At 39.0% G+C, this 288,358-nt stretch overlaps 11 protein-coding genes across 32 annotated transcripts; 8 read left to right on the top strand and 3 right to left on the bottom strand.

Moving 5' to 3' along the window:
- Positions 1 to 39,525: 39,525 nt before the first annotated feature.
- Positions 39,526 to 60,808, bottom strand: ubash3bb (ubiquitin associated and SH3 domain containing Bb). The gene is made up of 14 exons (XM_081371070.1): positions 60,171 to 60,808; positions 51,679 to 51,732; positions 50,017 to 50,203; positions 49,733 to 49,931; positions 47,881 to 48,050; positions 47,559 to 47,767; positions 45,821 to 45,965; positions 45,580 to 45,700; positions 45,380 to 45,502; positions 44,110 to 44,202; positions 42,824 to 42,968; positions 42,641 to 42,747; positions 40,714 to 40,823; positions 39,526 to 40,630 (listed from the first exon to the last, which is right to left on the bottom strand). The coding sequence occupies exons 1-14, from the start codon at positions 60,296 to 60,298 to the stop codon at positions 40,493 to 40,495; spliced, it is 1,929 nt and encodes a 642-aa protein (XP_081227196.1). The 5' UTR covers positions 60,299 to 60,808; the 3' UTR covers positions 39,526 to 40,492.
- Positions 60,793 to 69,388, bottom strand: gkup (glucuronokinase with putative uridyl pyrophosphorylase). The gene is made up of 23 exons (XM_081371071.1): positions 69,205 to 69,388; positions 68,925 to 69,031; positions 68,793 to 68,837; positions 68,462 to 68,615; positions 68,251 to 68,322; positions 67,880 to 67,968; positions 66,745 to 66,901; positions 66,564 to 66,641; positions 65,774 to 65,865; positions 65,585 to 65,690; positions 65,431 to 65,510; positions 65,150 to 65,218; positions 64,565 to 64,625; positions 64,449 to 64,465; positions 64,204 to 64,261; positions 64,014 to 64,106; positions 63,838 to 63,898; positions 63,282 to 63,395; positions 63,143 to 63,200; positions 62,967 to 63,035; positions 62,710 to 62,773; positions 62,498 to 62,569; positions 60,793 to 61,627 (listed from the first exon to the last, which is right to left on the bottom strand). Exons 1-23 carry the CDS (start codon positions 69,259 to 69,261, stop codon positions 61,541 to 61,543), a joined length of 1,860 nt encoding a protein of 619 aa, XP_081227197.1. The 5' UTR covers positions 69,262 to 69,388; the 3' UTR covers positions 60,793 to 61,540.
- Positions 69,389 to 71,476: 2,088 nt separating this feature from the next.
- On the bottom strand, positions 71,477 to 77,859 carry usf1 (upstream transcription factor 1). 11 transcript variants are annotated; one of them, XM_081371685.1, is made up of 11 exons: positions 77,770 to 77,859; positions 77,272 to 77,337; positions 77,135 to 77,184; positions 76,906 to 77,051; positions 76,396 to 76,509; positions 76,160 to 76,310; positions 75,990 to 76,044; positions 74,715 to 74,773; positions 74,529 to 74,623; positions 74,020 to 74,148; positions 71,477 to 72,493 (listed from the first exon to the last, which is right to left on the bottom strand). In XM_081371685.1, exons 2-11 carry the CDS (start codon positions 77,277 to 77,279, stop codon positions 72,404 to 72,406), a joined length of 897 nt encoding a protein of 298 aa, XP_081227811.1. In that variant the 5' UTR covers positions 77,280 to 77,337; positions 77,770 to 77,859; the 3' UTR covers positions 71,477 to 72,403. The 11 variants fall into 11 exon arrangements, with proteins under 11 accessions (XP_081227811.1, XP_081227806.1, XP_081227812.1 ...); XM_081371680.1 differs by having other exon boundaries at positions 71,694 to 72,493; positions 77,272 to 77,365; positions 77,770 to 77,853; XM_081371686.1 differs by having other exon boundaries at positions 71,694 to 72,493; positions 77,272 to 77,365; positions 77,763 to 77,836.
- Positions 77,860 to 98,582: 20,723 nt separating this feature from the next.
- Positions 98,583 to 111,801, top strand: LOC308693688 (alpha-2-macroglobulin-like). 2 transcript variants are annotated; one of them, XM_081370771.1, is made up of 34 exons: positions 98,583 to 98,707; positions 98,823 to 99,003; positions 99,077 to 99,233; positions 100,581 to 100,633; positions 100,917 to 100,937; positions 103,504 to 103,669; positions 103,767 to 103,851; positions 103,959 to 104,073; positions 104,156 to 104,279; positions 104,712 to 104,821; positions 104,907 to 105,077; positions 105,166 to 105,399; positions 105,507 to 105,716; positions 106,325 to 106,474; positions 106,596 to 106,721; positions 106,889 to 106,982; positions 107,630 to 107,738; positions 107,836 to 108,061; positions 108,132 to 108,258; positions 108,336 to 108,457; positions 108,556 to 108,607; positions 108,728 to 108,811; positions 108,898 to 109,074; positions 109,184 to 109,259; positions 109,468 to 109,624; positions 109,724 to 109,798; positions 109,878 to 110,040; positions 110,142 to 110,335; positions 110,419 to 110,631; positions 110,747 to 110,868; positions 110,956 to 111,037; positions 111,233 to 111,316; positions 111,418 to 111,523; positions 111,625 to 111,801. In XM_081370771.1, the coding sequence occupies exons 1-34, from the start codon at positions 98,622 to 98,624 to the stop codon at positions 111,663 to 111,665; spliced, it is 4,293 nt and encodes a 1,430-aa protein (XP_081226897.1). In that variant the 5' UTR covers positions 98,583 to 98,621; the 3' UTR covers positions 111,666 to 111,801. The 2 variants fall into 2 exon arrangements, with proteins under 2 accessions (XP_081226897.1, XP_081226898.1); XM_081370772.1 differs by having other exon boundaries at positions 98,594 to 98,707; positions 100,581 to 100,776.
- A 2,215-nt stretch (positions 111,802 to 114,016) lies between these two features.
- LOC308693687 (alpha-2-macroglobulin-like) lies at positions 114,017 to 146,312 on the top strand. The gene is made up of 34 exons (XM_081370770.1): positions 114,017 to 114,125; positions 114,544 to 114,724; positions 114,834 to 114,990; positions 115,833 to 115,885; positions 116,007 to 116,027; positions 116,208 to 116,373; positions 125,902 to 125,986; positions 126,195 to 126,306; positions 126,424 to 126,544; positions 126,658 to 126,767; positions 126,861 to 127,031; positions 127,147 to 127,380; positions 127,488 to 127,697; positions 127,785 to 127,934; positions 128,573 to 128,698; positions 136,012 to 136,099; positions 136,542 to 136,686; positions 136,894 to 137,119; positions 137,190 to 137,316; positions 137,394 to 137,515; positions 137,608 to 137,659; positions 142,813 to 142,899; positions 142,986 to 143,162; positions 143,314 to 143,389; positions 143,612 to 143,768; positions 144,001 to 144,075; positions 144,155 to 144,317; positions 144,417 to 144,610; positions 144,694 to 144,906; positions 145,021 to 145,139; positions 145,445 to 145,526; positions 145,609 to 145,692; positions 145,794 to 145,899; positions 146,022 to 146,312. The coding sequence occupies exons 1-34, from the start codon at positions 114,040 to 114,042 to the stop codon at positions 146,060 to 146,062; spliced, it is 4,317 nt and encodes a 1,438-aa protein (XP_081226896.1). The 5' UTR covers positions 114,017 to 114,039; the 3' UTR covers positions 146,063 to 146,312.
- A 9,627-nt stretch (positions 146,313 to 155,939) lies between these two features.
- Positions 155,940 to 184,916, top strand: LOC308692996 (alpha-2-macroglobulin-like). Of its 2 annotated transcripts, none has more exons than XM_081369676.1 (34): positions 155,940 to 156,048; positions 164,512 to 164,692; positions 164,802 to 164,958; positions 165,777 to 165,829; positions 165,951 to 165,971; positions 166,142 to 166,307; positions 166,426 to 166,510; positions 166,890 to 167,001; positions 167,114 to 167,234; positions 167,360 to 167,469; positions 167,562 to 167,732; positions 167,826 to 168,059; positions 168,167 to 168,376; positions 168,464 to 168,613; positions 168,829 to 168,954; positions 169,097 to 169,190; positions 172,837 to 172,966; positions 173,195 to 173,420; positions 173,491 to 173,617; positions 173,695 to 173,816; positions 173,915 to 173,966; positions 174,511 to 174,597; positions 174,685 to 174,861; positions 174,991 to 175,066; positions 175,287 to 175,443; positions 175,684 to 175,758; positions 175,838 to 176,000; positions 176,106 to 176,299; positions 176,383 to 176,595; positions 176,711 to 176,829; positions 183,392 to 183,473; positions 183,556 to 183,639; positions 183,741 to 183,846; positions 183,959 to 184,916. In XM_081369676.1, exons 1-34 carry the CDS (start codon positions 155,963 to 155,965, stop codon positions 183,997 to 183,999), a joined length of 4,308 nt encoding a protein of 1,435 aa, XP_081225802.1. In that variant the 5' UTR covers positions 155,940 to 155,962; the 3' UTR covers positions 184,000 to 184,916. The 2 variants fall into 2 exon arrangements, with proteins under 2 accessions (XP_081225802.1, XP_081225803.1); XM_081369677.1 differs by having other exon boundaries at positions 155,960 to 156,048; positions 169,097 to 169,184; positions 174,514 to 174,597.
- A 9,826-nt stretch (positions 184,917 to 194,742) lies between these two features.
- LOC308692995 (alpha-2-macroglobulin-like) lies at positions 194,743 to 227,739 on the top strand. Of its 2 annotated transcripts, XM_081369675.1 has the most exons (34): positions 194,743 to 194,831; positions 195,211 to 195,391; positions 195,510 to 195,666; positions 196,569 to 196,621; positions 196,781 to 196,801; positions 196,985 to 197,150; positions 197,269 to 197,353; positions 199,203 to 199,314; positions 199,424 to 199,544; positions 199,658 to 199,767; positions 200,178 to 200,348; positions 200,430 to 200,663; positions 200,771 to 200,980; positions 201,068 to 201,217; positions 202,369 to 202,494; positions 202,601 to 202,697; positions 202,994 to 203,111; positions 203,355 to 203,580; positions 207,830 to 207,956; positions 211,999 to 212,120; positions 212,219 to 212,270; positions 221,267 to 221,350; positions 221,437 to 221,613; positions 221,751 to 221,826; positions 222,006 to 222,162; positions 223,992 to 224,066; positions 224,148 to 224,310; positions 224,418 to 224,611; positions 224,695 to 224,907; positions 225,021 to 225,139; positions 225,446 to 225,527; positions 225,610 to 225,693; positions 227,268 to 227,373; positions 227,486 to 227,739. In XM_081369675.1, the coding sequence occupies exons 1-34, from the start codon at positions 194,746 to 194,748 to the stop codon at positions 227,524 to 227,526; spliced, it is 4,296 nt and encodes a 1,431-aa protein (XP_081225801.1). In that variant the 5' UTR covers positions 194,743 to 194,745; the 3' UTR covers positions 227,527 to 227,739. The 2 variants fall into 2 exon arrangements, with proteins under 2 accessions (XP_081225801.1, XP_081225800.1); XM_081369674.1 differs by lacking the exon at positions 194,743 to 194,831 and having other exon boundaries at positions 195,217 to 195,391.
- A 6,780-nt stretch (positions 227,740 to 234,519) lies between these two features.
- a2m2b (alpha-2-macroglobulin 2, member b) lies at positions 234,520 to 244,645 on the top strand (the record flags this gene model as incomplete). Its single annotated transcript, XM_081370816.1, has 30 exons — positions 234,520 to 234,685; positions 234,848 to 235,028; positions 235,305 to 235,455; positions 235,560 to 235,612; positions 235,834 to 235,854; positions 235,954 to 236,122; positions 236,276 to 236,360; positions 236,447 to 236,570; positions 236,648 to 236,765; positions 236,880 to 236,989; positions 237,313 to 237,471; positions 237,681 to 237,902; positions 237,981 to 238,193; positions 238,580 to 238,729; positions 239,342 to 239,456; positions 239,904 to 240,024; positions 240,129 to 240,354; positions 240,425 to 240,551; positions 240,631 to 240,752; positions 240,893 to 240,944; positions 241,111 to 241,194; positions 241,264 to 241,440; positions 241,586 to 241,661; positions 241,825 to 241,981; positions 242,760 to 242,834; positions 242,916 to 243,078; positions 243,180 to 243,373; positions 243,457 to 243,669; positions 244,417 to 244,522; positions 244,605 to 244,645. The coding sequence occupies exons 1-30, from the start codon at positions 234,570 to 234,572 to the stop codon at positions 244,643 to 244,645; spliced, it is 3,921 nt and encodes a 1,306-aa protein (XP_081226942.1). The 5' UTR covers positions 234,520 to 234,569.
- Positions 244,646 to 246,181: 1,536 nt separating this feature from the next.
- tbcela (tubulin folding cofactor E-like a) lies at positions 246,182 to 259,236 on the top strand. Of its 2 annotated transcripts, XR_014030518.1 has the most exons (10): positions 246,182 to 246,364; positions 247,614 to 247,790; positions 249,092 to 249,264; positions 249,392 to 249,531; positions 250,644 to 250,825; positions 252,874 to 253,130; positions 253,299 to 253,425; positions 253,822 to 253,938; positions 255,179 to 256,811; positions 258,230 to 259,236. XR_014030518.1 is itself a non-coding variant. In XM_081371051.1 (9 exons), the coding sequence occupies exons 3-9, from the start codon at positions 249,123 to 249,125 to the stop codon at positions 255,495 to 255,497; spliced, it is 1,284 nt and encodes a 427-aa protein (XP_081227177.1). In that variant the 5' UTR covers positions 246,182 to 246,364; positions 247,614 to 247,790; positions 249,092 to 249,122; the 3' UTR covers positions 255,498 to 257,351. The 2 variants fall into 2 exon arrangements, 1 of the variants encoding a protein (XP_081227177.1); XM_081371051.1 differs by lacking the exon at positions 258,230 to 259,236 and having other exon boundaries at positions 255,179 to 257,351.
- Positions 259,237 to 261,734: 2,498 nt separating this feature from the next.
- Positions 261,735 to 283,483, top strand: usp2a (ubiquitin specific peptidase 2a). 8 transcript variants are annotated; one of them, XM_081370615.1, is made up of 14 exons: positions 261,735 to 261,974; positions 263,978 to 264,057; positions 269,157 to 269,844; positions 277,474 to 277,524; positions 278,419 to 278,542; positions 278,653 to 278,764; positions 279,118 to 279,228; positions 279,320 to 279,384; positions 279,566 to 279,669; positions 279,768 to 279,848; positions 279,936 to 280,014; positions 280,215 to 280,322; positions 281,498 to 281,618; positions 282,427 to 283,483. In XM_081370615.1, the coding sequence occupies exons 3-14, from the start codon at positions 269,203 to 269,205 to the stop codon at positions 282,500 to 282,502; spliced, it is 1,674 nt and encodes a 557-aa protein (XP_081226741.1). In that variant the 5' UTR covers positions 261,735 to 261,974; positions 263,978 to 264,057; positions 269,157 to 269,202; the 3' UTR covers positions 282,503 to 283,483. The 8 variants fall into 8 exon arrangements, with proteins under 8 accessions (XP_081226741.1, XP_081226743.1, XP_081226742.1 ...); XM_081370617.1 differs by having other exon boundaries at positions 261,755 to 261,974; positions 279,771 to 279,848; XM_081370616.1 differs by lacking the exon at positions 261,735 to 261,974 and adding an exon at positions 263,505 to 263,594 and having other exon boundaries at positions 279,771 to 279,848.
- Positions 283,484 to 284,690: 1,207 nt separating this feature from the next.
- Positions 284,691 to 286,334, top strand: LOC308693577 (GTPase IMAP family member 4-like). Its single transcript, XM_081370569.1, has 2 exons — positions 284,691 to 284,851; positions 285,081 to 286,334. Exons 1-2 carry the CDS (start codon positions 284,824 to 284,826, stop codon positions 285,650 to 285,652), a joined length of 600 nt encoding a protein of 199 aa, XP_081226695.1. The 5' UTR covers positions 284,691 to 284,823; the 3' UTR covers positions 285,653 to 286,334.
- The last annotated feature ends 2,024 nt before the right edge of the window (positions 286,335 to 288,358 follow it).

The following is a 288,358-nucleotide window of genomic DNA, read 5'->3' as shown; positions in this document are numbered from 1 at the left end:
AGTGAGGTGTGTGTGTGTGAAAGGGAGTGTGAGACAGTGTGCCTGTGAGTGCAAATGTGTATGAGAGATGCCAATGATGCTCGGTAGTGAATACATCATGTGTCAGAGTGCTGTTAAATCACCAGGCGTGTAAATGCTCGCATGTAATGAGCATGTAGACATAAGCAGTGCTAATGCTACGTTATCCTCCTCTCGACAGGCCTTTATTCAACACCGCTGCAAATCACAATCAGAGAGCGATGTTTGACAGCACCTAAGATCAACACAGCAGGCACTGACATCTGGGAAACATCTAAGGATAATATTTCAACAACAACATCAACATTCAGCACAGACGTGAATAACGGCTGTGTTTCAATGAGGCGGTGGCACTTCTGCAAATTCGATGCAAGGCTATTATATTCAAGCCGGTGTTGCTCTCTTTATTTTTCTTTCTTTCTCCCTCCATCGCTTTCATCGTCCCAGTAAACTCTATCACTAACCAAAAGCTGGAGCCCTGATGAATAATTTAGCAGTCGATATTTGCAGCCATCTGTTTATCTTTTCCACACATCAGTCTTCCTCACAAAGTTCCCATTCACTGCACTTTGCCATCAAACAGTGCCTTCAGTCCAAATACTGCATTAGAGGGCTACACTAATTAATGCGCTTTAAAGTCATAGTACTCACAAAAATGACAATTCTGTCATCATTTACTCACTCCCATGTTGTTCCAAACCTGTATGACTTTCTTTCTTTCATCGTACTGGAAGAATGATCCAACAGTAGTTGCTTGTTTCCATGCTGTTGCAACAAATGGGGCTTAGAAGCTTCAAAAAGGACCTAAAAGCACAATAACCGCACAAATTATGGACCACACGAATTACACACTATATTCCAAGTCTTCTTGAGTCATATGATAGCTATGTTAGAGGAACAGAACGAAATCTAAGTTGGTATTCACTGAAAATTATGATATCCTTGTTCATAAGAAAAGCAACAATATCTCATTTGAGAACAAATCCTTCTTTTCAATGAATTAGTTAATCCAGTTCATAAAACTTACAAGTTGAACAGATCCAGTGATTCAGTGATCCAACTGCAGTGGTTCACAGCTCAATTGAGAAGAAGATTACGCTACCGTTTCAAAAGTTTGAGGTCAGTAAGTTTAAAAAAAAGAAGAAGAAATTAATACTTTTATCAGCAAGCAAATTGATCAAAAGTGACAGTAAAGAAAGGTATAATACTACAAATAAAAGCTGTTCTTTGAGTTTTCCATAAAGAAAATCCTGACAAAAATGCATTATTGTTGTTTCTACAAAAATATTAAGCGCGCACTGCTACGCTTTCCAACATTTATAATAATACATGTTTCTTGATCAGCATATTAGAATGATTTCTGAAGGATCATGTGACACTTAAGACTGAAGTAATGACTGCTGGCAATAGAAAACGATTTAAAATTGTAATAATTATTCACAGTATTGGTGTTTTACTTTATTTTTGTTCAAATAAAAGTACCTTCAGATACTTTTTTTAAAATCATTTAAAAAAAATCTTACTGACCCAAGTTTTGAACGGTAGTGTATCTTAGCTTTTTGTGCAAAACTGAACAAAAACATGGCTTCAGAATAATAAAAAATATTGTACAAGTCATATAAAATACTTTTTTTGGTGATTTTACAAGCACTTTTGTGTCCTTTTTGAAACTCTATAAATTCTATTTAACTAAACTAAAAGTTTAATAATTATAACAAGATCTGAAATATGGCCATAGAACTTTTCAACAGCACTGAAAGCCTGTCACTGTTTTTAAATGACGATTATATAAAGCCATGTAGTTATTTCATATTTACCCCTCTATAATGAACTAGTTTTTATGTTACTAGAGGTCATAGGAGGTTAATAGGTATATTAAAGGTATAGCGGAGGATCTTTCCGAATTTTAGATAAGACCTGCTCTCTCCACTTTTTGAAAAGTTTGATTGATTCACCAGAATGATTGACAATTAGGAGGACCAATAGTATAGGTATTCCACCCGGAAGTAAAAAAATCCTCCGCTATACCTTTAAGTGACCTCTGTAACAACTCTCTCAATAACCGCATTATGCTTCAACTACCAACAGGGGGCAAACTATAGTTTCACAGCATACCCACCCTCTGGTGTGTCTCACTACTTTATTTAACAATGTTTAATCAAACTACATCAGGACGGGCTGCTTTTGATTATAGTGTATGCATGATGAAAATAATATGCCATTTCAAAGTCCTAGTACTGTAATCATGCCTATTTCAATAACATGCCTTTAGGACGGTACAGAAAAATAAACATAATCCACATTAATATCCTCAGCCAGCGTTTACATAAAAGGGGGGAGCGGGTCGTAGCATACTGTAGGCTATTGCAAGGGATGATAAGCTGACTGAGTTGAACGTACAGGGTCCGAACAGGGTCTCTATTTTTGTGAAAATTACAGCTTTTGTAGATCAAGCCCCTGGTGGGGAACCAACACAACCAGCATCTTTGTTCAGGTGAAATTCCTCGCCGTTATCTCAACCCACCGCTAACAAACCACTCCCCGCCCCTTTCACTGGCCGCTAGTGCTTTAATTAGGGGTCCTGCAAACCTGCCCTGGGCCGGTCATGCAGAAGGTAATAGAGGGCAACATTCGGGTTCCGGAAATAAAAAGTCAATTTATTTTCTCCATAGATAAACTGATTTTTAACGATAACTTATAAACCTTTAAAGACAAATCTGTAGACTTTATGTCAAATGCCACATGAACAAACAGGAAACCAGGTCTCATTGCATCCGCTTGTCGGAGAAAGTGTTACTGCCAATATGAACTGACGGCAATATCTATGGACTAGATACTGGATAGGTAATCGGCTAAACTAGCCAGTTCTTTTTATTGTTGGCGTTTCATCCGATTTAAATATCTTAATGTTAGTAAGAAGAAGAAAATAAAAAACTTTTAGATATCAATCTGCATATGCGATAGACATCAGGGCTGGGCGATATGGCCAAAAATATTATCACAATATTATTATATTGTTTTAATATTATTTGATTTTTTATTAAATAAGATGCTGCAAAACAGAACTGTATAAATTAAAACGGGTGAAAAAATATCTTGGTTGTATACTGGTCTGGAGAAGTTCATGTTTTCATATATTGACACGCAGATGCTGAAAACACCGTAAGCATAATAGTGTTTGAGTTTGTGTGGACAAAACTTCGGTACTCGTTCAGAGGCATGCAGAACATGCAGACTTATTAGCGATATGCACTGACTGGCTGTTGTCGCGTTCATTTCTGCTGTGTGATAGGCTGTTGGATTATGTCATTTTTTATTCACAATCTCCTCATCTGTGGTACTAATTTTCGCATGAGTTTGTGTGTTCTGATGTCACATGGCGATGGCGCAACAGAACCGCGCAGCAAAGCAACTTGTTCAATTATTGGCTGTTGACTTGTCACTCACAGCAATTTATCAAGGCATATGATAGGCTGTTTATGATGCAGGGACAGAGCACGCTTGAGGGTTGTTCATGCAACCAAACTTGTTATGTGGTTTCATGTCTATTTACATTTTACTGCAGCTGTCCGACTTTGAGATGGCGAATGGGAATATGATTTGTGTAACATTAGCAACACATTAGCTGTTTGATAACGTAGTCAAGCAAAAGGCTAATCATATTAATTACCTTTATGTGTTCGACATTGTAAAGAGCGATACCATTGTGCAGCGTTTATACAGTAAGTTGAGCGAGTGCATCTCTGGGCTGGAGTGAGTGAGTGAGTGGAGGTGGGGCTAATTAGCATATTCATAATTCTAAATGAAGCAAGAATGTAGAGTTCCATTCAAGCTATTCTAAGGCATGAACATTTTTTTACAGGAAAAAAAACGTTTAAATGTGTCATTTTGGTGATCAAAGATGAGTTTTAAGGGATAAAATTGTTGACTACAGGGGAACTTTAAGTGAAGCTATCAAGCGTTAGCCTGGCAAGCATCAAGATGTTAGGTCTGGCAACTCACCAGACACGGCTCAATCCGAGGGGCGGGATAAACGGCTGTCTTTCAAATTCCCTCTGCACGCAATAGGACATCGCTTCAACCAACCAGAGCATTTTCCCAACAGCGGAGCTTACGTTAGTTGATAGATTCAACTTTTAAATCTGGCCGGCAAAACTACGAACACATCTTCCTTTTTTAAGAATGACTTAAGTGCCGTTCTATGCTCTTTTCTCAAAGAAAAACTTAACTCCAAGTCCTCCAGAGTCACGGCCAACCCGATTTGAAAGACTGTTCTCCAGCAGCCGCCATTCTTTGTTTTCAATAGTAGGGAACCGTCGCAACTCTGTCGTCATTATGTTAAGCCTGCCCCGCCTACTCTATACGCGACGTGATTGGCCTGACCCAATTTAGGTTTTTACAGCTCCGAAAGTCAATGGAGAGTGTCTAGACTACCCTGGCTGCAAAATACATTTTGCTGCCGCTAGGGTGCGTCTAGATTTCTAGGCTAATCAAGCGTTATATCGGAACAATTTCTATCGATATCCCGTCATCATATACCGTCGATAACAGAGCATGGAAATTTGTTACGCATAACCCCCGTTGTGAGCTCCAAGGTTGTTGATGATTGTATATGCCTTTGTTGAAGTCATCTGTTCATTATTTCAGCTTATTTAAAAAAAAAACTTTTTTAAATGCAAATAAATGTTGTCATCGTTTTAATCATAAGATTGTAGTTCTTTCCCTCATTAAATCTATTAAGTACAAAATTGTACATCTTTGTCTTTTTGTTCGATTTTCAAATATTTTTGTAATGTTGTGATTCATCTTGGAGCTGGCTGGCTTTTTTTTTTTTTTTTTTAATCCCTATGGGAAAAATTATTGGAAAAAATACTTCCGGAACCAACATCGCTGAAAAAGCAGGCAGGCACTAATGCATTCAATACTGCACCAAAATCACTCAACGTGTGCTGCGAGCCGTCAGAGCCGAGCCGACACGGCCTCGTATTTTGGTCATAACTGCACGTCTGGAGGGTTCTGACCGAAGCCTGACACATCTCATCAGAGCTCAGACACACTAGAGGCTGCTCTAAAAGCGTCCGGAGCAAGAGAGAGGAGGTCAAACATTCATTTTACTCTGCCTTTACACACACTGACAGATGCTGTCTGCTTTGATCTATCTTTAGCCAATCCGCTCCTATCTGTGGGCCTCTGTCCGGAAAGCCGCTTAGAACTTGCTGCCTCTCCTATGCCCAATGGCACCGCACGGTCGAGCCGTGCATGAGGCGTGCATCCAACGATTGGGGGGGAAGGGTGATTGGAATTCATTCAAACCAACAGCACCCATAGGTGCAAACGCCAGACTTGAAAGCATACGCGGTGAGCATAAATAGCTGAATTGTGCACAGCTGCATGCAGTGAAGTAGCACTGTAGCTCGTGCGCACAATGGCAGCCGCAGCAGTGAGAGCAGGAAGAAATCTGGCAGTGTATGTGTGTGTGTGTGTGTGTGTGCGCGCTCTCTCTCGGAGCACAGCGCGGCCAGGCTGAACCGAATGAACTACAGAAGAGCGTTTGCTGTGAGGTCAGAGAGTCCAACATTCCTCTGGAGCCGTGTGTTTACACTGCTCCGAGAGAGGGGGGATGGCAAGGGGGGAGCAAGAGGGGCTTACAGGAAAGGAAACAAATCAAGTCCCGGCTGCACTGTATGCGCTTCTACCTGCCGGCTGGACCCCATCGCTTATTAAATCACTATAGGTGCTCATCTGCTAGGCCAGCCAGGACAGCACATACAGTATATCACAACCTAGTTCTCTGTAATCTTATCCTGCACTTAAAACATGGGAGTCGAGTGTCATTCACGGTAGCTTTACAAATCTGCTGGCAGCTAAGGAGTGGTGCGCACAACACAGAGATCTCGTAGTCGGATGTTTCGTTTGCTTTGTTTTTTATTGGAAGAGAAAAAGCATCATATTTTATTTTTTAATTATTCTTTTATACCTTTATTAAAAAATAAAACTTTGATCAGAAGCTATTTCTGTTTAATCTGTTGACGGTTTACTGATTTTAAATGAGGTCAGCATTAAACTAAATAAATAGTTTCAAATATAATTTAAATCAAATGAATTAAATCAAACAAGTCAAGGGATTTTTCTGGGAGGCTTCGATACGCTCCAGAATATTTCCAGGCTCAAAGGCTTATTGTTGGGAATGGATTAGATTTTTATCTTTATTAAATTAGCATTATTCTGCCAGGTTAATGAGATTAAAAAAGAAAAAAAAAGTTCTGTCTTTTGTTTTGGTTAAAAGGCAGGCAGCCAGCAAACAAAACTGATTCCTGCCCAAAGCTGTACAGCTTTTTAACAAGATATCTGTTATTAGATACGATTAATAAGATCACATTTGCCAATTTTTGGATTCAAAAAGATGCTCCTCACAGATACTGGCTGAATTATGATAATGATTGCATTCATTGTATTTTACAAACTATAAGTGAAAAAGTAAAAATAAATAAATAATAATATAGCCTATATATATATATATATATATATATATATATATATATATATATAAAATACACAAAGCTTATTTATTAATAAAAAAATGGTGTAGATATAATCTTTTATCTTCATCTGTATTTCAAAAACATAATGGATCTGTCTTTACAGAACCAGATGAGACAAGATGAAAATCTACAGTCATTTATGAAGTGATGAGTCTGAATTTGGAAAGGAGTATGCACATAAAACTAAGAGTCCCGCTTCAAAAGATTAGAACTGTATCTCCTAATCTTTTTATATTATCATATCAAATGCAACAAAGCGAAGCAATCTGGATCGGAACCACTTTTACTCACAGCCGGGGATGGGGGTGGATTTTCCTGATTTGTGCAAAGACGTTCAGTTTCCTCCCTCTCCTGGCCAAAGATGAAAACTGCACAGTCAGTGACCACATGAAATCTGAGTGGACATGCTGTAATACATTGAATTACATGTACATCTCCAGATTTAACCTGTCACTCATCCTTTTGCCTTTTAACTGAATGCAACTAGAGGCACTTTTATTGTAAAAGATCTAACATCTGTAGATCTGTAGAGTTATTAATAAAGACATGTAATCACGATAATCCCAAAACAGAATCTCATTTATAACGACGTCATTATTTAACCTAATAATAAGAAAGCATCTCTCTTTATCCAGTCATTTATGAGATATAGAGCTAATTCAGAGCTACTAATAATACTAATTATCATTAACTACTACAGAGATAAATAAATTTCATATCCACATATTTGCCAGCTTCGATACTTGTCCAGTTTGCAAGCATCAATACTTGTCCAGAGGGCTTGGTGATGTCAGCCGAAAAGGGAATTGATTTCCGGTCGACTTTAAAGATTTAGACTTAATTCACCCAAAAAAGAAAAATCTGCTATTGTTTATTCACCCTCATTTAATTCCAAATCTGTAAGACTTTGTTCTGTAACAAAAGGGGATATTTTAAAGAATGTCTGAAATGTTGTTTTGGACACACTGAATTTCAGTGTATTGACAAAAACACTTGAAACATTCAAAATATCTTGTTTATTATTTCACAGACGAGCGCAAGTCATACGGGTTTAGAACAACATGAAGAGCAACAAGGACATTTTTTTAAATCTAAAGTTTTAAAAAGTCTAAAAATGTAACTGCAACACGATCATATCATATATAATGTTATGTATTTTCCTCAGCCCTAATAAACTGGTTTGACATGTCTTTAATGTATGTATACACACACACACACACACACACACACACACACACACACACACACACACACACACACACACACACACACACACACACACACACACACACACACACACACACACACACACACACACACACACACACACACACACACACACACACACACACACACACACACACACACACACACACACACACACACCCTAAACCTCTCACTACCCTCAGATTCATATGCAGTCAGTGTAGTAGCTAACAGCCTAACATGGGCACATGATCCACAACACAACCATAAGACATCCACAGACCGGATGGAGATGTATGAGATGAAAGAGCATAAGAACTGGGAAGAAGAATCATCTTCAAAAGGGGCTTCACTGTGTGACGCAGCTCCTTTAGCAGTGCTCGCCGCTGGATAGCACCCTGGCTTGCAGGACGGGGCGCAGCGGAGCAGCAAACAGCTGCCGTACCTTCATGCCGCAGCCGCTCAACCCCTCTCCATCTGCAGCATCGGGGCTCAGAGAGAGAGAGAGAGAGAGGCCCAGTTTTGGGGGGCAGTGGGCTGGACATGAACACAATAGCTAGCCGTGGCTTTAACAATGGCTTCATCGCGCTCCCGCCCTCTCAGTGAAGAGACCTTTGCTCTCTCTCCATGACACCCGCATTCAGACAGCCAGCCAGACAGGGAGGACAAGGACAAAGGCAAGTGCAAGTGCAAAAAAAAGGGGGGGGGGGGGGGGTAGTGCAAAAGCGTGAACAAGCAAGGGATGATGAAGAAAAAGAGGATGAATGGAATGGGTTAGATCGCTCACCTTTTGTCCCGTCTCGCACTCTCTTTTTACGTGTTTAATTCATCCTCAGATTATTTTTCTCCCCTCTTTCATAGTAATCCATCAGGAAGTTTGAAGGACAGAGCGGGTGCTGAGAACACTTTTAAATGCCTGCCTTTCACTCGCTTCTCAGTTTTGGACAGTAAGCGTCTCTCCCGAATCGCTCAGTCCGGTCCAGCCTTGCATTGCTATTAGAGTAGAGACTAGAGCGGCGTGGAAAGTCAGCTGTGAGTGTTTTGGTGTTGTATCTGCACTCCTTTAGATATCCCTCCTGCACACGTTTATACACCCCCACCCCACCTCCCATAATATCACCAGCGTGAGAAAGAGTCGACAAAAGTATAAAGAAAAGAAATTATATGTGCGTGAGAGTAGCCCGTGGGCGTGAATGTCCTCTCAACTATGTGTGTGTGTGTGTGTAAATACAATGTTCAGGTATGCTCGACTGCCTGTGTTTGCTTGAACCTGAGTTTCACAATGTCTCATTAGCAGAGCCATTTTTAGAAGCTCATTAACAGTTCTCACACTAATCTATCTGAGAGTTCAGAAGACAAAAAGGTGGAACAAAAGTGTGATGGAAAAGGTGGAAAACGCACTTCTCTTAGAACAGTCCCGTAGATCATTATTAGTCCGTCTGTGCCAGTGACTCACCCGTTCAATCTGTGAGCGGTTTGTGTGCCCTTGGTGCTGGCGAGTTGAGAGGAGGAAGTGTTTTGCACCAAAATGGCCATGGGTGAACTTAAATAAACAAACTTAATGACAACAAAGATGCAGATTTATCAGGTCGAGAGGCAAGAAACAACTTTCACTAAGGAAAATCCACATGCAGACGGAGCAAGTACATTAACATGCACAAGTATAACTAAGCTACGGAGGGCTTTTGCATTATTTGTCACAAAACAAAATGAAATATTTGAAAGACTAAATAAATGCTGCCTTTCACCTCTCTTTCAGAGCAAGGGCAATTGAAGTCCGATTAACATGCGTACATGCTGGAAGAAGCCAAGCTGCAATCACATTATATAGGTCTGCTAATCAGACTGCAAAAAATGGACTGTACAATTTCAGTTCAATTAAAGCATTTACATGAACACCTAAAAGGACAAACTATTGCTCTAGTCTGACTAAGTTACTGCTAACAATCACACAAACATGCACGCTCCTGGTCTTGGAAGCCAAGCAAGGTTTAGTTCTTGAATGAATTGAACTTTTCAAAGTTCATGTAATTGTATGACAAAAAGAACCCACAACAATTCTCAAAAACACTGACAAACATGTCGTTATGGCTTTGTTGATTTCAATAAATTCTTCAAAATTCTAGAATCAAAGTTTTCAGCATTTGAACAAACCCATAACCCAAGCATTATAATGTGGCACACACCTCATACCGCAGCGTTGTGCTACGGACCCAAATGATTCCTTAAATCATGTGGCTTGTTCAGGTGAGGTGTGCTATTACTTTTCTAAGATAAACAGGTAAAAACAATCCCTTAGACTTACATTGAAGAACTCCAGCCATATCAAGAGACCAGAAAGTGGTCTATATATAAGGTTTATACACATGGTGGCAGTTTTAAATTGTGCCTGTTAGCAAACTCCACAGAAACCGCAATGAACACCCTTAAGAACACCTTGCACATAGTATTGCAGTAGGAATACCCTGGCAACCACTCAACACTGTAGCAATGTCAAAAAATATATATTTTTTGCTACAATTCTGTGGTCATAACTTTTTATTGTTATGTTGACAAAATGCTAAATGTGGAGGAAATAAAAAAGGGAAGTAGAGGGAGGAGGAAGACATTTAAAGAAGAGAAGAGAGGGGAAGAAGAAACAGCATGAAATGAGGTGTCTGGACTGGAGCACATACCCACAGGAATGGTGCTGCTCGATACTTCTAAGGCTTTCAGTTGTACCAAATGCATTATTCATTCCGCTCTGCAGTTGTGTCACCGGCAGATTGAGACGTACCCCTGTTTCACGGCAGATACAGACACAAGCATTATGCCGAGGAGCCATTCAGCAAGCCCTGAACTTACACAAATGCCTTGCTCTTGCATGGCACATCATTTATTCAAAGTCATTCAAATTACTGGTCATCCCACATTCTTCTCCAATTTACCATCACACCCACAGGGTCATCCCATCACACCCATGCAAACCTGGATGTAATCAACCTGTGAGAAATACTGGAATAAAGCCCCGTTCACACCGCCAGCGACTCTGTCGCTGTATGTCGCTAGTCTCTGTACTGTGAAGTCGCTTGTGGGCGTTTCCAGTGCTGTCGCTCTAATGTTATTGGTTGACTTCATGTCTGGCCATATCTATAGAAAGTACAATTACAAGTGATATATTAAACTAAGATATCATTATAATTTGACAAGGAATTAGGCTTAAAAGAATTAAAATGAACATTATGCTGTTGGAGAGTGTTGTTATATTAACAACAGCAGTGCTCAGTGCATTAAATCATTAACTAGATTAACGATAGATCAATCAACAAATTAAACTCACTCATTCTGTCAAAAATTACTAAAATGTCATTCGATTTTGACAAATGATCAATCCTCTTGTCCCTAATAATCAACATGATGCAGGGGAAACCGTAAAATGAACTGCAGTCTGCAGCAGTGCTAAACTTGCATCATAAAATTACAACACACGAACTATCAATGTATAAATCAAACTCACAAAGACTGTTGACAGTTTCTTTTCTATGCATCATTTTATTATATCCATGGTTACAGTCAAATAATATAAAACAGTGAAATCGCTCCGGATCTCTGTTCTGTCTTGCCTGCAGTCGAGATGGTGACGTGAGCTCTACTGACAGTCCCTCCTATTGGTTGTCGCTCGCGAAATTCGCTTCTCATTTGCATAAAGTTGAAATTTATGAACTTTTGTAGCATGTCTCGCGTCGCTTGTCACGCCCACATTCTGTCGCCAACGGTCACTGTCACTTGAGTCGCCGGAAGTCGCCAGCACTCCATTGAAATGAATGGGATCATGTCGCTTTGTCGCTGCATGCCGCTGGCGGTGGGAACGGGGCTTTAAGCATTGATCTGTTATCTGCTAGATACACTCACTAATTTTAATCTTTAAAAACATGAATAATTTAATTACACTGTTAAGTGTAATGTTTAGCAATTTACAAATTTTCTCAAATGCTATGCTACCTAAATTTACTTGTAACATTTAAAATAATCGATTTGAGGTTTTAGTATTTAAATTTTGTATTTTTTTAATAAAAGTTTAACTTTTTTTTTTATTTAAATTCTGCCATATTTCAGAATACTAATTTTAATAATTTTTTTTAAAAAAATTCAGCTTTTCTCTCTCTTAATGTGTGTCCATGAGAAAGAGATGTCAATCCATTTATTACTTAAAAATTACGTATCGCCAATCAGTATGTGTAGTTTTCCATTGACTTAAACATTCCGAGATTGATTTTTTTCTGATAATGACTGTCGTCAATAAAAACGCCACTGTATAACAAACTGCTGTATAACAAACCGTGACTGGCGCCATCTTGCGTCCCCAGCAATTGTATTTAAAATGACTACTTGTCTTGTTTCCAGGACGATTGTTTTGCACATTGTAATGGATTATAAAGTAACAAGCTGGATTTACATTATCCCTTACATCTTAGGACCTTTATTACAAACAAAACAGATAATAGAAAGATCATATATTTTGTCTATATAATACAACTAGTATAAAAATAGAATTTTTTGAGTATGAGAATTTTTTTTTTGTAAGGCATGAAATGACTTGAGACTCGACTTGGACCCGTGACAAAAGACTCCAGCTTAAAGACTTGTGAACATCTCTGTTCCAGGCTAATTGGGAAAAAATTATGAATACATTGTAATAATAATACTATTACATTGTAAATAATATTAAATATTGCACTTCTCTTAGCACTGCTGGACCAGATGACCTGTCCAGTCCAGGTAACATTTCATCTGTGCATAAAAATGTTTTTTTTTTTTTTTTTTTACAGACAGAGATATCTGCAATATGTTGGTAAAATAAATAAAAATAATAAATAAATGAGCATATTTGTAATAATTCAGCAGTGTAGAGGGAGTGGACTTTTACAGGAGACTCTTTTGTCTTTGGTCTACAGTATCAGGTGAGCTGCAGTGATTATCATAACTGCAACAAGGCTTCAGCACTTTCTAGCCAGGTTGGATTCTAACCAGCAGCAGAACCCAGCTGTGGTAATTATCAAGATCTCTGCAACTGGAATGGTGTTATTGGGCAGCGTGTTAAATGTAGATGTCAGCAGGGCTGTTGTGGGCTCACGAACCTCACAGCCCCGTGCCTCCGCTCCATACAGCCATCCGTCAAAAGCCGGCGTCTCAGCTGCACATAAATGAGCAAACTCAGACACACAGTTTCACACGTCACTGCAGTGAGATCGATGGACGAGAAAGGGCAGAGTAGACTGGCCTTTCTGAAAAGTTTCTGCATTTTTATTGCTCAGAAGTTGTTCTTTCATGAGACTTAACGTTCTCAGTCATATTTCACTGAAGTATCAAATTTGTGTCAGGTGTTTCTCCCAAAATTAGACACAAAGGTGCAGAAAATTTGCCTTAGAAAGAATTTGATGAAAAATGTTTGAGTTAATTTTGAGATCTTTGATTGAAAGATTTCAGCAACTTGGCAAATCTGAGAACAGTTTCTGTCTTAATAAAAATATCCTAGTTTCATAAGAGAATTTCAAATAGGATTAATTTTAATCTCACTGCTATCTCACATCATTGCATCACTGACTAGAATTGCAAAAATAATATTGCTAAACAAGTTCAGTGAACATATTCAGTGTGCTACTGGTCGAACAAACTCACCCTATTGGTTTAGCCAATGTTGTTGTTGTAGGGCTGGTAAGGATGCTCAAACGAACAAAAACATGTTGTAACAGCGCCACAGAGTTTACAATTCTATTGATATCTGATGGGAGATGGGAGAATTTAAGAAAGCTTGTGTGTAGCTGTGTGTGTTCCTAATTTGTTGCGTGTGTCTTGTCAAATGTATTCCCGCTTCACCAATGACAAATGGTTCCATCCTAATTACTCTGGTCAAATTATAGCTGCTAGAAGAAGCAGGCCAAACATCACTGAGAGGTGAATAACTTTACGCCCAAATTAGCACTGCAGATTTTGTTTTCAGAATAATAGAGAATATAATGCACAGAGTGAATTTTCCGGCTTAAAAATGTTGGTGTGCTCAAGAGAGCTCATTTTAAATATAATTTTTCTCCAACTCAACATTTGGGTATTTCATAGGAATGGAAACATGACTCTAGTGGGTGATTTATGCTGTAGGGTAAATGAGTGGAAGACCTGGGCCACTCAAGTACTTACATTACAGCACAGAGGAGAACAGGCTACATATTTCAGAACAAAACATCTATTCAGTTCTGTTTCTTTGAAAGTCAGTGTGGCAGTAGATGAGATGTGCTCAATGAAAAGTCTGGACTTATTACTTTGTTAAGCTTCTGAAAAAGACACTGCATCAAACTGTCATTCAATGTTAACATTAGAGCAGAGAATTTATGTGTGTTTTACTGTAAATACAGTTGGCTTTTATGGATTCTTGAAAAATCTTTTCATATTACATTTTTAACTAAGTTTTCCTGTTTTACTGAAAATTGAGGCAAACCAAAACAAAGCTTTCTTTCAGCACAGAGTGCCCACGATCCTTTGCAGAGGGGTCTATAGGGGTCTATATCTATAGCCGACTGTGTAGTATCTAAGCGCCAGTCAGGACTCATCCAACACCTGGTTTCCTGCACTAATCTCGGTGACAGCTGCCCCACATAAGCTAGCACCTCTGCTTACACAGCTCTTTACTACAGTTCAAGAGAAATATGAAAGATTTAAAGAAAGAACGAATGAAAGAATCTTCGAAAGAGGAATGGTCCAAAGAAGGAAAGATCAAAAAATTGACAAGTCGAAAGAAAGATAGTTAGGTTGAACGGATGAAAGGTAGGGGCGTGTGATATGTAGTGAAGGGGGTGGATTTACAATCCCTCTTCTTGTATTATATAATGAATTGGAAGTCATATTTTTGTTAAAACCAGTGTATCTATTTGGGTATTGAAGTTACAGGCAATATCTGTATTTGGTATATAAAAGGTGACTGGGGGTCTGACCCATATAAGGATATATATATATATATTCTGTTCTTCTCATGATAGCTGTATGAGAAATGTAAAGATTTAAAGACAACTGTGTCTAAGGTCATGAAGGTCACTAATGTGTCTTCTTAGCAGCATATAAAACAAAAACATCACCATCGTTCTACTTGTTAATTTGTTTTTAGACCATGCCAAATGAATGGGTTTCAGGAGAATTCAACAGCATCCCAGATGTTAAGAGTCCTACCGGAATGTATTATTTACCTGTGACCCTTAACAAAGTTTTCAAAAGAAAGTATGAAAAAAAGGTTGAAAGAAAAAAAATATAGGAAGAAAGATCTATTAAAAAATGGAAGGGTTGAAAAAGAATGAAAGAAAGAGAAAAAAACAAATGCAAGCATCTGCAGCTGTATAGAGATGATCTGAGCAGCCATCAAATGTCACTGATGAAGCACTACACATAGGAAAGAAAAATCAAAAGTGAGATCTCTTTAATATCTCAAATGTTTCTCCTAGACAAAAATGAGTTTACTTTAATATCAAACTGAGACTTTTTCTTGAGTCTCCTCCTTCTCACACTTGTCTCCTGAAAAAAACTCTAACACTCTCACATTTGTCTCCTCGAAATTTTACAAGAGACCTCAACATCATCACACACTGTGTTCAGATTTTTCTCCTTAGGTAGATACTCCAGTGGTCTCACATTTGTCTCCTCTAAATTTTGAGGTGATCTAAACAAATTTGCAAAGTGTATACCAAATAAAATGTCTCAATATGAACTCAAACATTCCTACCATATAATATGTATTAATAAACAAATTAGTCAAGGATTGAGTCATGAGCCATTTAATGTGCCTTTCAACAAAAACAGTCATATTTTTCTGGGTTTTTTTTTTACACATTGTAAAATAGAGATCTCATCTAAACTTTCGAGGAGACAAATGTGAGAGCTTCAGAGTCTTTAGCTAAGTGGAAAAATCTGAGCACAGTGTGTGATGTTATTGAGATCTCTTCTGAAATTTTAGAGGAGACAAATTTGAGAGATCCAGAGACTAGCTGAGGAGAAAAAAAAAACACTGTTTTGTTGCACAATGATTTAGCAGAGGAAATCATGACCTGTTTTTACATGCATACAAAATGGGTTGTGCAAGATAAACATTGCAGTGTTAAACGAAGAAAAAAAGGCTATGTAAGAACCATGAAGCACTGGTACACTAGTATTACATTTGTTAAAAAGAAAGTATTTATCTTAGACTAAACATCTTACACTTGTCTAATCCCTTGTTTGGAATATGCACTGTATTTACAATGCTGGGCACTGAAGATAAACTTAAACTAGTAACCCTTGATATTCTGAAATGCATAGTATTAGTAAAAAAAAAATTGAAGGGGACCGGTTGTAAAAACTTCTTCAAAAGTCTAAATGTTTTTCCTTAAGCCTGATAAAAACTTTAAGTCATTTACATAAAAAGTTAGATCTGTTTAATTTGAATTGGAAAAGTAAGACTTATTGCCTTTTGGTTAACTGAATCAAACTAGATCTTAAGTTACTATGCAACCAACTGGCACCAGAAGACAAAGCTGATACCTAAATGAGACATATTAGAGAATAATCAGCCCTTAGTATCCTGAACTTAGAGAAATCTCTGTCAGGGCAGCACATCAACATCAAGACACAATTGCACCTCTGACAGCACAAGTTCAAGTCCCAGCTAAAGGTACTTTCTTGCTCCTGTTCCCTTCTCTCCTTTCCCATTGTTTCCTGTCTCTCAATATACGGTCCTGTCCATTAAAGGTGAAAAACCCCAATGTCAAAAAAAAAAAAAAAAAAAAACCCTCTGAAAATAATTTTACAATGGAGTCTTGAAAGAGATCTCCCATGTTTCTCATTTCTCATTCATCTCAGAACTTTCTCATGTGTCAATTGTGTCTACTTTTATTTCTCCAAAGGAATTTTAGGAGAAACATATAATACTGTTGATACTACAAAAAGAGATATATGAGAATCAAAACTAAGTCTCCTGAGCTTAAAAAGAGCAAACTCTGATCAATAAAATATTCCTATAATGGAGTCTTGAAAGAGATTGCAGCAAGACAATAAAGAGATGTTCCTTGTTTCTTCCATAACAATCTCAGTTTTAACCCATTTTCTCTCAGATGTTTCTCATGTCTCAGTTGTGTCTACTCTTATTTCTTTTAGGAGACATATCTGAAACTCTGTTGATACTAAAATGAGGGGTATATGAGAATCACAACTACTGTAAGGGGCTGTTTACACCTGGCCACTTTATGCGTTTTCTCAGATCGGATAGCTATCCGATCATGAAAAGACCAGGTGTAAATGCCCTCCGAAACGCATTCGAGACGGATTTGAATCCGATCGCTCAAACCACTTCAGGAGGTGGTCTGGGCCGCATTCCAGACAAGTGTAAATGCATCTGGTTGTTGAAACCACATATGTAAATTGTACTCCTCCCAAAAATGCTAAAAAAATAAACGTGTGAGAGCGTGTTATAGGCTAAATGACATGTTATAGCCAGATATGACGACGCTACTGGAACACGCATCACCACAAATGAGAAGCTGAGCATATATTCATTAAGCCAACGTGCAAACTATCGCAAATCAAAGTAAAAGTATGTCGCAGACGCTTAACACACAATCATCATCATTAAAAGTAAAGAAACGAAATGATCTTACCAGGGCTGTTGCCGCTCTCTCTCATTGTGGTCTTTGACTTTGAAATTTTAGCTGATAATCAATAAAATGCAGCTCATATTTGTTGCTTTCGGTGACGTGCACTCATTAAATCTGCATATAGCGCGGGAATTGAAGATCGGATTTAAATCCGTTTCGCAAAAACACATTTATGGGACCAGGTGTAAATGGAATCGTTTTGATAAATTAGATAGCAATCCGATCTGAGAAAATGCATGAAGTGGCCAGGTGTAAACAGCCCCTAAAGGTCCTTGCACACTGAGTCCGAATATTTCGTATTCGTCATTCTGTGGCTCTAAATTGAAAAAAATAAAATAATAATCATTCAACCTGCTTGCTACGGATGCGAAAAACCCAGAAAATCTAACCCGATCCGAATTTTTTTAAGACGGATGAAAGTTTCGGAGGCAGTGTGTAAGCGTGATTGACATAACGTCAGGTCGTATTTATTTTTTAACATGCGAAAACTTAGGAAAAGCAATACACCACCTTCTCCTAAAGCTCGGCCCATGTCCTTGGTGGTCAGAGCCCATCTGAAGTGTGCACCTGTCCCCACTTAAGCAACAGGAGATCGCTTTATGGTGTGTAAGGAAATCTGATCTGGAAAATAAGGTGAGGCTGTCAAATGTGAGGGTGTAGCCTGTCCTCAGTAAATAAAGTCCTGTTGATTCAGCTTTCACAACTCATCTGACAGCAGCAGGGAGCCACTTACACAAAACCTGGGCTGATCTGAGACTTTGAACATATTGCTCCTCTTGTACATGAGTAAATCTAGAAATACCTACAAAGATCGGGTCAGCGGCTATTTTCGAACATTTCTAGATTACAACTACACTCATATTGGTATCATATTTCATTTTTAGAATCATAAATCAAAGCAGACTGATCTACAGACCTGTCTGTCCCCTCCAGACATCTGATTCTTCAGGACGTGGAGCTGTACAAACCGGCCCAGGTGATTTACAAGCCCTGTCTCCACGTACAAGAGCCATCAAGAGCCACCCTCCCCCCAAAACATGGCTGTCCTGCTCATGTCATAAAACACCAGGTAAAGATGCTCACTGCCCCAGACAGCAGACAAATCTGGCAGAGAGAGGAGGAGGATGAGGAGAAGGAACAGAAAGGAAAGGGATGCTGAAGGCCCAACAGCTAAAAGCACTGCATGGCCCACATTCCTCTCACTTATCTGGGGCGGCAAAACAAAGTCATTTGGCAGAAAAGGCCAAGAGAGAGAGGGAAATCGAGAGCACAGGGTGCCAGCACTAAGCCTAAATAATTACCTGTCACACCAGCAAGAGTGTGACTGGCAGACACGTTTTGCCCTGTGAAATAATATGGAAAGATTAATAGTTCCCTGTCTATCCAACTTTCTCCCCTCTGCTGGACAAATCTCTCTCTGCCTAACATTGTATACACACAGGGAATTCTGAGCAAATGAAGAAAGAAAAGGCACAGCAAGAACAAAAATACTGCAGACCTTAACAACAAAGAATGTAGATCGGGGGGGGGGGGGGTTGGGGGGAGACACATAATAAATAAACTTATTAAAATAACTTATGAAAAACTATTAAATAAAAATAATAGTAATTATTATTATATAAAAAAAATAATAATAATAATAATGAAAATGCTGGTTGGCCAGCTGATCGCTAAGCTTGAGCAAATGAAAAGCATGCAAAAACAAAAATAAAACCTACAAAACGAATCATCTTAACCAGCTTGGCCAGACTAGGAGACCAGCCAACCACATTAAGCTGGTTTAAGGTTTTTTTCAGTGATGTATTTTAAAAAGTAATGATATAGTATAAAACCATGTCATAGGTTTGATATCTAGAGAATATATGAACTATTTAAATGTATACTTTGAATGCAATGAAAGGTTCTTTGAATAAAAGTGTCTGGAAAATGCTACAACTTGCTGACGTTGCTTCCAATAAGTAATTTGATGATGCCACGTTATTATACAGTACATATTAATTATAACGTGTTGCCCAAAAAATGTATGTAGAAATTATAAAGTATATTACAAATCCCTGTCCGGAGTTATAAATGTAAAAAGAAATATATTCATGAAATACTTTCCAATCACTGTGCTCTGTTGCTTATGTATATTTTATGCAAACAAAAAAAGCAGAAAAAAGCAGCGGGTGTGTTGAGCTGAGTTTAGCCAGGCTGAGTTGAGGTGTGGTGTCCAGAGCAGCTGTGGGGGCCCGACCGCAGGGAGAGCTGCAGTCATTCTTCAACTCCCTCAGAGACACATGCAGCCATCACACCCCGTGACAAAACAAACAAGATCTGTGATGATTGGAGCACGGCCAGCTTTTAGGCGAAAAAAAGAATAAATAAATCTCCCTCCATCAACCCTCGTCATCTTGCCTAAAAGCTATTAGGGCCCAGGAGAGTCACGCACCCTCTGACTCTTCTCATGGTGGGCTAGCAAACTAAATTAATAAACGAATCAAATAGAGCAGGGCTGGGCTCCGGCCCTTTAGCCTGTCGGACAGTATGTGCCCATCTCTACAAAGTTGTAAGCATATAGTTATATAATTGTTCCCATATTTCTCCTGAGGATGCAGTGAATTGTTCCACTCTGTACTGGCTGTCAAACATTTTGGCCATTTCATGTCTCCTGAGAAATTTGGGTCAGTTATTATTAAATAACAGTTTTGCATAGTACAGTAAATGGGAAACATCTGATCTGTTATGGACAAAAGAAAGGACTGGCATACAATACAGCATCAATTTCAATATATTGTTAAATATACTCATCAGCCATTTTGTTAGGTACGCCTGTTCAACTACCCGTTAACGCAAATCAATGCATTTAGACATGCAGATATGGTCGACTCAGTGCATTTAGGAAGCGACTCAATGCATTTAGGCATGCAGATAGGGTCAAGACAATCTTTTGTTAAAAGTGAGCATTAAAATGTAAAAGAAAGGTGATTTAAGTGGCTTTGAACATGTTATGGTTGTAGGTGCCAGGCGGGCTAGTCTGAGTATTTCAGAAACTCTCGTTACAACCGAGGTAAACAGTAAACACAAACAACATGTCGAACCTTGAAGCAGATGGGATTCAGCAGCAGAAGACCACACCAAGTGCCACTCCTGTCAGCTATGAACAGCAAACTGAGGCTACAATTCGCACAAGCTCAAAAAAATTTGTCAATAGAGGATTAGAAAAACGTTGTCTCGTCTGATGACTCTCGATATCTGCCATTCAGCAGGGTCAGAATTTGCCATAAACAACATGAAAGCATGGAACCATTATTTTCTTGCCAAATTTTGAGCCCCTTAGTACCAACTCAGCATTGTTTAAACGCCACATGAGTATTGTTGCTGACCATGTCCATCCCATCTTCTGATGGCTACTTCCAACAGGATAATGTGCCAAGTCACAAAGCTCATAATAATTTCAAACTGGTTTCTTGAACATGACAATGAGTTCACTATCCTCATATATATATGTAATGTGTAATTGTGTTGTAAGTTGTGCAATTGTAAGTTGCAATATTAAGTTTATTATCCGATTTATCTCATCTAGGATGTGTTTGGTTAAGGTAATTAATGTGGTAGTGATGAATTAAGGCAGTTCTGAAGGCAAAAGGGGGTCGAACCCGGTACTAGCAAGGTGTACCTAATGAAGTGGCAGGTGAGTGTATATACAGTATATAAATATCATGTACCATCAGAGGAATAAATTACATTTTAAAATATTAAAATATAAAACAGTTCGGTTAAATTTAAATTTTTCCACAATAATACCTTTTTACAATATTTTTATGAAAAAAATTAAAGCCTGGGTGAGGAAAAGACTTATGTAAAAAAATGCTGATGTTGTTAACATTAACAATTTGATAATTTGCACGGTTTGACGTGATATGATAAGCGATCTTTAGATTTAATCAGCACGACTTACTGCAATGCTTTTTTTCCCCTTAGTTGGTCAGAACAAAAGTGGATGTTACTTGTTCAGATGACATTTTCTGGTGAAAATTCTTATGTTGGTCATACTTCCAAATAGTAGAATCTGTGATTCCAAATGACAGCCGCACATTCTCCTCAAAACATTGGATTCATCCGCGCTGTGCCGTGCCGAGGCCACTCAGATCATGGGCTGACATGTGAGCATTCCAGGGTCTGGAAGGTGACGATTAACAAGAATAAACTGCATTCAATCTTGTGTTCTTGTGTTCTGTGGTTGTGCATTCCCGTCAGTCTCTGGAGATCATGTCTTTTCTATTCCATTTCTCAGTCTTTACACAAACACAGACCAGGCTGTATAGTTCATGAAAGATGAAACCCAAGACAATCATCCCAGCGGAGAAAGCAAACACACACTGAAGCGGGTCTAATGCTAAATTGCAATCAATCAAACTATTCCTTATATCAATCACAGAGCTGCTCTGATTGGTCACAAAGTGCTATATATATTTTATCTAGTTCTGCTATGGGTGACAGGAATAATAAACTTGAAGGACTATATTGTACAATTATCACACATTTTCTCAAAATTGCTCATAATTGCAGGCTCAAGTTGTTATTTTAAGCTTGGTCCTATGTTTTTGCAAGTCCCACCTTTAGGAGCTAAAGGGAAAAAAGGCTATATTAATCATTGAAGCCCTGATTGTGTGCATTCTGCATCAGCAAGCACAGAAGATTTGTGGTTGCCCTAGTGATTGCACATTGTGAGAGTAAGTCGAGAAAAAATGGCCTCTCTTTGCACAGTGACTGCAAACCGGTCCAAACGCCATTAAAGGAATAGTTCAACCAAAAGCCAAGAAAAAGAATGTCATACAGGTTTGGAATGACATGAGGGTGAATAAATAAAAACACAAATGGGTGAACTACTCCTTTAAATGGTACCACTTTCAGAAATGGCATGTGGGCCCTTAACTAAAGAGTACGAGTGAATACAGAGTCAGACTTGTATTATAAGTGGTGTGAGGAACTTCCAGAATAGTTAAACAATGCCATGGGATTGCAGGGTATGCGTCGGGGTCCGGTACCATTTGCTAAATAACCATCCTCAGAAAGGAACTGATCAGTAGACCAGGAACAGGCCAGTAAGATTAAAGAAACACACAGCCATGCCTCGTTCAGCCGGTCCCCTAGGAGAGCAAGAAACGCTACAGTGGGCATCTCACATTTATCCAATATCAGCAGCTGCTGTACCGCCCCTGCCCTCCCCTTCACTACCCTCCCAGTCCCGCTGGGGCATTCAGCAGATTTTAATTTCACTTCTAGCTTCTGTTCTGCAGCTTGTGCTTTAGGCACACAAAAGCCTGAGTTTCAAGTTGAACGTGAGAACCACCTCATCTCCTGAACCCTATTAGCATATGAATCCTCTGGCAAAATGATGGAACAGAAAGAGGAACGGGAAGACATAAGAGAATGACTGAACAGGAGGCAAAAAGTGTGCCCACCACCAAGTTAAAATCTCAGACAAGATTTTTTTTCTTTTCTTTTTTTTGTTGACAAAAAGGCACAAATTATGTTCTTTTGCGCTTTTTCAAATATGCTTGGTTCTTTGGGCATTCTGGTTTTTATTAGCAATTCTTTTTGCAAGGTTTACAGACTTAAAATGTACGACAAGGAATGCTGCCATTAAAATGTTCTTTTATTAATATAAAAGTATGTGTTGAAAACACATACAAGTGATGCTTGAACTCGACCTTAGTGCACTCACTGTTTGTGCAGGTAAATGTGCCCATCTGAAACTAGCTGTAGCTCTGAAAGGGTTTTGAAAGAAGGTTATAAGTGCTATTTGGCCAGGGTTTCATCCTCAGATCATTTATTGGCTGAGCGGCTAATCTGCCGGCAAACCCAAGATTGACCCCATTCTTCAGGGTTGATCTGATGGGTCTAGCTAGGGTGTTGCTGGGGGATATACAATGGGGGGAAGAAATGACAACAGTTGCACTGACCTGATCCGTCTCTCTCAGCATGGCAAACAAAGGGCCCCATACTTGTTCTTCTCCTCTCCAGCTGTGGACAGAGAAACACCACTGTCAGCAAAGCAGAACAGGAGAAAATACACACAGAACAAATTGATGTGGCCCCTTGTGACACCCAAAATGATTCATGATGAGTGTTTGAGTAAAATTTCTTTCAGAAATTGATTATGCAGGTCATTATGAGTCAAAGGATATCCAGAAATTTAAAAAATCCTTGTTATTAAAGCATCCTGAGCCAGCGACCCTGTACACAAGGCCTTTTAAAACTGCACTTTTTCATTTATAGTGAAAGTGTCCAATAATGGGCGGGGTTAGGAGCAAAGTATACTCATTGTGCGTATGTTCGCATACATGCAGCCTTTTTTCTAACCACGTACAGTGCACGAAGTAAGCACTGGAACATAGTACCGACACTTTTATAATTTAATTTGTAGCGTACCCTCACTTTTTCTTGCATACTACCAGCACTTCTCATATGTTGCCAGTGACCACCCCACCCCCAGAAAGATTTCCACCATGCTGTCTGAATTCTTGGCTACAGTTGGTAAATTCCTTGCTGATATAACACAAAAAAACACGTACTATATAGGGATTAGTGAATGCGTGAGTAATTGCAGTAATTTTAGCCTGCTCTCAAGAGATAAGCAATGATATCGGCCACTGAAAAACCCATATCGTTCAGCCACTACCAAGGGTCATGGAACATGTTCCGAATGAATCCAATAAATGCAAGACAGCACACATAAAATTGTTGTTCCAAGCAGATAGTTGTAGATTTATGATCTGTTTTTATCATTGGTAGTCTACTGGACCATTACACAACACAAAGCGGCATCAATCTCCACTTCTGTCAGGCCATTAATGATGGTGGCGGTCGCTACCCCACTCTCTCTCTCTCTCTTTCTCTCTGCCCAAGTCCCATCAGCTTTTTGTTCCCTCTTATTTTATAGCGATGAATAATGGATATTATCGCAGACTAAGAGACAGACTTTTACAAGCATGGATTAATTTTGTACATGACCAACAACTACCACACTACATCATTAGATCAAAGCACATAGCCACAAAGCTCTTCATTGTGACAGCAATCGACATGCGCCACACATGTGAGGGGATCATATTGTCTAATGTCTTCCACAGGACATCATTTATACATTTTTATTTGTCTTTCTCTCTGAGTTTGCAGAGGACTGGGGACGCAGCAGTACAAGACGGGAGCGAGGCTCAGAGCAGCTGCCTGTGTTATTATTGCTCTACACAGCTTTTATCATTCCCATAAATCTGGTTCTGCAGAGCCCCATAAAATGGCAACCTGTGAGTGTCTGGCACTCCGAACACCCCGTGGAGAAGGAGAGATCGAGACAGAAAGAAAGGAGGAGAACCACGGGAGCTGTTAACCTGACTAATGACAAACTCCACTTGTGCAAAAGCCTAGCGGACTCTATGACAGTGTTTACTGCTGCTACTGATGAGTAAACGGAGATGGAAAAACAGAAACTTGGCATTATCAGTTTTAAAAAAATGATAACAACAATACATACTCGTACAAGAAATTGAATTGTAGTATAAGTGCTAGGTAGTTTAGACTAACATAGTGTCCAATCCAGTGAAAAGAGCAAAAGGACTTGCTTTCCTTAATTCAGTTGCGATTCATTTGGGTATATTTCAGTCCGTTTTGCTTATACATTAAATACATTTGGTGCTCAAGAAAATGTCTTATTATCAATGTTCAAAACAGTTGTGCTTTACATTTTTTCAGCATTCTTTTATTAATAGAAAGTTCAAAGAATTTTATTTGATTTATTTGAAACAGAAATCTTTTGTAACAATGTAAAAGTCTTTACTGTCACTTTTGAATTCTGAATAAAAAAAAATCCTTATGACCCCAAACTACCAAATTAATGAAACTTTAAATTGCACTTACTGTGTAAATCTGTTATTATAGCAATATGTAAAATTGAAAAAATATGTAAAATAATTACAAAATTAGGGTTAGGTCTATTAATTTGCATTTACACTCCAAGACTCAATGCAGTATCAGTTTGTTTTGTCCCATCTGTTGCTATGGTTATATCACTGTCAACATAGGCACCAATTTATGTTTCCACCAGTGGATGCCGACCCCCCAAACCCCTGCCGCGAAGACAAACTCACCTCCTGCTAAAAGCGGAGTACAGTGGCCTACAGTGCACAGTACATCTATTATTTACATAGTGTTTAAACTTTGTGGGTAATAATGAAAGGATTGATGAGAAAACTCACTTTTTTTCATACAGAACTCTAAAGTGCGCGGTGAACGAAAACTCTGCCGTTTTGAGCGGTGTTGAGCAGATTCTGACTAACTTAAACATCTCTGATTGGCCTTTACATTTTCACACCCCAAACATGAGGCGGAACAAAACGAACTGTGATTGGTTGCTTGCTTTACATGTTTTTGGCCAATGAAAGCTGCGATGGAGTCCAGAACTTCTGCCGTCAGTCTGAAGGTCTGACTACTCGAGACTAGCCATTGGTGGATAATATGCGTTGCAGCATTTAAACTTACAGCAAAGACGTAAAATGTTTAAAACAACACCCTAATTCAAATATCAACAGCAAAATTGCTGCCCATAAACCTTATAGAAACTCACATGTGAACAATTCCAGCTTCCACTACAGAATATGCTGCTTTTATCAGCTGATCTCATTTCACACTCAGCCTTCAAATCAATCACAGGGACAGGTAAGATAGCTGAGAAAACAAAGAGCTCAGAAATAATATTGCTTCCAAGGGTAACCACAGTGCCCTGCTATTGTGGGAAAGGAAACACCTCATATAATACTCAGGACATTCTTAAAAGTCGGAAAATGACTGCTTTCCTTCAAGGCTCAGAGGCCTTCTGCTGTATGCTTTTAGTGTTGTGTTAACAACTGAACTCTTTCACCCTTTACTCAAAACACACAGCTGATGTCAGTATGATAACGTTGCGTAAGCAATGACGTGTGTCTGCCAGACCAAACAACAGATCTGACACATTCAATGTACTTTGGCCCAAAGCAGAGTGAGCTAAGACTTCATAACAACGGGTTGAGGTTGCCCTGACAAAGCTACAGCTGTTATGCTATGCTATGCTATATTCTGCTTAATATTATCTTTAAAAATCAAACAATTAAATTATCCTTAATATAAATACAATACATTTAAATAAGAATAATACATTATTATAATTAAAATAAAAAAAACTATTATTAAAAAAAATCTCAGCATTTAATAATTCACAGGACAAACATGTTCATCCTCAATGCAAGTGAACTCTGTAATAGTCTGGGTCATATTTTCTTCTACATTACATCATTTTGCTTATTAAAGATGAAAGCATGTCATGTCAAGCATGTTGATTAAGCATGAACGCTGCCCTCCGAACCCTGGTGCGCACCAAGCAAGCAAACCAAGACCCCTGAAAAGGTGGGTCTCGGTTCGCTTCCAAAAGAACTCTGCGGTTCGGCTGAAATATGAACGCAGCACGGACCACAGACATCTAAATGAACCAAAAACACCCAAAAAAGACAGAATGAAGCATACCCGTTTTTTTCTCATCATAGGAGCTACGTTGCCCATTAAAGTTCGGTACAGGCATCAGAAACGCCGTCTCCGTTGCACACAAACGAAGATCTGCAGAAATGAGGAATTCCTGACGCTGTTTTGACTCCTTTACACATTTTATAAACCCTTCACGAGTTCTCAGCTTGTCAAAATACCATCATATGTAGGCTACGCACATAAACGAGCGCATTTAGATGTTTGTTAAGCTCTTACACAAAACATGTTGTGCGCTGGGGTAAATGCGCTCGCTATATGCGTACATATGATGGTATATGATGGAGCTGACAACACGTGAAGAGCTTATAAAAGGAGTAAATGAGTCAAAACAGCAGAGGAATCCCTCCTTCACACAGACAAAGAAGATCTGCAGGGAGGAGACATGTTCTGGTGCCTTTAACCGAACTATAATGGCAACATCGTGACTATGAAAGGAAAAACAGGTATGCTTGAGCATTCTTTTTTAGGGTCGTATCTTGTGACATCATGTCCTTTTTTGGTTTGTTTACATGTCTTTGGTCCGCGTTGCATTTATATTTCATTCAAAACGCACCAGAGTTCATTTGGAAGTGAACAGAGACTCATCTTTTCAGCAGTCTCTGTCCGCTTGTTTGGTGCGCACCAGGGTTCGGAGGGCAGAGTTCACACTTAATCAAATGAACCGCACCAACAGAGCAATCGCACCAGACCAAAAGAACCAAACTACAAGTGTGAAAAATCCCTTACATTTAAGGCAGCAATTAAACTTGAGTTTTAATTCATTTCAGGAGGACACTTTTCTTTTTTTACAGCAGCTGTCCCTCTATTTTTGCAACTTTGAAGGACACAGCAAGGCAAGTAGAAATGATTTTTGACCATGACAGTTCTGATACTAAACACAATAGGAAAAAGTGTTGGCATTGGACAGTAAACCAAAAAGCTTTCATGGCCTCTGGACACATTGAGTGTGATGCTCTATGAATTAAAGATTTAGACTTCAGCATTCAGGACAAAGAAAGTGATCTTAAGCAGTCTGCATTTATTATTATGAACGGTTCAAGCATCTTCAGCAAATAAATGAATTTACTAAATGCTTTTGGTTAGCTAGAAATTAATTTTAAATTTTAAAATATATATTGTGATGGGGTAAGTAGAAGAAATTGCTTTACAAGAAAACCATGGGCACATTTCCATCGGAAGACATATTTACATTTATTCAATGGAAATATAAAAACTGGCCACAAACCAAGAGTGTTCGGGTCCATAAACTTACACTCTTCCTTAAGTTAATGAGTTTTTTTTAAGGCGATGAATGTGTGTAATTATCTAAGTGCTAAAACAAGTACCTAAGAGTCAATGATTTAGAGTGCAAACACACTTTTCATATGTAGTATTGCGTAAGTTACTTACAAACAGTGCCAAAGGGTGCAATGAAAATAAACCATATTAGTGGGTTATGGGATTTTCATACAGCTGTTTGTTGCCAAGCAGCACTTCCCAGATGTGAATTCCCAGTATCAAAGCATGGGAGTAAGTTTTATATCTGGTGAGCCTTTATGACAAAACAAACAGGCTGTCGGAAAACACAGTTCATCTTTACATCTCCTGCTGGAGAAGGGGGCTGCACAACAGCTGAGTGGGAAAATGATTTCATCGACTGTCACTGTTCCCTTCTGGACATTAAAATAAGAGAGGGAGAAAAACAGCTTAACTTTTCTTTTCAGAAATTAAACAACAAGCACAAAGGTTGCAACATATAGCATAAATAATAAATGGCACAAATAATACCAAATATAATCTGAAGTTGTGTTGGAATTTAAACCGTGTGTGCTCAAAAATCTGGACTGAAATGGTGTTAATAATGCTATTACTATGACAACATACGCTATGTAAATACATAGAAAATAATAAGTTTGACACTTCTGAGGAACTTCTGTTTCACAGGAAAAATGACAAACTATCAAGTGTACTAATTTAAAAGTTAGATTTAAAGGTTTAAAAGGCAGACAAATTTAACAACCCCTCTAAGTGGGCGGCAATACAGTGGTGTCAAATGTGTAAATATGTTGTTCAGAATGCAATTAAGATCTAGATTCTTGATTTCAAACTAAAAGGATATATATCTTAGCCAGAGGCCTTGAATCAACTTCCTGGTCTGACATATTAAAATAACACATACTGGTGGTTTCAGCATAGAGGATACAGTAACACTTTATTTACTTTCCCTTATAGTTAATGTATTAACTACCATGAACTAACAATTAGCATTACATTTGTTACAGTATTTATTAATCTTTGCTAATGTTAGTTAAAAATAAGTTGTTCATTGTTTGTTCATGTTAATTCACAGTGCATTTTCTAATGTTAACAAATACAACTTTTGATTTTAATAATGCTGAAATTAACATGAATTAAGATTAATAAATGGTGTAGAAGTATTGTTCATTCTTCGTTCATGTTAACTTAAGTAATCAACTAATGTTGACTAATGAAACATTGTAAAGTGTTACCAAAAATACACTGATTAGACTACATACAGTGAAATGGTGACGGAAATTATACGTTACTGCTTATAGTATTGCTGCATTGCTGTATTACCGTCAGATGCAGCAGGTGACATGTATATGTTAGTGCTAAGAAATCACAACATCTGACAACGGCTTGTGCCCCCAAGAACACACAAAAATCTGAGACTTCTTGAAAAACACATGACTACAGAAACCCTAGAAGTTGCAGGAAGAATTCAGAAAAACAACCACGTGTTTCGCACTTTATGAAATCTGCCTTTTTTCATGGTACCCACGTGGCTGCAGTTAAGACAAATCCCTTCCGCCCTGCCGTCACATCCCAGACAGACATTCACCCTGAATCAGAGCAGCCACACATGAATTGGTGATGAGACACTTCGAGCAGTTATGTAAAACTCTGAGCCCTGTGTCAATGTAGGAGTTCTCAGAATGTGTCCACGTGTCTTCCCAATCATAACACAAGTACAAGCCTCCTAACGCCTTCTTGCCAGAATGTAAACATACTGTACCTCCTGACCTTTTCTTATACTTCACTGGTTGCTTTCAATTTGAGCTACAAGTTACAACACTTCAAACTACAAGTTTCTAAAATCTTTATACAGACTGCTTCTTATCTTTCTGATGAAGTTTTCCTTGCTTAAGAGAGAAAATGTACAGGCGTAGAAAAAAAATTGAATTAAGAAAAAGTGCACGCACCCATCTCATAAGTCTTCCTGTCAATGCGCTCCATCTTTTCCAGTGTAATCCACGTTCACCTTTTCAACCGTAGAGCCATAGGTGCAGAAGGAACCATGCAGGGTGGAAGCCAAACAGACACAGAAGAGTATTACTCAAGAGTCAGCGGCGTAACTTGCCCTCCCTCCAGTTCAAATTTGGGGGCTGGATTTTGTGGGAGCTGAGCGTGCCTCAGTGAGCATGCTCTGTAACGAAAGGCACACTTTTATAGGCACATGACAAGTGATTTCCAGTCCCTCCTCCCATCCACATCCTCCCTCCCTTCTGCCTCCGAGCTGAACAGAACCCAGGAATGCGGCTCAGACCAAAGTCCGGCCTCCATCAGGAGTAGGAGCAAGAGAGAGCCTCCCCCCACTGGATCAATAACACGTCCAGCTGCCCGAGGCAAACGCTGAATTTTACCGGCCGCTTGCTTTTTCTTTATTGGAGGCAGGTGGCTAAATAGCAGAGGTCTGTACCACAAATGGGAGGGTCCCAGTTCCCAGTGCTGGGAGAATGGCACCTAACTAACCCCCTGACCCTTCATCTACCCCAGGGGCATCCCAAAATGACTGGCTTTCCCAACAAAGTGCGTTTTCTACTAAGAATAGGAATGTGTGAGGTAAAAAGACACCTGAGCTAAAGCTTTTCACTGGTTAAGTAAGTTGAGAAATACCCTCTTATGTTACTGCTCACAAGTTCTCACAAATCACAGGTGACACGCCTCCCTTAGTCAACCCCATGACCTCTATTGAAACTTAAACAGCTCTTAAATTATTTCTTTATTCAATACCATTCAAATGTTTGGGACCAGTAAGATTTTTCGAGAAGTTTTTGAAGGAAGCCTCTCATGCTCCGATGCTGCATTTACTTAATCAAAAATTCAGATAAGTAATAATATTACAAATTAAAATAAAGTTTTTCTATTTGAATATTTTAAACTGTAATTTATTCCTGTGATGAAGTTGAACTTTCAGCATCATTACTCCAGTCTTTAGTGCCACATGATCCAATCATCCTAATATGCTGATTTGCTGCTCAAGAAACATTTCTTATTATAATCAATGTTGTCTTTACTGTCACTTTTAATCAAGTTGCTGAATTAAATGATCAATTTCTTAAAAAAAAAAAAAAAACTGGTCACTTACTGACCACAAACTTTTGAATGGTAATATATATTTATACTTTAATCATACTTTTTAACTATTATCCTATTGAGTACAACAATAACATCATATTATACTATAATCTAGTATACTTTATTCTGATTGGTCAAACACAGAATTCTAAATTTTTTGTATAATGGCCACTATTAACTGTTTATAACTGTTCAATTAAACATGATTCTTGTAACATGCTGCAATTCTTTTTTTTTTTCTTTTTTTTTTTAACATGCTGATAAAGCAATTTCAACTCCAATCAACATTTTAGGTCTCTGTATTTATTTATTTATTTGTCAAGTAGCCATGTAATAAACAGTATAATGTCATTAACTAAAAAATAGCTTAAATTTATCACCCTAACAGAGATTATATTTTGCGTTATTACCGGCTGATTGTACAAACACACAGCTAAAAAGGACTGAATTATAATTTTTAATTTCAATTTCAATTGAATTGAATTAAATTTAATTCATTTGAAATTTAATTTCAATTTAATTTTAAAATTATAAATGAATTTGTCAAATAGTCAAAAAATGTGTTATGGATAACTATTCGCCATCTCATCCACCAGTACTGTTATCATTTACAGTATGCTGTTTCATATGCATATCCACCCAAGGGAAGAATGAGACACACCTTCCATGGTGTTTTTACAGTGTGTGCACGTCTGTTTTCACTCTTCTATCTGTGTGCCGCTGTCTGGATAACTCTGATAAGCGCCTTGTCTCTCAGCCTACATGCAGATCTATTTGCCATTTCACTGATCAGCCGGATGAGACTTTTGTTCACCAAGTGTAGCAAAACAAACCACTGCTGTTTTCACACATGCATGCATACTTATCACATGCCGCTCTATCTATCGCAGACAAAAACACACACGACCCATGGAATCACTGCTCTATTCTCCAGCTCTCACAAACACACACTGAGCTGATAAGACTGAAGAGCAAACAGATTCATTCTAGAAAACGTGATTCCACTGGAACAAGCTTCTATTCAGAGAATAGAAATACAAATTAAATGTGTTTCTGCTTTTTAATTCATCAAAACAAAACAAAAAAGGTTGATTGAAACAGGTTGATCATTCATCTGCTAATTACTGCTGAAATCTCATTTTTGTCTAATAAAAGTTAAGTAATGAATTGATTTTTGACACCAGGTATTACATTTTCTGGCGGTGGGTTTCACTGTGCAGGGTGTTTCAGACGCGCTCTGGCGATTCTCTCTCCTGCCCTAATTTCTCAGAGAATCTGTCTGCATTCAAACCAGGTTGTACAATGAGGACATTAGTCCTTTGAGACATTCTCTCAGCCTCCCTCTAGCTCTCTCCTCTTTCACACACTCTCACTTTCTCTCCCCTCACTCACTTTTTTTTTGGTCTTTTCCTGATTGCCACCCTACAATGAGAACCCTACCCCGTTCTCTGTATTTCCCTTCCCTCTTAATACCTGTCCATCATACCATATCCCTGTAGGCACCAAACAAATGCCAAGTTAACATCTTACCTCAAATGGTTTCTATTCATTGTATCTAGTAAAGGGGTTTTCAAAATGCTTCCAACAAGGGGGTGTTTAAAATTTGAATTTAAAAAATATGTGTTTCCTTCAATACAAATTATACCTTGCAGATAATATTTCATATATTTAGCTTTAGTACAATACATAAATGGCAATTATTTAATTTTTAAACATGTCTTTATAATATTATATTCTGTATTTTTCCTCACACTGTATAACAGGGGTTTTAAACCGGTGGTCCGCGACCCCCTGGTGGTCCGCGGCGGCATTGCATGTGGTCCGTGACATGCATTCCAGCCTACGTAATTTCAATATTAAAATCACTTTTTTTTCCCATAAAAAAAAACGTTTTTCTTAAAAAAAAAGGCAAGTCAGTCAGTAATAAATACATTGGCATTCAGTAAAGTGTCAAACCCATAAAAAGTAGAACCATTGTCCGCTTTACATAAAACAAATCACAACATGACCTTGTGTGAGTGAGTGAGTGAGTGAGTGAGTGAGTGAGTGAGTGAGTGAGTGAGTTGCGTTCACACCAAACGCGAAAAGAGCGTCTGGCGCAAGTGATTTTCATGTCAAGTCAATGTAAAGACGCGTTTACGCGCATCTGGAGGTCCTGAGGCGCGAATGAGGCGTTTAGCGCGGCGCGGACGCGTGAATGAGGCGAATTGAGCATCTGGCGAGATAGGCGCGAGTGATTTGAGGGTGAGAGAGCGAGAGAGAGAGAGAATTCGCGTTTAGGCTAAAAATAGGTTCGGCGCTTATCGCGTTTTGGAAAGAAACTGCATCTTGCAGTAACGTACATTTTAAACAAGGAAATATTTGCCATGGAACGTTGATGGAGCAGTGAATAGGTTCAGTAGGCTACACAGCAAAATGACAAGACAAAATCATAAAAATAAAAAAAGCCATTTCCTCAATTCGACGTCCTACTGTGCTATCTGACAAAGGAATCCACACACTACACACACACACAATAGTGGGCCGCCGATTACTTGTTAGTCAGAATGGTGGTCCCTGGCACTGAACCAGTTGAAAACCCCTGCTGTATAAGTTGGACTTATAATATACGACAACCTTCATAATTTAGGAAGAAAGTCCTTTGCGATCTTCTTGGCTTGAAAAAGTTTGAAAACCCCTGATGCAGAGCTTCATATCTCACAACATAATAACATACCTGAAAAGTATTCCAGAAAAAGTATCCTAAATGGTTTATTCAGTTTAACACAAGTATATTAAATTAATTAGCTAATATTACTTAAACAGTTTACACAAAACATCAATGTTTTGTGTAAACAAATTGCCCGATTAGTTTTGGCAGGTGTCAGAGTGACTACAAGGAAGAGAATTAAATAAGGGAGGACTGCTCCAGACGATTGCAGATCAGTCCATAAGGTCAAAGGTTATGGGAAAAAAGGAGGTAAAAAGAGCACTCGTGCTGAGGTGAAGGTGGTTGTCTAACTGGGCAAGAACAATACAGAGAGGTGCAGAAGTGGGGGAGGAACATTGTCATTACGGTGGCCACAATAAAAGGTTTAAGCCTTCAAAGCCAAAATAATGCCAATTAAGCTTTAAAAGAACCTAGCGTGGGTTCAGCCAGTGGCTCTTAGCCCTGGTCCTATTTGTCAGTTTTAATGACCACTTTAGCCAGACAAACAGCTCACATTGTCCGTACATAAGAACAACAACAAGAACAAAGGCGGTACATTTACTGCCTTTCTCAGGTTACGCCTTCCCATAACACAGCAGCATTGACCGGCAAGCCACTACACTGACCCTGACTTTACAAAGTGAAAACAAATAAGAATGTGGTTTACATCGGAGTTTCAAAGGCAGCTGCTGCCTGCCCCATTGATGCTGACTAGCATATGGTTATCTGTGTTTCCTCTGCAAATAAAACAAAAAGGGAAGGGCGCATTTAAAACAACTAAATCTCAACAAATAGTGCATGGACTATTTTCATTTATCATGGTAAGTAAATCAGACCATAATCTCTCCCAGTTGTGTGCATTATTAAAGCTACTAACCTCAAGAGTCTGGAACAAAGATATGTGCTAACAGCAGCAGCTACGGTGCAGGTCATCTCTTCTACAAACAAATGATATGTATCACACTTCACGTATTTGAGTATTCTTTCTGCCACAAAAATATGAGGAAACCAAGCAGCTCATTTAAAACAATACAGAGACAGCAGATGGTAGATGGCAGTATTTGACCCCTTTGCCATGAAAACTAGGGACATTTGTAGTGATTTTAGATTTTTTTTAATTACAATGATTTTTTTTTAAATGTATGATAATTTTTTTTTTTATTATAAGTTATCTGTGTAAACTATAAAACAGCAAATTCACTGCAAGTTTTCTTTCAATAGACTAGTAACACCTGCACACAACTCCACAATGGACCTTTGTGTGCATGCATGTGTGCAGACCTTGAAATAAAAGGGCTTAACAAAAAGCAAAAAGTAGAAAACTAACAGGTCTTACACTGTTGCTGCATGAAGCAATGGACCGACGGCTTCCATCGCACCATATGAAGCTCTATTGCCTCCTTTTGGAAATAAATGGAAGTTCCTGAGGACTTCTTTTCAGTCAGACAGCTTGATTAGTGTTGTAGCAGTTTGCAGTTTGTTTAATTCCTTATGGCATTTAGACATATTTTAAATGTTTTTTTTTTTATATCTAAAATTTAAAACACAAAGATTACTCTTCAAGGACCATATATTAGGATGTGTGAATGCAACAGAAATACATTTTTCTTTTGTCTTTTTTGTTCCTTTATTTGCTCAAAAAGATCCTGTTCCTTAACTGAAAAATATCCATTCAAAAATCTACATGAAAAATATATAGTATATAAATATGAACATAAAGTAAGAAAACTGACAACTTACCTGAAATGTTCTGGTTATGACTGCATAATAATCATCTGTCCATAATTTGAAGAAACAGAAGTTTCACTTGAAAGATTCAGACCTCTTCATTTCCACATTCTGCATGCAAAGTGAACAAGCAAAGGCTATAATATCAACACTGAAAAGCAAACGTTATTCCGGTGAGACGTCTGTGGGAGAGCCACGGGCTCAGTCTCTTTACACCCTCTGTGTGTGTGTGTGTGTTCCTTTCACTCCACATATAGGCTACGTGCCTTTGCCATCGGCATTACACTAACATATCTCTTGTCTTTAAGAAGGCACTTCCCTTTTTTCTCTCTTTTTGACTGGAACTGAAATCAATGGTCACGCAATTACAGAATGTGGATTTGTCAACCGACTTCTGGCTGTTAAAGTGCGTGTGGGGAGCACTATACAAATACTCAATGAGGAGTTCAATAAGAGCAGTAACACTGCTGATTGCCAACTACGGTCCCATCAAAACCAGACGGCCAGTTCCAGGTGTTTTATTCTGTCGAGAGGCAATACTGCATATTGGCAAAGAACATCGATGTTCACTCAAACATCTCAAGGCGGTCTATTGACTCTCCACCAGGGAGCAGAGTCAACCATTTGGAAGTTATAGCTCCTTTCAAACAGTTTAAAGACAGAACAAACGTTCAGAGCTGGAAAGTGCTGTCTCGAGAGGCTCCGTCACCGATAATTAGTGATCAATCACGAATTAGTTTAAAAGCTTGAAAAGAACACTGAGAGCATTATTAGATTGCAGAGATTCACTGCTCTCCAATAATGACTTGGATTTTTAGAGGAATGAAACCCTCCAATCGTTTGTCAGTCTCCTCTATTGCCAATCAGGTCCATTAATCAGGGGAAGGTCCAACCGGTCCACATCTGAAAGAGTGCAGGTGCCAAACAGAAAGGAAGAGGGGAAAAAAGGCTGCTTTACAGCTTGTGTAATTAAAGGACGTTAACACAGATGGAGTCGACTGCTTCAGGTTCATCACTATGTGGTAAGTATTTAATATAATTAAGTCTTAAAATGCTAATCAGAGACTCATTTATGTTAATTCTGACACTGAGATCCTAAACTGAAAGGTATTTGCTTAAAATTGCACTCATCTAACGTAACAGATGTAAGATACTTCTATGTCTGGAGTTCGCTATCGAAACCACTCCCTCCCATGAGCATCTCTAACAGTAGCTGACCTGAACTGACCGGCTCTCAGTAATTGAACAAATGCATCAATGCTGCATTTGTTCAATCTAATTTCAGGATGCTGCTAGAGGGAATCTTTATTGAAGAGAACAAATGTCTAATAGATCAGATTAGCCCACAAATCACAGGTCAAAGGAAGAAGCCATATGACAAGATACCTGAGGTTATACCAGGACATTAAAGATTTAATATTGTTGTCCTTTAGAAACCTGACCAAGGGCGTTTATCGTGGTGGCATAAGGGCCTTAATGATTCAGTCAGAAGCTAAAACTAAATAAGAATAAGAATAATAAATCAAACAGTTTTATTATATATATCATATCAGATTATATACTTAAGTAACTCAGTTATTATGGTTTAAACTGTCAACATTATTATATACTTGGATATTTGATCATTTGTTATTAATATACTCACATTTTTTTGCAACTACCCAGCAAACACATTTACGTTGTGGCAACGTCGCTGGCACGTTGCATTTCTGCTATGGCAACGTCGCTGTCTACGTGCTCGCAACATTGTAACAACGTAGAATTGTAAGACGTGACAGGGCTGTAGCAACGTTGTTGCGCGACATTCAGCAACTGAGAGACGACGTTCTGACAATATTTTTATATGCTGCATTTTGTTAGATAATTATATACTTTTATAGTTTATTGTTTATCTATATTTTTATTTAATAGGGCTATCAACACTTGCAAGTGTAGCCTACACTTTGAAGAGTAAAAATGACAAAGTTTCGTTAATTCAACTTTATTAAAACTGCATTTAATCAAATTGCACTTCCAAAAGTCATACATTTGTAAAAAAAAAAAAAAAAAAAAACGAAATAAACGAATATACAAATTTATTTTAAGTATAATAAATAAAACATAAAAAGCAAAGGCAGATCAGAACATTTAATGAACAAAACCGGGTCTGTTTGGCAGACAGTGGCCGAAAGCCGGTGTCACCGGGGAAACATCCACAAATCCAGAGGAGCAAAGAAAATCAATATCAATTAAATAGCGGAAAAATCAAATGACAAACTTAACAGTGCGAGCGATGCTACATTAATCACATTAGAAATTAAAGTTGTAGATTGTGTTTGATAGCTAAACGCAATACTCACGTATCCTTGCTCGATGATGAATGAGAACACAACGAGCCCAACAACAGGTGGTTGGAATTAAAGGCTGATTTTCCCGCTTCAGGGCAGTGACGAGTACATAATGTAGTCCAGTGGTTGTCCTGACACCGTTGGCACAACCTTAAGCAATGGCCCTGAACGGTGGTTTAATGCCAACATTGTGACAACGCTGTAACAACCTTCACTACACAACGTAGTTATAGCAACCTTTTGGCCATGTTGTTAAAACGTTGTTAGAAGGTTGGCTACGTTGCGCCAACGTTCTGTGTTTGCTGGGTATCCTCTACTGTTAACTAACTTAGGCAAATTGACTGTAAAAGGGGAAGGGTTTGCAACACTTATGGTGATGTACTTGATAAAGGCGCGAACTCCTTGAAGCAACTAATTGACAGAAATGATATTTTCAATCGACTTGTTTCGCGCCATAACACTTTCACCTGCAAAGGCGCGAAACCAGCTGACTGCAAATGAGATACCTTACAAAGGCGTGAGACACTTGCTTATCTTCTCCAAACTTTCATCTCCAGATCAACGAGATAATGGGAGCTCTCAAACAAAGAGACGATTTTCTTAATGGATCCTGGCCCAAATTGGCACTGGACGTAATTTAATAAAACGTGCATTTATTAGCTTTGAGTAATGGCCGGCAATGGAAAGCAAATTAATTACCTACTTCTCGTACCTGTTATGGTGCTCTTTTTTAATGATGGTATCTCTCAGCAGTATTTTTCTTTTCTGCAGTGGGGATGGAGGGTTGTTGTACTGCCCATGATAGAGTTGAGGCGCTGTCTGTCTCCAGTCTCAGCCGTTGAGCAGCTGTCAGTCGTTCGAATCATTTCCGCGAATCGGTTCTTTCGAACATTGCTCTAAATATTCAAATAAAGCCATTTCTAGGAACATATTGCTGTTTATTGTGTGTTTTTAAGCAGGTTATGAGGGTGTTGATTGAACTTTCATGTATCCCCAACCATATGCGTTAACGTTAATTCAAAGGATTCAACTCAAATTCGTTTAGGGATCTCTACAAGTTATCATCCCAAAGTCCTTTTGTATAAATGTTTGATCATTCTCTGGAAAAAAGTCATTAATAATAATAAAAAGGCAGCTGTTCAAATTTGAAACATCTTATGTGTTTAAAAACACTCAAACAATATATTGACTTTTCCACGTAGCTAGGCCTATATTATTATTATTACTAATCGAATAATTTTACTGAATGAGTTGTCGCTTTGAAATATGGTATATTTGACAGAAGGACTAATGATTTGAATTAGTCTGTGATTGTCCATACTGCTAAATGGAGCCTTTCAGCTAGTCAAAATAGGCCAACAGTACATTTGCTCAAATAGCAAAAGAAAAACTTGACAATAGTTTTCACAACTTTCAAAAAGAGGAAAAAAATAGAGATTGATAATGGCATTCAGAAGAGAGACATATAGCAATTTTATGTAACCCCCACAGCTGCTGTATTAGAAACACCCTCACAGCAGCGTTAACTAGTTTTTTTTTTATTTATTTGATGCAAATGTAATATAATACAAATTATAGTGTTATAACTGTACATACAGTTATATTAAAAAGAATATATAAAAAAAAAGACTTTCGAGGATTTACGGTGCTGATGACCATTAAAACTGTCTGTGAAAAAGGTCTATTATTGTTTTCAAACAGGTTTCCAGAACACACCCCCTTGTCTATCATTGGTCGAAAAATTGACAGCCTCCCCCCAACTCATGCAATTGGTTGAGCAATGCTGCAGTCTCCGGCTGCTCAAACAGTGATAGAGCCAAAGAGCGAAAGGAGGAAAATCAACCTGCAAATAACTTTATATTATCTGATCATATTGCTCTGAGATGGGACAGGAACCCTTTTTAAGATTAATTACAGTATTAGTTATTTGTTTTTAAAAATTACACACTTCAGCTTTAATGTAAAGATATTACAAATGCATCTGATATCCATTCAGCTATGCTAAAACAAATATTACACTTTTTATGCATTCAAGTTACATTTGCAAGAGAAATAATTGAGACATGGCTGCCTTTAAGCTCTTGCAGAATTGTACATATTTGCATGGCAGGACATGATCTTTAATCTTTATAATAAGTGCTGCATTATGCCACTGTGCATTTTGACCAGTTAAAGTGATAGCCAATGCCCTGAGAAAGCTTCTTTAAAGGCTAAGTAAACACTACCACAAATTTTAATTTATCAGTGCAGTCTCCTCTGTCCACCTGCAAACAAAAGCTCTGCCACATCCTGTATGAATATCTTATTTGCATAACTTAAAGACGTGACAGATTAGTTTTGTTTAAAACATATTCTCATTTGTGTGCTTCCAGTGCAGGTAGCATTTCAGTCTCTTGTGGAATGGCCCTGCAGATAAGATCATTCTTGCTGTAGGGTCTCTCTCCAGCTGAAGCTGTGGTTGGGCCCATGAGTTAAAGGAAGAATTGGTGGATCCACGAGCTGCCAGACTCCCGAGTCCCCTTGCTCCTCACAGGCACAGAGACCCAGGTATGGAATCTGGATGGAAAGATCGGCTTCCATAAAGCATCACTTTTTAAAGTATAAAATTCAAATGTTTAAAGTAAAAGGGTGAAACTAACCTTTCGGACTACTTGCACAAAATCTTTAGGATTCTGGGGAGAAAGACCCTGGATCTGGCGAGTGCAGGCCTCCAAAGAGGAAGCATGTCCCACAAACAGAATATTTTTTCCTGATATAAAAAAAGAAAAGGGGGTTATTATTAGTAAAGAGCAAGTGTTCTAGCCTGACAAGCCTGGGAACACACCATTGGCAGGGCTCAATCCGAGGAGCGGGATAAACGGTTGTCTTTCAAATTCCCTCTGCACGCAATAGGATAGGGCTACAACCAACCAGAGCAACAAAGAAGGTGACGTAGTCAGAGAGATTAAACTTTTGCTGTATCCGGTCAGCAAAACTCCGAACACATCTTCCTTTTTTATGAATGACTTCAGTGCCGTTCTTTGTTCTTTTCTCAAGAAAAGCTTAACTCCAAGTCTTCCAGAGTCGTGGCCAAAGCCGATTTGAAAGACTTCTCTTATACCCCTTTTCCACCAACAAGAACCGGGTGCTGGTTCAGAGCCAGAGCCAGAGCTGGTTCAGAGTTGGTTCGACTGACGAGCTTACTAGAACCGGTTTGCCTTTCCACCGGCTAGAGAGCCACAACAGAGCCAGATCTTACGTCACTGTATACGTCTCATGTTGCCCAGCAACCGCTAGTGCGGTAGCGCCAAACACAAACACGCCAGGCTTGTTCGAGATGCATCGGCTTCTCGCAGATCGATCGCCGCGTGACATCAAAGCACTGCGATAGCGATCTAAAAGCACAAGGAGTCGTGTGCTCTTCAAACACCCTGCAACTCCGATCGGTCCCTGCCGCTCCGATGCATCTCGAACAAGCCATCAACAATAACGGACGTTGTAATACTATGGATGCTCATGGATTTGCAAAAATACATCGGAATCCAACGCGTTCGTGCAGCTCGCCGTAACTTACATAGACGGATATTATAATCGAGCTGCTATTAGCTCGACTAGCTGCTATTTAAAAATGGCGGTCACAAGTTTCTATTCGTCTTGTTGGTCACGGTAACCCCGCCCCCAGCCCCTGACGCAAGCGGTTCTTTCTTGGCTCCGTTTTAGACCCTGCAATGATTTGGTGCTACTTAAGAACCAGTTTTACTGGTTCGGAGCTGGTGCTTTGGCGGTGGAAAAACAAAGAACCGATTTGAAACTAGGCTCTGGCTCCGAACCAGCACCAGCTCTGCCTTGGTGGAAAAGGGGTATTAGCCAGCAGCAGCAGCCATCTTCTTTGTTTTCAAGTAGCAGGGAATTCACGCGGAACCTTCACAACTCTGCCGTCATTATGTTAAGCCCGCCCACTGACTCTATACACGACGTGATTGGCCTGACTAGTTTGGTTTTTCCAGCTCGACACTGGCTGCAAAATAAAATTTGCTGCCGCTAGGGTGCGTCTAGATTTCTAGGCTACAAGCGTACCGCACACGTCAGGAAAAGTGAAGCCAAAGCATTTTGATCGCCCCCTGGTGGCTAGCTGCAGTATAGGTCATAAAACCCACCCTCTCCATGTAATCAAATGGGACACAAGTCAAACTTATAAAATCCACAAAAAAAATCCAATTACACTTCAAATAATTTTTTTATTTTGTCATTTTCGGTACTGTAGTTCTTATCACACAGTCGTATGTTCAAGTGTTTTTCCAATAATTTGGTTTTAGTTATTTGATGCGATAAAAACATAAAAACTGACAGCTGTGCTTGCGTGAGCAGGAATATGGACGGGATCTTGATAACGCGTTTCCACCTCAGGATCACTACTACGCAGAATCGGTTTCTAGCATATTTTGGCTTAATTTTTCTACAGTGGAGGGAAGTGGTAGAGACGCGTCGTCCAGATTTTTTACAGTCTATGGTAAAGATATGTGAGGCAGAATACATACATACAGAAGGCATACATAGTCAAGTAAAAGCAGCATTTTGATCACTCACCCTTATTTTTGCAGTATGCCAAAATGTCTTTGGTCACCTGGTGGCTGCGACTTATGTACGTATCATACGCCTCCGAGACGGTTAGCTTGCTAATGGGGATGTGGGGTCTGAGGAAAGGCAGCTGTTGATTAGGACTGAATTTGAAATACATAGGCCACAGTACATGATCACTCCAGTTGTTACCTGTACGTTGTGTCTACATTAAGGTTGGCCGCAGCAAGATCTGTGGGGGGTATCCAAGCAGGCAAAGATGTCCCTGACACCCATTTAGTCCACTCAAAAAGCCCAGGCTCAACTCGAATGCTTATTGTGCCATCTTGCTGCATTCCTAAAGTAGTACATGACACATGTCACAGAGCATTTAAATATAACATTTTTAATTAAAAATAAAGTGACAATGTCAATAAAGATGTAGCACAACAGAGTGTCATTCTTTCACACTTATTATGATATTATAAGTACAAATCTAATACAGTTGTGATTCTCTAAAACAGGGGTTTTCAAATTGGGGCCCAGGGACTCCCAGGGAGCCACAAGGAAATTCTACCTATCTATTGGTGGGTGGAGGAAAAGTGCAACTTCATAGGACTAAATATACATGAATAGATTGATATATTCAATTAATATCCATTAAATATTCAGCTAATATTTTTCACAGTCTGTAAGACTTTTTAAATGTTCTAAAATAAGTCTCTTATGCTCAACAAGGCTGCATTAATTTGATTAAAAATACAGTAAAACTGTAATATTGTGAAACATTATTACAATTTAAAATAATTTTCTGTTTGAATATATTTTAAAATGTAATTTATTCCTGTGATGGAAAACCTGAATTTTCAGCAGCCTTCAGTGTCACATGACCATTCAGAAATTATTCTAATATTTGCTGCTCAAGAAACATTTCTTATAATTATCAATGTTGAAAACCATTGTACTGCTTAATATTTTTGTGGAAACCAAGATGCCAATGATTTGTTACATTGTTCATGTATTTAGTCATTGATGATCAATTAATAAAAAACGTCTTTCAAAAATCTTACTGACTGAACGGTTGTGTATTTATAGTATTTTTATTTTTCACAGTATAAATTGGATCTTTATACTGTACATGCAAATGTATTGCTACCGTTTATATTTTAGAAAGGGGGTCCCTCACAAGGGGATCATCATATTTGAGGGTCCATGGCATCTAAAAGATTAAAAAACCCTGGTCTAAAAGACATTTACATACACCTATAGGGATTTTCCTGTAGACATGTATAGATTTGTTCACACTGCACAGGTGTTATTTTTGACAGTAACTGAATCAGCTCATTAATTCTCATTCATATCGTTAACAATATAAGAGTGTGATTCTTCCAAATGTAGGTCATGTGGTCTAGTGGCAAATTCTACCCTTCTTTATGTCATGTTGGCATTCTTATCCATTACATCACTGCTGCCTCCATATTCCTGACTGCAGTACGTACCTCTGAGAATTTCATGAGCCGTCTGGACACATCGGAGGCTGGGCGAGCAGTACACAAAATCAATACTGGTATTACTTTCCAGCAGAGCCTCACCTGGAAATCAGACAGATGACATAAAAAGAGCATGATGGACAATTCGCCTTTGGCTAAGCCACACCCTAGAATGTAGATTGACCAATCACAGCGCAGCCAAGAACGAGCTCCGACAGAGGTCCGACACTTTTTCACAGCGCTCCATTGACTTTAACGCAGGCGTCTCATATTTTTGGTCTCGGCAGGCTATTACCGTCGTAGTTTTATCAAAAATATGGTTAAACGTTGTGCCTGGGGCATTTGTAACACAGATACGCGTTTCCCAGAGAGGTTGGAGGGGGGTGTCCGTTTTTTCCCCTTCCCAAAACCGAAGTCAAATCCTGACAAGTGTCGTTTTTGGATTAAACTGTGTGTGTGGACGTCCTCACAGTCAGCTAAACCCCTCAAGGATCAACAAGCACACTTTTGTGTGCTCTAAGGTAAATTTAGCTTTTAACCTTACTGTGAAGTTATACTAGTTAGACAGATTTATGCTGTTTGTTTTAGCTAACTTTGTTATTCAAGATACTTTGTTATTCAAGATAGGATAACGTTAACGTTATGTGTTTGTATCTTGAATAACAAAGTTAGCTAACATCCAGCCGCTAGTCAAAAACATACAATCCTGACTTAACTTACGTGATAACTAAACTATCGCTAAGCTTGCTTGCTAGCACCTTGATTCTTCATTAATTAGGGTAGAGAACCAAAATCATAACCTAAAACTGTCTGACTAGTATAACTTCACAGTAAGGTTAAAAGCAAAATTTACCTTAGAGCACACAAAAGTGTGCTTGTTGATCCTTGAGGGGTTTAGCTGACTGTGAGGACGTCCACACACACAGTTTAATCCAAAGACGACACTTGTCAGGATTTGACTTCGGTTTTGGGAAGGGAAAAAAACGGACACCCCCCTCCAACCTCTCTGGGAAACGCGTATCTGTGTTACAAATGCCCCAGGCACAATGTTTAACCATATTTTTGATAAATCTACGACGGTAATAGCCTGCCGAGACCAAAAATATGAGACGCCTGCGTTAAAGTCAATGGAGCGCTGTGAAAAAGTGTCGGACCTCTGTCGGAGCTCGTTCTTGGCTGCGCTGTGATTGGTCAATCTACATTCTAGGGTGTGGCTTAGCCAAAGGCGAATTCGATTAGTGAAATTTCATGTGGACATTAAAACAATGAGCAGACATACCCACTGTCTTAGCCTGAGTAGATCCAACCACTGTGATAGGAGCATCCATTTCATAGTCCCTGTGCGCTCCACCCCTGGCGGGCAGTGCAGCAGGCATATTCAGGTTCCTCCGCACATACCTGCCTACAGGAAGACAAACTGAGCTGGCAAACTAACAGCACCATGTGAGCGAGGCGCCACGACCTGTCCGTTCAGATTACCTTTGGAGTCAGAACACTGTGAGAACCAGTGTTTCCCAAACACAACATCCATTCTCTCTCCATGCCGACATACAAACAGGGTCCTTTTAGGGGATCGAGACTGCATGTTGGAGCGAAGCACCTACCATCAACAGCACAAAGAGCATTAATAAATTACTCAAATCATTAGCAACTGCACACACCCAATGTTTATCTTGAACTCAGAAGTTTGTTTTTTTCATACTCATAAATAATTAGGCACCTGCATAGGTTGGCAAATAACACTCAAGATGGCAGACTCTCCCAGCTTTGAGTTTTCAAAGCATCGAAGGTTGAGCAGCCCATCCAATGCTTTGCTCTCTTTGGAACACTTTTCCGAAGGAGAAGTACAAAAGAAGGAGTGCGATCTGTTCAAGGAGCATGAGAAGTGTTAAACGCACTGCAAAACATTGTCTTTGTTAACATTTAACACTCAGTCAGACTGAAAATGAGATTACATTTTTACATGAATGCATTAATATTATATGGTTGAACTAGGTTTTCTAAGGGTAGGTTGGTTTACATGACAACAATGTACTAAAAACAGAAACGTTTTTGTGTATAGACGACAACATTGTCAAAAAACAACTAAAAACGTTGTATTCTGCATGCCAGTAGTTGGCGATGTCACTTTGTTATGAAACACTTCACACGGATAGACTGAACACGTTATACACATGCGCATGATGTCACAGTTTTCAAGAATTCGCATTTTTGTAGTTTACACAGAGAAAATAATGGTATCGTTTTCAAAAACCTGCACACTTTGAATCCCTTTTTTAAAAGTTTGCGTTTTTAGGCACCCAAAATGTAAATGAGTGTAAACAAAGTGTAAATGAACCTAAATACAAATTAAATACTGTATTTAGTTGAAAACTGTCATGTAAATGGCCTCTTAGTTTGCCAAGTAGTTTCTGACATGTTTCTGTGTTTGCTATGAATTTTGGAGTTTGTTCAAATGCTTAAAGAGATAGTTCACTCATAAATGAAAATTCAGACATCATTTATTCACCCTCATGTCATTCAAAACTTCTTCTGTGGAACACTCACAAAAATGTTACACTGGTGTCCAAACAACATTGGACCCCAATGACTTCCATTGTATGGATAAAAATAAATAAAACACTGACACATTTCTCAAAGTAAGCCATATAGTGTAGGAATGATATGAGGATGGCTGCATCCGAAATTGCATACTTCCTTAATATATAATAGGTGAAAAAAAGCACTATGTCCGAATTCACAGTATTTATAAAACGGTAGGTGAAAAGTACCCGGATGACCTACTACTACTGTCGAGATTACGAAGTGCGCATCCAATGGACACTTTACTATCCCATGAGGCCACGGGAGAGGATTTCTAAAATGGCAACGAAATGACGCAACTGACGCTGGTAGGTCACATGAAAATGAAAACATGGCAAATGTAGTATGTCTGGATAACATTCATACCATTGTGAGAATTATTTTGTGTGAATATTTAGCATTATATAAATTGGATAATTTGATTAGCTGTTCATGGGTGATGCAATTGTGACATTATGGATAGGTATGGGGAATAGACAAGCTGACATGCACAGTTATTGTTATGTGTGAAAAGGGACATGCACATGTATGTATGACGGAAATAAAAAATAGTATAGAGAGCACGTAGGTGAAGCAAGCGTTACTGCAGTGTGTGTCTCCCTACATGAGCTCTGACAAATAAAAGTACCGTAGCCAATAAAGTTCCAAATTTCCTTGTATGCCTGCATTAATTCGTTCCACAGCCCCTCTTACACTATATAGAACATACTTGTTTAATGGATGCAAACAAAGTGATTTCTTATTCAAAAGAAGTACCTACTCGGGAAGTATGTGATTTCGGATGCATCCGGTGAGTATGTCTTAGGTGAACTTTCCCTTGAGCCTCAAGCAATGTGAAAGAGTCTTGCTGAGAACTGATCATTTGGAGAACTTACCCGTGGAAAACCCACGTGTCAGACTCATCTGCAGGGCTCACATAATTCTCAGGCAGCAGTGCAGAGATGCCTGTTCCCAGAGACGTGCCGTACACCCAGCCCTCACTGGTACTCATCTGCTCCACTGTAGATGAGAAGATAAAGTCTCCTGGCACCAGTTCCAACTCATCGTCATTCTGAGGAGTGTAGGGGTACATCACTCGCAAAGTCTGACAGTGAAACAGAGGTTAGTGTGCATTAAAGTGGATTTGCATGAACTAGTAAAACAATAAAACTGCATGAATGAGACTAATAGCAGGACATTGGCTCAATTGGGCCTCACCTCGTGATTCGCAAATCGAATGTCCCGTGAAAAGAGGGCAGCTAGCCAGTCACAACCCAGCTTTACCTCAATCCCTCTAGCCAACTTTTCCAAGGAAGAAAAATGATTGGTTGGGAAGTGATAGGCTAGAGTCAAATGAAGCTGCTTTTTATGTGGTTCCACATGGACATCTATGAAATAAATAAATAAAATAACTAGTGTCATGAGCATTTTTATGAATTGATAATCATTCTTTATTCAAATACCCTTTTTGATTAATGAATCAGTATCAGTTAATTCAATTTGAACAGATTTTTTAAAACAAATCATTCATAATGTTTAATAGTTTAGCAATTTATCTTGGACAATTATAGATTTAAAGGGATAGTTCTTTTAAATAGAAAATTCTGTCATTATTCACTCTCATGTCTTTGATGTCATGAAGCAAAAAAGGTGAATGTTTTTGCTGCTCTTGTCCATATATTGAAAGCATATAGTGTGCATGGGTCGTCAAGCTCCAAAAAGGAAAAAATAAGCATCATAAAACCATAAAAAAGTACTCCTTTTTATCTTATCCTATATGATATTATGTGCATTATATGAGTTTTCTGAAGCCATATGATAAATTTGAGTCAGGAAAAGAACATTATTTTAGTTTTGCTTATAGTATGTATTAATATTTTTAATTAGCTTTTTTGTAATATTTCAATTTTTTATTAAATTTAAAACCTAAAGGTTAAATAAAAACCTAGGATTGTTTTGGTTGTTTTCTATTAGTTTGCGGAGGTCCTCAGCCCTGGCCGCTTTTAGGGCCTTTTTATAACGTGACATACTGTCTTTCCACGCGATTCTAAAGACCTCTAAATTAGTTTGTTTCCATTTACGCTCTAAATTATGGGTTTCTCTCTTTAGAACATGCGTAGTATTGTTGTCCCATGGTGCTTTACTTTTCTCTCTGACCTTTTTTAATCTAATGGGTGCAACAATATCCAATTTTCCAGAGAGAATGGTGCTCATAGTGCTAGTTAATTCCTCTAGTTCATCTGTTTGTTTGGGTTCACTGAGCAGCTGAGACAGATCAAATAAGCAATTTGAAAAATTATCTATGGTGGATGGAAGGATTGTTCTGCCTGATCGATAACGTGGCGCAGCATGATGTATTACAGGAGTACGTAATATGCAAGTTACCAACATCAACTGACAATGAGCAAGACATTTGTTACAGTATTTATTATTCTTTGTTAATGTTAGTTAATAAAAATACAAGCTGTTCATTGTAAGTTAATGTTAGCTCAGGTCCATTAAATAATATTAACAGATACAACTTTTGGATTGCAATAATGTATGAGTAAAAGTTGAATTTAGCATCAAATAAGATGAAATATATATCAAATAATGAATACTTTCATTGTATTTTTCATTGATAGTTGAAGTTAACTATAAATTAACTAATATTAAGAAATGAAACCTTCTTGCAAAGTGTTACCATTTTAGTTGCGCCAAGGTCATGGGTTCGATTCCCAGGGAAAGCAAGAACTGATAAGAATGTAAATGTGTACCTTGAAATGCAATGTAAGTCGCTTTGGATAAAAGCATCTGCCAAAATGCATAATTGTTAGTTAACAGTAACAACTCTTATTCGCTGATAATTAAATCTTTAAAAATCCATAAAAAGCCCCAAAAATTTACTTTGTTTTTTTTAAATGCCCTTCTTTCACTGTATTGATAAAAGCAGCTTGGACATTCTGCCAAATTTCAACATTCATGTTCCAAGTAAGAACGACATGAGGATGAGTAATGAGCTGATTAGGAAAAAAACGTGAGCACTATCCAGGCACCATCTGTGACAAATGCTCTGATCACGCCTCCCCACCAGCTTTAGTGGCAGCCTCCACAGCAAAGTCAGCCGCAAACTTCTTCAGTGTCTCAGCCACCTGCTCCTCCACAAAGAGGCCAATGAAGTTGGTGGAGGTGTAGAGCTCCAGGGGCAAAGGGCTGGGGAAGCGTCCTCTCCACTGATTCACTGTAGACTGCAGAGCTTCACACAGAGCCACTAGTTTATTGTCTGGACACTGTAAACACATAAAATGAAGAAATGTAAAAAATTCCACTGCATAATTAGAATAGATCACGATTAAAATAGAAATTGTGACTCACCATAAAGAACTGGCAGAGTGTGATGTGTGGAAATATGTTGTGAGCTTTGTTCTTTCCACAAGTCAAGCGAGACTGCTGCCAAAAATGGGATAGCTGGTTTTGTAAAGGCCCACTGGGGCGCAGGTAGAGCACATACTCTCTGGGTAAAGGGTCGTCCAGGAAAGGGTCATCCAAATGTGAGAAAAGCCTAAGGAGACATTTGCACATGATCATAAATTCTAAATGTATGTGTAATTGTAACTGTCAACCAATTATTCTGCTTGTTTTATGTATAGAACTGCTGGATTGATGCAAATGAAGCACTAGAGGGCAGTACAATTCCTTTAGACAGAGGGCTTCAACCCTGCTCCTGGGGAACCAATGTAAAAAAGCATAATGCCTGCTAAAGCTGTGGTACGCAGGGAATGAGAACAGAGGCTGGATTTTTTTTTAAAGGATGTCAAAGGAGGAGAGCTTCACTACGCTGAATAAACCGCTTTTGTGGGAAAACGGCTTATGATTTAATGAATCGACAGCCAATCGGCTAATCTTCAACATATTTGCTCTTAAACATTCGTTTTGGATAGTTTACACAGAAAAAAATCCAGTTTTATAAAAGAAGTCATGGACATTTGGTGACAGGTATGATTCAGTTTAGGGCAATTCTCATTCATTTCTATGGTATCTGCAAACAGTGATTGTCGCACAACTCTGAACTCTGAAATTCAATGACGTCAAGGCTGTAATGTGATTGGTTATCAAGGCACACATGATCCAAGTTGGCTGTTATGCTTTCTCCAATGTTAGAGCCATGGACCCTTGTATCTGCCAATAATAAGACCACGGGTGCGTTCCAGTTCGCCTACTTATACTATGCCCTAAAAGAATGTACTGTTTTCATAAAGAAAGTACATACTTTTGAGTGTGTAGCAGAATACTAGGCAAGCTTTGGGACATACTACTTCATCATAATGTTTAAAATGGCGTCAATCATCTTGTCACAGTTAAATCCTCCACAGTCAATTTAATTTAATTTCCTACCGTGTCAGAGAGACATATAGCAGCGCGTTGATCTGCCAGTCGTGGGTCTTTCATGCAGGAAACTCTCCTTTGCAATCTGTATAATGATGTTTTTAAAAGTACAAAAGTTTTACAAAAGTTCACAATGCTGTTGAAGATGAAATATAATGTGGATAACATTGAATACATATCTTTAAGTCAGGTTAGATACTGATTACTGATCACTCAAGGGTCAAACCCCTTTATCTAAACCTCTCTACTAGTTTTTAACATTTTTATTTGTTTATTTGTAGTTCTAATCCAATTTTTTGTCCAACGCTCAGTGGGTTGTGGCACTGGGTGATTTTAGCCATTAGAGTGTGCACAGATTTGCACTTAGGATTCTAAACGGAAAAAGTAGACCATCCGAGTATCTTTGGAAAACTCATTTCAACATACTACGATTTGGGACACTAATTCTAATTTCAAATACTATTTAGGACGGATAGTATGCGAATTGGGACACAGCACATCTCTGGTTTAGCTACAACCCTAAACAAACACACCTGAACCAGATAATCATGGTACTCAGGTGTGCTGAAGCAGGTTGGAAAAAAACTTTGCAGGAGATTGGGTCCCCAGGAGGAGGGTTGAAGACCTAGGGGTGCAGTTAGGAAAGCTCACCAGTCACATGCAAGCTGAACACTTCTGCCTCCAGTTGATGCCAGAGCTTTCAGCCTGTAAAGAGAAAATATTTTAGAATTACCAGTACCCCATCTCAGAGTCAGACAGCTGCCTCAGTATCCTTAGAAACGCTTTGAACATCTTAGAACGTCAATGGAGAAAGGCATATCGTTCATCATAACATCGTAATATACATCATACATAATTCACCTGCTATATTCTTCGATTCTTCATATCAACAGAAAATTTTACAGGGATAACATGGCTTCTCTTGAGGCTCTCTTGCTTCACAGCATAGAAATGAAATGCTAAAGCCCGCCGGCACGTTGATTGGTTACAGGTAGTTTGTGATGTAATTAACACCAGCGATTTCAAACAGTGTTTTTGAGACTATCTTTAGATAACAACAGTTTTAAAGAGAAAATACGCCGCAATGGTGTTGACTTATGAATTTGCACATGGTTTGTCTCAAAGCATATTAAAAACACCACATAGACAAAAAAAACTTGATTTTTAAGAAACTTGTGGTGTGCAGGCCTGAGCAAGCATACAGTATGATTAGAATATGTGAAGTACAAGAGCCAAGATGCACTTGTTATTTTCCAGTGGACCATGTGTCATGATTTTTTAATCTAATAGACTATGTGCTCACTGCTCACACTGTGACACCATGTTTGAGGTCTGTGACAGTGGAACATGTATAAAAGGAGATGAGATGTTTTTTTTACAATTTCTAACATGTGAGCCAGTGAAAAAGCTGAAATGCTGCGTGGGAGAGGTGATCATCACACTTCTCTCACACCTCAGTGTCTCATACACACTGTGATTGCTTCTTGAAGTTAAAGTTCTACTTTAAAAAGTGTACATCTTTTTTAAGATGCACCTTAAATGGGAAGTATTTCAGTAGTAAATGCAGTTTGGATCATATTTTCTGTGATCTTGCATACTTTTGTTCATGGTTTTCAAAGATCTTCTTTGAAACATCTTTATTTGACTAGCTTCTAACAAGTGACAGATAAATTTGTGCAAAAATATAGTGGTTTCAACACACAACCTTTGAGATCAACAACAAAAAATATGCATAACTATGCATGATAGTATAGTTAGTTGGACTTTATTTGCGTATTACGGAGCCTTGCACAAAATGTGTTCCCTTGGAAAAGAAACGTAAGGGATTACTATTCATTTTTCTGTAATTTAATTACAGTTACTTCTGATGTGATTGCATTAAATACTTTAAAAACGATAGAACAATTCTTTAAGACGTTTATGAAAAAAAAAGGCAGGGTAAGAATACACCCTAATTTGTCATTTTCAGAAAACTTGGAACCTAATGTCAAAAGAAGAAGAGGTAAATTTAACAGCATTTGCGTGACCAAATAGAACAAAAAAAACATTGTGAGACGGTTTCTGTTCTGAAAGCACAACTAAGTGACACTGTGGTTACATCATGGGATTGTAGAGTGTATTAGAGTGTTTCAGCCTCTATAAACAGGTCATCATAAGACCTCACAAAGCCTCGTTTTAACTATTACCACTGAAGCGAAACCTCACGGTATACCAGGACTTCCCCTAAGCTCTGTTCTGCAAAGACCTCGAACAGGAAAGAGTTTACCCAGAGCCACGGACAGTCTGTATATTTCTCAAAAAAGTTAAAAAACTGACTTTTCAGTTATTACTCCCTTGTGACGGTTTAAACCCTTTTTCTAGTACGAATCACAGCTTTGCGATAACTTTTTACAATATTATTTGTTCATTGAAAAGACTATTTAATTGCTGTAGATAACAGCAGTCAACATCTGAACATAAATAAATGACTAGATCGTAAAAACAACAACTTGAAATTCATTATATTTCCATGATCGCGTAAATCCCAACAACATGGAAATTATGAACTATTACATATGATGAAAGGGATTTTTTTTTAAAAATACCAAAGTGTGCTTTACAATGCACATGAGACAATCACTGGGCTAAATATTGCATATTTGCAAATAACAGATGAATCTGTGCTAAAATATCACAGTTTCATTAGGCTCATGGCATTTCACTTGACAACAAACAAGACATGAAACTCACAAAAAAAGTCAGGCGTTTTGTCCTCCCTAATAGTTGATGAATTGATTTAGCTATTTTAAATATTAATATAATATAATATAATATAATATAATATAATATAATATAATATAATATAATATAATATAATATAATATAATATAATATAATATAATATAATATAATATTTATTTGATATGGTTAGTTACATTTTATTCTTTGCATTAAACATTTCTTTTTTCCATTTCCTCATTTTCTTATTAGAACAGACTTTTTCATAATAAAGCAGCCCAGATCAAGTCATCTCACTATACAGTGTAGTAGACTTAATCACAGTGGTAACAGGCCCGAAATACTTTCTCATGCACAGTATGCACTGAGTGAAAAAGAGAAAGAGGCCGAAGAGGTTTACAAGTTAACAAGAGGGTGACAAAACAAATCCGTTTTTATGGCAATCTAATTTCATGGAAAAAGCTCTTGACAACATGAAATATTAACGTGCATACCAAGCATGATAGTGAAAACATCCACTGATTAAAAATTTAAGTAGGTCATAACGCTTCAAGTAATATTTTCCCATCATATAACCAAAAACATCTTAAAACGAGATAAAAACTGAATAACCGCCCAGGCGCCCACACAAGCCTCACTCACAACCTGCCATGTCCTAAGATGCCTTTTATGTCTTACTAGCTATTTCCAATTTAAATTGTATTACTCATATACAATTTGCTGAAGGTGCAGTGGGGGTGATTCTTTATAAATTCCAGTGACACATATGATAATTAAATAATTATGACTGTTCGTCCGAAAAGCTGTGATTACTAAAGTCTTTCACGCCTATTTTGCTCAATGAATTTGTACATCTATCATCTACATCAAGTGTATTGAACAAAAACATAAATGTAAATGGAGAGGGGCACTTACATGAGCAAAATCTTTGTATTGTTTTGTGGTATATGATATAAATGATCTAAAAGGAGATTATTTTTGTGGATATTTATATCAAAGCTTTTAGCATTAGCAACCAGCAGGCTGTAAACAAGATTAACTTCACAGGTTTACAGCCTGTTCTATTTTTTGTTCTCGTTTAATGATGCATCTAATTGTTTTCCACAAATCATTTCAGATAATCTCCACAAAGTGTCTTTCATAATCATCCAGCTGACCAAACAGGCACGAACACACCTTTCACTCGGATCTTTGGGGAAATCCCACAGCTCAGACCTCTGCATCCCTATGTTTCCTGTTTACAGATCTTCCGTTTAGCCTGATTCTTTGCCAAGAGGCTCAAGAGTCACTGCAATCCAGAAGAACACTTTCAACAACTGGTTTTGCAGACAGATAGATGTACTGCAGTACTGGACTGTTTGCACTCAAAAGTAATAGCCTACATGTAAAGATTCTAAATATAAATAGCTTTTATAATAGTAAGGACACATTAAATCAATCAAATGCGACATTAGAGACATTTATAATGTTACAAAAGATTTCTATTTCAAATAAATGCTCGCAATTCTGACTTTAATACGCAATTGCGACTTTACATCACACAATTCTGACTTTATATCTCCCAAATCTGAGAAAAATACTCTGAGAAGGAGTAGCTCACTTTTAAATGAAAATTCTGTCATCATATACTCACCCTCATGTTGTTTCAAACCTGTATGAATTTCTTTCTTCTGCTGAACAGAAAGGAAGATATTTAGAAGAATGTCAGTAACCAGACAGTTTCTTGGTCCCATTGACTTCCATAGTATATTTTTTTCCTACTATGGAAGTCAATGGGACCCAGAAACCGTCTGGTTACTGACATTCTTCTAAATATCTTCCTTTCTGTTGAGCAGAAGAAAGAAATTCATACAGGTAAGAAACAACATGAGGGTGAGTAAATGATGACAGAATTTTCATTTTAAAGTGAACTACTCCTTTAAGTCAGAAATGTTACATGTAAACTCTCGTGAGATAAAAAGTCGCAATTATCTTTTAAAATGTTTTATTCTGTGGCGGAAACAAGCTTCCATAGTTTCCTGAGCCCCAAATCAGCATATTATAATTATTTCATGTGACACTGAAAACTGGAGTAATGACTGTTGAAAATTCAGCTTTAGCAGGCATAAAACACTCTAAATAGTAACAATACTATTTTTATTTGTTATCATTGTGTCCTTGTGTTTCTTCCAGAGCTTCATTCTGAGCAGGAGGGTGGAAGGACACCCGCATTTGGACGCACGGCTCTCATTCTGGCAATCGCACAACCGCCACAGATGGTGGACTCACAAATGAGAGAACACACACTGATACAGGCCCCTTATAAACAGTGGAGGAGTGGAAGAGTAGGCTGACTTTAGAACAACTGCTTCTGTGGATCCCACTCTTGTGCCTGTGTCTGTTTTTTCAGAGGTGGAGGAGAGGTTCGCTCCCTATTGACGCTAGTGTGCTGGCCTACATCTGTTTCCTTTATCCCAGCAGCCACCGAGGGAGCTGAGCCAAAAAGGAAGAAGAAAAAGATACGATTGATCTCACTGACGCCCGGCAAGAGCAACAGACACTATCCCACAAGCCCCAAGGCCCACAAGTACCAGCTGCCATCCCTGCCACACAGAGAGCACAGCTGTTCATCCCAAAATATGGCCAGCCAACACCTGCAGGCCTGTCGGCAAATGTGGCCAGACCAGGACCGGCAACAGGGACAGCTGACGGCCCACTTGTATCCACAGAACATCACATCACAACAGAAAAATGAAATGCATCCTGCGAGGGACATAATGTGGCCTTTCAGTACGGAAAATGATCAGGATCTCAGTATTTATACACCAGGAGGTCATGGTCGCTATCTCATCTCCTGCTCTGTCATCTTTCAGGAAGGAAGTTGATGACATTTACACAGCGTGACCCTGAGACGAAACCACAGCACTATTATACGCGCAGACTGACTACTGGTAAACGCTACCTATGACAAGACAGAAATGATGATATACGTATGAGCAAGAGAATAACGAGAAGGACTGGTTAGTGTAATCAGACTTAACGGTTCACCCAAGAAGGAAAATACTGTCATCGTTTGCTCACCCTGCTGTTGTTCCAAACCTGTAGGACTATGTCAAGTCAAGTCAAGCTCAATTGTCATTCATCCGTAGTATACGTTTCGTACGGACCGAGGTGCATAACCAATGCAAGAATAAACAGCAAAAGATCACAACCTCCTACAATAGACAGTGCAACACAGCCCTCAACCATTCATATGATACACAAAATACAATACATAGCAAACGGTAAACAATACACAGTAAACAGAAAAATAGTGCAAATCGCCAGTAGACAGAAAAAAGTGCAATAGACAGTTAGCATGTGAACAAAAAGAGGAATTTTTGAAGAATATCTTGCCCACACTTTTTTAATACAATGAAAGTTAATGAGAACTGTATTCTGTCAAGCTCCAAAATAAAAAAATACACCATAAAAGTATTAAAATTTGTCAAAATGACTCTTTAGGCTGTTATTCAGTGCAGGTCTGGACATCTGCCTCATCTTGAACTTGAACTGCCACAAACTTGGTGAGTTTAAGAGAGAAGTTGTGATCAGTGTAGGGGGAAACGAAAACACACATTACAAGAAATGCGAGTTACGTAATCAGATTACTTTTTTCAAGTAACTAGTAAAGTAACGCATTACTTTTAAATAAAAAAAAAAAACATCAGTTACTTTTTCAAATAAGTAACCCAAGTTACCTTTTCCCATTCATTTATTGACACCTCTCCTGTCCCCATGTTGAGAGAAATCAGGAGTAAAGTTCAGAGGCGTTGTGTACGCTGTGTGTATATGATGGCTGTTGAATCTCACTTTATTAACCAAAGTTTTTGATGCTGACCTTTGAAGATCCAATTCAACCATACTAATAAGCAAAAATGACTAGATAAACATCACATTTAATTTATTTATTTTTTTGCTGAAGTGAGAGAGTTGAAATTTCCTGCTTCCTATTACTCAGCCATCCAGAATTGTTTAAGCTGCACTCTTTACTGTACAGTCGTGAATTTGCATTTTCTTCAGTCAAGGCTTACTCATTTTACTTTTGGTGTGAAAGGGCCTTTACATTTGCACAAAAATAGAACTTGTGTTTTTTGTTATTAAAAAAACAAACAAGCAAGCCCAGCTCAGGTGAGGAAAAAGTAAAGCTAAAGTAATGCAACGCTTTGCCTTCCATGAAAAGTAACAACACAATATTGTAATGCATTACTTTTAAAAGTAACTTTCCCCAACACTGGTTGTGATGTCCAATTTGTGAACGAATCATTCTTGTGAATCAGATGTTCTCAAATAATCTGTTAATCCAGTTCACAAAAACTAGGCTGCATTTAAATCCAATTTGTTATGCCCTTCCCTTGCTAACTTCCCTCCGTCTCGTTCACTCGGGTGTACGTCATTGCTTACATTGCATGAGTGCCCACTACTGGCACCCTTGATCACTTGGAATCTGCTATGGAGCTGATTTTTTTTTTTTTTTTTTTTTTTTTTTTTTTTTTTACATATATAGTTTTTTTCCCCATATGAATTTGTTTTATGCAGCATTTTATATGCCTGTAAGTATGTTTGTTAAATAATTAAATATAAACAAATATTAAATATGAATATATTTATATTAAAAATACACAAATGAAAATGATAAAAATACAATAAACTATAACTGTATTTAAAAAAAGTTTAAGGTAGCTACAACAAGTATTAAATATAGTTAAATGTCAAAATAACGCCAATATCATACACTAGTGTGGGGTGGGGGTAAATTAAGAGCGACCTGCTGTGACGTCACAATCATGGTGGAATTGTGGACTATGGATCCGCCTGAAGTGTACATGTTGAGTAGACTCACTCCCTTGGTCAGAATCGAGGGGTAGAGGGTCTGTACAAATAAAATTTTGTCGTCCACTGGACGAAGTTGAATGCACTTCAAAATGGCGGTGGGGATTCCCAGAGGGGAAGTGCTTAGGGAAGTTCGCAAGTATCGCTAAAAGTGGAGAATGATTGTATTGATCAGAATGATTCTACTGATCAGAATCATACTGATCTATATGGTTTTACTGATAGGAATGATTCTACTGATTGGAACAATACAGATCAAAACGATTTTCTAATCGCCAACTGATCCGGTTGCAAAAGTTAACAGCTCTCTGGAGGGGAAGGTTATCAGTGAATAATAATTTAAATTTCAATAAATTTGAAAGTAATATTGAAGTTTTATGGTGTTTTTTTTTTTTTTGAGCTCGACATTTCACTTTCATTAAAGTGGTCAGGATTTTTCTTAAAAAAAAATCTGCTTTTGTGTTCCACTGAAAAATAAAAGTCATCATATATGGGGTTGGAACAGCATGAGGGTGAACAAAGGATGACAGAATTTCCAAAAAAAAAACATCCTTGTGATCAGTTCCAAATGCAACAGGACCAAACAAGTAATCACCAGGACCACAAAAAAAAAGAAAAAGAAAAACTTCCCACACAAGACTGAGCGCACATCGGCTGTGCTTTATTTAATTTTGAACAGCTGCATAGTCTTGGGTTTTCTCATATATGTGCCAAAATAAGAATGAAAACAAAAACCTTGTGACTTACAAATCATTCATGCTGTAATAAACACAGATGTTCCTTCCTCATGTTACAGGACACCTTTACCATCTTTTTACATTGACTGGGTCAGTATGATGGTACTCCTATCTCAGTTGGTTCACATCAGGGCAGTTGACACATCTGAAAGCTCTTAACTTTAAAAGAGTCCTTTACAGGAAATCAGGACAGTTCACTGTTGTTATGTGGGTCAATACATCCATAAAGGAAAAAGAGGAAAAGCATATTAATAACTCCTGACTAAGCTGTAGTTTTTACATTTATTTGTTACATTGTCACATTTATATAATATATAATTGTAATTTTAGATTTATATATGTATATAAGAAAATATTAGTGAAGGAAACACTGAAGGATGACTTTCTCAAATAACATGACATCGTTAGGCTACATTGATTTAGACATTATTCCCCAGTTTAGATCGTGATCTCTGTGGGTTTTTTGACACAATTACCAAAAATGGCTAGAAGACTTTCTCTTATGTGATGCTCAATGTGGCTGCAAAAACACATCACTGACCTGAATGACAAACAAAAGCCTTTCTTGTAAGCGATATAATACAAGCCATTTGCATTGCATGATAACCATTATTTTCATGTCTAGTGTACATTATCCCATAGGTTAGTCAGTCAGTTTCGTGACTTTATACTGACTTGAAGTCAAAGTAATCCACCTCAACAATAATTTAATTAGGTTCTATAGCGTGTTAAGACACAATACAAACGAACTTTGAGAGACAAAAACATTATTTATAAATACATGGATGATTTTACGAAGAACGCCATTATAGTCTATATTATAAATATGGGACTTACGCTCTCATCTGAGGAAACCCCATCGACAGCAGCACGTCCAGATTGGATCCATGTTTGACAGAGACGCAATTGTTATGTCTCAGTCTGCGCGGAATAATCTTTGAGTAAAGATCCTCCTTTGCTGCCATCCTTTAGTCCCATCAAATGATACTGACGATAGGCGGGTACGACACATCCACATCTGCTAATTTAGCGATTTACACTATGACTGCAATAAGCATAATCGGCCCCTCCTCCTGACAGCGGCAGCGTATGTTTGTATACAGTAGTAGTAAGTACAGTAGATTAACAGAATGTCTGCGTCTCAAAATCTAGTCAGCTCCCTACATACTAAAATACATTTGGACCATCATAGGCGGGTTTCAAGTGTGAACAAAGCAGCATATTTGAGAAACGCGCCAGTATGGCAAAAAAAAAGAGCAATCTATATAGGAAGGTCACGAGGTTTTAGACACAGCTCAAGTGTTATGCTTGTCAAACTAGCAGGGACCCGTTCACTCGTCATGCTTGACACTAACCATCTTTAATTAGTCTAATTTACCTAAAAGTCCAAAGTTAATAAGGTTTTAAAATACTGTTAGCCTACACACATGACATGAAATAACAAGTAACTCCACACATTCAATCACATATTTTATTTACTTCCATGTAATTCCAATACTAATTTAAAGTGAGTCAAAAGGATTTATTTGATTCATTAACATATTGACAAAATATATGACAACATTGGAGAATTTTTTGGTGGTAATTTGGTAGTGCTGACTATAATAATACATAGACCGATATAATTGAATTAAACCTTCTATTCGCGACCACGTCTTATTGAAGTAAAGAAAACACTTTTGGCTCTGCGCAAAAACCTCTTTACGACAAAAAAACAGGATGGGTGTGGAAGGCCATAGCAAAGTCAATTGTTTCTCGTTTCTATCTGAAACGTACAACAATTGGAGCCCCACCTACCGCTGAACAATGACCTGTGATATAGAAGTCTGAAATAGGAAAACATTGACAAGTTCATAACTTATGTTAAAACAAATATAAAGGGATAGTTCACCCAAAAATGTACATTCCGTCATCATTTACTCACTCTCGTATCGTTCCAAACCTGCATTACTTTCTTCCGTTGAAGACAAAAGATGATATTTTGAAGAATGTTAGTAACCAAACAGCTTTGGCTACCACTGACATCCAAAAAATCTTAAAAGAAATAATCTTTTATGTTCCACAGAACAAATAAAGTGATACAGGTTTATACTGTATATTGTAAAAATTAAAATTTTGGGGTGAACTATGCCTTTAAGCTATGTTCGTTTAAGCAGAGCCTTTATATCTCAGCTTCTTGGCCAACAATTAACCATTTCTCTGAGTGATCAGTTCTGACCCTGCACTGACGGGTCATAAGGCACAATTTGACAAAACACACATCCCGCCTCTTGGAAAGCCCTCTTCATCTCCACCTAGTGGTAAAACATGAAATATATTTTTACACTGGGGCACAAAAATACCACTTCCAGATCAATTTAATTTCATATCAGCCAGTTTCAAGATCTGTTTATGATAGTTGATGCTGTTTTCACAACATGTTCAAAGTTGTGTAATTACCAGTACATTATTACAAGACCAGTAAAAAAAAAAAAAAAAGCATCAAACTCATAATTACAAATTGGAATGTCAGGCTTCTCTAACTTGACTGTTTTAATGTCGTAAAAACAACAAAAATGGCAGCAGTTTAAAGTAGTTCGGTAGCTATATACATACACTAGGTTGCAAAAGTTTGGGGTCGTTAATTATTTTCTTGAAAGAAAGAAATTAATACTTTTATTCAACCAGGTGACAGTGAAGTAAAGTTTTCAGCAATACTAAGATGTTTCTTGAGCATCAAATCAGCATATTAGACTGATTTCTGAAGGATCATGTGACACTGAAGACTGGAGTGATGATGCTGAAAAATCATCTTTGCCATCACAGGAATCAATTACATTTTAAAATATTAAATGTAAAAATATTTTTGATCAAATAAATGCAGACTTGTTGAGCATCAAAAATATTAAAAAAATCTTACAGACCACAAACCTTTGAACACTAGTGTACATTTATGTTTGATATAATTCATAATGTCTTAATATAGAATAATTTCAATTATAAACCAAAGACATTCAAGTGGTTTACAGACAGTGCATCTAGTACAAAAGTTTTGATGTTATGAAAGATAAAATTTCCAATAGCACATGAATAGCTACTTGTTGCCTCCTAATTACAGTAATTCACACATTGCATAAATTAAATTACAAACAAGCATTATATAAAAGTCAAAAGATCTGCCTTACCAGCCGCTCTTGGTCCTTACACAAGCCCACCACAGCACCGCCACTGCCGGGCAATTTGACTGCAGATTCAAACTACACAGACAAGAAAAAATCATTCAGATGTGCTGCTTTTTTTCCTGCAGGTCAGATTGCTTCTAGTATAATGGAATAATTTAGTGCACCAGTTAATTTACCAGATATATTAGGGAAACAATGCATTGGCATTCATTTACCTGTCTCGCAAGCTGTACCATTTTCAGATTTCCAGGGCCCAAGCAATCTTCAGTATACACCGACCTGATGGACAAAATGTAACTTCAACAGTGGTATCTATTTAGCTATTTATAAATGAACTTGTATTAAAATCCTGTTTGATTTCAACCACATAATGAAGGATTCGTTATTGGTTCTTTTAGCTTAAAACTAATCCACGTTAATCCACAGATTAGCGACATGCTGTTAAACCTCCATTCAACTTAAAACATCATACCGCCGTAGCTCAAAGTTTTCATCCATGAGCTGTGCGAGTCTGGCCCAGTCCTTACACAGGAAGGCAGCCCTGCATACGGTGAGAAAAACTTTAAAGCACTTTTCATTGATCTGAATTTTACATGAAAAGTACAACGCTACAATTATTGAAGGACCAATCCTCAAAGATCAACCAACCGGGCTTGGTCTGTGAGTTCAGCAAACGATTTCATAGCTTCAACCACAGCAGAGTCACCTGTCCAGAAAGAACAAGACTTGTGAAAAGCTTCATTTATTCACTATCAAGACATAAACCAAGACATAAAGCAGGACTTACCGTTTAACCACCGCTGTCTAACATTACTGTGAATCCGTCCAGAATCACTCGGATCGCTCAAGTACGCCAGCCAGAACAAGGGAAGATCGTTCATGTCCAAGGGAATGTATTCTCCTATTTAAAAGAATAGATTAACATGCAGTGCAGTCACTTAAAATGTAGGTTTCTATAGAAAATGCACTACCGTTTAAAAGTTTGAGGGAAAATAAATGAATACTTTTATTCAGCAAGGATGCACAAGTGACAGTAATGACTTTTACATTCTTAATAAATAAAAAATGTTTTTTGAGCAACAAATCCGCATATTAGAATGATTTCTGAATGATCATGTGACACTGAAGACTGGAGTAATGATGCTGAAAATTTATATATTTTCAATGTAATGTTATTTTACAATGTTACTGTTGTCACTGTATTTTATATCAAATAAATACAGCCTTGGTAAGCATAAGAGACATCAAAAACATTCAAAAACTTTTTTAGGGTTATATACAGTACAATAATGATTTATTTTATTTATATTGCCCAGAATAATATTTCTGTTCAAAGACAGTACCATAACCCCGCTCGTCCATAAGCTGTTTGTTGAAGTCCATGTAAACCAAGCCTTCATAGACCTATTAGAAAGTTAATACAGAGACAGTCATGTTCCATGAAGTCTAAGTCAGATTGGTAAAATTAATATATATTATATATATATTATATTATATATATATATATATATTATATCACCTGCACAACTCGATCCTGTAGACCAGCTGTGATGAACAGCTCATCTGTCTCTACGTTGAGGATGAAGTTGGCTCTGACTGGTTTAGGAAGATCCTGACTCAGGATAAAGTTTATGTAAGCTAATAGTTTTTTCCCAACATTAAAAAAGTAGTTCTAAATCCATCCACTGATTGGTGAATGCTGAACATACGTTATCTGTGATGTTGTAAAACTTCATCAGGCACTTCAGTGTGGCAGACACAATCGCACTACACAGAAAACACCCAAATGCTAATGTTAGAATACTTAAATTTGCAGATGAAACGGCAAGTGTTTGACACTTGAATAATGATTATAATGCATCTTGTTTGATTACAAATCAAATAGACATGAATGAGCTTTGGAGAAACTGACTGTTAATGTTCATTGAAGTTTTTTAGTCAATGTTTTACTTACCTACTGCCAGCTAAACCCTAGAATACATCAAAGAAATGTAGTACAGCGTTTCTCCACATTCTTAGTACTTCAACTCTAGATAGACAACTGCAAATATCATTAGTAATAAGTCTTACCACTTGCCGAGGAATGTTTGTGTCATACTTGAGAGTAAAATTCTGCTTGGACAGAGCAATGCTGTCAGAAAAAAAGAAAGAAAGCAAATGTAGTCAGTGTCTTAATCATTCCAATTACACAACAGATATTTTCTTCCGTATTATTCCATACACAAGTGTAATGGATTATCGAAAAAAAAAATACAGTGCAGGGATTTGAATCATTCCAGCGGTTGTTGATTGGATTTTTTTTTTTAAATTAAAGTTTAATAAAATCAGTTTGCAAAGAAATCTATGATCTCCAAAATACTTCCAGATCAATTATTATCTTCATTTTTATACTGTATATCCTAATGATAATGAAAACATATTTGTCAAGTTGCCAGACGTGACTAAATGTATTTCTGTCCAATTATAATGAAGAGACAAAATTATTTGTCTATTTCAATACAGTACATGGAACAATACTTCAATAAAGAGACAGTATTGAATTTAAAAAGAGACACTGCCATTGTATCACTGTATTATCTACATAAGCCATGTCTACATAAAGTGATTGGACCCTGAAAACCATGTACAGTATTTATTGTGTTTATTGTATCTCACCCTTGTTCAGAGCAGAACTGGTAAAACTTTTTACAAGTGGCTTGTAGAAGTCTCAGACCTCCCAAATACCTGTAAGGTAAATAAATGAACACTAATGATAATAATTTGTTTTGTTGTATTGTAAACATAAGACATATGGGTTTGGGTCGACATGAGAGTGAGTAAATGATGAGAGATTGTTAATTTTGCACGACTTATTCCTTGTTTAAAGTTTCCATATTGTTGAAGTCCATGCAAAAAAAACACACCAAAAAAATCAGAGACAAATACTTTGGACAAACCCTTCTTTCCGGCTGATCTGAAAGAGATCCTGCAAGCTTCCAAACTCCGTAGGGTCGTTCAGAGGATGAGGTAGAATGGCCTTAATAAAAACAGTGAAATGAATGAAGAACAGAGCTTTCCTTGATCAGTCTTATATCTGTTTTTTTGTTTTACCAGAGTCTGGCTCTCCATGAGTGTGACCTCAGCCCAGAAGTTAGCAATGGTCATAGCAATGGTTTTCCCATTGAAACCATCAGAGGGGTTCCCCATGAGTCCAACCCTGTGAGTCAACACACAGATGTATGTACAGTAATGAAAAGCAGGTAGGCATTTGTGGATACTAGCTAATGTGTTCTGACTGACCTGGCATATGAGCGGCATGTAATAGGTTTCGATGGGGACAGCTGCTGTTTAGAAGAATAGTGAGCGAGCCATTTCGTGTAATCAGACAGACCCTGTAATAACAGATGTTAACATTCTCAATATGTATTAATACAAAATGTATGTTTAGAATAGTGGGGTATACACTCCTGTTCGGTGTCAATGAGTTGCATTCAGCAAGGATGCATTAAATTGGTCAAAAGTGATAGTAATTTATAATGTTACAAAAGATTTCAAATAAATGCTGTACTTTTTAACATTCTACACAATAAATCCTGAAAAAAAGTGGCAGAGTTTCCACAAAAATATTAAGCAGCACAACTGTTTAAAACATTGAGAATATAATAAGAAATGTTTTTCAACACCAAGGATGATAACTATAACGATAATGATAAAGATATAGTTTTAAAAACTGTTGTAAATATAAAAGAATAGCAGAGTCCACAACTATAACAATAAAGGCACTGAGTAACAATATCATTGGAATCACTTTCAGAACGATTTTTTTTCCGGCTGATGAAAGATAAAAACATTGACAGCCAATCAGAATCCATCCTCGAGCATTTAAAGTGCGGACGATAACCCTGCAGTGCGCACTTAGGATAAACGGCATTATCGTTTGTTGATGTCAATGTTAATATAGTTATCGTTATTGTTCTTGGTGTGTGAACGGGCCTTGAGATTGCTTTTGAAGGATCATGTGACACTAAAAACTAAAGTTATGGCTGCTGATATATAAAAATAACCTAAATAATGCTACATTTGTACCCACCACTTGTCCAATTAGTTGAAATCCTGTTGGTAACTTCATCCCATAAACAGGAACCTTCTCCTCATTTATAAGCCATTCCTACAACCAGTAAAATCCTATTTAATATTGAAGTTAACATTAAATCTAAAGACACAAACAAAGGTTTACATTTTAAAACTCAAAGATAATTTAAAACATTTACCCAAAAAAAGCCAAAGGTTCTATCTTTAACGTCTGGGTGTTGAACAAGGAAATCAGATATGTACGGTAAGGACTCTTTACGCAGACAGTAGAACACCACACTTGCCAGACGGGATGCGGTGACGCCCTCTCGAGGCTTCTCAGTGAAGCGCATGACCCTGGTGTGCACACAGATTCAACATCTTGTAGTGAATGCTTAAACTCAAGTAGTGCTCACTGCTCACTGCAGAGCCAAATGACGTCCACCTTCTAGCTCCACCCATTATGCCTAAATGACATCTAGAGAGGGGGAGCTGGCCACCCATGGCTCTGCAGTGAGCAGCCTCTCCTTAAATTAAAAGAAAATGATTACATCTTCCATCGGGCCATATATTAAAAATGTCTAATTGTCAGTTTGAATTTTAAAATGCTACTTTATTATTTATGTCTACATATAGTAGGCTATATGATTATAAACATAAGCATACATGTTGTCATATGTAAAAAACACTTTTCTATCTAAAGTTTATTTGTATTTATGTCCATAGGTATGTTTATATTCAATGATTATGTCTAATGTTTATTTTCTGCACACAATTGCCTAAATGTAATTTATGAAAACGTCAAAACATATTTCCATTCTATGACACATTAAAAGGAGAATTAAGAACCAAACCCTGCTATTTAGAGTACATAAAATTGCCATTCACCATAAATAAAACAAGAATCTATTAGTCTTGGCTAATTTTTATAATATCAGAAGGTATTTCTCCGACCTGGCAAGATATTAATGTCTATTTCAATGTTTTTTTTTAATAAAAGATGCCACTGCATTTTAAAGCACTACTTTTTTACTTTACAAGTATGTTTATATAATATTTACTTGTCTATTCATGTTCATTTGATGTACATTTCGTTTGAATCATGATGTCACCGATAACGTCAAAGACATTTCCATTTAATGATAAAATTAATAAATGCTAACGCACAAACTCCTGCTATTAAGAGGGCATGACAATGGCCATGGAACACTAAATTAAAAAAAAAATATATATATAAAGAATCTAATAAGCTTGGCTAATTTTATCATATCAGAGGGTACTTCTTCCATGACAACACAGCAAAAATAAAAGTAAAGATGCTATGTCATGTCTCACCGATGGGTGTTCGGACAAACTTCAACAATTCCTCTGGAGTAGCTCTTCTCTCCTGACTCCAGCTCATAATATATAGCAAGTTCTCCAGGCTGAAGTATTAAATTGTAATGAGAATTAAAATTGAGCCGAAATTACTAATTATTTCAGCAGGTTAAATGAGTAATAATATATAATAAATAATGATAGATAAATAAATAATGATATAAAGTTATAAAATGATGAGTGAGAGTAAATACAGTTGTGTCTGTGCCACCTGAGAGTCCCACTATGGTGCAAGCGGGAAAGTACAAATCAGTACGAACATGGTTGGGTTTGACATCTCACCTACAAGAACCAACTTGTTACAACACAGTCAATATGATCTCTCTTACCTTAGATCTGAAAAAGCGAATGACTTGTGCAATATCAAAGTTTTGATCAGCACAAAGCATGTCTCCTGCGATCTGCAAATGCAATATGAGAACACACAATTGAAAGCAGCCCTTTCAATTTAATATTTAAGTCAAATAAAATAGGTTTTGGAAAAAGGTGCGACTAAATGGACAATATGCAGTGTTTTAATAGCTCAATGCGGTGTCATACCACCATAATGTCATCTTGTAGCTGTCGGCTTCGGATGGCCAATTCAAGGTCTGCAACAGCCCCGAGTCTGTCATCCAGAGTGGTGCTGCCATCATTCACAACATTCTCCACCGGAAAGTCATTGGCTGTTGCCCACCGCTCATAGTGTTTGTATCTGAATTGAGTGCAGTTTTGAACCAATATACAATTTTAAATTAGTTTAATGGCTGCTATTGTGCATCTTAAACATACAAAAAGCCACACTTCCTGCACTTATTTTCACAAAAAAGATATGTAAACATTACAAAAAAATTGTTGGCATGTTTGTCAAAATGACAGAACAAGGACTTACTTATCAGCATTCGTGACCAGATAGACTTCACTGAAGAGCTGGCGACTGGGAGAGAGGGTAAATACTGTGTTGCATTAGTTTGCATGGAAAACACCTTTCGCAATGATGTTAACAACAAATATAATGACTCACGTGTTGACGGTTTCCCACCAGAAATCCAATATTTTCTTTCCACCCACTCCAGGTAACAGAGCTTTGGGCACACCGGCCAGTTGAGCATACAGACCTGTAATATCACTCTTGAAATATAGAGACATGTTGAACATTGCATTACATCTTTTCTTTCTTGTTTTGAACAAAACAACGTGGCATTAAAGTTATTACAAACGCCAACTGCAAAATGACACAAAGTTTTAAGAAATCATAATCGTTTTTGCAGCTCACAGGAAAACGTTTAAATCAGTTGATTTACCTTAATCTGTGTCTCTAAAACCGTGCCGTGCCCTGCAACTAACAGTATGCAAATCATTGCTCTGGCTTATTATTAAATTTTATTTGAAATAGCAACGCATAATCCTTCCATCACAGGATCCGTAGACGTAGAGAGTCCATAGTGCAACTAATAACACAGTTACAACTTTGAACTCACTCACGTCACCGGAAACCCTACAAATCCTTAAAGAAACAGGCTCATGATTTCATTTGTAATATGGCAAGCCGTCTTAACATTTAGTAATTTAAACAAACTTTGTTTGTTTGTATACTAGTACTTATTAATAAATAGTGGTGACTAGTGCACCATTAATAGTAGTAGACCTGCTCAAAATAAACAAAATCCCAATTTTATTATTAATAGTTCAGGTTTCACTAATGATGATTGCGTTATTTAGTAATGACTAGTCAGAATGGTTACTTTATACATACCTCTATTCACCTCTGATTAGTGCTGTTAACTGTTAACTAAATTTGTTCCAGGTTCGCATTCCTGTTATTAACTCTTTCAGGTAGACTAGTTCTAATGTAGTAGACAATTGACCCTTCGCAGGGAGCTTGATTGACAGGTGATCTGACCAATCATACTTCGCCATCCGCCATTTTGTCCGACAAAGCAGTCAGGAGAGTAAGGCTGTTTCTCAATTCCAAGAACGCAGAGAACGGACTTGTGTTCTCGTGGAGACCGGTCTTGCCAAGCTTCCTTGGAAGAACGAACTCGGAACCGGCCGCAATGACTTCTGGGACACCAGGCGAGTACTAACTCAAGTCTGCATTCGATGCATCCTCGGTATCAAGAACACATCCGGGTTCTTTCATGCGTCCTCTGCACTTGCGTTCTTGAGAATTGGGTCTGAACTTCGACGGTTAATAATGACGTAAAACGAGAACACAAGGACGCAAGATCGCTGAAGAACGCATATTGAGAAACACCCAAAGTAGATTAACATGGGAGGATTTGAACTTGAAAAACGGAGTGTACTGACGTCTTTCCGTGGTTAAAACAACATTCCTTCTTATGTTTGTTAATGTTTATTTGAGGCTATAAATTAACTAGAAGGAAGAGATGATCGGTTCACAAGTAGCTTTAACTGATGCTCTACAGCGATCTGTCAAAACACATTAAAGAGCCACAAAACGGTATTTATTGTTTAAATTTCTTTTAAAAAATGACCAAATTTGAAAGGTGAGACTTTGTTTAATATGTTTAATATCAAACGTAACCGAAAAGTAACCTGGTCTGTCCTGTCTGTCAGCGTGTTGTCAGTCTCCTCTCTGCTCCGCAATGTATTTTTCACTGCGTGAGAACATGGTGTGGCGTGAGAACGGCGTAGCATGTCGGACATAGCGACAGTAACTAAGGGGGGCGGGTCTTTGCGAACGGTCAATTGCACTGTATTAGGCTGCGTACACTTGGCATTAACATGCGACCTGTATCCAGATGTTGTCCACATACACATTGAAAAGACAAGTGTAAACGCACTTCTGATCGTAATGTTATCGATCGTTCTGTTTTTAAAAGAAAACCCACCACTTGAGGTCGACTTTGCACCAGAGCTATCCTTTTTTCCTTTTCTTGTTTTACCGCGGGAATGCAAGATCTGATCTGTTATCCAGATTCAGAAACCACTTGATGTGGACAGGTGTAAACGCACCGTGTCCTGATTGGCTTATGATCCGATCTGCTTGATCGGATCACGGTGATCGCATGTTAATGCCAAGTGTAAACGCAGCCTTAGAAACTCTCTAATCGTTGCCAGCCCTACTCCAACTCATATATGTGTGTTAGGACATCAAAAATGTGCAGTGTTGGGGGTACTCCAGGACCAGGATAGGGAACCACTGTACTAGTACATAATTGTATGAATACACCAGTCACCATTGGAATTATGTACAAGAATGGTTACTAGCAAAATGGACAACGATATAAGCAACCATTGGATTACTTAATATTAATTTAAAAAAGGACTAGAAAAACATATACTTTGTAGTTTTAAGAAATAAATGTTAAAATGGCTTGCCATAATGTCCATGGTCATAGAACTCAGTTCCTGGAGTGCCACTGTCCTGCAAAGTTTAGCTTCAACCCTAATTACACACCTGAACCAGCAAACCAACATCTTCAGGATTATTAGAAACTTCTGGGCAGGTGTTTTGGAGCTTTTGGAACTTTGCAGAAAAGTAGCCCTCGAGGAGTGGAGTTCTACACGTGTCATAGAGGAAGGTCTAAGAACAATGAAAGCAGATTCTTTAAGGCCTGAAGTGCTGCATGACCCTTGATTTTTAAGTCTTGAGCCTTTTTTCATACCAAATATTTGGTATTTAACAAAAATAGACAAGAATATCTCCAGGAATCAGAGATATTTTTGTCTGTTTCTGTTAAAAACTAAATATTTGACAAGTGAAAAGGCATAACATAACAACATACACTGAGGTGTTGCAACACAAAACATTCTTACACCAGAGTCTACAAAAATGGCATAGGAGAAATGTGTCTATTTATTTCAGCACTCTGAATAGTGAAATCACCTATGATGCTATGTGTTGTAAATTGTCAATTAATAAGCTGTTAATTTACATGCTCATTATTCAAACAAATTAAATTGAAATACCTTCTGAAAAGTATGAAAAATATGAAAAATACATTAAAAACAAATATTTGACATGTATAATTTTCACAAATTTAGAAGTAAAAGTACAAAATGAACACATTTTCCTGACCTGTCCTGGTACATAAAAATGAATGCTAAGTTACATTAAAATATGGGGACTGGAAGGTGCAAAAAATAAAAAATAAATTATGTACATAAGGCAAGATCCTGATGGAGAATCATCACCAACAGTGGCGTGCACAGACCTCTGCTGGGGCAGGGGCGAAATCGCATTCCGGGGGCATGGGGGCGGGGGTCCCCCTTGGTTGAAATCGCGTTCTGGGGGTTGTGATTGGGGAGGTGGTCACCCTCGGTTGAAAGTGCCTTTCAGGGGGCACCGCAATACGACTGAAAGTGCACTTTACTATAAGCGATTAAAGTGCACACCACTGATCACCAGTAGGTTGAATACTGCATTATGTAAGTCATGCATTAAGCGTTGTTCAAGGTTGTTAAAAAAACTGCAGAAATGTGCATCTCCAGCACCAAATGTTTTTGTTCTAAATTTCCAAAACTCCATATAATTCTTCACTGGGAATCTGCACTTGCTGCTGCAACTATGCCGTGCTGTCCGAGTTGGTTCCTCAAAATCTGATTCTTAGACTTCCAATCTTCCACCTTTAAAAAACAAGAAGACAAAATAAAACTGTCAATGAGAACAATACAAAAGAGAGAAATAAAGAAAGTGATAAAGATAGACAGGAAAACATACCAAGTCAAGTCACCTTTATTTACTGTATATAATGCTTTATAAGATACAGGGATGCGTTTCCCGAAAGCATCTTAAGCCTCATAGACATCGTAAGTAAATCATAGAGTCCTTTGATGCAATTGGTTTACGATCAACTTAGGGTGGGGACACACCAAACCAACGCCAAAAAAGAAGAAAACATTGGGGAAAAAAATCTGTGCTTGAACACACCGAAAGGACTACAGGGACACTGTCAACTAGCACACGTGTTCTGCGTCTGCATGTCAAGGAGGTAACTGTCTATTTAAGCAGATATATATTCGTCATTCAAAAAGGGAAAGCAAAACTAAGACTGCAGGTATACAAACCATAAACAGAGCAGTGCTTGCTTACCGTTTTGAATGCTGATCACGTTTTTTATTTCACTCGCTCCTGTTATTTTGAAAATATTTATAAATGTTATAAATATCCAACATTTGCGCATTGGAATGCTCAGGTAAGATGACATAAAATTAGAACAGCCTTCTGTCTGTGCCGTCATAACTTTGCTTGCTTTCATCACTTTTGCTCTTAGTCTTGTGTTCGCTAAACTGAACAGCTATAATCAGTTCACTCTCTAATCGACGGCCCGACACTGATTCTACATGTTGAATCGGATAAACAAAAAACCCGACATGGTTCGACTAGAACCAACGGTGCAAAACAGACAGAAAAAACTAAGTCGGCCAATGCTCAAAAACCGATGGCTTGGTGTGTCCCTGGCTTTAGGCTCACAATGCTTTTAGGGAAATGCAGCACAGATTGTTTCAAAGCAGCTGTACAGTAATAAACAGGGAAATAATGATTAATGATGCAAAAAGAATTCCGTTCAGCTTTAAAGCAGCTCTAAAAACTACAATACTCTTATTATTCAGCTGATGTCAGTTCAGTGTTGATTCAGTTTAGCAACTGTGTAAAGTTCATCGATTATGAAGTTCAATTCAGCTATAAAGTATCTCTGCAGAAAACAGTGATGTCAACATTGAGCTCAGTTCAGTTCTCATCCGATAGATCGATCTATCTATCTATCTATCTATCTATCTATCTATCTATCTATCTATCTATCTATCTATCTATCTATCTATCTATCTATCTATCTATCTATCTATCTATCTATCTATCTATCTATCTATCTATCTATCTATCCATCTATCATATAGCATATAACATATAGATAGATAAAGCCTAAAATGGTAATGTTGATCTTGGTTTTGCCAATTAATTTTAAATAACAAATTAGTTTTTAAAACCTTTACCTGTGATTAATTTTGAGATTTAACTGAGTTTAAAATAATTCAGGTTCACTGTAAAATTTAAACTAGGATCAAAACTATGATTAAAGTGCAACTGAATTATTAGATTAATTTAATCTAGATTTAAAATTAGCCCTAATTGATGCAAACAAGTAAAATACCTCTTGCCGTAACAGTTGGTTATCCATCCTCAACCTGTCAAGGCTGTTCATTTCATCTCCTAACCGGCTGTTACTTTGTCGCAGCTCCTGAATGTAATCGCAGGCCTTTGATAGAATCCCACCCTTACTCTGTAACACACAACGGCAGATATAATGGGGTTATTTGCAACAAATTTCCATATTCTGTAAAACAGGTTGCATCGTGTTCAGGTCTTTTGTAGGTGCTTGGTTAAATAAAGAGCTGTTTTACTCAAGATCAAAGATAAGCATAACCAATGTCCATCACATATGCAGACTGATATCTAAAAGTTTTTTATTTTTCTAACATTAAGATATTTAAATCGAATAAAACATCAACAACATTGCCGTCAGTTCATACTGCCAGTAACACTTTCTCCGACAAGCGGATGCAATGAGACTTCTTTTCCTGTTTGTTCATGTGACGTTCGGCATACAGCCTATCCAGTAGATATTTCTGATACACTTATATTCACAAAACTAACACATACCTGTCCAGTTTTAGTGGCATCGATGGTGCAGTCTGGAATTGTTTTTGAGAGCTGAACAATCCAGTTGTTAATTTTGTCTCTGCGTCTTCGCTCAACTGTAAAGTGGTTTGAAAATAATCATTCACAAATATATTACACAACAACCTGCATGTAATTTTCAATAATTTTTCAATTGAAAACCTTTACCTTCATTGTGCTGAGCTCGCCTTTTATCATCTCTAGAAGTTCTTGGCCCCTCTGACTTACTGCAAATATTGAAAAAGTGTGTTACAACTCTTTTTTCTTCTTCTTTGGGACCATAAGCTAATCCATGAATTCAAAATGTAAATGTCTAGGGAGAAACAATGAGTTGTATTAGCAACACTTCAAAGATTGGAAATACAACTTACAACAGATATCCATCACTTTTTAATTCATTTTACAAAAAAACAGTAGCTTGAATACCTCTCCTCCCAACTACTAGAATATGGAAATAACTTTTACTGTATCTTCTGATCGCACTACAAAAAACAGTGATGTTCTTCCTCAGTATATTTGTCTTCCAGTTGTTTTTCCAGCGAAAAAGTCTAAAGATTCTTAAATCAAGATGCATTTACTGGAGACATAAAATATGTTTGAAAATTTTTGTTTTGAATATTTGTTTTTGCTTTAATCATTAACTTAATTTTGTAAAACATTTTAAGACTTCATTTTACATTTGGATCTTGAGTAAATGTATTTAGATTATAAGATGTTTCGATATTTGTTTGGAAAACAGGATAAAAATACAGAGGAAGATATTGAGTCTCATTCACTAAGCATGCGTACGCACAAATTTGTGCGTTACATCTGTGTACGAACAATGGAAAATATTTTGGCCGTGTTTTATGCAAATGAGTAACCTCATGCACGTGGCCGCTCATTTAAAATACTCCAAATTTACTAACATTAGAACGAGATTAAGAACAAATTCATGTGCGTACGCTTGTGTTGTGAATTAGGCGGAGATTTTTCGTGAGAAGGTCTCCTGTGCGTACAAATACGAAAAGATCCACGCAATTATTAGTGAATGAGACCCATTCATTTTTTGCAATGCATGCAACATTTAATGCTATGACTTTGTGAATTTAAGACCGTCTGCTCTTTTTAAGCCGTTAATTTGTGTAAGGGCGAATTAAGAATTTTTAAGACCCGCAAACATCCTGTCATACGTTTATTAACAGCTCAATTAAATACACTATATTTTTAACATTTAATATAAAATAGAATAATGGCATGCTTAGACTGATATCAAAATAATAAACTGAGTTTATTATTTTGATTTATTTATATTTTTTATTATTGTGTGTGGTCACTGTGGTCATTAAAGATAGCGAAACAGCAATAACTGAAAAGAGAAATGTATTAAACGACTGAGTGCTTTTAAGAGGCTGGAAAAGGCAACATTACGCATTGTAAGGTTGTGTACGAGGTGCAATAGACCTCTGGTTGGCTCCAGTAAGGACCTCCTGCGGAGACATCATAACATACAACTGACCTAAAGCAGGAGCAAAAAAACAAACAAATAAATATAAAAAACTGAAATGAACAGAACTGTTGCATTGTTGTGTATTCATGCAGATAATAAAACTGAAAAGGGTTTAATGATGTACCTGCAGGAGCACTCTGACTAAGCAGAGCATCTGAGGCCTGAACACTGGTCACCATTGTGCCTGCTGCAGCGTCTGAGATAGTAGCAGGATAGTACGTGTAATGGGTTTCTGTGCCATCTCCATCTAAGCCTTCTGAATGAGAGAAAACAGCCTGAAAGACATATTTAAATTAAGTTAGCTGTAATCAGATTTATTTATATGATCTAATTCAGGTAAAATAATAAAGGCTTTTCCACCTGTGTGACAGGCTGTGTTGTAGCCGGAAACCCAGTAACTACACTAACAGCTGTTGCACCATCAGTTTGAGCTTCCAGCTGTCCATCTGCGACCTGGATTACTCGATATGTAACCTAAAGAAAATTAAGATGGAAAATGATGTTACGCAATATAATCTTTCAGAACTACACTCGTCTGTACATACTACCTAAAGTGAAAAAGAGAGATCACAGCTAAATCTTTCTGAATCGTGCATCAGAAAGAACATTCTATGGGAAGAATTTAGGTTGGTTTAAACCTGGTATTAACATCTGTCTGGCATGGACAGCAGCACTAAATAGATTTGTAAAATTGTTCTCCAAAAGCACTCAAAAGGTCATGTCTGTGGAATGTTTGAGAGCAAAAGTGAGTCTGTCTTTCTTGACTGACCACTTGTGATGAGATGACTGAGACGAATGTCACTACCAGGTGTAAACTGGGCCTAAGTTCTTACTCAGGTTTGAATATAACCCTTCCTCCCCATCTCCTACCTGCCCTGAGGGAGGGTACAGCTCCCCTACCTGCCCCCCAGCTCCCTCTGTCTTGAAGAGGTATTTAATCGGCTGCTCCGAAGAAAACGTAGAAGCAGACTGAATAGTTGTGATTGCCGATGGGTCCTCTGCAGTAGCAACTGCCCCTGAGAAAAGACACCACACACATCAATTCTCAAAATATATTTTTTAAAAACTGACATTACTGCATTGCTTAATCTGATAATACCTTCTTCAATGACTGGAACATTGACATCAGGTTCAGAACTTTTCTGTTGTCTGAAAACAATATTTTAGATCATAGTGTAGTTATAGTGCACATATTCAGATAATTTCTAATCAGTGACAGTAATACTTGCTACTAACCCTTTCATATCCACAGTCAGTATGTAACAGGAAAAAGTGCCTTTACTCCTTGTTGCCTGATCAAATCTGTAATAGAGCCAAAAGAGAAAACCAACTATTTGAACGTTAGCACCAAGTTACTTGTGATATATACAGATAATTTCCATTATTAACAGAACTGGCCAACAGGAGTCACTCCTTACATTAGTACGCTGGTTGTGTATTACAAGGTAAATATTTTATAATAAAATAAATAAATATTATATTGCAGGCAATAAGCTAACAAAAAAAAACTGCACTCAAAGAGATTTATAAGCCATATCAATGGACATTATAGACTCAGTTAAAAAAGGATAGCTAGCTAGCTCCTAGCAGAGCTATCTGGAAAGCATAGACAAATAACGAAGCATGTTTTAAATAAGCCACGAACGAGAATAAATAATTTGCATCTACATGCAGCCATCATAAAATTGGTATTGAAATAATGAAAAGAAACATGGGGTTTCATTTACATCTCACCGTTTACTGTTCTCGTGTCGTCTTGTTTACAAGAGGGGGGCAAGCGGGCGGTTCGGTTTTTGCGCATGCGCACATAATCAGCTTCAACACAGGACATCATCGTGGATTGATACTATCTAGCAGTGTTTCCCAACCTTTTTTCAGCCACGGCACCCTTTGAAAATAAAAATAAAATTGTGGCACCCTACTCTAGTGTTGTTATGAAACTACTTTGATACGATACCTTGAAATGTATCGGTTTTCAATACCACAGGGAAGAACCGCCTACTGTCATATAGGCTAGACTTGATATTTTAAATATTATTATACATTTTTTTGTCTATCCATTGAAAGTCTAGGAATCAGTCATTTCTTCTGAAGAGATCACTTTGATGACATATTTAATTGAGGCTTTTATTCATATATACATTGCTCAATTTCCATTCAAGGGTTCGATCCTTTGTCGGGAGACATGACCAGAGAAGTAACCCCTGAGCTATTAGTCTGGGAAAACCCAGACGAACTTCCGGCAAATTTAGATTTGCTCTGCAAGTCAGTCTGGCCAAGAGCCCATTCAAGCCCATTTCCAATCTTTCCAAATCTTGGCACTAAACCATAGACTGTAAAAAGCACTAAACACAAACGTTGAGGCGGGGCTTTACACGATGACGATCGCTCTGATTGGTTTTAGGTCCATCCAATTGCACCTAGAGGCATTTAAGCGACGTCCGTTGGTGACGCCCCTCTGGAAATGGGATGTGAATGAAGCTTCCCCAGACCCACTGGTGTAAACCAGGCTACTGAGCTAAATGCACAACAACGCCAATTGTTTTATCCACAAGACATATATACTTCTAATTTACTGCTTAAAAAATGTCATGCATGTATAGTTTTATTATTTTACGTTAAATCTTACAATAGGACAATCCGTAAAAATATTGATAAATAAATATTCCTAAAAATATGAGTTATTACATTTTAAAACTATGATAAAATAAACAGAGTTAAACAATCAGTCGATTTCAGTATTTATTGTGGTTAAACCTGTGGGGACTTGTTATTAAACATAACATAATACATAACTTGAGATGTGGTGACACTGTAAGACTGCGTTCATAAAAAGAAAAGAAAAAAAAAACACACAAAATTGTCTCATGATGCATGCATACACTGTTGGGCATTGTTGAAATAGAAAAAATTTAAGTATAGAAAGAGCATGAAAAGTGTGGTTTTTAGACAGGGCCAAACACATAAAAACACATAATTTGGACAATGCAGTAAGTATATTATAGCTACTGAACAGATAAACACCTTCAGTGGTTGTGTGTTCCTAATACGTTTAAGTATAATCTCCTATTTAATGGTTTCCACAATGTTTCCAATGCACACTCCACTCTTATGAGTTGGTTTTGAGTATAGGTTTTGAGTGGGGAAAAACGTTTGATTTTACAAGTACGTTTCTTGGAAGAAAAGAAATGCCATTGACCACAGCAGTCTTGAGACATGTAGGAACGGTCCACCTGAGGGACAGACCTTGGGCTCTGAAAGTAAAAAAGAAGGCTTCATCTGTTAAAGGGTGTAGGATAATGCACTGATTAAAAAACAACAACAAATATAGCACATTTCATTACCTAAATTTGCATAAATAATCATCTTTAGCAAGTGTTATGAAGTGTTCAAACCTGCTTTTTAACTGCAGGTTAACAATTTAGAAAGAATAAAGCATTCTGTTTATCACAGAATGCCAATGTTTCCACATTTAGTGTTTCCCCCAACCTCATTCATTTTTAGGGAAATTAATAAGGTCATCTGTATCTTTCACATCTTAAAAAATGTCATGCATATATAGTTTTATTATTTTACGTTAAATCTTACAATATGACAATCCGTAAAAATATTGATAAATAAATATTCCAAAAAATATGAATTATTACATTTTAAAACTATGATAAAATAAACAGAGTTAAACAATCAGTCGATTTCAGTATTTATAGAGAGCCTAAGTCCCGCCCCTCCGCTTCCGGCTCATGGGACCTTAGTTCGGAAAAAATATGTATGGAAGTCAATGGCGAGAGATAACTTATCTTTTTATTCCGTCTGAACTGTGCCCTGAACTACACATATGATGTTTGTCAATTTAAAAGGTAATTACGAAAGTCAAGAAAGTCGCAGTTTGTCATAAAACAGAAGAGTAACGTTTAGTTTTATGTGAAAATCGCTCAATGAACTACATCTCTCGTCTCGCACTATGTACGTCACAAGATCCGTTGCTTGTATGTGTGTATTCTGGCTCAAAACACTCAGGCATGACGGCGTTACGTTACGATTATAATGTAAGACTATAGAAAAAATGACAGCCGTTAGCTTCAGTAAAGTTAGCTTCATTCATTGAGAGAAAAGGTATGACGTCGCATGTGCGCCTTCTGGGTTTGTAGTCTTTGTAATTACGTATTTTCACAGTCTTATACCTCAACAGTTTTACATCAAACTGCGACTTTCTTGACTTTAAAATGTATCTTTTAAATTGACAAACATCATATGTGTAAATCAGGGCACAATTCAAACGAGATCAAAATATTTGTTGTCTCTCGCCATTGACTACCATACAATATTTTTCCGAAATAAGGTCCCATGGTGGTCGACCGGAAGGGGAGGGACTTAGGCTCTCTATTGTGTGCACAGATATTTAAACAAAATTATTTTCATTACAGCAAACAATTCTGCCCATAATAGAGTTAAATTTAAACGTTAGCGTAGCCTACTTGGTTGTCAAGGAGACAAAAGTGTCAAGTGTATGTGAAACATGAAGAGAACAAAGAAAAATCAAGGTAAATATCACTTGTGAGCAGAATATTTTTTATTGTGTGCCATTTTCATTCAAGCTGTAATGAATTTCTTCCTTATGCTGAACACAAAATAAAATATTTTTACTTCAATAGTATGGGGAAAATACTATGCAAGTCCAGGGCTCTCAGTCTCAAGTGTCACGCATTGAGCGTGACAGTCACTCATTTTGGTCTTTTGTCACGCACTCCCGCCACACATTGTATTTCTCACGGAAACACTATTTATAATATATTTAATATGCCGCAGCGATCAACATTTCTCTGGCCGCGCCGCTCTCACTATGGAACCGGCAGCAATCAAGCGCGTCTCCCCTGAAGTTCTTAGTCGAGCTTGCCACTTATCAGCCAATCAAAAAAAGAAAGGGGCTACACAATAGCCAATCAGAAAATAGCACTATTGTATCTGGGCAAGATTGAACGCAACAACCAATGAAAAAAAAAGCATATCCTGGAATTGTTCACATGATTCTGCCCGAAACAAGTTTCGTTCACCCCTAGCCCTTAATCAGTGTTTGAAAAGGACAACACTTAAGGTGTTTGGGGTCATTTTGACCCCAAACTTTTAAAGAGCGATTGCATAAGGAAATATACATTTTTATATGGAAAACTATATATCATTTTTTTTATTTACTTCTCAACTATACATTTATGCTGTGTTTTTGTGGAAATTTTGAAGTTTTTTACCTATTTACTGCACAATTACATAACTAGGCCATAAATTGGCTCATGAAAAATGATTTTTTAAAGAAAAAATCACTTAAATAATGATATTAATTCAATATAAATGGTTTTTGGGCATTGCTCTATGTGTTAGGGATGGAATACTGCCATCTAAAGGTTAGTCGAAAAAACTTATTTCTTATGGGAAAGGAATTAAAGTGCAATGGCCAAATGTATCCAATAGAGGGCCATAGAGAACCATTCATTCACTCATTTTCACTTCTCCTCACAAATTTGATATATATATACATATATATATGTGAATATTTATTTAAACATTTTGAAATGCATAAAAAATCTAATTATTATTATTATCAAATTAATTATTATAATTATATAATATTAATTATATAATTATTATCAAATTATTATATACATTTGCAGAACCATTACAAGTCACCACTATGACATGATTGTGTGTGTGTGTGTGTGTGTTGGTGTGTGTGTGTGTGTGTGTGTGTGTGTGTGTGTGTGTGTGTGTGTGTGTGTGTGTGTGTGTGTGTGTGTGTGTGTGTGTGTGTGTGTGGGAACAAGCTTGTTCCATGTTGCTTATGTGACATTTTTCAGATTTATGCCAGTTTAGTTGATTTTATTTGCCAATTTCTATACAAATGCTCTCTGTTGCAGTGACATACATGTGTGTGTTTGTGTGTGTGTGTGTGTATGAGATAGAAAGTTCGTTCCACTTTGGGTTTATGCTCTAGGACCAGACCTTGATTTAAATTTAATTTTTTTTAGATTTATGCCAGTTTTGTTTATTTTATTTGCCAATTTCTATAAAAATGCTCTCTGTTACAGTGACATACATGTGTGTGTTTGTGTGTGTTTGTGTGTGTTTGTGTATGAGATAGAAAGTTCGTTCCACTTTGGGTTTATGCTCTAGGACCAGACCTTGATTTAAATGTAATTTTTTTTTAGATTTATGCCAGTTTTGTTTATTTTATTTGCCAATTTCTATAAAAATGCTCTGTTGCAGTGACATACATGTGTGTGTTTGTGTGTGTTTGTGTGTGTTTGTGTATGAGATAGAAAGTTTGTTCCACTTTGGGTTTATGCTCTAGGACCAGACCTTGATTTAAATGTAAATTTTTTTTAGATTTATGCCAGTTTTATTTATTTTATTTGCCAATTTCTATAAAAATGCTCTCTGTTGCAGTGACATACATGTGTGTGTTTGTGTGTGTTTGTGTGTGTGTGTGTATGAGATAGAAAGTTTGTTCCACTTTGGGTTTATGCTCTAGGACCAGACCTTGATTTAAATGTAAATTTTTTTTAGATTTATGCCAGTTTTATTTATTTTATTTGCCAATTTCTATAAAAAGGCTTTCTGTTGCAGTGACATACATGTGTGTGTTTGTGTGTGTTTGTGTGTGTTTGTGTGCGTTTGTGTGTATGTGTGTATGAGATAGAAAGTTCGTTCCACTTTGGGTTTATGCTCTAGGACCAGACCTTGATTTAAATGTAAATTTTTTTTAGATTTATGCCAGTTTTGTTTATTTTATTTGCCAAATTCTGTAAAAATGCTCTCTGTTGCAAAAACATACATTTGTTTGTTTGTTTATGTGTTTGTGTGTGTCTGTGTGTGTGTGTGTATGAGATAGAAAGTTCGTTCTACTTTTTATTTATGCTCTAGGACCAGACCTTGGTTTATATGTAGAAATTTTCAGATTTATAATGGATTTAATTTGATTTTTTTGACAAACAAAATAAAAAAAAGTCATTTTTTTCATTTTCCCATTCATTTTCAATGTGGGGTCATTTTGACCCCAAACACCTTAAAAGGTCAATTTTTTTTTACACACCTTTAGAACAACCAAATCAAGCCCAGTTTTTTTGTGCATGTTTAGATAGGTTATTTAGGAAAAGTCCCAGAGTTTCATGCCCCTGAGATGAAGGTAACATTTTTAAAAAATGAAAGAAAAGTCCAGTGGGGTCATAATGACCCCAAACACTGATTAAGGGCTAGAGGAAATCACTCCGAGCATCACTTGAGTGAGCACAGAGTAAGTCATGATCTCCTGTTACAACAAATTCACAACTTGTTTGACACAAAAAAATGACAGCTTGACTGCTGTTAGAGAATGTTTCTCAGATAATTAGCATCAGTTTTTCATGAGTGTCTGTAACTTAGCCAACAGTTTTACAGCCTGTTCAGTGTTCACTGACAACACGTGCTAAGAACAAGTAGTCTAGGGCTAGGCCTAGTCATATTTTCGTTATCACACGATGACTGATATATTGCTCACATTATAAACATCTCTCTATCCAAATAGGCTTAATAATTTTATTAGCACTAAATAAATCAAAGTGTATTGCATAGTCGATGTTATAGGTCAATTTTAAAATCATGTCTTTTATAATTATATCCTAACCATGGATGCATTAAACGCACAGTATGGAATTTTTCGCCACTAGAGGTCGCTAACCTATTTACAATAACAAAGGTGTAGTTTGATGACGCAACATTTGCTAAGAATTATGGATCTTGTCGTCAACGTCAAGCCGACCGATCTAATAATGTTTATGGATGAGTAAATACATCGATGTTTTTATCATGACTGTGATATGAAGCAGGTCGGGATTGCTAAGAGACAGCTATCAGCTCCACACACGACGCGAGTCCCGCGGATATAAAAGGAATATGGACATTTCATTCTACCAAACTACACGCAGAATTACTACTCGTCAGTTTATTAGACAAATGAAACTTGTGAGGTAACGCAGCGCTGTTTCACTTGGTCTAACATTACACTAGCACACTAAACTGCATTTGAATGTGTTGAAATTAATGTGTTAGTTTGTCTGTATAAGACTAGCAGTAAGCTAGATCAACATTAGAATAACATACAGATCATATTCTAACATTTTATCATTGTTGAACTATATGACATTGATTAGTTTTATGTAAATGTGCTCACCTGTTTAATAAAGTACATGTAGGAGCGGTCGAAGATTTGGACGTGGAGCTCTCGTTTATATACTGTCTATGGGAGCTCTCGGCATCTCGAAAACACTGCGCTGATATTGATTATCGTTTTAGTTCTCCTTTTTTATCCAAAGTCTGCTTGCCATGTTCCATAATGTTTGAACGAAACAACAACAGCGTGCAAATAGACATTGCGAACTACATAGTGGTCCAGGTCAGTCGCTTTGGTTACTATCAGAGGGCTCTGGTTCATAGCTCTGGTTGCTATGGCAGTACGAGCGGAAACCAGGGACAACGCGGATATGACGGCATTGACGGCGACAAAACGGAAATAAAGAAACGGGACGTGTCTTCGAATTAAATTACAAATTTCTCCTGGTTTGAAAGTTGTTGGAAACAGTCGGGATAATGTAAGTACACAACTAAAAAAAATATGAGGAGCTCTTTTCTAAAACGCTATAAATACATTTAAATAGTTTTCAGGAAAATAACATTTTTTACCTAGACCCACACATTTTGTGAATATTCAATTTATCCTGTTAAAATGTTTTTTTTTGGCTCAGTCTGAACATGTTGAACAATGATTATTAAATCAAACAACAAAATTGTTGATGATAAATTCAAAGTTTTTTTTAGTTTTTTTCAAAACGCTATAAATCCATCCATTTTTTTTTTCCAAAACGTTATAAATCCATCAACTTTTTCCAAAAATGTATGGTTTGTCTTTAAAAAAAAAAAAAAAAAAGGCATAATAAATACATTGGCATTTAGTAAAGTGTCGAACCCATAAAAAGTAGAACCATTGTCCACTTTACATAGAACAAATCCCGACATGACCTTGTGTATGTGAGTGAGTGGCGTTCACACCAAACGCGAATAGAGCGTCTGGCACAAGTGATTTTCATGTTAAGTCAATGTAAAGACGCGTTTACGCACGTCTGGAGGTTCTGCGGCGCGAGGCGTTTATCCCGGTGCGGACGCGCAGCGAATTGATCGTCAGGCGCGATACGCGCGAGTGATTTGAGGGTGAGAGAGTGAGAGAGAGAGATAATTGTGATTAGTCCAGAGGATATATCGCGTTTAGGCTAAAAATAGGTTCGGCGCTTATCGCGATTTGGAAAGAAACTGCATCTTGCAGTATATTTTAAACAAGGAAATATAGCAATTTGGCATTTAATGTTGATGGAGCAGTGAATAGGTTCAGTACACAACAAAATGACACGACAAACAAATTTTTTTTTTTAAATGGCGTTTATCGCGTTTTGGAAAAGAGCTCTTCATATATAACATAGATATAGTGATTCTTGCTATTTTTAAAGCAAAAATGTTACATATTGTGCCTTTAATCTGTCTTTCAAATATGTCAGGTAAAAAGCAATTAAGCATCCTCTCATTCGCCCTGAGAGGAAAGCCCCCTAAAAAGGCCAGGTTAGAGGATGCTGGCACAGAAGGTGGTGAAAAGGGTAGGCCCGTTAGAGGAGGAGACAGAGGAGGAGACAGTGCAGGTGGACGGCAGCAAGTCCAAAAAGACAACAGACACTTACAATAAACAACACCAGTCATAATCTCTCTCTCTCTCTCTCTCTCTCTCTCTCTCTCTCTCTCTCTCTCTCTCTCTCTCTCTCTCTCTCTCTCTCTCTCTCTCTCTCTCTCTCTCTCTCTCTCTCACACACACACACTCACACACACACACACACACACACACACACACACACACACACACACACATGCGGAAATTGAATAAATACTTTGTATTTGGTATATGAGCAATTATTAATAACAACAACAAAAACACTAATAATGATAATATTATTAATGAAACACCCCCATTCCCGCGACCCGTCCAACCCGCCCCCCCTTTGACCCCCTTGAGAGCCCTGGAAGTCAATCGGGCCAATCAACTGTTTGGTTACCCATATTCTTCAAAATATATTTTGTGTTCATCAGAACAAAGAAATTCATACAGGTCGTCAAAAGGAAAAGGAACGCCATTCCAGACCGGAAGTAACTTTTCAGATTTTGATTAAATATTGCCACGACAAAAAAACTATTAACATGCAAGGATTAATTGGTTACCCTAAGACCAGAAATGTGTGCTAACAAAGTAAATAGGGTCAATTTTGATTTCATGAGGACTTTAACAGAATTAATGGGGAAAAGTCATGTGGGTCAGTTTGATAATTGATGATCCGAAAATAAGTTGACTGTTAAAAGAAAACGTGACAACATTAAGTGTAGGTATAAAAGGTTAAACCTGTGAGGACTTGTTATTAAACATAACGGAATACATAACTTGTGGTGACACTGTAATATAAATGTTGACTGCGTTCAGAAAAAAAAAAAAAACACAGAATTGTCTCATGATGCATGCATACACTGTTGGGCATTGTTGAAATAGAAAAAATTTAAGTATAGAAAGAGCATGAAAAGTGTGGTTTTTAGACCCAGGGCCAAACACATAAAAACACATAATTTGGACAATGCAGTAAGTATAGCTACTGAACAGATAAACACCTTCAGTGGTGGTGTGTTCCTAATACGTTAAGTATAATCTCCTATTTAATGGTTTCCACAATGTTTCCTATGCACACTCCACTCTTATGAGTTGGTTTTGAGTATAGGTTTTGAGTGGGGAAAAACGTTTGATTTTACAAGTACGTTTCTTGGAAGAAAAGAAATGCCATTGACCACAGCAGTCTTGAGACATGTAGGAACGGTCCACCTGAGGGACAGACCTTGGGCTCTGAAAGTAAAAAGAAGGCTTCATCTGTTAAAGGGTGTAGGATAATGCACTGATTAAAAAACAACAACAAATATAGCACATTTCATTACCTAAATTTGCATAAATAATCATCTTTAGCAAGTGTTATGAAGTGTTCAAACCTGCTTTTTAACTGCAGGTTAACCATTTAGAAAGAATAAAGCATTCTGCTTATCACAGAATGCCAATGTTTCCACATTTAGTGTTTCCCCCAACCTCATTAATTTTTTGGGAAATTAATGATAAGGTCATCTGTATCTTTCACATATTTTTGCATATTTACCATTATTTTCCTGTCAATTTCATTGTGATCATATCCTTCACTGACACTAACCTTTTCTTTTCTTATATTGTACAGTCAGGTTCTTCTCTTCTTCACTTTTTCTTCGTGACAGATAGCATGTGTAAATCTTGGTCTTGTTACTGTAAATGGTGGCATGATCTTTGATAATGAGTAGACATTTTCCAGATGAAGCATTTAAGTATGAAACTTTGCCGTTTACCATTGCCTGGTTTGAGCTGCCAATTAGCGTTCTTGTGTTTTCTTCAACATCATACAAGTCGCAGTTAAAGGGTGTGTTGTCTTCACAAGGTGGGTAAAGACATTCAACCTTTAGGCTTCGGTTTTTGTAGACACATGCTGAGAATGTTCCATAATTTATTTTATTTTCAGAATAGACAGCTGAGAAAGAAAATACAGAAAATAAACTATAAATAAATACATCTTATGTACTTGTACTAAGGTATTACATATAAGTAGATTTGAAGTAAATTGTGATCTCTGGAAAGCAAAATAATAGTGTTATAATTCCTTTAAAGGAAAATTATCATTCCTTTATTATTATTAAAGGATACAATTTTTTTTAATGACAAACAATATGTAAGTGCATAGAGACAATGGGTGATTTAAAAAAACTTGATCTTGAAGACTTTTATCAAATCACATTAAGGACACAGTAAACTTGCTGGCCTATATGCTGCAAAAGGTTCACACCAAAACTATTTCAAGCAAACATATCGCATATAACTTTAAAGAACATTTCATAAAACCTTTTGATTTGTTGCAAAATTTCACCCTTGATTTTTTATATTGGTGTGAACATTTTTAAAATGTATCTGATACATTTGCACTATTTAAAGAGTGAGATGTAGATCTTCTATGTGGCTCTTACCCGGGAACAGGAGGACAGCGATAATCATTTCAATGTGCAAATGGCTCTCTGTGCAAGACAATAAAAACAAACTTTTGTAATATTTATTATTTTGTCTTTAAAAACATAAATGACACAACTAACTTAACAATAATTAAAGAGGACAACATCAAAGTCATCTGTTGACATACACAGAAAACTGGTATCTAGTTGAGCTGTTTTCATAGACAGTTTTTCTGTTCAAAATTTTCACAGGTTCAACAGGTTGAAGAAAAAAATTCTAAAGCTCTTACCTTTGAACATTGTTACTTGAATATATTTGCGCTTTTGGATGAATAGTCCTTGTATATCAGTTATTTGAGATTGAGAGAAACATCTAACATTGTGGGCAGGGCTCAAATGAGCGAAATCGATAGTAATGTGATTTCATAGGGCTTTATAGCATTATATTGTGTGTGTGTGTGCTGGGGCGTGGAATGCATTGCCGGATGCATTACATCACAATATTACTCATTACTATTACTCAGAAAGGGTAGGAGAAGAAAAAACGATGTGAATACACCCTAATTTTTCCGATTGTTTTTACTGTTCGTAGAAGTAGCATCCTTTTACTTTTTAACCACATCCTGTCTTCTTAAAAGAGCCTCAGCTATCACAGTCCATCAGTGTGCCTTTTACATGTGTTCCAACATCATGCATTATAAATGTAATGCACCATTAGAGGACTCAATATCACCATAGAGTGCCTTTGAGACTTCACAATTTCCCAAATAAAAATCTGAGATTTTCCATTTAACTTCATATTTGTTGTATTAAGGAGACCATAAGATGTTAGAAACGAAATGTTGGTCAAGCTCCAGCACTTTTTATAAATTAACTGCAAGCAGACAATGTACGGGCAAACCAAAAACATGTCCACCCTGTCACAAAATCAAAGTAGAGTAAATACATTTTTCACTGCATAGTGATTATAAAATTTCGATTTTCAGAAAGATATTTAGTCCCTTTCTCAACCATGTATTTGGGAATATCATCTTTTGATAATAAAATTACCGCAAAATATTTGTTTCCCTGTAAAATATGTGATAGTTGCACTTTCTTTTTTAAATAACATCTAACAGCAAATATATTTGGTCAAACTTTCAAACAATACTAACTGGACTTTCTTTATAAATAAATTAAGCAAAAGGTTTTGCTAATTTGTTAAAAACTTTGCTTATTTTCATAAAAGATGAAGATGACAGGGTGGACAACTGAGTTGCGTTTCACTGAGAAACGTCATTCTCAAGCCGTCCTTGTGATGGAGGTTCAGGTTAAATAAGTTCTTTGAAGGTTTCATCAGACTCGCACTCAGATTGATGTGGTAAAATCAACGTCATCGTAACTGTCTTTACAGTGTGTACAATTGCTGAGGACTTAAAGGGATATTTCACCCTGGAAAGATGAATGTGTATGTAAATTGGGTCATTTATGTAGTAGAAATGTGAATTATTTTTTTATTGAAATTTATTATTTTATGATTAAAATCTTGCATTAAGGCCTGTTTCTATTTCATAATTCCACCTAGCAGTATTGAGCATTTTGTTTCATCCTGTTCTTTGCCAGGGCATCTGCCTGTCGTAGTGGTGCATGCGTCAGAGACTGGAAGGAAAGAGGAGATCCAGGTAGCTTGATTCGAAGGGGCCTCCCAAACGGCACATCAGCAGGAGCCATTCCAGTCGAACAGTGAGGCGTGGCACGGTAATTGCGGAGGAACGCGTATAGAGTCTGTTTCCATGGGCGGCCTTCAACATGTGTAGCTCGTATAGCCTTTTCAAGGGTACGCATAAAACGTTCAGCCTCTGCATTAGCCTGAGGCCAGAGTGGAGTTATCTTCCTATGTCTGAAGCCTAGGTATGTTGCGAAGTCTGCAAATTCTGAGCTTTGGAAGGGTGGGCCATTATCTGTTTTGACCTCTAGCGGAATTCCCAGTGTTGAGAATATTTTGTCAAGTTTAGGAACTGTGGCTCTGGCTGACGTGGACTGCAGAATCTCCACCTTTGGATACCTGGAGTATTCATCAATGACCACCAAAAGGTAATCACCGGAGGGGAACGGACCACAAAAATCTACACCAACTTTTTCCCATGGTGAAAAAGGCAGCTCAGACCTGCGTTGAGGTTCTTGTGTGTGATTGGGCACAACGGCCTGACATGGGATGCAGCCAGCTATCATGGTTTCTACCTGTCTGTCAATGCCAGGGAACCAGACTTTCTCCCTGATCAGTTTCTTTGTTTTGACCAGCCCCTGGTGGCCTTCGTGTGCAAGTGATATTGCCCTGACTTGTAAAGATTGGGGGATTACAATCTTTGTGCCACGCAGTACAGTGTCATCAGTTGTGGTTACTGTCAGTTTATCTTTGATTTTATAGAATGATTTCATTACAGCACCATCAACTCCATCAGCAAAATCCTGTTGTTCAGACAGCGACCCCCATGAGCCTTCTTTGATGAATTGGATGACTTTGCATAGAGTGGGGTCAGTTGTGGTTGCATTCTGAATTTCTGTGAATGTCATTGCCTTAGGGACGGCATTTTCAGTAAGGAAGTTCACGTATTCTTCTACTTGTTGTTCGGTGTTTGAAACCTCCTGAAAGACATGTGAAACATGTGTGGGGTGGCGTGACATATAATCCGCTGGGTTGTCCTTGCCAGACTTGTAACGGACTGTGTAGTTGTAAAGCTGAAGGCGTAGACTCCAGCGTTCTATACGAGCAGGCGGCTTGGATTTGGGGTTATTGAAAATCCATTCCAAAGGTTTGTGGTCACTGACAAGGGTAAATGGTGCCCCATAAAAATACATGTGAAAATGCTCACAGCCCCACACAATAGCGAGAGCCTCACGTTCGGTTTGTGAATACTTTTGTTCAATGGGTGACAGGGCTCTGCTTAGATAGCTTATCACTCTGGCTGGTTCATATGGGCCATTTCTCTGTGCCAACACGGCCCCAAGACCAACGGGACTTGCATCAACCACCAATTCAGTTAGTTTGTACGGGTCAAAATATGTCATGACAGCATCACTTGTTAGACTTTGTTTCATTTTATCAAGGCACTTCTGATGTTCCTCCGTCCAAGTCCAGCGAACCTGTTTTTTTGTAAGTTCTCTCAAAGGTCGAGTTATAGTGGCAAAATCTTTGATGAAGCGGGCACTGTAATTTGCCATGCCGAGAAGACTGCGGACCTCGCTGGCATTGGTTGGGGCAGCAGCATCATGTAGCGCCTGAACCTTCTTGGGATCAGGAGAAAAACCCCCATCTGAGAATGTGTAACCGAAGAAGTCCAAAGCGGTTTGTGCGTAGGAGCATTTGGCCTTGTTAAGAGTCAGGTTCTTCTCCTTAAGTCGCTGAAATGTTGCCTTTAAAGCTTGATCATGGCTAGCTTTCGTTCTGCCAAACACCAGAATGTCATCACTCAGATTAATAACTCCTGGCATACCATCCAGGGCTTGCTGAATTGCATTTTGAAATACCTCTGCTGCCGAGGAAACTCCAAAACTCAGTCTTTTATAACGTCGCAGTCCTACGTGAGTGGAGAATGTTGTGATATATCGTGATGATGGCTCCAGTTCTAGCTGATGATATCCACAGTTTAAATCCAGTTTTGAGAAGAACCTGGCTTCATTGAGCGCTTGTATTACGTCATCTACTGTAGGTGTGAGATGTCTTTCTCGTTCGATGGCTTGATTTGGTATCCTCATGTTCACACAAATGCGCACCGCTTCTGGGTCTTTTGGCTTTGGAACAGGAACAATTGGAGAAACCCATGGAGTGGGCCCGTCCACTTTTTCGATGACGTCAAGTTCCTCTTAACGTTGTAATTCAGCTTCAGTTCGCCTCCTGATATGGAACGGTACTCTTCTGTGAGGTTGCGTGACTGGAGGAACGTCTTTCTTTATGTGCAGCTTGACTTGAAAGTCCTTTAATTTTCCCATCCCATAAAAGAGGTCACCATACTCAGTGAGGAGATCACCAATTGCATTCATCTCCATCTGGTTTGAGGTTGTCATAGGCTGTGGTGGCTGCACTGACTGCTCTGGAGCTGTGTGGAGTGTGTTAGCAACTTTGATTAGTCCCAATTGACTGGCAGTGTCATAGCCAAGAAAAACTGCCATTACTGCCTTGAAGTACTTGGGAAAGTTGCGTTTGTGAATCGTGATTTGGATTCCACCAGTGAGGTGAATTTTCCCAGGGTAGGCAGTGGGGTGCTTGAACCATACGGAAAGATGGGAACTGTGCATTTAGTGAGTGAGGGCTTACGTCTCAGTCTCTGATAAGTTGCTTCATCAATGATGTTTACAGTTGCCCCAGAATCAAGCATCACTTGTATATTAGTCACTGACCTTTATCTTTGCATGTGGGAGATTCATTTTTGGTCGGTTAACTGTGTATACATATTCCTCAGAGGACTCTGTGTCTGCGGTACCTGCTGCTTGGGATGTAGTGCTGCTGTTTCCACTGGTGTGTACATAATGCACTTCATGTCTGCCTCTGATGTTATTTTGTGGCTATTTAGAGCGACAACATTTGGCAAAATGTCCTTGTTTTCCACAAGCGTTGCATCTTTTCCCCCGTGCTGGGCATAACATTCCCTCGAGGTGTGGAAAAGTACCGGAGCAGTTGTAGCATCTTTTCTTTCCCACCCCTCTTCCCATTTCAACAGCCATAACGTCTTCCCGTGGATTTTCTTGTACTGCACCTTGTTGTGTTTGTTCCATTCCTGATGCTTGAATCTCAGCAAGTGCTATGGTTCTGCCGAGTGACAGGATGCGCGTCAACGTCATCTCTGGTTGCTGTAGTGCTTGACGCCGCAATTTATTGCACGTGCCCGTTTGAATGATCATAGTTTTAATCTCTCTTTCAACATCCGGAAAATCACATGTTGCTGCTAAGTACCGTAGCCTGACGTGATACGAGTCAAGTGTTTCCCCTGCTCGTTGTTTAGCTTGTCTGAATTTGTAAGTCTCATAGGCGATGTTGATTTTAGGGGAAAAGTACTCACTTAGCTTGTTTTTTGCGCATTTATAGTCCTTTGCTTCTCCGGTGTCAGAAAGTGTGTCAAAAATGTCCTGTACACCATCCCCAGCATAATGCAAAAGCATTGCACGTTTCCTTGTATTATCTTTTATATCCAGAGCAACTATGAAGTTTTCAAAGCGCTGTAACCATTTCTTCCAGCGGATGGAGGAGTTTTGATCGTCAGTGATATCAAAAGCAGGGAATGACGGCAGTGTAGCTTCCATGTTCGAAGAGAGGGGGTAAAAGTTAAATCCTCGTCGCCAGTGTAAAGTTTCTGAATAAAACTCTGACACAGCAAAGCAGATTTTAGATCTTTTAGTGAACTTTCTGTTCCGCACTCCGTTTTCTTTTGTCTTGTTTACGCAGTCTCAACCAAACGGAACTAACGCGCCCCCTTGTGGGCTGAATGAACAACGTCTGCTTTCAAACTAAAACACATCACATGTGGAAATAATATAACATAACATCACATGTTATAAATTGTAAACATTACAGGTGTAACATTGAAAATTGTTTATAACACAAATTAAACGTACAGTATGTCATTTTTTTCACCGCTAGGGGTCGCTAACCTCTTACAATAACAAAGGCGTAGTTTGATGACGCAACATTTGCTAAGAATTATGGATCTTGTCGTCAACGTCAAGCCGACCGATCTAACAATGTTTATGGATGACTGAATACATCGATGATTTTATCATGACTGTGATATGAAGCAGTTCGGGATTGCTAAGAGACAGCTATCAGCTCCAAACGCGACGCGAGTCCCGCGGATATAAAAGGAATATGGACATTTCATTCTACCAAACTACACGCAGAATTACTACTCGTCAGTTTATTAGACAAATGAAACTTGTGAGGTAACACAGCGCTGTTTCACTTGGTCTAACATTACACTATCACACTAAACTGCATTTGAATGTGTTGAAATGTATGTGTCAGTTTGTCTGTATGAGACTAGCAGTAAGCTAGATCAACATTAGAATAACATACAGATCATATTCTGACATTTTATCATTGTTGAACTATAGATTCAGATTCAGATTCAGAAGTTTTATTGTCATTGCACATTAAATGAAAAACGAAATTTTAGCAGCACTTTCACCTTGTATCAAATTTTACAGACAACATTTTAAATAGTAAGAACACACAAAGATAAAATAGAACATTTGTAAATAAAAAATATATGTAATGTTATTGCACATATACCGTATATTGTGAATGTATATGTGTGTGTACATGTGGGGGGAAAACAGTCAGTGACCGTGTGTGTTCAGTATGGTGATGGCTTGTGGAAAGAAGCTGTTTCTGAGTCTGTTTGTTCTAGTCCTGATAGACCTGTAGCGCCTGCCTGAGGGCAGCAGGTCAAACATGGGGAAGGCTGGATGGGAGCAGTCTTTAGTGATGGCCTTTGCTCTGTTGAGGCAACGGGATAAGTAGATGTCCTTTAGGGAGGGAAGGGTGCAGCCAATGATCCTCTCTGCAGTGTTTAGCTACCACTCTCTGGAGCTTCTTCCGTTCTGCCTCTGTGCGGTGGAAAAACCACACCGTAATGCAGTAAGTTAAGATGCTCTCGACGGTGGAGCGGTAGAAGGTCACTAGCAGCTCCTTCCCGACGTTGTTCCTCCTGAGCACTCTCAGGAAGTGCAGACGTTGCTGTGCTTTTTTGAAGACAGCAGTAGTGTTTCCTGACCATGAGAGGTCGGCAGATAATATGGTGCCCAAAAAGGTGAAAGCGTAGACCCTCTCTACGCAATCTCCGTTAATGTAGAGAGGGCGAGGTCTGCCCGGTGTCTCCTGAAGTCCAGAATGATTTCTTTTGTTTTTGAGGTGTTGAGAGTCAAGTTGTTTGCCAGACACCATTTGGACAATTTCAGAACCTCATCCCTGTAGGCTGACTCATCACCCTCAGAGATCAACCCCACCACCGTTGTGTCATCCGCAACTTCAGTATGGTATTACTGGACTGGACGGGTCTACAGTCGGCGGTGTAGAGGGTATAGAGTAGTGGGCTCAACACACACCCTTGTGGGGAGCCCGTGCTCAGAGATCTAGTGGCGGAGAGGTTGTGTCCAAGTTTTACTGACTGTGGTCTGTTTGTGAGAAAGTCTTTAATCCAGGAGCAGGTGAGTGGGTGGAGTCCTAGATCAGTCAGTTTGCTGACCAGGATATCAGGGATGATAGTGTTGAAGGCTGAGCTATAATCAATAAAGAGCAACCTCCCTCTGTGCTCCAGGTGGCTCAGCGCTGTGTGTAGGGTGATGGCTATGGCGTCTTCAGTTGACCTATTTGCCTTGTAAGCGAATTGATGGGGGTCGAACGAGGGATGGAGGCAACCTTTAATGTGACCCAAGACCAACCGTTCTAGGCATTTGGTGACGATAGGTGTAAGTGCCACTGGGCGGTAGTCATTGAGGCTGGTTATATTTGATTTTTTGGGTACCGGGATGATAGTAGTCGACTTTAGGCAGGCTGGAATAGTAGCCTGTGTCAGGGAAAGGTTGAAGATGCTTGTGAACACCTGTGAGAGCTGGTCAGCACAGGCCTTGAGTGCCTTCCCAAGTACACCGTCTGGTCCTGCTGCTTTCCTGGGGTTCACCCTGCTGAGCATCTCTTTCGCTTCCTGTACCTGCACAGTCAGCGGTTGGAATCTGGGGGCTGGTTGAAGCTGATGTGATGTAACTGCAGACTGTTGGGGTGGGGTCTCAAAGCGTGCAAAAAAGGTATTTAGCTCTTCCACCAGTGCAATGCTTGAGTCCACTATGCTGGTCTGTCCCCTGAAGTTGGTGATCTGCTGAATACCCTGCCATACCTGCCGCGGGTTGTTATTTGAGAGATGGCTTTCTATTTTCCTCCTGTAGTCAGCTTTGGCTTTCCTTATCCCTCTCTTCAGGTCAGCTCTGGCCGTGCTGTATAGTGCTTTATTTCCTGATTTGAAGGCTTTATTGTGATTTTTGAGCAGTGATTTGACTTGACTGGTCATCCAGGGCTTCTGATTGGGGAATACCCGGATGCGTTTTTCCATCCGTGACATTCCCCGTGCAGTACTTGATGTACGATAGTACAGCCTCTGTATAAACTTGCAAGTCGTGATCTTCAAAGACACTCCAATCAGTGTGTGAAAAACAGTCTATTAGCTTATGAAGTGCATTTTCTGGCCAGATAGTGATCGTCTTTATCAGTGGGGCTGTGCTTCTTATAAGAGGTTTATATGCAGGGATGAGGAGCAGGGAGAGGTGGTCCGAGTGTCCTAAGTGTGGAAGCTGTGTGGTCTTATATGCATGTTTAATGTTTGTGTAAACATGATCTAATGTATTTACCCCTCTGGTAGGACATTTTACGTGCTGATAAAATTTAGCCTAGGCAAAATGGACTTCAGATTTGCTTGATTAAAATCACCCACGATAATGTGTACTCCGTCAAGGTGAGACTCCTGTTGTTTGTTTATGCTTTATTGACAGCAGCGAGAAAGCAGTGCTAACATTAGCATCGGGAGGTATATATACAGCCGTAATTATCACTACTGTTAACTCTCTAGGCATAAAAAAAGGACGGCATTTAATAGAAAAGGACTCAAGGTCCGGTGAACAGTGCTTATGTATGGCCTTATTATTCGTAGACCATTTGTCGTTTACATAAATACACAGACCCCCCCCTCTGCTCTTACCGGATGCTTTGGTCCGATCGTAGCGATGCATGGAGCGCCCCGCTAGCTGTACAGCTGCGTCGGGGATATGCAGGTGAAGCCAGGTCTCAGATATGATTGAAATACAACAGTCCCGGACGTAGCGATCTCCTTCGGTAAGTAAATACAGTTCATCCATTTTGTTGGCTAACGATCTTGCGTTGGTGAGGAACATACTCGGAAGGGGAGGCTTGTGGGGATCCTTCCTCAGTCTCGCAAGAAGGCCGGACCGGCATCCCCGCTTCTGTCTTCTTTCCTTCCGCCGTCTTCGCCGCCTGCCAACGCCCACAACAAACCACGGAGCACCCCGGCGGTCTCGCTATCTCAGTAGGGGTGTTATAAAAGCGACTAGACTCTGCAGTAATTTCCAGCTTTGAGTTGAAACCAATGTCTATTAATTCCTGTCTGCTGTAGCAGTGTGCAAAGGAGCGTAGGGAACATAAAAACTCTGATAAAAGTGCTAAGAAAAGTACTAGGATCGAGGAGCTGCAAGCCGCTGCGACTGTGCGCGCCGCCATATTCCCACCACCAGTGGCAGAGGATAGTTGTCACAACTATGGAGCAAAATAACATTGATTAGTTTTATGTAGGCTAAATGTGCTCACCTGTTTAATAAAGTACATGTAGGAGCGGTCGAAGTCTCGGACGTGGAGCTCTCGTTTATATACTGTCTATGGGAGCTCTCGGCATCTCGAAAACACCGCGCTGATATTGATTCTCGTTTTAGTTCTCATTTTTTATCCAAAGTCTGCTTGCCATGGTCCATAATGTTTGAACGAAACAACAACAGCGTGCAAATAGACATTGCGAACTACATTGTCCACGTCTGTCGCCTTGGTTACTATCAGAGGGCTCTGGTTCATAGCTCTGGTTACCATGGCAGTACGAGCGGAAACCAGGGACAACGTGGATATGACGCCATTGACTGCGACAAAACGGAAATAAAGAAACGTGCCGTGTCTTCGAATTAATTAAAAATTTCTCCTGGTTTGACAGTTGTTGGAAACAGTCGGGATAATGTAAGTACACAACTAAAAAATATATGTAACATAGATATAGTGATTTTTGCTATTTTTAAAGCAAAAAAGTTACATATTGTGCCTTTAAGGACTAAGGACTATGACCAAACTTTTCATGACATTTTCAGCACAATTTGTAAACAAATGGTTAAGAAACACTGTTTCAATTGATTTATAATACAGAATGACGGGTAGCCCCTCTCACTCATTAAAATGGGTGTAAGTTAACTACTGTGTAAACAGGGCCAACAGGTCAGTGACCATGGTTTTTCACTGATTACATAACCAAAAATGATGAAACAATTTCATTAAAAACTAAATACGGATACAATCTAATCTTTATGTTTATACGCTATACATTTTATATTGTTTATATTTCAGTATAAACAAACATAGTTATCAGCTTTGCGTCTGAATCAATAAATAGTCATTGAGGATGACAACTGATACTAACTGCTTATTTTTTATTTTACAGAATTTAAGCAATACCGTGAATGATATCAGGAGGAGTAGTTAAGCAATGTCTTAGGACCTTTGCACAATGTCTCGAAGCGCCAACAATTGTAATTAATGTTTATCAAAATCTCAAGAAATTAATCATTAATTTTAATACAAATAATTTCTCAATAGCTTCTTTGGGGCGAGTGCCCTTTAAAATAAAGACACAGTCAAAGTTGTGTTCATAGTGTGTTCTGCATCAGCCTTCATCATGGCTTTCAATGAGCATTGTGATTGGAAAGGGCTTCTTTTAGTTTCTTTCCTCTTCCTCTCTGTTCATGGACAAACCTCAGGGCCGTAAGTAACTTTGAATGGTAACTGTTTATCGATCATTGTGAATATAGTAAATGGATATAGTTTGTTGTTCTTGAATAAGACACAAAAGTTGCAGAGCTTTGATATTTCTCGACAGATCTTTCATGGTGACGTTTCCTGCAGTGATCGGGTCTGGATCTGAGGCCAAACTGTGTGCAAGTCTTCTCAAGCCCAATGAAAGCCTTGTCCTGAACATTCATCTGGTTCATGGTAACCAGAGCACGTTACTGCTGGAGAAGAAAGCTGCGGAAGAGTTTCATCGCTGCTTTAACTTTCAGGTTTGTCATCAAGAAATGTGTATTCACACATAATTGAACATTCATAAGTTTGATATAACTTGTCTCCCATCAGGCTCCTCAGGTAAAAGCAGAATCAGTGCAGACAATGAAGGTAGAACTTCAGGGGAAGAACTTCAAAATGATAGAAGAGAGAATAGTCTTGTTCAAACGTTACTACCCTTTGACTTTTATCCAGACGGATAAACCCATCTATATTCCAGGACAAACAGGTGAGTTGTGTATGTTTGAGATTTAAAGGTCCGTGAATAAATACTAAGGTTTTATTTGTTTCACACTGTTAGTGACACTGTTATGGGATGTGATTAATGAAAGAATATCCCAGCAAACACATTTACGTTGTGGCAACGTCTGTGGCACGTTGCATTTCTTCTATGGCAACGTCGCTGTCTATGTGCTCGCAACATTGTAACAACGTAGAATTGTAAGAGGCGACAGGGCTGTAGCAACGTTGTTGCGCGACATTCAGCAACTGAGAGACTACGTTCTGACAATTTTTTGTTTTTATGCTAGATAGGCCTATAGATATCCCCCATTTAGCATTTTATGTTTTGAGGTTAATTTTTAATTAGTCAGATGTTAGATAATTATATAGTTTTATTAAATATTGTTTATCCTTATTATTTAATGGGGCTATCAGTAAATTAGCCTAATTATAATCAACACCTGCAAGTGTACACTTTGAAGAGTAAAAATGACAGAAGGTTACGTTAATTCAACATTATTAAAACTAACTGCATATATGGTAATCAAATTTCACTTCCAAAAGTCATACATTTGTGAAAAAAGAAAAAAACTAAATAAATGATTATACAAATTTCTTTTAAGTATAATAAATAAAACATAAAAAGCAAAGATCAGAACATTTAATTAACGAAACCGGTTCTGTACATGGCAGACAGTCGAAAGCCGGACGATAAAGGTCGGTTACCGGAATCAATCCAGGAAATATCCACAAATCCAGAGGAGCAAAGAAACGAATGAGACTAAATAGCAGACAAATTACATGAAAAACTAAATGGTGCAAGCGAGGCTACATTAGTCACATTAGAAAATGAAGTTGTAGGTTGTGCTTGAATAATTACGTATCTTATTTAGCTGAGGTAAATAAAACGGAATACTTACGTAGGCCTATCTTTGATCGATGAAGAACAAGACAACACAATGAGCCTAACAGGCGGTTGAAATTTAAAAGGCTGATTTTCGCACTTCAGGGCAGTGACGATTACATATGTAGTCCAGTGGTTGTCCAGACACCGTTGGCACAACCTTAAGCAATGGCCCTGAACGGTGGTTTAATGTCAACATTGTGACAACGTTGTAACAACCTTCACCACACAACGTATTTATAGCAACCCTATGGCCATGTTGATAAAACGTTGTTAGAAGGTTGGGAACGTTGTGCCAACATTCTGTGTTTGCTGGGATGAGCAATGTCCAGGACACAGCAGACAAACAGTTTGGCATTTCTCAGAGCCTCTAATATTGCTCTGTAGCTCAGAAATGTGAAAAGTGAAAAGTTTGCAATCTCATGTTTTCACATATTTCTCATTTCACAGTGAATTTCAGAGTTGTCACACTGGATACAAGTTTTGTGCCCATTGATCAGAAGGTTTGTATCCTTTAAGCAAAAGCAACAATCTTTTGTGTGTGTGTAATTTTTCTTATGTTTAGCTCCAAGCCCAATTAAACACCTGAAACAGGTAATCAAGGTCTTACTAGGACTACTAGAAACTTCCAGGCAGGTGTGTTGAGGCAAGTCGGAGCTAAACTCTGCAGGACACTGTTTGGACACCCCAGCTTTTACAATAAATATATGATTTGCACAATAGATTGTTAAAAAAAAATGATATTGCATTTTGTTACATTATTAATATTTATTCTCTCGTTTTTAGTACAGTGCAGTCATGCTGGAGGTAAGCACAACCCGTCTTTTGCACAGCCATATACATATACAACATTTGCATTTCAAATTTCTGTTGTATTTGCAGTTATTTATTATTCATGTGATTACTGATTGCTTAAAGTCGGCTTGAAATGGAAGTCTTTCTACTTTCTACCAAAAAAAAAAGTGTAGGGCGGGACTTGATTTTGTCCATGGGGAATTGCCCAACAAACACATTTACGTTGTGGCAACGTCTGTGGCACGTTGCATTTCTGCTATGGCAACGTCGCTGTCTATGTGCTTGCAACATTGTAACAACGTAGAATTGCTATATCCCCCATTTAGCATTTTGTTAGATAATTATAAACTTTTTATCGTTTATTGCTTATCTATATTATTATTTAATGGGGCTATCAACACCTGCAAGTGTAGCCTACACTTTGAAGAGTAAAAATGACAGAAGGTTTCGTTAATTCAACTTTATTAAAACTGCATCAAATTGCACTTCCAAAAGTAATACATTTGTGAAAAAAGAAAAAAAAAAGAAATAAACGAATATACAAATTTATTAAGTATAATAAATAAAACATAAAAAGCAAAGGCAGATCAGAACATTTAATGAACAAAACCGGGTCTGTATGGCAGACAGTAGCCGAAAGCCAGATGATAGAGGAGCAAAGAAACGAATGAGACTAAATAGCGGAAAAATCTAATGAAAAACTAAACAGTGCAAGCGAGGCTACATTAATCACATTAGAAATTAAAGTTGTAGGTTGTGTTTGATAGCTGAGGTAGGCTAAATTAAACACAATACTCACGTATCCTTGCTCGATGAAGAACAAGACAACACAATGAGCCCAACGGGCGGTTGGAATTTAAAATGCTGATTTTCCCGCTTCAGGGCAGTGACGAGTACATTATGTCGTCCAGTGGTTGTCAAGACACCCTAGGCACAACCTTAAGCAATGGCCCTGAACGGTGGTTTAATGTCAACATTATGGCAACGCTGTAACAACCTTCACCACACAACGTATTTATAGCAACCTTTTGGCCATGTTGATAAAACGTTGTTAGAAGGTTGGCTATGTTGTGCAAACGTTCTGTGTTTGCTGGGTGAATGCAAGCGGGAAGGAAGTCGACCGGAAGTTGAAGCCGGCCACGTGCCACCATCTTGTAGCAGAACTTCACCTGCTGTTAGCATTCCATTGACTCTCATTCATTTTGGCGTCACTTTGACAGCGAATAACTTTACATCTGAGGCGTTTGAAGACTCCATTTGTCCATTATTTATTTCTAAATAAACACGACAATGTATAAAATGCTCCGCTACCTTGTCGCTTATGTTATGGCCCCGTAGAAGCAGTTTTTGTAAAAGTAGGCTAATGATTGCGTCATAACCACGCGACTCTCTGTCGCACAGTAGAGAGATTACCGTATGGATGGGAAGAGAAGCTCACGGGCAATCGGGGGGACGTGGAGGCAAAATTACAAAATAATTAATCAGAATACCTAGCAAAAGTTTCTCCTGCTCCAAGCTCATGGACACCTCCTACTCACACTCTCCGTCTCTGCAAGTTTCGGAAGGGAATGATTCAGATTTCTCATGCCACTGCCACTAGAAGACAGACGGGTTGCTCACGTCACATCTACGTCGTCAAGCTCTGTTTGAGTCGGTTTGAGTCTGCGCGTCAGGAACGGAAGTCCTAAAAAATCACTAAAAATGGGCTTCACTTGTCTCAATTGAGTTCCAATGAGATGGCTCTGTCTACTTCTTATACTGTCTATGGGTGAATGGATGGTTGTGGTTTGCCATTGCTGTGATCTCATGTGAGTGACAGGTTGTCCCGCCCTCACGCCAGTAAACACGTCATCAGAGAAGAGATGAGATGTTTAGAAAGAGCCCAAAAGCAGACAGATACTCAATCAAATATTATTTAAACTCAAAGAACAAAACTGGGTCGAGCCACCTGGCTCCAGGCCAACTTGAAAATGGGCAGATTTGAAGAATGGCCAGACAGGCGTATGTCTAGCCAGAAAATCAGTTAGAGTTAACAATGGGATGAGCAGTTTAAGAGATGGTGTGGTGTGGTAAAAAAAAACATTCACTCCTTTTTTTTTTATCCTCAAAAAGTCTAAACACTCTCAATAATCAGGCCTTTTGGATTTTCTAAGCACTATGATGTCATAATGCTCATGCTTCGCCCATGACCACTGTCGGACTGTCCCGTATTAGCATATTTCCCCCTCAGCCATTCGACACCCCCCACGGAAGAGAGGGCTGGGGTGAGCAGTTGCTCATTATCATTTAAAGAGACATGCACCGAAACAGGTCACTGAACAAAGCTGTTTTTGAGGAGGTAAAAAGGGTGTTGTTTTATGCAACCATTGAGGAATTTTAACCAAAGTTTATTACAAACTTTACATGAACACCCTAAAGAATCATACCTACTTGTGGAAAATGGACCTTCTGATGAAACTGTCACCAGAAATGCCAATTTCTATTTCATGGTGACTTTAAATAATGGTCAGGAACTCAGGATGTATGTAGATGACTATGACTAAACTATCTGCACTGTGTGTTCTTTGTGATCAAACAGGACAGTCAAGATAACAGGATTGGTCAGTGGAAAAATATTTCCTCAACAAGGTGGATATTGCAGCGATCTCATGAGTTGAACCCAGAGGCTCGTGAAGGCATGTACAAACTGAAGGCTTATATTGGTGAACGGGTGATCACACATAATTTTGAGGTGAAGAAGTATGGTAAGTTACAATATCACAGAACGTTTTTTGAGAGCTATTACAGCATTAATCCTCATTCGAAATCTTTTTGAATTGATTCCCTGTACTTGATTTCCAGTTTTACCTAAGTTTGAAGTTACCATGAAAGCTCCAAAAGAAATAAGTTTTGGTGATAGCGACATGAATCTAGAGCTTTGCGGGAAGTAAGTGAATGTTTATCTTATTTTGTCTTGTTTTTACTGTATATATTAGTGTTTTATTGTAATATAGCACGATTTCAAAAGTTTAACCCAAAGCATGTACTTTATAGATACACATTTGGGCAACCAGTGGCTGGTAAAGCATGGGTGGAAGTATGCCGGGAACATTTGAAGTATATTTCTCGACCCGACTTGATTTCACCATGTTTGGTTGAAACCACTGAGGTATGAGACTATGTTACAGCATGTTTATAAACACATATTCATCCGATACTGTTTTTAATGGTTGTGTTTGTGTTTCTTCCAGCAAATAAATGAGATGGGCTGTGCCTCCTTTACCTTGGATACATCAGTCTTTTTTAACTCTGCAAATGAGAGATTTCTTAAAGAATATCTTACTGTAAAATGGAAAGTAACAGAAGAAGGAACAGGTGACAGATCTAAGAAAATGAACACTTGGAACAAACAACCACTTGCTAATCCTTTGAAATATTGGTAACACTTCACAAAATGAGTGCACTAATATGCAATAATACATGCTTAACTAATGTACAGATAACCAAAATTAATATAATGAAGAACTTAAGCATTTATTAATTATTGCCGCATCATCAAAAAAAGAGTCAAGTCAAATATTAATTGCTATGAATTAAATGCCTCCTAATGGATTAATTCCCTATCAACTTCTAGTATTAGACTCTTTATTAGTTGCTGATGCAGCAATCATTAATGAATGGCTTAGTTCTTCACGAGTCACACTTTAACTCAGGATTATCTATGTATTAGTTAAGCATGGATAAATGCATATTAGTGCACTCGTATTGTAAAGTGTTACCATGTTATTCATTTGTTTGTTTTCCCAGAAAACACAATGGAGCGGTCTGAATTGATAACTCTGACATATGAAAGTGGTAAAGCTACGTTTACTGAGCTGCCCGAAATTTATAAACATGGGTCAATTATTGAAGGAAAGGTATGTCTAAATTCTGGCTGTTAATTGTTATTAAATTAAAAAAATGTGTCTGATTTTTCTTTTCTTTTCTTTCTTCCTTGAACAGATCAAACTTGCAAACTTAAAAGGGGCACCTCTTCAAAACACACAAGTTTATCTTTTGGAGGGTAAAAGGTGGACTTCAAAACTGCTCCTAAATCTCACGACAGACAGTGATGGACTAGCCAGTTTCTCTCTTAACACATCTAGTCTTTCTAAAAGTGAAATTAACTTGATGGTATGATAATCAGTGCTCATCCATCCAGTGTTTGGTCATTTTATGTATTTGTTACATGAAAAATAACTGCACATTCTTTGTTAAACAGGCTAGTGCATATCCAGAGTTTCAGTTTCAACGCTTTAAACTGCCTTACTTCTCTACTGAAGAAAAAACAGTCCAGCTCTTCCAGCCTGCCACTCCATACACCCCAACACTAAGTGAATTGATTATAGAGAATACTGAGCAACCATTAAAGTGTGACTCTGAGTTTACAGCCACCATCAAGTATTATTTTATTGGAGAGACTGTTGAAGACTTCAAAACGGACATTGTCTATATGGTGAGAACATGTGCAGTATTTATATTATTACAGAGATACTTTTGTTTAACAGTATTATTTGGCTGCTCTAGTCAGTTTGTTATTAGAGTGTCATCTGTCTGTTTCAGGTCTTGTCCAGAGGAGTGATCGTTCATCATGGATATGAGAAGGTTGAAGTGAAGTCTTCTAATGGAGCAAATGGCACAATGTCGTTCAAACTGTCTGTTAGTTCAGATCTGGCTCCTGTACTGCAGATTCTGGCATACTGTGTTCTGCCCAGTGAAAATGTTGTTGCGAGTAGCAAAAATTTCGACATTGAAAAATGTTTCAAAAACAAGGTATGTAAAAAAACGTCTCCGGTTACTAAACATAACTTTGGTTCCCTGAGATGAGGGAAAGAGATATTGCGTCAGAAGCTGACTAAGAAATACTAAAGCCTGATTGAATAACGCCTTTGTTCTTACAACGGCCAATGGCGTTCATGCCCACAAAATAGGGTTAGGTTTTTTTTCTGAATCCTAGAGATCTGTGAGGCTCAGCCACAACTGTCTGTCCAACACGACCAGGCATCCCATCGCTCTTCAGAGTTCTCTAAAGATCTCAAGGTCAGGGCCTCGTCCAAGTGCTTCAGCATCTTGGCCTGGAAGACTTGAAGGACAGCCATACAATACAAGGCTGCAGGTGATACTGCAGGTGATAAATCATGGTGAGAGGCTTCTTGTAGATGTTCTTGTGAAGGAGAAAAATTCTGAGGCAATTTCGCTCAGTGCCGCTTTATTAAGAACAATGGCGTTATTCAATCAGGCTTCAGCATTTCTCTCTGAAAGGTTTTTCCCTTAATAGTGTCAGCTTCTGATGCAATGTGGAGTGAACCAAAATCATTTACATGACCACAGTCCATTCTAGTTCAGTACTAAAATGACACGTCCTTCTGTTGTTGTCACAGGTGTCTCTGCAGTTTTCTCCTGCTAAAGCGGTTCCTGGTGAGAAAAACACTCTCCAGCTCTCAGCTCAGCCTGGTTCACTGTGTGGCCTCAGTGCTGTAGATCAGAGCGTCCTGATCCTGAAGCCAGGAGAACGTCTGGATGCTGACAAGGTGTAGATGAATAGCTTATCAAATGAAAAACAACAACAACTTTTGTCTAGAGAAAAACATAAAATGTTAAAAAGAAATCTGTAGATTGTTTTTAATCTGAATATAAATGTTACCTTCATAGGTCTTTAACCTGCTGCCAGTACAGTCAGTATCAAGTTATCCTTATAATGCTGTGGATACACCAGAGTGCCTAGAAGTTAGACCTCGCCGAGCTGTGTTACGAGACCATGTTTATGACAGCTTGAAGGTAACAAACTGCTTATTAAATGGTTAGTGAAGTTATTTATAGAGGATGAAGTAGTACATAATGAAAATAATTACAATTAACTACAAGAAATATGGATTTAAATGTTGTATTTTAAACATTCAAGCCTCATATTACATTTAATGTAGTTTATAATTGCTGTCTGACAGAATGTGGGATTGAAGATGGCAACGAATTTGCTTGTGAGACAACCCCTTTGTCTGAAATACCGTGGAATTACTTATAACAGAGACTATCGATTAAGTATGTTCTTTTAAAATTTGTAATATGATGCTTTTTTTGTTACATACAATTGCAAAAAGGCTGGAATGCACTACACAACTTTTCAATTCTGAACAGATTTTAAAACATTAAGCATCATGCACTTGCCGACTATCTAAATGGTAGAGAACTAACGGATTCACTGACTCACTAAACGGATCACACAAAACCAGACTTTCATGTTGTTCCAAACACAACAAACTCATACAAACATGCATCTCGTTTCTAGGAGACGCATGACAATTGACAGTGTGTTTTAAAATCAGCTCAAAATATCAACATGTTTGATATCCTACAACTAGATGGAATTATAGTCTGAAGCTATTATTAAATACTCCCTGATTTTCTGTGAAATCTGTCAACTCTAATCTGCAGACTGCCACTGCCAAATTTTGGCAACCTGTGTAGTGTATTCTAGCCTTTAAAGGAACATGATGTCATGTGATTGGAAATCCAATAGCAGTGCTAAATAGCAGTGTTTGAGTGTTAATAGTTGACATCTAAAATTGATTCAGATGCATAAACAAACAAAAGCGTTTTGGACAAGTAAAGGCATAAATATGCTGATGGGTGAATTCACTAAAAATCATTACGCCTGCTGAAAGCACTGTTTATTTGAACACATTCAGATACAGTGGATTACATGATTATGCAATCAAGAAGAAAGCTTTCATCTCCTGTGGAAACGGTTCGTACCTTTTTCCCAGAAACATGGATCTGGAAACTCAGTGAAGTTGGGTACGTAAATGGTTACCCAGCAAAGAGTTTGTAAGATGAAACTGAACATTACTAAGACACTTTCCACTACATTTTACTGTACTGTGTTGCACGACAGGGACTCTGGATCAGCTCAGGTTCCTGTCACGGTTCCGGACACCATCACCTCTTGGGAGACGGAGGTCTTCTGTCTGTCCTCTGAAGGTCTGGGTCTCGCTCCTCCTGCTCAGCTGACAGTTTTCCAGCCCTTCTTTCTGGAGCTCTCTCTGCCTTACTCCATCATCCGTGGGGAGATCTTTGAGCTGAAGGCCACTGTCTTCAGCTATCTGTCCAAGTGCATCATGGTGAGATTTCAGACTCAGACTAATCAAATCATATCAAATATTCCTCTAATCATGTGTGGTTGATTGACAGGTTAAAGTGACTCCAGCTCCGTCCTCAGACTACACTCTCAAAGCCTCCTCTGATGATCAGTATTCATCCTGTCTATGTGCTAATGGAAGAAAAACCTTTAAATGGATCCTCACTCCTTCTGTTCTTGGTGAGTTTTCCAGTCTGAATCATTGTTTCTCAGTGTTTGTGTCTGTTTTATCTTCATGTATATTTCTCATGTTTTAGGAGTCTTGAATATTACAGTCAGTGCAGAGGCAGAGGCGTCCCAGACTGTGTGTGACAATGAGATTGTGAGCGTCCCAGAGAGAGGACGCATTGACACGGTCACACGAAGTCTGCTTGTACAGGTCAGTGCAAGTCAAAGGTCCACTAGACGTCAATTACCCTTTATCATAATGCTGCTTATGTCAAAATGATGTGTTGATGTGATTGTTTTATGCTGCAGGCGGAAGGAACTGAAAAGACAGAGACTCAAAGCTGGTTATTGTGTCCAAAGGGTTAGTCCACATAATTATTTTTATATAGATTTAAAATGTATACATATTTTAATGTTATTTAATATTAAACCATAGAGTTACTCTGCTGATCACTGCTATGTGTTTCTGTCTGGTTTTTAGGTGACAGTCTCTCAGAGGAAGTGGCTCTGACTCTCCCTAAAGATGTGATAGAGGGATCAGCCAGATCCTCTGTTTCAGTCATTGGTAACATTTACAAATACAAGCAGAAATGAGGAGATTGGGTTTGGACTTATAAAATGTAGTGAGTTTCATGTGTGTATGGTTTATAGGAGACATATTGGGTCGTGCACTGAGGAATCTTCACGGATTATTGCGGATGCCGTACGGCTGTGGAGAGCAAAACATGGCTGTTCTTTCTCCCAATATTTACATTCTGCAGTATCTGGAGAACACAGAGCAGCTCACCTCAGCCATCCGAGAGAGAGCCACAGGCTTCCTGAAGAGCGGTGAGAGACATAAATCATGTCAAGGAAATACTGAGACTGTTTGGTTGTTAGAATTCAGACACCTTTGGTCAACCCAAATGAACCGTTTAATCATTGTCAAACTCAACAGGATACCAGAGACAACTGAACTACAGACATAGCAATGGAGGATACAGCACATTTGGTCATGGAAAAGGGAATACTTGGTAAAAACTTTTTTATCAAAGAAATTATTAAAAGTTACTAATAAACCCAGCCAGACTGTACAAAATATTAGATCTTATATCTATAAGAGATTATTTAGTTCGTCTGTCTTCTGCATTCTTTTATTTTTTAATTCAGTCAATTTTGGTTAACAGTGGAGTAAAATTACTGCTACAACTAAAGACATTGTGTAAATTACCACACCACCAGGTTGACTGCCTTTGTCCTGAGGTCTTTTGGCAAAGCACAAAAATACATATATATTGATCCTCGTAATATTGAGGATGCAAAGAATTGGTTAACAAGTAGACGGGATTCAGACGGCTGTTTTATCCAACAGGGAAGACTGTTCAACAACAGAATGAAGGTATTTTGTTTGTTTCTTAACATTTGCTGTGACAAGTAGACACCAGGTCTGAAAATAAATAAAAAATTTGTCCTTATTTTTTTTTCTCATTTATTCCAGGGTGGAGTGAGTGATAATGTGACCATGACTGCCTACATTACTGCATCATTGCTTGAACTGGAAACTCCAGTTACAGTAAGTTCATCTTTAGGAAACACAGTATAAACTAATAGAAAAATGACACTCACAGTGTCTGTTTCTGTTTTTGTCACAGGATCCTGTCGTCAGTAAAGGTTTGTCATGCTTAAGGTCAGTCATTGAGGATGTCAAAAACATTTACACCACTGCTCTGCTCGCCTACACTTTCAGTCTGGCTAAAGACACGGACACTCGACAGCAGCTTTTCAAGAAACTGAAGGATGTTGCTATTTCAGACGGTAAGAGGTTTGTTTCTGATGATTTCTGTTGTCTTTTATGACTGTACTATTGTTTTTTTTGTCATGCTCATTGAGTTATGCATGTGTCTTTTGTCCTCAAGGGTCTCATCTCCACTGGTCTCAGTCTGCATCTGCTGAGGACTCTGATTCTCTGGCAGTGGAGATCAGCTCATATGTGCTGCTAGCTGTTCTCTCTGCAGATTCAGTCACTACAGCTGATCTGGGCTATGCTAACAGGATTGTCAGCTGGCTTGTGAAGCAGCAGAATGCCTATGGAGGATTCTCCTCCACACAGGTTACTCAAACTACTCCAATCAAACACATTATTAGCAGTGCGAATGAGTAAAAGTGATATTACTGAAAACATTTAATTCCCAGGACACAGTGGTGGCTCTTCAGGCTCTGTCTTTGTACGCTACCAAAGTGTTCAGCTCTGACGGCTCCAGCACAGTGACTGTACAGTCAGCAGGAGACACTCACCACTTTGATGTCAATCAGGACAACAAGTTACTGTACCAGGAGAAGCAGCTGCAGACCGTTCCAGCCAAATACAGCATTGAAGTGAAGGGCTCAACCTGTGTGTCTGTGCAGGTCTGTAGTGCGATCAGCTTCATTTACTCACTCTCTCTCTTTCTCTCTTGGCATTGTGGTTATTCTGCTGTGAAATGGTTTATTAATTTATTTTTGTTTGTGTTGACTCTCTCAGATTGCTCAGTTCTACAACATTCCCACTCCTACTGAAGCTAAAACATTGAGCATTGATGCTAAAATTGAGGGAGATTGCAAGAAAACCTTTGGACAGTCCCTATTGTTAAATTTCACTGTGAAGTAAGAACAATAACTTTATGCTATAAGACATGATTTTGGTTAGGGCTTTAGTTCATCAACTGGATGGATCATATTTATTTTTTCCAGATACGATGGTCTACAGGAAAGGACTAACATGGTCATTGTGGATATTAAACTCTTATCTGGATTCACAGCTGATACATCAATGGTGCGTTTGACTGTGAAGTGATTCATTATTAGATTTACTGTACTATCTCTGTGAATCTACTGTAAGATGTTGCAGCTATGGCCAATATTGTCCTCCTCACTTCTTGTTGAACAGCATGATAGCTTACAGAAAATAGCTCAGTTGGGCATGTACAAATCATACTTTTTTTCTTTTTTAAAATAACTTTTTCCACAGCTTGAAACTCAAAGCACTTCAAGCGCATCACTTGTGAAACGGGTCGATTCTAAAGATGATCATGTCATCGTATATTTGAAAGAGGTGGGAGAACAGCAACATTCATATGATAAGTTACAGTGATTCCTTCACATTTTATCTAAAATCTTCAATAATTTCCATGATTTATGTTTATCCTCCTGCAGGTTCCAAAAAATATTCCTGTCAATCACCATTTACAATTAAAACAGATTGTTCCAGTGAAGAATCTCAAGCCAGCTGTGATTAAAGTGTATGATTATTACCAAACAAGTAAGATTTTTATGTGCCATTTGTCTTTGTTTTTATTATGATTCAAAAGTAAAGTATCAGTTGGCATTAAGCTAATTTCTCATTATCAACATTTCCCTCAGGTGATCTGTCAGAGACTGAGTATTCATCCCACTGTGAATGAAGTGTCATGCCTCAGTTCTGCAGCTCGGATAAATATATTTGAATGCTGACTGAATGTTTTTATTCAGTGTTTATTCCTTTTTCTGGGCAAATTAGTTTCCTAATTAGCCTTTGTTTTATTAAACCCAAACAACCTGAAAACACTTTGGTGAGATTATTGTATTTTTGTTATTGAGTTGCTTACATACTATGGAAATATTTCAGTGTCAAATTAGATATTTTTCCTTGAGACAGTCTAGGTGCATCCCAATTCACATAATTATGCACTATTCTAAGCCATTTTATAGTTTAAATAGAATGAGTAGTTTGTTCACACTGAAAATTTCAACAAGAAATAGTGCACTTTAAATGGATGATGCACTTTAATAACCAAAAAAAAATCAAATATATGTTGGATACTTCAGGCACTCAACTGTCACAGCTTTCCTTTCGTAGCCAAAGTGGAGAGGCTATTATACTCCAACACTAGATGGTTGAGTACATACAGTATTGCATAGTTTAATGCATAGATTATAGTACTGTACGTCATTTGGAACACAGCTACTGGCACAATAATACATTTTCAATACATTCTAATGCTAAAGAGATTATGCAATTACAGGAATAGGGTTAAGATCCATGACAGCCAGGGTCCTCTGGAAGTCAGTGAAGGTACTGCAGACATCTGTTTAAGGGGTTATATAAAACAGAAATGTTCTGATTACTTGAAAGAACATGAATGATGTGTTAAGCATTATATAATTCGGTAATGTTAGTTAATTCTCATTTATGCTCCATTTATGAATTTGCACTGATGAAAATATCCCTATTACCTGACAGACATACAGATACCATTGAATTAGCTGTCCTGAAATATAATGCTTGTCTCTGTGACAGCACTAGGCTGTATAAACTGCAAGAAAAGAAAAAAAGAACTGTAGGCCAATCAAACATTACCAAGTTAATTAGAAAATCAAGCTTTTTTATATTAGGGGTCCCAGGGTTACTTGAGAGTGTGGTGAGGTCCATGTGTCTGAAAATCCCTGATGTACAGTATTCTTTAATGCCAAAATAACATCCAAAACAGGTTAAAAACCAGAAGATAATCTAAAATTCTCAGTGGAGATAAACAGAACAAGGTTCAAAATAATCACTAAACCAATACAGAACTGATTGCTCAGAATATCAGGGACACTGCTGGACCTCGCAGAGATGAGAGCAATGAGTATGGAAGCCAGACTAATTTTCAGGAGAATAAAGGTTATGACATGACAAAAACAGTGCTATAATAATTAACATTTACTTGAGCAATATTTACATTTAATCATTTAGCAGACTGTAGTTTATCAATAGCAACTTATAACTGAGGAGAACAATAGAAGCGATCAGACCAGCAATAGGGCAACAATATGCAAGTGTTAGCCTAGTCCCAGTTAGTGTAGCACACGTAGCATCCAAATGAAACCTATGACACTGAACATCTGTTAAGAACATGAAATAATTATAGCATATAATCTCAGGTAGCAGGAAGTGTCTTGCATATTTAATATTACACATCAGATTTTAGGTGACTTTCAGTAGCCGTAAGTTTAGTCGTATTGTGAAGGCAGAGAATTTACAAATGCAAACAGCAGCTTACAGTATCTCTCCCTCTCAGTTTGAGTGGGTGGGTGCATGTATTTGCACTGGATGTTAATGATCAGTTGTCTTGGCCCACTGTTTGTCTACACAGAGTTAAAGGTCAGTAGCTCTACATTTCTCTGTAGATGAGGATAAGATAGGAGTTTGTTTTCAGATGATCGCATGTACACTTATATACTTTAAGTCAATTCAAGTTTATATAGCGCTTTTCACAACACAGGTTGTATCAAAGCAGCTTCACAGTAATAAATTAAAACAATACATCAATGTTTGTTTCTAGTGGAACGTCCACGTTTGGTAATGCTGATCAATTGTATCATTGATTGATTAATTAAATTAAATATCCCCATATCCCTATAAGATCTGAGTTGATTTCTTGCATGTTATTGACTACTAAGAACTGAACTTCTCAACTTCCATTTTGATTGCAGATAAAATGACTATTTAGAATATTAAGATTTACAGTTCAACACTGAATTATGCACTCAGGAACATTCATAATGAATTGAATATTCTAATCTGTGCAAGAGTCTTGAACTGCTAGTATTTATCATTTATCAAACTCATAAAAAAATAATTTTTGGGCAAAACAACAAATTGCATTTTAGCACAGGTTGTTGAACTGCGTTGCCTACATGTTGAATCATTAATCAGATGATCAATAGAAATGTTTTTGAAGGACCTCCTTTAACACGAGAGTCCCTTTAAAAGAGACGGTCCAGTTCATCTCATGACCTGTATGATCGATTGTCATCATGAATCTGAATATGAGCTGCTGTTGGAAAGGGCTCCTTCTGCTCTCTTTCCTCCTGATCTGTGTCAATGGACAAACATCTGGGCCGTAAGTTTTTAACTATTTCTGCTGAGGAAGGCAGTGTTTTGCTTTCTAAGTGTGATAAATTATTATACCATTAGTTATTGTGTAAGGTAAGTCTTGATGATTTCTCCTGTATTGATTTAATGGATCTGTGTTGCACAGTAGAGGTTTGCTGTTTAAAAGACAACATGAGGCATGATCATTCATATTTAATTACTGTGTATTTTTAAGAGCAATACTGTTCTGAAAAAAAAACAAAAAACATTAAATTAATTCACCAGACTTCATTACACAGTTTGCCCTTGTATTCTCACTTCTCATATGATCAATAGCAAACAATCTGTATTGATTTTCAGTCCCATTTAAAATTTTTCAGTCCCATTTTATTTCTTATTGTATCTAACTACTCAGGCAATATTGTATGATCCTTTTCTCTGGACAGATCTTTCATGGTGACGTTTCCTGCAGTGATCGGGTCTGGATCTGAGGCCAAACTGTGTGCAAGTCTTCTCAAGCCCAATGAAAGCCTTGTCCTGACCATTCATCTGGTTCATGGTTACCAGAGCACTTTACTGCGGCAGGAGAAAGCTGAGGAAGAGTTTCACCGCTGCTTTAACTTCAAAGTCAGCCATCAAAACATACACATGATGATTATTATCAAATATATTTCACCATAACGCATCTATTTTTTGTGATGGCAGGTTGTAAATACAGTATGTTATTTCTCATCAGGCTCCTCTGGTCGAAGCAGAATCAGTGCAGAACATGAAGGTCGAACTACAGGGAGAAACTTTCAAGATGACTGAAGAGAGAAAAGTCATGTTCAAGCCTTACCATCCTCTGACCTTTATCCAGACTGATAAACCTATCTATATTCCAGGACAGACAGGTGAGCTTTGAATGTCTCAAAGGCTCAGTAAATAATGCTGGTGTCACTGACATTTAAACCCTGATCACAGCTTATATAACACATATACATTAAGTAAAGTTCGCTATGATCATACAATGAGCTGATGATCAAAAATTACAAATGCTGCACAAACCGAAGGTGGTAAAAGAGCATTAAATAAACAGTTCAATGGATTTACAAACTTGTAAACAGAAAAGAGGAGCATTAGAAAAGATAAGGAAAGAAGATAAGGATCAATAGCTTTGAAATCTAACAGCTTTGGAAACACAAGAATGGTCATCTAGTGTGTGTTTGAACAATCCCCTCAGATTCAAACATATATTCAGCCTAAATACTGTAATTACACTTTTATCAGTGTATGACTTTATTTGAGATACTATAGATCAGGGGTGTTCTTGATGAGCCATTGCAGAGTTTAGCTTTAATGTCAGGATCAGGATCCAGCTAATAAAGTCCTTCAGGTTTATCTGAAATCTACAGGTCTGTGTGTTGAAGCAGGGTTGGGACTAAACTCTGTGGCCCTTCAGGAGTTTGACACTCCTGCTATAGATCGTTACATGTGATAATAGCTGTCTGGTATGAGCCTACTTGATTCTAACTGGTCAGCTGGTGCAAACTGGTAAATTTTTTTTGTAAAATTATGTCTAAAACAGGCTACTGTGATAGTTTAATTTGGCTTAAAAGGCATGTTCAAACCACAGCAAAATATAGTTGTCAGCCCTGCATTTGAGTGAAATACTGACTGTAAGCCTTGTCCCTTGCATAAGAGCTGAAGACGTCAAAAATGTATTTTTTTTTAAAAGCACATTTCTATTTTACAGTGCACTTCAGAGTTGTTACCATGGATACAAACTTTGCACCCCTTGATCAGCAGGTCTGATGTGTTTATCTTGCATCTTTATTGCACTTGTTTTCTCTTGCATTGTTGAATACACGTTTAATAAATAAACACATTTTTGGCTTTTAATCTTTAATTACTATTTGCTCTTTTACAGTATAGTACAGTGGTTCTTGAGGTAAGAACACAAAACCTTCTGTGTAGTCATAACTTACACAAGTTTTAAATCTTATTAACACTATAGAAATTCTGCAATTATTGTATTTTCAGTAGGCTAATTATACATTTCTTCTTTGATAGTCAGGATATGTGTAGCTGACTGTAACTAAATATCTGCACTGTCTCTGGTATTAAACAGGACAGTCGACATAACCGGATTGGTCAATGGACAAATGTTTCTTCAACAAGATGGATTTTGCAGCGTTCTTATGAATTAAACCCAGAGGCCCGTCAAGGCATGTACAAACTGAAGGCTTTTATTGGTGACAGGATGATCTCACATGATTTTGAGGTGAAGAAATATGGTAAGTCATTAAAACAAATGATTTGCAATGTTGCATGGGAAGAGTTTCAATAATATGTAGTAGCTTTTAGAAGGGAATGTCACGGGTTACTTGACTGTAACCCTGTTCCCTGACAAAGCGGTAACGAGATGATGCACTGAGCACTATGGGAAAACATTTTTGTTTGACCGGTTGTGAAAATTTTGCTTAAATAACCTCTGATGACATCATTGGAATGCGCAAATCAGAGGCTATAAATAGACGTATGACAGGTGCACTTTCAGGTCACTGTCTGAAGAATGTCCTGAACACGCCACCCAGTGAAGCAATGCAGCACAGCATCTCGTTCCTGCTTTGGGAACAGGGTTACAGTCAAGTAACCCGAGACGTTCCCTTTTAAAAGCTACTCTCAATGCTGCGCTGAGCGCTGGGAATGTTCTTGATAGCATCACTCAGCTCGCTCTGGCTACTCTGGTTATCTCAGGATGTTAAGTAGTTAAACTAGGATTTTGTTCTATGGTGGTTCTAATGTCTCTAGCCTTCCTCTTGGTGTGTCGATCAGAACACAGGAATGGATCAGGGCAGTCTGATTCAATCAAAGGGGTTTATTGAACGCTGAGAATTCATTGGTCTGTGTGCAGGTATGTGTGCGGTTCTACAATAAAACATAGATAAAAAAAGTTTGTAGACAAACTTTAAGTTGGCATGAAAAAGCCTAGCCAGAAAGTTTGAAGTAGTTTTAAAAGTTTGAAGTTTGAAGGTTTTTAGTTTATAAATATTAGACAGAATGGAATCTTAAATGAGTCTCGATGGATTAGAAATAGTACATAGAAGGGCAGCTAATGGAGTGTAATGGGCCTCTCCAACTTTTACAAATTTTAATTTTTTTTGGAGTTAAAATGAAAGAAAGAAAAATTCGTTAGAAAGAAAGTTTTAAAAGCTTGAAGTTTAAAGTAGTTTGTAAAAATCTATCTATCTTTCTATCTTTCTATCTATCTATCTATCTATCTATCTATCTATCTATCTATCTATCTATCTATCTATCTATCTATCTATCTATCTATCTATCTATCTATCTATCTATCTATCTATCTATCTATCTATCTATCTATCTTTAGTCGTTAAAAATGATCACAACCAGACAAATCCTTGCGCAAATTCGCCCAGGAGACTGGTTTATCTCTCTGGATCTGAAGGTCGCGTACTTTCAGATCCAGATAATACCCCGTCACAGGCCATTCTTGAGATTCGCCTTCGACGGTCGGGTATATCAATACACAGTCCTACCGTTCGGTCTGTCTTTGGCACACCGTACATTTACGAAGTGCATGGACACGGCTCTCGCTCCCCTGAGAAGACAGGGAATGCGGATACTGAACTATCTGGACGATTGGCTGATTTTAGCGCGGTCAGAGACAGAGCTTGTGTCTCACCGAACAATGCCTCTCAGCCACCTGGAAGGTCTGGGTCTCTCGGTCAACTGGACCAAGAACTCATTATCGCCCCACCAGTCAATTTCCTTTCTGGGTATAGAACTGGACTCAGTGGCTATGACGGCCAGATTGTCGGAGGAAGCCACGCGCCGCATTCGCCATCTCGCCGCATCCTTCCAAGAGGGCAGCCAGGCTCCGCTGAAGGCATTCCAGCGTATCCTGGGGCATATGGCCTCAGCTGCAGCAGTGCTTCAGCTGGGCCTTCTGCACATGCGCCCGCTTCAATGCTGACTAAAAGCGCGCGTGCCCCACCGAGCCTGGGCGGCCGGCGGCTTACGAGTCAGAGTGAATCAGGGCTGCATCTCAGCCCTGCGGCCCTGGCTGGCAGCCGAATGGTATCAAACAGGAGTGATGATGGGAGCGATCTCGCACCGGAAAGTTGTCTTGACAGACGCTTCCAACCTAGGTTGGGGAGCGCTCTTCGAAGGCAGACCGGTCTGTGGCCGCTGGTCAGACCAGGAGAATCTCCTACACATAAACTGTCTAGAGATGCTCGCAGTCGAGAAAGCGCTCAAGCACTTCCTCCCATTCCTCCTAAGTCACCATGTTCTAGTCCGTACGGACAATGCATCGGTAGTGGCCTACGTGAACCGCCAGGGCGGTGTCAGATCCAAGATGCTCTGCACCCAGAACGCCTCCTCGTGTGGGCTCAGCACTCTCTGCGCTTGCTGAGAGCCGCGCATGTGCCTGGCCACCGGAACGAGGGCCCCGACAGACTGTCCGGGGACAACGTTCCCCCTGGGGAGTGGTCTCTACACCCCAAACAGTCCAGTCACTGTGGCGCCATTTCGGCAAAGCGAAAGTCGACCTCTTTGTGTCAAAAGACAACGCTCACTGCCCAAAGTTCTTTACGAAGAACGAGGACGCGCTGGCCCAGACCTGGCCCAGCGGCCCGCTATATGCTTTTCCCCCGGTCTCCCTGTTGCCACAAGTCATCAGGAGAATCAGGGAAGCACGCCGAAGCACGCCGTTTGATTTACATATTCATTGAATGTGATTCATACTTATTTACATATTCCGTTTTCAGGGTTTTAGAACAAAAAGCTGGGCCGTGCATTAGGAAGGAATGAGTTCGTCACCAGCTTCCTTAAGGGAGCCAGGAGGATGAACCCCCCGCGACCCACCTCGGTTCCAATGTGGGATCTTTCCCTGGTCCTAGAGGCCCTGAAAGCTCATCCCTTTGAACCCGTGGATATGAAATACCTCACGCTCAAAACCGTTTTTCTGATAGCCCTGTCTTCAGTCAAACATGTGGGAGACCTTCACGCGTTATCTGTTAACGCCGCGTGCCTTGAGTTCGGACCTAATGACTCCTGAGTCATTCTCAAACCGAGGCATGGTTATGTCCCAAAGATATTGGGCACTCCCTTCAGAGCACAGGTCATTTCTCTCTCAGCCCTGCCGACTTCTGGCAGCGAGGTCGATGGCAATCTCCTCTGCCCAGTCAGAGCGCTGAGAAACTATATCACACGCTCCTCTGCCTTCATGCGCTCGAACCAGCTATTTGTTTCGTTTGGTGGGCGCACCAAAGGTCTCGCCGCCTCGAAACACAGCCTATCCAGATGGATAGTGGACGCTATCGCGACTGCTTATGCGTCTAAAGACCAGCAGTGCCCTCTGGGCATTAGAGCTCACTCCACCAGAGGCATGGCCTCGTCGCGGGCGTTGTCCAGCGGAATTTCCATTCATGACATTTGTACGGCGGCGGGCTGAGCCTCCCCCTCGACATTTGTTAGGTTTTACAACCTGGAAGTTCCCGCCTTGCAGGTGGAAGTTTTGTCAGTCTAAGTCACGCATAGACCGGCCCACTATCTGTGCGCGGGCTACTGTGGTTGATTTAGCTCTGCTGGTTGAGCTGCGCTATGCAGGGATTGTCAGTTCAGACCGGCGGTGCCGCTCTGAGCTCCCTAATGTGTGCTTGTGTACTGCGCTAGCCTTTTTGGCCGCCCGATTCCCTCTCAGAGTGTTCCCCGGGTTTTCCCTGGGACTCATTTAGTGGATGCTGGGCGCGCACAGCGTTGACAAGGGTGTTCCCACAGCGTAAGCTACTTACGCATGTAACGAATACGACTCGGGGTAAATTTGAATTAGCTCAAGAATATAGGGAATTTTGGAAATATTAATAATTATGACTCATGGTCATAATTCATAAGTCGCATGTACATTTATTTGATCAATTATAGAGATTAACTGGTTCTGTAACTGATCTAATCGTTATTCGTCCAGCGAATAAAGGTGAGATTATCACAGTTAAGAAGGGTTATCTCTTTACAAACTCCAAGAAAGTTTGATCTCCTGGCCACGGACATCAAACCTTCTGAGTTTATTAATTAAAACTACTGAATGTAGTCTAATATCGAGCTTGTAGCTTAAGATCTTTTGTTTCATTGACTTTAGAATGGTGGGTTTTCAAACACGGAGACAGTGAAAAGTATTTATGAATTTTAATAAATGCATAACTAGAGATTATATGAGCTACGAATATAAACGTACGTAAAAATACAAAAAAATAAAACAAACACACATTTAACCAAACAAGAAAATACGTGATCAGGATAACATGAAATGAAAGAAAGAAAGAAAGAAAGAAAGGCAGAGAATGTGGAAGCTAGTAATTATTACATACAAATAGAACCTAAGTTCACGAGACAACCTGGAAAGCAGTTTTATCAGAATAATGTTTTACTTGCACGTTTGTTCTCTGTTCGGCGTGAGGCTGAGGCAGGGCAGCGTGACGATGTCGATCCTGTTTCTGCTGTGTCTTCAGGTGCCGCGAAGTTTAAAGGCTCACTGCATGTAACATTACCGAGAAGGTTCAGTTCGTCTTCTGGGTCGTTTCGCAAGACGATGTAAAGGCTTACTTGAATTTAAGTTACCGAGAAAGTTAGATCATTTCCCTTTTTGAGGGGAAAGGCACGGATGAGCTTAGTTGCAAAGAACGGCAGCTACGACTCGAACATGTGTTGTCCGAGGAGAAGACTAAGGCCTTCTTCAGATGATCCTTGGAGAAGCGCTGCCGGGGAGGAGAGGAGGTCAGCGGGATCGATGGGAGAAGAGGTGAGCGAAGAAGGAAGAGAGAGTGATGAGGGGGTTTCTGCCTTTTAACAAACATCTGTTTACGCCTTCTCTTGGAACGACAGCGAATCAGATTGTCTTTTCTGAAGCGGGAAAATTCTCTTTGTGTGAAGAAGAAAACGCCTACTTTCACCATATGTCTTATGAGAGAAAGAATTCATATTTCTTCTTAAGATTGTACACCTGGAACAATACATCTTACTGTAATTTACTATGTGTGACGGGTTGAATTAAAACAGGACGGTCAGACAGATACTAATTATGACAGATAAAGGTCGGGGAAACATGATGTTACATCTATATGCATAATTACACACAAATAAAGTTTGATTAAACACACAATGAAATTGTCAGTGTTTCCGTTATGGCATGTGAAGACACTTGAGAAACATAGGAATACATATCAACATTTTGGTAATGTCCTATGTGGGTAAGTCAATGGAAAATCTGGACGTGGCTCGCTTGGAATGTTCTGCTTTCCTCAGTCGTAAAGTTTTATGGTCTGAGGTAGGGTTACCACAAGACACTATTGAGGAACTTCTTTCATGAACCTTCAGAATTAAAGATTTTACTCTAGCAAGTCACACCTCTATTATAAATTTGTAATGAATGGTAAAATGAAATTTTACTATGTGGAAGTCCATATATGGAAATGTGCTTCAGTTGCATCTCGTGGTGGGTTTCTGGTTGAAAGTCCACGAATCTGTGTGTGTGTGTGTGTGTGGAATGTCACGAGGCTGTAAAATCACTGGAAGTCCATGCTGAACTAGGGGGGTTTTACAAAGGGGTTCTTAAAAACAGGGTCCTCTTTATGGCTCAAATGTCCCTCGGGGGAAATTATTAACCAGATTGCAATTTTGACATGTCCAAGTAAACTTGGCGACGCCGTGGACAGACCCGTTGTCTAAAAAGACAACGAAGGACGTGTTTGGAGACAAGGAATTACTAATTGGAACAGCATGTGACCGCATGTCAGGCATTGTCGCTACACGCAATACGAGAGAACCTCTCGTAAGAGAACGTAATCGGTTACCGTTACGTAAACCGCTGTTCTCTCTAGAAGAGGGAACGAGTATTGCGTAACCTGCCGTGCTCGTGCCACGAGCTCTCTCGCTTCAGCGACAGAAACCAGCTAAAGCAGCCTCTGAGCCGTGCTTATATACGCTAAGCCACACACCCCTTTTTCGCGGGCTGTGACGCATGAAGCACGCCAAGCGCGCTCATTGGACATGACGTCACGCCAACGGCTCAGCGATAGGCTGCTGCAGTTGCCGCAGGGCAGCCAATGGGCACGCTAGTAAGCTCGCCCTAGGTCTGAAGGCTGCTGCACTGCGTTGACAAGATTATTAAAAATTAAGGATAATTTTTTGGCTTCATATCTCGAGAAAAGATGACTTTTCCCGCAGCGTAAGCTACTTACGCAATACTCGTTCCCTCTTCTAGAGAGAACAGAGGTTACGTTAGGTAACCGATTACGTTTTCCAGCGCTTGTTCAATTTGCGGCCACAAGCGTCTTCTCTCCTCCCAGTCCTCCCGTGGCAACATTTCCGCAAAGCGGATGCCTTCATCCATGCAGACCTGCGAGTTCTTGGTCCGACGCCAGATTTCTCCTTTCACCCATCTCTTTGCAAATAGAATGACAACGTGTCTGATCTTGTTATCCATCTTTCTCGCCGTTCTATGAACGTCGTCAACTGCATCCTCCACCTTCGACTCAAGATCTGGTGCGATTTTCCGGAGGATTTCGGCGACTTGTTCTCGAATGTTCTCATCTCTTTTTTCTTCCAAACCTTTAATCTGCAGACACCACCTCATCCTCAGCTGGTCGTTTTGTTTCTTCAAATCTTCAACTTTCTTTTTGCATTCTTTCATTTCCTCCGCATTGAACTGGACAACTTTGGCTAAACTAGCAATCATGACGCTACTTTGTTTTGTCTGCTCCTTCAGATCAGCTAGTTGCACATCCACTCATTTTTCAAGGCCCAGTATTGCCTGTAAAATGGCGTTGTTGGAAACTTCGCTATTCTCACCGTCATCAGCTGGTTTGGGCTTTTTCCCTGCAGGATTTTTAACTGGCGTAGTTGGTAAGGAGTCGACAGTACGGTCCCTCTTGTTTAGCTGAACGGTGTCCATAACACAGTCGTGCTCCGTAACACAAGGGTCATCTTTCCCACCGACTTCCCGCGGAATATTCTTTTCTTTGGAGCCCTTTATGAATTTGGCCGGTTTAATTAGTTTCTGTGCATCCATGACACCTCTTCACAATGGACTTTCAACTACTTCAAACTAACTTTGGGACTAACTTAAACGAGTTCCGAAAAAAGCGACTGCTCAATCCGCCATCTTGCCGGAAGTCTCCACAGGTGTCCCTTGTCTTGTCATTAGTCTGTGTTTTTAAGCCCTCATGTTTGACATGTGTCTTTGTCAAGTATTGTTCCCTGTAATCACTGTTTGTGAGTTCTGTTCAAAGTTCATGTCTTGTTTTGAGTTTTCATGCCACGCCATGTTTTTGTTTCATGTTTGGTTTTGCTTATAATAAACTGCACTTGGGTTCTCATTTACACGTGCCTCCAGTGGATCACTTTACAAGTATGCAATGTTATAATATACATAACTACAGTATAGAGTATCAACTTTCCATGGACCAATACAATGCAATATGACGCTGTCATTATTTAGGTAAACTATGGAAGTAAAATAATGAAAAATCGTTTTCAAACAAAAATTTTAAAAATTAAAAATAAATAAATAAATAACCGCGCTTGCATTTTAATGCATTGTATTTTTATGGGCTGAAATTCAACATGGTTGAATATTTAAGCTGTGATTAATTTCAATTCAAAACATTTCAGACACATTTTCATTTTTAAAAATTCAATAATCCATATTCACCTTTCAGATTTCACTTCCAAAATGTTTATTCAGTTTAAAATACAACCTATAATATTTGACAGGCAATTTTCAGTCCATTTTATTTCGCCTTACAAATTCACTTCCACAAATTCAGTGGTTCAGATTCGACATTTGACATCTGATGTTGATTCTGTCACAGCTAACATCTGCATTAAAGACTATAATAATTTACCTCAAAACTCACTTTCATGTTTGAATGCCTTCTGTTTGTGATCCAATGTGAATTCTGATCACCTTATAAAATATTTATGTGATGCAAAAGACTGAACGCTAACCATTACCATAGTAAACAGCAAATATGAACGCTTGAAGAAATCAGACAAATCCTAAAGGCAATAGCCTACGTCTCATCTCTTTATACCGGAACCGGGCTATCATAAAATAAAGCAACTTTTTTTGCAGGAGCTTCCTCAGTTTCTCTGACTGAAAATATTCTAAATGTGATGTAAATATGTCCTGTACCTACCAAATAAACAGAAACAGACGCGACTTAATAAGTAAGTCTGTCCTCTTTCTTATTTTAAATAGACCTAACGGTAAACCACTTTTTTTCTTTGTGACTATTGTGCAGTTTTGATCAATGTATCAATGTATCACTTTTTATTCTAAACCTGTGGTAAAACATCGATTCTTGGGTTTTAAATATTCAAGTAAACAACAAAAATGCCTGCAAACAGTTACAATTTTAATTTATTTTTATTTTTTATTAAAGGTCCATTTGTTGGTGAAATGATGGGTTAGTGTGACTTTGTTCCAGAGAGGCGTGTTACGGGCATGTTTTAGTGAAGCACTGCAGAGTTTCTGGCCCGACAGTTTTGGGCTCGGTGCTACAGGCCCGGGGCTTTTAGCCTGGCACGACCGTTTAAATCCCTGGCTTGCACTGTCCCGACAGTGGAAACGTGGCTACAGAAAGGGTATAAAGCCCGTGGCTTGTAAACCTTATTCACCTTTGGGGACTGGCCCTTGGATGAAATCCTTTGGCCCTGAGCCACAACTAAAATGGCCTCCTGTGCAGAAGGCCCAAAGGTATAACCATGTACGCAACTGCCATAAGATGGAGAATTCTTTGAAAATGACTGAGAGTTATTTCCTGACCTAGCCTGACATTGTTCAGGGTGTTTAAGATGGACTTAACACGTGCGGCAGACAACTGTGCCCGCATGGTGACCGAGTCCCATATGACCCCTAAATACATTGTTCTCTGGGCCAGAGAGAGAATACTTTTCTTGGCATTGAGTCTCAACCCCAGAGTATGAAGATGAGCTAGGACGATATCTCAATGTCGCACAAACTCTTAAGACTGGGCTAGTATCAGCCAGTCGTCTATGTAATTTAAAATGCGGATGCCCTGTAATCAAAGGAGCCAGTGCTGCATCCATGTATTTTGTGTATGTGCGGGGTGACAAGGCTAGGCCAATTGGAAGATCCCGGAATTGGTAAGCTTCGCCCCCAAAAGCTAAACTCAGGTACTCCCTGTGTTGTGGCAGAATTTTTATATGAAAATAATAGACATTGACCTAATAAACCAACATCGCAGGCACAAAGACACAGGAAGAATATATTTTATTCCATAGCCTTGATAGTTCATCATGGAGACCTTGAAAGAAGGGGAAGGACTGTCTCTCTGATGCCTCCCCTTGGCCACCCGACAGAAATCTGTCGTCTAAATTTGAGCGTCTGGTTGTCTCTTGTTTCTATGGCCAGTCTATTTGAAGACTGTCCACAGCATGAGTAACTACCTTGAGTAGCTCATTGTATGATCTGTCATCACTAGAGGACCGTTCAGAGGCAGTGCACTCGATATCCATTTCCCTAAGAGAACTGAAGAGGTCTGAAGAAACGCTGGAGCATGCTCTATAAACGGGCTTGGGGACCTCACGATCTGGTGAAAGAACAAGAGAAAGGGAAGGATGGAACCTGAAAGCTCACCTAATTTAAGCCAAATTCTTGGTGTATTTGCCACACGTGTTCACAACCGGTCAAACAAATATGTTTTCCCATAGCGCTCAGCGCAGCATTGAGAGTATCTTTTGAAAGGGAACTCTAATGTCTGCCTTTTCACTTCTAGTTTTGCCTAAGTTTGAAGTTACTGTAAAAAGCCCAAATGAAGTGAGTGTTGAAGAAGAGGAACTGATAATTGAGATTTGCGGAAAGTGAGTGGTTTATTTTATTTCCTGCATTAAGCGAGCCGTGTGTTCTTACAATCTTGGCACAATTAAGTTACTTTGATTTAATTGATAATTGTTTTCTTTTTTTCTTTTAAACTTTGATGTCATTTATTTACAGTAACCCCCATCCTAATATATTAGTTGCTTAACTCAACCCTGGGCTGTAGATCAGTTGCTTGTACCTTTTTCACAGATACACTTATGGACAGCCTGTACCTGGTAAATCATGGGTGAAAGTGTGTCGTAATATTTTGTCCTACCAGAGCCTTTACACCACTCCAGTGTGTTTAGAGGAAACCATTGAGGTATGTGAGTTGAAACACAATTCATGTAAATTAATGGCACATTATCTTTCCTCAATTTATTCAGTTAAACCACTCTTTAGTTAACATGTTATGTTTGCGTTCATTCATTATTATTAGATAAAAAAGACAGGCTGTGCCATCCATACCTTAGAAATATCAGTCTTTTTCAACGCCACACTAAATGATAGGCTGGAGAATTCTCTTCGTGTTGAGGCAATGGTTACAGAAGAAGGAACAGGTGAGCTCCGGGATTTGGTCAGATCCTGTTACTTCTTTGAATTTCTCATTTTTTATGTTTTACTTTAATTTTATTTTAAAGAATATTTATTTTGGTGTTTTTACTGTTTACAGAGATCACCATGACAAAATCTGAATCTGTAACTCTCACTTATGAAATTGGTAAAGCCACATTTACTGAGCTGCCCAAAACATATGAACATGGATCAATTATAGAAGGAAAAGTAAGTCTAAAATCAGTTTGTCTCAGTTTAACACCATTAATTATGTATGGAATTATTCCTTAATGTATTTCTGCAAAATCTTATTTTCAACAGATCAAACTCTCAAATTTCAAAGGTGCTCCAATTCAAAACAAAGAGGTTTATCTTATGGAGGGTAACACTTGGTCCCCAGAACTGCTCCTAAATCTCACTACAGACAGCGATGGACGGGCCAGCTTCTCTTTTAATACGTCCAGTCATTCTAAAAGTGATATTAATCTGATTGTAAGAGTTTTTTTTGTTTGTTTGTTTGTTTGTTTGTTTGTTTGTTTGTTTAGTTTTCTTTTGTGTTTCCTGAAGAGTTCAGTTGCATGAGTTATTTCTGATTCTTTGTTATCAGGCAAGTGTCTCTCTAGAGTCCCGTTATTATAGCCACAACAAGCCTTACATCTCTGTGGATGAAAAAACAGTCCAGCTCTTCCAGCCTGCCACTCCATACACCCCAACACTAAGTGAATTGATTATAGAGAATACTGAGCAACCATTAAAGTGTGACTCTGAGTTTACAGCCACCATCAAGTATTATTTTATTGGAGAGACTGTTGAAGACTTCAAAACGGACATTGTCTATATGGTGAGAACATGTGCAGTATTTATATTATTACAGAGATGTTTTTGTTTAACAGTATTATTTGGCTGCTCTAGTCAGTTTGTTATTAGAGTGTCATCTGTCTGTTTCAGGTCTTGTCCAGAGGAGTGATCGTTCATCATGGATATGAGAAGGTTGAAGTGAAGTCTTCTAATGGAGCAAATGGCACAATGTCGTTCAAACTGTCTGTTGGATCAGATCTGGCTCCTGTACTGCAGATTCTGGCATACTGTGTTCTGCCCAGTGAAAATGTTGTAGCGAGTAGCAAAAATTTCAACATTGAAAAGTGTTTCAAAAACAAGGTATGCTTTGTAGCTTTAGAAATGAACCTCTTTAAACTGTATTGCTGACTCAATTCTAAAATAAATGCTATTCACTGTATTTCACAGGTGTCTCTGCAGTTTTCTCCTGCTAAAGCGGTTCCTGGTGAGAAAAACACTCTCCAGCTCTCAGCTCAGCCTGGTTCACTGTGTGGCCTCAGTGCTGTAGATCAGAGCGTCCTGATCCTGAAGTCAGGAGAACGTCTGGATGTTGACAAGGTGTAGATGCTTTAAGATTTTGTATTGATTAACTGCGTCTTCATAGTGGGAATCTACAGTGGAAATTTAGTGATAACAGACTTTAGTTATTACTGCTATGATCTGTTGAGGAAAAATTACTTGCGTGAGGCCAAAATGAAATTCAGACCAGGAATTTGTCTTTTAAAACTTTATTCATGCAGCAAGAAGGTTGTCTGACATACAGAACAATGCTCTGTCCTCAGTGAAAAGACACCATCACTTTCCCATGACCCCATCATATTTACACTCCCCATCCCATGACCTTGGAGGCCAGGCTGTAATCTCTTAGAACACAAGATATTTTGTACACTCTCACAAAAGACAAGTTTCAGCAAGTTTCAACACAGCATAGAACATATAGAAAACACCCTAATATGTTATTTAAAAACACTATATTATAGTGTTTATGACACACTACTCGTAATGACACACATGTGAGACATATATTTGTAATTTTACATTAAAGATCCATCAGTGTTTAAGCTAAAATCCTGATCTCAGGAGATTTAACATGATTCTGTATTCTTTTCTCACCAAAATGGAATTAAAGTTTTGTTGAAAATACATAAATTATTTAGAAATCATACTGATAATGTGTGAACTTGGTCCCGTCACAGGTCTTCAACTTGCTGCCAGTGCAGTCGGGGTCAGATTATCCTTATACTGTTGAAGATGAGCGGGAGTGTCTGCATGTGAGACCCCGTCGAGCTGTGCAGACAGACAACGCCTATGAATCCTTAAAGGTAACAGGTGGATATAGTATGTGTGGCAGTGCACTAGATACTCTCGATTGGGAGAGTATATACTGTACATGTTCAAGTAAATGCATAAAAATGTTATCTTGATTATTAGTCCAGTCATTTTAAGCTATAATGGTGGTCAACCCTGAACAAATTGCAACAGAAGCGAACTCAACTGAATTTGTATCCTCAATATGTCCTGAGTAAGGAAAAAAAGCCCCAAAGAATCCCATTAGGGGAAATGGGTTCCATTCAGACCTTAACATTAAGTATTTTACTGTTATGTGTCAACAAGATTCAACAAGACATTTTCACCTGGCTAGACCCAATGTTTAGACCTGTTGTGGTATTTATGCAAATTAGCGCATACGTAATTAGATTATGCACCGTTTGTCCATGTTAACAAACAATTTAAAAAAACTTGTAATACATTTTTTGTTTGTCTTGATGTAAGTAATCAACTCAGTAAATTTCACCCTATTCACGCTAGAAAAATAATGAATAGGCATAAGAATAGGCTATATTTGTCAGGATCCCACCCTGACAGTCTTGTCTGTTTTGTCACTGTTTAATGTTTCCTTGTTTGTCTTGTGTCTGAGCACATGGCTCTGTCTTTGTTTGTGTTTGCCATGTGCTCCTCTTGTCCTGCCTCCTTGCTTCCTGTTACCACGCCCCCTGGTTTAGTCCACGTCTTGCCCTCGTTTCACTAATTGTGCTCACCTGATCCTCATGTGCTCTGGTCCCTTTATATTGTGCCTCTTTCCCTCATGTCTTTGCTGGTTCGTTTTGTGTGCTTTGTGGTATAGTCTTGTTTGCCTTTGAATGGTTAAACATAGTTCCTGTTCCAGTTGAGTATTTGATCGTTTCTTGCAGTAGTGTATCCTTTTGCTTTTTCCTTCAAGTCTTGTTATAGTTAGGTTTTGTTTTTTCTCTTTTAATTTAATTTCTTCTCTAGGTCATTTCCAGTTTCTAACTCCTTATTAGTTTGTTCTTTTGTTTTATTTATCTTTTTGATTGCAAGTTCTTTTGTTTTATTCCAAGCTTTTCTCTTTTTCCTCTAGTTTTTGTTCTGTTTTACTTTTAATCCTTTATTTGCCTATTTAATTATACTCTCGTGCCTTGTCTGTTTATCTTGTCTTCTATTGTTCATTGTGAGTCTTGTGTTTGTTTCTGACCTACCTTGTATCCTGAGGTTTACTGGCCATTGACCCTAACTGTCTGACAGCTAGACTGTAACACCTTTCAACCTGAAGAGATCATCAAGCCTCCGGTTCCTTGTGTTCCTGTTTGTCAAGTCAAGTCAAGTCATCTTCATTTATATAGCGCTTTTAACAATGTAGATTGTCTCAAAGCAGCTTTACAGAGATAAGCGTATAATTTAAGGTAACAGAGATTGTTTCGGCTTTACAGCAGAGTTAAGTTATTTCCATCTAAAGTTAGTTTTAATTGATTTGGTTCCGTCGCAATGATCATTTGTTATTAAATTAGGGGCCGCTAAGACGACACCATACTCTCTACACAGACTTTAAACGCGAACCTGTGAGAAACGCTGATGGCGGTCACATGCGCATTTAGAATGGGTTCTATAGTTATGTGCGTTAGAATATACGCAGGTTTGGAATTCCCTACAAGCCAAGCCTAAACAAAATACTTGTCTTTCCTTATAAATTTTGATAAGGAATTTTATTTTATTTGTTGCTTTGGGGTAGGACCGCAAGACGAATTTTCCCGACAACGCCTTATCTGTAGAGTGGTAGTGGGATCCTCCATAGGGAGAGACTAGTTGGCACTTCAGCACTGCGTTGTCATCGGTCCAGGTGAAGGTCCTTCGTCAGATCTGGATACGGCCTGGATCCGGCAGGCTGCAGGAAAAACCTTGGGATAAACACAGACACTAAAATTAGCGTAGATGCCATTCTTCTCATGATGTAACGAGTACATCAGGATTTTTGGGAAGTGTTCCCGGTTCCGGCTGACCTAATCTATGCAGCATAACATTAAATTATAGAAGTTTATAATGTATTATGTGAAAGCTAGGTCAAAGAGATGTGTCTTTAATCTGGCTTTGAACTGACAGAGTGTGTCTGCTTCCCGGACAATGGTAGGAAGACTGTTCCAGAGTTTTGGTGCTAAATAGGAAAAGGATCTACCGCCAGCAGTGGATTTTGATATTCTAGGTATAATCAACTGGCCGGAATTTTGAGATCGTAATAGACGTGACGGACTATAATGCGTTAAGAGCTCGCTCAAGTACTGCAGAGCTAAACCATTCAGTGCTTTGTAAGTAATCAGCAATATTTTAAAATTTATGCAATGTTTAATAGGGAGCCAATGCAGTTTTGACAGAACTGGGCTAATATGGTCATACTTCCTGGTTCTGGTAAGAACTCGAGCTGCTGCGTTTTGAACCAGCTGTAGTTTGTTTATTAAGCGTGCAGGGCAACCACCTAGTAGAGCATTACAATAATCTAGCCTTGAGGTCATGAACGCATGAACTAATTGTTCCGCATTTGTCAATGAGAGCATATGACGTAATTTAGATATATTTTTAAGATGGAAAAATGCAGTTTTACAGATACTAGACACGTGACTTTCAAATGAAAGATTGGTATCAAAGAGCACACCCAGGTTCCTAACCGACGACGAAGACTTAACAGAGCAGCCATCAAGTGTTAGACAGTATTCTAGGTTATTACGTGAGGAAGTTTTTTGTCCAATAATTAGAAACTCTGTTTTTTCAGAATTTAGAAGTAGGAAATTACAAGTCATCCAATTTTTTATATCCGCTATGCATTCCGTTAATTTTGTGAATTGATAAGTTTCGTTAGGTTTTGAAGAAATATAGAGCTGAGTATCATCGGCATAACAGTGAAAGCTAATGCCATGTTTCCTAATGATATCTCCTAAGGGTAGCATGTACAGAGTGAACAGCAGCGGTCCTAGTACTGAGCCTTGTGGTACGCCATACTGAACTTGTGATCGATGAGACATCTCATCATTTACTGCTACAAACTGATAACGGTCATAAGTATGATTTAAACCATGCTAGTGCATTTCCCGTAATGCCAACATAATGTTCTAATCTATTTAAAAGAACGTTGTGGTCGATGGTGTCAAATGCAGCACTAAGATCGAGTAACACTAATAGAGAGATACAACCACGATCGGATGATAAGAGCAAATCATTTGTGACTCTAACGAGAGCTGTTTCGGTACTATGGTACGGTCTAAATCCGGACTGGAAATCCTCGCAGATATCATTTCTTTCAAGAAAGGAACACCGTTGTGAGGATACTGCCTTTTCTAATATCTTTGACAGAAAAGGTAGATTCGAGATCGGCCTGTAATTGACTAATTCTGAAGGATCAAGTTGCGTTTTTTTAACAAGCGGTTTAATCAAAGCCAGCTTAAAGTTTTTTGGTACGTATCCTAGAGACAAAGACGAATTAATGATATTAAGAAGAGGATCTATGACCTCTGGAAGTATTTCTTTCAGTAGCTTAGTCGGTATAGGGTCTAACATACATGTTGTAGATTTAGATGATTTAATGAGTTTAGTAAATTCTTCCTCTCCTATAGCAACGAATGAATCAAATTTTTCCTCAGGGAGACTACAATGCACTGCCTGATGCGATACTGTAGTAGACGGTTGCATAGTTATAATTTTGTCCCTGATATTATCAATCTTATAAGTGAAGAAGTTCATAAAGTCATTACTGCTGTGTTGCTTGGAAACTTCGGTGCTTGAAGCTTTATTTTTCGTTAGTTTAGCCACCGTTTCAAATAAATACCTAGGATTATGTTTATTTTCTTCTAATAGGGTTGAAAAATAAGCAGATCTAGCAGCTTTTAAAGCCTCTCTGTAAGTAATTGAGCTCTCTTTCCATGAAATGCGAAATACCTCTAGTTTTGTTTTCTTCCAGTTGCGCTCCATTTTTCTGGCTGCTCTCTTAAGGGCCCGAGTGTGCTCGTTGTACCACGGCGTTGAACTATTTTCTTTAATCTTCTTTAAGCGCAACGGAGCAACTGTGTCTAAAGTGCTGGAAAAGAGAGAGTTAAACGTTTCTGTTGTAATATCTAGTTCTTCTAAGCTATCTGAGATGCTGAGATGATGAAATTGATTAGGAAGATTATTAATAAAGCAATCTTTAGTAGCAGAAGTGATAGGTCTCACATATTTGAAACACGGAGTCGGCTTTGCAGCCTTGGCTAAATGCAAATTACACGAGACTAGATTATGATCTGAGATGTCATCGCTCTGCTGCAGAATTTCAACGGCATCCACATCTATTCCGTGTGATAATATTAGATCTAGAGTATGATTACGACGATGAGTAGGTCCTGACACGTGTTGTCTAACTCCAATTGAATTTACAATGTCTTTAAATGCCAATCCCAATGCATCTTTTTCATTATCGATGTGTATATTAAAATCACCAACAATTAGTACTTTATCTGCAGTCAATATTAATTCTGATAGAAAGTCCGCAAATTCTTTGATAAAGTCTGTATGGTGCCCTGGTGGCCTGTTTACAGTAGCCAGCACAAATCTCAAACGTGATTTATCGTTTACACTATATATTTTTACATTAAGCACCAATGCTTCAAAAGAATTATATTTAAAACTTGATTTCTTAGTGGTTTTGAAACTATTACTATAGATTACAGCAACACCACCCCCTTTGCGTCTCTTTTTTGTCTATGAATTCTATATTATTAAGCGGACACCACCGAGACAGCCAACCGTTAAGCGAACATAATCTACTAACTATCTCATCACTCCTGCGAACAGGAAGGGGGCCAGAGCAAATTACAGTCCTTGACATCGTACTTGCAAGTTCACACACCTCTTTAATATTAATTTTGGTGATCTCCGACTGGCGGAGTCGAACATCATTAGTGCCGACATGAATAATGATCTTAGAGAATTTACGATTAGCATTAGCCAGCACTTTTAAATTTGCTTTGATGTCAGGCGCTCTGGCTCCCGGCAAACATGTGACTATGGTGGTTGGTGTCTCTATTTTCACGTTCCGTGTAATAGAATCGCCAATAACTAGGGCACAATCATTCTCAGTGGGTGTTTCACTGAGCGGGGCAAATCGATTTGTTATGGTAATCGGAACGGAAGAGTGGTTTTTAGATCCGCGACTAGAGCGATCCCTCACTGTCACCCATTTGCCCGGCTGCACGGGCTCTACTTCAGCCAGAACCGACTCATGTAAAGTGTGCACTATTCTATGCGCATCCAAAACATCTAAAGCACTAGCACTCTTACTATCCTCAATTAAAGTTTGGATGCGTGTTTCTAATTCTGAAATCTTCTCTGTCAACCTAACTGTCTCCTTACATTTATCACATATAAATCCTATATTGTCGACAGAGAAGCCTATACTAAACATGTGACATGAAGTGCAAGTGACAATAACAGGACAAGACATTACTCACCGTGTTTGTTGAGTGATTCTTACTCACCTGAGCTTTTTATGAACTCAAAGGCGCGGACGCGCGAGAGAAAAATAAATAAATAAAATAGCTGAGCGCACGGGTGGCGCGTTAACAGGCTAGCGAATTACTAGCGTTTTGTGCTAGTAGTACTAATAACAAAAGCTAGCGATGTCAGGTTAATCTGAGATGTTGGGTAAAATGTAGTAGTATAAACAACTAGAAATGGTAGTAAAATGATGGTTCAAAACAAAGAAATATATGGCTAAGACGGAGCTTATCGCACCGAATCAAACAAACACACTCACAGCAGGCAGCGAGGCAGACAGGAGCAATCGATCAGACAGCAATGTTTGTGTTCCACACCATCATTCCACCTGGTGCTGCCTCTTCCTCTGGAGTCTTTAAGCTCTTCGTCACCCCAGTTCTGGTTTCAGTGATCATACTTCTTGCCTGTCGCCGTGTCATCTGGCCTGCCCTACTGTTTGTACTGTTCCACTCCTCACTCCCCTTGTTGTGCCCTGTCTACAGTATTGTTAAAGGGATACTTCACCTCTGGGAAGATGAATGTGTATTTAAAATAGGTCATTTAAGTAGAAGAAATGTGGAGAAATTTTTGAATTTGGAGCTTTCTAGACTGAGAAAAGCCAGAAAATGTATTTTTGGCTTATGTGGATGAAAGACAACAACTCCCAGAATGCACTTGCTTCGCTGCCTTAGGAGGCCACGCCTACCGGTTAGAGAGCACAGTTGAAAACAACAAGGCTAGCCTAAGTAAGTGATGAGTTTGCCAGGGATTTAGAGATGCCCAAAATGTCCGGGATTCGGCTTTTGCGTTCTACAGTCGCCATTCATCATGTTTACTGTGGCGAGCAGGACGAGGCTGACGGCCGCGGGAGAACGGCGCGAGGCCGGTGGCTTCATTACTAAGACGCGCCGGGTCTCGCATCTCTCACGGAGGAGCGGGAATTTTCTTAGCAATGTTAAAATGCACATCAACCAATCACTTGTTTAGCGTTCATGTAAACACTACAGTCAGATTCACCGATCGGAATTAATTCAGTTAGATTGAAACGAGAGGTGTGCATGTAAACAATGAATGGCGACCGCAGAACGCAAAAGCCGAATCCCGGACATTTTTAACAGTCTCGCCCGCCGGACAAGTCCGGGAAAAGGAAGATGGTAACCCCTACTTACTCAGCTTTCTCCTATTATTCAGCTTTCTCCACAGAACAAGAGCATGCTAGCTTAGCTTCCAAAGAAAGACGGCTGATACTGTGTACATTCTGTGAGTGAGATCCCACCCTCTATGGGCGGGCTGAAAACATGCGGAACAACGCCATCTACTGGCTGTAGTCTTTAGCCTCTGGACAGAAAATCCTCCGATGACGCAAAATGACGATTTTTGCGTCATCGGAGGATTTTTTCCAGACAAAAAATACATAAATCTCTCCTCTCAGGGGGATATGAGGGGGGAAAGCATGGTAATTCGAAAATACTACAGGTTTTCTACTAATACAAAGCTTAATGCTAAATCCTGAAGTAACCCTTTAATAAAACTTCCCTTCACGTTCATTCTGCGTCTGGGTCCTCTCTCTTGCAGAACCTGACAATATTTGGGTCTTTTTCAAAATTTTCCCCTAATGCCCATACACAAAAGAAATATATTTCAAATATATTTCTTTTGTGTATGGGTGGGATTATTTGTTTTTTTTTTTTCCCTTTCTCAGGACATATTGAGGATACAAAATCAGTTGAGTTTGCTTCTGTTGCAATTTGTTCAACCTTTTTTCATAAAATGACTGGAATATACTGACAATTAAAAATAATTTGTATTTTCATGACTTTTATTGTGGTTCATCATTTGACAGAGAGTGGGATTGAAAATGGCAACAAATTTGGTTGTGCGAGTCCCTCAGTGTCTGTCATACAGAGGCTTGATGTATCATCTATACCAAGGTACGTATAAATATAGGTACATATGCTGTCATTACAATCCAATATATGTTTTAATATATAGTTGCTTGTTATGATATTTAAAAAATATATATGTAAAATTGGGAAACTCACGCATTTCGTACAATTCCACAATTATAGTGATGTAGTAGGAAAAGACAGTTTTTCTTGGGTCATTAGCTGACTTTGACTGTTATTATTGGTACAACAAATCAATTATAAAACTTATAACTTTTGGAAAATAAAATTAACGCATTAACTTTGGGAACCATAAAATACTAAAACTAAAATGAAAACTAAATAAACTAGAAAACTCTGACAACACTAAAATATATCTGTATATGAAAATAAAATTATGTGCTTCAAAATTATAATCTGCCATCCATTTTCTGTTCACTTAGTGCTTTTCTGCTCACTACAAAATATAACTTTTTTTTTTTTACAGTGATGTATCGTTATGAGCATGTTCCAGTGGCAGTGATGTCTTCACAACTGAATGCTGATTATGATTCAAATGACAGAGATTCTCCAGCAGTGACGATTCGGACCGTCTTTCCAGAAACGTGGATCTGGGAACTTGCTGAAGTGGGGTATGTGAAGCGTAATCAGCACAATTAACATCATGTTTATCTTATTACTTATCTTTAATACATCATCTGCCCTCACACCCACAGGACAGAAAATACCTGGCTTGCTTTGCAGTTATTTTATCATCTGTGTGCTGAATATTGTTATTTAATACAGGAGAAATGACAGGGTCAGAATCAAATATGCCTATTGTTGTAATTCCTCCGCAGGGACTCTGGATCAGCTCAGGTTCCTGTCACGGTTCCTGACACCATCACCTCTTGGGAGACGGAGGTCTTCTGTCTGTCCTCTGAAGGTCTGGGTCTCGCTCCTCCTGCTCAGCTGACAGTTTTCCAGCCCTTCTTTCTGGAGCTCTCTCTGCCTTACTCCATCATCCGTGGGGAGATCTTTGAGCTGAAGGCCACTGTCTTCAGCTATCTGTCCAAGTGCATCATGGTGAGATTTTAGACTCAGTCTAATCAAATCATATCAAATATGCCTCTAATCATGTGTGGTTGATTGACAGGTTAAAGTGACTCCAGCTCCGTCCTCAGACTATACTCTCAAAGCCTCCTCTGATGATCAGTATTCATCCTGTCTATGTGCTAATGGAAGAAAAACCTTTAAATGGATCCTCACTCCTTCTGTTCTTGGTGAGTTTTCCAGTCTGAATCATTGTTTCTCAGTGTTTGTGTCTGTTGTATCTTCATGTACATGTCTTGTGTTGTAGGAGTCTTGAATATTACAGTCAGTGCAGAGGCAGAGGTGTCCCAGACTGTGTGTGACAATGAGATTGTGAGCGTCCCAGAGAGAGGACGCATTGATACGGTCACACGAAGTCTGCTTGTACAGGTCAGCTCAAATGTCTCTTAGATGTCATTTACCCTTGATCCTAATGCTGCTATGTCAGTATGATGTGTTGATGTGTTTATTTTATGCTGCAGGCGGAAGGAACTGAAAAGACAGAGACTCAAAGCTGGTTATTGTGTCCAAAGGGTTAGTCTGCAAATATTTCATATATTTTGGTGTATAAGCATCAATAATGCTGGGTCCCGTTTGCTTTTGTTCAGTTTTTTTTTTCGGGGATCAAGCAGTGAAGCTTTTTCAACTGACAAAAAGTTGCTCAAAGAATTTTGGTTGTCAATATGTTTGGCATATAAAAAACTAATTGGCTCTTTATCTTATAAACACAAACTCTAACTTCATGCGTTCATGACATCAAGGCTAGATTATTGTAATGCTCTACTGAGTGGTTGCCCTGCACGCTTGATAAACAAACTACAGCTAGTTCAAAATGCAGCAGCTCGAGTTCTTACCAGAACCAGGAAGTATGACCATATTAGCCCGGTTCTGTCAACACTGCATTGGCTCCCTATTTAAACATCACATACATTTTTAAATATTGCTGAATACTTACAATGCACTAAATGGTTTAGCTCTGCAGTACTAGAGCGAGCTCTTAACGCATTATAGTCCTTTACGTCTATTGCGATCTCAAAATTCCAGCCAGCTGATAATACCTAGAATATCAAAATCGACTGCTGGCGGAAGATCCTTTTACTATTTAGCACCAAAACTTTGGAACAGTCTTCCTACCATTGTCTGGGAAGCAGACACACTCTGTCAGTTCAAAGCTAGATTAAAGACACATCTCTTTGACCTAGCATTCACATAATACATTATAGACTTCTATAATTCAATGTTAGGCTGCATAGTGTAACCGCACTGGCATAAGTAGTACATTTAACATTAGCTCAAATGATCTATAGGGAATTTTAATAATTAATCATGAATATGATTAATATTTTGCATATTACAGTTACATTAATTTATCAAAACTGAAACTAGATCGATATGTATATATGAATAACCAATCACAACGAATTATAATTCCTCGTTCATATATCAATAATCTTTTTCAAATTTCAAATCGAAGTTATGGGATAACTTTCAATGGAATTAATTTAGTTATCAAACAATCTGTTTGTCCAGCAAACATTAAATGTAAGATTAACTTATTAACTTCTCAAAGAAAATTATCCTTCTTACAAACGCAAGGAAGAGTATTTTTTTTTTCTGGCCTTGAAAAAAAAACAACTCTGTGTTTATGAAATTAGGTTACTGAAATCGTAACAAGATAAAGCATGTAGCTTAAGATCAACAAATCATTGACTTTGTAAAATGAGCATTGAGACAATCAGGAATATATGGAATTTAATAATTGAACTAATGAATACATAACTACGATTCACACGGAGTAAGTATGTATATACAGAACACGTAAACAAAAACAAGACTAAATGAATAACAGATGAGAGAGGGAGAGGATGAAAGGGAGAAAGTGAAACTAAAGGTCAGGATGAGAGAGATCACCGAGATGATCTCAGCATGGCAAAATTACAGGCAATGTAACCTTGAGAGACAACAAGAAATCAGATTACATTAAAAGTTCAATAAACTTATCTTGCAAAATGGTTTTCTTTGTTGCTGAAGAACGCCGAGTTCGTGTGTGTGTCCTAAGAGCAGCATACGTGTGTTTCTTTAAGAAAGCAGGGCTTGCTTCGGTGCGCGCGGCCGCGGGATTTTCAAGTCTCTTTAAAGTTGAAGTTGCCGGCTACGTTTGCTTCGCTGAACGTAGGGAGAGTCCGAAGATGAAAATAAAGAAAAGACTTAAAGAAAAAGAAAAATGGAGAACGCTCCCAAAAAGGGAGCCATATGGATCTTCTCGCTGACGAAGAGGGTTTGTAAAAGTGCTCCCTGAAGATTTTCTGGGTTGGTCTTTTATGGAAAGGATGGGTTGACGCCTACTCTGCGTACGCGGACCAATCATCTTAGAGCATCTCGGGGCGTGAAGATTTTTCCTTTGTCCTGTTTAGACACGCCCACTTGAATGAGTCATGAGGAGATGGGCTTTGAGCTGTTCGGCTCCCGAAATATAAAAAAGTGTAAAATAATGCATATTACTTCATTCTGCTATCCGTTATATCCGTTAGATTGAGAGAATTTCAACTATATCACACACGTCATATGAAGATTTTAAGAATATCAAGTTACATAAGATATGCATATTTACAAACATTTTAAAATTCGTTACATGGCTAGAAATAAGATTTACCCAAAATGTGTTGTACAGTTGGCTACAAATGGAGATGAAGCTTAAGGAACTAAACACGGTACACACCTGATTTGTCTAACCTTATTACCAAAGTTTACCAGAATACACAAACTATACCACGTAAAAGAAAAATTATGAGATGGGAAATTACATCCATGTTTACATTTCTTTAGTGGTTATACATATAGAAAATGTAGGATTTAAGTAGGAGTAAAGATTAACACTTTAATTCTGCTCCACTCCTAAAATCTCAGTTGCTTGACATTCCATTAGGCAATAAAACAAAGTGGGTGGGGGGGGGGGATGTTGGTGAACATTCTCTAACTAAAACACTATTGATTAAAGAATACATTTCAAAACCACACCTCTATTACAAAGCAAAACTAATCACACATACATATCGGAATTGTACATATATTAAAGGATATTCCTAAGTTCTACTACAAAGGTGTGTGTGTGTGTGTGTGTGTGTGTGTGTGTGTATGCGTGTGTGGGATGACTCTAGAAAGTTTCGTTATTTCTTTGGTGCAGAGAGAAAAAGGGGGTTTGGAATGCAGAACGTTGCTCTGCAGTGTGTCTAGGGTGCTATTAAGTGTCGTAAAAGTCCATTTGCTCCAGTCTCTCTGGAGCCTGGCGTATGATTTGTAATTTTGAAGTCAGGAGGTTACAAGCTTTGGTAAGCTTAGCAAAGAATGTTTTGGGCAGGAATGTGCTTAGAAAACACAGAGTCCGAATTTGTTAATTCAGAATCAAATGAACGAATGATTCAAATAGCCCAGTCGCTACAATAGATTAGGTCAGCCGGAACCGGGAACACTTCCCATAAATCCTGATGTACTCGTTACATCATAAGAAGAATGGCATCTACGCTAATTTTAGTGTCTTTGTTTATCCCGAGGTTTTCCCGCAGCCTGCCGGATCCAGGCATCCGACGAAGGACCTTCGCCTGGACCCGATGACAACGCTGTGCTGAAGTGCCAACTAGTCTCTCCCTATGGAGGATCCCTTTACCACTTCAGATAGAGCGTTGTCGGGAAAATTTGTTTCGCGTACCTACCCCGAAGTGACAAAATTAAATTCTGTATCAAAATTTATAAGGAAAGACCAGTACTTTGTTTAGACTTGGTTTGTAGGTGTAACCCACCCAAAGTACCAAGAAAGGGTTAAAGTAAGTGGTGGGCGTGGTTTAGGATGCGGCCTGTAGGTACGCAGATGAGCAGTCTCGAGAGAAGCAGAGACCATGTTATGAGATTGCTGCTTTAAATTCTCCTGTGGAAAAGGTTACGTGATGCATGATATGCTCAGAGGAAACAGAGTTCTTCATTTTTTCCTTCCTAGTCACGAACTCTGGTGAGTTACAGATTTAGGCATTTCTATATTATTTCAGTGTTGATGGGATCATCATTAGTAGATTTACTCTTAAAACCAGTCAGAGTGAATTTCAATGATGTTGTGATGTGTTATTTTATTGAATCTGTGTTGTAAATGCCGATATATATACTGTATGTGATGTGGAATTGCATCATTCAGTTATTTTAAGTTATTATAAGTGCTTCCTGCTTAGTTAAACGGATAAAATATCACGAAATACATGTTTATACTGCTTTATTAGTATTTCTACAAGAAACTGAGTTTATGAGACATTGCACATGTAAAACTTGAGTTTTACTTGACTTTGACCTGTATATGTTTATACAGGGAGAAAAGAATATCCTATGAACATTATTCATGGTATAACAGAATGAAGATTATTTGAATAGATTCAGATCTGTTAAAATTAAGTCTCATAATGTTGTAAGAGTTTATTGCTTGAAACTGATTACAATATGTATGTGCAGATTATTTTTTTTCTTTCCCATTCCCTGTGGTTTTCGACGCCATGAGGTTATTGGGTCAAAGATGGTGAGCCAGTGAAACTCCGGAGAAGAAATATTGCGAGCCAGTGACATTTTCTATGTTCTATCGTTTCTGAGACTTCAAGGATCTTCAGTCATTGAACTTTTCCCTGAGTGAACCTGCAAAAGGATCAGATAAGAACTTTTGATCATTTATAGTACCCGGGTAGATATTAAAGGAAAGACAATTTTCTTTTCCTGGTTTTCTTTTATGGGCCCAAGGTTTATTTTGCTTAGTTCATTTTGTTGAATTGTAATTTCCTTTTACTTAACAAAATTGCACTTTCGTATTCTTTAAGATATTGTGCAATAAAACTGTGCAGTTGTTTAAATCGGATTTAAGTGTTGTTGTTGTTGTTGTGACTCACAAATACTGCCTCCTAGAGCCTAGGTTTTGAATTTCAGTGGTTTTAATATTTTGAGCTAGAATTGAGTAGAATCGTTACATAGAGAATTACAGACCTGTGCACATATAATCAAACGCACATAACTATAGAACCAAAAAATTAATGCGCATGTGAACGCCATCAGCATTTCTTACAGGTTCGCTTTTAAAGTCTGTGTAGAGAGAATGGTGTCGTCTTGGCGGCCCCTAATTTAATAACAAATGATCGTTGCGACGGAAGCGAATCAATCAAAACTAACTTTAGCTGGAAAATAACTTCATTAAAGAACCGCTATAAAGCCAAAACAATCTCTGTTACCTTAAATTATACGTCTATCTCTGTAAAGCTGCTTTGAAACAATCTATATTGTTAAAAGCGCTATATAAATGAAGATGACTTGACTTGACCATGAAAATTAGTACACATTGCATTGCGGACATTTTTAGGACACACCAAATTTGAGGACCAACAGAGGGAGCTAAAATATACAGTAACCAAAATATTCTCATATGTCTCTGACTTTGTAATTGAGAAGGCTGAAATTTGTCAGCTTTTCATGACAAATGTAGTTTAGTAGTTCAACTGTGCCACATTTTGAAATTGTGGCTATTTTCTTCTTTTCCAAAGTGCTTGAAACACAATAATTCCTGCTTGCAATTATATTATTATTATTGGGACTTCACAGATGGTATTAGAATGTTAATATTATTGCATTACTCTGTTGATGCGTTTCTGTCTGTCTGTTTCATACAGTAGGTGACAGTCTCTCAGAGGAAGTGGCTCTGACTCTCCCTAAAGATGTGATAGAGGGATCAGCCAGATCCTCTGTTTCAGTCATTGGTAACATTTACAAATACAAGCAGTATTGAGGAGATTGGGTTTGGACTTATAAAATGTAGTGAGTTTCATGTGTGTATGGTTTATAGGAGACATATTGGGTCGTGCACTGAGGAATCTTCACGGATTATTGCGGATGCCGTACGGCTGTGGAGAGCAAAACATGGCTGTTCTTTCTCCCAATATTTACATTCTGCAGTATCTGGAGAACACAGAGCAGCTCACCTCAGCCATCCGAGAGAGAGCCACAGGCTTCCTGAAGAGCGGTGAGAGACATAAATCATGTCAAGAAAATACTGAGATTGTTTGATAGCAAATTATAAATTTTTCAACACACCTGAATTTCATTCAGTAAGTTGAATAATCAGACACATTGAATCAAACTGTTAAAGTGTTAACCATTATCACACCAAACAGGATACCAGAGACAAATGAACTACAAGCATTCTGATGGATCATACAGCACATTTGGTTATGGTGATGGAAATACATGGTAAATATATTTCCACTTTTACTTTTGTTAAACAGAAATAATATCAAGCTAATCTACAATAATAAAGCCAAGAGAATAGTACAAAAAAACTAACAAAAAAAAAAAAACTCATTTAAGAATGTGTCTCTTAGTTCAAATTATTTGTTTTGATATTTATGATGAATGGAATTCATTAAAACACCTGATGACATTTTTTTTTTATTATATCTTCCACACCACCAGGTTGACTGCCTTTGTCCTGAGGTCTTTTGGCAGAGCACAGAAATACATATTTATTGATCCAGAAATTATTCAGAGTGCAAAGAATTGGTTAATAAGTAGACGGGATTCAGACGGCTGTTTTATCCAACAGGGAAGCTTGTTCAACAACAGAATGAAGGTCAACTTCTGTCTATCTATATCTCTCTATATCTCTTTCTATATATAACACTAGCAGCCACCTAGAAATGGTCTAGTAACTATCTAAAAACCTGGAATCTAAGACCTGTAAAAGTTTAAGCTTTAAAACATTTAGACATTCTCAAGCCAACATCAAAGTTTGTCTAGTTAAACTTTCCTTTAATAGTTTGAGTGTGTTGCTTTATTTATCCTTCATTTCTCATATATTCCAGGGTGGAGTGAATGATAATGTGACCATGACTGCCTACATTACTGCATCATTGCTTGAACTGGAAACTCCAGTCACAGTAAGTTCATCTTCAGGAAACACAGTATAAACTCATAGATAAATGACACTCACAGTGTCTGTTTCTGTTTTTGTCACAGGATCCTGTCGTCACTAAAGGATTGTCATGCTTGAGGTCCGTCATTAAGGATGTCAAAAACATTTACACCACTGCTCTGCTCGCCTACACTTTCAGTCTGGCTAATGACACGGACACTCGACAGCAGCTTTTCAAGAAACTGGAGGATGTTGCTATTTCAGACGGTAAGAGGTTTGTTTCTGATGATTTCTGTTGTCTTTTATGACTGTACTATTGTTTTTTGTCATGCTCATTGAGTTACGCGTGTGTCTTTTGTCCTCAAGGGTCTCATCTCCACTGGTCTCAGTCTGCATCTGCTGAGGACTCTGATTCTCTGGCAGTGGAGATCAGCTCATATGTGCTGCTAGCTGTTCTCTCTGCAGATTCAGTCACTACAGCTGATCTGGGCTATGCTAACAGGATTGTCAGCTGGCTTGTGAAGCAGCAGAATGCCTATGGAGGATTCTCCTCCACACAGGTTACTCAAACTACTCCAATCAAACACATTATTAGCAGTGTGAATGAGTAAAAGTGACATTACTGAACACATTTATTTCCCAGGACACAGTGGTGGCTCTTCAGGCTCTGTCTTTGTACGCCACTAAAGTGTTCAGCTCTGACGGCTCCAGCACAGTGACTGTACAGTCAGCAGGAGACACTCACCACTTTGATGTCAATCAGGACAACAAGTTACTGTACCAGGAGAAGCAGCTGCAGACCGTTCCAGCCAAATACAGCATTGAAGTGAAGGGCTCAACCTGTGTGTCTGTGCAGGTCTGTAGTGCGATCAGCTTCATTTACTCACTCTCTCTTTCTCTCTTGGCATTGTGGTTATTCTGCTGTGAAATGGTTTATTTAATTTATTTTTGTTTGTGTTGACTCTCTCAGATTGCTCAGTTCTACAACATTCCCACTCCTACTGAAGCTAAAACATTGAGCATTGACGCTAAGATTGAGGGAGATTGCAAAACATTTGGACAAAATTTCATTTTGGACTTCACTGTCAAGTAAGAAAATCTGTATTCAGTTCAAGTCAAAAGACTTGAACATGATTATGACTTAAGATTTACTAACAAATAAATCTTTACTGAATATCATAAAAACAAAAGCAATATAAACTGAAATGGCATATCTCACTATTAAAACTGCAACAATAACTTGAGAAACAAGAAAACAATTTTTTATTATTGACACATTATGAGTGATGATAAACTCTGCATGTCTTGTTAATTATACTGGCTTTTGTTCTCACTTATTTATACATTTATATGAGGCATTTAAGAACCAAACATTTTCATTTGCTCTTTTCCAGATACGATGGTCTACAGGAAAGGACTAACATGGTCATTGTGGATATTAAACTCTTATCTGGATTCACAGCTGATACATCAATGGTGTGTTTGAGTGGTTCTTCACAGAATGTGTAAAGTTTCTAGAGTTCACTATTTAGAAATTAACCAGCACTTTTCCCCACAGCTTGGAAGTTCTTCCAGATCATACGTACCACTTGTGGAACGGGTCGATTCTAAAGATGATCATGTCATTGTGTATTTGAAGGCGGTCAGAAAACAGCAACATTCATATTATTTTAAATTATTAGGTCGATCCATAAACCTTTTATCCATAATTTCCGTGACTAATGTGTTTGTTTCCTCCTGCAGATCCCACAAAATATTCCAATGAATTACCAGATACAAATGAAACAGATTCTTCCAGTGAAGAATCTCAAGCCGGCTGTGGTCAAAGTGTACGATTACTACCAAACAAGTAAGATTTAATAAGCCAGCATTGACTGATTTGATCATGTGACGAACATTGTTTATTCAGATTTATTCCATGTACAGGTTTCCATTGTTGTATGAAATGTGAACACCTTTCTTTTCCTTCAGGTGATCAGTCAGAGGCAGAGTACTCCTTTCACTGTGAATGAAGCTGCTGAAGTGCATCACCTCATAGTTCAGCTTGGATAAAGATGTTTGAACACTCTAATGCTTAATATTAAAATGTTTATTCTTTATCCTGTGCAAAATTATTTCCAATATCATCCCAAATTAGAACAACCCCCCAAAAATCAGTTTTTGGCCACGTCTCTTGAGAACATGACTATTCAATTCACAATGCAATGATTAATAAAAGTGATTAAAACAAGTTATAGTGAGCTGGTTGAATTGTTGAATGTGTAGTAGCTACATGCTATGGCAACATTTCAGAATCAGACAAGATATTTTATGATGATTTTGTGAATTATTTTTTATCTCAACTCTGCTTTATCACTTCACACACTGTAAGAGGGCTATTTAGGTCCACTGTAGGTCCTCATGCTGTAGAATATTTACTTTGTCCTTCATTTTAAACTGAACAGCAAACAACCAAAATATGAACAGATATCAATAACAAATCACCTTACCTAAAGTCATTGAGAGGTCAGGAACTTCACTCATCCCATCACAGCCAGGTACTCAGGAAAAGACAGACTATTATTTTTAAAAACCAGAAGAACTCACAATAACATGTGACCAAACAGTTGCCGGCAAGAAAGAGTCAATTTAGGCAAGGCAAGGCAAGTTTATTAATATAGCACATTTCATACACAAAGGCAATTCAAAGTGCTTTACATATAATAAATTAAAATAATAAAAATAAATAAGAATAATTAAAACAGTTTAGAAAAATAAAATAAAATACAGTACAAACAGTCGGACGAACAGTGGCACATTGAGTCTGGATTTGAAAGTGACTACAGTAGGAGCACATCTGATCTCCTCTGGAAGCTGGTTCCAGCTGCGGCTGGCATAATAGCTAAAAGCGGACTCGCCATGCTTAGAGTGAACCCTTGGTATTTCTAGTTGATGTGATCCTAATGATCTAAGTGATCTGTTGGGTTTATATTCAGTGAGCATATCTGCAATATATTGAGGTCCTAGGCCATTGAGTGATTTATATACCAGTAATAATACTTTAAAATCAATCCTAAATTTAACTGGGAGCCAGTGTAAAGACCTGAGGACTGGTGTGATATGTTCATATTTTCTGGTTCTGCTCAGAATCCTGGCGGCAGCGTTCTGTATGAGCTGCAACTGTCTTAGGTCTTTTTGGGAAGGCCAGTGAGGAGTCCATTACAATAATCCACCCTGCTGGTGACGAAAGCATGCACAAGTTTCTCTAAGTCTTGTCTGGAAACAAAGCAACTTATTCTTGCAATATTTTTCAGATGATAGTATGCTGATTTTAATCTAAAGGAATAATTCAAAAGAATATAATTGTTTTGTGTCGACTATGCCACCTAGGGACTTACACCCCAGGAACTCACTCACTCTCTTTTGATGAAATCCGATGGCTCAGGAGGGGCTCCATTGACAGCGATATAATTAACACTTTGAAGGCCCAGAAAAGAAGGAAAGACATTAAAATAGTCCATGTGACTATGGTTCAACTTTAATGTTATGAAGCGATGAGAATACTTTGTGCGCCAAAAAAAAAAAAAAGTAACGACTTTATCCAACAATTTCTTCTCTTCCTCACGAGAGCACCACGACGCATGAGTGTGTGGTGATGAAGCTGGAGCTGGTGTTCTGACATATGACCCAGAAATGCAGGGCTGTGTTTACAAGCAGAGGAAGCATACATGAATATGATAGCAGATTTCGACACAGGGGATGAATTGCATTTTTTTGCACAACCCTACTTATTCGAACCAGAATATACAGAGAATAAACTAAAAGAGATGAGGCTGAGAAGAGGCTGCAACACAGCCACAAGCTTCTGAAAGACAGTGTAAGACAGAAGACGCAAGTGCAAGAACTCAGGTTTATTGAATGAACACGTAGAAAGAGATATAAGGCACACAGTCCAATGGTCCCTGGTAGCGCAGAATGGCAGATGGGCAACCCGGATCCCGTGGTGTGAAAAGGTAAGATGATGATATCCTTGACGAGACAAGCTGACGGGAACACAACACGAGTCCACAGAGTGAAGAGACGAGACAGGATCCTTGGAAGACGACAGGCAGAACGAACTCGACATGAACACCAAACCGGGAAAACAGGAACACCAACGAAGACCACACTGCACAGGGGAAATTCCCACAACGATCTGACAAACACAAGACGAAAGACAATGAGCTTAAATAGAGATCGCTGATCAGAATCAGCTGGCGCTGATGACAATCAGCGGCTGATCAACGACCACGCCCACACACCACAAACACAGCGCGAGAAAGAGTCAGTGAATTCATGAACCGTGACAGACAGAGATCAAGGGAGAGCTGGTGATGTAGATGTCATCAGTGCCAAGCGATGCCTACTGAACAGAAGAGTGTGTGCTGCATCGATTGTGATATTGTCATGCCACATCTTGAAAGTTTGGATAATTCAGACGATGAGACAACATATGAATCTCGCTGTATAACAGAGGATCCCGGCTTTCCACACGCATGCGTCATGGTGCTCTCTTGAACACGAGTCGGAGACTGATACAGAAGAGAAGAAATTATTGAATAAAGTCGTTATTTATTTATTTTTTGTTGCACAAAAAGTATTCTCATTGCTTCATAAAATTAAGGTTGAACCATTGTAGTCACAGGGACTATTTTAATGATGTATTTCCTACCTTTCTGGGCCTTCAGAATGTTAGTTAAAGGGTCATGAAACCCCCCTCTTTCAGCTCAAGTCTAGCTCACAATCTTTTTGAAAAATGCAACTTAAATGGGCGTGGTGGCTGTGAGAAGAAGGGAGGGGAGTGGGTGTGGTATGGCACGGCAGGGGAGAGGGGAAGGGGAAAACTGTCATCGCCAGTGGCCCATGCATATCAACTGTCACTAAAAATCAGTGGTAAAACATGAGGAAATGCTAGATTTTCTTTATAGCTGGCAAAGTTAAAGTCTAATGAAATACACGGACACCTTGTTTTTGTCCTTTCAAAAGTAACTGAATGCCCTACTACATATTAGCCTACTACATAATCATAATTGTATTTAAACATATAAATGTACATGTATATGTATAATTATGTCATTATAAAATATATATTTGTTTATATACACACTATAAATGCATATGTTTGAAAGTAATACATTTTCCGCTTAAAAAAACCCAAAACGTTTTGTACATAGCCTAGATCTACGCGCCCCCTGAACCCACATAATAAAGATAGACAGTGACATAGAAGTTTGCACAAATTAAAGGGGTCATTTCACCCGTGGAGACATGAATGTGTATTGAAAGTGGGTCATTTATGTAGAAGAAATGTGAAATTATTTTTGAATTTGGAGCTTTCTAGACTGAGAAAAAGCAAGAAAATGTATTTTTGGCTTATGTGGATGAAAGACAACAACTCCCAGAATGCACTTGCTTCGCTGCCCTACAAGGCCACTCCCAAGCCACGCCTACCGGTAAGACAGCGCAGTTGAGAACAAAAACATCAAGGCAAGGCTAGGCTACGAGTGAGTCTCCGTGACGAGTTTGCCCAAAATGTCCGGGATTCGGCTTTTGCGTTCTACAGTCGCCATTCATCATGTTTACTGTGGCGAGCAGGACGAGGCTGAGGGGCGCGGGAGAACGGCGCGAGGCCGGTGGCGTGATTACTGACGACCGACACCTGTGAGGCACTGTTCTCGTATCTCGCACGGAGGAGCTGGTATTTTCTTAGCAATGGTACAACACACATCAACCGATCACGCCACCGGCCTCGCGTCTTTCAACCGATCACGCCACCGGCCTCGCGTCTTTCTCCCGCGGCGCTAGCCTCGTCCTGCTCCCTGTATTACTGTGATTACTGATGAGCGCGCCTGTGAGATGCACCGGTCTCATGGGCTATCTCTCACGGAGGTGCGGGTATTTTCTTAGCAATGTTAAAACGCAAATCAACCGATCACTTGTTTAGCATTCATGTAAACATTACATTCAGATTCACCAACCGGGGTGAATTCAGTTAGATTGAAACAAAAGGTGAGCATGTAAACAATGGATGGCGACCGCAGAAAGCAAAAGCTGAATCCCGGACATTTTTGTCGATCTCGACGTCCGGGAAATAGAGTATGGTAACCCCTACTACTCAGCTTTCTTCGTCCATGTTTTCTGCAGGTTTCTGCCGTTGAAATCAAATGCACTCGCACTGATCTATGATAGGTCTGTTAGCGCATTAGGTCCAACCCCCTATGGGCGGGTTTGAAAGGGTGGATCTAGTGCTTGTAGTCTTAACAGAAATCCCCCCCTCTTACACTTCCTCCTACAATGACGCAAAATTACGATTTTTGCGTCATTGTAGGAGGAAGTGTAAAGAGGTAAATACAGATTTCTCTCGTCTCGGGGGAAAATGAAAAAATGTTGCATGACCATTCAATAGTATGACTGGGTTTCTAACAATGCAAAGCTTAATGCAAATGGGTGAAGTGTCCCTTTAAGCATACGTTCCATACAATTGAGGTATTATCGAAATATACATTTTAATAACGAGTGATTATTTAACAAAAGGCAAGTAAAACGGTCAGGGTTACATTTTAGACACACACACACACACACCTCTGAAGCGATAGAAAAGTCCTCGCGACCGCATCTCTCGCAAGACGAAACCTGCATTGGTGTACAAGTTCACCAGTTCACACATAGATGTGTCCGTGGTTGATGGGCAACCAACCGCCCGCTGTCAGTCTAGCCCGGGCAGCATCGCGGGGAAAGATGCACTGGAACTTTTGCACCACGAAAACAAACGCGCGTCCCATCATTGCCATGTTATTTCAGCCAGCGCACATACCTGTGTTAACTTTTTCGGTCGAAGCCCATAGTAATCGATTGTCGAGTTCACACGCATAGGTTTAGTTACCTATGATCACGCGCGTGAACGCGACAGTCGATGGACTTCGACCGAAAACAGGAAGAAAATACAGGTATGTGCACTGGCTGAAATAACATCACTTTTATTAATATCTTTCACATCTACTGCAGTCAGATTCACCCGTGATCACTCTGAAGGAATCACTCACATTAGCTGTGCACTTGTAATGACACATCAAGGATGTTAAGAGGCTAAAAGCAGGTTTAAAACTTGCTCCATTGAAGTCAACAGGGTGCAAATTTTAAAAAGAGGATAACAGGCAACACCGATTTTTGTCGTTGTTCTCTGTATTGACAGCACTCCAAATTTACAAAAAAATGAGCTCAATGTTAAAATTGACCGGAGTTCTCCTTTAAGCATTAGATCTGCAAATCCGGCAAGTACTTCCCTAAAGCCGAGCAGAGCGCTTTGATGGGCGTACTACGTCTACGGGTGCGTGAGCGCGCGCCCTTCCCGGAAAAGTGCCCTTAGGACCCGTATAAAAAAAACTAAGTATGCATAAAATAGTATTTCACCCCCCCCTTTAAAGCTGCAGTCCGCAATTTTTCCTCTTTGTCGCCATCTCTGTTCGAAATCTGCAATTGCACTTATTTGCAGAATTATCAACTTTACGTGCGTTGTGCCTCGGCATGGCACAGCGCGGATGAATCCAATGTTTTGAGGGGAATGTGCGGCTGTCAAACTCCGCGCTGTTGGTGTGGATACTGTCATTCGCAATCACGGATTCTACTTTTTGGAAGTATGACTAACATAAGAATTTTCACCGGAAAATGTCGTCTGAACAAAGTGACATCCACTTTTGTTCTGACCAACTAAGGGGAAAAAAACATTTCTGTAAATCGCGCCGATTAAATCTAACGATCGCTTATCATATCACGTCAAACCATGAAAATTATACTTTGTTTTCAAATTGCTAATGTTAACAACATCAGCATTGCGTGACTACATTTAATGCCCTTCCGATATTTCGCATGGGCCCGGTTACAGTCTCCTTTTTTCTCCGAAGTCCGAAGTCTTTCGCGTTTTACAACGGGTGAATCTCCAGTTGTCACTGGTGATTGTCGTTTGAACCTTTCCATCAAATTGAAAAGTTTAATTATATAAAATACTGTGAGAAAAGGCTATAAATCTCCACCACCAACATCCTCACACGCAATATAGCCTACTTGCGTCATTACGTCACATCTGTACACATAATGAAGGTAATGAAGGTGTCATTAGGCTTGTTTGAGATGCGCCTTGCCTCGCCTGAAATATATGCAAGAGTAGGCGGCTGCAGTGAGGGGTGGAGTGAAAAAAGCGTAGGCAAGACGGACAGTTCTCTCTTCTCGCAGTGGAACTGACACCTGTAAGATCAAAGATGGATATCGCAGGATTCACGGGATTCACGCTCGTGCACAGTGTTGCTAATAAACTGGATGTAATTTAAGTTCTGTTGCTTTTTATATGAAATTAAATATAATGAACAAGACATCCAAAGTATAGGCTACTTGTTATTTAATTCCATTCCAAATACATGTTTATCAATCATGTTTTCTTTAATACAGACATATGTGTTTATATATATATATATATACATACATACACACATAACATAACGTATACACATAAAACATGATATTACAGTTTTAAAATCAAACATTTTAAAAGAGAACAATACATCACGGTTGTTTAAACCAATTAGCATTAAGCTGTGTCGTCAGCGAGTCGTTTCCCATCATCCTTTTGATCAGCGCAGTCGGGAGAGAAACTGCGCGCGACTGCAGACTCCGACATGTGCGTCTTGTGCTCGCGAGTGTTTTTTGACATACGTCAACATGACATCAGAGCCAGGCTGACCGCACTAGGACACATTTCTAACCGGCATGTATCTCGCGCTGAACACTGGTGATCGGTTCTGCGCAGATTTTACCCATCTCAAACTAGCCTAATATGTGTACAGATGTGACATAATGACGCAAAGACATGCTCGAATTTCCCGCGGAAGTCCACCAGTACCACTGGAATTTAAAACATTATTACAAGATTTTGAATCGAGCTACGGCAAGCAGATCATTTTGAACACTGGCTGGCTATGTAGGCCCACTTGCTCAAAAAATTATGTTGGATAATTTTTAACCCAAAAAAGCTACGGATTGCAGCTTTAAATAAATCAAACCGGGAGGAAAAGGACTCCTAGTCACTCAAACACACACAAAAAGGAAAATACAAACCAAGTTACTCAAATTCAATGAAAATATGCCTCTAGGCGAACAAATACACCAGATTAACTGAAAATAACAAAAACAAAACCCCAGCAGGGATTAAAGTAGTAGTATGTCACGTACAGTAGTAGTACACACGTCATGCACGTCACGCTTACAGTAGTAGTCATGCCCAGCCGCGGATAAGATGATTTTCCCTGCTTAAAGCTGGGGTAGGTAAGAATGGTCTAAAAAAATTATTTTTCAAATTTGTTTAAAATTTATGTATATATCAATACATAATTAAAATGTAAGTATTCTGAAAAAGAAAGTATAAAAATCGAGTGTATGTAGACCTCTAACGACTGTTTTAAAGACAGCTCATTATTTCCATTCAGTCCACCCTCTCCCTTCTGGGGTCCTTCCAAAGCCACGCCCCCAAAACACATGAACGCGCGACTCCGACAGCTGAGCTGGAAGACGCATTATTTACCTGAGACGAGCAGAGAGGAAGGAGCGCAGTGCATGTAGCATCATGTCAGAATCACATGTAATAAAAAAATCTAACTTTATCATTATGAATATAAACAAATAAGATGTATTTTCGTAGCCTACTCACTATCAAGCTATCATATCGATATTGGTTAAGTTTAAAATATATATTTTTTGATTCGCTAACGAGCTAGTTATAACTATAAGTCAAAGCTAAAACAGGTTGCATTGATACACGTTTTTCCATTTCCATTAGTTGCACTGTGATGAAGATGAATTTCGTGTAAGATTCATAACATAACGTTAGGCCTACTAGCTGTTAAACTTGTATTTTGTTATGTAAAGTTCCCCCCACAGCGGAGCCTGCCATGAACGCGCAGGCTAGTAAACATGCAGGGTCACCGATGACGACGGATAAACAGTTATGGCACATTCACTGGTAGGGACGAAATGCTTTACATTGACTGGCCTGCCCATACTTTGACAAACTTGGTCCTCAAATCATTACGTATTATGCAATACATATAATGTAACTTTATAACGTTGCACTCTTTCTATGAGTTATAAATAGCTAGTAAGATAATATAACGGTAACTAACGTTGCAGTAGGCTATGTAAATAATTATTCTAGCGATATGTAATGCTAAATAAGGTTTGCTAGTACATTATTTTAGCAACATGACAAGCCAGTGAATTAGCAGGTTTCAATTGTTGGTTTGCACAGTGCGTGACATTTTATCTGTATGTTATGCGGCTAGAGTTTTAACACTGAGTCAATGGGCTCCAACGGGCTTGTTTATCGTCATCGGTCTTTTTCCGTTTACCTGTCTTTGTTGTATGAGCAGGTTCCAGTTTTGGTTGTTTGTCCGCCATTAGCACAGCTGCTCGGCACACCGGCAATCTTGATTTTGAATGACGGTACGCGCTGTGCAAGAGAGGGGCAATCAGCGCGTACGCGAACTTGATTGACACTGCTAAGACACGCCTCCTGGCTCTGAAGGCATCTGATTGGTTCTTTACACTCGGACCGAGTGGCAGTGATTGGTCAGAGTTTTTACTGTCCTGCAGCTGCTACAGAGGTCTGATTGTTTTCATTCCTTTTTCTGAACACATAATGTATTGACTACTCTCAGGATGAAAGGACCATTTCACCCAGTATAAAAAAAGTGTTTCTGAACAGGATTACCTACCCTAGCTTTAAGTGAACCACAACTGGTGCACAGACACCACTAAATGCCCTACGCCACTGAACGCTAAATGAATAACCAGCTAACCCGAACCTATCCGGTTTTAAATGGTCACCTCCCAGTATTTCCATTGCAGCACTTCCAGCCAAATATCTATCGCATCACGCAAAAGGTGCTGCCCATTTAAATACCCTCTTCCTGGTTTGGCCCTCCACACACAACCAATGGGTGGTGTGTAAGTCATCCCTCCCACTGATTTGGAAAGTTTGCCAATCCTTTTGCTTTTCCTGCCTGTGTGTCGCACCTGCCGATCTGCAAGTAGATACAATGTTCCAAACATTTTTTTTTTACTAACATTATTAGTGGATCCCAGGCAGAAAAACAAACATGGTAAAATATTAATCATGATGTTGTATAATCTCAAGTAAAATTATCATTTAATTGCTCATTTAATAGATTTACTTTACATATTTTAATGATAAAATCTTTTCAGACCCCATATTAGAAGGGGTTTGCAAATCTAAACAAACATTTACAGTAACTCTCTCACTCTGACTGAGTGGGTGTAGGTGATTCTTGACCCTTGATTTCAGTATTGATTGTTTTCAGGAAACAGGTCAGTGGCCTGTTTTTTGTGTGTTTTTTTTCTGTGTATGAGCCTATAGTTTTTTCAGATGATATGATGTGTATATTTTAATATTTTCCACAGAAAAAATAGTACAACAAATACTTTAACTGCAATTGTAATTAATATCAAATTTTAAAAATACATATTTTCTTATATAATGACAAAATTTTGAGTTGTTAAACTGTTAATGGAGAAGGTAGGAACTCTCTGTTTTGTAAAGAGTCTTTGTATTAGATATTATATATTGTATATAATCTATATTTACCGCATGCCTGAATACTATTTTTAATATTTGTCTCAAATGTATTTTTAAGGCTTTAGTAGTGCTAATGTATTTTTAAGGCTTTAGTAGTGCTAATTTGGCAAAAGTTTTCAAACTGCGTTGCCTACATGTTGAATCATTAATCAGATGATCAATAGAAATGTTTTGAAGGACCTCCTTTAGCACGAGAGTCCCTTTAAAAGAGACGGTCCAGTTCATCTCATGACCTGTATGATCGCTCGTCATCATGACTCTGAATATGAGCTGCTGTTGGAAAGGGCTCCTTCTGCTCTCTTTCCTCCTGATCTGTGTCAATGGACAAACATCCGGGCCGTAAGTTTTTAACAATTTCTGCTAAGGAAAGTGTTTTGCTCAGCTGGGAGATATGACCAGAGATATGGGAGATATGGTAACATTTAAATATTCTGACTGATTGAGTTGTATTAAAATTATCCATTGGTCTTCCACAATAGTATAGCCTACATTTAGATCATGATAACCACAGTTAACACCACGGATATAGCACCTCAATACCATGGTAAAATGTGGTTATATGGTATTTGTATTTGTCTTTAGCCTAAATACAGCATAAATGAACAAGCTATAGCTTATCACAAAAAATACTGTAATTAGCCAATATTCCATTACTCATTTAATAAATTTAATACATGTCTACATTAATAATATAATAAATTTCACATAAAATGTGTATATCCCATATTCCCATATAAACCGATCGAGAGAAGTCTCGAGAGAGACTTGATCGGATTGAAAGCCGAAACTAAAAGCACTGCGCAAGTGCAATGACGTAATGACTTATGATGCATGGAACAAGCTCTTCTTTCTGTTAATTAAGTGTCATTTAAATGAGTGTCCCATCATTCTACAATTCTCCTTTCTCTCAGCGTCTGTGAAGTGGAGCAGGACAACATCCCACAGTCCTTGTTCTTTCGGATTCTCATCCACAGACGATGGGTGCGCGGAGGGGCATTTTTACTGCATGATAAATATAAAACGGTTCATGCTCATTGTCTCCAAATTATGACCAGAGACGGATATTAAGTCGCTGTTTAAAGTCTGCGTGAACCGGAAGTTGCAAACGACTTTTCTCCAGTGCTGTGACTTATTTCCCAGTGAAACGGAATATTGAACAGAGGGCCAAGTTTTACTCTAGCGCTCCTCCTCTCCATTTCTCGCTCATTACAGACTAACGATTTGAGGGGAGTGGTTAAGCGTTTCCCAACCCAAGTCCTCAAACCTACATCATCAGAAAAGGGACGCCATTCCAGACCGGAAATAACTTTTCAGACTTTGATTTAAGATTACAACGGCAAACAATTTTTTTCTGTGTTTTAACTTGCACGGATTAATTGTTCACCACAAGACTAGTAATATGCGCTAACAAAGTAAATAGGGTCAATTTTAATTTTAGCTGGACTTTAAAATAAGGAACCAATGTAGGAAAAGTTATTATGCACACACATCGGGACACTCTATTCGTGCAGTGTCAAACAAGTAATAAAAACTCGGTGAGTGTTTTAGCGCAATTTTCTCACCTCATGGGATCACAACACTAAGAGATCGTAAATCTTATCCTGGATTTTTTTTGTGCGTTCTCGAGATTAGACCTTCCTTAACATAATGCCGAAAACCCGAAGTCTCTAGGTGGTCTGGTTGAGGAGTAGATAGAAGTGCAAGATTGGTGCGCACAGACAGAACAGAAATCATGAGTTAAAAATCGCAATTTTGTCCGGTGGAAAATTGCGCTAAAAATAAATTCCAATTTGAAGCTTGTGACATAGCCTATAAACCTGCACAACAACCCGATTACTTTCTTTAGAGTTCATGTAAAGACTATATTCAGATTCGTCAATCGGAATGAATTTAGTCTGATTGAAACAAAAGTTGTGCATGTAAACATACATTATGTGGGCCGGATCTGGCCCGCTACGTTTACAAGCACAACTTTTGTTTCAAACAGAATCCGAACGTGTTTACATGAACGCTTAACATGTGATCATGGGCCTGTACCATGATAGTAGCTAAACAAACTCCGGGTTACAGATTAGTTTTAAGTTGACAAAACCAAACCAATCCAACCAGGCTTTGTTGGTTCTATGATGCTGATCTTCAACTTTCTCTGTCAAATCAGGCTTTGATTTTGAGCGAACAGCCAATCACATGCTGAGAAAGAGTGAAACTGCGATTCTTTTCTCATGAGAGAAGCAACGCGATTCACTTCTCTCTTCTGCAGAATATTATGAGATTAAAAAAATATTAGGAATTTAAACAAATTTACACTGCAAGAAAATAGCTGTCTATGAAAGAGGACGACTAAAAGGAAAAAGTATTGCTATATCAGTGCAGGTAAAAGTTGTTATTACAATTGATAAAGGTATAGGGAGAATTGAACTTTTAAGCTCACATGTAGTCATTTTATAGCTTAATCTATTGATTCTAAGGCATATATATTACCTTCATATATTTATTCCTTTAAACTTTAAAAAAAAATTGATAAACTAAAACTGTATGTTTGATCGATTAATAATTACATAAATAATATCTAAATCATGCAAAATCATTATTCTAAATAAGTGTTACTAAAAGCCAGACGACTTTGTCTTTAAAAATCATTTGCTATTTAGTGACCTTTAATTTGGAGTACACTCAAAAAAATGCTGGGTTGTTTCTGTAAACACATTGTTGGGTTGATTGTGCTGGGTCAAAATATTGGGTTGTTTGGGGTACTGTAAACACATTATTGGGTTGCTCATGCTGGGTCAAATGAGTTGTAAGGGGGTTATTTACAAATAAACAGTTGGTTGGGTTATTTTGACCCAGCAACTGGTTTATTCTTTGCGGAACTTTCTGGATCTTCACTTCAGACTCGAGGAGCACGCCACACGGGAGCAGGCAGTGTTTTATGGTAAGTTAATAATGTTTACCTATATTTTTAAAAAGTTGTGGTAACTGCAAGCTAATTTCACTGTTCAACATACAGTCTTTGATATGGAAGTAAGAGGGGTAACGTATTTATTCTGTGAAACCTAAATAGCCACAGCTAAGTTAGCCGGTTAGATTTGTTGACAAAATTCCGCATCGTTAAATCCTTAATTGTAAACCAGCTAGGCCTATGTCAGCAGCCTTTTTAAAATATGCAGTTTAAATTGTAAATTCATCACGTAATTATCGCATTCATTGTGGACGTTGTGTATTTAAAAGTGAGGAAAGCGTTTTGAATGAAATCCATACAAGCGCGGTATAATTTTAGTCCCTCACAGGGCTTGCACGTAAAATTGCGGGAAAAGACAGAGAAATGAGACGCAGTCTCGAGGCTATATCTACTAGGCCTAGCTAGTGAGTTGTGTGTGGAAAGTGTGCTGGTAGATTGTAGAAATACTCGTCAGAAGAAGCGACTGGGGTAAGTTCCAGCATTTTCCTCCTGCGTGTGTCTTCTGTAATGTCTGTCGGGATCGTTCAGAAAAAAAATGAACTGAGGAATAACATCACGATACGCGCCGTCACATTGTGATCTGGTTAGTATAGTGTAAGGAATTTCAGCCTGGTTTGTCAATGGACAGGCGCCAGTTTTGAGAAGAAAATTATTAAGAATGATCGTCAATATTTAAAACTTAAAAAATGTAGACTTACATGATAACCTGCCATGCATGTCATCTTTCATTTTATTGTGTAACATTATCTAAGCGTGACGATCATCAGCTCTGCCAGTCAGGAGATTAACGAGCAGCTTTGTTGGTTTTAATGTTAAAGAAAGACACTATCAACATTAGGCTACAGTAATATTTTTACTTTTATTGCGTAAATGTTGAAAATATTAGTCCAAAGTACTCTTTTATTACTATTATTCAGTTTGCAAATAATGAATTTAAATAGACATTTTGTTTGTTTGCCACATTTAGTCATATTTGGTAATGTTTGCAATAACATTTTTTTGATACTTCCACAAAAAAAGCTTAACTTGCATGTTAGTTATATTGCAACACTCTAAGTGATTGTGTGTAATCAACAGGTGGGGACCAACGTGGTTGAATATTCACAAAATGAGATGACTGGAGCATTGCTGCATATTCTGTGCCTCAAGGATGAGACGAGGGGGACATGTCAGACCTTTGCCATTGTTCCAGGCCACGCCATCGAGACCGAGTCTTTGCTGAAGGCTGTTCATCTTTGTTTCAAAGCTTTTTTTGTTTTTGATGTTAAATACACTCCCGCCTGGGAGTTTCTCCAGCATGCCATATATCAAATTAATGAAAAGAGTCCTCCTCTGTACAATTTGAGGACAACAGTTGTTTCAGGCCCACGTGATATTTAGTCGCATTTTAAATGTTTGTTGCTGTTCTTAATAAATTAACACATCTTAATAAATGAATTCGTAATCGTATAAGTTCAAATGAGTTGCTTAATGACTTTTAAAGGTGCATTGTGTAATATTTACGAGGATCTGTTGACAGAAATGCAATATCATATAGGCCTACATAACTATGTTTTCAGTGGTGTATAAAGACCTTACTTAATGAACGTTATGTTTTTATTACCTTAGAAGTATACATTGTATAATTGTAATAATTGTATACAAAAAATTATTAAAGATATGTATTAAAAATGTAAAAAATTAAAAATTAAACGAGATTTAAATCAAATTTACAGTGGTCTCTCTGGTTTATTGTATTACAGAGACAATAATTATTTTATATTCGTAATATAACAAATATTTGTTACTAATTCTATTAAGGCAATGAGACACGAAATAACCCAGCATATAAGTAGGACTTAACCCAGCAAGAGGGTTAATTCCACCCACTGGTTGGGTCAAATGAATGACCCAGAAATATGGGTTAAATGGTAAAACCCAGCACTTGGGTCAAACCAACCCAGCGTGTGTTCTGTCCAATAGTGACCCAGCCGTGTGGTTAAGGTTGGGTTATTTTTTAACCCAGCAGTTTTTAGAGTGTAGAATCAGGTGGAATGACTTTATACTTTGCTCACAGCTTGATTGGTCTAAATGCGGTTTGCAACCTCTTACCTGGAACATAACAGGGGCACGCTTTTTGACTTTCTCAGTTTGTGTAAATCTACTTATTAGTTCAGAGTATTTATTTTTTCCCACATTAATTTCCCACATGTCTAGTACAATTATGTGGTTTTGTTTTATTAATACAGTATATATTTTTTTTCTGGATATACCCCAAAAGAATGGAAGTGAATTGTGACAACATGCCCCATAGGTGGGGTACATTGTAACATGTGAGGGGCACATTGTAACATGACATATGACAGCTTAAAATGTTATCTGATCTAATAAAAAAATATAGAAGACAAACTAAAATATTTTCTAAATAAAATACAATTAAAAAACTTTTTCATATAAAATAATGGCAATTTTTAATAATTAAATATAAACTCATTTTTGAGATTTGACTATGAACACAGGAAAACACAGCTATACAACATAATTCAAAACAAATAAATAATTAGTAATTTCTGAACATTGACTCTCAGTCTTTATTCACCTTTTTCTCACGTTTTCTCAATAAAATCAATAAAAGTATAGAATATAATAGCATATTTCTAATAGGGGCATTGTAACGCAGTGTTACAACATGCCCCGCCTGCACAACTGGGATTTAAACCCAGCTAGTGTCTTCTGCTAGTTAGCGAAGTATCAAAGAACTATCTCAACTGTTAAATAACATTGGAGATTAAAATAATATCAGATTTGTCTAATTTTAAATAAACACAAAAAATAGAGATGAAAAATTAACTTAAGATCGTGAGTAGGAGGTGTCCATGAGCTAGGAGCAGGAGCAACTTTTGCTAAGTATTCTGATGAATTATTTTGTCATTTTGCCTCCACGTCCCCCTGATTCGGCCTGCGAGCTTCTCCTCCTGTCTATACGGTAATTTCTCTACTGTGCGACAGAGAGTCACGTGGTTATGACGTAACCGTTAGCCTATTTTTACAAAAAACGGCTTCTACGGGGCCATAACGTAAGATACAAGGTAATGGCAACAGCAGGTGGGGGTCTGCTAATCAATGGCGGTGCCCGGGGAAGCTTCAATTATTTATGTAACATTGGCCCCCTGGTACCACCCCCGGCTAACAAGCCATCACCTTCTGTTATCATTCCATTGACTCCCATTCATTTTGGCGTCACTTTGACAGCGAATAACTTTACATCTGAGGCGTTTAAAGACTCCATTTGTCCATTATTTATTTCTAAAGAAACACGACAATGTATAAAAGGCTCCATTACCTTGTATCTTAAGTTATGGCCCCGTAGAAGCAGTTTTTGTAAAAACAGGCTAACGATTACGTCATAACCACGCGACTCTCTGGAAATTACCGTATAGACAGGAAGAGAAGCTCGTAGTTAATCGGGGGGACATGGAGGCATAAAGTCCGATAAAGTCAAGAGAGAAGCCCATAGAGAGAATCATAAAGTTGCTCCTGCTCCTAGCTCATGGACAGCTACTCACGCTCTCCGTCTCTGCAAGATTCGGAAGGGAATGATTCAGATTTCTCTTGGCACAGCTACTAGAAGACTTACAACTTACAATATCAAAAATTCACAGACAACATATGTTCACATTCATGGCACAATTCAAACGAGACCAGAAAATAATTATTTTCTCCCATTCACTTGCATTGACGATTTTTCAACCTAGAGGTCCAGGGGGATTAGCGGAAGGGGCGGGACTTACCAGCTCTATCAGTGTGCCAAATTTCATAACTTTCCCGCAAGCGGAGAACTCCCAGAGCAGAAGAAGAAAAAGAAGAAGAAGAAGAAGAAGAACGGGAACAGATACAATAGGTGCCTCCGCACCTTCGGTGCTTGGCCCCTAATAAACAGCTTGAATATTCGATCTCTACATGGGCGGGAATAAAACGCCCCTTTCCGCTGATTGGTCAACCAGAGATCAAGCCGTGCTGTCATCAGTTCAGCTCCGCGTAACACAATAGGCTTGTTCGACTTGAACCGGCGCTGCACAGACCGATCGGTGAATGACATCAAAATACCGCGAGAGCAAATAGAGAGTAGCTCCTTATGCTTTTCAATTGCTCTCACGGTTCTTTGATGTCATAAACCGATCGGTCTGTGCAGCGCCGGTTCAAGTCGAACAAGCCTAATATTAGTCATCTGATACAGTTGTTTGGATTATTATAGAGTTTCTTGCAACTAGGCCTACATTTAATCTCTTTTTCTTCAAACAGCCAGACTAATAAATGGCTCGACACAAACCGTACCTGGACAGAGCCTAGACAGAGCTTTCTTCCGTGTAGTAGCCTAATTTGCGTGCCGTGAAATACAAATTTTTATCATATTATAATAATTTAAGTGCCATCGGCTCTTACAACTACCCATAGCCTATGTATTTGACACACCGCCTGTTTTATTTAGCGTGTAGGCCAGCTAAATAAAACAGGCGGTGTGCTAAATAGCCTACACAAAATCTGTGTGCCGAACCTGCGTGACGCACTAGGCAGCGCGGAGAGAATGCATAAACTATATTGTAGTAAAGCGGAGAACAGAATCGATTCAAGGGATGACAGATAAAACTTTGAACAATAAAGTTTGTTTCTAGTTCAACTAGAAACAAACATTCATGTATTGTTCTAATTTATTGCTGTGAAGCTGCTTTGATACAGCCTGTGTTGTGAAAAGCGCTATATAAATAAACTTGACTTGACTTGACTTGACTTAAAGCCAGAGATGAAGAGTAGCTAGAAATTAATTAAGCCAAATACCTATTTTTTTTCTAATCTTATTAGCCTAAATATGTAGGCATATGTCATTTTTAAATTTAAATTCATAAATTTAGTCAATAAAATTAGAGTTTGACATCATGTGTCATCACATCTTAAGAATCGGTAGGCTAACTGTAGCAGATGACTTCTGTTGCGCGGACCAATCAGCTGAAAGGGGCGTTATTCCCGCCACTAGATATCGAATATTCAAGCTGTTTATTCATTTTGGTTTTATTTAATTTTTTTTTTTGGCGGATTAGAACAAAGTGTGGTGAAAACAAAGATAAAAATATGAAAAAATAACGCAAGATTTGTTTATTTGTGTTCATGAAAAGAACACATTTGTGTTCATGTGTTCATATGTGATAAATGAGCGTTTTTTCTTCTTCTTTCATTTTAGCATTTAGAAGTCAAAAACAAAAAAACTAACAAAAAAATTATCTGAAGGTACACCCACCCCTTTCAATCCGATCGTAATTTCATTCGGATCTAGCTCAACCGATTAAGGTGTTTACATAAAGACTTTTCAGTCCGATTGAGCCGTCAATCCGATTAAAAACGGATTATTTTGCGCGGTATATATTGGTTCAAATGAGTAACGTTAGTGCTGTTTCGTTGGTGCATTAACATTATATTGAAAAATTTTCTAGCTTTTCATTTGATCGAGGAAACTTATATCGCGATAATTGTTGTTAATATGTCGTTGTGTACGATATAAGACTTGATGATTGAATTCTTTATTGATTTAACTGTGTTGCTAGGTTTGCTGTTTGAAAGACAACTTAAGGCATGTTGCCTATAAGATCATTCATAATTAATGACAGTGTCTTTTCAAGAGCAGTATTGTCCTAAATAAACATAAATTTAATTCACCAGTCTTCATTACACAGTTTGCTCTTGTATTCTCACTTCTCAAATAATTGATCAATAGCAAATTAACTTGATTTATTTTCACTCCCAGTTTAATTTTTTGTGTTTCTTATATCTAACTACTCTGGCAATATTGTATGATCATTTTCTCTGGACAGATCTTTCATGGTGACGTTTCCTGCAGTGATCGGGTCTGGATCTGAGGCCAAACTGTGTGCAAGTCTTCTCAAGCCCAATGAAAGCCTTGTCCTGAACATTCATCTGGTTCATGGTAACCAGAGCACTTTACTGCTGGAGGAGAAAGCTGAGGAAGAGTTTCACCGCTGCTTTAACTTCAAGGTCTGCCATCAAAACATACACATGATGATTATTATCAAATATATTTCACCATAACGCATCTATTTTTTGTGATGGCAGGTTGTAAATAAAGTATGTTATTTCTCATCAGGCTCCTCTGGTCGAAGCAGAATCAGTGCAGAACATGAAGGTCGAACTACAGGGAGAAACTTTCAAGATGACTGAAGAGAGAAAAGTCATGTTCAAGCCTTACCATCCTCTGACCTTTATCCAGACTGATAAACCTATCTATATTCCAGGACAGACAGGTGAGCTTTGAATGTCTCAAAGGCTCAGTAAATAATGCTGGTGTCACTGACATTTAAACCCTGATCACAGCTTATATAACACATTTACATTAAGTAAAGTTCGCTATGATCATACAATGAGCTGATGATCAAAAATTACAAATGCTGCACAAACCGAAGGTGGTAAAAGAGCATTAAGTAAACAGTTCAATGGATTTACAAACTTGTAAACAGAAAAGAGGAGCATTAGAAAATATAAGGAAAGAAGATAAGGATGAGTAACAGCTTTGGAAACACAAGAATGGTCATCTAGTGTGTGTTTGAACAATCCCCTCAGATTCAAACATATATTCAGCCTAAATACTGCAATTACAGTATCTGACTTTATTTTATATGAAATCTACAGATACTATAGATCAGGGCAGGGGTGTTCTTGATGAGCCACTGCAGAGTTTAGCTTTAACCTTAAATGTCAGGATCAGGATCCAGCTAATAAAGTCCTTCAGGTTTATCTGAAATCTACAGGTCTGTGTATTGAAGCAGGGTTGGCCATCCAGGAGTTTGACACTCCTGCTATAGATCGTTACATGAGATAATAGCTGTTAATAGAGATAATTATGGCTAAAACAGGCTACTATGACTGTTGAATTTGGCTCAAAAAACACATTCACACAACAGCAGAATACAGTTGTCAGCCCTGCATTTGATCCTTAATACGGTTACGTTCACACACAGTTCGGTCATTTACAGGAAATACTGACTGTAAGCTTTGTCCCTTACATAAGAGGTGAAGACGTCAAAAGTGGAGTTTTTTTTAAATGCATATTTCTATTTTACAGTGCACTTCAGAGTTGTTACCATGGATACAAACTTTGCACCCCTTGATCAGCAGGTCTGATGTGTTTATCTTGCATCTTTATTGCACTTGTTTTCTCTTGCATTGTTGAATACATTTTTAATAAATAAACACATTTTGGCCTTTTAATCTTTTACTACTATTTGCTCTTTTACAGTATAGTACAGTGGTTCTTGAGGTAAGAACACAAAAACTTCTGTGCAGTCATAACTAGCACCTTTTGAATCTTATTAACACTTATTTTTACAATTAATGTATTTTCATTAGGCTAATTATACATTTCTTCTTTGATAGTCAGGATATGTGTAGCTGTAACTAAATATCTGCACTGTCTCTGGTATTAAACAGGACAGTCGACGTAACCGGATTGGTCAATGGACAAATGTTTCTTCAACAAGATGGATTTTGCAGCGTTCTTATGAATTAAACCCAGAGGCCCGTCAAGGCATGTACAAACTGAAGGCTTTTATTGGTGACAGGATGATCTCACATGTTTTTGAGGTGAAGAAATATGGTAAGTCATTAAAACAAATGATTTGCATTGTTGCATGGGAAGAATTTCAATAACATGTTTGTATATTAATATCTAATTTGACTACTAATAACTCTAATTTCTGTCTTCTGACTTCTAGTTTTGCCCAAGTTTGAAGTTACTGTAAAAAGCCCAAATGAATTATGTGTTGAAGAAGAGGAACTGATAATTAAGGTTTGCGGAAAGTGAGTGGTTTATTTTATTTCCTTTATTAAGAGAGCAGTAGCGTGATTAAATATTAATTTTTAAATGAATAAAGCATTTAATATATATATATATATATATATATATATATATATATATATATATATATATATATATATATATATATATATATATATATATATATATATATATATATATATATATATATATATATATTAAGAGATCATTCTTCCATTTTTGTCACAATTAAGTTATTTTGATTTAATTGTTAATTGTATTCTTTCTTTTTTTAATATTTTTTAATTTGGGGTCAGTTATTGATTGTAATCCCCATTGTAATATATTAGTTGCTGAACTCAACCCTGGGTTCTAGAAAATTTGCTTGTACCTTTTTCACAGATACACTTATGGACAGCCTGTACCTGGTAAATCATGGGTGAAAGTGTGTCGTAATAATTTGTCCTACCAGAGCTTTTACATCACTCCAGTGTGTTTAGAGGAAACCATTGAGGTATGTGAGTTGAAACACAGTACAAGTAATGGCACATTATCTTACCTCCACTAATCCAATTAAACCACTCTACAGTCAACATGCTATCTTTGTGGTCATTCCTTATAATTAGATTAAAAAGACAGGTTGTGCCATCCATACATTAGCAATATCAGTCTTTTTCAACGCCACACTAAAGAATATGCTGGAGAATTCTCTTCGTGTTGAGGCAATGGTTACAGAAGAAGGAACAGGTGAGCTGCGGGATTTGGTTACATGTTACCTACATTTCTTGAATTTCTTGAATTTCTGTTTTTTTTATGTTTTACTTTAATTTTATTTTAAAGAATATTTATTTTGGTGTTTTTACTGTTTACAGAGATCACCATGACAAAATCTGAATCTGTAACTCTCACTTATGAAATTGGTAAAGCCACATTTACTGAGCTGCCCAAAACATATGAACATGGATCAATTATAGAAGGAAAAGTAAGTCTAAAATCAGTTTGTCTCAGTTTAACACCATTGATATGTACATAATTATTAATTTATTCATGCCTTCAAAATCTTATTTTCAACAGATCAAACTCTCAAATTTCAAAGGTGCTCCAATTCAAAACAAAGAGGTTTATCTTATGGAGGGTAACACTTGGTCCCCAAAACTGCTTCTAAATCTCACTACAGACAGCGATGGACTGGCCAGCTTCTCTTTTAATACATCCAGTCATTCTAAAAGTGATATTAATCTGATTGTAAGAGTTTTTTAGTTTTTTTTTTGTTTTGTTTTCTTTTGTGTTTCCTGAAGAGTTCAGTTGCATGAGTTATTTCTGATTCTTTGTTATCAGGCAAGTGTCTCTCAAGGGCCCCGTTATTATAGCCACAACAAGCCTTACATCTCTGTGGATGAAAAACCAGTCCAGCTCTTCCAGCCTGCCACTCCATACACTCCAACACTAAGTGAATTGATTATAGAGAATACTGAGCAACCATTAAAGTGTGACTCTGAGTTTACAGCCACCATCAAGTATTATTTTATTGGAGAGACTGTTGAAGACTTAAAAACGGACATTGTCTATATGGTGAGAACATGTGCAGTATTTATATTATTACAGAGATGTTTTTGTTTAACAGTATTCTTTGGCTGCTCTAGTCAGTTTGTTATTAGAGTGTCATCTGTCTGTTTCAGGTCTTGTCCAGAGGAGTGATCGTTCATCATGGATATGAGAAGATTGAAGTGAAGTCTTCTAATGGAGCAAATGGCACAATGTCGTTCAAACTGTCTGTTAGTTCAGATCTGGCTCCTGTACTGCAGATTCTGGCATACTGTGTTCTGCCCAGTGAAAATGTTGTTGCTAGTAGCAAAAATTTCAACACTGAAAAGTGTTTCAAAAACAAGGTATGTATTGTAGCTTTAGAAATGAACCTCTTTAAACTGTATTGCTGACTCAATTCTAAAATAAATCCTATTCACTGTATTTCACAGGTGTCTCTGCAGTTTTCTCCTGCTAAAGCGGTTCCTGGTGAGATAAACACTCTCCAGCTCTCAGCTCAGCCTGGTTCACTGTGTGGCCTCAGTGCTGTAGATCAGAGCGTCCTGATCCTGAAGTCAGGAAAACGTCTAGATGCTGACAAGGTGTAGATGCTTTAAGATTCAGTATTGATTAAATGCGTCTTCATAGTGGGAATCTACAGTGTGAATCCAGTGATAATATACATTAAATATTACTGCTATGATCCATTAGTGTTTGAGCTGACATCCCAATATAAGGAGATTTAACATTAATCTTCATTCTTTTCTCACCAAAATAGAATTAAAAGTTTTGTTGTGTGAACTTGGTCCCGTCACAGGTCTTCAACTTGCTGCCAGTGCAGTCGGGGTCAGATTATCCTTATACTGTTGAAGATGAGCGGGAGTGTCTGCATGTGAGACCCCGTCGAGCTGTGCCGACAGACAACGCCTATGAATCCTTAAAGGTAACAGGTGGATTATATGTGTGGCAGTTTACTAGATAATGATTGGGAGAATATACTGTATATGTGCAAGTAATTATACTTGATTATACTGACAATTAAAAGTAATTTGTATTTTCATGACTTTTATTGTGGTTTTTGACAGAGAGTGGGATTGAAGATGGCAACAAATTTGGATGTGCAAGTCCCTCAGTGTCTGTCATACAGAGGCTTGATGTATCACCGAGACCGTGGTATAGGTACATGTACAGTTATTACAATCCAAGCTGTTATGTTTTAATATGTAGGTGCTTGTTATGAAATATATATAAAAAATATATATATGTTAAATTTGTGAAATTGTGGAACTCTTACAATTCGTACAATTACACAATTATAGTGATGTAGTAGAAAAAAAAACATTCAGACTCAGTGTTATTATTGATACAAAAACTTAACTATATAAATTTTGCAAAATTAAATGAACACATTAACTTTGGCAGCCCTAAAATACTAAACCTAAAATAAAAATTAAATAAATTGAAACTAGAAAACATCTCAGGTTACGCATGCAACCATGATTCCCTGAGAATACGATGCGTCACCTATGGGTCGCTATGGGGATTGCCTCCGGCCATGACAGTTGTCTGAAGCAGTGTTTCCAACACCTGTGCCACTAGTGTCAGATGTGCCGTGGAAAATTATCATATTCCAAAAATAAAGAAATGATGTTTGCGTAAGCACAGTGTTTTATTTACTCAAGAAACACTGTTCATAAAGGCTAAAAAAAAATTTATTTGAAGAGCGGTGAATAGTAGTCTTTGCTGTCTAGTCTAGAAGCAAATATAGTGTTTTAAATATAGTGTAGCAAATCTAAAGACTGTTTATGTTCAATATGATCTAGATGCATGTATTTTCTTTCATGTGTTATGTGTTCTGGTTGTATGGGGCTTTAAGGAATGGGCTGTTCTTCTAAAGAACGAGCCTGCGCAGTTAAGCGTGGGCAGGGTTGGAGAAAGGGGAATTCGAGAAGTTTGTTGTTCGCTGGACTGTGTGAGGCAAGAGCATCGGCTACACAGGTGCTCACGTTCATAAAAGAGCATTAAAACTGTTAAGTGAGTCTATCATTTTCTCCGATCGCTACAAAATTGTGCATAGCGCTTCATCTTTTGTATAATGAGATTTTGATCGTGAGATTTCAACAACAAGAAAACTGAGCACCCATATTAAACTTTATCTCCTGTTCGTTGATGAAAACGTAATGCGATACAGACAAACTATATCTGTCATTCGCTGGTCAAAAACCTTGTAACTCAATTTAAGCTTGATTTTCTTGCACGTGTCTGACCGTCCAATACAATCCAATTTTATTTGTGTGACCCCTAGGGGGCGCTTCAACGCACACAATTTGAATATTTAAACTAGAAAACCCAAACAGCGCTCCCCTTCAACTATTTAGAAAGGTTGTATCCAATGAAGGGATGGAAATGGGACTGATGTACTCAAATATAGTTTTATTAAACACTAGACAATACACTGATTGGCAATCGGAGCAGACAAATGTTCCCCGTAGGTAACAGTGAACAATTCTACAATAAATAAATCACAGTGAATAAAAGTCTCATAGTAAATGAGCTACAAGATATAAAAAGTCTAACAATACCTAGAGTACAGTGAATAAAGTTGAATAAATAGATACTGTTCACATACACACACTCAAACACTGCAAGAAACACTTCAAACCAAATCGGCCATACATAAATACATTAACACAGCATTTCACACTAATAACACACTAATAAACATTGCAAAATAGACACTGTCCCCAAAGGAGATATTGCACAATGCCCATAGGCCGAATATTGAATTATAACGATTGCCAAACTGACAAAAAAAAAAAAAAAAAAAAAAAAACATTTAGATTAACAAGCTACCACTAGCAGAACTCCATCCCAGGCCCACCTAGATCCAGGTCATCACAAAACGGTGGTAGCAGATCCCCAAGACACACACACAAACATCCAAAGAAATAAAAAGTAAAACAGAATGATTAAACCCAGGAAAAACAGTGGCTAGTGACCGACGAATGCAATTCTCGTTTTTCTTTGGACACCAGCCTAGATGAATTAGAGCTATATGCCCCGTAACAATAAAGTTAAACGGTGTGGATGACTAATAGCTGTGCACTCTTCCCAGTGTTGCTTGTTGCTGCAAACCCGTATAGAATCACTACTCGCTATTATGGGAGCATGTTTCTATAGACTCGTAACTGCTGGTACCATTTACTGGTCACCATACACACAGACGCCCGTTTACACAGCCAATACACCAAGAGGCTCACTCTTCAACTCACACCGCATTAATGTTTTTCTATTCATGTCTCACGACACATTTAAAGGGACGCGTCACTTACGCCACCTGATCCAAATAATCAGTGCCAATGAGCAGGCCTTAAAGGTACACTTGCCATCTCAACCACCCTACCCGCTACATTTGTAAAGCACATTTAAAACAACCAAGGTTGAAAAAAGTTCTGAACAATGACATGATTTCGGACAGATTCTAAACACAAGTAACAAAAAACAAACATTTAAAAGAAGAGACAAACTAGAAGATAAAAATGCAGAATACAACTCTCAAGCAGGTTTAAAGGCCAATGAATAAAAATGAGTTTTAAGTCGTGATTTAAAAATGTGAAGGCTGGTGGCCAATCTCACACACAAAGGCAAATACTTCCACAGCCTTGGGGCCACGACTGAAAATGCTCGATCTCCCCTATTTTTGAGCATCCCTTCCACTTCAACATAGTTTGCCTGTGAACGATGGTTGCGAGCAGAAAATGGCTTTCCCCAAGATCTCTGCACCTCAGTGTGAAGATCTGGGAGAAAGGGAAGACTCATACGAGCTGGACGGTTATGTCCCAACAGGAAGCGTTCATCGAGGCGGCTGTGAGGGAGCTCGCGCTTCTCGCGCTTCCATGGCAGATCAAATCTCTCCGTGGCGTGAGACATAACATCCAGCAGCTCGTCATATGTGGGGCAGGTGGGCTTAGAGTTCTCAGAGACATCCTCAATCTCAACACCCTCATCCTGCTCATCTTGGCTTGAGGCGAGGAGTTCGCTTGCTGCCAGATCAGATGATGTGAGGGATAACACATCATCCTCCAGGAGCTTGCTTTCGCCTGCCCCCGACAAATGAGAGATATTCATACCTTCCTCAAACTCATTGGAAACTCACAAATTGCTCGTCCATCTGTGAGCCCCACAATCTCAGTCTCCTACTCTCCTCATCTGCAGCAGGTCCCGTCCCGATTCCCTCGAGAAAAGGGACAAACGAGAGTGAAGCTTCCTCATGGGAAAGCATTGGCAATGCACGCAAACAGTTCCCTCAAGGACTGAGCTTGCATGCTCCTCGCCCATGCACAGAACACACACAGTTACACGTGTGTCATCAGATGTCAGGAAAAGCTGATATGGAGGAACACACTTCTTGAAACTCATGGTGCTAGTGCAAGCCATAGTTTTGGCTTTCTATTTAGACACGCACTCAAACAGACGGTCTCCTGAAGACAAGAAAGAGGATGACGTATTTCACAGGTACCCTTTTATACTCATGGTCTCATCTTTGGTGACGTCATAGGCGGCCACCTGCAAAAGTCAAGTTCATTGTCGTGTTTAGACTCATGCTTCAGACACCTGTCATGCCGGAGGCATTCCCCATAGCAACCCCCTTTCGAAAGGGAACTCTGACAACACTAAAATAAATCTGTATATGAAAATAAAATAATGTGTATGAAAGTCATGATCTGCTTTCCATTTGCTGTTCACTTATGACTCTATAGAGACTTGGTTATTTTGCTTTTCACATACATATCACTCAAAACTACAAAATATCACTTTTTTCCAGTGATGTATCAAAGTGCTCCAAGGAGAGGGAAGGCAGGGAGTGCTTTTGTTGCAAATGACAGACATTCTCCAGCAGTGACGATTCGGACCTTCTTTCCAGAAACATGGATCTGGGAACTTGCTGAAGTGGGGTATGTGAAGCGTAATCAGTACTCAGTATCATTTAACATCACATCTATCTTATTATTTATCTTTAATACATCATCTCCCCTCACACCTACAGGACAGAAAATACCGTGCTTGCTTTGCAGATTTTGAATCCAGTTATTTTATCATCTGTGTGCTGAATATTGTTATTTAATACAGGAAAAATGGCTGGGTCAGAATAAGATATGCATATTGTTGTAATTCCTCCACAGGGACTCTGGATCAGCTCAGGTTCCTGTCACGGTTCCTGACACCATCACCTCTTGGGAGACGGAGGTCTTCTGTCTGTCGTCTGAAGGTCTGGGTCTCGCTCCTCCTGCTCAGCTGACAGTTTTCCAGCCCTTCTTTCTGGAGCTCTCTCTGCCTTACTCCATCATCCGTGGGGAGATCTTTGAGCTGAAGGCCACGGTCTTCAACTATCTGTCCAAGTGCATCATGGTGAGATTTCAGACTCAGTCTAATCAAATCATATCAAATATGCCTCTAATCATGTGTGATTGATTGACAGGTTAAAGTGACTCCAGCTCCGTCCTCAGACTACACTCTCAAAGCCTCCTCTGATGATCAGTATTCATCCTGTCTATGTGCTAATGGAAGAAAAACCTTTAAATGGATCCTCACTCCTTCTGTTCTTGGTGAGTTTTCCAGTCTGAATCATTGTTTCTCAGTGTTTGTGTCTGTTGTATCTTCATGTATATTTCTCATGTTTTAGGAGTCGTGAATATTACAGTCAGTGCAGAGGCAGAGGCGTCCCAGACCGTGTGTGACAATGAGATTGTGAGCGTCCCAGAGAGAGGACGCATTGACACGGTCACACGAAGTCTGCTTGTACAGGTCAGCGCTTGTCAAATGTCTCTTAGATGTCATTTACCCTTGATCCTAATGCTGCTTATGTCAAAATGATGTGTTGATGTGTTTATTTTATGCTGCAGGCGGAAGGAACTGAAAAGACAGAGACTCAAAGCTGGTTATTGTGTCCAAAGGGTTAGTCTGCAAATATTCATATTTTGGTGTATAAGCACCAATAATGCTGGAACCCTTTTGCTTTTGTTCAGTTTTTTTTTCGGGGATCAAGCAGTGAAGCTTTTTCAACTGACTGTTGCTCAAAGAATTTTGACTTGTCAATATGTTTCGCATATACAGTCTGTAAAGACTAATTGGCTCTTTATCTTATAAAGACAAACTCTAACTTCATGAAAATTAGTACACATTGCATAGCGGACATTTTTAGGCCACACCAAATTTGAGGACCAACAGAGGGAGCTAAAATATACAGTAACCAAAATATTCTTATGTCTCTGACATTGTAATTGAGAAAGCTGAAATTTGTCAGCTTTTCATGACAAATGTAGTTTAGTAGTTCAGTTTTAAAATTGTGGCTATTTTCTTCCCTTTTCCAAAGTGCTTGAAACAGAGTAATTCTTGCTTGCGATTATATTATTATTATTGGGACTTCACAGATGGTATTAGAATGTTAATATTATTGCATTACTCTGTTGATGCATTTCTGTCTGTCTGTTTCATACAGTAGGTGACAGTCTCTCAGAGGAAGTGGCTCTGACTCTCCCTAAAGATGTGATAGAGGGATCAGCCAGATCCTCTGTTTCAGTCATTGGTAACATTTACAAATACAAGCAGTATTGAGGAGATTGGGTTTTGAACTTATAAAATGTAGTGAGTTTTATTTGTGTATGGTTTATAGGAGACATATTGGGTCGTGCACTGAGGAATCTTCACGGATTATTGCGGATGCCGTACGGCTGTGGAGAGCAAAACATGGCTGTTCTTTCTCCCAATATTTACATTCTGCAGTATCTGGAGAACACAGAGCAGCTCACCTCAGCCATCCGAGAGAGAGCCACAGGCTTCCTGAAAAGCGGTGAGACATAAATCATGTCAAGGAAATACTGAGAAAATACTGCCAAATTATACAATTTCATTCAGTAAAGTTGAATAATCAGACACATTGAATCAAACTGTTTAAGCGTTAACCATTATCACCAAACAGGATACCAGAGACAAATGAACTACAAGCATTCTGATGGATCATACAGCACATTTGGTTATGGTGATGGAAATACATGGTAAATATATTTCCACTATTACTTTTGTTAAACAGAAATAATATTAAGGTAATCTACAATAATAAACCCAAGAGAATAGTAAAAAAAAAAAAAAAAAAAAAAAAAAAAAACATTTAAGAATGTATCTCTTAGTTCAAACTATTTGTTTTGATATTTATGATGAATGGAATTCATTGAAAAACCTGATGAATTTTTTTTATTATATCTTCCACACCACCAGGTTGACTGCCTTTGTCCTGAGGTCTTTTGGCAGAGCACAGAAATACATATTTATTGATCCAAAAATTATTCAGAGTGCAAAGAATTGGTTAATAAGTAGACGGGATTCAGACGGCTGTTTTATCCAACAGGGAAGCTTGTTCAACAACAGAATGAAGGTCGGTCAACTTCTGTCTCTCTATATCTCTCTATCTCTCTTTCTATCTAGAACACCATAGCAGCCACCTAGAAATGGTCTAGTTACTATCTAGAAAACCTGGAATCTAAGACCTTTAAAAGTTTAAGCTTTTATAAAACATTTAGATATTCTCAAGCCAACATCAAAGTTTGTCTAGATAAACTTTCCTTTAATAGTTTGAGTGTTGCTTTATTTATCCTTCATTTCTCATATATTCCAGGGTGGAGTGAATGATAATGTGACCATGACTGCCTACATTACTGCATCATTGCTTGAACTGGAAACTCCAGTCACAGTAAGTTCATCTTCAGGAAACACAGTATAAACTAATAAAAAAAAGGCACTCACAGTGTCTGTTTCTGTTTTTGTCACAGGATCCTGTCGTCAGTAAAGGTTTGTCATGCTTGAGGTCCGTCATTGAGGATGTCAAAAACATTTACACCACTGCTCTGCTCGCCTACACTTTCAGTCTGGCTAAAGACACGGACACTCGACAGCAGCTTTTCAAGAAACTGGAGGATGTTGCTATTTCAGACGGTAAGAGGTTTGTTTCTGATGATTTCTGTTGTCTTTTATGACTGTACTATTGTTTTTTTTTTTTGTCATGCTCATTGAGTTACGCGTGTGTCTTTTGTCCTCAAGGGTCTCATCTCCACTGGTCTCAGTCTGCATCTGCTGAGGACTCTGATTCTCTGGCAGTGGAGATCAGCTCATATGTGCTGCTAGCTGTTCTCTCTGCAGATTCAGTCACTACAGCTGATCTGGGCTATGCTAACAGGATTGTCAGCTGGCTTGTGAAGCAGCAGAATGCCTATGGAGGATTCTCCTCCACACAGGTTACTCAAACTACTCCAATCAAACACATTATTAGCAGTGTGAATGAGTAAAAGTGATATTACTGAAAACATTTAATTCCCAGGACACAGTGGTGGCTCTTCAGGCTCTGTCTTTGTACGCCACCAAAGTGTTCAGCTCTGACGGCTCCAGCACAGTGACTGTACAGTCAGCAGGAGACACTCACCACTTTGATGTCAATCAGGACAACAAGTTACTGTACCAGGAGAAGCAGCTGCAGACCGTTCCAGCCAAATACAGCATTGAAGTGAAGGGCTCAACCTGTGTGTCTGTGCAGGTCTGTAGTGCGATCAGCTTCATTTACTCACTCTCTCTCTTTCTCTCTTGGCATTGTGGTTATTCTGCTGTGAAATGGTTTATTAATTTATTTTTGTTTGTGTTGACTCTCTCAGATTGCTCAGTTCTACAACATTCCCACTCCTACTGAAGCTAAAACATTGAGCATTGACGCTAAGATTGAGGGAGATTGCAAAACATTGGGACAAAATTTCATTTTGAACTTCACAGTCAAGTAAGAAAATCTGTATTCAGTTCAAGTCAAAAGACTTGAACATGATTATGACTTAAGATTTACTAACAAATAAATCTTTACTGAATATCATAAAAACAAATTAAAGCAATATAAACTGAAATCGATACTCGGTTACTCACGTAACCTCGGTTCTCTCTAGAGAGGGAACGAGTATTGCGTAAGCTTGCTTACGCTGCGGGAAAGTCTTCTTTTCTCGAGATACTGAAGCCAAAAATTATCCTTAATTTCATTTTTTGTCAACGCAGTGCAGCTGCGGGCAGCTGAGCTAGAGCGGCATACTGCGCGCTCATTGGCTGCCGCGCGGCAACTGCTTAAGCCTACCAGTGAGCCTGGCGTGACGTCACGCCCAATGAGGGCGCGCGCGCCCTAGCGCGTCACAGCCCGCCAGAATGGGCGGCGTCAGAGCATATATAAGGAAGGCTCGTAGGCTATATTCTCTGTTTTCTGTCGAATGAAGCGACACGAGCTACAGGCTTCAAGCACGGCAGGGAACGCAATACTCGTTCCCTCTCTAGAGAGAACCGAGGTTACGTGAGTAACCGAGTATCGTTCTCTTACGAGAGGTTCTCTCGTATTGCGTAAGCTTGCTTACGCTGCGGGAACCCCTTGTCCACGCCGTGCGAGCCTAACAATCACATATGACTCTATGAAGAGCATAGAGGTGAAAAACAGGTGGCCAGCGGTGCGGGCCAACACATGTTCATAAGCACATCTAGGGAACGCAAGAACGGCAAGGCCGGTCTATGTATACTGACCCTGAGCGTGCAGCTCAACAGACAAGCTAGTCAATAGTACAACCTGCGCATATGGGCAGGACATGAACATGACTAGACTGACAGAAGTTTCGCCTGCAGAGCGGGAACTTCCAGGTTATAAAACCTAACAAAAGTGGAGGGGGACGCCCAGCCCGCCGCCATACAAATGTCATGAATGGAAATCCCGCTGGACCATGCCCACGATGAGGCCATGCCTCTGGTGGAATGAGCCCGTATGCCCAACGGACATTGCAGGTCTTTTGACGCATATGCTGCCGCAATAGCGTCCACTATCCATCTGGATAGCGTCTGTTTCGAGGCGGCGCGACCCTTAGCGCGCCCTCCAAACGAAACGAAAAGCTGCTCTGAGAGCCTGAAGGCTGCAGAGCGCGTGACATAACACCTTAACGCCCTGACCGGGCAAAGGCGGTTGACACCCTCCTCACTGCCGGATGACGGCAGGGCCGATAGGGTAATGACTTGAGCCCTAAAGGGAGTACCTAACACTTTGGGGACATAGCCGTGCTTCGGTTTGAGAATGGCTAACGAGTCGTTAGGTCCAAACTCGAAGCACGACGCGCTGACAGACAGCGCATGCAAATCGCCCACTCGTTTGACTGAAGCCAGAGCTAGCAGAAAAACGGTTTTAAGCGTCAAGTATTTCAACTCCACAGAGTCCAAAGGCTCGAACGGATGCACTTTCAGGGACTCTAGGACCAGGGACAGGTCCCAAATAGGGACTGACGGGGGCCGGGGAGGGTTCATCCTCCTGGCCCCTCGCAGAAAACGGGTGATGAGTTCATCCCTGCCCAGTGAGCGGCCGCGCGCCGAATCGGCGAACGCTGCTATGGCCGCGACGTAAACCTTGAGCGTGGAGGGGGACCTGCCCGCGTCCAACATCTCTTGGAGAAAGTTCAATACCTGTGGGACTCCACAGGACTGAGCATTAGAACCCATTTCCACACACCATTTGTTAAACACTGACCATTTAGACGCATAGAGCCGCCTCGTCGAGGGGGCTCTGGACTGCGTGATCGTGTTAATTACCCCTTCTGGCAGATCAACGAATATCCGTTGATTTCCCACGCATGCAGAGACCAGTGCTCTGGATGGGGATGCAGAATCGATCCTCGAGCTTGAGAGAGAAGATCTCTCCTCACCGGGATCGGCCATGGGGCTGTGTCTGTCAGCCTCATCAGCTCGGAAAACCATGGTTGGTTTTCCCAGCGCGGGGCTATGAGGAGCGCTGCGCAGTTCGTCTCCCTGATCCTCGCTAGCACTTGAGGCAGCATCGAGATCGGGGGGAACGCATACAGCGGAACGCTGGGCCATGTCTGGGCCAGCGCGTCCTCGTGTTTCGAGAAAAACCTCTGGCACTGAGCGTTCTCGCTCGCGGCGAAGAGGTCGATCTCCGCTTTGCCAAAGCGATGCCAAAGCACTTGGACCGTCTGGCGGTGTAGAGACCATTCCCCTGGGGGAACGTTGTCCCTGGACAGTCTGTCCGGGCCGTCGTTGAAGCGACCGGGTACATGAGCTGCCCTTAGGGAGCGCAGCGGGCCCTGAGCCCAGGATAGGAGGCGCTCTGTGAGAGCGCGCAGGGCTCTGGATCTGATTCCGCCCTGGCGGTTCACGTAAGACACTACTGACATGTTGTCCGAGCGGACTAGCACATGGTGTCCCCGTAGGAGTGGTAGAAAGTGCTTCAGCGCTTTCTCGACCGCCAGCATCTCTAGACAGTTTATGTGAAGGCTTTTCTCCGTATTCGACCACCGGCCGCAAATCGGACTGCCCTCGTGAGTCGCTCCCCAACCCATGTTGGACGCATCTGTCGAGACCACTTTGCGGTGTGCGATGACCCCCATCGACACTCCCCGCTGAAACCATTCGGCCGCCAGCCAGGGCTGCAGGGCTGAGACGCAGCGCTGAGTCACTCTGACTGGTGCACGGCCCGAAATCCATGCTTTGCGGGACACTTCCGACTTTAGCCAGCACTGAAGCGGGCGCATTCGAAGTAAACCCAGCTGCAGGACCGCTGCGGCTGACGCCATATGGCCCAAAAGCCTCTGAAAGGTTTTTAGGGGAAAAACTTTTCCCACCTGAACGGAAGCGGCGAGGTGCCGAACACGGCGCGCGCGCTGTGTTGACAGTCTGGCCGTCATCGCCGCCGAATCCAGATCTATACCCAGGAAAGTGATAGACTGGCTGGGGGTTAGAGAGCTCTTGTCCCAGTTCACGGAAAGACCCAGGCTTTCCAAATGACCGAGAAGCGCTTTCTTGTGAGAAACTAGTTCCTCTGTTGACTGCGCTATAATGAGCCAATCGTCCAGATAGTTCAGAATTCGCATCCCTTTCGATCTCAGGGGTGCGAGGGCCGCGTCCATGCACTTCGTAAAAGTACGGGGTGCCAGGGACAAGCCGAACGGCAGGACGGTGTACTGATATGCCTGACCGTCGAAGGCGAATCTCAAGAATGGCCTGTGACGGGGAATAATTTGAATCTGAAAATACGCGTCTTTCAGATCGAGAGAGATGAACCAGTCCCCCGGGCGAATCTGCGCGAGGATTTGACCGGTCGTGAGCATTTTGAACGGTCGTTTCACGAGCGCTTTGTTCAAATATCTCAGATCTAGTATAGGTCTGAGCGCTCCGCCCTTCTTGGGTACGAGGAAATAGCGGCTGTATAAGCCTGCCTCGGCAGCCAGAGGGTGAACCCGTTCTATGGCACCTTTGTGCAGTAAATTCGCTATCTCTGTGTGAAGCAGATGGGCTGCATCTGCTTTCACTTGTGTCTCGACCCGGGCGCGAAAACGCGGGGGGCGGCGAGCGAATTGAAGCGAATAGCCCTTTATCACTGTGTTTAATACCCATTCCGACATTCCCGGAATAGCTTTCCATGCATTCGCACTCATAGCTAGGGGTCGGATAGCCTCCGGGTCCCGCCCGCCGCACAGCGCGGGACGGGGAGCCTGTGGCGGTATGTGCGCGAGTCGCGCAGTGACAGTGAGGGGAGACGGGGGCTCGCTGATAGCGGCAGCCGGCTGAATGACGCTGTGAGAGAGCGTTTTGAGCAACGGCTCGCGGCGCGGAAGCGGGGCGGGCTCGTGAGTGTGTACATGAGAGCGTGCGTGCTGTATAGCGGGCACAGGACTCTTTATTAACGCACAGCCGGCGGTGGAGTGCTTTCGTCCCCGAATGTGTGAGGCAGAGCGGGCACTGTGTAGGTGTGAGCACTGGGTTGTGGGCACGTGACCTACAGCTAACACTCGAGCGGCCGTAGCGCGCTTTATGTGAGTGCACTCTGTGGGGTACACAGGGGGGATTGTGCTTGTGTGTAGTGATGAGCACTGGGGTGTGGGCATGTTTACTACACTCATAGCACTGACGGCGTGAGCCGGATGACCAGATTTTACACTCTTTATTCGATTTATCTGGGTCGCCGTAAAAACGGCGTTTGTGTGCAGGCGAGAGAGTTGAGAAACTGGCTCGTTGGCTGCGGTGGACACTACTGCAGTAGCCTTTATCAAGGGGACTGGCAGAGGGATACAGGTTAGCTTCGACGGCGGTCCGGCCGCGGCGGGACTCAACCGTCTTTTCCTCCTTGCGAGTGCTAGGAGGATTTCGCAGGCTCGGTTTTCAGCGAAACTCTAGGCCGGGGACCCCGCGGGGGTGGCGGCCTGTGTTGGCTGGTGGAGCGGGACCTGGGTCGGCCGCGCTGACGCTGCTGCGATGCTGGAGGTCGGGAGGGGCGCCGCGTGGGACTGCGTGCAGGAGGCTGAGTTTTAGAGCGGCCTGCAGCGGAGCTCGAGCGGCGGGGCAGGAAGAGGTTCATGGCCTGTGACGCCTTCTGAACTTCCGAGAAGCTGTCCACGAGGCCACTTACCGCGGGGCCGAAGAGGCCGGCGGGTGAGAGCGGGGCGTTGAGAAAAACGGACCGCTCTTGCTCTCCCATGTCGGCTAGCGTTAGCCAGAGGTGGCGCTCAATGACAGTCAGCGCAGCCATAGATCGTCCGATCGCTTGGGCTGCTGTTTTCGTCGTGCGAAGAGAGAGATCCGTCGCACTGCGCAGGTCGGTCAAAGCAGATTTATCAAGTTTTCCCTCGTCGAGCTGGCTGAGGAGGTCGGCTTGAAAAACTTGTAAAACCGCCATAGTGTGCAGGGCTGAGGCGGCTTGCCCAGCGGCGGAGAAAGCGCGGCTGGCAAACGCCGAAGTAGTCCTGCAGGCCTTGGACGGGAGGGCAGTCTTTGAGCGCCATCTCGCGGATGGGGGGCAAAGATGCGCTGCAACCGCTGGTTCGACCGGTGGGATCCGGTCATACCCTTTCTCCTTGGCTCCGTCTACGCGAGAGAGAGTAGATGAGGCCGGAGAACGGAGTCTGGCTGAAACTGGAGCGTCCCAGGATTTGGTAAGCTCCTCGTGAAGCTCCGGCAGAAAAGGCGCTGGCCTGGACACTGGAGCTCGTCGACTGGCGGGCAGAAAGCACCCGTCGAGTCTGTTGGGCGGAGTCACCGCTGGCGGGGACCATTCGAGGCCCAGGTGTTCGACTGCTGCCGTGAGGAGGCGGAGAAGCTCGGCGTCCACACTGGCGTGAGTCCTGCTGGACGCTCTGGTGGAGGAGGCGGAGCGGACAGAACCGGACCATTCCTCGCTGTCCGACGCCATTAGTGAGCACGTGTCCAGTAGCGCGTCATCATCCGCTTCATCCCCTGAGGCGACGGCATCGAGGGCGTGAGCCGTCGGCTGCGCGTCGGGAAGCGGGGGCGGAGAAGGAGAGAGCGAGGCTCGCGGGAGAGGCTCCGGCGAGGCCTTGGCTCGAGTCTCGGGCTCCGGTGGTCGCTGCGAGCGGCGTTTCTTCTTACGCGGCCCGAGGACAGTTGGAGCAGATTCCGTGAAGAGGGCGAGTCGAGCCCGCAGGGTCGACATCGGCAGCTCTTCACAGAAAGCGCAGCCGCCCGTGGAAAGCGCGACGGCTGCGTGGTCCTGGCCCAGGCAGAGAGCGCAGAGAAGATGGCGGTCTCCGTCGCTGAGCGCGGAGCGGCATGAGCCGCACGTGGTGCGAGGCATTTGCAACAACGCCTCTGCTCTTTTAGAAAGTGCTGCGGAAGCAAGAACACACACAAAAGAGCTTGCAAAGGATATTCGCCGGATAGCTGAGCTGGCACGGCAGGCTGAAGGCGGCGAAGATCGTCCGGCTTCCTCAGGCTGACCTAAGCTGGCTCGTTAGCTGGGCCTTGAAGGACAACGGCGACGGCTTCCTCTCCGAGATCAGCGATGCGAGTGCTTCGCTGAAAAGACAGAAATCAGAGAATATAGCCTACGAGCCTTCCTTATATATGCTCTGACGCCGCCCATTCTGGCGGGCTGTGACGCGCTAGGGCGCGCGCGCCCTCATTGGGCGTGACGTCACGCCAGGCTCACTGGTAGGCTTAAGCAGTTGCCGCGCGGCAGCCAATGAGCGCGCAGTATGCCGCTCTAGCTCAGCTGCCCGCAGCTGCACTGCGTTGACAAAAAATGAAATTAAGGATAATTTTTGGCTTCAGTATCTCGAGAAAAGAAGACTTTCCCGCAGCGTAAGCAAGCTTACGCAATACGAGAGAACCTCTCGTAAGAGAACTCAGTATTTAAAACTGCAACACTAACTTGAGAAACAAGAAAACATTTTTTTATTATTGACACATGAGTGATAAACTCTGCATGTCTTGTTAATTATACTGGCTTTTGTTCTCGCTTATTTATACATTTATATGAGGCATTTAAGAACCAAACCTTTTCATTTGCTCTTTTCCAGGTATGATGGTCTACAGGAAAGGACTAACATGGTCATTGTGGATATTAAACTCTTATCTGGATTCACAGCTGATACATCAATGGTGTGTTTGAGTGGTTCTTCACAGAATGTGTAAAGTTTCTAGAGTTCACTATTTAGAAATTAACCAGCACTTTTCCCCACAGCTTGGAAGATCTTCCAGATCATACGTACCACTTGTGGAACGGGTCGATTCTAAAGATGATCATGTCATTGTGTATTTGAAGGAGGTGAGAAAACAGCAACATTCATATTATTTTGAATTATTAGGTCGATCCATTAACCTTTTATCCATAATGTCCATAACTAATGTGTTTGTTTCCTCCTGCAGATCCCACAAAATATTCCAATGAATTACCAGATACAAATGAAACAGATTCTTCCAGTGAAGAATCTCAAGCCGGCTGTGGTCAAAGTGTACGATTACTACCAAAAAAGTAAGATTTAATAAGTCAGCGTTGAATGTTTTGATCATGCGATGCACATTGTTTATTCAGATTTACAGGTTTCCATTGTTGTATGAATGTGAACATCTTTCTTTTCCTTCAGGTGATCAGTCAGAGGCCGAGTACTCCTTTCACTGTGAATGAAGCTGCTGAAGTGCATCACCTCATAGTTCAGCTTGGATAAAGATGTTTGAACACTCTAATGCATAATATTATAATGTTTATTCTTTATCCTGTGCAAAATTATTTCCAATATCATCCCAAATTAGAACAACCCCCCAAAAATCAGATTTTGGCCACGTCTCTTGAGAACATGACTAATATTCATGAGAACATTCACAATTCATATGATTAATAAAAGTGATGAAAACAAGTGATAGAGAGCTGAATGAATTGTTGACTGTGTAGTAGCTACATGCTATGGGAACATTTTAGAATCAGACAAGATATTTTATGATGATATCTTGTGAATTAGATTTTTTTTTTTATTTCAACGCTGCTTTATCTTGTCTTCACACCCTGTAAGAGGGCTATTTAGGTCCACTGTAGGTCCTCATGCTGTAGAATATTTCCTTTACTTTTACTTTACTTTACTGAACAGCAAACAGTTAAAATTTGTTATTGATATATCAATAACAAATCACCTTACCTAAAGTCATTGAGAGGTCAGAAACTTCACTCATCAAGAACTCACAATAACATATGTGACCAAACAGTTGCCAACAAGAAAGAGTCAATTTAATCTAAAGGAATAATTCAAAAGAATATAATTGTTTTGTATCGACTACGCCACCTAGGGACTTACACCCCAGGAACTCACTCTCTTTTGATGAAATCCGATGGCTCAGGAGGGGCTCCATTGACAGCGATTTAATTAACACTTTGAAGGCCCAGAAAGGAAGGAAAGACATTAAAATAGTCCATGTGACTATGGTTCAACTTTAATGTTATGAAGCAATGAGAATACATTTTGTGCACCAAAAAAATAATAAAAATAACGTCTTTATCGAACAATATCTACTCTTCCTGACGAGAGCACCACGACAGATGAGTTAGAACTGAAAATAACAAATCAAGAAAAAGAAAACGAAAAAAAATAATGAACCCAGCAGGGCGAACCTAGCTAACAGTACGTTGTGACGACGTCGTTAGTTAGTCGTCATTTGGTCAGCGTGACATTACTTTATGACAACGTTGTGAGGACGTCGTTGTATAGTTCCATTTTTTATAATCTTGGCTAATGTTCCAGAAACGTTGTGGGCACGTCCTCAAAAGTAGTCGCTAGTTTATCCCATGGAGAACGTTGTAGAGACATGGTCCACTGGTCGCCAGGGGCGGAGTGTGTGATGTGAATCACACACGCCAATTCACTCCGTGCACAATATGGCGAGCGTTGACGTTCGACCCATAGACAGTAAAAGAAATGAACACAGCGACTCCATTGGATTCAACAGAGAAAAGTGAAGTCAATTAGAAGCACTCACTTCCTGATGGCTGACCGTACTGCGCAGACTCAAACTGAGCTTGACGACGTAGATGTGACGTGAGCAACCTGTCTGTCTTCTTGTAGCTGTGCCAAGAGAAATCTGAATCATTCCCTTCCGAAACTTGCAGAGACGGAGAGTGTGAGTAGGAGGTGTCCATGAGCTAGGAGCAGGAGTAACTTTTGCTAAGTATTCTGATTAATTATTTTGTCATTTTGCCTCCACGTCCCCCTGATTACCCGTGAGCTTCTCCTCCTGTCTATACGGTAATTTCTCTACTGTGCGACAGAGAGTCGCATGGTTATGACGCAATCGTAAGACTATTTTTACAAAAACTGCTTCTACGGGGCCATAACGTAAGATACAAGGTAATAGAGCCTTTTGTTCATTGTTGTGTTTCTTTAGAAATAAATAATGGACAAATGGAGTCTTTAAACGCCTCAGATGTAAAGTTATTCGCTGTCAAAATGAATGGGAGTCAATGGATGCTAACAGCAGGTGATGGTCTACTAATCAATGGCGGCCCCGGGGAAGCTTCAGTTTCCAGCTGATAGATTACCCCCCTGGTTCGACCTTGAGTGTGTGGTAGCCTACTTGCGGTGAAAACTTCCGGTGATCTGACAGTGAGAGCGAGAGACAACAGCGACCGAGTTCCATTGCCAGAGATAATTTTTCACAATGAGTGTTTTTAGGATTCAAGAGAGGCGACTTGCCTTTCAGACGGTGACAGCCTCAGCACTTCATTGTGTGCCGTTATGTACCGTTTCTTCACGTTACAACAAAGTAGTCAGCTTTCATGCATTTCCCGTTGACCAGAGATAACGAAGTAGAACTACTTCACTACTGTACTTAAGTACTAAAAGGCTGTATCTGTACTTTTCTAGAGTATTATTTTTTTCTCCTACTTCCACTTTTACTTCAGTACATTTTCGGCGAGTGTAATACTTTTACTCCGATACTTTTTTTATGTGCTGCATCGTTACTCGTTACAATTATTAAAATGTTACGAATCATTCCAAACCCACATTATCACTGCCAGAGCGGTAGATGGCTCTGTCACCAGGTTTGATGAAGCTAGCCCAGCGAATCAAACAATCAAGAAGACCGCGCGTGCTCCCGTTCTGCCTTTCGCTCTGCTGCCTGCCTCCAGTGAGAACACTTGAGCTTTGTTAATTTGTTTCGAGATGGAAGAACCAGAACTTCGAATGATCGTGGCGGTGGCGGTGAGGGTGAGGAAGGAGACCACTCCTGGCCCTACTAGTCCATGTTTTCATTTGTCGGAGTGAAAGACAATTCATATAGATTGAAGTGCGTAACTGTTAGCTGTCATGAGGACGCCGATGAACTGAATCGTTCGTTACTTGTTTAAATAGTTTAAAGTTAGGCTACTGTTATATGTAATGTCATACCTTGACAAACTATACATCATTAAAATGATATAAGACTCAAGTTTTAGTATTTGAGCACTTTTATTCTGAGAAACTTATAGGGACAGTTGTCTTAATTTGTGTCAGTTATATATCAGGAAAAAATAGTCGATACCTTTAATATGAATTATGAGCGTCAGCCACACCCATTCAGAAAAAAAAAAAAAAAAAAAACTCATGTGCGGTCGTCATGAAAGCGCTTGACCAAACAACGTCCCTCAGGGCTTTTAGCTCAAAAATGTGCAGATTTTGATAGATTGATAGATTTCATAGGTTTACGTTAGATTTCTATAGAGAGGAATAATATTTATTTAAATTATTATAACCAAAATGGGCCGATGTAATCATTATGAGCGCTGGATCTCTGATGTACTCTGTTTTCAGTCCATACCGGCAGCCTGAGTGCGCCCTATGCACATTAGACCATATATGGAACACATGAAGAAGAGCCATTCCAGAAACTCCCTGACATAAACAAAGCTTCGAGAGATCGCTGTTACATGCTGATAAATACCCAATAAGCTGTAGAGAAAAAAGGCACAAGCAGGGAAGAGAAGAGAGGGATGCTTTAGAGGGGGAAGGGACATATTTGATCTGTTTTTCTTTACAAAGAGTTAAGCTCAGTGTGTTAAGGTGTTCTTGAACATTCATGTCCTTGTACTGCTGCTTCAGCCAAATTAATTGTGAGTGTCCTAAACATTTGAAATTATTTAAACAATATGATGTTCAAACTTTTGACTGTTTTCTTTAATAACTTCATAACACAATACTTGTACTTTTACTTTCAGTACTTGAGTAGTACATTTTAAAATAAACTACTTGCAATACTTAAGTACAAAAAATGTTGAATACTTTAGTACTTCTACTTAAGTATTCTGCTTAAAGAGCACTTCAACTTCTACTCAAGTCACTTTTTTGATAGAGCACTTGTACTTTTACTCAAGTCTGGGTCTCTAGTACTTTATACATCTCTGCCGTTGACGCTGCAGTACGGGCTGAGTGGTAGAAGATCCAGAGGGATGACTTCAACCCGACCAAATTTTTAAATGCATATAATTTTCAGTGTATTTCACCTGTGTGTTTCTATGCTTTCTATTACTTCATTTATTTCATTTATGTTTCATAAATCATTATCTGTCTGGTGTTTATAAGCAGCACATACAATATTTTACTACGTGTAAAATATACACAAACTTAGCTATATTAAATTGTTTGTGGTACCTAGTTAAAAATGTAAAATATGTGATGATAATATTGATCGAGCAATTGATGTAAGTATGTGAAAATATATGCGCAGAATTGAGAAAATAGTATTTATGGAGATAAATTGTAGCCTATCACCGACAGGGGTGGGTGTTGTGAGGTTTTAGGCTTGTTCGACTTCATGCAGCTCTGCGCAGACCGATCGGCGGCTGACTTGAAGCAGTGCATGCCGGTTAGAAATTTTGTCCGACTTGATACAGCGCCGACACCACGTGACTGTGACGTATGCCATCAAAGTACCGCGAGAACGATTCCAGAGTAGCCGGAGAACTCAGCCAGCGCAGCTTCTCAACAGCGGCTGCACGAGGGCTGATGACGACACAGCTTTTCCACGATTGGCCGGATTCACCGCATGACAATGATCACGTGTGTTTCGTGTTTATTTGAACACATTTAGTTCCTCTAAAGCTCACAGATGAGTTTTTTATAACAGTAAACACTCTTTTCATGTCGTTGCGTTGCTATATTGTGTCATGTTTATCAAATTAAAACTGATTAAAAAACGTAGATTCCACTTCATTGATAGTAGCTTATGTTGATTAACTTAAACAGTAGATTAGCTTGAACAGACGCTGTATGAAAAGCAGTACATAAAGTATTGAATGAAAATGTCTCTGAAACATCTGTGTATTTGGCAAATATTGCATTTATTTCACTTCAGCTAGTAGGCCTATGCAAACACCACGTGAGCGGTCACTACGGGAACCAGAAAGTGTCCGACTTCACGTCTCCGTTTGCAGCTCCTCCCCGCCTGCACGCGGCTACTCTCGCCGATCGGTTACATCCAGCCGCAGCCAATGTCGAACACACCTTTTGCCTTCGTGCACGGCTGCCTATGACGGCTGCACGCGAAAACCTCACAACACCCGCCCCTGTCGGTCATTGGTTGGAACACTATTTATTTTGGTTTTGAGTGGTTGGTGAAACCAGTTGTTTTTGTGTGCAGATCTCAGAGCCTAGGCTGCCTACAGAGACGCGTTTTTTTGACGGCCTGCTTATGGGGCGGGCAGCTAGCGGATCGTTAGGAAAGATTAGATGAATGTGATAATTTATGTTTGGGCCTGAAATCACTGATACAACCTTTAAAGTCGTGTGTATTTTCACTGACTGCGGAACGGCTGCGTTCCGACTCCAGCGATCCGCAGCCCTCCGGAGCAGCAGATACGAGCTACTATTTTTGTAAGATGCCGGAGAGCTCCGCAGCAATTCAGCACTTATAATTCGCGAGATCTTGTGGGTCCTCCTGACTTCAGCTATCATGGTGCGTTCAAGTCCTCCTGGGAAGTTTGTACGTACGAGGTGGGAAGTCGTGCTTATAACGACATGTGCGTTCAAGTCACTTTCGTCGGAGCAAAATGGCGGAGTACTTTCTATTAATTAATTACACAAAAATACAGTAAGGTTCTTAAACTCTTGTTCTAGAAAATGAAGAACAAAGAAATGTGCATCAGGTGTACTTTGTATTTTTATGTTTTTAATTAATTTATGAAGCCACTGCCAACACATCATTACATGTTGCATTGTTATATTATAATACTATCATATTCTGTGTTGGCGATTAGCTAACTGAGCTGTTAATAGAAAAGCCTGACAATATCACGGCTAAATACCTTTACGTATTGTGTATTCCGCCATGTTAATCACTGACACGCCCCCAACTCGTAAAGATCGGAGCTTAGAGAAAATCCCGAGCTCCCCACTGGTATTTACGACATTGTGGTGGCGTTCAAGTGCGTTCAACTTGTAAACACGATCTATACGAGATGACTTGAACGCACCAAAAATAAGATCATGGCCGCAACTGTTCCGCAGCAAATCCGGACCTGGTGGGTATTGGTGGTTTGCAGTCACGTGATTGTGATGACGCGCGAAATTCAAATGGAGGGCAGGAAGTGAAGAGCGGAATAGAGAGCCTAAGTCCCGCCCCTCCGCTTCCGGCTCATGGGACCTTACTTCGGAAAAAATATGTATGGAAGTCAATGGCGAGAGATAACTTATCTTTTTATTCCGTCTGAACTGTGCCCTGAACTACACATATGATGTTTGTCAATTTAAAAGGTAATTATGAAAGTCAAGAAAGTTGCAGTTTGTCATAAAACAGAAGAGTAACAATTAGTTTTATGTGAAAATCGCTCAATGAACTACATCTCTCGTCTCGCACTATGTACGTCACAAGATCCGTTGCTCGTATGTGTATATTCTGGCTCAAAACACTCAGGCATGACGGCGTAACGTTACGATTATAATGTAAGACTATAGAAAAAATGTCAGACGTTAGCTTCAGTAAAGTTAGCTTCATTCATTGAGAGAAAAGGTATGACGTCGCATGTGCGCCTTCTGGGTTTGTAGTCTTTCTAATTACGTACTTTCACAGTCTTATACCTCAGCAGTTTTACATCAAGCTGCGACTTTCTTGACTTTAAAATGTATCTTTTAAATTGACAAACATCATATGTGTAAATCAGGGCACAATTCAAACGAGATCAAAATATTTGTTGTCTCTCGCCATTGACTACCATACAATATTTTTCCGAAATAAGGTCCCATGGTGGTCGACCGGAAGGGGAGGGACTTAGGCTCTCTATGGACGAGATGGAGGAAAGTCTGTACTACTGTACTACTTTAGACGCTATTACAAGAGAAAGATAAAGACAAAAAATCTAAACATATCTTGGATGTGATCCTTGCGTTATGAAGAGGAGTGATTTTTCAACTGAATTGAAAGATTTGCCTGTCATCGAGGCTGTCATTCTATTTTGTCCTGTGGATTAATCCGTAACGTTAACCCTAACAACCATTCAACGCTGCGGCGCTTCTCGACGTTACTTTTACAGCTGTTTACTTTACATTATTAGGTTAACCACTCTCAAAGGTCCGCCGAAACACCACTAAACCACTGAAGGCTGCACCCTCAAAACTCTTTGTAGGTAGCTTTGCTAACGTTACGCGTTTGTCTTCAGTTACAGGGGGTAACGTTAACTTACAAACTCAAAGAAAAGAAGAAACAATTACTTTGACTTTACAAAGTTCGGAAACTGGTAACTGTGTGTGCGTGTGTGTGTGTGTGTGTGTGTGTGTGTGTGTGTGTGTGTGAGTGAGTGAGTTGCGTTACACAAACATAGCCACATAAGTTGTATTAACTGACCTTTGATGAAGTGATCACTGCACACACGGGCATTTTCCGATTCCCGACCGCAGACGTAGGTTTGCAAGCCATTGTTTCTGCCGTTTTTCGGTCAGTTTCTTGCATTTTTCCCCCCTTATGAACAACAACTTTTGGTACACGATAAACACTCCTCGTGGTTTCTCGGTTTTATCAATTTGAGCAACCATAAGCGACGCAAAACATAGGCATTTTGAGTTTGTTCAGAGAATGTCTAATATGGCGAGAAGTTTCACTCTCAGTACACTTCCGGCTTCTGAACTGGTTGCAGTTCCTCTCTGATTCCATATGAGGGCGCTCACAGGACGAGTGCAGAATGAATGGAGGTCTATGGCGCTATACCAATAAAAATCCACTTTTCTCAGGATATAATTTTTTGTTTAGTAATTTGAATGTTGTATTCGAAAGGAAATGCAAATAAATTATACATTGCTGGGTGTTAGATTTTTTAGAGTCACTTGTTTGCTTTAAAAAGTCTTTTAAAGTGTCAATGACGTCATATACATGTACGACCAGAGATACGGCTTTACGGCAATCCTTCAGTCACACTGATGCTTTCGCGCTCTGCACTTTCTTTTCTCTCGAGACATCAACAGCACAGCTGACACAGGTAAATACACGTGCTAGAAGAGTTTTTGTTTTGTTTGTTTCTGGTCCCGCTTCGGATGACACGATGCCATCAAGCGGGATCTCTGGTCGTAATCAGTCCTTCAATGACCAATCAGCGTTCATTAGCAGAATGCTAGCGTGTTATGGACAACAACAACTCAACCTGTAAGAAATCAAAAGGACATAAGTACTCGTTCATTCAACTTTCAACCCATAACCCATGTTGAACTTGCAAAATCTACAATCAGATCTCAGATTTCTCAACGGCAATCGAGTGAAAGAGACAAATTTAGCCGTCTAGCCCCATTGACTCCCATTCATTTTGCACTCATGGCGATCGCCCCCAGTGGAACTCTGGTGGAACTACAACCAAAATTCGGTACAACAGGGCTTAATAGGGAGTGGGCAGGCTCTCTGTAGACGGGCTCTGGTTTGTTATAGTGCTTCCTAAATGTAGCAAATCACTTCCTGCCCTCCATCTGCATTTCGCGCCATGGCAACGCAGTAACGTGACGTCATATGCAAACAACCTATTGAAGGACAGCGGAGCATGGAGCCGACACGCAGCCGTTCCGCAGTTGGTGGAAATCCGGGGTTAAACCATGTATCACGGCTTGGAAACAATCCGACATCCTTCTCCACGGTAACCCAGTGACCAGAACACTGAAAATGCAACAAAAACCCGGGCCAAAACATGCATAAAAACACCTTTTACAAATCTATTGCATTTTTTACTGAAAGTAAAATCTTTCAAATGCAATTATCTAATAAGATTTTCAAATGTAAATATGTTATTTTATCAATTGTCAGGGTTTGTTTGTGGCTCAGCTAAACATGCCAATGGGGTAAGAAAAAGAAATCTTGTTTTCCATTTGAATTAAGATTTTTTTTCTTGTTTTCAATTTGAATTAAGGTTGTTGTTTTTTTGGTAACTGTAAGAGGGGCGGCCTACAAACTCCTTGTGAGTCTTGAAGCTGACTTCTGCCTGATGATAGCCTACTGCAAACTCAGTTCAGTAAAAACTTTCTTCAATTTATTGTAATTCTGACTCTTGTCTTAAATTGACTGCACCTCTAACTCCTGGTCCTAATTAATCATATCTGGTCCATATATAATATATAATGTATATAAGATGGGCAGTATTTTAATTGCATGTATTTGAAATGACACGTATTTAATTACTTTTGAGTATTTTGTCATTTGTATTTTCCTCAACAAAACTAAATAAAATGTAATAATACTGTAATTAAATACTTTGAGGGAATGTAATTTGTATTTAAAATACTTAAATACTTATTTAAATATATAATTTTATTTCACTTTCATCACCAGGAGAAAAGAAAAGCGCCACAACAGCGTTTTCACAACTTTCAAAAAAGATTTAAAAAATAAAGAGAGATTGATAATGTTTTTTTTTTTTTGTAATATAATACAAATATAGTGTTAAATGTTTACATTAAAAAAGAAAAGTAATATAAAAAAAACTTTGCAGGATTTACGATGCTGATGACCGTTAAAACGCGCCATTAGTCTGTGAAAAAGGTCCAGCTGGCTCATTGTGAACAAGGTCAGACGCAATTAAAGAAGCTGCTTTTGTGCTCAGTTAAACTGCTTTTGGTAAAGTATAGTAGTAGTATAGTCTAGTAAAATATACCATCAGATATACACCAGAAGATTGGTGCAACCGTGCAAATAGCCAGAACTTGTGAATCCGCGGGCGGGTGAATTCACAGTCGCATCCTTGGGCGGGTCAAGTAACTGTTAGGCTAATAAAAATAACATTCTGATTAAAATGCCCAGTGGCTGGAGTAATGATCTTCTATTAAAGGGATAGTTCACTTTGAAATAAAATTTTGGTATGTTTTAGCTTACCTCAAGGGCATCTAAGATGTAGGTGTCTTTGTTTCCGCAGTAGTTTCAATTTTGATATTTTTAGGTCAAACCGTTCTTGTCTGTCAGTCATATAATGCAGGTCTATGGTCACCACCTCAAAGAGCATGCACAGAGATGTCCAAATTAAACAACTCCCCATCGTAAGTACACATTGATGGCCTAAGACACGAAACGAGCGGTTTGTGTGAGAAAACGAACGTCTTTGTATTATGTTCCATGTTTCTTTGTGTGGACTATTTGCCAGTTTTCAGGTTTGGAGTGTCTAAATTTTTGCCTTGTTATTAAAACTGTGCATTTGGATTCTCTCTCTGCTTCGTCTCTTCAAAACGTAATGACTTTCAGTAGCCGTAAGTTAGTCATATTGTGAAGGCAGAGAATTTACAAATGCAAACAGGAGCTTACAGTATCTCTCCCTCTCAGTTTGAGTGGGTGGGTGCATGTATTTGCACTGGATGTTAATGATCAGTTTGTCTTGGCCCACTGTTTGTCTACATGAAGTTAAAGGTAGCTCTACATTTCTCTGTAGATGAGGATAAGAGTAGGAGTTTGTTTTCAGATCACATGTACACTTATGCTATGTACTTTAAAGTTCTCAGTTGATTTCTTGCATGTTAAATGACTATGAACTAGTTCAGTTCTTAGTCATATAACATGCAAGAATACAAGAATTCTCTTTTGCCTGCAAAAAAAGGACTATTTAGATTTACATGCTTGAATATTCCAACATGCAATCTTTAAGTTGTTCAACCCTGAATTATGCAGTCAGGAATATTCATAATTAACTGAATGTTTATTATGATCTGTGAAGGAGTAAAGCTTTTGCATGTCTTTACTTGAACTGCTTTTTTTATATAATTTATCAAACTCACAAAATAATTTTTGGACAAACCAACAAATTGCAAATCACAGGTTGTTGAACTGCGTTGCCTACATGGTTGAATCATTAATCAGATGATCAATAGAAATGTTTTGAAAGACCTCCTTTAGCATGATAGTCCCTATAAAAGAGACGGTCCAGTTCATCTCATGACCTGTATGATCGCTCGTCATCATGACTCTGAATATGAGCTGCTGTTGGAAAGGGCTCCTTCTGCTCTCTTTCCTCCTGTTCTGTGTCAATGGACAAACATCCGGGCCGTAAGTTTTTAACAATTTCTGCTGAGGAAGGCAGTGTTTTGCTTTCTAAGTGTGATAAATTATTATACCACTAGTTATTGTGTAAGGTAAGTCTTGATGATTTCTCCTGTATTGATTTAACGGATCTGTGTTGCACAGTAGAGGTTTGCTGTTTAAAAGACAACTTGAGGCATGTGTAAGATCATTCATAATTAATGACAGTGTATTTTTAAGAGCAACAGTGTGAATAAACATGCAAAGATAAAGAATTAAGTCATTAGACTTAATTACACAGTTTGTCCTTGTATTCTCACTTCTCATATAATTGATCACATTTTTTATGGTTCTTATTGTATCTAACCACTTTTTGCAATATTGTATGATCCTTTTCTCTGGACAGATCTTTCATGGTGACGTTTCCTGCAGTGATCGGGTCTGGATCTGAGGCCAAACTGTGTGCAAGTCTTCTCAAGCCCAATGAAAGTCTTGTCCTGACCATTCATCTGGTTCATGGTTACCAGAGCACTTTACAGCTGGAGGAGAAAGCTGAGGAAGAGTTTCACCGCTGCTTTAACTTCAAGGTCAGCCATCAAAATCTGCACAAGATAATAACTAAATAATCAAATATGTTAGTTTCACCATAACACATCTAGTTTTTGTGATGGCATGTTGTAAATAAAGTATGTTATTTCTCATCAGGCTCCTCTGGTCGAAGCAGAATCAGTGCAGAAAATGAAGGTCGAACTACAGGGAGAAACTTTCAAGATGACTGAAGAGAGAAAAGTCATGTTCAAGCCTTACCATCCTCTGACCTTTATCCAGACCGATAAACCTATCTATATTCCAGGACAGACAGGTGAGCTTTGAATGTCTTAAAGGCTTAACCTCAGTAAGTAATTCTGATGAAAATGCATTACATACATTAAGTAAAGCTTGCTATGATCATGCAATGAGCTGATGTAGTACCATAGGTCAAAAATGACAAATGTTGCACAGGCCAGAAGATGATAAAAGAAGTAAACCGTTCAATGAATTTACAAACTTGTAAACAGAAAAGAGGAACATTAGAAAAGATAAGGAAAGAAGATAAGGATGAGTAGCTTTGAAATCGAACAGCTTTGGAAACACAAGAATGGTCATCTAGTGTGTGTTTGAACAATCCCCTGAGATTCAAACATATTCAGCCTAAATACTGTAATTACAAATAACTGATAACGTAAATCACTTTTATCAGTGTGTGACTTTATTTGAGATACTATAGATCAGGGGTGTTCTTATTGAGCCACTGCAGAGTTTAGCTTTAACCTTAAATGTCAGGATCAGGATCCAGCTAATAAAATCCTTCAGGTTTATCTGAAATCTACAGGTCTGTGTGTTGAAGCAGGGTTGGGACTAAACTCTGTGGCCCTTCAGGAGTTTGACACTCCTGCTATAGATCTTTACATGTGATAATAGCTGTCTGGTATGTGCCTACTTGTTTCTAACTGGTCAGCTGGTGCAAACTGGTCAGCAATTTTTGTAAAATGACAGTTAAAACAGGCTTTGGCAGTCGAATTTGGCTCAAAAGACATGTTAACACAGCAGCAGAATACAGTTGTCAGCCCTGTATCACTGTCTTTGATCCTTAATACGGTAACGTTAACATGAGGTCTGGTTATTTACACAAGTGAAATACTGACTGTAAGCCTTGTCCCTTACATAAGAGCTGAAGACATCAAAAATCAGGGTTTTCTTTGAACACGCATTTCTATTTTACAGTGCACTTCAGAGTTGTTACCATGGATACAAGCTTTGCACCCCTTGATCAGCAGGTCTGATGTGTTTATCTTGCATCTTTACTGCCATTATTTTCTCTTGCATTGTTGAATACATTTTTAATAAATTAACACATTTTTGGATTTTATTCTTTAAAGGCACACTATGCACTTTCTGTTTTTGTCATTCTTTAATTGCTATTTGCTCTTTTACAGTATAGTACAGTGATTATTGAGGTAAGAACACAAAACCCTCTGTGCAGTCATAACTAGCACCTTTTGAATCCTATTAACACTATAGAAATTCTGTTATATTTGCAATTATTGTATTTTCATTAGGCTAATTATACATTTCTTCATTGATAGTCAGGATATGTGTAGCTGTAACTAAATATCTGCACTGTCTCTGGTATTAAACAGGACAGTCAACGTAACCGGATTGGTCAATGGACAAATGTTTCTTCAACAAGATGGATTTTGCAGCGTTCTTATGAATTAAACCCAGAGGCCCGTCAAGGCATGTACAAACTGAAGGCTTTTATTGGTGACAGGATGATCTCACATGATTTTGAGGTGAAGAAATATGGTAAGTCATAAAAACAAACTATTTGCAATGTTGCATGGGAAGAGTTTCAATAATATGTTTGTATATTAATATCTAATTTGATGACTAATAACTATAATTTCTGCCTTCTAAATTCTAGTTTTGCCTAAGTTTGAAGTTACTTTAAAAAGCCCAAATGACTTATGTGTTGAAGAAGAGGAACTGATAATTGAGGTTTGCGGAAAGTGAGTGGTTTATATTTCCTGCATTAAGCGAGTTCTTCCATTCTTGGCACAATTAAGTTACTTTCATTTAATTGTTAATTGTATTCTTCTTTTTTTTTAACGTTGGGTCAGTTACTTACTGTAATCCCCATCCTAATATACAGTCGTGAAAAAGAAAAAAGAAAGTACACACTTTTAATTCTATGGTTATACGTATCAGAACATAATAAAATTCTTTAGCAGGTCTTAAAACATCAACCTCAGATGAACATCAACACATGACATATTAATATTGTTATTATGTTATCATATTAATATGACATATTGTTTCGTTATTTATTTTACAAAAATAAAGCCAAAATGGAGAAGCCATGTGTGACAAACTAAGTACACCTTATGATTCAATTGCTTGTAGAACCATCTTTAGCAAATAACTTGAAGTTAACATTTTCTATTTGACTTCATCAGTCTCTCACATCGTTGTGGAGGAATTTTGGCCTTCTATTCTTTACAACGTTGCTTCAGTTCTTTGAGGTTTGTCGGCATCTGTTCATGCACAGCTCTCTTAAGGTCCACCCACAGCATTTCAGTCGGGTTGAGGTCTGGACTTTGACTGGGCCACTTTTTCAGCCATTCAGTTGTAGATTTGCTGGTGTGCTTGGGATCATTGTCCTGTTGCATGACCCAATTTCAGGCAAGCTTTAGCTGTCGTTCAGATGGCCTCACATTTGTCTCTAGAATACTTTGGTATACAGAGGAGTTCATGGTCAACTCAAAGACTGAAAGGCGCCCAGGTCCTGTGGCTGCAAAATGAGCCCAAATCATCACCCCTCCACCAGTGTTTGACTGTTGGTATGAGGTGTTTTGGTATTGGTGCTGATATGCTGTGTTTGGTTTTAGCCAAACGTCTTGTCTGTCCAAACGCTATTGTTCCAGAACTCTTGTGGTTTGTTCCAATGCAATTTTTCAAACCTAAGCCATGCTGCCAATTTCTTTTTTAGAGAGAAGAGGCTTTCTCATGGAAACCCTTACAATATGTCATCCTCCTCCTGAAGCCAATTTCGGTACTTGGTTTTCAAGGCAGTCAATTTTGAAAACCCGGCCTCACACAGACAGCTTAAGGTGAATGGAAGAAGTAATTAAATTGAGGATATTCGCACTCGACCAAAACGAAGGCAGAGAGCAAGAGCTTTGTCTGAAAGATACAAGGTGTTGCCATCTCTCCCTTGCATCTATCTGTTTAACAAATTCAACCTGTCCAAAATGTCTACAACTTAAAGTATGACAACTGCGCTAACCACAGGAGGTCAGCTACCTGTAGGTGCTGTGCAAGGTCGGACTTCGCATCAACAAGAAACGTCTTCACTTCTGAATGCAATTTGTTGAGGTGATGTAAAAGAGGCTCTGGACAGCCAGTGTTTTTTTTATTTATTTGTTATTTATGTATATTCTACTTGAAAATCAATCAAATACAGAGTCCCTGCTTGATGCCCTGTCTGTTTTTTTGTTTTGTTTTTAGTTTTTTTTACAATTTGCGCCCCACACTTTGCGGTTGAGGGACATGGGGGCCCATCAGGACTGCCTATGCATAGGGCCCGGGATCTTGTGCTACGCCCCTGCACATGATTTCTCCATTTTTGCCTAGTTTTTGTTAAATAAACATGACACGGTGTAATGTCATGTGCTGTTGTTCATCTGAGGTTGTATTTACCTAATTTAAAGACCTGCTAAGGACCAGATGATTTTTTGGTATTATGTCCTGATACATAAAACAATAGAATTCAAAAGGGTACTTTCTTTTTCACATGATTGTATTAGTTGCTTAACTCAACCCTGGGTCGTAGATCAGTTGCTTGTACCTTTTTCACAGATACACTTATGGACAGCCTGTACCTGGTAAATCATGGGTGAAAGTGTGCCGTAATAATTGGTCCTACCAGAGCCTTTACACCACTCCAGTGTGTTTTGAGGAAACCATTGAGGTATGTGAGTTGAAACACAGTACAAGTAATTGCATCTTTACTTTCCTCCATTTATCCAGTTATACCACTCTTTAGTTAAAATGCTATGTTTGTGTTCATTCATAATTAGATAAAAAAGACAGGCTGTGCCATCCATACCTTAGCAATATCAGTCTTTTTCAACGCCACACTAAATGATAGGCTGGAAAATTATCTTCGTGTTGAGGCAATGGTTACAGAAGAAGGAACAGGTGAGCTGCGGGATTTGGTCAGATCCTGTTACCTACATTTCTTGAATTTCTCATTTTTTATGTTTTACTTTTATTTTAATGAATATTTATTTTGGTGTTTTTACTGTTTACAGAGATCACCATGACAAAATCTGAATCTGTAACTCTCACTTATGAAACTGGTAAAGCCACATTTATTGAGCTGCCCAAAACATATGAACATGGATCAATTATAGAAGGAAAAGTAAGTCTAAAATCAGTTTGTCTCAGTTTAAAGGAGAAGTTCACTTTTAAAATGAAAATTCTGTTATCATATACTGTACCTGTATGAATTTCTTTCTTCTGCTGAACAGAAAGGAAGATATTTAGAAGAATATCAGTAACCAGACAGTTTTGGGTCCCATTGACTTCCATAGTATATTTTTTTCCTACTATGGAAGTCAATGGGACCCAAAACTGTCTGGTTACTGACATTCTTCTAAATATCTTCCTTTCTGTTCAGCAGAAGAAAGAAATTCATACAGGTTTGAAACAACATGAGGGTGAGTATATGATGACAGAATTTTCATTTTAAAAGTGAACTTCTCCTTTAACACCATTGATATGTACAGAATTATTCATTAATTTATTCCTTCAAAATCTTATTTTCAACAGATCAAACTCTCAAATTTCAAAGGTGCACCAATTCAAAACAAAGAGGTTTATCTTATGGAGGGTAACACTTGGTCCCCAAAACTGCTTCTAAATCTCACTACAGACAGCGATGGACTGGCCAGCTTCTCTTTTAATACATCCAGTCATTCTAAAAGTGATATTAATCTGATTGTAAGATAATTTGTGTTCACTTAGTTTTGTGTTTCCTGAAGAGTTCAGTTGCATGAGTTATTTCTGATTCTTTGTTATCAGGCAAGTGTCTCTCAAGAGTCCCGTTATTATAGCCACAACAAGCCTTACATCTCTGTGGATGAAAAACCAGTCCAGCTCTTCCAGCCTGCCACTCCATACACTCCAACACTAAGTGAATTGATTATAGAGAATACTGAGCAACCATTAAAGTGTGACTCTGAGTTTACAGCCACCATCAAGTATTATTTTATTGGAGAGACTGTTGAAGACTTCAAAACGGACATTGTCTATATGGTGAGAACATGTGCAGTATTTATATTATTACAGAGATGTTTTTGTTTAACAGTATTATTTGGCTGCTCTAGTCAGTTTGTTATTAGAGTGTCATCTGTCTGTTTCAGGTCTTGTCCAGAGGAGTGATCGTTCATCATGGATATGAGAAGATTGAAGTGAAGTCTTCTAATGGAGCAAGTGGCACAATGTCGTTCAAACTGTCTGTTGGTTCAGATCTGGCTCCTGTACTGCAGATTCTGGCATACTGTGTTCTGCCCAGTGAAAATGTTGTTGCTAGTAGCAAAAATTTCGACATCGAAAAGTGTTTCAAAAACAAGGTATGCTTTGTAGCTTTAGAAATGAACCTCTTTAAACTGTAATGCTGACTCAATTCTAAAATAAATCCTATTCACTGTATTTCACAGGTGTCTCTGCAGTTTTCTCCTGCTAAAGCGGTTCCTGGTGAGATAAACACTCTCCAGCTCTCAGCTCAGCCTGGTTCACTGTGTGGCCTCAGTGCTGTAGATCAGAGCGTCCTGATCCTGAAGCCAGGAAAACGTCTGGATGCTGACAAGGTGTAGATGCTTTAAGATTCAGTATTGATTAAATGCGTCTTCATAGTGTGAATCTACAGTGTGAATCGTCTCGTGTGCTGTTCCCTGAAAAGCGGGAATGAGACGCTGCGCTGCTTTTCAGCGCTTTTGGGAATACACTTTGTGTGTGACCAGCTGCAAAATATGTGTTTAAACACGCCAACGAAATTGGCCTTGAACTTGGCAGCCTCTGATGGTGATGTCATTGGAATATGCTCTTGTCAGAGGCTATAAATAAATGTGAAACAGGTGCGTTTTCAGGTTTCTTTGTCTGAAGAGAAGTCCTGACACATTCTCAGTGTGGCAAAAAAGCGCAGCATTTCGTTCCCGCTTTTTCAGGGAATAGAGTTACAGTCAAGTAATGTGAGATGTTCCATTTCAAAAGTTACTCTCAGTCTTGCACTGCTTTTCAGTGTTTAGTGGAGCAGCATGTACTTGCTACAAGGGGGCGCCCCAAGACGAGCACGAAGCAGCTTAACCGAAAACCTTTCGCAATGCTCGCACTAGCCTTGTTCCAACGCACAGGCAGCATGCTCTTTTCCAAAACAGACAAAACAGAACTGAGGTGTGTCGTTCATTCAGGCAAGGGCCGTGAACACTGAGACACACACTGTCTGCTTTGACTCATAATTTCTCTTTTCTTCTTTCGCTTCACATACAGAGAGAATTTCTGCACACTGCCAGTTGAAAACCAACTATTAACAAGAGTGACAGACAAAGAGGTGAAGCACACAGAGACAAACGCAGTATGGTCTCGAAGACAAAAAAAAACTGAAAATGCACCGGTTTCACATTTATCTATAGCCTCTGATGAGAGCGCATTCCAGTGACGTCAGAGTCTGCCAAGTTCAAGGCCAATTTCGTTAGCGTGTATTCACACATATTTCACAGTTGGTCACACAGAGTGTATTCCCAAAAGCACTGCAGCATTGACAGTAGCTCTTGAAAGGGAACTAGTGATAACAGACATTAGATATTACTGCTATGATCCATCAGTGTTTAAGCTGACATCCTAGTCTCAGGAGATTAACATTAATCTTCTCTTTCACCAAAATGGAATTAAACTTTTGTTGGAAAATATATGAATTATTTGGATATCATACAGATAATGTGTGAACGTGGTCCTGTCACAGGTCTTCAACTTGCTGCCAGTGCAGTCGGGGTCAGATTATCCTTACCGTGTTGAAGATGAGCGGGAGTGTCTGCATGTGAGACCCCGTCGAGCTGTGCCGACAGACAACGCCTATGAATCCTTAAAGGTAACAGGTGGATTATATGTGTGGCAGTGCACTAGATAATGATTGGCAGAATAAAATAATTTGTATTTTCATGACTTTTTTGTGGTTTATCATTATCATTTGACAGAGAGTGGGATTGAAGATGGCAACAAATTTGGTTATCCGAGTCCCTCAGTGTCTGTCATACAGAGGCTTGATGTATCACCGACACCAATACCATATAGGTACATGTACTGTTATCACAATCCAATCTGTATTGTTTTAAAATGTAGGTGCTTGTTATTAAATACATTTCAAAAAATAAAATGTTCAATTTGTGAAACTTGACAAATTACACACAAATTACAATTCAACAATTGATGTAGTAGTGATGCGTTGTTGTTTTTTTAACAACAGTAAAATAAATCTCTAACGTGTATGAAAATGATGATTTGCCTTCACTTCTTACTGCATATAGAATTATTTTGACGTGCTTTTCACATACATATCACTTAACTACAAAATATCACTTTTTTTCCAGGGATGGATCATGTGGTGATGTCTTCACGACTGGGTGGTAGTTTAGACAGACGTTCTCCAGCAGTGACGATTCGGACCGTCTTTCCAGAAACGTGGATCTGGGAACTTGCTGAAGTGGGGTATGTGAAGTGTAATCAGTATTTAACGTGCATCACATTTAACATCATATTTATCTTATTATTACTTATCTTTAAAACATCATCTCCCCCTCACACCCACAAGACCCGCAAGAAAATACCTTGCTTGCTTTAGAGATTCTGAATTCAGTTATTTGATCATCTGTGTGTTGAATGTTGTTATTTAATACAGGAAAAGTGGCAGAGTCAGAATCAAATATGCCTATTGTTGTAATTCCTCCGCAGGGACTCTGGATCAGCTCAGGTTCCTGTCACGGTACCTGACACCATCACCTCTTGGGAGACGGAGGTCTTCTGTCTGTCCTCTGAAGGTCTGGGTCTCGCTCCTCCTGCTCAGCTGACAGTTTTCCAGCCCTTCTTTCTGGAGCTCTCTCTGCCTTACTCCATCATCCGTGGGGAGATCTTTGAGCTGAAGGCCACGGTCTTCAACTATCTGTCCAAGTGCATCATGGTGAGTGTTACGACCTGTGGCTCCAAAAGGCCGTAACAAAGGAAAGGGACACACAGAGCGGTTACTTTTAACACGAAATTTATTAACAACCAAAAGAACCGAAACTAAACCAAACAAGTGTAAAATGGCATCAGTCAGATCAGTAGTGTAAAGTACAATGTATGCATGAAATGGCATGGGACGTAATGCAATGTAAGCTAATGTGATGTATGTCTCCAGAAGTCACAACAACAAAACCCATAAAAGCAAAGCAAAAATAAACATGGAGCCCCGATGAACAAGCACGGGCTTCTTTTAAAGGACAGACTGATTAGAGCATCCAGGTGGAACCCCTCAGGAAATCAACGGGGCGTTTCATACTGGATCGTCACACCCCTCCCCTTAAGACAGGGATTCTGTCAAGATCCTTTCCGCTGCACCACGTACGGACCATCGAATTTGGCTTCGAACGGAGAGCACACCAAAGGACGCAGAACCAAAACTTGATCTCCAGGCTCAAAAACACGACGCTCAACGGTACGATCAAATAAGCGTTTCATAATTTTTTGTTGTTTTTCCAATTTCACTTTAGCCAACACTCGCGCTTGAACCAATCGTTGTTTAAACCCGTAAACATAAGCCTCTAGATTTTTTGGAGAATCGGATATCTTAACCGGATTTTGGAGCACTGCCAAAAGTCCACGAACCTTATGACCAAACACAAGGTCATTGGGACTAAAGCCAGTGCTCTCCTGTACAACCTCTCGTGACGCCAGCATCAACCAGGGCAATCCCTCTTCCCAGTCTCGATCCAGCTGCACACAATACGACCGAAGAAGAGACTTTAAAGTCTGATGGAACCTCTCCAGTGCGCCTTGGCTTTGAGCATGGTATGCAGTCGCAAGGTGATGTTTTACATGCAGCTGTTTTAAAACCTGCTGAAACAAATGGGAAGTAAGATTAGTTCCCTGATCACTCTGGATAACCCTAGGAACACCAAAGATAGACATAAACTGAGATAACGCCTTTACGATTGAGCGGGAAGTGATCGTACGCAGTGGGTAAGCAGCAGGAAAACGAGTATTCAAACACATTATAGTCAACAAGTATTTACTACCTGACTTGGAAGATGGCAACGGGCCCACACAGTCCACAATAAGATGCTCAAAAGGGTCACCCACTGCCGGAATAGGGTGTAATGGAACCAGTTTTAGTTTCTGATTAGGTTTACCGATCAACTGGCAAGTGTGACACTGTTTTATATAAGATGAAATGTCGCTTTTTGCTCGAGGCCAAAAAAAATACTTCAACACACGATCATAGGTCTTTCGTACTCCAGAATGACCAGACAAATCATGCGCAACTTCCAACAATGCCATTCGAAATTTTGTGGGAACCACTACTTGAATAATAGGGTCCCCAACAAAATCGTCCCCATGAGGAACCCACTTCCGCAATAACATACCATCTTGTACGAAATAACCTCGAGCGATGTTAGACACATGATCGTCTCGAACAGCACTGTTAAACAGCTCAGCCAAGGATAAATCCGAACGTTGCTCTTCTCCCATCTCCTCTGCAGACACAGGAAAGGACACAGCAGATAAATCAGGCATAGACAGAGAACTACCCAGTTGATTCAACATCATTCTTGGACTATCAACTACTTCCTTCGTCGTGCTTCGAGTCATTGCACGAGTTGTTACACCCACCGGATCTACATATGAAGGGATCTGCGGAAACACATCATTGGATGAAACTATTGGTGACACAGGAGCATCCGGCCATACACGCCCCCCTGCTAACTCATTCCCCAAAATAAGATGAACGCCCTCGACCGGCAAAGCAGGACGCACTCCCAAAACAATATCACCATTCACCAAACTCGATGACAGTTTCACCCTATGAAGAGGAACGGTTAGTATACTCATACCCATCCCCCGGACTAACATGCTGTCACCCGTGTCAGACCGCGAAGAAAAAGGCAAAATAGACTCTAAAATGAATGAATCCATGGCTCCCGTGTCCCGCAAGATCTTGACCGGAACTTCCTCATTACTGCCCACAAGAGACACATAACCCTCTGTAAGGAAAGGAGAAAATACAGATAAACAGTCCGCATCCACTTTTTCCTTTACACACGTCTCAACGGTATTAGAAGCTAAAGCCACAAAAGCAGCTGGTTTAGGAACCTTAACGTCACGTTTAGCCTTCTCCTCAAGTAAAGGGCAATCAGCTTTCCAATGCCCTTTTTCACGACAATAATTACATGTCCTAAGCGGGTCAAACTTCCATGTAGGAAGGTAACTAGACCTAGGAGAAAAACTATTTAGAGATGTACTAGATCGAAGCATATTACCGTCTCCCCGCGAGCGCCCGTCAACAAAGCTACTTCTGTGAGAGAGTACATAATCGTCAGCCAACGCTGCCGCTTCCTCCGGTGAACTAACTTTACGCTCATTAATATAAGTGGCGATCATATCCGGGACAGACACTTTAAATTGTTCCAATATCATCAGTTGAACCAACTCATCAAAAGATGTAATATCAAGCGCAGTATACCAACGAGTAAAGTATTTTCTCAAATCCTGCACAAACTCCAAATGAGACTGCTTTTGTTCCCTCTTACATGCCCTGAACTGCTGACGATATGCTTCAGGCACACATTCATACGCCTTTAAGACCGCTGATTTAATTAGATCATAATCCTGACAATCTTCCTTACTCAACGCGGAAAAAACTAACTGTGCTTTTCCGGTCAACACACACTGCAACAATAACACTCGATTTTCTTCTGACCAGTCCTGTAGCTCAGCAATACGCTCAAAGAGAGTGAAAAATATATCAGGATCCTCCTCGTTGAATTTAGGAACAAGTTTCAAATTTGAATTCACTGCAAATGTAACTCGATCTTCCCTACCTTCCTTCAGAAGTCTTAACTTCATAACTTCAACCTCAATTTTCGCCTTCTCTAACTCCAACCTATCATGTTCAGAATGTTGTTTCAATCTTTCATGTTCCATTTGCAACAGCAACAATTCTTTTTGCTGCTCAAACGTCAATACAGATGGTGAATCGGACTGCATTTGTGCCGACATAACCAAATCTTTATCCAAACTCAGAATGTCCCTTTCACACAATTTTAACTTCAACTCAGCTTTAATACTTTCCTTGCGTTTTTTATCAACGACATCTATTTCATAATGGTCAGCAATTCTTAACAGCTGTTCCTTCGTACATTTTCCTAGCAATGTATACGAAGGAGATTCTAAAAATGCATTAATATCCGCCATCAGAAAAACAAACAGACCAATAAAAAGCCAGAAGTGCAATCAAATACTCGGAGCATTCCCCACTAACTTTCCTCAGCGCGAGAGAGAGAGGAGAAAAAAAAAACCTATCTATCCTTATCCCTGGTCTTCATGAGGTTACAGGCGGGGGGTATTTATGCACTTCAACCCAGTGGGTGAAAAATGCTACCGGTCAGAGCAGCGACACCTTCAACACCCTGGATGTGCTCCTGAGTCAACTGCTACTACCCGCTTTCTCCGCAACACTACCAAAACAAAAAATAACCAACATGTCTCAAAGGAAACATGCTGCTATACCTCACCGGGGAAAACTCCAAACTAGAAGAACCATATTGCACTGTCAACTTACCAGTCGATGAGCTTCCACGCAACAACCAAACAATTCTCCACACGTGTGTCCCGTTCCGCGAAAATGACGTCACAAGTTCAAATGAGATTTCCTCTCCCAAACGCTAACCATTGATTACGCCAAATTCCGAAAGACGCTAGCACGAACAAATACCAAATGGACGAGCCCCCATTTGTTACGACCTGTGGCTCCAAAAGGCCGTAACAAAGGAAAGGGACACACAGAGCGGTTACTTTTAACACGAAATTTATTAACAACCAAAAGAACCGAAACTAAACCAAACAAGTGTAAAATGGCATCAGTCAGATCAGTAGTGTAAAGTACAATGTATGCATGAAATGGCATGGGACGTAATGCAATGTAAGCTAATGTGATGTATGTCTCCAGAAGTCACAACAACAAAACCCATAAAAGCAAAGCAAAAATAAACATGGAGCCCCGATGAACAAGCACGGGCTTCTTTTAAAGGACAGACTGATTAGAGCATCCAGGTGGAACCCCTCAGGAAATCAACGGGGCGTTTCATACTGGATCGTCACAGTGAGATTTCAGACTCAGTCTAATCAAATCATATCAAATATTCCTCTAATCATGTGTGGTTGATTGACAGGTTAAAGTGACTCCAGCTCCGTCCTCAGACTACACTCTCAAAGCCTCCTCTGATGATCAGTATTCATCCTGTCTATGTGCTGATGGAAGAAAAACCTTTAAATGGATCCTCACTCCTTCTGTTCTTGGTGAGTTTTCCAGTCTGAATCATTCAGAGGAATTTTATTGCTAAGTGGTTGCTTTTCCTAAGCTCAGGAGACTTGTGATTCTCATATATCTCTCATTTTAGTATCAATAGCATTTCACCTTAGAAGAAATTAAAATGGGCACAAATGAGACATGAGAATTATTTGAAAGACAAAGAGTCAAAACTGAGAATGTGGTGGAAGAAACATTGAACATCTATTTATTGTCTTGCTGCAATTTCTTACAAGACAAGTATAGGAATATTTTTATTGTTCAAAGGTTGCTTTTTTTCTTCTTTTTTTTTAATCTCAGGAGACTTAATTGTGATTCTCAAATATCTCTCATTTTAGTATCAACAGTGACTCAAATGTTTCTCCTAAAATTCCTTAGGAAAAATAAAAGTAGGCACAACTGAGACATGAGAAAGTTCTGAGAGAAAGGAGTTCAAAATAAGAATGGGCTGTGGGAAACATGGACATCTCTTTATTGTCTTACGAGGGGGCTCTTTTTATGACTGTAACGAAAGTTAGTTGTAACAAAAGTTAGTTGTTGTGGGAAGGAGGAGGTGGAAACCAGCGAATATTTAAAGACTTTAATCATGTAAAATAAACAAACAACAAAGCGAAAGTAAAAGCGGCCCCTTACGGATGACTGCCGCCACATATAAACAAAACCTATCATAAATAGCCCAGGCCTGGTCCTCCCTCGTCCTTCACTGTCATCGTTCCTCCTTTTATGCGTCTGTAGCTCCTCCGTGAGAGATACGAGACTGGTCTCATCAATCACGCCACCGGCCTCGCGCCTATCTCCCACTGCTCTCAGCCTCGCCCTGCTTGCCACAATGACATTGGAGTTTTTCACCTTTAATGGACAGAACAGTAGTAGGAGAGACATTAAAGATGCTCTAAGCGATGTCACGCGTTTTTTAGGCCAAATATTTTTTTGTCACATACAGCAAACATCTACTCACCATCCGCTAGCTGCCTGTCCCCTGAACACACTGTAAAAAAACGTGGTCTCTGTAGACGCCCCAGGCTCCACAAACGGCAAGAAAAACAAACTGGGCTAACCTGCACCACGAAACATAACAAACAGTGTTCCAGCCAATAACCGACAAGAAGGGTTTGAGCGGTTAGTGCCCGGATGAGGAGGAGGGAGGGTCTAGCTAGCCTCTGTTTTGTTTGACAATACTTTAAACGTCAACAAGAAGTGACATCACCCAACATCACTTAGAGCAGTGGTTTTCAAACTTTTTCAAGAGCGACCCTTTTTTTTTTTTTTAATTGACGCGACCCATAGGCCTATATAGGCCTATTCTTAAGCCTTTTGTTAACAACCGCTTTTGATGATGCACGTGCAGTGGCTTATCCGTGACGCGATCGTAACGCAAAGTTGATTCTGCACTCTTTTGATCTAGCTAAAGCTACAGGGATGCTAATTAACCGATTAACCATTAACCATTGTAAGAATTTTAACCAATTAATAGCCTACTATCGTTTGCTGTATGCTTAAAAAAATCACTAAAAATATTCCACAACAAATCCTTTAAATTTAATGATATTCAGAACAGAACAAGAATGAAAAAAATATATATAAACAAGCCAAAGCGAAATAATTTAAAGCGAAAGTGAAAGTAAGCGGCGTTGGGCTCACGTAACTCTCTCATTCGAATAATGTTTTTTTCCATATTCGCGATTTATTTGGATGCTAAACTATTATTTATTATAGGCTTCTAAGAAAAAATTAAAATGATTATCCCCCAAATTTTAAATATTTATAGGCTTCAAAAAATATAAAAACTTTTAATTTAAGTGAACTTAAAACAAACCTTACATAAACCCATTATAAATGTCAGATTTACCTGTGCCTTTCCTGTCTAACAGGTATGAAATACAGAAATTGAATAAGGTTATCAAAACATTCTGCACTGCATAAATTATAAACTAAATATAGATAAATCCTTATTAAAGCTACAAGCATTCTTTAGTCAAGAGCAGTTAGTAATTTTCTCAGAGAATTAGCTGCTGCCACTTTAGGACCAGCCACAGCTGACGATCTCACGCATCCCATTCTCTCACTACTCTTTACTTTCATTTAAGATTTTATTTAACTCATTTAAGACTGTTCTTGTGAGGATACTCGACAAAACGGACATGGCATACGTGTTGTTCGTTCTAGCGCGAAAGAGAACTTGATACTGGCGCGCATCTATCTGTGGGTCGTGTGTGTGTGTGTGTGTGTGTCAGGAGGACATTCACTGACAGCGCGTTCTCTTTTGTCTTGTCGCGCATGAAAAAGCATTGCATGAATAAGAGCGGGATCATATAACGATAGCTTAGTCACCTGTTGTTGTTTCTGGCGTTTCATCGCCTGTGCCGCAAACGCGATACCACGGAGGAGCAGGACCGAGCCTATGTCGATGCGCGCGCGTCTGGGAACATCGCGTGCACACTAGCTATAAACAAATTTTGAATTTTGAAAAGTGGGGAGGACATGTCCCCCCTGTCCCCATAGGAAATTACGCTCGTGGGCTTCTTTGTACTTCACTCACGTTCCAATATCGATCCCTCTTCAGAAAATCACCCTCTTCACATGCGCAAAAATGTGCTTGGAAACATCACAGTGGAGCGGTGCTGAATGGCACGAATTGTAGGCTATTGACTATTTAAACAGAGCAGTGTAATTTTTATGTGAGGTTGACTATTTTATTTTGATAATGAGCCGGCTGCGATGTCAAGATTGCAATGCTGGAATATGTTGTGTGCATGTGAGGCGCCACCGGCATGATGGAATCATATAAATAAATATACTCCGTTATTTTGTTCAGGACATCATTCGAAACTGCAAAGTATTTATTTATATTTGTGTACACTCGCAATAAAACACAACATTGTGCTTTTGTAAAATAAAGAAAACAAACAAACTGCCGTCTCGGTTTCCTTTCCGTCAACTGGTTTGTGAGGCGCCGCGCCTCACAGAAATGAACCAAACTCAGCAGCATGCTGCCAGTTTTTTCTTTCGTTGTATTAATCTATTAATTGTTTAAATAGCCATATTGCGCGTGTTTCTTTTATATAGGCCTATAGACTATGATTTTATGAAAACAAATTTTGTTTTTTAATTTAATTATATTTTCCTTAAATCATCCTGGTGACCCATTTTTTAAGTCTCGCGACCCACCCGAGGGTCGCGACCCAGGGTTTGAAAACCACTGACTTAGAGCACCTTTAGACAATGGGAGAGGTGAGAAGGGAACAGTAGCTGGGACTTGAACTTGTGCTGTCAGAGGTACTGTTGTGTCTTGATTTCGATGTGCTGCCCTGACAGAGATTTCTCTAAGCTCAGGATACTTAGTAGTGATTTTCTTGTCTCATTTATGTATCAGCTTTGTCTTTAGATTAGATTTAGATAGTCTTAAAATTTTCTTTGGGAGAAAAAGATTTAAAAAAAATTATAATACTAATATTGTAAATACTTAAACTATCTATAAAAAACATTATACATTTCAGAATATTAAGGGTTACTAGTTTAAATTGCCCAGCATTGTATATACAGCACATTTTCCAAACACATTAGAAAGTCATAAATGAGATAACATTAACATAAAAATGGAGACTTTTGCTTGAGTTGCTTGAGTTTGCTTAGCTGGGTCCAAAATGTAGTTTTTTTTTTCAGTATGCATTAAGACCAGAGGGAAGGATCGAGAAGAGTCTAGAAGACATCTCAACAACTTTACAAATCAAATATCTCATTATGAACTCAAACATTTCTACCATATAAAATGTATTAATAATCAAATTGGACAAAGAATGAGTCGTAAGCCTTTAATGTGCCTTTCAGCAAAAAAAAGCTCCAGGGTTACTGTTCCTGTAGTGAGACTTGTGGACTGTAAGTCAGTTGTGGAGGTCTCTTCTAAACTTTAACAAAGAAATTTGAGCTTCTCTAGCTGAGAAAATCAGTTTTTTTTTGTTTTGTTTTGTTTTGTGGGATGGTTTCTCTGTGTTTGTGTCTGTTGTATCTTCACGTACATGTCTTGTGTTGTAGGAGTCTTGAATATTACAGTCAGTGCAGAGGCAGAGGCGTCCCAGACTGTGTGTGACAATGAGATTGTGAGCGTCCCAGAGAGAGGACGTATTGACACAGTCACACGAAGTCTGCTTGTACAGGTCAGTGCACGTCAAACGTCCACTAGACGTCAATTACCCTTTATCATAATGCTGCTTATGTCAGAATGATGTGTTGATGTGTTTATTTTATGCTGCAGGCAGAAGGAACTGAAAAGACAGAGACTCAAAGCTGGTTATTGTGTCCAAATGGTAAGTCTGCAAATATTTATACATTTTGGTGTACAATGCTGATAATGCTGGGTCCCGTTTGCTTTTGTTCATTTTTTTGGGGGGGCCAAGCAATGAAGCTTTTTCAACTGACAAAAAGATGCTCAAAGAATTTTGACTCATTCATTTGTCATACAGACTGTAAAGATTAAATGGCTCTATATCTTCTAAACACAATCTCCACTTCATGAAAATTAGTACACATTGCATAGAGGACATTTGAGGACCAATAGATGGAGCTAAAATATACAGTAACCAAAATATTCTAATATGTCTCCGACATTTTAATTGAGAAAGCAGAAAAAATTTGTCAGCCTTTCATGACAAATGTAGTTCCCTTTCGAGGGAACTCAATGCCGCATCAGCTGACGCAATGGGGACACAGGACCTAGTGTCTGAGGCACGTGTAACAACAGCCAATCATGGCCGATGCAGTGATGACTTCGCAAGGTTCTCTACAGTGTATAAAAAGGGTTTTTTCTCATGATTCTGACGAAATAGAAAGCACGGAGTCAGTAAAGTCAGATATTTGTAAAAGCAAATCCCGCACCATGCCGCAAAATTCGAAATACTATGAGCTAGTGGAGCTTATAGTCCCTGTAAAGTCAAAATTAAGTATGTGTTCTGAGTTTGTCACACCACAGAAAAATGTGTTATTAGCCACCCAGCCAAATTTTAATGATAAAAAAAGCCGGCAAGTACATAAAATAAGCGATCAAAATCTTGCAAAAATGAGCAGTAGTCTCTGCTCTCAAACGCTGGGGGCGTGTCCGCTGGCTGCGCTGAAACCACGCCCACTCGCGCGAAAGCTCGCTGCAGTCGACTCACAACAACACTGAACACTCAACTGTCACCGCTAGAGCCGGAAAGGATGCTCCTAGCAGCCTAATTTCTTTTACAAAGCCATACATGTTCGAGCCTGGACTACCTACTCTAATTATAACATAAGCACACAAGGCAACTTACACTCATTGGTGGGCACGCACTGCCGATGATGGCACCAGTTGTCGGCGCGACGGGAGGATGAAGGCCGAGGCGGAAGATAGTCTGTTCGGCCACATTCACCAGTAACAGCGGATTATCAGTGAATGAATCCCAGTTGTCTCCGACGAAAGTTTATAAAACTATCCCGTGTAAAATGATCACTACAGAGGCGGGTTTTGGCGGTGATCCTCAGCTCTCCATCAAGGTGGCTCTTCACAAAATTAATCCACCTCTTGTTGATATGATAGTTTTTCGGAAATTTAAATAAGGACACCGATCTGTTTTGTACGTGATCGCATCCAGGTAATGTGCATTTCCGTGACGAAGGCATAGCTAGCTAGCAAACTGTAGGATGTAGTAACTAATAATAGTACTGACAGTAACTCGCGATTGAGTTGCAAACTGATGTGAATGGGCTCCAGTGCGTCATCAAGTAGGGGCGTGTGTCGAGCTCAGGGGGCCTCAGTGCGTCATCGAGCCCCCGTTTTAGCCCCGCCCAAAAAATCCGGAACACAGCAACGGTGAAAAACTGTTTAACGGTCTAACTCCACAATTCAGTACTTCACAGTTCACAGTCTTTGTAATATGATTTAGCAATACATTTCTAACATTTATAACGTGTTTAGAATTTTTTTTTAGAATTGCCTTTACAGGGACTTTAAGACTCGTGCTACAGCCAGACTGTGCTTGGAATGGTTCGGCCCATTCCCTTGAACAATCTATGGCCGCTCTGGTGACAAGCGAAACTGCAACACTGCAACTGAACACGCATGACGTCCCACCCAGTCTCAAATTCCGACCCGAATCCCTCTTATTTATTTTACTGTACAGGATTTTAGAGGCAATCGCAGTGATCAGAGAAGGGCTCATTCAGCCCATCAGGCAATTGTTTAAGCATGTATGGGTTAGAAAAACGGGTATTTTTAACATGAAATGTTGCGCAATGCACCTTTAAACTGTTATCAGTGTCCATTATTAATGAGACTTTCGCACACTAAGGTTCTAGATTATTTTTAGTCTCTAAGCAGGCACTGGTCAGCATGGCGTAGTTGGTATTGTCGTTGCCATTGCGTCAGCTGATGAAGCATTGAGTTCCTTCGCAAGGAAATGTTATTACGCATGCAACCATAGTTCTCTGAGAGAGGAACCAGACGCCACGTTGCATTGCCATGCTTTGGTTGTGCCTGCGCAGTCTTCCTTCAGGCTTGAAGTGTCATGATAGAAACAAGACTGGAAGCAAACGCAGGTTTCTTAATATTTAATTAACTCTGAACAACACAAACACAGTCTCAGATACACTGGTGGGCGGCGACTCAGGCTCGTGCAGGGACTAGATGGTCTGTGGTGCGCTGGTGCAGTAAGGTGAAGAATCCAAATCCCGGTGCTGGAGTGCGGTGAAACCGAATGACGAAAAACACGAACAGCAGGAAGACACGGCGAGGCGAACACTGACACGGCAAACTCCACGGGACCTCAAACAAACAATCCGACACTGGAACAGAGAATGGTGTGAGTATATGAAGGAAACGGGAATGAATTGCAGCTGTGAACAGTGATGGTGATGATAATGATTATCAGCTGGAGCGCTGACAGACACGTGAGCGGGACAACGCCCACTCACACATAAACAAACACAGACACGAGATTAAAAGGAAACAATGCATTCAACAACCGTGACAGTACCCCCTTCTCTAGGAACGCCTCACGGCGTTCCCAGACTCCCTACCTGTCGATTGTAATCATCGATAAGAGAGTGATCCAGGATGTCACGAGCCGGAACCCAACTTCTCTCCTCCGGACCGTAACCTTCCCAGTCCACCAGGTACTGGAATCCGCGTCCCCTCCGCCTAGAGTCCAGAATGCGACGGACCGAATAGGATGGTTCCCCATCTACGAGTCGCGGCGGTGGGGGAACCGGGGCAGGCGGATTAATGCGGGGAAAAAAAACGGGCTTAATTTTGGACACGTGGAATACCGGATGAATTCTCCTGTACACTGGAGGGAGGTTGAGGCGGACTGCCACCGGACTAACTATTTTGGTGACAGAAAACGGGCCAATGAATTTAGGAGCCAATTTATTGGATACGGAGCGGAGCGGAATGTTCTTGGTAGAAAGCCACACTTTGGAACCGATGACGTATACGGGAGGCCTAGACCGGTGGCGATCGGCTTTGGCCTTGGTGCGCGCCCGCACATGGAGGAGAGTCTCACGGGCTCTCGTCCATGTGTGGTGACACCTCTGGACGAAGGCGTGAGCGGAGGGAACCGCGACCTCGGATTCCAGACTAGGAAAAACCGGTGGCTGGTATCCTATACTACACTCAAAAGGAGATAGGCCCGTAGCTGACACTGGCAACGAATTGTGGGCGTACTCCACCATAGGCAGTTGTTGACTCCAGGAGGAAGGATTCCTGGCAGCCGTACATCGCAAGGTTCTCTCCAAGTCTTGGTTGGCTCTCTCAGTTTGACCATTGCTCTGGGGGTGAAACCCGGAAGACAGACTGACCGTCGCCCCCAGCAACTTACAAAACTCTCGCCAAAATTTGGACACAAATTGGGGTCCCCTGTCGGACACCACGTCTGTCGGGAGGCCATGTAACCGAAAGACGTGATTAACGACTGCAACCGCTGTCTCCTTGGCTGAGGGTAATTTGGGCAAGGGAACAAAGTGGGCTGCCTTCGAGAATCGGTCCACCACGGTTAAAACTACCGTGTTACCCTGGGAGGGTGGGAGGGCGGTAACAAAATCTAGTGCGATATGGGACCAGGGTCTCGAAGGCACCGACAGCGGTTGGAGTAACCCATCTGGGGGTCGATTGGACGACTTGCCAATGGCGCAAACTGAGCAAGCCAAAACAAAATTGTGAACGTCGCGAGCCATAAGCGGCCACCAGAATCGTTGTTTGACCAAATAGAGGGTGCGACTAACTCCTGGATGACAGGCTAGACTAGAACAATGACCCCACCGAATAACGTCTGGACGTAGTTCCTCCGGCACAAATAAGCGGTTCGGTGGGCACCGGATCGGAGGTGTTACCCCTTCTAGAGCCTTCTTGACTCTCGATTCGACCTCCCATGTGAGCGTAGAGATAATTAGGGTCTCAGGAAAAATACGCTCGGGAGTAGGTGCGTGTTCGGATCGATCAAAAATACGCGACAAAGAATCGGGTTTGACGTTTTTGGAACCCGGACGATACGAGAGGGTAAAATCGAAACGGCCGAAAAAAAGTGCCCACCGAGCCTGCCTGGAGTTCAACCTTTTGGCGGTTCTAATGTCTTCCAGATTCTTATGATCAGTCCAGACGATAAAGGGTACCCCAGACCCCTCTAACCAGTGGCGCCACTCTTCCAAGGCTAACTTGACCGCCAACAACTCCCTGTTGCCAATGTCGTAATTTTGTTCAGCGGGTGATAAGCGATGAGATAAAAACGCGCATGGATGCATCTTGTTATCTGAAGGAGAGTGTTGTGAAAGAACTGCGCCTACCCCCACCTCTGACGCGTCGACCTCCACCACAAACTGGCGTGAAGGATCAGGGGCGATTAAGATGGGAGCCGAAACAAAGCGGCTCTTGAGGTTGGAAAAAGCAGTTTCGGCTGCTTCCGACCACCTGAACGCAGTTCTGGGAGAGGTCAAGGCAGTCAGAGGTGCGGCTAGTTGGCTAAAGTTGCGAATAAAACGCCGGTAGAAGTTGGCGAACCCCAGAAACCTCTGTAGGGCCTTACGGGAATCTGGGTTTGGCCACTCTACCACAGCCTTAACTTTGTCAGGATCCATACGCATACCCTCAGCCGACACGATGTGTCCTAAGAAAGGGACCGACTGTGCATGAAAAGCGCATTTCTCCGCCTTGACAAAAAGCCCATTCTCTAGCAACCTTTGGAGTACTCGTCGGACGTGCTGCACGTGTTCCTGGAGAGACGAGGAAAAAATCAGAATGTCATCCAGGTAAACATAAATAAACTGATCGATCATGTCTCGCAGCACGTCATTGACGAGCGCTTGGAAGACTGCGGGACTGTTGGACAAACCGAAAGGCATGACCAAGTATTCAAAGTGCCCCCTAGGGGTGTTGAAGGCAGTCTTCCATTCATCCCCCTTCCTAATACGGACCAAATGATAAGCATTACGTAAGTCCAGTTTTGTGAAGATGGACGCTCCCTGCAACCTCTCGAAGGCTGAAGACATCAGCGGCAAAGGATAAGTATTCTTTACCGTGATGTTGTTCAGCCCCCGGTAATCAATACAAGGTCGCAGCGACCAGTCCTTCTTCCCCACAAAAAAGAACCCCGCCCCCGCTGGAGATGAGGAAGGTTGGATGAACCCGGATGCTAGAGAATCAGAAATATATTTCTCCATAGCCTCCCTCTCCGGAACCGAGAGTGAATAAATCTTGCCTTTAGGCGGAGACTTACCTGGCAGTAAATCTATAGCACAGTCGTAGGGACGGTGCGGAGGGAGAGAAGCAGCCCTTGACTTACTGAACACTTCCCTCAGGTCACGGTACTCCGCGGGCACGTTTGATAAATCCACTGCTTCCTCCTGCAACACAGGAACAGAGACAACAGAACAGGCAGACACAAGACACAAACTATGACATTCAGTGCTCCAGGCTGATATGGTTCTTTGTCTCCAGTCAATGCGGGGGTTGTGTTGATTGAGCCAGGGGTGACCCAAGACAATGGGTGTGTGATGGGAGTCCATGATGTAGAACAATATAGTCTCTGAGTGATTCCCTGAGGTGGTGAGCGTGATGTTCTCGGTGGTCTGGGAGATAGCTGGTAGTGACTGTCCATTGAGTGCATGTACGGTGATTCTCTGGGGAAGTGCTCTGAGTGGGACTTGAAACTGTTGTGCAAAGGTGCGATCCATGAAATTACCTTCAGCCCCGGAGTCCACAAGTGCGGTGCAGTGGTGATCGTGGACAGACCATCTAAGTCTTACCGGGAGGATGGTGGATGTAGATGAGGACTTTTCGGCGGAGATCCCACCCAGAGGTAGCCTCATGCTTACTATCGGGCTTGGCCTTTTACCGGGCAGTTGTATGCAAAATGTCCCGCTCCCCCGCAGTACAGGCAAAGGCCTTGGGACCTCCGCCTCTCTCTTTCCTCCCGGGAAAGCCGAGCTCGACCCACCTGCATGGGCTCGGGATCGGAGGGACCGGCCGCGTCCATGCCGCTGGACCGCTGGTGTTCCACCCCCCCACGAGGCAGGCTGGGTGGAGCGCGTGGTCCGACCCGGGCTAGTCGAGCGTCCACCCTCAGAGCCAGGTCGATAAGTCCGTTCAGTGAGGGGGGTAGGTCCAGAGCGTAGATCTCCCTCTGGACGCGGTCGGCCAGCCCATGCAGGGACCTATCCCACTGCGCTTCCTCGTTCCAGCGACACTCGGCCGCCAGGGTCTAGAACTCGATGGCATAGTCCGAAACAGATCGTTCCCCCTGGCGTAGTTCTGACAAGACCCTGGCAGCCTCTCTCCCCGCGACCGCGCGGTCGAAAACTCGTCTCATCTCTGTTGAGAGCTCCTGGAATGAGGAACAGCATGGCTCTTTGTTCTCCCACACCGCCGTCCCCCATAGTGCCGCTCTCCCAGTCAGTAAGGTTAATACAAACGCCACTTTAGTCTCCTCCCTTTCGAAGGTCTGGGGCTGGAGTGCGAAATGCATACCGCATCGAGTCAAAAATGGCCGGCAAAAGTTAGGCTCACCGGAGTATGGCTCAGGAGTCGGAAGGCGGGGCTCGGACTGAGAGGCGGGCATCGGTGGTGTGGGAGGGACGGGCGGTGCGGCTGGCGCAGCGGGAGGTTGCAGATGTTGAAATTGCTGGGTAAGCTCGGACACCTGCGTGACGAGAGCCTGAATTGCGCGCGCCGCTTCCCCTTGATGGCGATCCTGTGCATCCATCCTTTGAATACTTGCGCGAACAAAGTCCTCCATCGTTGCTGCGGCGTAACCTGCTGCTTCCATGGTTTGGTCGGATTGTTCTGTCATGATAGAAACAAGACTGGAAGCAAACGCAGGTTTCTTAATATTTAATTAACTCTGAACAACACAAACACAGTCTCAGATACACTGGTGGGCGGCGACTCAGGCTCGTGCAGGGACTAGATGGTCTGTGGTGCGCTGGTGCAGTAAGGTGAAGAATCCAAATCCCGGTGCTGGAGTGCAGTGAAACCGAATGACGAAAAACACGAACAGTAGGAAGACACGGCGAGGCGAACACTGACACGGCAAACTCCACGGGACCTCAAACAAACAATCCGACACTGGAACAGAGAATGGTGTGAGTATATGAAGGGAACAGGAATGAATTGCAGCTGTGAACAGTGATGGTGATGATAATGATTATCAGCTGGAGCGCTGACAGACACGTGAGCGGGACAACGCCCACTCACACATAAACAAACACAGACACGAGACGAAAAGGAAACAATGCATTCAACAACCGTGACATGAAGCTGATGATGTGTTTTCAGGTAGGTTTCCTTTTTATACGCTGTAAAGCAGCTTGCAACATCACTGCATCTGCCGGCCATGATTGGCTAGTTGGTACACGCGCCTCAATTATATTGGGACTTCACAGATGGTTTTAGAATATTTCACGAGTTCGTTTGTCTATTAATCTTTAAGCTAGGGCTGGGCGATAAAACGATAGCGATAATTATCTCGATATAATTTTTCTCGATAAAACGATATCAAGAGGTCGATAAATGTTCGATAATGTTTATGCGCATTGCGCAAAAAGCGGAATGAAACTCATTTGAACCACGCGCCACACGGTCCATTTATCCACTCGGCTCAAAGTCCAAACGGCAGCGCGAGCCAGAGAATGTGCGCGAGCTCACTAGAGCAGATGTGTTTACTCTGATCAGTCTCGGTCACGAAATCCAGTGAGAAGCGCTTGAATTCAGCGAGTAACACAAATGTCTCAGTGATTTAAACCAGTTTAAAGGCAGATGAAACAGCGCTGACAAACAGGAGAAACACTGTGCGCAACGATACAGTCAGAAGGCTTTTCCTTCTACAAATTCCCATCATTTACCATGGATTTACTGTAACGTTAGCCTAGTAATATTAACTGCACCATGAAATGTGGGATATACATATTGAATTGTATGATATTATTAATGTAGACAATGTATTAAAGGACTAATGGAATATAATTACAGTATTTAATAATGTATTTAGGCTGCTGTTTTTCGTACAAATACCATAGAAACCATAGAGTTACATTTTGCCATAATAGTGAGGTGCTGGTTTCATCTGTGGTTGTCATGATCTAAATGCATGATACACTGGATGACCAATGGTTAAGTTTAATAAAACTCAAACAGTCAGAATATTACATTTTACCCCCAAAAAAAAATAGCACATGCAGAAACTAAGAAATTGTCCAATAAATATATTTATTTTGTTAAGGAAAAATGACAAATGTTTGAATGTTCTACCTCAGATTTGTGAAATGTTCACCTGTTTGGCAAGTGTTTGCCATGATATGTTCTGACAATAAAGAGTAGTTTAAAACCACAGTTAACGCTCTGGTTTCTACAACTTTCACTTAGGAGCAAAAATCTGCCTTTAAACTTGAAAGAAATAAAGATTTGGCTTTTATTGTGATAATTATCGATATCGACTGATATAAAAAAAATTATTGTGATATTTTTTTTTGGCCATATCGCCCAGCCCTACTTTAAGCTAATAAGGTTAAGCGTATTTGGCATGCTGACCACAGTGGAGGGGTTCGAGGAAGCAACTTCAACTCGAGCTTAGATATACCCCCCTGTGATCAGTATGGCAACAAGATGCCTAATTATGTTGGAGGAGTTGGGGAGGTGGAGGGATGCCAGAGCCAGGTAAGCAGCTGCTTATATGCTCCAGCAGTTAATTAAAAGATTAGATGGGTTCGCTCCTCCCGAAATTACATTTAGGAACTTCGCTAAATTTATAGAGTTACTTTGCTGATCACTGATATGTGTTTCTGTCTGTCTGGTTTATAGGTGACAGTCTCTCAGAGGAAGTGGCTCTGACTCTCCCTAAAGATGTGATAGAGGGATCAGCCAAATCCTCTGTTTCAGTCATTGGTAACATTTACAAATACAAGCAGAAATGAGGAGATTGGGTTTGGACTTATAAAATGTAGTGAGTTTCATGTGTGTATGGTTTATAGGAGACATATTGGGTCGTGCACTGAGGAATCTTCACGGATTATTACGGATGCCGTACGGCTGTGGAGAGCAAAACATGGCTGTTCTTTCTCCCAATATTTACATTCTGCAGTATCTGGAGAACACAGAGCAGCTCACCTCAGCCATCCGAGAGAGAGCCACAGGCTTCCTGAAGAGCGGTGAGAGACATAAATCATGTCAAGAAAATAACAAATTATGCATTTTTCAACACACCTGAAAGTCATTCAGTAAAGTTAGACACATTGAATCAACCCAAACAAACCATTGAAGTGTTAACCATTATCACACTAAACAGGATACCAGAGACAAATGAACTACAAGCATTTTGATGGATCATACAGCACATTTGGTTATGGTGCTGGGAATACATGGTAAATATGTTTTCGATATCACTTTTGTTAAACAGAAATATCAAGGCAATCTACAATAAACCCAAAAGTATGGTAAAAAAAAAAAAAAAATGTAAAAATGTGTCTCTCGGTTCAAATAATTTGTTTTGAAATTTATGATGGATGAAACATTTTTTTTATTATATCTTCCACACCACCAGGTTGACTGCCTTTGTGCTGAGGTCTTTTGGCAGAGCACAGAAATACATATTTATTGATCCAGAAATTATTCAGGGTGCAAAAAATTGGTTAATAAGTAGACGGGATTCAGAGGGCTGTTTTATCCAACAGGGAAGCTTGTTCAACAACAGAATGAAGGTCGGTCAACTTCTGTCTCTCTATATCTCGCTATCTCTCTTTCTATCTAGAACACAATAGCAGCCACCTAGAAATGGTCTAGTAACTATCTAGAAAACCTGGAATCTTAGACCTGTAAATGTTTAAGCTTTAAAAAAAAAAACATTTTAGGCCTGGTTTCACAGACATGGTTTAGATTAAGCCAGGATTAGGCCTTAGTTAAATTAGGATATTTAAGTACCTTTTTTAAACATGCCTTAAAAAAACATTTACTTGTGTGCATCTTGAGACAAAACAATGGCAGTGTAATATTTTATTCAAGTCCCCCTGTAGTCAATCATTTGATCTCTTAAAACTCACCCTTGATCACCAAAATTACATATTTAACCCTCAACCGCATGGTGTTGCCATATGGCAACATACTCTTTGTGTTCATTTCCTTGCCATTGTCTCTTTAAGAAAACATTCTCGTGTTTTTTGTTGGAATGAGAAGACCTTAGTTTAGCCAATGATGTGCTTTGGTTAAGTCACATGACATGCAGTTTTTTTCTGTGGCGCGATTATTGACAGACTGCGGTCTCTTGTCGGTATGTTTCTTGTCGGAAACATCACCTCAGGTAAGTTAGTTTTTGGTAAATTGATCAAATGTTTGTGTTGCCAAGCGACAACAATGTGCAATAGTGGAATGACATTATTGCAATAGTTTAGCTAGCTACACTAAACAAAGTTATAAATGCAATACTTATGTTTTTGCCCCCATTTTTCATGAGCTGAACTCAAAGTTCTAAGGCTTTTTCTATGTACACAAAAGGCATATTTCTCTCAAATATTGTTCAAAATCTGTCTAAATCTGTGTTAGTGAGCACTTCTCCTTTGCCAAGATAATCCATCCACCTCACAGGTGTGGCATATCAAGATGCTGAAGCATGATTATTTCACAGGTGTGCCTTAGGTTGGCCACAATAAAAGGCCACTCTAAAATGTGCAGTTTTACTGTATTGAGGGGGGGGGGGGGGGTCTGGGGGGACCCAAAAACCAGTCAGTATTTGGTGTGACCTCCATTTTCCTCACACATTGCAACACATCTCCTTCGCATAGAGTTGATCAGGTTGTTGATTGTGGCCTGTGGAATGTTGGTCCACTCAAATTTAAATGGCAATTTTTTTCGAAACATTTCCACTTTTGTATGTTGTTGCCATATGGCAACATATCATAAAGTACCTTAAAACAATATTTTTTCCTTTTTTTTTTTTTTTTTTTACAGCACTTCAAGTTAAGCCATTCTAAGAAAAGAAAGAGTCAAATATTTTTTCTATAGGTCTATCATAATGCGTGTGGTAGAGGGTTAAATGTGTTTTCCTTGAAAAAAACATGTCATGCCTTAAAATAGCTTGAATGTAACTACACCCTTGCCTCATTTAGTATACGTGGTTCTATGAATATGCAAATGCTCATATGCAAATCATGCCAGCTCAGAGATCCACTCGTTGACATCAGAAACGCCAGCAATTTCAAACCTCGTTTTTGAGACTGTCTGGTTCACTGCAGTTTTAAGGAGAAAATACTCAGCATTGGTGTTGTTTTAAAGCATTTAAAAAACCCACACGGACATATAAACAACATTAAAAGCTTGTTTTTCAGCACAGGGGGACTGTATGTCAACGCAAGTTGTTTTCAGTGAAGACAGCTCAAACTTGCATTTTAGTCTGGGAATAGCATAAAGCTTGTCTGTGAAACTGGCCATTAGACTTTCTCAAGCCAACATCAAAGTTTGTCTAGATGAACTTTCCTTTAGTAGCCTAGTTTGAGTGTGTTGCTTTTATTTATCCTTCATTTCTCATATATTCCAGGGTGGAGTGAATGATAATGTGACCATGACTGCCTACATTACTGCATCATTGCTTGAACTGGAAACTCCAGTCACAGTAAGTTCATCTTCAGGAAACACAGTATAAACTCATAGAAAAATGACACTCACAGTGTCTGTTTCTCTGTTTTTGTCACAGGATCCTGTCATCACTAAAGGATTGTCATGCTTGAGGTCCGTCATTGAGGATGTCAAAAACATTTACACCACTGCTCTGCTCGCCTACACTTTCAGTCTGGCTAAAGACACAGACACTCGACAGCAGCTTTTCAAGAAACTGGAGGATGTTGCTATTTCAGATGGTAAGAGGTTTGTTTCTGATGATTTCTGTTGTCTTTTATGACTGTACTATTGTTTTTTTTTTTTTTGTCATGCTCATTGAGTTACGCGTGTGTCTTTTGTCCTCAAGGGTCTCATCTCCACTGGTCTCAGTCTGCATCTGCTGAGGACTCTGATTCTCTGGCAGTGGAGATCAGCTCATATGTGCTGCTAGCTGTTCTCTCTGCAGATTCAGTCACTACAGCTGATCTGGGCTATGCTAACAGGATTGTCAGCTGGCTTGTGAAGCAGCAGAATGCCTATGGAGGATTCTCCTCCACACAGGTTACTCAAACTACTCCAATCAAACACATTATTAGCGGTGTGAATGAGTAAAAGTGATATTACTGAAAACATTTATTTCCCAGGACACAGTGGTGGCTCTTCAGGCTCTGTCTTTGTACGCCACCAAAGTGTTCAGCTCTGACGGCTCCAGCACAGTGACTGTACAGTCAGCAGGAGACACTCACCACTTTGATGTCAATCAGGACAACAAGTTACTGTACCAGGAGAAGCAGCTGCAGACCGTTCCAGCCAAATACAGCATTGAAGTGAAGGGATCAACCTGTGTGTCTGTGCAGGTCTGTAGTGCGATCAGCTTCATTTACTCACTCTCTCTTTCTCTCTTGGCATTGTGGTTATTCTGCTGTGAAATGGTTTATTAATTTATTTTTGTTTGTGTTGACTCTCTCAGATTGCTCAGTTCTACAACATTCCCACTCCTACTGGAGCTAAAACATTGAGCATTGACGCTAAGATTGAGGGAGATTGCAAAACATTGGGACAAAATTTCATTTTGAACTTCACAGTCAAGTAAGAATTTTTATTCAGATCAAAAGATTATAACGTACGATAAACTAACAAATAAGGCTTTATTGAATATTTTTAGCATCTTAAACACAAAAGCAATATAAACTGAAAAGGCATATCTCAATAGTTAAAACTGCAACACTAAACACTAACTTGAGAAACAAGAAAAGATTTTTATTATTGACACATTATGAGTGATTTGAGTGATAAACTCTGTATGTCTTGTAAATTACTGGCTTTTGTTCTCACTTATTTATACATTTATATGAGGCATTTAAGAAACAAACCTTTTCATTTGCTCTTTTCCAGATACGATGGTCTACAGGAAAGGACTAACATGGTCATTGTGGATATTAAACTCTTATCTGGATTCACAGCTGATACATCAATGGTGTGTTTGAGTGGTTCTTCACAGAATGTGTAAAGTTTCTAGAGTTCACTATTTAGAAATTAACCAGCACTTTTCCCCACAGCTTGGAAGTTCTTCCAGATCATACGTACCACTTGTGGAACGGGTCGATTCTAAAGATGATCATGTCATTGTGTATTTGAAGGAGGTGAGAAAACAGCAACATTCATATTATTTTAAATTCAGGGGTGCAAACAGCGCGCTTTTCGGCGCCTCCCGCTTTTTTCACGTCAGTTTGGGTGACTTGTGTGAATCGTGCAGATCCGAAGAGTTTTTTTTTAAGGGGGGGAGGGGGGGGGTCTGATGGTTTGAGAGGGTCTGATTATAATTTATATCTATATACATTATATCTGATTATAATTTAACCAACAGTAATTCTGGATTGCGTCCACCAACAAGTAAATAGGAAATAAGCGAATCAGAACACTGCGCGCCAAACCAGCAGTATGTGCGCAAGCGTGAACCACTAGTGTTTCTGTCTCACTCTGGATCTGCCACTGCATCACATTTCTCTCTGCGTGGCGTGGAGTGTCCGTTTTTATGTCGGCTCTCATGTTAACTGGTTAGAGCTTGTGTTAGAGCACAATGCCTGCGTGACACACACACTTCTCGAGCCGCGCCGAAACCGCGTGCTAGAAATAGAACCGCAACCGACGCCTATTTTTCACGCGACACGCAAGAGTGTTGGAGTGTTGGAAGTTTTCAGACAAAATAGAAGGCGCAAATACATATTAATAAATTACATTTTGATGCTTGAAAGTTTCTCGGTTTTGACAAATGCATATATAATTGTAAATTAAAAAATAGGCCTAATTATCGATTTTCAAATATTGCCCCTGTCAATAGGCTTACAGAACGAAATATTCTGTTGCCTATTTTGCCGTCAATACTGCCGACGTTGTCTTTGCTGTATCAGGCTATATATATTATGTTTAACATCCAAATGTAGATGGTCTGTCGGCGCACAGAGCCACGCAGTCGCAGACAGCACGTGAAGTTCGTGAACACCGAATTACCTTTTCTTTCTTATCTATTTGTGTTTGAACAGACATGTGCACGAAAAAATAAGCCAGTGTCCATCTCAACGAGTTTCCCCGTAAACGCAGTCAAAATAAAACTTAATTACCGGTACTAGATACGTGCATTCGTCTTAAAGGGACAGCACCCAATATACCTGCAGCTGTATGTGTCACCAAAGTTAATCAAACAACAAAAGAGAAAGAGAAAAATCACGTTTTGTCAAAAGATAAACTGTATTAATACTTAATACAGTTAATTTACCTGAAAAACATAAAGCACTGCTTTATTTCTCGTGTATTTGTGTTTTATTGTATTTATATATGCTTCTATTTTGTTTATTAGTTTCTATGCAGATGCACTAGGCCTACCCTACACAATTACCCCAATCATCCTAGAATTATTAATTCTTTACAAAAAGAGCTAATCAAATCATCAGGTGAAATTGTTTTCAGGAAGTAGCAGTAAAACAAGAAGAAGAAGTGCAAGATAGTTTTTCTAAATTTCATTTGACTCTATGTGCCTGTAGGGGTGGGTTGGGGATGTTTGCAATGTAGTATCTGGATATTTGCCGCGGGACGAGGGCTTCAATTACCTCTCTCTTTTTTGACCATACATGTGTTTGCACCCCTGTAAATTATTAGGTCGATCCATAAACCTTTTATCCATAATGTCCATAACTAATGTGTTTGTTTCCTCCTGCAGATCCCACAAAATATTCCAATGAATTACCAGATACAAATAAAACAGATTCTTCCAGTGAAGAATCTCAAGCCGGCTGTGGTCAAAGTGTACGATTACTACCAAACAAGTAAGATTTAATAAGCCAGCGTTGAATGTTTTGATCATGCGATGCACATTGTTTATTCAGATTTACAGGTTTCCATTGTTGTATGAATGTGAACATCTTTCTTTTCCTTCAGGTGATCAGTCAGAGGCCGAGTACTCCTTTCACTGTGAATGAAGCTGCTGAAGTGCATCACCTCATAGTTCAGCTTGGATAAAGATGTTTGAACACTCTAATGCATAATATTATAATGTTTATTCTTTATCCTGTGCAAAATTATTTTCAATATCATACCAAATTAGAACAACCCAAATTCTTATCAGTTTTTGGCCACATCTCTTCAGAACATGACTGTTCAATTCACAATTCATATGATTAATAAAAGTGATGAAAACAAGTTATAGTGAGCTGGTTGAATTGTTGAATGTGTAGTAGCTACATGCTATGGCAACATTTCAGAATCAGACAAGATATTTTGATTATATCTTGGGATTGTTTTTTATCTGGTCTCAGCTCTGCTTCAGTTATCTTGTCTTATAAGAGGGTTTTTTATGACCATTAAAGGTCCTCATGCTGTAGAATATTTATTTTACCCTGCATTAACTGAACAGCATCATCAAACAACTAAATTATGAAATATGAACAAATAACAAATCACCTTACCTAAAGTCATTGAGAGGTCAGAAACTTCACTCATCCCATCATAGAAAGGGTAATCAGGAAAAGACAAACTATTATTCTTAAAAAACAGAAGAACTCAAAATAACACATAGGAAGTTTGCCAATCCGCCGATCTGCATATCCATACAATGTTACTAACATTATAAGTGATCAGGCAGAAAAACAAACATGGTAAAATCTTAATCATGGTGTGCAATCTAAAGTAAAAGTATCATTTAATTGCTCATTTAATAGATTTACTTGACATTTTAATGCTAAAATCTTTTCAGACCCCATATAAGAAGGGGTTTGCAAATCTAAACAAACATTTACAGTAATCTGACTGAGTGGGTGTAGGTGATTCTTGACCCTTGATTTCAGTATTGATTGTTTTCAGGAAACAGGTCAGTGGCCGTTTTTTTTTTCTCTGTGTATGAGCCTATAGTTTATTCAGATGATATGATATGTAGATCTTACTATTTTCTACAGTACAACAGATCTACTTTAACTGCAAATGGCATTAATATAAAAATATATATTTTCTAATATAATGAAAATATTTTCTTATATACTAATACATGCATTAACTCTTAAGTTTTTAAACGTGTTAATGGAGTAGGTAGGAAAAGAAGGCTGTGTATTAGTAATTATATAATTTCATCTATATTTTGCTGCATGCCTGAATACTATTTTTATTATTTGTCTCAAATGTATTTTTAAGGTTTTAGTAGTGCTATTTTAGCAAAAGTTTTCAAGCATTGCCTACATTGCTGAATAATTTATCAGATGATCAACAGAAATGTTTTGATGGACCTCCTTTAGCATGAGAGTCCTTTAAAAGAGACGGTCCAGTTTATCTCATGACCTGGATGTTCGCTCGTCATGAAGAAAAGTTTTACTGAAGATATAGTTTGCAGTTTCATCAGCAGAATCAGCTTCAAGACTCACAAAGAGTTTGTAGGCCGCCCCGTTTACAGTTACAAAGATCACAGCAGTTATATCCTACACCAAGGTCTAAGCTACGTCCTTGCTTCAGGTTGAATCATTCTCATTGGCTAAGAAATCAATAAACATAGTAATTTTCCACACATAAAAAGATAGACTGAAGCATATCCATCGTTTATGCAGCTGACACTCGGACCCTGAAGTTAGGCACGTCGTGACCTTCCAGGTCGCAGATTTGGATTGCTGGGTTGCAGCATGTCCAGAACAACAACTCAGTCAATCTCCAATAATGCCAGTGGCTCCTTAACCTGTAACCATGAATACTAACGACACACAGCTTTCTCAAGGTTGGATTTGGCCGGGCTTTAACTATAAACAGGAGAGTATTCTCAAAACATCAAGATAATACGTACTTTCTCTCAAGGAGAGGAGACTTTAATCTAACACAGTAAAAACTTTAGCTAAAATGGTCACTCAAACTATAGACTTCAATGTCCCCTCTGACCATAGCTGTCAGAGTACCCTAAAAAAGCAGATGGATGTATTAACACGTTAAAGCCGGGCTAAATGAGCAAGCACTGTCACTGCATTCATATCAAATACAGACATTAGAGAATACATGAAAAGAACATTTCAGTAATCACACTGGTGACTTCTATAACAAAGTAAAATCTCACAAGCCTAGAGAAGTCATTCAACTCATTTGATATTTAGAAAGAAAAATATTGATTAATACCTTGATTATAATCTCTATATTCAGTGGATTCCAAAATCCAGCCCTTCAGGAGGAAGTCACTGAAGCCATTAATTGTCCAGGAGTGGATGGCTTGTCTTCAGATTTCTACAAATTATTTGCAAAACAATTAGCTCCTTTTCTATTGCAAGTTTTCAGAGAAAGTATTTTAAAAGGCACAATCCCCCCTACAATAATGCAAGGCCTTATTACATTACTTCCAAAACCCCAAAAAGATGTTCTTTGTCTTGATAATTGGCGCCCAATATGTCTTCTTAATAATGGCTTTAAAATTCTAGCCTTAATTTTTGTTAAACATCTTAAAAAAGTAATAGATTCTCTTTTATATGAATCCCAGCCTGGTTTCTTATCGGGGAGGCATATTTCAAATAATATTAGATTAGTGTTATCTTATTGATTACTCTGATTTAATTGTAGATGAGAGCTATATTTTGTTTTTAGACTTTAATAAAACATTTGATTCCGTTGAACATCATTTTATTTTTCGTGCCTTAGAAAAGTTTGGTTTTGGTCGTTTTTTATGGAAGCGCTTCAAACACTTTATGTGAATGCAAACTGTTCTATCAAATTGAAGACGGGCTCATCTACCAGATTTACTTTACTACGTGGAATAAGACAAGGCTGTCCGATTTCACCGTATTTATTTTTATTAGCTGGTCAATTACTTTCTGTTTATATAGGGCCAGTGCTATACAGGGCATCAATATTGCAGACAGAGAGATGATACTAAGTCAACTTGCAGATGATACTACACTGTTTTTACGCATCTCTGCTCAGGTTTCTTTAGCTATTAATATTATTAGTGTATTTTCCAGGGCATCAGGCTTACACTTAAATATCCATAAACTCTTTTCAATCAAAAATTGTTGTTTGACAAACAAGGCATCCCAGTGAAAGATAAAATTACTTATTTGGATATAGTCGTTTCTAAGGATATGAAGAACAGATGTCAGTGTTGATAATTTTCTCAGATTATGGAAAAAAAAAACTAAAAGAAACTAAATCTCTGGTTACACAGAGATTTGTCTCTCAAGGGTAGAACTATACTTTCCAAAGCATCTTTCACGTCTTGCTTACTCTGCCACATCTCTTTATGTTGATGCTCAGACTTCCAAGATAGTTTACCAATGTTTATTTAATTTCTTACGGAAAAATAAGAAACACTAGAAAATCTTTAGTTATGAATTCTTATGAACATACTTATATAGAATAGACTTAATTGAATCCACTTCTCTACTCTAATCATACATTTAAAATTAATCGGATTAAACAACATTTGAAAAATCCCATCTCTTTGTGGAACTTTATAGAAAATTAAACTTTCTAAATTAGGGAGTCAAATTTTTTTATCTGACAAATCCTGACAAATTCCCTCCAAATTATCTTACTTTTACAAACAATGTCTCTTAATGTGGTCTTTAATTTACAAGCATAACTTTTCTCCGCACACTTATATAATTAAAACAGGCAAAACAGAGGTTTGCTGTACAAAAATAAATCAATTCACTTTGATGATTGGGTTAAAAATAATATTATTTTAGTGAGTAAGTTATTTAATGACCAAGGAATTCCTTTAAAATATGAAGAATTTTTGTCACATTATAAAATCCCAATTACAGCAAAGGAGCATGCAAATTTTTTTTAGCTATCCCTTCTGGGGTTGTTATTTTTATGAAGGGATTTAATAACAAGCTCTCTCAGATTGTGCCACATCTCAATGTATGATACATATGTTGGTAAATGATCTCTTACCACCAAATCAAACAGGAGTATTCGTTCTCTGTTCCAGAAAGATGTTGTCTCTTGTCCTAATGCGATCTTTTATAGGAACAGACATAGGTGAAATTAAGTGCTTGAGTGTGGACTTTGCCACAAAAATTATTATTTTTTGTATACAATAGGATCAAAGAAGTGTCTTATAAAATGGTACATCGTTGCTATACCACAAAACCTTTTTTTTTTTTTTTTTACAAAGGATTATTTCTGATGACTATGAAGATTTATCTAATTTATTTAGGTGTTGTGGTACATTTAAAAAAAAAATTGTGGTATAATTCCTGAAATCTCGTTAAAATATGAAAATGTTATTCTGGGTTATTTACATTGTGAAAGAGAACAGAGAACAGTTTTTTTTATTTACTTAATCTCATTTTGTTTCTCGACAAATATTTTGTACACAAGTGTAAATATTGAAAGTGTAAGCCTTTCTTTAACCTTTTTCTGGAAGAGCTAAAACAGTATACAGTGGAGAAAATAATTATTTGATCCCCTGATGATTTTGTAAGTTTGCCCACTTACAGAGAAATGAAGGGTCTATAATTTTTTATGGTAGGTTTATTTCGAATATCAACCAAAAAATCCAGAAAAAAAGGGGGTATGTCCCCCCACTTTCAAATTCGTTTGTTGTGATTTTTAACCACACGCCGTCATTGCCACAGAGGAGCAGGACCGAGCCTGTAAAATTAGTTCACTGAAAGTTCTAATGCGCAGGTATAGCCGTTGCGACCATAGACTATAAAAAAATAGATTGCGACACAGTTAGTGATGAAACGCGAGAAACAACAACAGGCTAATGTCATTATGGATGAAAAGAAAGAAAGGAGATGTTAGTTGGTTGATTCAGGAAATTAGCTCAGGTCAGGATAATGGGTAACTTCAGACTGTGTTAGATAAATATTAAATGTAGAACATTCTGTGTAGCTTACTTCAAACCGCAGTATTTTCTGTCAGCAATGTATGAAAAGTGCTGTCAACGTCAACGCATGCGATTCATTTTTGTCCAGCTTTAACGTTTTAAAATATTTAACGCAATTAACGCAGCATCCATCCGTTCTTTCTTTCTGACATCATTTAGCTAGGGTTATGATCACGCTCTTATTCACGCAAATGCTTTAGAACCATTCCTGCGCGACAAGACAAAAGAGAACGCGCTTTCAGTGAATGTCCTGACACGTACGACGCACAGAAAGATGCGCGCCAGTATCGAGTTCTCTTTCGCGCTTGAACGAACAATAACACACACATTTATGCCAGAATGTCCTCTTTGTCGAGTATCATCACAAGAACAGTCTTAAATGAGTTAAATAAAATCTTAAATGGTAGAGAGAATGAGATGTGAGATCCTGTCAACAGCGGCAGATCTTAAAGTGACAGGAGCCATTCATTCTGTCTGTCAGTAAAGTTGACCTAAAGAACAGAGGGAGCAGAGAAAATTACTCACTGCTCTTGACTAAAGAACGCTTGTAGCTTTGATAAGGATTAATTTATATTTAATTTATAATTTATGCAGTGCGGACTGTTTTATAACCTTATTCAATTTCTGTATGGTACAGATAAATATGACATATGATGTATTATGGGTTTAATGACGATTGTCTTAAGTTCACTTAAATTAAAAGTTTTTATTTTTTTGAAGACTAACGTTTAAAATTTTTGGGGAAATCATTTTCATGAGATATCAGTAGCTATAATATTAGTGATACTGGCTTTCATTCATAAAAAGATGCCATTAAGATACAGCTGTAATACTTGAAAATAAGTATTCCACCCCCCCCCCCCCCAAAAAAAAGTTCAGGCTCAGGAATTTTTTTCACTTTAACCCCTGAGACCATAAGCAAGAAGCTTGGTGAGGAGGGGACTTGTTGGTGTGATTATTCGGAAATGGAAGAAATCGAGAAAAATTAAAAATCAATCGCCCTCAGTCTGTAGCTCCATGCAAGATCTAGCCTCATGGGGTAAGGATAATCATGAGAAAGGTGAGGGATCAGCCCAGAACTACACAGGAGGAGCTAGTTAATGATCTCAAGGCAGTTGGGACCACAGTCACCAAGCTAACCGTTGGTAACACACTACGCCACAATGGATTGAAATCCTGCAGTAAGGTCCCCCTGCTCAAGAAGGCACATGTAAAAGCCCATGTGAAGTTTGCTAATGAACATCTAATGATTCAGAGAAGGCCTGGGAGAAAGTGCTGTGGTCAGATGAGACCAAAACTGAGCTCTTTGGCATCAACTCAACTCGTCTTCCAACATGACAATGACCCAAAACACACTGCCAAGGCAACAAAGGAGTGGCTCAAGAAGAAGCACATTAAGGTCTTGGGGTGGCCTAGCCAGTCTCCAGACCTATAGAAAACAAACTAGCTAAGCTGTCTACATTCACTAAGATAACAACAAAAATTATAACTGTTTCTAAATAAATTCACACAAGCTTGAATTCGCTCCCTAAGAAGTCCCACAATGCACCACCTTGAAAACTAGGGCGCATCAATGCTCACTATGGCATGCGTCCAGAATCGCATGTTCTCTTGAGTATAGGTACTTCTTTTGAAAAAGTTTGATTGTAATCCTGACACACTTTCCTCATGTTGCCATTATTATGTGACCTGCCAGCATCAGTTGCGCCGCTTCACCATCATTCACAAATACTCTCCCATGGCCTCATGGGGTAAAGTTTATTCATCAGTATTAGTCATATTCTTACAATTTATGTGCATGTTACGTAAAGTGAGACTGTGTGTGTGCTTGATTGGTAATATTATAAATCAATCGGTAGTATAAAATATATAATTAAAATGGAGATAGATAGGGCATTAAATATATCACAAAACAAAATAATTTAGAAAAAAAATATTCTAAAGCTATTGAAATAAATAGACAAACATATTCAAATGAAAAAAAAAAATGGTAAATGAAAACCATCTATATGATAAATTATAAAATGATGAATTGTAACAGTTGTTGTTGTTGTTTAATAATTAATCCTACAGTCCATGCCTCATACTGACAGTTAATCATCACCAAGGTCATGTCCAGTCAAACAAAAACGGTATTTGGAAAAGGTTTAGAATATACAATGCTTGATGCTTAGACAGTCTACACATCCCTTTATGATGGCTTTTTTTCTTGTGTCACTCAAAAGAGGAATATTAATAACTTGCGTTTTATTGCTTTGTCTCTGTCAAGGAACCTCTGAGCCGTAAGTGAACCTTTTTAGTCTGTATTTGAATGTCCTTTCATGTGTGTGTGTGTGTATACTCTTATATCTCAGAGTATTGCAAATATGAAATCATTAGTTTGCTCCTTGAGGCATTTAAAAGGGGGCAGGGGGTTATTTAGCACATACTTTTTCTTCTTGTAGGTTGTTCGTGGTGACGTTTCCAAGCACGATAAGTACAGGCTCGGAAGTTAAACTATGTGTGACCCTTCTAAAACCAGAAAAAAATATGCAGATGACCATTTCTCTGGTTGACAATAACCAGAACAGAACCCTTCTACAAGAGAGTACTGAGAAGGAAATCCACCGCTGCATTGACTTTCAGGCCTGTCATTAAGATTAAATTATTCACAGAGTTGTTGAAAACAGCATATCCATGGTCTTAAAAGAATATATTGATTTAAAAAAACGTATTTGTTAATATAAAACAAATCTGAGCACCATAGGACGCCATGAATGTCAACAATTATTTTTTTCATTTGTAATATAGAATATGATCTATCAAGACTGGCAAAAAAAATAATAATAATTCCATGTTTAATATCTAAGAAATAATTGCTCTCTAGTAAATATTTGTAATGCAACTGCATGTGTTCAACAGGCGCCTGAATCTGTTTCAGTGCAAGTGATCCAAGTGGAAGTTCAAGGGAAAAACACTCATGTGATTGAAAAAAGAAAAGTCCACTTTGCATCCTATAATCCAATGACAATAATTCGGACAGATAAACAAATATACAATCCTGGACAAACAGGTATTTTCGCTCTATTCGGCTGCAGTGTTTGCTAACCTCTTGCTGCTTTCATGCACTTTTATGCAGATCTTAAGATGTTTTCTATGTCTTCCTCAATTTTACAGTCCAATTCAGGATTTTCACAGTGGACCAAAACTTAAAACCAGTTGATGAAACAGTAGGTTGCAATTTAATTTTCGCATTCAAAATTTAATATCAGAATTTTAATCGTGAGCAAAGAAGGCATGACCTTGGTTCAGCGTTCAGACGACTTCATGTGTACATATGAATGTTTAGACAAATATATTTGAAATGTGGACTTATACCTCAGAGTAAACAGCTGTAGGTTGAAATCTAACCAGTGTTTTCTGAACTTCTGTTATCTGTTTACATCCACAGTACAAACTCATAGCAGTGCAGGTAAACTTCATTTCTTGTTTTCCCTAACTTTCACTAACACATTTTTTGGTGGATAAATATTCCTGTCATTGCTATGCCAATGCTTTCTCATAAAAACAGGACAATCAAAGGAATAGAATCAATCAATGGATTAATGCCACATCCACCCATGGCAAGATTCTCCAACTTTCCCATGAGCTGAATCCAGAGGCTTCTGTTGGTTCATATGAGCTGTCTGTTGAGACTAGCAAAGGAACATTCAATGAAAATTTTCAGGTTAAAGAGTACGGTGAGTAGTACCATCCTTTTTAAAGTGTGCCCTTAAAAATAAAGGTTTTTTACAGCAGTGCTATAAGCATTTTGGGTTTCTGGGTAAAGAAATTTTTCTTGTTTATCTTTTGTTTTCTTTGTTTTTCCTTTGCCATCTTCCTTTGTGGTTCAGTTCTTCCGAAATTCGAAGTGATATTAGAAAATCCAAAGACAGTGAAAGCGAATAAAGAGGAAGTAAACCTGGGAGTATGTGGGAGGTGAGGTCATTTGAACACCTTATGTGGACAATAAACATGAACACATTAAGCAGAAAGATTGGTTAACTTTCAGTATGTCTTACCAGATACACCCATGGACGGCCTGTTGTGGGTCGTGTGACGATGAGACTCTGCAGTTTCCTAATGCAAACAATCGGTTTTTATACAGTTCAGTATGGGATTCCACTCTGTCTTAATAGGTCAGCAGTGGTAAGGATGACTAAATGTTCTATTTAATAAAAATAAGCTATTCATTATTTCTGAATAAAATAATTATTTGTTTCTAGCTGAATGAGACTGGGTGTGTCTCTCAGAAGTTCCCCATGGCAGTCTTTGTCAAAAATTCAGAAAGTTACATGCCACAGTCTCTTGAGTTCACTGGATCAGTAACTGAAGAGGGGACAGGTTAGTACTGCAACAAACATGAAAACAAATCTGGCCAATATGCTGACAAAACATAATATAATTGTGCTTACTTGATGGGTTGTGCAAAAGATTTCACTTTTTTATGTTTCACAGACATTTCAATGGAAAGGACTGAAACAGTTATTTTGTCCTATAATCTCGGTAGCTTAAAATTTATTGACCTGCCAGAGTTCTTTGAGGCCGGTTCAGTCATACAGGCAAAGGTACACTATTCAATTCAATCTAATTCTAATTTAACATGCTGATTGCATTTTATTAGTTAAATCAAATATTTTTAACAAAAATGGGTGGTTGTTGTTATGGGTGAATATGCACATGCATAACCATGCTATTATTAATATTAATTTATACAATTTTAATGGTTTCACAGCATATACATTATCAATTTGTGATGGTGCCATGGAATTCGTTATTATTGTTCCTAAAGATTTTAACTTTGCTTATGTTTTTCATTCAGTAATCTTTATCTGTGTTTTCTTTGACTACTGTACTGTATGTCCTTGATGAATTTCTGTTTTTCCTCCAGGTTAAAGCTGAGTTCTCCCATGGGACCCCAGTTTCTAACTTAACGATTTTTGTTCGTCACAACTATTTTGAACATCCTCAAGTACTCATCACAGACATCAATGGTCTGGCCAATTTCACCATTGATACGTCCTATTTAAGAGCACCTATTACCGTATCGGTGAGCTTTTTATTTCTATGCGTGTGTATGTTAGTTCTGTGCCGCTTTGCAGATGTTTCCATTCAAAAACACCTGTACATGAATTTAAGAATAAATGCTACGTTTAAGGATTTGCACTGGTAATTGGGTATCACATTCGATTATGTCTGTGTTTTAGCCAGTTGCAGCTGGTTTCTCTGACCGTGTGTTGTTTGATCTGTTCATGACAGGCACATGCTTCACTACTCAATGTGCTTGGACTTCCATTCAGTTTTGATCCTGTGTACAAAATTCTGCAAATAAAACCCAAAGAAAGCCCAGAAAAAAAGAGTAAACTGGCTATAAAGGCTTTAGAAGAACCGCTGAAGTGTGATATGGAGATTCCAGTAACAGTACAGTACACTATTGCTGGAGAGACTGTTGAAAGTGGTTATGTTACCATAGTCTACCTGGTGGGTGCAGAGATGAAGCAAAACTTTTTTTCCCCATGCAGTTATTTTATTCACTGCTCTTTTCTCTTTCTTTGTCAGATTTTATCCAGAAAAGAGATAATCGACCATGGGTATAAGAACGTGGAAGTAAAAGGCTCTGATGGAGTGGTGGAGGGAGAAGTGGTGTTCAAAGTTTTTGTTCGCAACCAGATGGGTCATAATATAGGGTTTCTTGCTTACTGTGTGCCGCCCAGTGAGATTGTATTAGCTGTTTCCAGAACATTTCAAATTGAAAAATGTCTTGCAAACAAGGTAACTAACAATATGGAAATTGTATCTGCATATTATTTTCTGCTAGTACAGTGTATGAAACAATAGCAACAAGACAAACACTGCAATAATCTTACAGTAATATTAATACTGATGTTCAATTATTTGTTTATTATCATGAGGATGATGATGATTCATGAACAGTTTATCAAGTAAAAGAAATTACACTGAGTCTGATTTGTTTTATTAAACACTAGTAAGCAAATATGTGTGTACTTAGTATGAATATTATATACAGCATTGCCATGGATGATGACGAATATTAGGAAATATGACACCACTGAATGCCATATCAGAAGTGTAATAATTAGTAAATTTCGGTTGAAATACTTTTGTTTTGAAATGAAAGATTGCACTGTATGTCACAGGTGTCCCTGCAGTTTTCTCCTACTACTGCTGTTCCAGGTGAAGAAAACACTCTCCAGCTCTCAGCTCAGCCTGGTTCACTGTGCGGCATCAGTGCTGTAGATCAGAGCGTCCTGATCCTGGAGAAAAATAAACGCCTGGACCTTGACAAAGTAATATCCATCTTAGACCGGTCTTCAACTTCTGCAATGACAATTTTAAAAATGACTGTATTCATGCCATCCTTCTACAGGTTTTCAGCATGTTGCATCCAAGGTTATTTCACTTTTACCCTGAAGATCAAGAAGAATGCTTTAAAATCAGATCCATAAGAAGTTTTCTGGTTGATTTACCTGGAACAAGTATACAGTCCTACCCTTACCCTATGCCTAACCCAGCAAATGCTGTTTATGAGACTTTCTCTGTAAGTATTTGGGTTTTATGTTTGCGTGTGATTTGAAAGGTTTATTGTGATTAATGTTTTGGGACAAAACAGTTGCAGCTGAAATACTTTTTAAGGTACTGACTTTGTTTCTTGCCTTTTTGCATTGTCATCTGGACAAGAACATGGGATTGAAGGTGGCAACAAATTTGATTATTAAAATGCCATCTTGTATTCAATTCAGAGATGCAATTTATAGGAGAGTGTTTGGCGGCGGTGAGACGTCTGTTTATTTTCTCTCTATATATACTGCATGTAGCCTATACACCATGAACTTGTTCTAATTAAACTGAAATAGTAAATCTCCTGCTGAATTCCAGGCTATGGTATCGATGGTTTACAGCCAGAGATGAATGTTGTCCCAGGATATCCTCCAGCAGCAGCTGGAGTTTCTCATAGAGCTGGAGGTCTGGGTTCAATACCTGTAGGAGCTGCTGGACTCACAGAAGATCAGGGATGTAAGTATGACCCACATGAAATCTCGAAATTGCCTTCAACAATTAGTGAAATTGCAAAATGCTTGCCATTATAATTTGCCAGTGGTTCTCTAGAGAATTTCATAAATGTGGTAAACATAAGTTGACTATAAATGGACGTTTTGTTCTACAGTGTAAATTACACACACCCATATCGAAAACGAGAAGTAAATAGGAATGTTTGGGGTGCGAGTATGTGTAACAGTTTTGTGTACGCTGTAGGCTAAAGACATGCATTTGAAGGCAAATGTGTCAACATGCACCAACCATCCTCCCACATTTGTAATGAGAATAGTTTATAAATTGGTTGTCAACAAATTAGAAGCTTTGAGTTTGAAAAAGTTATTAGTTATTAATATTATTAGTATGTTATTTTACAGTACAATATGGGGTGATTCAGGTTTTCCTTCTTTTTTTGTGTGTGTGTAGTTAATCAAATTGGACTTGGAGGATCCTTAATTACAGGAACTCTAAACATACCTCTCATACCCGTAGAAACAATTCGCACATTCTTCCCAGAAACATGGATTTGGGAACTTGTTGAAGTTGGGTAAGTGAATGAAAAGTGCTATATAGGTGCTGCCTGTCCCCTTGCAAATATGATGGGCACTCTTGTGGTAAATTTTGTGACAATAAATGCAAATTTCTCTTCAGGGACTCTGGATCAGCTCAGGTTCCTGTCACGGTTCCTGACACCATCACCTCTTGGGAGACGGAGGTCTTCTGTCTGTCCTCTGAAGGTCTGGGTCTCGCTCCTCCTGCTCAGCTGACAGTTTTCCAGCCCTTCTTTCTGGAGCTCTCTCTGCCTTACTCCATCATCCGTGGGGAGATCTTTGAGCTGAAGGCCACGGTCTTCAACTATCTGTCCAAGTGCATCATGGTGAGATTTCAGACTCAGTCTAATCAAATCATATCAAATATGCCTCTAATCATGTGTGATTGATTGACAGGTTAAAGTGACTCCAGCTCCGTCCTCAGACTACACTCTCAAAGCCTCCTCTGATGATCAGTATTCATCCTGTCTATGTGCTAATGGAAGAAAAACCTTTAAATGGATCCTCACTCCTTCTGTTCTTGGTGAGTTTTCCAGTCTGAATCATTGTTTCTCAGTGTTTGTGTCTGTTGTATCTTCACGTATATATGTCTTATGTTTTAGGAGTCTTGAATATTACAGTCAGTGCAGAGGCAGAGGCGTCCCAGACTGTGTGTGACAATGAGATTGTGAGCGTCCCAGAGAGAGGACGCATTGACACGGTCACACGAAGCTTGCGTGTAAATGTGGGTAGAAACAAATTATGCAAATATGTTGCATTATTGTTTGTTACAATATTATATCTAAAACTCTACCTTCACATGTTACACTATACAGCCAAACATCATAAAAAGCTATTGTGCTAACATTAACCTGTATCTCCCAGGCTGAAGGAATCGAAAAAACTAAAAGCCACAGCTGGCTGCTTTGCCCCAAAGGTAATGGCTGTGCACATTTATGCCGTGCACATGATTTTTAAAAAGATTTAGATTAACTTTAAATCTACTTCCAGCTTTATGAATAATTTATTTTATTATTTTATTATTTATTTAATGGATTATTTATTTCCAGCTTTATTGTTTTGTTTTGTGCCTCAATCTACAGGGCAAAATCTCTTGGAGGAAGTAGAGCTGGCATTTCCCAAAAATATGATAGAGGGATCAGCAAGATCTACTGTTTCAGTGCTTGGTAAATTTGAATTCATACCTTCACTGCAATACTGTTTTGTTTTGTACACTCAATCACATTCTCTGGTAGGAGACATATTGGGCCGTGCTCTGAAGAACCTTGATGGATTATTACGGATGCCGTACGGCTGTGGAGAGCAAAACATGGCTGTTCTTTCTCCCAATATTTACATTCTGCAGTATCTGGAGAACACAGAGCAGCTCACCTCAGCCATCCGAGAGAGAGCCACAGGCTTCCTGAAGAGCGGTGAGAGACATAAATCATGTCAAGAAAATAACAAATTATGCATTTTTCAACACACCTGAAAGTCATTCAGTAAAGTTGAATAATCAGACACACTGCATCAACCAAAACAAACCATTGAAGTGTTAACCATTATTACACTAAACAGGATACCAGAGGCAAATGAACTACAAGCATTTTGATGGATCATACACCACATTTGGTTATGGAGATGGGAATACATGGTAAATATATTTTCAATATCACTTTTGTTAAACAGAAACATCAAGGTAATCTACAATAAACCCATTTAAAAATGTGTCTCTCGGTTCAAATAATTTGTTTTGAAATTTATGATGGATGAAACACCTGATGACATTTTTTTTATTATATCTTCCACACCACCAGGTTGACTGCCTTTGTCCTGAGGTCTTTTGGCAGAGCACAGAAATACATATTTATTGATCCAGAAATTATTCAGGGTGCAAAGAATTGGTTAATAAGTAGACGGGATTCAGACGGCTGTTTTATCCAACAGGGAAGCTTGTTCAACAACAGAATGAAGGTCTGTCAACTTCTGTCTCTCTATATCTCTCTATCTCTCTTTCTATCTAGAACACAATAGCAGCCACCTAGAAATGGTTTAGTAACTATCTAGAAAACCTGGAATCTAAGATGTTTAAGCTTTAAAAAAAAAAAACATTTAGGCCTGGTTTCACAGACATGGTTTAGATTAAGCCTTAATTAGATTAACGTGCCTTAAAAAACATTTACTGGTGTGCATCTTGAGACAAAACAATGGCAGTGAAATATTTTAAAGTCCCCTTGTAGTCAATCATTTGATCTCTTAAAACTCACCCTTGATCACCAAAATTACATTTTTAAATGTTTTTTTCCTTGAAAAAACATTTGTCATGCCTTAAAATAGCTTGAATGTAACTCTACACCCTTGCCTCATTTAGTATACGTGGTTCTATGAAGAATATGCAAATTACACCAGCGATTTCAAACCTCGTTTTTGAGACTGTCTGGTTCACTGCAGTTTTAAGGAGAAAATACTCAGCATTAGTGTTGTCTTAAAGCATTTAAAAAACCCACACGGACATATAAACAACATTAAAAGCTTGTTTTTCAGCACAGGGGGACTGTATGTCAACGCAAGTTGTTTTCAGTGAAGACAGCTCAAACTTGCATTTTAGTCTGGGACTAGCATAAAGCTTGTCTGTGAAACTGGCCATTAGACTTTCTCAAGCCAACATCAAAGTTTGTCTAGATGAACTTTCCTTTAGTAGCCTAGTTTGAGTGTGTTGCTTTATTTATCCTTCATTTCTCATATATTCCAGGGTGGAGTGAATGATAATGTGACCATGACTGCCTACATTACTGCATCATTGCTTGAACTGGAAACTCCAGTCACAGTAAGTTCATCTTCAGGAAACACAGTATAAACTCATAGAAAAATGACACTCACAGTGTCTGTTTCTCTGTTTTTGTCACAGGATCCTGTCGTCAGTAAAGGTTTGTCATGCTTGAGGTCCGTCATTGAGGATGTCAAAAACATTTACACCACTGCTCTGCTCGCCTACACTTTCAGTCTGGCTAAAGACACAGACACTCGACAGCAGCTTTTCAAGAAACTGGAGGATGTTGCTATTTCAGACGGTAAGAGGTTTGTTTCTGATGATTTCTGTTGTCTGTACTATTGTTTTTTTGTTTTTTTTTGTCATGCTCATTGAGTTACGCATGTGTCTTTTGTCCTCAAGGGTCTCATCTCCACTGGTCTCAGTCTGCATCTGCTGAGGACTCTGATTCTCTGGCAGTGGAGATCAGCTCATATGTGCTGCTAGCTGTTCTCTCTGCAGATTCAGTCACTACAGCTGATCTGGGCTATGCTAACAGGATTGTCAGCTGGCTTGTGAAGCAGCAGAATGCCTATGGAGGATTCTCCTCCACACAGGTTACTCAAACTACTCCAGTCAAACACATTATTAGCAGTGTGAATGAGTAAAAGTGACATTACTGAACACATTTATTTCCCAGGACACAGTGGTGGCTCTTCAGGCTCTGTCTTTGTACGCCACTAAAGTGTTCAGCTCTGACGGCTCCAGCACAGTGACTGTACAGTCAGCAGGAGACACTCACCACTTCGATGTCAATCAGGACAACAAGTTACTGTACCAGGAGAAGCAGCTGCAGACCGTTCCAGCCAAATACAGCATTGAAGTGAAGGGATCAACCTGTGTGTCTGTGCAGGTTAGGGAAGTACAGCAAACCAAACCGATGTGAAAACACCTTAAAGAGATGTTATAACGTTATGTGACTTTCTTGTAGATGTCTCTTTTCTACAATATTCCCACTCCCAAGGAACATAATGCATTACTCGTCTTTGCTGAGACAATGGGAGAATGTAACAAAACGACAGGACAAATTTTGGATGTCGAAATAAGAGTTGTGTAAGGAAGGATTGTGATTCACACATTCAGTGTTACGGTTTAATTCTTTACTCCGTTATTGCATTACTATATTATACCATTTTTTATTTTTCTTATTAGATATAATGGGACGGAAGCGAGTTCAAACATGGTCATTGTAGATATGAAACTCTTGTCAGGTTTTCAAGTGGAACCCTCTTCCCTGGACGAGGTAAGGCGCTTTAAGCCAGTGTCTATGAGAGTGAGTCCCCAAATTTTTACTGAATATTTTAGTCTATGCTAAAAAAAATTTTTTCCACAGTTAAAGAGAGTAGCACATCGTGTTGAATCCAAAGACGATCATGTCATCGTATATCTACAAGAGGTGGGAATATGTAATGACTACCATTATGATGTCAATGACAATTAACTATTAAATCCATTTTAAATCCTACTATATTACACCAAAATAATTATTCTCACATTCTCATAAAAAAAAATGTTTTGCCATATCATAGCATTGATAAATCTAATTTAATTATAATTATAATTATAATGAATGACTAATGTGTTTTATATTTTTTTACAGGTTCAAAAGAACATTGGCTTCAGCCAAACACTACGTATTAAACAGAACTTCTCAGTCAAAAACCTCAAGCCAGCAGTTATAAAAGTCTATGACTACTACCAGACCAGTAAGACTAAATTACTCCGTGCTTATTTATTTATACACTTACGTCTTCACACCTTCGCAGCACATTTAAATCTTGTTTCCAGGCGAACGGGCTGAAGCAGAGTACTTAAATCACTGTGCCTGAGGACTGACGCTGCAGAAGAAGCAACAGATATCATCACACAAATTTAATATATAACTGTGATATATATATATATATATAATTAGATATAATTTGCTTTCATTTACTTATTGGCTTATAGGTTCCCATTTATTTTATACACGTTTAGGTCTTATCATTTGTGTTTTATCATTAAAAGGCACATTAAAGGAGAAGTTCACTTTTAAAATGAAAATTCTGTCATCATATACTCACCCTCATGTTGTTTCAAAGCTGTATGAATTTCTTTCTTATGCTGAACAGAAAGGAAGATATTTAGAAGAATATCAGTAACCAGACAGTTTTTGGGTCCCAATGACTTCCATAGTAGGAAAAAATGTACTATGGAAGTCATTGGGACCCAAAAACTGTCTGGTTACTGATATTCTTCTAAATATCTTCCTTTCTGTTCAGCATAAGAAAGAAATTCATACAGCTTTGAAACAACATGAGGGTGAGTATATGATGACAGAATTTTCATTTTAAAAGTGAACTTCTCCTTTAATAAGACATGTGAGATGCAGGTAGGCTTAGCTTTTGTAGGCTTTATCATTTTAGAGAAATATTATTCTTGTTGTTAACATGCAATAACACTATCTTTATAGTTAATATAAATGCTTTGGTTACTGTATATCTATTCTCTATTACTTTATGAAAAGAGCAAATAAAATGATCATTATCCAAAGTCCAGTAAAAGTGTCATTTGCCCATCAGATGTCTTTTGTAATACAATTAACATCCTTGTATTTAATATATTCATGTGCATGACTTCATATATGCTAATAATAAAGTCATGCTGGAGTGAAGTAAACTTTAGTTTTGAGAGAAATCCATATCAGTGTTATTTATACTGTAATAGTATTTATTAATATTTTTAATGTGCTTTTAGTTTTATGTTCAGTTTTTAGTTATTTTAAAGGATTTATTATCTCATTTTAATTTTTTTTATGTAATGTATTTATCTCAAATTTGTTTAAGTTATAATTTTAATGCATACATTTATTTCAGTTAATTGCCAAGACAACATTTCTAGTTTTCGTTCGTTTCTTTTTTTATCAGATTTTTATATTTAAATTTATTTCAGCTTTATTTCAATTACTGAAAACTATTAGTAGATGTTTTAGTTAACAATAATGCAACCGTTTTAGTTGATATGCAATGCAAACCAGCACCTATAAGAAGTTTTCCGACCGCTAGGTGGAAGCATTGATCAGTCCCTGAATCACCACTTCTGTTATCAAAGAAGCTTCTGTTGGTGTCATGCCATGATCAGTGATGGTAAAGCAGACCCTCAAACAAACCATGATTCATGACTGAGTCACCTTTTCTGATCATCTTATTTGCATAATTAATTTACCCTTTTCTACACATTATAAAATAACACATGAACACTACTCAGCCAATACATTTACAAAGTGAATGTAGTAAATTGCGGTAAATATTCTCCGCTCCGCGAGAGAGGGCGCTCAAGTATTCGTACACAACTGAACGGTCCAGTCACGAGCGCCCAGCTGGACTGACGTCACTTCCGTGACAATAGGGTCAGCGTGACAGATTTATCAACAATAACAAGAGCGACTTGTAACAGCCTGGCGTTCAAAGTGCGGGATTTCAAGTGAAATGACGTGGATGAACTGACCGTTAGGAGTCGGTGGGAATTACAGCGCCTTTCCCCAAATCTCTTCGAGGAGCTGCTCATTCAATGTAAGACACTTTGTAATGATGGAGGGATGTTTTCGGTTCAAGCTAGCTACATATTAGCAGAAGTATGGTCAGTCACTGGTGTTGACATTCTCTTTTCGAGTCATTTAACATTTTAGTGGTCCGTTTTGGGGAGTGGTGCTATCAGATTTGATATAACGTTATGTATTGTCATGCAGAAGCTCAAGTTAGATTCATCTTTGATAATTATCAATTATAAATGACCTGTGCTCTTATAAAATCACAGATGAAGGTGACCCACCTTTATAACTTTGCCATTGCGTTACTGTCATGTGATGGTTTGAAAATGTAGGAATGCAGGATAGACAAAATGAATGTGGTTTTGGACAGTGTTGGGTAGATGGAGGTGAAATATTAGTAGTTGTTTGGTGGTGTCTCTGTGTGTGTGTGTGTGTGTGTGTAGAGATAGATAAAACTACGTGTCAATAACTCAAAGAGCCTTACAGAATTCTTACTGCATGTTTTGATATAAATTGCGTGACCATTTATGCAAAAAGAAAACAGAAACTAGTAAAGTCAACTAGTAAGCTAGAATGTTTTGTTTTTATGGATATAAGATGTTAATTTTGTAAGGCAAGAACTGCATTGCACAGATATATTAAAATTAAGGTAGAGTCATTCTGTACGCTACAAATGAAAATAATTGATTGCAGATGCTTACATAATTTAATACATACCCTATCTAATTATGTAACTCATAACTCATTTGATCAACGATTTTATTCTTTAATTTCAGCCATATGTTTAGAACTTCTGCTCTATAACTACATTCCATACTTGATATCATTTGGGCATCATAGTTTTTGTTTTTTCATCTGTTTTGAATGTGCAACATGCTGTAAAATAGGAGTTAGGCTCAATTATTTATTTTTTTAACAGCTCTTGTTCTTGTAATTTGACACTCAGACGTTAGACTTTAAGGAAACTGCTTCTGGAACTGTATTGTCTTGGCAACTTTTTGTTTCACTAGTCAGCTATTGTTCTTTTAGCATCATTATATGCACAGCTGTCTAAAGAATGCTTACATGGTTTTGGTCTCTTTGTCATGTATTTTCCTTAAGAGTGATTCTGTAAACTAGTAAGTGAGTTGTAACTATCGTAAGATTTTTCAGATGCATATTGAGTGTGTTGACTTAAACAGAAACTCTGGCTGAGTCAGATTAGTGTAGTTACAACTGAAGGTGAATCGGTTGTCTGTCCTTCTTGCTGACCTGGTGTCTTCTTTCTACAGAGTGCTGTTATCCCTGAAAATTGTGGAGGACGCTGAGCAGTCTCTCTGCTGGTGTGCATCCACGTTTATCCACTGAACCTCGACACTCAATGGATGAATAACTTTTTGTAGTAAAAGTAAACATTATTTTATGGCGCTGCTGTAACTGTGGACCTGTGAGGATAAATCGCATAGCAGGTGAGACCCCTTAAAAACTCAGGATTCTCATATTTATACTTGTTAATTTAGGAAAAACATATTCACCAGACATGTTTAGTCATCAGTGGATTAACATATTTTGTGTTATAAGCCAGAATTGCCGTGCTCAGTAAAGCTGCTGGTTTCATGTCAGCAAAGAACATGATTTATTTAGCCAGCAGATGGTTAAATCTAGGCCAGCTCTGTTTAAAAATGGAATTTTTAACCCAGAGGACTGCAGTTTCTGACTATATGTTTAACTGAACCGCTTGAGGTTGTCTGACACATGGGTCAAGGCATAACACCCATTATTGTCCTATTTATGAATTTTTCATAAATAGGACATTAAATGCAATTCATACATTGCAGTGTGATGAGCTTCTGCGATTAATGTGTTTTTATTTTTGTATATTTGTATGGGGGTGGGGATGTTAGGGGCATAAATGTCAGGATGAAAAGAAAACCTTTAGTTTGGCACAGTGTTGTTATTTTTATCTGAAACTAAAATTGTTTTTTTAAAAAGATAATTGAAATAAAGCTGAAATAAAAATATTAGATTCATATTTTACTTAAACTTAAAAATGAGAAATGTTGCAACTAACTGAAATAAATAAGCTCTAAAATGACTAAAACTGAAATAAATGAGGCCTAAAGCTATATAAAATATATAAATAAATGAAAATTAAACCAATAAAAATGACAAAAGCACATAACTAAAATGAAAAAAAAAAAGCTATATCAGTGTTGTTAATATATGTTTGTTGCACTATATGACTTTGAGTTGGCAGATTTATATTGCTGGCTATATGTTATATATTGACAAAACTGCTTTAATTCATACAGGTTTGGAACAACTTGAGGGTGAGTAATTGATGACAGAATTTAATGTTAGGTGAACTGTCCCTTTAATATTTGAAAAACTTTTATCTGCCAAATGGAAGTCATGTGGTTCAACAAACATGCAATAATGACATATTGCCCTTGTAGAGATTCTCACGTCTATATGGCAAGGTCTATTAGTCTCTTCAAATATCCGATAATTTGAACATTTCATTGCAACGCAAGGCTAGTTCAGGGTCATTTAAACAAATGGGTAGTCCCACCTAAAACTCACGCCATTGGTTGAGATAGAAGTTGACATGTAAGGACTCCTCAATCACCATTTTGAAACCACCGTTTTATGAAATTAACCTACAAATGGATTGCCTATCTCTGCACATTGAACTAGGAACTATTTAGAATTGGGAAAACAATGGCACTTTATCTTTAGATAAAACATTTTGATAATTGTGTATCCACAGCTGCATAAGGTGCGTGGCGTGGGACAGTGCAATGGAAGCTTCTGAGATGGAAGGCCGCACCTTTATGCAGGCGATCAGTGAGAAGTACAGCCCGGAGAACTTTCCTTGCCGTCGGGGTCCAGGCATGGGAGTCGTGGTTGTGCCATCTGGACCACAGGGATCACCTATGAAAGGTGACGCTTGGGTTAATTAAAACGTTATATAAGGTTCCTTCCTAGGTGACTTTTAGTGTTTACTTTGGCAGCTGTTGCTGTTGCTGTGTTTCATAGTTCATTAATTGTGTGGTCAATCTGCCTTCAGACCGTCTGAACCTGCCCAGTGTTCTGGTTTTGAATGGCAGTGGAATCAGTCATGCAGGAGAGGAGGGAGAGATCGCTGCCTTCTGTGCTCATGTTGTTGAACTTGATCTGTCCCACAACAAGCTCCAAGACTGGGATGAGGTAAGTCAGTTCATCTGGGGAGCTCATTGTTTCCGATTTGTTTCCAATTTTGTATAATAATACAGATTCAAATGGCCAATTTTGTTTTAAAAGATTTAAAGGGATAGTTCACCCAACAATAAACATTCATCATTAACTCACCCTCACATTGTTCTTTATACCATGGTCTGTCTGAATACTCGATTCTGATTGGTTGGAAGGTGTGCAGTAAAACTATCAATGCACAGGTAGTTCCAAGTCCATTTAATCACTGTTCTTTATTAACTGCGCTGTTCTCATTGAAGCACACACACGCATACGTCACTTGTAGAGCGTGCTGCACATAACATAACATCACTGGTTTTAAAGGAATGAAACTCACAGATTCATGTTTAAAGTGAGAGACGCTGAACAGACACAGGTAATTCACACACATCTCTCATCTCTCTCTCTATAGATAATGAATTCAAATAAATGCTATACTTCATTAATTTAAATAAATGTAATCTTACGCACTACTTTATGTCTGTGTGTAATTCAAAGCCTGCAGAATGCTAGATCTAACGAGTCATAGCTGGTGAAAATAAGCGTCATTTTTAGCCTTCCGGTCAAATATTGCACTGCAAGCATCAATAACAGCTTTAAGTTGTCGATGCTGGCAAATGACCATGGTATAAGTGGGATAATCCACTGATAGCTGTGTATTAAATGATTTGAATGCTCTTAATTTTTGCTGCATAATATCTTTGTGGAAATAGTGCTAAAAAAATTCAGGATTCTTTAATGAATTTATTTGATCAAAATTACAGTTAAACAGTTTAAAAGTAATATTGTGAAATATTATTACGACAGCATTTATTTGAATAGAAATTTTTGTAACATTATAAATGTCTTTACTGTCACTTTTGATCAATTTAAAGCATCCTTGCTTTCTTTAAAAAAAAAAAAATCTTAAACTTGAAGTGTTGTGTATATATTTTGTACTATTGTAAAGCAAAAGCTGAATAACGATTCTTTAGGTATTTTAACTGTTGTGTCCACTGAAAAAAAAACCATAGCATAACAGGTTTAAAAATGACATGAGAATGGTTAAATGATTTTTACTCTTGTTTTAACCCTTTAATCTGTTCCAGATCCGCAAGATTGTTTCTAACATCCCGAACCTGGCGTTCTTGAACCTCAGCTCTAATAAGCTGAATGATGCAGTCTTAGATCCAAGCTGCGCTAAGGCCTTTTCTGGCATCCGTCGCTTCGTTCTTAACAATACCCAAGTGTCCTGGGACACGGTGCACACTTTCACACAAGAAATGCCTGAGTGAGTCACTTTGAACTCCTAATGTTTCTGCATAATTGAAAAGAAAATAGACTTGGCATCCTTTATAACAGATAGTGAAGGTGTATGTGGTGTATAGCAGGGTTCCTCAAATCCAGCCCTGGAGGGCCACTGTCCTGCAGAGTTTATGTCATACTCTGATCAAACGCACCTATCTGCAATTTTCTACTAACGCTGAAGATGTGTTTGATTAGGGTTTGAACTAAGCTCTGCCGATCGGACCGGATTTGAGGAACCCTGGTGTATGCTAGTTTGAGATTTTTGAGACATTATGGTATTGATTTTATATCTTTTTTACATAAATAGTATTTTAATGGCTGGATACATGCAACCCTGTGAACAAAACTTGCATATTTTGATTATTGGGTATAATAGAATAGGTTAATATGCTTTAAAATATATATATATATATATTTCCCATACTGTACATTATTGCAGCTCTTCTATTCCCAGTCTGACTCAAACATCCTGATTTCTACAAAGCACCTCCTTACGAAAAGCTCAGAGTACTTTGATTGGCCAGCTGACCCAGTGCATTGTGATTGGCCACACACCTCAAGCGTGTGGAAATGTAACACCCCTTACCATAATTGCAAGCTTCAGATTCCAAGACTTCTAAAGCATTTGTAAACAGTAAACACTGTTAATAATAATAATAATGTCGTTGTTACCATATAAGTTCGAGCCCCAGTCAGATTCTGAAAAAATACAGATGATCAAGTTGGTCGATCGGAACCAACTTTGCAAGCACGACTTGAGCAGGTTCTCAGTGGTAAGTCAGTCTTTGTTTATAGCCTGCGTTGTACTTTCATAGGTTCAGGAAGCTGTCCTCTGTAAAATGCACAAGCAAACATTTGAATGAATGAATTAATGAATGAGGCATTTATATAGCGCTTTCATATGTACTACTGTACACCCAAAGCGCTTTACAATTATATCAGGGGATCTCTCCTCAACCACCACCAGTGTGCAGCATCCACTTGGATGATGCGACAGCAGCCACGGTACAACGGCGCCAGTGCGCTCACCACACACCAGCTATAGGTGGAGAGGAGAGAGAGTGATAGAGCCAGTTCAATGTATAAGGGGATAATTAGGAGGCCATGATTGGTAAGGTGGAATGTGGCCAGGACACCGGGGTTACACCCTTACTCTTTACGAGAAATGCAATGGGATTTTATTAATGACCACAGAGAGTCAGGACCTCTGTTTTACATCTCATCCGAAGGACGGTGCTCTTTGACAGTATAGTGTCCCCATCACTACACTGGGGCGTTAGGACCCACACAGACCACAGGGTGAGCACCCCCTGCTGGCCTCACTAACACCTCTTCCAGCAGCAACCTGGATTTTTCTCAGGAGGTCTCCCATCCAGGTACTGACCAGGCTCAGCCCTGCTTAGCTTCAGTGGGTAACCAGTCTTGGGCTACAGGGTGATATGGCTGCTGGTAATTGCTGGCATTTGGGTTGTACTGCTGAGGAACAAATAAGTCTAACCTCTGATTAACCTCTGAAAGCAAAAACGGTTTTGCTTTCGCATCCAAACACACAGTGTTTCCGTGACATGCCAACAACACTTCAATTCATTGAAACCTCGCATTCTTTCTTTGCTTATGCCTTTGGCTGGTATTATGCTAATATTTTACTTTGTGACTTGGACGTTTGAAGAAGTTATATCTGGATCGTTGTATTTTAGGCAGGTCTGGTTCAGCATTCTCTGTTAGTATAAATCACTTTGTGGAAGACTATGAGCTTTGTAACTTTTCAGATCATATACATGCACAAACATATATATTACACACTAAAGGAAAAGGAAAACATTAAAAAGCATCATATGATCCCTTTAAAGTTCATGGCCATGGTCCATTTCGCTGGTTCTTTGCTTCATGTTTCACACCTGACCTAATGAAATCATTTAACATTTAGGGAAAAACAAGATTGCTTATCCTAAATATCATCACATACATGATATTTAACGAAGGTATCTCTGGTATGAGAGCTCTCCACCAATATCGATTGGTTTTGTCCAGGCTTGAGGAGCTGTTCCTGTGCCTTAATGAGTACACCACTGTGACACCGGCTGCCATGCCCTGCCCCACACTGCGTCTGCTCCACATCACAGACAACAACCTCCATGAGTGGAACGAAGTAAGAAAATTTGGCTCCATGTTCCCTGCACTGGACACTTTGGTCATGGCCAACAACAACCTGAGCTCCATTCATGACTCGGGAGAAATCCTTCAGCGGCTCTTCCCTAACCTACGAAGCATCAATCTGCACAACTCTGGTATCATTTTGTTTGTGACAGTGTTGAAAAATGTCTTAACGTATGCTGGAAGGGTCTAAATGATCATACCATGTGATTAATTGCTTAATTTAGCATTATTACTATTTTACAGTGTAATTACATAAACTCCATGAAAACTGTTTTTTCTTATAACTTTGTGTGAGTCAGGACTTAAGCAATGGGAGGACATTGAGAAGCTAAACGTTCTGCCCAAACTGGAGGAGGTGAGGTTGCAAGGCATTCCTCTACTGCAGCCTTACACGAGCATGGAGCGTCGCAGTCTAATGATAGCCCAGTAAGTCCAGTGTGTATAACAGGGTTAGTTCGCCCAAAAATAAAATTTAATTTACCCTCATGTTATTCCAAACCTGTATGACTTTGTTTCTTCTGTGGAACACAAAATAAAAGATATTTTGAAGAATGTTTGGTAACCAAACAGTTCAATGACAATTGACTTCCATTGTATTGGCGGAAAAAAAGAAGAAAGAAAACAGAGATATTACCCAAAATATTGTATGTTATGTTCCACAGAAGAAAGAACTTCATACCAGTCTGAACGTCATGATGATAGAGTAAATAATGACAGAATTACCATTTTTGGGTGAATAATCTCTTTAGCTTCATTACATTAGAAACTGATAGTTATGCTCTAGAAATGTTGATGAGATGATCTCATTGCACTCGTCCGCAGGCTGCCGTCAGTGACCAACCTAAACGGGAGTGTTGTGACGGATGGCGAGAGAGAGGATGCTGAGAGATTTTTCATCCGTTATCACTTGGATTATTCAGAGGAGGAGCTGCCTCACAGGTAAATTTCAGACATGAATACTGTAGTGTATAGTATGGATGGGTCAGGATGGCTGACTAGTCACCTACTAACCTAGTCAATTAGGTTTCTTTTACACTCATTTTTAAAAGTACCTTAATGTACTTTTCTAAGGTTATGATTTTTTTCATGATTTTGAAAAAAGTCTCTTATGTTCACCAAGGTTGCGTTTATTTGATTAAAAATGCATTTGTGATGGCAAAGCTGAATTTTCAGCAGCCATTACTCCAGACTTCAGCGTCACATGATCCTTCAGTATCATCCATCATTTTAATATCAGGGCTCCAGACTGCGACCAGATGGTCTCATTTTGCTAATAAGGTGCAAGCATTTTTTTCATTGCGACCTGCAAATTTAGATGTTTTTTAATTTATGTTGAAAAACGAGTAGGGAGTGAGTCCACCAGTGTAGGCCTGTGTGTGAGAGGAGAGGGTCCGGGAGTGATTAATTCACTGTGCTGGTCACGAGGCTTTGGTGTGTCTTAGTGTCATTGTGTCTAATATCACAGCTCAGTCAAAAATGGCAAAACAAACCATTGCAAGTCTGTCCGACTTCACCCAGTACTGCAGACTAACAAATTACGCCCTCTATAACAAGTTACACCCCTACAATAAAAATCGTCAATAGCACATCCCTCTAGAATCGCTGATGTCAGTACCGATCAATCTTCTACTTCACTTTCCTTGCTTTTTTTAAGCTTCACTATTGCCACCTAGTGATAAGGATACAGATCGTACTACATTCATCTGCAGACTCTCGTCCTGTTTGTTTTTCCTCAGTTTTTAAAGTATTTTTTATTCTGAAACTCTACGGTACATTTTAATTATGGTAGGGTACTATGGTTGGTGCAAGGTTTAAGGTTGATGGTAGGTTTTTAGTAAAGAATATGCACCAATACTAAATTTGTCAGCCGATACCGATAGCCGATTATTCAGAATGATATCTGCCGATACCGTTAGTTTGATTTTCTTAAGGAAAAAAAGAATGCTCTCCCAAATAATGCTATACTACATGCAACTATACAAACTATACAGGGAACCCTCTCATTTGGTACATTACTGTAATATTTGAGGTTAAAATTAACAATAGAGGTATTTTATTCAACTACTCTTTATTTTCAGATGTAATTACACTCAAATAAAAACTGAAATGGGTATTATTTTGGCTTGACCATATAGTGGAAAGCTGAATACAGATTATGTATTTGCATTTTGTTTTGAAGATATCACTGTTTGGTGACCAAATATGGGAAACTGGCTCCCCTGGCTGAGATAGACCTGCGACCGCGTTGCCACGCCAAGGTGGAGGTGCGCTATGAAGACAAAGTGGAGCAGGTGAGCATCCGTTTGGACCAGACTGTCGCGGAGCTGAAGAAGCAGCTGAAGACTGTGGTGCAGCTGCCCACCAGCAAAATGCGCCTTTACTACATCGACAAGGGCACTGCCTTCGGCCCCGATGAGTTGAAGTACAGCGCACTGGCCTTGCACTCCTACAGCATTCAAGACGGGGATGAGATCCTGGTAGTTCCCAAAAAAAAATAAATGTCTTTCACCAGGATCACGGAATGCTATATTTAAATAACCAAATCTGCTTTGAACTAGCGCTATCTAAGCTCCACAGAGTGATTGAGACTGTCTTTTAGGGGAAAACTCCTAGGACTTGCTGGGGCTTCAGTTGTACTCAAGCGGCACTTCATGTGTCATGTCACTACGCGGTCATAAGAAACACCCTGACTCGTGTGCACCTCTGGTTTTGTTGCAGTTATTAAGGTTTCATTTTTGTTCAAAGGCCCGTTTATTTTTAAATAGAGCACAGCGAAGGGCTCTGGCAGGATGTGCTTTTTACAGATCTTAAGACAATCACCCATAGCTGAAAGAAAACGTTGCACTGCACTGATGGTCATGGATAATCATCGCGTGCTGATGTGTGTCGTTTGCTGTGTCATCCATTAATTACACGCTAAAGACTCTCAGGCCTTATATGCTGTATGGGCAGTGCTGTATTCACATGAGGAAATATTTGCGAAACATCTTATTCACAAATGTTTTAAAATATCCAGTTCATTTGAGCCTTTTTACAATCTGATTGATTCCAGAAGAGAATTGCGAAGCTGCATGCCTGTACAATTTAATTGTGGTATTTATTTTGTTCCTTTTTGATATGTCTAATCTCTATTAGTACTTTCTCTGTTGTTTAGGAAGTTGGCGCTCAAATTTGTACCTCCAGGACAAAGCATACGCTGGGAAATGTGCTTATTTTTATTTCACCAATGTACATATTATGGAGTGCATTGATTTTGACTTTTTATTTCCAGAATAATTACCGGTAGATCTGTAAAGTGACAAAAAGTCAACACAGACCACCAAAGATTGTTAAGATTATTATTAAGTACAGTATTTATTATGATTTCACTGATTGGTGTTATTTATTAAAGACAAAACAAAAGAAATCAGTAGCAAACCGATCATGGTGTAAGACTGTATCCGGCCAGTATAATATAACCAGGAATTTGGGCTCTTGTGTTAAATTAAAGGCATAGTTCCCCCAAAAATAAAAATTCTTTAATCATTTACTAATGACGTTTCAAACCTGTATGACTTTCTCTCTTCTGTGGAACATAAAAGAAGTTATTTTGAGAAGTCAATGGTAAGTCAAAACTGTTTGGTTACCAACATTCTTCAAAATATCTCCTTTTGTGTTCCTGCACAAGAAAGAAAGTCATACAGGTTTGGAACGACATGAGGGAGTGTAAATCATGACAGAATTAAAAAAAATGTGCGTTGAAATGTGCAACGCAAGACTGTTTCCGATGCCGAAAGTGGTACGTTTATTCTGAGGGACGGTATATGAAACCAGCAAATTATTTATTTATACCTGGTACTTTGATCAAATCGGTGCATGAACCAATTTATTTGCTTGTCAAACTTAATTCAACAAAATCCCCCATGTTTAGCAACTAAAACTAGCAAAAACTTAGTTTGTTGCAATTTTATTTTACATGATAGCATGACTCGAAGGATGGACTGAATGGAAAAGCACTGAGATCATTTCGGAGTAACTGTCAGTGTGCTTTTACACTGACACGCATTGTCAATTCTTAGGTTAGTAGATTTAATTTTCTATTATGTACTGATATATAAAAGTGTATAAAAAGATGTGAGAGAATGTCGAAAGGCTTTTTCTCATTAAACATTTCAGGTTTCAGACATACAGTGCTGGTCAGAATTATTTGCCCCTTTGGTAAATATGATCAAAGATGGCTGTAAAAAATAAATCTGCATTGTTAATCCTTTTGATATTTTATTTTAAAAAATTGCAAAAATCTAACCTTTCATTGAAGTAAAAGAATTGAAAGTGGGGGGGGAAATCACATTATAAAATAAATGTTTTTCTCCAAAACACATTGGGAACAATTATTTGCCCCCTTTTATTAAATACTTTTTGCAACCTCCTTTTTCCATGATAACAGCTCTGAGTCTTCTCCTATAATGCCTGATGAGTTTGGAGAACACCTGACAAGAGATCAGAGACCATTCCTCCATTCAGAATCTCTCCAGATCCTTCAGATTCCCAGATCCATATTGGCGCTTCTCTTTCCACTCATTTTCTATAGGGTTCAGGTCAGGGACTGGGATGGCCATTGCAGATGCTTGGTTTGATGCTCAGTGACCCATTTTTGATGTTTTCTGCCCGTTTCTGCCAGAGGTCCTGGACATCTTGTTCAGAGACATGGCATCGTGGATTCGATCAAATACCAAACAAGATAAAAAATCAAAACCTGACAACCTGTTCTAGAAATCTTTGAAGGATCTTCCAACAGGACAGTGATCCAAAAACAAACATCAAAATCAAAACAAAAATGGGTCACTGAGCACAAAACCAAGCATTTGCCATTGCCATCCCAGTCCCTGACCTGAACCCTATAGAAAATGAGAGGAAAGAGAAGCACCAACATGGATCTGGGAATCTTGTCAGGTGTTCTCCAAACTCATCAGGCATTATAGGAGAAGACTCAGAGCTGGTATCTTGTCAAAAGGAGGTTGCAAAAAGTATTTAATAAAAGGGGGCAAATAATTGTTCACAATGTGTTTTGGAGAAAAACATTTATTTCATAATGTGATTTCCCCCCCACTTTCAATTCTTTTACTTCAATAAAAGGTTAGATTTTTGCATTTTTTTTTCAAATAAAATATCAAAAGGATAAACAATGCAGATTTCTTTTTTACAGGCATCTTTGATCATATTTACCAAGGGGGCAAATAATTCTGACCAGCACTGTACATATTACATATACTCATCAATAAGACAGGATCTTTATCATTTTATAATCAAAAAGAGTCAGTCAGATAGTCAGAGATTTAATAGACTTACATGTGTATAACTTATACTGAAGTGGAACATATAATGTTAAAATCAGATCCCTAATAGTTGTAGAAGTAATTTAAGGGTTGTTGTTTGACCGAAGAAAGATGATGAAGTTTATATATATGAAGGTTGTACCATGCCTTTAACACTCTTAATGCCTTTACCTGTGACCCACTAATCAAACATTAAAGCAGAATGAAGCACTGTTTTTCTCCAGAGAATTCCCCTTTACAGTATCAATATTTGATGTTCTGTGCCCACACAGGACATGCTATTGATATTAGTGTTTCACTTTTGCATAATTATTTAATGTTTTTTTTCTATATGTATGCATTATTTATATTCCAGTTTTACTGAAGGTAATGCCACTTGAACTGTGACTGACAGGTAAGAAGTGTGAAGATGAAAATTCTTAAATTTACCAGTGAAGACAATGTTTACCAAGTGAAATTTACTGCATTTACTTTTCAATCAGTGTGACAGTACACAATTTTTTTTTTCTATTTGTTCTTTTTACATTTATTTTACTCTCCTTGTTTGGATGTTATGTGCTGAGTGTAGTTTAAAAATTGTGTCTCTCTCAATTTACATTAAATGTTGTACATTAGCAGTTCTTAATCTTCAGTTTAAGTTAATTTGTTAGGGGTGCGTAAAAGGCTGTTAAGTGTCAAAGGGATGTGAATTCCAGCAAGCCATTTATCTAATGGATGCATTAAGCCTGTTATTGTAATGAAGACTTACATACTTCGAGTCGAGTTGCACACAGTCACACCATTAATGCATTATTATTCTGAATCAGATCTGAGTGTTTTATTCCATTGATTTACCAACATATGTGCACACTAATGTATCTACTGTATGTTTGTGAGTTGAATGGCTTAAAGGATTAGGGAAAATAAAATTTTACTGGCGGTCATTACAGTGTTATTTTGTCAAATATAATATTTCTTAATACTTTTTAATCGGTTTTATTGTATATTTTCAGTTGTCATTTTAGTAATTTTGTGATAGGCTTTTCTAATTTCTATTAGTGGTATTAAATATTTCTGTTAAGCTTTAATTTATTATGCTATAATGCTATAATTTATTGGGTATTTGGGGGTTTAGAATATAGCCATGCAGAATAAGGCATTATATTATGTGTGCTGCGGCAGTTTCGTGTGACACTAACATGAAACCAGACTTTATTCGCCCCAATGGAAAGCATATTCACACTGTCTGAATTGTTTCCTGTCCCCTATAAAGTGGATTATGTGTCATTCACCATGTAGAAAATTGTAAATGATCATGTGAACAAATTACCGATTTCAGATGCAGCTTCAGCATCTATTTATATTAATGTAGGGGGCTGGATGCTTCAGATTCTAGAGAGCATTTGATTGAACAGAAAATCTGATGAGAAGATGAAGTCAGAGCCGGATTAACGCAAAGGCAAACTAGGCACGTGCCTAGGGCCCGATTGGCGGGATGGGGCCCAGACAGAGGGAAAAAAAAAAAAAAAAAGTCCTATCTACAATTTATTTCAATATTTATTAGTTAACTAAAAATAGTGACGATGTTTATCTTAACCATAGACTGTTGCATTACTGCAGTTAAACCAATGAATGTGTCCGTTACAAAGCGGGTGCCGGCTTCTGAAAGTACAGGTATGTGTAACGAACGCATCCATCAGGTGCTGCGAGGCAAAAGCCTAATAAGCACACAAAGAAGCACTGCTCAAAATGCAGGTGTGTGAGTTGTCGTCATCTATTTTGGAGTGATTGCAATGTATTCTAAATATAAACTTGTACTGTAGATCAGCGTCATTTCTGGAAAAATCATTCACCGCTTTATTACGAGTTTAAAAGAGCGCGAGCGTCATTAACGTGCCCAGACGCGACGCTTTGAATTTGCGCGTACAATGAATAACATAGCTGACTAGTAAAAAAGCTACAAAATTAAAAGACAAGACGTCTGTATTCTAAGTTAAAAAGCCAACACACTACAATATTTTTAAATGTTTCAAATAAAGGATCTCATATCTATGGGTCTATCTTCTAAATTCTGCTGCTGATTAGATTCCTGACATTACGCCAATAATATCAGTTTATATATTTTTTTTCTGCTCAGTAGCGATCGTGTTTTTCTCTTCCACTTGATTTGTGTATAACATATTTAAGGTAGCAATGCAATATAAAGCACATATGCTCATCTACTGAAGTGTGATTCTGGAACTGTGAATAAATTGAATAAAACAGCAAAATAACAACAACAACAACAACAATAACATCTTCATTAAACAAAAAAGAGATTACCTTAGATAAAGTTTGATTAATATGTACATACAGTACCGGTAAAAGTCTGGACCCATTACTATTTTTAATGTTTTTGATTATTATGCTCTACAAGCCTGCATTTATTTGATCAAAAATACAGAAAAAAAAGAAACAGGAATATTCAGCAAGGATGTGTTAAATATATAAAAAGTGATAGTGAAGACTTTTTTAAAACAACTTTTTAATAATCAAAAATCCTGAAAAAAAGTATCACAGGTTATAAAATAAATATTAAGCACCATTTCTAACATTTGATAATAAATCAGAATATTATAAAGTTTTCTGAAGGATCACGTGACACTAAATTCAGCTTTGCATCACAGAAATATAACGTATAGTAAAATAGAAAACCATTATTTTAAATTTTAATAATATTTCACTATATTATTTTTTCTGTATTTTTGATCAAATAAATCCAGGCGTGATGAGCATAAGAGACTTCTTTCAAAAACATTAAAAATAGTAATGTGTCCAAACTTATGTAGTACTGTGTAAGTAAAAATATACTGCTTTTAAAATTAAATGTTGTATAAAAAGGTTAGGAATCATATTTGTTTCAAGTGTTTTTTTATTGGGGGTGGGGGGCCTCCAACATGAATTTTGCCTAGGGCCTCCTAATGTCTAGAACCGGCCCTGGATGAAGTGCAGATAGATCCATATTGGCGTAAGTGAGAGACTGTACGTTTTTAATGCTTAGATCTTCTAAATGCAAAGTTTGTCATTGTTTTGGAGCACACTAGCTTATAGATAACAGTAAAGCTAACATATTTAAACTAAAAGACAAAAAACTTCAATTTTGGTTTCATGGGGACTTTATTAGTCTATACAATCTGCGTATATCATTCCTAACATCTCCTTTTGTGTTCCACGGGGGAGAGAAAGTCATACAGGTTTAGAACAACATGAGGGTGAGTAAATAATGACATTTTTGTTTTTGTTTCAACTACCTTTAAATTGGACCAAACACTGCTACCATTGACTACTACCACCACTACTAATCTCAAAGTGTTTATTCCCTTCGCCATGGTGACCGTGTGGGCGGCGGCATTGAGTTGACGTTCGAGAGCAGGACCCACCAATCAGCTGAAAGAAAAGCTCGCCGACGTCACCGTTAAAGTGAGAGACCGTTTTTTGACTAGAAGTCAAGAGCTTGTAATATTACAAGGACAGAAACAACTAAAATGTCTCAGTTATTGTTTGTACTGACTTGAAGAGCATAGGTGAACTATCGTGTATCGGTTGGAAGAGTTCAAAGTGGCTTGCGTGGAGGGCTCACTTACGGTGGGCTTTCCCTTGATGGAGCGGGTAGGGGAGAGGAGAATGGTCTCGCTCACTCCGGTGAGTAATGCATGAATGCTCGCACTGCACATTCTTGCTTTGCCGACCGTTCCCACTAATTTACTCTCACGATTTGGAAGCTTCCAGACGTTTCACTAATTACATAACATCGGCCGGCGAGTTGTGCTGTGTAAAAATGAATGAAATGACACTGTTCTGCAGTGGTAAATCGCGAGTTAGGTCTTTATTTCTCCAGACCCAGTCCCGCAGATTTAATGTAACGTTATTCATTTGAATGCAAAGCATATATATTTTTGTCTTTTAAATGTGATAAACGTCAAGTACTGTGTAATTGTATGTCAGTTGGGTGCATTCTCTCTCTTCTTTTTAAGCAAATATAAATATACACTTGACATTTATTCCAAGTGCTTCTTTATCGAGTACTTGGCGAAGTTTCGTGATGTAACGCTGCACACTGCAGCCATCAGCGCGCACTCAATCACGTGACACGCTGCTCTAGTACGAGAGACTGGGCAGTAACTCGTCAAACCTTGATTTTCCTTTATTTGACTGCTTCTAGTTGAATTTGTTTATAAATCTAAAACTTATTAATAAACTGTGTAAATTAGTGTCATAATTAGTTAGAATTTACCTACCACACAACCAGGAGTAGTATAAAAAAATCAACGTTTTAATATTTTTCTGTGAATTTATTTTACTTCTTCAAAATCTTGCTGGTTTTTTTTTTTTTTTTGTAAACGTAGGACTGAACAAAGATTAAATATAAAAGTGATAGTAAATATGCTGACATTTGCCACAATTATGAGATTATGAATCCTTAATATTTTTCACCCAGATAAATACGGAGGTTAAACTGATGGTGTTCAAACCTATGTTTGTTTCAATTGTGTTACAGTAAGTCATGGGTGTGGGTGGTTACTTTTGAAGGTTACAATCTCCTATAATTACTGAACTATTAAACTCTCCCATCATTACTTAGCCTAAATCTTATGCTCCCATATTTATCCTGACTGGATTATCTTGACCTTTGTAATGCAGGTATACTCCTTTTAGTACTTGTGTTACTCTATTATTGAGGTATTAAGCCCAGTTAAACAAGCCATAGACATCAAAAACTCAAGATGTCATTTTAGCCTACCGGTTTCTCAGTGCTGACCAAATTTAATTATCAAGATAATTTAAGATGTAGCATTTAAAATGTAATGTAGCATTTAAAATGTAATGTAAAAATAAAATACATATATAAATAAACTAAATATTTTCCCTATTTTATATAAAATGTTTAATTATTTTTATATAGATATCAACATTTAATTATATACTTATTATAAACATGTACAAAAAAATAACTATTAACAAAATGATTTAAAATGATTTATTATGTTTATATAAATGAATTTTAACTATATGTAATTATTATAATAATATTGTAAAACCAGTCTTGCCCATGAAAAGTCTTAATGCGATTCCTCTAAGTACAAATTGGAATGCAGGAGTGTTGAATGACCCACGGAGGTCATAGGCAATCGCTATATTTACCAGCTCAGTAATATGATCTCTAGCATTCTGGATCACTGTGCTCATGCAATCCGTCCCTGGTCCTCTCACTCTGGGGCTACAGCCTTTAAAGCAACACACTGTCAATGGAAAATGCTACTGGTGAGCCTCTTCTCCACTATACTAGCTCTTTTCTTTAACTTTAAGCTGTTTTGACTGGTATCCAATGCTATGAGGTCTGCGGGGGAGAGCTCATGACATTCTCAAGTCATCATTTATTATGTTCTCTATTGTTAGCCGTAACCAGAATCTGAATTGTAATGGAAATCTGGCATTTTTAACTGATGGCTGAAAATACTGAATATTAGTTCACTTAGTTTTAAAAGATGGTTTATTTACCTAGGAATGCTTTTATATTTCTTGTGTCCCATAGGCTTTATTTAGGCCTATTTCATTCATATTTGTCTAGTGCTATTTCATTAATATGTTGTCTTGGCCAAATATTTCTAAACTCTGTATTATAATATTTTTTTTTGTCTCTTTAGGTTTGAGCAGTGAATAATGGAATAATGAACAGCCACCTCTGTTTTTCCGTCCGCTAGAACCGAGAACGGCTCTACTTACAGTAGGTACCCCTGAACCTAACACCCACCTGCCAGCGGAGCGCACTCTGCACACATGATACCAAAAGAGAGCCGTGGCACTTAAAAACAACATTCAGGGTTGCAGTTTGTCTCTGGAGATTTTTAGGATGTGTTAATCCAATCCAAGTTATTGGGTTCATCCTTTGAAATTGAAAACCACCAAAGCTGTTTTGTATGTCTGCACACTTGATTTGCCGTTTTAGTTGTACACGTTAATCCCCATGTCGTCAATTTCATCATCTCCTTTTCATTGACAGTGGCCCTAATGTCAGTCTGTTCCAAAATCGGTGTTCCACATTCTTAATTCAGGTTGTCTACGCTTACTGTAAATGATTTAAAAACCTAAAATGATTTGTTTAAAATTTGTAGTCTAATCTTTCCAGAATGAATAAGCTTTAAAAACCCTTGCTGGTCCTGTACACATTTGATTTGCGTAAAGGTCCTGTTTTATGACTGGATAGCTGCAGATATAAAAGGTAGATTTTGAGTTTGGTTTGGCAGACTGAGTATTGTTGAGAGGCGAGTCTTGCCAGATTGCGTTTGGTCAAGTGGTGGGGGTGGGTTGGGGCGATGATGGCTGAGGCGTCAGTTTGGTCTTATCTGCTCACATTTCAGGGTAAATATAGCTGTACCCTAGACTTTGCTTCAAGTCTTTATCATATTGTTTATGTTGCTAACAAAAACACCTGCACAAGTTTCTAAATTACTGAAGTAGGAATGATATTATGTCTCAATTAATAGAAATAAAGTCACAATTACCTTTTTATTTTTTTACTCTGAGGTAGAAACAGGCTTTCATTGCTTTCCAATTGTGGAAGAGCTAAAAGTAGGTAATCTGACGTGTTTAATGTGAATGTTAAGGAGCAGTGGTGTTGTGCATGTAATGACAGCACATCTATCAGTGTGGATGCAAGTGTGGATGTCTGTCAGGCATCACAGGCTGAAAATTCCCCACCTGTCACATGTTCCCAGTCAGAGACACTCCCACAGCTTAGACACTGACCACTGACTAAACCCCCATTTCACAGTGGACTTGACTTCCTTCATGCTGAACCAGTGGGAAATGTTAGTATTGTAATACTACCAAAAAAAAAAAAACATATTCTACTAAAAAGATTGTTTAATTCTTTTTTAGAATGTTTCTTTATTATGAAAATGGATTTATTTGTAATTTATTTTTCATTGCAAATATTTCTCACAGAAGATGCAACAGAGCCTGCTTCTATGAATTAGCTAAATACAGTAGCTGAAGCGTATTTATTTTTATTGAGTGACACAATATTGTTAAGATTTTTTTCCAAGAAATGAATACTTTTTATTCAGCAATGATGCATTAAACTGGTCAAAAGTGGCAGTAAAGACTTATATTCAGGAAGAAAATAATTTATTTCAAATTAATGCTGTTATTTTGAACTTTCTATTTCGTGAAACCTGTGAAGAAGATGCCTATGGATTAAACTTTTTTTCTGTTGTTTTGTAATGAACACACAAACTAAAGATCTTCTACTGTCTCTTTTTAGACTAATTTTTGTGGTATTACAGCAGTTTGAATATAAAGGAGGTTCCTTAATATCATTTTGTAGGGTTCTTGTGGCTATTGTTATTGTAGGCAAAGAAAGGGAACACAATGTGAAAGCAGCGGAAAACTGTCTTAAGTTCCCGTCTGGTAAAAGCATGTTAGCGTCGGTATGCCATGTGCTTTGGACTGCTTCCAGTGTGCTGCCTACCCCAGATCTACGTGTTGAATTATTGATGCATCTGTGAACGCTGTACTCAGAGAGAGAGAGAGAGAGAGAGAGAGAGAGTGCTCAGAGAGACAGATTAAAGAAATAAGAGCCATCTCACTGAACCCAACACGGATCAACAACACCAGATACTTTTATTTATTCAGACGCTGCACTGCCTTGTGAACAAGAGCCCGTCTCTCCACAAGAACAAACTGTGCCACCTTAAAGGGATATTTCACCCAAGAACGAAAATTCTGTCATCATTTACTCACCCTATTGTTGTTCCAAGCCTGTATGAATTTCTTTCTTCTGCTGAACACAAAAGAAGATATTTTGAAGAATGTCTGTAACTTCCATAGTACTTTAGTACCATGGAAGTCAATGGAGCCCATTAACTGTACTTTCTACCCTTCAGAAGAAAGAAATTCATACAGGTTTGGAGCAACTTGAGAGTAAATTATGACAGAATTTTCCTTTTTGGGTGAACTGTCCCTTAAACACACATGGCCTGGCTCTGGGAGCTCTCGTTTCATTAAAACAGCGGGGTCTTCAGTGCTCCACTCGGGCTGTAGCCAGGGCTCTATGAAAACAATGGCACTCATTTTGTTCCGCAGCTTCATTCAGGGTCCTGTGCTAGCAGCGAAGCCCCGTAGGTTGTGTAATACGTACCCCTCGCCGTGTGTGCTGTGTTTAGACAAGAGTCACATGCTGCTATTCATCGAATACGTTTTCAGGATCAAGCGCACAGAACACAAGAGACCTCAGGGCATGACACATAGTCATTCAAAATTCATAACAGGTCGTGTTTATATCCTACCATTTTTGACTAAAATTGCCCAACTGAAGAGAGACGCTCTTCTCCTAAGGCTGAAGTACACACGTAATTAAACTGCCACTGAAAGTGAGTTCAAAGAGATTTCGAAGAATTTTTAAACTTGTTGTATACGCTAAAATGATTAATGTCTCGTCAGTCAGTGTAGATGTCAGATGGTGCCACTTCGACAAGTGTTTGAACTTATTTTACTTTCACATACAGTAGAATACACATAAAAATAGGCCTAACTTATTTACAGTGCCCTCCACAATTATTGAACCCCCTGGTAAATATGATCAAAATTGGCTGTAAAAAATAAATCTGCATCGATTATCCTTGTGATCTTTCATTCAAAAAATGTGCAAAATTCTAACCTTTCATTGAAGTAAAAGAATTGAAAGTGGGGGGAAATCACATTATGAAATAAATGTTTTTCTCCAAAACACGTTGGCCACAATTATTGAAACCCCTAGAATTTTTTACGAGTAAAATATCTCTGAAGTATATTCCCATTAATATGTACCTTTTTTAGTACACCAGGGTGACTAGGAACATAAACTTGTCCAGCTATGACTTCGTGTTTCACAGGAGTTTAAATATGAGGAAACACAAAGGCCAAATCCCCTTAATCATCCATCACAATGAGTAAAACCACAGAATACAGTTCTGGTGCGCAGCAAAAGATTGTTGAGCATCACAAACTAGAAAGTGGCTGTAAGACAATAGCTAAAGAATTGAAAATCCCCATTTTGACCATCAGGGCAATAATTAAGAAGTTATAACCAACTAAAGATGTTATGAATCTGCCAGGAAAAGGACGTGTGTCTATACTGTCTTAATGCACGGTGAGGAGGAGAGTTTGAGTGGCCAAAGACTCTCCAAGGATCACAGATGGAGAATTGCAGAGATTAGTTGAGTCTTAGGGTCAGAAAGCCTAAAAAAAAAATTATCAAACAACCCCTACATCCCCACATGTTGTTTGGGAGGGTTTAAAAAAAACCTCCTCGCTCATCCAAAAACAAATTCCAGCAAATTTAATTGTCAGACACGACTGGATCTTCAAACAACACAGGGTTCTGTGGTCAGATGAGACTAAAACAGAGCTTTTTGGCAGCAAACACACTAGATGGGTTTGGTGAACACAAGGATAAAAAGTACCCCATGTGTACAATTTAATATACCATTGGATCTTTAATGTTGTGGGCATATTTTTCTGCTGGAGGTCCTGGACTTCTTGTTCAGATACATGGCATTGTGGATTCTATCAAATATCAACAGATAAAAAATCAAAACCTGACGCCTTCTGCTAGAAATCTTATAATGGGCCGTGGTTGGATCTTCCATCAGGACAACGATCCAAAACAAACATCAAAATCAAAACAATAATTTGTTGTGGAGCACAAAATGAAGCTTCTGCCATGACCGTCTCAGTTCCCTGACCTGATAAGTGGGCTGAACTGAAGAGGAGAAGCACCAACATGGATCTGGGAATCTGAAGGATCTGGAGAGATTCTGTGTGGAGGAATGGTCTCTGATCTCTTGTCAGTTATTCTCCAAACTCATCAGGCATTATAGGAGAAGACTCAGAGCTGTTATCTTGGCAAAAGGAGATTGCAAAAAGTATTTAATAAAAGGGTTTCAATAATTGTGGCCAACGTGTTTTGGAGAAAAACATTTATTTCATAATGTGATTTTCCCCCCACTTTCAATTCTTTTACTTCAATGAAAGGTTAGAATTTTGCACATTTTTTGAATGAAAGATCACAAGGATAATCGATGCAGATTTATTTTTTACAGCCATTTTATATCATATTTACCAGGGGGTTCAATAATTGTGGAGGGCACTGTATACATAGCAGATATGAATGCACAATATATCTGTGCCATTTTGGGTCGATTATAGAGTTATTTTTTTATTTATCATATCGGCTGGTAATGTATTGGATATTAAATTGTGCATGATAATAATTTCCCCTATTTTTACATTAAGATTATCTTTGCTGTCTAATCTAACGCTCAAAGTTAATCTTTAACAACACTAATAATTTAATAACACTGTTAATATAATCTCTAAACAAATACTTACTTTTCATACAGTATATTATAAAGTTGTGATGTCCAAATTCAAAACAATTTAAAACAATTGATTTTAGTTTTTAGTGTATTTATTTACGTGTTTATTAGATGAAGGCAGATCTAAATGTGAGCTTGCAGTCGATTCAAGAAAGGGGAAGTGTTTAAGCAAACTTAATGATTGGAGAAGTCCAGCATACGTCACCAGAGAGAAGTCTGTAATTCCACCACAAGATTGAGTTATGACATTTTGATTAAAAATTACAAAGTCAAAAAAAAAGAAGAAACGTATGCATGGATGAATCGTTCACAATAAGATAACATGTATTTAGAAGATCGGTAGGGTGAACTTTTTTTAATCCAAGCTGAATTTAACATGAAAATAATAATGGGTTTATCTTTATTGGCCAGAGTTTTGCTGAAAAAGCCACACATTTTCTTATTCCACTTCTCTTTTTGTTCACAGATTCCATGCGGCCTGAAATCGCTTCACCTCCGGCTGAGCTCCCAGCATGTCTCGTGTCTCCTCTACGGCGAAGCGCTATGGCGGCTCTTCTTATACCAATCACTACAGCTCATATGGCTCCTCCTTGACCCCGTCTCTGGGCTCCTACGAGAGGGATAAGCTGCCCTACAAGAGTTCCTCCTCAGGCTACTCCTCCAGCTACCTGAGCTCAAGCGCCAGCCGCTCCCGCAACTACAGCTCATCGTCCGAGCTGGACCGGGGTCGGCCTATCCCTCGCACCGATTTGCTGGCCGGCCGGCGCAGTGAGAGCCTGAGCCGCACGCCGGCAAAGGGCTATGGCTCAGGCCTCAATGGGGGCTCAGGATACAGCAGCTACAGCTACTCTCCGGCCTCCTCCAGCTACCTCTCCACCTCACCCGTGTCCTCCAGCATCTCTCTCAGTCGCAGGAAGTCGGTGAGTCAGAGCGATTTGACGCACGATCTGTCAGCTCTGGGCCTCAGTGAGACCTCCAGCAGCAGTGGCCTGAAGCAGTCCTACCGGAGCCGAGGCTCTGACGCATCTGACTCCTACAGCAGCGCTCGCTCCAGCTACGGCCTCTCGCGGAGCTCCACGCAGGACGCTCTTGGCAGCAGCGGCCTGAAGAGCAGCAGCTATCGCAGCTATCGCTCCACGTCACCAGTCAGAGAGGTAAGAGCATGCTACAAAATTCTTGGTAAAACTGGGTTTTTTTTTTTTTTGTTTTTTTATATTTCCATAACATGCTTATGTTAGGCTCGCGTTTTTCAAGTCTAGTGTTACACAAGAGCCCTTTCTCTCAGAGAGTTTGTGCTGAAAGACTTCAAAACTAAGGAATGTGTAGCATTCAGATGGGTTTCAATTGTCTCTTGTGATATAAGTGAAAACATCTTAGCAAGCTGCAGATAAAATGATTGATGTGGTCACATATATTTGGAATAGCATACTGCCATAAAACACTTAAAGTCTCAAAGTGTCCAGTATTTAGTGTGTTTACTGTGATTTGGCCCAAATTGTTAAAGTGAAAGGGAATGTGAAGGACAAGTATGGTATCCCATACTTGGAATTTGTCCTCTGCATTTAACCTATCCAAGTTAGTGCACACACATTAGGAGTGGCGAGTAGTGAACACACACACTGCAAAGCATGGACTCACACACACCCGAGGCATTTCCTGCTGGTATTAAGACTCGAACCCGCAACCTTTGGGTTACCAGTCTGACTCTCTAACTATTGGGCCACAACACATTACAGGGCATGTTATTCTGAACATAACCTATGCTGCTGAATTTATACAACCCTGCTGGATTAATAGAGCTTCTAAAGGTGAATTGAATTGTCTGCTTACATTATGCCATGCTAAATAAGGCGCTTTGGAATACTGTCTGTGGTGTGGCTATTCTTTTAAATGAATTGCTGTCTCATTTAGCTACTTCTCAACAAGGGAGTCCAGGCCAAATGAGGAGTGCTGAGCAGTAATGTCTATCTGACTGGAATTATTAGTCTAGACTACATTAGGTACGTGAGAGTTTCAGAAAGGAATCAGCTCAACAAGTGCAAGTCTGAACGCTTTTGTCAACTCGATTTAATTAGCGCACTAATGCTTCAGATATCCTGGCCATTTATGCCTTATTACTCCAGGCTAATGTGGACTAGGCCTAATGCAAGAATTGGAGGATATGCTCTGATACTTTCAGTGCTTCCCTAAAGCGTTCAAGACAGCCAGACTATCACCAAGCAGACCATTAATTATTACTGTTGTAAAGGAGGAAAATATTTGGTTTGACTTTGTGCTATTTTTGAATGGTAGGATATAGGATGAAAAGGCTTTAGATGTAAGTGGTGCATTCTCAGTGTTGCCACAAGAGGTGCTATAAGGAGCATTAGTGTAAACTGTCTTCTTTTATGGTCAGTGTTATTCTTGCAGATCTTGGAAAATACTGAATTTTAACAGTTGGCTGAGAAATGAAGTGTACCTCCACCCTGGTCCATAAATCTATCTGTCTGTAAGGTACATAAAACCTTAGACTTTTTAAACTTTTTTTTTTAACCTTCTTGATAAAAACAAAACAAAACACTTATTGTGGAATTTGAGCTTCAGCTGATTTTACATCTGAAGGTAATTGTATAATCAGCCTCTTGAGTACTGACGTTTGTAACCACCACAGTAATGCAAGAACACATGATAGGCATACAGGATAGCAGACTTGTCTTGTATTTATCCTGGTTTATTCAAAGTATTTTTACTGACCAAATCAGTTTTATCAGTGTGAGGAAGAACACAGGCTGCAGCGGGTTTACGACCCGCTACAGGCCCCGTCTCCATCATTAATCTTATCTTCTGGTCTCCCAGCCGATGGTAGGTTAGTGTTACTGAGAGTCTTTGCATGGCTGGGCCAGCATTAACACAGTTTTCCCCACCACAATCTGACTCCTTACATTCAGCGTTTTTATTAATGATGCCAGTTGTTCACAAACAGAGACATTTTTTACTTCTTAAACTCAGGAGTAAACAATTCCTATCACGTTTTCTACTACTTATTCATTGTGCCAAGATGTTTTATATAACAGGTTTGTTAGTATGTAGGCTGATCCACAACAAGTAACCTATTTTTTAAGCTTATTGTGTCCTGAAAACTTTTCACATCTGGTTTGAGGTTTACTCACTGCAGAGTTGAATTTTAATCACCACATGTCCTCTTTTATCATGAGAATCCGAAATTTGTGCTGCTGTTTTTTAACGGGTCACCTGCTATTTTTAAGGGTCTTCACACATTTCAGCAGTTTGTATTAAATTAAACTTTAGTGGTGCCCTGATGCACATCAAGTATTTGGGCTGAAAGCCAAGATGTAACTCTGGCACTCATTCGAAGTGTCCAATTACACATTTTCAAGAAATGCATTAATCCATCCGGTTGCCTTTACCTTTTCACCCTCATGGTGTTCTGTAGCTTGTCGAGGAAATGTTGTCTTCGCTGTTTTTTGTGTACATATACCAGTCATAAGACTGGAAGGGACAGGGTGATCCTTCTCCCTCTCTGAAATGGCACTTCAGTAGCAAATCACCAAACTTCCTGTTTCTATATAAACAGATTAACACGCTCAGCATTCTGTGGGTTTCTATACTATTAAATCCGCTTCGGTGAAATATGGCATGATTAAGACAGATAAAGATACATTTTTGCGCCATAAAAAATGGATTCACTAAACGACATAGCACTAAACTAAATGCAAAGTAAGATTTTATGTGTCTTCGTGACATGCAACTGCAATATCTTACTAAAAAATGATGAGTTTGTCCAAAAGGACTATGAGATGCATGTAGTATGGCCTTCAAAGGTGACCTTGTTCTCATTTAGGTAACTTTCATGCTACATTACGTGCAGTTAAAGTGTCTTTGCCGTATCCAGAACTGGGCTGCAGCTGATGACATTTGACCGACCATCTCTTAAGAGCATAATGGCCTCAGTCTGGTGTTCTCTTTTGGGGTTTAGTGAGTTTCATGCCCTGTTCCAATTTCTCTGCCACTTCTACAAGCAAAGTTTAATGCTTCTCTTTAATACTTTAGTGAGGGCGACCGCTGAGCTGATTTCAGCATGGAGCCAAGCCCAAAAGATTAGACATATTGTCCCACTTTTTGTTGCTCTCCCCATTGTTGGTAGTTCTGTTTTAAATCTGATTATGTGTCCTCAGTCTTTTTCCCCCATCCCCCTATTCTTTAATGTAACTAACTTTAATGTTTGTTACAAAAACAACTTGAAAACCTTGATGAAACGAATGTTTATTTGTATTAATATACATTTTTGAAGTCCTTTTAGCTTTCAATTAAAGGGGGTAATTCAGAGCCCCACCACTAAACTGCGCACCCTGTCTGAGGTGCGATATAGGAATGTTGAAACTGATTTAGTGTTCCGTTTTTAGAGCTGTGAAAGGTTGTTTGAAAGTGGTCCTTTTAAAATGAGTAATGCGTCTTTGACGGCCACATGATTATTGTAAATCTCTGTCAAGTGTGGCGTGTTTAACCCGCTGCCCTCGGTGACGTCGGATTCGCGCATCAAGCTCGTGCCCTGAGCTCGTGTGGGCGGGACTGGCACTAGTGAAAAGAGATGGACCCGCGCGCTGGCTCCAGCCTGCAATCTGACAACTTTAACTCGAACTCGTCTACTTTGACACATGAAGAAATTGTTCTGTGCATTTGGGAACAACTTTCTTTGTTTTTTTTTTTATATATTGTTTGTGAAAAGCGCGATGCGTTTTATTCGTCCCCATTGCTGCCTCGCGCCGCTGTAGAGGTCGTTTCCTGATCAAGTTTCTTACCTGAAGGACCGTTCTTGATTGGAAAAGGACACTGGAATATTTGATGCTAGAAAGTCCATAGAGGCGATTTCTTAAAATCGGTGTTTATACACCACAGAAGAATTTTATTGATTATGTCCAGGATGCGACATTCATATACAGTTACAGTACCAGAGGATCCTCCCGCGACTGCGTTCCCACTTCTAAAACAGGACATGCGGAGGAAAAACTCTACTATGTCCGGCTCCATGCTGGTCTCTACATTCGTTGGGCTTCTGATTAATCATGCCAAGGTATGAATACACGCTTCTTAGGCGTATTACGGCAAGCAGTTTTAACATGTACGGTATTCCTTTAAACTCACTAGTATCTATTTTTGTGCTACTAGCATTTATTTTTAGGCCCATTTATTATTTTCACTACTACTTGTTCATAACATACCAGTAACAATTCTGTTGTTACCGGTAGCTAATAGCATATTTTTTTGTCATTGAATACTTTCTAACTTTCTTACTAGCATGTATTGTAGTTGTTGCTGGTACAGTGGTACCTATTCCATATTGACTAGTATATCTATTCATTAGGTACCAGTGCTTATTTTAGTTACAGGTAGCAAACATACTAGTCCACTTAATTGGTATTTGTAAAACGGAAATAGACCATTTGATAAGTGAATTGTTGATATCTGAACCACAGGTAGTAGTTGTATATGAAGAGTTCAGATGCAAAAGCCTCTAAGTGCCATCTGAAATTTTCTTCTAGAATGATCATTTTTTATCAAGCTCATATATTTAAGATCAGTAATTTCACTTAAATGGCAATGAAAATTACCTATTAGTTGTCATTTAAGTGAAATTACTGATCTTAAATATACGAGCTTGATAAAAAGGATCGTTCTAGAAGAAAATTTCAGATGGCACTTAGAGGCTTTTGCATCTGAACTCTTCATATAGTGAACAAATTCTAGTGACTACCGGTAATTGAAAAATATAGTCATTACTGGAATAAGTACTAGTGTCTAACTAGTGAAAAAGTAGTACTCATCAGATTGCTAGCAATAAACCTACGCATTAGTTACATAAAAATAGATGCTAGTTAATTTCAAGGGATAAATGTTAAAGCATGAATGGGGCTTATTGAGGCCAATTGAATAAGCCTTAAAAAGTAGTTCATGGTGTGATGTCATTAATATTGCATTTACCACCATCAGTAAGCTCTAAGTCATTCTAAGGGATCAGTATTGTGACAGGTCACTGCTTATATAATGGTAAATTAAACTTGGATTTCTTGGAAAATTGATAAATCAGTCTTATTGATCCGATATTTTTATTTTTTTTAAGTTTCAATTAGCTTGCCTTACTGAGTGTAACAAAGTGCACACCATCATTTCTTTGAAGTGAAGCAAAGCAGCACAATGCAAATCAGCGGCAGCCTGCATGCATCTGATGTACAGTATGACGCATGAGGCAGTTCAGAATGGCCGTTCATTGTTACGTAAGGAGCAGAAATCCCATTAGAGCTCACTCCTGCATCCGGCAGTACTCTCAGTTCCACGCCATGCCACTGAGGTCAGTACCGGCCTGGCGTACCGGCTTTGCCGCTGAGCCTCCATTATCTGACATGCGATTAGTTTCAGCCTCATGGAATGCACTTTAATTTTCATCAGGACACTTAGGCTATATATTAAAGGACCCATATATTTAGTGCCTAAATGTTACATAATAATAGAGCGTCTTTTAAATTAATGTTTTTTTTTCTTTTTCTCATACACCTGCAATGATTGGACTGACTATTTGTAAAGCCTTATTAAACAGGCACAATAAAACAAACATGATTCTGTATGATGATGATATGAGAAACCTGATTATCTCCATGAACCTTTTGTGAGTCACTTTCCCTGGTCACCCCTTTTTGACCTGGCAGTGTAACATGCATTATGTGATTGTAAAGGACATGGACTACCAGTGGTGCATTTATCTTATTTATAACAGGATTGTCTAGATGGAGTGTTTTGTACCAGTATAACACCTAGACACAGCGTCAGGACATGGGACAGAACCCAGCGCTCCCATTCATATTACACACACTTGTTAAAGTCATGCAGATTCTATCCTCTACTGTGGTGAACTCAGGTCTTTGAACATTTGTCGGAATTAATAGAAAAAAAGTGTTTCAAGGAAAACCTCAGCCAACACACAGGTGTGAGATATGTGGAATTCTTAGGCTGGGAGTGTAGGACAGGAGACAAAGTTGACATAAAACAGAGACGGTGTAAACTCTAAACAGTACCTGGCGGATTCATCTTTAAACCGGCTACTAGAGCACTTCAACTAAAATTGATGTGGGTCAATTTATGCTGATGACTGAAGGCCGTCAGTCTGGACGTTTTATCTGGGCTTTTGCTCCACATTTTCCTTTCACAGTGAGCTGTTATAAAAGCAGGATTAGTCTTCCCTCACCTCTTTAACGGGGAGTACGGTGAACAGAACACCGTGACCCACTTCCACAGTCTCCGGCCACCAGAGAAATAGAGAAAAAAAGTGTTATAGAGGAGGATTTGACACCTAAAATCACTCTGTATCAACAACATAGAAGGCAGAACCCAATATCAAGTAATTATATTATGTTGTAATGCTTCATTAGACGTGGAAATAATAAAACGGTGTTAAAACTATTAAACTAATTAAAACTAATGCATTGAATTTCCTCACCCGAAGTTTACAGCTTTGCCTTGCTGGAGCAATTTCAGTTGGGACTTGACTCTCATATCATTTGGCAGACGTGTGTTCTTTTAACAGGTTCCTCCAGGGTTTTTTAGGCACTTTTCACACGGCGACCAAGTGTTGTAAACTTATCAGAAGGTTATTAGCTGTACGACTGTATTGAGAAACAACCACAAGCTCTTTGGCAACAACAGCAACATCGCAAAGGATGTCTGCTTCACAGTGAATCACAACTGCCTAAAATAGACCTACTTTGTCCAAATGTTCTCTGGACAAGCCATAAGACATGTATTCCCCATTTGACCGCTCAATTTTATTATAGTATAAGGTTGAATGTTGATATTTGGATGGCCATTTTTTCAAGTGGACTTGTGGACATGTGGTTTAGTGCATGTAAAACTCCTGTGAGAAGATGTGGCTATCAGAGATGGCTGCCGGGATGAGTGTTGCCGTGACGATGACAAGTCAGCCAATGAGCGGACAACCCATGTGAAAGGATGCTATTTTTGGCAGTGCTGATATTACTCAGCAGAGTAGGACAAACTGGGCTGGTGAGCCCATTTCTGTGAAATATGTGTTCAACAAGAATTTTCCATGGAAGCGTGGATTAAGATAATACCCAGTTAATGAGTTTGTTAAACATTACTGGTGTGATATTTAACTGTTTGTTCCCCAAATATTGACTGCAGTGCCAGGACAAATGTGGTCAGTGTGAATGTCCTGGCCAGCACCGAGTAAGTTCGTCACAGTTCCAGCACAGGGCAGATCATGTTTCCCCTCCCGTGCATTGGCACGACAGAAAACAACATAGTGTCAAATTACTTGCCAGTCGGCTTCAGCACTCTAGCACCTCTACCAAAACACAGATTATATGGGAAACGTGGATCTCCATTTCCTGGAACAAATGAGAAACTTGACTTAAGGTGCAGACATATTCAACGTTGCTTGGCAGAATCTCGAAATCCAGTCATTTTAGTAGAAATCGACATGATTAGGAATTTTGCATAAGGGCGAAAAATTTCTCCTCACAGATTTCACTCATATTTAAGTTGGTCAGGTGAATTCGCAACGTTGACCAAAATCTTTTTTTGAAAGAGACTACTGTGTGGTGCTTAGTGCATCACTTCACTAGTGACAAAAGACAATAGACTTTTTGCAAAATTTTGACTCATTTGAAAGAGAGAATAATGTTTCAGTGCATTTTACAGCTTACTTGAAATGTGTAACAGCTGACATCTAGCCTTTAACCTGTGCTAATGTTCCCTCTCTCTCTGTTTTTCAGAACTCAAAGAGTGCCCAGGGCCTGGTGGGGCTTCGTAATCTGGGAAATACAGTAAGTGTTTTTTTAATGGGATGTATTGGCTGTTCTTAAAGGTAAAGTGTGTAATTGGATTCTCTGGGACTTTTTTGTCAACTTTTGGCTCAACCACTGGTGTGACGTTTGAGTTGGACTACCTGTTTGTCCAACAGTGGGAGACGTGTTGAAGCTCCTTGTGATGCACAAATGGCACACTTAACCTTTAGAATGTGATAACTGTAATTCCCATGTTCACACACACCAGCAAATCAATTCGAATTCATTCCAAATATCTCCATTAAAGAGTATAAGGTCTTCAGTGTTTTCCCATGTCCTCATTTAGACTTATGTTTTTGTCATATGGTATAATATATAGGCTGCATACAACACATCAAACATGCTAGAAATAGATAAAAACTCTGAAATCTGGTTGACACAACTAAGCGGCAAGAAGCAGAGATGTTTTCATATCGCTTTCACATTCCTCTGTCTATTTCCATTTGGCGAGATTATTTTTCATGATGTCTCTTCGCGCTTGCACTCACTAAACTTGCTTTTGCCAAGCAACAGTATGTGTACAGTCCAAAAATAAACCCTTACACATTGCATTCAAGTCTGCTGCTTCTATGAAACTCTAGACTTATGTCACTTGTTTTGTAGCTATTTTCTGCTTAGTGAACATGTACACAGTGTCTTTTTTGTAGATTTTTGTAAATATTTTTATGCATTAAAATATATAATGAATTGTCAATTGTCAAAAAACTAACTTTAAAAAAAAGTTTTATCATGCCTAGTGCTTAATTTGAGTTTTTTTTTAAATAAAGATTTATATTTGATTAAATAATCAGCATGTCATGTAATTCATTAAATCAATTATCAGCCTAATATAAATATTTTTTTCCTCCTTTGTCTCTTTCTCTCCCTCGCTAGTGTTTTATGAACTCCATCCTCCAGTGTCTTAGCAACACACAAAGCCTGCGAGACTATTGTCTTCACAACTCCCACCGTCGAGACCTCAACAACAACAGCCGCACAAACACTGCTCTCATGGAAGGTGAGTGCGCATCGGCACAACGCGGTTCCTGCCGGTCTTACAGCGGCCAATGCTTTTTTTTCTTGTAAACCGCAAACCTTACTGAAAGCCTCTCTTTGTCATGACTACAGAGTTTGCCAAGCTGATCCAGACAATGTGGACTTCTTCAAGCAGTGAAGCCGTCAGCCCCTCTGAATTCAAAACACAGATTCAGAGATTCGCCCCCAGATTTGTAGGCTACAAGTAAGTCTTATCTTACATGCGTCTTTTTCTGCTCAAAGTGGAAGCACAGGGTGGTTTTACAAAGACAAGCACCACTCACATTTGTTTTTATTCAGAAAATGTCAAATACTTCGCTAAATACTATATTAGTAGTAGTAGTATCGCTTTTCATATTGTACATTGTGATTTGGTGGTGCCTACATTCACTTAATATTGAATATTTTTCAGGCTTTTGGCCATAACATGAATATATTTGCCTGATTATCAGTAACAATGTAATGTCTTATCAATATAATGTAGTTCAGGTTATTTATGTTTATCAGTAGCTGGCTGAGGTTTTGTAAAGTATTGAGATGTTTATGTAATCTTTCCAGTCAACAGGATGCTCAGGAGTTTCTACGTTTCCTGCTAGACGGCCTGCACAATGAAGTGAACAGAGTCACGGTCCGGCCGCGGGGAAACATAGAAGACTTTGATCACTTGTCGTAAGTGTACTCTCTGTATGAGTGTGGGTACTTCTTGAATCACTTGTTGTGATCACAATTTTGTAATTTATGTCTTGTTATTTTTCATTAGTGATGAGGAAAAAGGGAAAAAGATGTGGGCTAAGTACTTAGAGAGGGAAGACAGCAAAATTGTAGGTAAGTGTACACTGTATTAATTATGTACTGTAATAGTATATAAATAATAGTGTATATATACATATATATATCGTTTTAGTTAACAAAAACAACACTACACTACGCACAAATCAAAGAGTTTTGGGTTATCACTGTGCTCCATTTCTAAGCACAATTCTGCCGTGTCTCTGTGTGTCCTCAGATTTGTTCGTAGGCCAGCTGAAGAGCTCTTTGACCTGCAGTGAATGTGGCTATTGTTCCACTGTGTTCGATCCCTTCTGGGATCTTTCCTTACCCATCTCCAAGGTCAGTTCATTGAAGTGTACATGCACATTCAGGCTTTATAATGCACACTTTGAAAACTTGGAGAAATGAGTGGGTGTTAATGGAGTTCCTCTGCCTAGAAGGGCTATGGAGAGGTGAGCCTAATGGACTGCATGAGGCTCTTTACTAAAGAAGATGTGCTGGATGGGGACGAGAAGCCGGTAATTTATTTAGTTCATTCCTATCATTTTAATAATGTGGAAATAGATATATAACGAAGCATCTAATTGCTCTATCTTTTCATCCAGACATGTTACAGGTGCAAAGCCAGGAGACGATGCACAAAGAAATTTACAGTTCAGAAGTTCCCTAAAATATTAGTTCTTCGTATCCTTTTCTAATGCAATCTGATCTTAATGTGGTGTCACTGGGATGTCATAGGTGTGTTTGTTGACAGTAAGCAGAGATAAGATCGGATGCCGTGTGTCTGTTCAGGGAATGTGCTGATTGAAGCGTTCTGTGAAAGGTCTCTCTCTGAGATCAGCAGTGTGGCGAGTCTCTTCTCCTTAACCGCTTCACTTGTTCAGATCTGAAGCGCTTCTCAGAAGCCCGCATCAGAACCAGCAAACTGTCGACTTTTGTCAACTTCCCCATGAAAGACCTGGACCTCAGGGAGTTCGCCTCTGACAGAAGCAGTGAGTGAAGACTCTTCAATCCTAGAGTGAATGTGCTGCGGCACTTGGCATGAAACGAAAATTCACCCTATCTGTTTTCCAAATGCATGTTATAGATCTCATTGTGAACAATTCATCTATAGATCATCTATAGATCTCATTGTGAACAATTCATCTATAGATATGTTTCATAAAAAAAAAGAAGGATTTTGTAATTTTTTTGTTAAAATACCATAACTGGATCTTCCAGTGAAGCGACATCGCCAACTACTGGCCTGGCATGCAGAATACAGCGCTGTTGTGTAAACGTACCCTAAGTTCGCTTAAACCCAGCCCTTTCCTACATTCAGATCCACCTCCATACATTCAACAGTCTTTTCTGATAATCCATTTTACGTGGATGTATGTCACAAATATAAAAGAAAAGATATATAAATCTGTTGCCTCTTCAGTTTCATAGCAACTTTAAGCATGGAAAATTACTTCACAGTCCACAATGTGATATATCCATTGCAGTAGTAAAATTTCAGTACTTATCTTTTAAATAAATAATGAGTTATACAGTATAAATAGTAATAAAATTCAAATTATTGAAATATATATTGTCAATGTGTAACTTTTAGATCCATTATTGGCATACACAGGGTTCCCACGGGTCTTTAAATAGTCTTAAAATGTCTCAAATTCAGTTTGATGAAATGTAAGGTCATTAAAAGTCTTAAATATTTTAAATGGCATATCAGATTTCTTAAATATAATTTTAGGAGGTCTTAAATACTCGAATACTTCAAAAGAGTCATTTTATTAAATAAATGTGAAAATTTCCAAATGTGAGGTTGTTTTATGTTCTACAGGCTCATGGTTTCAGAGCAGTTCGCAGTCGAGGAGTATCGCACATTTATGCCAAGCGATTTCATTTGATCTACAGTTGATTAATTTTGACAATGTTTACCTTATGGTATTTACATTGTAATATGTTGCATATGGTTGTAAAATGCATATTTTATGGCCCTCATCTTTTTGAATGAGCAGCTGAAAGTAGTAAAGCATAGACATAGTCCCGGTGTATTTTTGGCTTGTTTATAGTTACTGCAGTATTTATATATTTCTCTAGATATTATTGGTATTTTGGTTCACAATAAACTGTATCTGCCATTTAATTCCACCCTGACTGTCTATTCATCTTCCTGTTCCAGGTAGTGCAGTGTATAACTTGTATGCCGTGTCCAATCACTCAGGCACGACTATGGGAGGCCACTACACAGCGTACTGTTGCAATCCTGAAAACGGGGAATGGTACACATATAACGACTCCAGGTACTTTCTTCACCTTCTCCTCCTGCTCTTTCTTATCCTGTTGCATAACTGTGTAGAGTACCAGGTAGATTTCCCAAAGGTATAAAACACGCGTTAGCTTTCAGAGAAATGATCCTCATGGTTATAGCATGTCAGCAGAGCTCCATTCCACCTTCTAGCTTCCATTATTTTCCTGTATCCCGTCCTCCTCCCTCACTCCTGCTCCTTCACCTCCCTCCCACACACTCTTCCTTAAAAAGTGACGAATCTCACACGCACGTCTTCTTTCTGTTGAAAAATTGGCTGATATCTTATTTATAATCATTTATAATTTACTAAAATCTATATAATTAACAATTATTATAATCTAAATCTAATATAGGACATCATACTCAAAGAGGGGAAAAAAAAGACCAACATTTTATTCAAAGGCAAAGGCATAATGGAACAGAATGAGGATTTCAAGATGTACAAATACACGCTCCTCAAAAGCCTGTGGTATCATATTTGATACTCACATTTTAACATGATTAAAAAAAAAAAAAAAGATGTTTGGATAATCCAGTAACCTAAGTCGCTTCAGCCCAGCAAGTGTTGAAATATTACTAATATAAAAATCAGTGAAGATTTCACAGCAAAAAGGACACGTGTAACAACCTGAAGGTGGACATGTTTAGATTTATACTTTATACAAGTGGATTGATTATGTGATAGTTTAGAGGCCTTAGAAATGTGCATTTCAAATACAGTAGGTTTTATATGGTTACAAATTTATCTTCAATAAAACATTGATTGTCAACTAAATAAGAGTGTCAATTTCTTCTTCCAGAGTCACGCCAATGTCAACCAGCCAAGTTCGCAGTAGCGACGCCTACGTGTTGTTCTACGAGCGAGCTGGACTCTGAGGACGGACTGCGGACAGAGAAGCCCCTTGGGCTGAAGACACTACACAAATGCTGCTTCCTCTGGCCCATAATGCAGAATGAACATCGCTTTCTGCTGGCCATCGGGAGGAGCGCACACAATGCCCTCTCGCACTCCACCACTGTGTTAAAGAGGTCGTGTGCGAGTGTCCGGGCGGCTCGTCATCAGGCAATAACCCAAGTGGCTCCGACTCAGACGTCTCTCTATGCACTGCAACCAAACTCTCATCCCGATGCGCCTTCCTCTTGATTAAGAACGCCTCAATACAAAAAAATTGTTTCACTTGATATTTGTTTTGACATTTTCTTCATGCTTTTTTAAGTATTTGTCCACCCTGTTAACCTGGGAGATAAACCGGATTGAGGCGCCCCCTAGTGGGCTGCCGAGGAGTTACAGAAGCGCACTGTTCAGGCCTGTTACGGTACAGATTGTTCTTTCCATCACCTCTTCCATTCACCGCCACCCATCATCTTTTCTGTGTATGCTTTGTTCTCTCCTCCACTCTTCTCAACTTTCTTCTCAACTTCCTGAAGGAGTCACGGGAGTTTGTTGTGAAAGCCTGTGGTGGTGAGAGAACGGCGTGTGCCGTGACTTTTATTCAGTGTGGCTGCTACTGATCTTTGAAATGCTGTGAATGGAAATGAGGACGGGAGGAGAACCGATGCTGACAGTATATGGATCCTTGATCTCATGCCATTTGAACAACATGGAAAGAATGTTTTGCAAAAGAAAATCTGTATATTTTTATAAATGATGCAATATAGAGAATGTACTATATACAGTGGTGCTGAAAATGACCCATTACTGTTGTCAGTTAATTTAACAGAGGTAAGAGAACAGCATCTATTTATGCTTACAGGTCAGGAAATAATGTGATACGAGTCACACTGTGGCAGTCAAAGTTTAAATATACATATATATATATGTATGAATAAATTTTAGAAGAATGAACTGTTACAATCCTCTCATGAGTTTGTTTTGTCTTTGCCTTTCGGTTCATTTGACAAGAAGCTGTCTTATGAATGAAAAGGGTTTACTTTCTATTAAATATTATTATGTGAACTGTTTTATTTGCCATTTTAATAACCCTGTCACCAAGATTTGGGACAAAGTTTAACACCTTGGATTATATATGTATATACAGTAGGCTACAGCTCTGGAAAAAAAGAAGAGACTGGAAAATTCGCAGTTTCCCTGGATTTACAGTTTATATGTATGTGTTAATTAACGTTTTTGTTTTATTCTATAAACTACTGACAATATTTCGTACAAATTTGAAGTAAAAAATGTTGCAAATTTATCCTAAATTATGCTGTTTCTCAGTAGGGGTTAGCTAGTTTGAGAGCAAATGTGGGTTTTACTGTTAAACATAATTATCAAGATTTCTTTTTCTTGCAATAATTAGTTTGAAAGGATGCAAAAAAATAGTCAACATTTCTATATATATGAAAACCACTGTTGTTTTAATAATATTTATAGTTGGATAGTATTTATTAACATTTTGAAATAGCTTTTAGTCATTTTTATTCGTGTTTGGTTGTTTATATTTCTCAGTTTTATTTTATATTATTTTTTTGTATTTTTTTCCATCTAATATTTATAGTTTATTTTAGCTTTATTTCAATCTTATTTCAGATTGTCTTCCCTCCATGCTATAAAATCCAAGTAACTTCACTTTCAAATTGTCAGTTTTATGAAATGTTCCACTTTTAATTGAATAAATCACGTGGTAACAGTTGTACACAAAATATGGGCTAATTATAGGTTTTAGTAATAGATTTTTTTTTTTTTTTTTTTTTTTGAACAGATTAAGTCAGAATTATGACACTGTTGTAATAGTTAAATAGAGAGTAAAGAAGGTCAAGACCTCTAAGGTGGTGCAAACCAAAATGACTATTTTCAGAATGGAAAAATTAGCTAGTTAATTTAATATTAATAGAAAAGTTCATTTTATTTTAAATAAAAGCTTATATAACTTATCAAATAACAATTCCTCTAATGAACCTTGGATTTGTTCATTTATTGCTTTAGAAAAGTGATAGGACACCAACATATACTCTATCTTTGGAAATGTCCACATATATAGCCTTTCTAATCGTTTATGAACTAAACTGACCCGACCGTCCCTCCCATGTCGAAACGTGCGTCACACGCTAAATGACTTCCATAGAACTGAGAAGTGAACTTTGAAACTTTGCAAACAGTTCATTGTGTGTTAAATGGACTTAAGTTAAACAGTTAAGCGGATATACTGTAGGCTATGCAACATAAAGATCGGATCAATTGGGTGGAGGAATGAAGAATGGCAGTGAGCTCTGGGACAACATATGGTAAGTTAGTGGACACTTCACATGTGATATGGGAACAACAGATTTGTACTCAGTGTATTAGGCTATATGACTTTTGGCAAGGTATGTGGTTAAAATGTATAGCCTTATGAAAGAAACAGACAATAGTAAAGGTTCAGGAAAAGATGATAGATTTTTTCAACTTTCAACAACGTTCTGCTTATCAGGAACATTCATTATCTTTAATTTGACTTCTCTATGTCTTGGTTAGTCGGTCCGGAGTGTGGTTCTGTGATGGGACTCTTGCTGCTGGGTCGAAGGCGTGCTGGTAAGAGCTCGGTGGGAGACCTCATCCTCGGACGCAGTGAGTTTGAGCACGGGAAGAAGACGACTCGGTGTGTGAGGAGATTTGGCTGGGTGGACGGCGTGAGGCTGGCCGTGGTGGACACTCCAGGCTGGAGTCTCTTCGGGTTGACTAACGCCCAACAGGTGAAACAGGAGATCCTGCGCGGTGTGATGTTGGCCCCTTCTGGATGTCAGTTATTTCTCCTCGTTATTCCAGTGGACTCTTTCAGCAAGAGAGACGGACGTGCGATAGAGAAATATCTGGGTGTCCTCGGGGACGCGGTGTGGTCACACGCTCTGGTGCTCTTTACTTGGGGAGACGAGTTAAGAGGAAAGAATATTGAAAAGCACATTGAAAAGACGGGTGAACCTTTGCAGAAGATCTTGAGGAAGTGTGGCCACAGGTACCATGTTGTGAACAATAAATGTCCAGAAGACTATACTCAGGTCACTGAGCTGCTTAACATTTTAAAGCGAATGAGTGCCAGCACTGGTTGAACACAGAGAATCAACTTATATTTATGAAATGTACTCTCATTGTAATTCATTATTGAGCTTTTCATTATTTAATCTGTCCTTTACTGTCCCCTAGCTCTATATCTGTTACGAACTGCTCTGAGACAAGAAGGATGAGATCCAAATGCAGCTTTTTATAATGGGGCAATCCAGACACACAATCCAATGTACTGTACAGGCAACAGGTCAAAACACAGGTAGACAGTCCAAACAAACAAAACACACAAGGCAAACGGGTAATCTAAAGGCAGGCAGAGAGTCCAAAAACTAAATATATGGAACCAGCGAAATGCTCAGAGATGCAACGTAACAACATACAAGACTTCGCAGGGAATGAATGAGTGTACGTGGTTTAAATAGGCTGAGACTGACAAGGTAATGAGACACAGGTGGATGCAATCAGGGATGAAGAGTCCGGGCAGTGAGTTATGGGAAATGTAGTTTGTTAGGGAATGACAATAGTCTGATGTGGAGTGCCCTCTGGTGGCTCTCAAGGGCACGCCAGGTGACCGTTACAATATGATACAACTGGCAACTAAAAAGATGTTAACACCTGGCGAAATGTAACATTTTGTTAAATAGTGCACTTTTGTATCTTGTGCGGTCAGTACTAATTTAACTTATAATTAATTTATTCCAAAAATAAAAATGTCCAACAACAGAGAAAATACATCAGCATGTGATCTTTGCACGTCTCACCTCATTTGGCGACCCGATCCATGTCAAATCTTTATCTCATATGAGTGTAGATAAATGTAATCATAAGTTTGTTCTTGTGTCGGTGTCTCAAGTATTCTAAGTATACTTGGCTTAACTCTTTTGATTGAGGAGCCTATTAAATACTTTTTTAACATAGTTTTACGTACTGTCTTATAAACTTACATCGTTTGAAAATATTGATTCATAAAGAAAACAGATATGTTCCTAATTCTAAGTATCAGCATTTTTGTGTAGGCTAGTCCACTGGTAGTGTCCGTTATTACTTCACCTCTACTTAAAATACAGTTAAACGTAGCCTATATTTCAAGTATAAAAATGAATACCTAAATAGGAACATAGTAGTATACTTAAAGTGTAAAATGATATATAAATAGTAAGGCTATGTTAAGTTCATTTAAAGACTTAAAACTAAACATACTTGCCGTATAAATCTACTATACCAGTAGTTTACTGAGTTTACTTACATAAACTAAAAAAAATGTGCTACAAGTATTTGACTAGTAAACTATCAATAAGTTCACTTGTATAGTTGCAGTACAAATGAAAAACGTAGTTGTAAACTAGGTGTACCTACTCAGTTTACTACTGTTACACTTAAAGGGTTACTTCAGGATTTAGCATTAAGCTTTGTATTAGTAGAAAACCTGTAGTATTTTCGAATTACCATGCTTTCCCCCCTCATATCCACCTGAGAGGAGAGATTTATGTATTTTTTGTCTGGAAAAAATCCTCCGATGACGCAAAAATCGTCATTTTGCGTCATCGGAGGATTTTCTGTCCAGAGGCTAAAGACTACAGCCAGTAGATGGCGTTGTTCCGCATGTTTTCAGCCCGCCCATAGAGGGTGGGATCTCACTCACAGAATGTACACAGTATCAGCCGTCTTTCTTTGGAAGCTAAGCTAGCATGCTCTTGTTCTGTGGAGAAAGCTGAATAATAGGAGAAAGCTGAGTAAGTAGGGGTTACCATCTTCCTTTTCCCGGACTTGTCCGGCGGGCGAGACTGTTAAAAATGTCCGGGATTCGGCTTTTGCGTTCTGCGGTCGCCATTCATTGTTTACATGCACACCTCTCGTTTCAATCTAACTGAATTAATTCCGATCGGTGAATCTGACTGTAGTGTTTACATGAACGCTAAACAAGTGATTGGTTGATGTGCATTTTAACATTGCTAAGAAAATTCCCGCTCCTCCGTGAGAGATGCGAGACCCGGCGCGTCTTAGTAATGAAGCCACCGGCCTCGCGCCGTTCTCCCGCGGCCGTCAGCCTCGTCCTGCTCGCCACAGTAAACATGATGAATGGCGACTGTAGAACGCAAAAGCCGAATCCCGGACATTTTGGGCATCTCTAAATCCCTGGCAAACTCATCACTTACTTAGGCTAGCCTTGTTGTTTTCAACTGTGCTCTCTAACCGGTAGGCGTGGCCTCCTAAGGCAGCGAAGCAAGTGCATTCTGGGAGTTGTTGTCTTTCATCCACATAAGCCAAAAATACATTTTCTGGCTTTTCTCAGTCTAGAAAGCTCCAAATTCAAAAATTTCTCCACATTTCTTCTACTTAAATGACCTATTTTAAATACACATTCATCTTCCCAGAGGTGAAGTATCCCTTTAAAGTATACTTAAAAGTATACTTTTAAAAAGTGGGCAAATTTAGTCCCACAGTATTGAAAAAGTACACTTACAAGTATACTACTAGCACAAGGATATTAGAATACTTACTACATACAGTATACTTTACTGAAGTATAGCCTACTGAATAAATGGAACTTAAAGTATAGTTATTTTTGTAAGGGTGGGGAATTAGGGAGGTAATAATCTGAAAGGGGTCAGAATTTGGCACAAAAAAGCAGCCCTCCAAACAGGATTTATAACTGTAAATTGTGTGAACAAAGATACCTCAATGTGTAGGCCTAAGCAAATGTAGCCAAGCATTAAAGTTTCACCTTACCATCAATAATATTTCTGAGG

Source organism: Scardinius erythrophthalmus (genome assembly GCF_964197995.2).
Source record: "Scardinius erythrophthalmus genome assembly, chromosome: 7".
NCBI classification, from domain to species: Eukaryota; Metazoa; Chordata; class Actinopteri; order Cypriniformes; family Leuciscidae; genus Scardinius; species Scardinius erythrophthalmus.
The sequence above is the reverse complement of the archived record's forward strand: the minus strand, read 5'-3'. Positions and strand labels throughout refer to the sequence as shown.

Excerpts from the sequence above, each read along its gene's own strand:
- tbcela (XM_081371051.1), top strand. The coding sequence starts at position 249,123 with ATGGAAGCTTCTGAGATGGAAGGCCGCACCTTTATGCAGGCGATCAGT. Across the intron at positions 249,532-250,643 it reads AGCTCCAAGACTGGGATGAG|ATCCGCAAGATTGTTTCTAA; the intron begins GTAAGTCAGTTC and ends AATCTGTTCCAG. Across the intron at positions 250,826-252,873 it reads TTCACACAAGAAATGCCTGA|GCTTGAGGAGCTGTTCCTGT; the intron begins GTGAGTCACTTT and ends GGTTTTGTCCAG.
- LOC308693688 (XM_081370771.1), top strand. The coding sequence starts at position 98,622 with ATGGCTTTCAATGAGCATTGTGATTGGAAAGGGCTTCTTTTAGTTTCT. Across the intron at positions 100,938-103,503 it reads ACAGTGCAGTCATGCTGGAG|GACAGTCAAGATAACAGGAT; the intron begins GTAAGCACAACC and ends GTGATCAAACAG. Across the intron at positions 110,632-110,746 it reads CAACCTGTGTGTCTGTGCAG|ATTGCTCAGTTCTACAACAT; the intron begins GTCTGTAGTGCG and ends TGACTCTCTCAG.
- usf1 (XM_081371677.1), bottom strand. The coding sequence starts at position 77,836 with ATGCGCAAAAACCGAACCGCCCGCTTGCCCCCCTCTTGTAAACAAGAC. Across the intron at positions 77,185-77,271 it reads CTGACTGTGGATATGAAAGG|ACAACAGAAAAGTTCTGAAC; the intron begins GTTAGTAGCAAG and ends TATTGTTTTCAG. Across the intron at positions 76,311-76,395 it reads CAACACAGCCTGTCACACAG|GCTGTTTTCTCTCATTCAGA; the intron begins GTGGAAAAGCCT and ends TATGTCTTTCAG.
- LOC308692996 (XM_081369676.1), top strand. The coding sequence starts at position 155,963 with ATGACTCTGAATATGAGCTGCTGTTGGAAAGGGCTCCTTCTGCTCTCT. Across the intron at positions 167,235-167,359 it reads GGTTACAGAAGAAGGAACAG|AGATCACCATGACAAAATCT; the intron begins GTGAGCTGCGGG and ends TACTGTTTACAG. Across the intron at positions 172,967-173,194 it reads TGGGAACTTGCTGAAGTGGG|GGACTCTGGATCAGCTCAGG; the intron begins GTATGTGAAGCG and ends ATTCCTCCACAG.
- LOC308692995 (XM_081369675.1), top strand. The coding sequence starts at position 194,746 with ATGACTCTGAATATGAGCTGCTGTTGGAAAGGGCTCCTTCTGCTCTCT. Across the intron at positions 199,768-200,177 it reads GATCAATTATAGAAGGAAAA|ATCAAACTCTCAAATTTCAA; the intron begins GTAAGTCTAAAA and ends TATTTTCAACAG. Across the intron at positions 227,374-227,485 it reads GTACGATTACTACCAAACAA|GTGATCAGTCAGAGGCCGAG; the intron begins GTAAGATTTAAT and ends CTTTTCCTTCAG.
- ubash3bb (XM_081371070.1), bottom strand. The coding sequence starts at position 60,298 with ATGGCAGCAAAGGAGGATCTTTACTCAAAGATTATTCCGCGCAGACTG. Across the intron at positions 47,768-47,880 it reads TTCGATTTGCGAATCACGAG|ACTTTGCGAGTGATGTACCC; the intron begins GTGAGGCCCAAT and ends TTTCACTGTCAG. Across the intron at positions 45,966-47,558 it reads GACACGTGGGTTTTCCACGG|ATCGCACTCCTTCTTTTGTA; the intron begins GTAAGTTCTCCA and ends CTCCTTGAACAG.
- gkup (XM_081371071.1), bottom strand. The coding sequence starts at position 69,261 with ATGATTTGCATACTGTTAGTTGCAGGGCACGGCACGGTTTTAGAGACA. Across the intron at positions 63,899-64,013 it reads TACAGGATCGAGTTGTGCAG|GTCTATGAAGGCTTGGTTTA; the intron begins GTGATATAATAT and ends ACTTTCTAATAG. Across the intron at positions 61,628-62,497 it reads GTAAGGACCAAGAGCGGCTG|GTGGAGATGAAGAGGGCTTT; the intron begins GTAAGGCAGATC and ends TTTTACCACTAG.
- LOC308693577 (XM_081370569.1), top strand. The coding sequence starts at position 284,824 with ATGGCAGTGAGCTCTGGGACAACATATG. Across the intron at positions 284,852-285,080 it reads GAGCTCTGGGACAACATATG|TCGGTCCGGAGTGTGGTTCT; the intron begins GTAAGTTAGTGG and ends TGTCTTGGTTAG.
- LOC308693687 (XM_081370770.1), top strand. The coding sequence starts at position 114,040 with ATGAATCTGAATATGAGCTGCTGTTGGAAAGGGCTCCTTCTGCTCTCT. Across the intron at positions 137,317-137,393 it reads CCTCACTCCTTCTGTTCTTG|GAGTCTTGAATATTACAGTC; the intron begins GTGAGTTTTCCA and ends CTTGTGTTGTAG. Across the intron at positions 144,611-144,693 it reads GAGGATTCTCCTCCACACAG|GACACAGTGGTGGCTCTTCA; the intron begins GTTACTCAAACT and ends TTTATTTCCCAG.
- usp2a (XM_081370615.1), top strand. The coding sequence starts at position 269,203 with ATGTCTCGTGTCTCCTCTACGGCGAAGCGCTATGGCGGCTCTTCTTAT. Across the intron at positions 278,765-279,117 it reads CCCAGATTTGTAGGCTACAA|TCAACAGGATGCTCAGGAGT; the intron begins GTAAGTCTTATC and ends TAATCTTTCCAG. Across the intron at positions 279,229-279,319 it reads GAAGACTTTGATCACTTGTC|TGATGAGGAAAAAGGGAAAA; the intron begins GTAAGTGTACTC and ends ATTTTTCATTAG.